Source organism: Oncorhynchus mykiss, chromosome 16 (genome assembly GCF_013265735.2).
Source record: "Oncorhynchus mykiss isolate Arlee chromosome 16, USDA_OmykA_1.1, whole genome shotgun sequence".
Taxonomy (NCBI): Eukaryota; Metazoa; Chordata; class Actinopteri; order Salmoniformes; family Salmonidae; genus Oncorhynchus; species Oncorhynchus mykiss.
This window is the reverse complement of record NC_048580.1, coordinates 52777957-53030651: the sequence shown is the minus strand read 5'-3', so window position 1 is coordinate 53030651 and position 252695 is coordinate 52777957. Positions and strand designations below refer to the sequence as shown.

Sequence of the window (252695 nt, the reverse complement as noted above, 5' to 3'; positions counted from 1 at the left end):
AGACTACACTACATTATATAGATCTGACTGTACTAGCCGTGTCAATTTTCATAAAGCTAGCAGAGGCCTGTGCTACACAATGCTACAACCATTACATTCTAAACCATCAACACGTGAGCTAACAATAGCTGAAACCCAATAGCCTAGAGTTAGCTACGTTTGGTTAGCATAAAGCTAATGGACTGTTAAATGCTATTTTCTTACAAATATAAACACTTTCAACATATTCTATCATCGCATATTTACATATATTACCTAAAGTAAACTGAGCCTTTGTTCATAGAAAATAAACCAAATAGGAGCTAAAACATTATTGAAAAAAGTAGAAGTTTGGACAGCATCTTATTCCCTTTTCTAATATAAAGTATATACAGTGCCTTGCGAAAGTATTCGGGACCCTTGAACTTTGCGACCTTTTGCCACATTTCAGGCTTCAAACATAAAGATATAAAACTGTATTTTTTTGTGAAGAATCAACAACAAGTGGGACACAATCATGAAGTGGAACGACATTTATTGGATATTTCAAACTTTTTTAACAAATCAAAAACGGAAAAATTGGGCGTGCAAAATTATTCAGCCCCCTTAAGTTAATACTTTGTAGCGCCACCTTTTGCTGCGATTACAGCTGTAAGTCGCTTGGGGTATGTCTCTATCAGTTTTGCACATTCGAGAGACTGAAATTTTTTCCCATTCCTCCTTGCAAACATCTCGAGCTCAGTGAGGTTGGATGGAGAGCATTTGTGAACAGCAGTTTTCAGTTCTTTCCACAGATTCTCGATTGGATTCAGGTCTGGACTTTGACTTGGCCATTCTAACACCTGGATATGTTTATTTTTGAACCATTCCATTGTAGATTTTGCTTTATGTTTTGGATCATTGTCTTGTTGGAAGACAAATCTCCGTCCCAGTCTCAGGTCTTTTGCAGACTCCATCAGGTTTTCTTCCAGAATGGTCCTGTATTTGGCTCCATCCATCTTCCCATCAATTTTAACCATCTTCCCTGTCCCTGCTGAAGAAAAGCAGGCCCAAACCATGATGCTGCCACCACCATGTTTGACAGTGGGGATGGTGTGTTCAGCTGTGTTGCTTTTACGCCAAACATAACGTTTTGCATTGTTGCCAAAAAGTTCAATTTTGGTTTCATCTGACCAGAGCACCTTCTTCCACATGTTTGGTGTGTCTCCCAGGTGGCTTGTGGCAAACTTTAAACAACACTTTTTATGGATATCTTTAAGAAATGGCTTTCTTCTTGCCAATCTTCCATAAAGGCCAGATTTGTGCAAAATACGACTGATTGTTGTCCTATGGACAGAGTCTCCTACCTCAGCTGTAGATCTCTGCAGTTCATCCAGAGTGACCATGGGCCTCTTGGCTGCATATCTGATCAGTCTTCTCCTTGTATGAGCTGAAAGTTTAGAGGGACGGCCAGGTCTTGGTAGATTTGCAGTGGTCTGATACTCCTTCCATTTCAATATTATCGCTTGCACAGTGCTCCTTGGGATGTTTAAAGCTTGGGAAATCTTTTTGTATCCAAATCCGGCTTTAAACTTCTTCACAACAGTATCTCGGACCTGCCTGGTGTGTTCCTTGTTCTTCATGATGCTCTCTGCGCTTTTAACGGACCTCTGAGACTATCACAGTGCAGGTGCATTTATACGGAGACTTGATTACACACAGGTGGATTGTATTTATCCTCATTAGTCATTTAGGTCAACATTGGATCATTCAGAGATCCTCACTGAACTTCTGGAGAGAGTTTGCTGCACTGAAAGTAAAGGGGCTGAATAATTTTGCACGCCCAATTTTTCAGTTTTTGATTTGTTAAAAAAGTTTGAAATATCCAATAAATGTCGTTCCACTTCATGATTGTGTCCCACTTGTTGTTGATTCTTCACAAAAAAATACAGTTTTATATCTTTATGTTTGAAGCCTGAAATGTGGCAAAAGGTTGCAAAGTTCAAGGGGGCCGAATACTTTCGCAAGGCACTGTATATATATATCTTTTTACCTTTTTAGTAGGTATTATTCCCTTTTCATACATGTAAACCGTTAGCAACATAGCGAACCTCCATTACTTATAATGGGGAAAATACTAACCAGTGTTTCACTTGGTTAAAACTGCCTTCAATTTCCTTCAAACATCATCAAACTCATGGACTATGTAGTTAACCATGTTATCTCAATATTGCACTTTTGCGCATTACATACCTGAATTAACAGGGTGGAATAATGAGAAGAAGAAACATCCAAGACCTCACGATCCCACTAACACTCCCCATTGATATCACAACTCCCACTAGCGGCTGTAATAATATCCTACATTACTTTCAATGCAGATACCTGGGAAATTATTGGGATGGCTCCAAAGATAACAAACTAAATAAAACATAAAAAATATGATCATAAGTACACTACGTGACCCAAACTATGTGGATACCTGCTCGTCGAACATCTCATTCCAAAATCATGGGCATTAATATGGAGTTGGTTCCCCCTTTGCTGCTATAACAGACTCTTATGGGAAGGCTTTCCACTAGATGTTAGAACATTGCTGCGGGGACTTGCTTCCATTCAGCCACAAGAGCCTTAGTGAGGTCGGACACTGATGTTGGGCGATTAGGCCTGGCTCGCAGTCGGCATTCCAATTCATCCCAAAGGTGTTCGGTTGAGGTCAGGGCTCTGTGCAAACCAGTCAAGTTCTCCCACATCAATCTTGACAAACCACTTCTGTTTGGACCTCGCTTTGGGCACAGGGGCATTGTCATGCTGAAACAGGAAAGGGCCTTCCCCAAACTGTTGCCACAAAATTGGAGGCACAAAATTGTCTAGAATGTCATTGTATGCTGTAGCGTTAAGATATTCCTTCACTGGAACTTATGGGCCTAGCCCAAACCATTAAAAACAGCCCCAGACCATTATTCCTCCTCCACCAAACTTTACAGTCGGCACTATGCATTAGAGCAGGTAGTGTTCTTTTGGTATCTGCCAAACCCAGATTTGTCCAACGGACTGCCAGATGGTGAAGTGTGATTTACACCACTCCAGCCAATGCTTGGAATTGCGCATGGTGATCTCAGGCTTGTGTCCGGCTGCTCGACCATTGTGACGCATTTCATGAAGTTCCCGATGAACAGTTCTTGTGCTGACGTTGCTTCCAGAGGCAGTAACTGGATAGTGAGTGTTGCAACCAAGGACAGACGATTTTTATGCGCTACGCGCTTCAGCCCTCAGCGGTCCCGTTCTGTGAGCTTGTGTGGCCTTCCACTTTGTGGCTGAGCCGTTGTTGCTCCTAGACGTTTCCACTTCACAAGAACAACACTTACAGTTGACCGGGGCAGCTCTAGCAGAGCAGAAATTTGATGAACTGACTTTTTGGAAAGGTGGGATTCTAAGGTGGTGCCACATTGAAAGTCACTGAGCTCTTCAGTAAGGCCATTCTACTGCCAATGTTTGTCTATGTTGATTGCATGGCTGTGTGCTCGATTTTATACACCTGTCAGCAACCGGTGTGGCTGAAATCGCCAAATCCACTAATTTGAAGGGGTGTCCACATACTTTTCTATAGTGTATTTGTGCGCGTCACATATATAATATATACTTATCAAATATTACAACACTACAATGCCAACACCATCATCAAGTTTGCTGATGACACAATGGTGGTGGGCCTGATCACTGACAGCGATGATACAGCCTACAGTGAGGTGGTCAGAGACCTGGCCAGGACAACAATTTCAACGCCAGTATGACCAAGGAGCTGATCGTGGACTACAGGAAACCGGGGCGAGCACGCTCCCCTCCACATTGGCGGGGCTGTCGTGAAGCTAGGGCTGGGCAATATGGACCGCATATCATATCACAGTATTCTTTTGTATTTTTAATAATAACAATTCTACATTTGCTTTGAGTAGTGCGTGTCACGTTCTGACCTCAGTTATTTTATTATGTCTTTGTTTTAGTATGGTCAGGGTGTGAGTTGGGTGGGTTGTCTATGTTCCTTTTTCTATGTTTTGGGATTTCTGTGTTTGGCCTGGTATGGTTCTCAATCAGAGGCAGCTGTTTATCATTGTCCCTGAGAACCATATTTAGGTAGCCTGGTTTCACTTTTGAGTTGTGGGTGATTATTTTCCGTGTTAGTGTTTGTTACCACACGGGACCGTTTAGTTTGTTTCACTTTGTTATTTTGTATTTTTGTGGTGTTCAGTTTGTCTGAATACTTTTCTGCATTTTCTCAAATTTCTGCATTTCCTGCACTCATTTGATATCATTTCCATACTGTTGGGCTGCACGATATTGACAAAAACCTAGGCCTTATTTTTAACCAACTGTTGTAATTGCAATTTTACTTGCGATTTAGCTCAAAACACTTGGGAGAACTGTTGGAAATAGAATGATTATTGTTATTCTATAGTTATAATATAATAGTGGACACAGTGTTGTTTGACAAGACAACGAATGAAAATGCCAGAGAGGAGTTATTGTGACATGGTCGGAATCAAAGTGCTGGTCAGTGTTTCCTAGGGGACCCTGTCATCAATGGCTACGTTAAATGTTTTCTTCTAGACACTTTATGTAGCCAACATATTCATGCTTCACCTAATCCTCTCTGGTTTAGAAGATAGCATGCTGTTTTAAGCAGACACCATCACTGGTATCAGGCTGTATAGCTAGCTACGTTTGTTTTAACTCAGTACATTTATTTGCTAGCTTGATTAGATTTTTAAAAATTTTATTTGTATCTCTTTTAGTCCTAATTTGGACTAATCTTCCAAGAGACCTGAAAGATGAAAATACAATTTATAATCTGAACACATTTTCACATATAAACACACTGTTACAAACAGACATAATACACTAACATATTGGCCCGATGAATACTAAGATAAATACTAAAATAAGTACTGTTTAAATTTGTATATTTAGAGATTTCTGATTTCCCCAGTTAAAGTATTCAATTTCTTTATTGCTCTAAATCAAAATGTTATTTTGGCTATTTCTCTTTTCTGTCTGGATAACACAGATGGTGGACAATCTATTCCTACTATTGACTGAATGTCTGTCTCTTACCAACTGAATACCGTTATGAATAGAGTTTGGCCGTTTTAAATGGTGTATAGCTAGCTAGTGATTAGCATTAGCAGCTAACACAATTTAGGGGGGCAGTCTTCTTTTGGCTGTGCTGTGTGGAGATTATAAGAGTACAACGCCATTAAGGCCTAATCATTCTTCAAGACATTCAAACATTCATAAATTACCAGCAGTGTCAAATAACAAATACAGTGGTTTTAGAGGGTGCAGCAGTTCAACATCTAAGGAGTAAATGTCAATTGGTTTTTCATAGCCAAGCATTAAGTGGTCAAGGCAGCCGGTCAGTGAGAGTGAGAGAGGGGTGGTGTAAAAGAGAATGAAAGAGAGAGAGGGAGATATCAACTTCCGTGAGTGTAATGTTTCCTGTAAATTTGTATTGTTTATTTCACTTTTGTTTATTATCTACTTCACTTGCTTTGGCAATGTCAACATGTGTCTCCCATGCCAATAAAGCCCTTGAATTGAATTGAGAGAGAGAGAGAGAGAGAGAGAGAGAGAGAGAGAGAGCGAGAGAGAGAGAGAGAGAGAGAGAAATAGAGAGAAATAGAGCGAAATAGAGACATAGAGAGACAGAAATAGAGACATAGAGACATAGAGAAACAGAGACAGCTGGTCCGTGTGAGAGAGAGGCAGACAGAGACAGCTGGTCCGTGACAGGTATCACGTCCGGGGAAAAAGGTTGGGGTTCTGTAGCCGCAGGCAGAACTATATCAGCAGCATGACCGGGTGGACAGGGGACAGGGACAGCCAGGAGTCATCAGGCCAGGTAGTCCAAAGGCATGGTCCTAGGGCTCAGGTCCTATCTGGAGTTATGGACATAGAGAGAAAGAGAAAAAGAGAGAGTGAGAGAGAAAGAAAGAAAGAGATAGGATAGAAAGAAAGAGAGAGATAAAGGAGAATTAGAAGGAACATGCCTAAGATCATACAGCACACCAGATTGGACAGATTGGACAGACCCCAGCCCCCCCGGCTATTGCAACATAGATACTGGGGACTGAGACTGAGACTGGGGGGGGGACTGGGGGGGGGGGGGGGACTGAGACTGGGAGGGGGGGACTGTGGCCCATCCTAAGCTACCAACCAGGCAGGATATAATTCCAGACACTATGCCAAAGCACAGCCCCCAGACCACCAAAGGGATATCAAAAGACCACTCAGTTACTATCCTGAGACAAGGCCAAGTATAGCCCATGGAGATATCCCCCAACACACAAGCACGAGGGGGGTGCAAAACCGGACAAGAAGATCACTTCAGCAACTCAACCCAAGTAGAGTATAGCAACAAAAAAAAGTCTGGCATGACTGCGCCCTCTTAGAGACGTCATGGGAGAGCGCAAGCAAGCCAGTGACTCAGCCCCTGAAATAGGGCCAGAGGCAGAGAATCCCAGTGCAGAGTGGGTAGCTGGCCAGGAAGAGACAGCAAGGTTGGTTCATCACTGCAGTGCCTTCCTGTTCACCTTCGCACCCCTTGGTCAGACTACACTCAATCATAGGACCTACTGAAGAGATGAGTCTTCAGAAAAAGACAATAAACTGCCCAAATACAGGTGTGCCAAGATTGTAGCGTCATACCGAAAAAGACTCAAGCCAGTAATCGCTGCCAAAGGTGCTTCAACAAAGAACTGATTAAAGGGTCTGAATACTTATGTAAATATGATATTACCCCCCAAAAATGTAATCTGTTTTTGCTTTGTCGTTATGGGGTATTGTGTGTATTTTTATCCATTTTAGAATAAGGCTGTAACATAATGCAATGTAGAAAAAGTCAAGGGGTCTGAATACTTTCTGAATGTGCTGTATATAGAAGAAAGCCTTGCCTCCAGCTGTTTACAATATGGAGGCCTGCGTCTTGTGACCGTAGAGGGCATGACCAAACCAGAGAGATCAGTAGGAGTAAGTCCATGCAATGCTTTGTAGGTTAACAGTAAAACAAGTTTAACCTCTGTGGCGTCAGTATTGCTCACACATACTGTCACCAAACACACACAAAGTTATCATGTACCGCTGCCACTTTGTTTTTTTATCCTTATTGCTATCAAGTCGTTTTCTATGCGACACAGCCACAGCCACAGCCACGTGTAGAAGTAGATGACAGCGCATCCCACAGTGTGACCAAAACAAAGATCTACACACATTCTCAGAGTTTTGGAGAACCACCTGAGTGAATTATCTTCATTTATCCACCATTTTTGTTTCCTACTTCACAGAGTATGGCTGTGAAAGAAAAGTGTTTATATTATTTTCTCCAGAAGTTCCTTCTTGAACATATGAACTTTCAATTGCCTTAATAACAAACTGGCATTTGATCTGTAAATATGTTAAATGACGAGCCTAGTTTAGCCAAGGAGAACGTTCTGAAAAAATAAGGAGAACGACAGGATCCTTCCTGGTTTAATTATTATTATTGTTATCATATATTTTTTTAGGGGGTAGATCAGATTCAATATTCTAGATAGACTGTGGCCTCCATCAATGCAATTGTCTACATCATTTCCAATCCCCCATATATTTTTTTTATATACAGTACCAGTCAAAAGTTTGGACATGCCTACTCATTCCAGGTTTTCTTTTTTTTTTATTACTATTTTCATTCTATAATAATAGTGAAGACATCAAAACTATGAAATAACACATATGAAATAATGTAGTAACCAAAGAAGTGTTATATTATATATTATGTATTATGTATTATGTTATATAATATATTTTTGATTTTAGATTCTTCAAAGTAGCCACCCTTTGCCTTGATGACAGCTTTGCACACTCTTGGCATTCTCTCAACCAGGAATGCTTTTCCAACTGTCTTGAAGGAGTTCCCACATATGCTGAGCACTTGTTGGCTGCTTTTCCTTCACTCTGCGGTCCAGCTCAACCCAAACCATCTCAATTGGGTTGAGGTCAGGTGATTGTGGAGGCCAGGTCATCTGATGGAGCACTCCATCACTCTCCTTCTTGGTCAAATAGCCCTTACACTTTACTCAGTACTTTGCTTAAGCACCTTTGGCAGCGATTACAGCATAGAGTCTTCTTGGGAATGACAATACAAGCTTGGTACACCTGTATTTGAGGAGTTTATCCCATTCTTCTGTGCAGATCCTCTCAATCTCTACCAGGTTGGTGGTGAAGCGTTGCAGCACAGCTATTTTACGGTCTCTCCAGAGATGTTCAATCGGGTTCAAGTCCGGGCTCTTGCTGGGCCACTCAAGAACGTTCAGAGTCTTGTCCCGAAGCCACTCCTGTATTGTCTTGGTTGTGTGCTTAGGGTCATTGTAATTTAAAAAATGTATAAGAATGTATAAGAATTTGTTCTTAACTGACTTGCCTAGTTAAAGGTTCAATAAAAAAAAGGTTCAATAAAAAAAGGTTCAATAAAAAATCAATAAAAAACTACCACCCCTCCCCAAATTGGAGTAAACTAATAAACAACAACTATTGGATCCTTCCAGGTTGCCATGATTGACTGAGATAATAATTAATAATAGTGTTAATAGTTAATAATAGCAAACATTAACTAGTTAAGCTAGCTAAACAAAGGAGACAAAAGATACCCATTCTCAAAGAGGCGAGTTCACATGTGAAATCTTAAAGAGATGGGTGTGGCTAGGTTTAAGTTCCTTGGTGCTGACTATGGCATCTCAAAAGGGACAAACAGTACTATTGGCACTTTTTTTTCTCGTTCGGTTCGCCTAGCCGACTTCGGCTAGGAGCCAGCAGGACTGAAGCATGCTGATGCCTTAAGGCTTAAGAGGGTGTGGATGATGCTGAATGGGCATAAACAAAGAAGAGCTCTCCAGCAAGTGTGAAAACCTCTACAAATTCTCTTAAGGGATTTTTATCTAAAGTGTGTAAACAAGTATGTCAACTTTCATGCTTTCCCATTTCCTTATCAAATTGTATGACATACCATTTCGAAGCTCTGATTCTGTACTTTTACCAACAAAAATAACAGTTTTTGTAAAAAAAAAATTATAAGCCTAGGATCTTGTAACCAATATGTGAGAATGCTGTTGATTGACTATAGCTCAGCATTCAACACCATAGTACCTGCCCTCAAAGCTCATCACTAAGCTAAGGAACCTGGGACTAAACACCTCCCTCTGCAACTGGATCCTGGACTTCCTGACGGGCCGCCCCCAGGTGGTGAGGGTAGGTAGCAACACATCTGCCACGCTGATCCTCAACACTGGAGCTCCCCAGGGGTGCTTGCTCAGTCCCCTCCTGTGCTCCCTGTTCACCCACGACTGCATGGCCAGGCACGACTCCAGCACCATCATTAAGTTTGCTGATGACACAACAGTGGTAGGCCTGATCACTGACAACAACAAGACAGCCTATAGGGAGGAGGTCAGACACCTGGCCGGGTGGTGCCAGAATAACAACCTATCCCTCAATGTAACCAAGACCAAGGAGATGATTGTGGACTACAGGAAAAGAAGCACCGAGCACGTCCCCATTCTCATCGATGGGGCTGTAGTGGAGCAGGTTCCTTGGTGTCCACATCAACAACAAACTAGAATGGTCCAAGCACACCAAGACAGTCGTCAAGAGGGCACGACAAAGCCTATTCCCCCTCAGGAAACGATTTGGCATGGGTCCTGAGATCCTCAAAAGGTTCTACAGCTGCAACATCGAGAGCATCCTGACCGGTTGCATCACTGCTTGGTACGGCAATTGCTCGGCAAGAGCGTAGTGCATACGGCCCAGTGCATGCTATGCACTGGGCCTATGCTGCCTGCCATCCAGGATCTCTACACCAGGCGGTGTCAGAGGAAGGCCCTGAAAATTGTCAAAGACCCCAGCCACCCCAGTCATAGACTGTTCTCTCTACTAGTCTAGGACAAAAAGGCTTCTCAACAGTTTTTACCCCCAAGCCATAAGACTCCTGAACAGGTAACCAAATGGTTACCCGGACTATTTGCATTGTGGGCCCCCCCAACCCCTCTTTCACGCTGCTGCTACTCTCTGTTTATCTTATATGCATAATCACTTTAACTATACATTCATGTACATACTACCTCAATTGGCCCGACCAACCAGTGCCACCCACATTGGCTAGCCGGGCTATCTGCATTGTGTCTCACTACCCGCCAACCCCTCTTTTTACGCTACTGCTACTCTCTGTTCATCATATATGCATAGTCACTTTAACCATACCCACATGTACATACTACCTCAATAAGCCTGACTAACCGGTGTCTGAATATAGCCTTGCTACTCTTATTTTCAGATGTCTTTTTACTGTTGTTTTATTTCTTTACTTACCTACACTGATTAGAGCCTGTAAGTAAGCATTTCACTGTAAGGTTCGGTGCACGTGACAAATAAACTTTGATTTGATTTGATTTTAAATGCAATGAGGCGTTAGTTACACATGGTCCGCAGTTGGGAGGCCGGTTGGACGTACTGCCAAATTCTCTAATACGACGTTGGAGGCGGCTTATGGTAGAGACATTAACATTAAATTACCTGGACACAGCTCTGGTGGACATACATGCAGTCAGCATGCCATTTGTATGCACCTTTAAAACTTGTTGCATTCATATTTTTGTTCAGTTTATGTACAGAATACGAAATTCTCTTAGACCATGTTGGTGGTTGAGCTTTAGACATCACTGCTTTGTTGCTAGCATTTACCTCACAAGCTTAGGAGTCATGCGGTGCATATGACCAAGAACACTCTAGCCTATTCATAGTAACACAAATATGTGTATGTGTGTGCGTGTGTGTGCAACCATAGCATAGATAATCGTTAGCTGTAGTAAAGCTAGAGACTGCCGCAGACAAAACATCTGCATTCTTGAACATGTGATCTTTCATGTGCCTTAATAACTAAATGGTACAGTTGAAGTCAGAGGTTAACATACACCTTAGCCAAATACATTAAAACTCAGTTTTTTCACAATTCCTGATATTTAATCCTAGTAAAGATTTCTTGTCTTGGGTCCGTTAGCATCAACACTTTATTTTAAGAATGTGAAATGTCAGAATAATAGTAGAGAGAATGATTTATTTCAGCTTTAATTTCTTTCATCACATTCCCAGTGGGTCAGAAGTCTACATGCACTCAAATAGTATTTGGTAGCATTGCCTTTAAATTGTTTAACTTGGGTCAAATGTTTCGGGTAGCCTTCCACAAGCTTCCCACAATAAGTTGGGGGAATTTTGGGCCATTCCTCCTGACAGAGCTGGTGTAACTGAGTCAGGATTGTAGGCCTACTTGCTCGCACACGCTTTTTCAGTTCTGCCCACAATTCTTCTATAGGGTTGAGGTCAGGGCTTTATGATGGCCACTCAAATACCTAGACTTTGTTGTCCTTAAGCCATTTTGCCACAACTTTGGAAGTATGCTTGGGGTCATTGTCCAGTGGGAAGATCCATTTGCGACCAAGCTCTAACTTCCTGACTGATGTCTTGAGATGTTGCTTCAATATATCCACATAATGTTCCTGACTCAGGATGCCATCTATTTTGTGAAGTGCATCAGTCCCTCCTGCAGCAAAGCACCCCCACAACATGATGCTGCCACCCCCGTGCTTCACGGTTGGGATGGTGTTCTTCGGCTTGCAAGCCTCCCCCTTTTTCATCCAAACATAACGATGGTCATTATGGCCAAACAGTTCTATTTTTTTTCCATCAGACCAGAGGACATTCCTCCAAAAAGTACCATCTTTGTTGCCGTGTGTAGTTGCAAACCGTAGTCTGGCTTTTTTATGGCGGTTTTGGAGCAGTGGCTTCTTCCTTGCTGAGCGGCCTCTCAGGTTATATAGGACTCGTTTTACTGTAGATATAGATATAGACTCCAGTATCTTCACACGGAACTTTGCTGTTGTTATGGGATTGATTTGCACTTTTCGCACCAAGTACATTCATCTCTAGGAGACAGAATGTGTATCCCTCCTGGCTACGTGGTCCCATGGTGTTTAGACTTGCGTACTATTGTTTGTACAGATGAACGTGGTACCTTCAGGCGTTTGGAAATTGCTCCCAAGGATGAACCAGACTTGTGGAAGTCTACAATTTTTCTTCTGACGTCTTGGCTGATTTCTTTAGATTTTTCCATGATATCAAGCAAAGAGGCACTGAGTTTGAAGGTAGGCATTGAATACATCCCCAGGTACACCTCCAATTGACTCAAATTATGTAAATAAGCCTATCAGAAGCTTCTAAAGCCATGACATAATTTTCTGGAATTTTCCAAGCTGTTTAAAGGCACAGTCATCTTAATGTATGTAAACTTCTGACCCACTGAAATTGTGATACAGTGAATTATAAGTGAAATAATCTGTCTGTAAACAATTGTTGGAAAAATTACTTGGGTCATGCACAAAGTAGATGTCCTAACCGACTTGCCAAAACTATAGTTTGTTAACAAAACATTTGTGGAGTGGTTGAAAAACGAGTTTTAATGTGTTGGGGTAGGTTCCTTGTTCCTTGTCAATCATTCTGCTTATTGGTGACATCAGCAATCAGACAATTACTTCTTTAAGTAAATAAATCAAACCTTTATTAATGCAATTGCAGACAGAAGTTGACAACGGAAACGCAGTATGCATGTTTCAGAGTAAGTTTTGCAAAAAAAAAAAAAGTAAAGTTTTTTAATATGCTTGCAGTCAACCCCTAGTGATGTAACTGCCTATGTCAACACTTTCTACTCATGAGACCAAGCCCATGCATATACAGTTGTACAAACTTGCAGGAGTGAACAATAGTCCAGTGTTTTCTAAGGGCTCAGCAGTAATTTCCATTCCTGTGTGGCTTACAGTGGTGTGTCTGACTTGTCTCTTATCTCTTTACTCCCCTGCAGGGGTCTGTGTCTATGTATCTCTTTTAGCCTTGAGGCGCTTTCTCACAGACACCCTGTTTTGACTGCAATGGCTCACACATCTCTCAGACCGTTTCTTATAAGAGGCAAAGACTAGAAAAGAACTGTGGAACAGTATTAAACCTTATAATGCAATTATTGCTAATCTGTGGTCCAGGACCCTATAAATGTAGTGGGGGAGGGTCTTATAGCCCTTCCCCTTCTATTAATACAACATTAGCATAATCAATTATTATAATACATCAATCATTTGGTGCAGCCAAACTTCCGACTTCAACTGTATAGTTCAACTAGTAATTCAACTACATTTTGCAGTAGCTTGGTGGTAGTTGAACTAAATTCAAATCTTGGTAATATTTTCAGTAGTTAATTACTTTTTTGCCATGTAGTGGTGTAGCTAATTACTGGAACTACACACTACTTTTTTTGCAGAAATAAAATACGGGTGAAGTAGGCAAGAAATTCCTTTCTTTTTCGACAACAGACCTTCCTAATACTAACTTGAAACATAGCTTTTGTGTGTAATAGGCTAAATTACATATCCTGTTAACATCTGACTGCAGAGTGATGTGATCTGTTCTCGCAATTTGTAGTCTATGACACTTCAGATTTAGTTATGATAATTTGGTTTGGGTGTAGTGAACTACTTTTTCAAAGTAACTTTAGTTAGGTAAACCATATTTTTAGGGTAGCTTTCATGTAGCTAAACAGAAATTCTTCCAGTGTGAAGTACAGCCCATGGGCCTTGTGCTTTGATCGGGAGCCAGGGCCATGTGGGATAGGAGCCATAAAGATCACTGGTGTTCCCCAAAAGCAACCCAGGGTCGAACACACACGTGCACACGCACACACACCCACTTGCATACACGCACATGCACACCAAGTAGTGCAGACACACATGCACAAATGCAAAAACACACAGTCACATTTCATGCTCCTTTCCATTGAGACCATTCTCCTTCACCCCCTCGAATCTCCAACTTCCCCTCCCCCTGCAAACCTCGCTGAGCCTCCAACCTAAAAAAAACTCTGTTTCTCTGCCACAAACTGAGAGGTTTCTGAGAGGGATCAGAGTTGAAGCAGCTGGTAAAGCTCAAGGTTCTTTTTCATACTACAAAGCATTCCTTTCTACCTCATTTAGGCCTAAAGAACGGTGCTAGGGAAGGAAATATGTTTGGATTTGGGAATAATCCTTTTTTGGGGTTGTTAAATAAAATATTAATATTATGCAGACATTTTCCCACCAATATTCACAGTTTGATGTGCGGTAGAGCTTTGTTTGTTTATGTTCTGCATGCATGCATATTGCCTGTAAACAAGTTATTTGGCGTTGCTCTCTGGCTTTGCCACTTTGCCCATGCTGCAATAGCCAGTCTTTCTGCTGGGAAAGGAATATTGTTGCTGTGCCATGGTGAAAGCTGTAGCACAGAGAGGGAAAGAACATTTGAGAAATGAGCGAGAGAGAGAGAGAGAGAGAGAGAGAGAGAAAGAGAGAGAGAGAGAGAGAGAGAAAGAAATAAAGAACAAGTAAAGAGAACGACTGAGACGTCTAAAATCCCTTAATCTAAACACACATACATATTAACTAAAGCATTGCAAAGAATACACACAGAGAGACAGAAAGAACGAGGAACAGAGGAAAAAGGAGAGAGAGAGCTCCTCCCTAAGGCAGTCACAGACAAGCACACACACACACACACAAACATGTGTAAGTATGTACGGCAGGGCCAAATCAGAGAGAAAAGTAGCAGTAAAACCAGTAAAACCTGTGTGGTGCCATACACACACACACACACACACACACACACACACACACACACACACACACACACACACACACACACACACACACACACACACACAAAGAAATTAGGTGGGTCTCTGGAAGCATCCAGCTGAGAGGGACAGGACACCGTTTTTATTGTAAGAAAGTCTCGCAACCTCAACCCACCCAAAATCGAATGACACAACCTTAAAATTGGTACATTTATACTGAAAAAAATATAATTAAATCCAACATGTAAAGTGTTTGTCTCATGTTTCTTGAGCTGAAATAAAATATCCCAGAAAATGTCCATATGCACAAAAATGTATTTCTCTCAAATTTCGAGCACAAATGTGTTTACATCCCTGTTAGTGAGCATTTCTCCTTTGCCAAGATAATCCATCCACCTAACAGGTGTGGCATATCAAGAAGCTGCTTAAACAGCATAATCATTACACAGGTACACCTTGTGCTGGGGACAATAAAAGGCCACTCTAAAATGTGAGGAATGATGTGCAGGAATGTCCACCAGAGCTGTTGCCAGACAATTGAATGTTTGTTTCTCTACCATAAGCCGCCTCCAATGTTGTTTTAGAGAATTTGGCAGTACGTCCAGTCGGCCTCACAACCGCAGACGACGTGTAACCACCCCAGCTCAGCACCTCAACATTCGGCTTCTTCACCTGTGGGATCATCTGATGGGGTGCTGAGGTGTATTTCTGTTTGTAATAAAGCCCTTTTGTGGGGAAAAACAAATTTGATTGGCAGGGCCTGGCTCCCCAGTGGATGGGCCTATGCCCTCCCATGTCCACCCATGGCTGCGCCCTTGCCCAGTCATAGATTAGGGCCTAATTCATTTATTTCAATTGACTGATTTCCTTATAATAACTGTAACTCGGTAAAATCTTTGGAATTGTAGCATGTTATATTTTTGTTCAGTTCACAGTTTTACCACAACAAATAACCTTAAATGATTAACATTTTCATCTCTTATTAAAATTAAAATAAACCAATAAAAACATTTACTCAATAAAATTGCATTGATCTTTCTCAAAAATATTTGTATATTGTCCCATACAATAATATGTACTTTAAATGTTTTGTTAAAACATTTTTTTAAAGGTTTAATTTATTTTGTCTACCCCACTGCAGTTCCCGCTGACTTTGAATACGACTGCTCTAGCCCCTTTCTATCAGCACGCTCAATTGACCCATTCTCACTCTCATTCCTGGAAATACCCACAGAAGTCACAGAGGGAGAGATAGAGAGAGAGATGTGGGGAGTAGATAGAGAAGGAGGGAGGGATAGAGAAAGAGAGCGAGATAGAGAGGGACATAGAGAATTATTAAAGATCCCACTGTATTCCCCCATTATATTGAATGAACTACAGGACAAAATACAAACCCTCCAACCCAAAAAGTCCTGTGGTGTTGATGCTATCCTAAATCAAATGACAAATAATACAGACCACAAATTACAATTGGCTACACTTAAACTTTTTAACATCATCCTCAGCTCTGGCATCTTCCCCAATATTTGGAAGGACTGGTCACCCCAATCCATAAAAGTAGAGACAAATTTGACCCTAATAACTACCGTTGGATATGCGTGAACAGCAACCTTGGGAAAATCCTCTGCATTATCATTAACAGCAGACTTGTACATTTCCTCAGTGAAAACAATGTACTGATCAAATATCAAATTGTCTTTTTACCAAATTACCGGATGATAGGCCACGTATTCACCCTGCACACACTAATTGACAAACAAATAAAACCAAAACAAAGGCAAAGTCTTCTCGTGCTTTGTTGATTTCAAAAAACCTTTTGACTCGATTTGACATGAGGGTTTGCTATACAAATTGATGGAAAGCGGTGTTGGGGGAAAAACATACAACATTATAAAATTCACATATCCATGCAGTTAAAATTGCCAAAAAACATTTCTTTCCACAGGGCTGTGGGGTGAGACAGGATGCAGCTTGAGCCCCACCCTCTTCAACATATACAGTGGCAAGAAAAAGTATGTAAAGCCTTTGGGATTATCTGAATTTCTGCATAAATTGGTCATCAAATTTGATCTGATCTTCATCTAAGTCACAACAATAGACAAACACAGTGTGCTTAAACTAATAACAGACAAATGATTGTATTTTTCTTGTCTATATTGAATACATAATTTAAACATTCACAGTGTAGGTTGGGAAAAGTATGTGAACCCCTAGAAGCTAATGACTTCTCCAAAAGCTAATTGGAGTCAGCTAACCTGGAGTTCAATCAATGAGACGAGATTGGAGATGTTTGTTAGGGCTGCCTTGGCCTATGAAAAACACTCATAAAATTTGAGTTTGCTAGTCACAAGAAGCATTGCCCGATGTGAACCATGCCTCAAACAAAAGAGATCTCAGAAGACCCAAGATTAATAATTGTTGACTTACATTAAGCTGGAAAGGGTTACAAAAGTATCTCTAAAAGCCTTCATGTTCATCAGTCCACGATAAGCCAACTTGTCCATAAATGGAGAAAGTTCAGCACTGTTGCTACTCTCCCTAGGAGTGGCCGTCCTGCAAAGATGACTGCAAGAGCACAGCGCAGAATTCTCAATGATGTTAAGAAGAACCATAGTGTCAGCTAAAGACTTACAGAAATCTCTAGAAGATGCTAACATCTCTGACAAGTCTACGATAGGTAAAACACTAAACAAGAATGGTGTTCATGGGAGGACGCCACGGAAGAAGCCACTGCTGTCCAAAAAAGACATTGCTGCACATCTGAAGTTTGCAAAAGTGCACCTGGATGTTCCATAGCGCTGCTGGCAAAATATTCTGTGGACAGATGACACTACAGTTGAGTTGTTTGGAAGGAACACACAACACTGTGAGGAGAAAAAAAGGCACAGCAGACCAACATCAAAACCTCATCTCAACTGTAAAGTATGGTGGAGGGATTTGAACCTCATGATTTGGGGCTGCCTCAAATATATTAAGACATTCATAGGCTATCTGTCCACCAATTGAAGCTCAACATAAGTTTGATAATGCAACAGGACAATGACCCAAAACACAGAAGTAAATCAACAACAGAATGATCAATCAACAAAAGAAAATACGCCTTCTGGAGTGGCCCAGTCAGAGTCCTGACCTCAACCCGATTGAGATGCTGGGGCATGACCTCAAGAGAGCAGTTCACACCAGACATCCCAAGAATATTGCTGAACTGAAACAGTGTTGTAAAGAAGAATGGTCCAAATTTCCTCCTGACCGTTGTGCAGGTCTGATGCGCAACTACAGAAAACATTTGGTTTATTGCTGCCAAAGGAGGGTCAACCAGTTATTAAAACCAAGGTTTCACATACTTTTCCCACCCTGCCCTGTGAATGTTTTACCGTGTGTTCATAAAAACATGAACAAATAATTGTGTGTTATTAGTTTAAGCAGACTGTGTTTGTATATTGTCTATTATTGACCTAGATGAAGATCAAATCAAATTTGATGACCAATTTATGCAGAAATCCAGGTATTTCCAAAGGGTTCACATACTTTTTCTTGCCACTGTATTTCAATGAATTGGTGAGGGCACTACAACATTCTGCAGCACCCGGCATCACCCTACTAGAATCTGAAGTCAAATATTTTATTGTTTGCTGAAACCCCATATCTGAGGCTAATATATAAACAGCGTTATGGTAATGTGGTCGTATAGTCTCCCATGAGTTTCACCAAATTGTACCAAACGGACCAGTTTGTAGCTGGATTCTTCACCGATCTTTTATACCTTCTCCATAACATAAATGTTGTTCGGACCTCAGGTTCTGTGAGGTGGAAGAAATTCCTTTGTTCTCAAAGAAATTCACTCTGTCTCTATACTGTGGCCATGAGGAGATAATCTCTTCCAAGAATTTACGACCTCTCTCTGACCACAGCAGCCTGTGTGTAGGAGACAGTGAGAGGGGGATGGGGCTTGTTGTACCAAAAGAGGGCAACGTCATGACAGGGGCAGAGTTCTAATCTACGGCAGAGATAGCCTGCAGAGTTCTGTCATACTATCCAGGTCTGTGCCCTAACAATTCGAGCTTCTACTTTTAAAAATCCACTTTTCCAGAAACAAGTCTCTCACCGTTACCGCTTGTTATAGACCCCCCTCAACCCCCAGCTGTGCCCTGGACACCATGTGTGAATTGATTGCCCCCCATCTTCACAGTTTGTACTGTTAGGTGACCTAAACTGGGATATGATTAACACCTCAGCTGTCCTACGATCTAAGCCAGATGCCCTCAATCTCACGCAAATTATCTACCAGGTGCAACCCTAAATCCGTAACCATAGGCATCCTCTTAGATATCATCCTGACCAACTTGCCCTCTAAATACACCTCTGCTGTCATCAACCAGGATCTCAGCGATCACTGCCTCATTGCCTGCATCCGTAATGGGTCCGCGGTCAAACGATCACCCGTCAGCATTGTCAAACTCTCCCTAGAATACTTCAGCGAGCAGGCCTTTCTAATCAACCTGGACTGGGTATCCTGGAAGGATATTGACCTCATCCCGTCAGTAGAGGATGCCAGGTTGCTCTTTAAAAGTGCTTTCCTCACCATCTTAAATAAGCATGCCAAATTCAACAAATGTAGAACTAAGAACAGATATAGCCCCTGGTTCACCCCAGACTTGACTGCCCTTGACCAGCACAAAAACATCCTGTGGCGTTCTGCATTAGCATCGAATAGCCCCCGCGATATGCAACTTTTCAGGGAAGTCAGAAACCAATATGCACAGTCAGTTAGGAAAGGCTAGGCTTTTTCAAACAGAAATTTGCATCTTGTAGCACTAATTTCAAAAGGTTTTGGGGCACTGTAAAGTCCATGGAGAGTAAGCGCACCTCCTCCCAGCTGCCCACTGCACTGAGGCTAGGAAACATCCCCCCTCCCGCTTCTCCTTCACCCAAATCCAGACCTCTGATGTTCTGAAAGAGCTGCAAAATCTGGATCCCTACAAATCAGCTGGGCTAGACAATCTGGACCCTCTCTTTCCAAAATGACCCATTGTTGCAACCCCTATTACTAGCCTGTTCAACCTCTCTTTTGTATCGTCTGAGATCCCCAAAGATTGGAAAGCTGCAGCGATCATCCCCCTCTTCAAAGGGGGATACATTCTAGACCCAAACTGTTATAGACCTACTGTATATCCATCCTGCCCTGCAATTCTAAAATCTTCGAAAGCCAAGTTAACAAACAGATCACCGACCATTTCGAATACCATCGTACCTTCTCCACTATACAATCTGGTTTCCGAGCTGGTCATGAGTGCACCTCAGCCACGCTCAAGGCCCTAAAGGATATCATAACCGCCATCGATGAAAGACAGTACTGTGCAGCCGTCTTCATCGACCTGGCCAAGGCTTTCGACTCATTCAATCACCGCATTCTTATCGGCAGACTCAATAGGCTTGGTCTCTCTAATGACTGCCTCGCCTGGTTCACCAACTAGTTCTCAGATAGAGTTCAGTGTGTCAAATCGGAGGGCTTGTTGTCCGGACCTCTTGCAGTGTCTATGGGGGTGCCACAGGGTTCAATTCTCAATGATCTTTTCTCTGTATATGTCAATGATGTCGCTCTTGCTGCTGGTGATTCTCTGATCCACCTCCACGCAGACGACACCATTCTGTATACATCTGGCTCTTCTTTGGACACTGTGTTAACAAACCTCCAAACGAGTTTCAATGCCATACAACAGTCCTTCCGTGTCCACCAACTGCTTTTAAATGCAAGCAAAACTAAATGCATTCTCTTCAACCGATTGCTGCCCGCACCCGCCCGCCCGACTAGCGTCACTACTCTGGACGGTTCTGACTTAGAATATGTGGACATCTACAAATACCTAGGTGTCTGGTCAGACTGTAAACTCTCCTTCCAGACTCACATTAAGCATCTCCAATCCAAAATTAAATCTAGAATCAGTGTCAGAATTTGGCCAGGATTGTTCCGGTTTTGGCCACTAGATGCCCCCATTGTGCTTTTTGACCCTTTTGTTTTCCCTTGTTTCCAGTTAGTATTTGCACCTGTGCCTTGTTTCCCTTGAATGTATTTAAACCCTTAGTTTTCCTCAGTTCTTTGCTCTGTGTTTGAATGTTAGCACCCAGCCCCAGCGATGCTGTGAACATTTGTTGCTCCAGTTGGACTCTCTTGTGGTACTCTGTGTTTGTTCTCGTTTATTTATTTTTGATTATCTTTTGAGGCTTTTTTCGGCTGTACCTAGCACCTTGTGGATTTACCTTTTGACTTGGAGGATTACCTTTTTCTCTTGGAATTACTTTTGACGTTGTGGATTTATATTTTTGCCTGAACAACTTTCCTTTTTACTTTATTAAAACACTGTCTCAAGTACTACTGTGTCTGCCTCATCTTCTGGGTTCTGTCGACTATTAGTGGCTCAGTTTGCTATGTGACTGTTTCTCACACCGGAGACCCGAGTTCGTAACCGGGTCTTGACAATCGGCTTCCTATTTTGCAACAAAGCATCCTTTACTCATGCTGCCAAGCATACCCTCGTAAAACTGACTATCCTACCGATCCTTGACTTCGGTGATGTCATTTACAAAATAGCCTCCAACACTCTACTCAGCAAACTGGATGTAGTCTATCACAGTGCCATCCGTTTTGTCACCATAGCCCCATATTCTACCCACCACTGCGACCTGTTTGCTCTCGTTGGCTGGCCCTCGCTAAATATTCATCGCCAAACCCACTGGCTCCAGGTCATCTGTAAGTCTTTGCTAGGTAAAGCCCCGCCTTATCTCAGCTCACTGGTCACCAAAGCAACACCCACCCGTAGCATGCGCTCCAGCAGGTATATTTCACTGGTCATCCCCAAAGCCAACACTTCCTTTGACCGCCTTTCCTTCCTGTTCTCTGCTGCCAATGACTGGAACAAATTGCAAAAATCACTGAAGCTGGAGACTTATATCTCCTACTCTAACTTTAAGCATCAGCTGTCAGAGCAGCTTACCAATCACTGTACCTGTACACAGCCAATCTGTAAATAGCACACCCAACTATCTCATCCCCATATTGTTATTTATCTTCTTGCTCTTTTGCACCCCAGGATCTCTACTGCACATTATCATCTGCACATCTATCACTCCAGTGTTAATGCTAAATTCTAATTATTTTCCCTCTGTGGCCTATTTCATGCCTTACCTCCCTACTCTTCTACATTTGCACATACTGTACATATATTTGTTTCTATTGTGTTATTGACTGTACGTTTGTTTATGTGTAACTGTGTTGTTGTTTTTGTCGCACTGCTTGCTTTTGTCAGCGTGTGTAAAAAGGCAAAGTCAGGTGCAGGAGATTAGTGTGATATAAACAGACGCACTTTATTAACGTTCCAAAACGGGAGCACAACACAAATAAAATGCGCTCAAAAAACACGGAACATAACAAAAGTAAAGCGTGTCAAAAGACACCACAGCAACAAGAAACAATTACACACAAAACATGATGGGAAACAGAGGGTTAAATACAAGTAGCTTAATTGGGGAAATGAAAACCAGGTGTGTATGGAAACAAGACAAGACAAATTGATATATGAAAAATGGAGCGGCGATGGCTAGAAGGTCGGTCAACCACTGAACGAAGCCCGAACAAGGAGAGGAGCCGACATCGGCGCAAGTCGTGACAGCTTTATCTTGGCCGGGTCGCAGTTGTAAATGAGAACTTGTTCTCAACTGGCCTACCGGTTAAATAAAGGTGAAATAAATATATACATATTTTAAAGAGTCCCAGGACAAAACATGATAAAACAAAAAGATAATTACTTGACTATTTGGCCCTAAACAGAGAGTACACAGTGTTCCTGACCACTGTGACTGACCCAAAATTAATGAAAGCTTTGACTATGTACGGACTCAGTGAGCATAGCCTTGTTATTGAGAGAAGCAGCCGTTGGCAGACCTGGCTCTCAAGAGAAGTAAGGCGATGTGCACATTGCCCACAAAATTAAGTGGAAACTGAGCTGCACTTCCTAACTACCTGCCAAATGTATGGACATATTAGAGACATATATTTCCTTCAGATTACACAGACTCACAAAGAATTTGAAAACAAATCCAAAGTTACTCTCTCACGGGAAAAATTGGATTTGAAAAATAAGCCACAGGAGTTTTTTTTACCGAGAATTAAGATGACCTTTGAGTAGTAAGACATGTATAAAAGCATCAGATACCATTAATAAGAAGGGGCTAGAAGCGTCTTATGTGATGAGCTACCGAGTGGCTAGGACAGGCAAGCCCCATACTATTGTGGAGGACTTAATTCTTCCTGCAGCCGCAGTTGTGGCTGGGACAATGCTGGGGGAAAAGGCCCAAAAAACTATACAGACAATGCCTTCATCAAACAGCACTGTTTCACAAGTATTAGTGATATGGCAGGAGATGTTTAGAAACAATTACTACTTCGCACACAAGCCAGTGAATTCTATGAGTTACAGCTGGATGAGTCAACAGACATCGCGGGCCTGGCACAGCTCCTGGTATATGTTCGGTACGTTTATGGGGGTCAATTAAGGAAGACCTCTTCTGCAAACCACTGGAAACCAGGACAACGGGAGAGGATATTTTTTTAAGTGCTGGACAGCTTTGTGACATCAAATGGACTTCGGTGGTCAAGATGTGTTGGTATCTGTACTGATGGCGCAAAAGCCATGACAGGGAAACATAGTTGAGTGGTAATGCGCATGAAAGCAGTTGCTCCAGATGCTACTTGGGTACACTGCAGCATCCACCGAGAGGCTCTTGTTGCCAAGGGAATGCCCGACAGTTTGAAAGACATGTTGGATACTACAGTGAAAATAGTTAACTTTGTTAGATGCAAGTCCCCTGAACTATTGTGTATTTTCTGCATTATGCAATGATATGGGCAGCGACCATGTAACACTTTTACAACATACAAAAGTGCGCAAAAGTGCGCTTGTCTCAATTTTAAATTGAGAGACGAGCTTAGAGTTTTCTTTATTGACCATAATTTTCACTTGCCTGAACGCTCGCATGATGACGAGTTTCTCACATGACTGGCCTATCTGGGTGATGTTTTTTCTCGCCTGAATGACCTGAGTCTAGGATTACAGGGACTCTCCGCAACTATATTCAATGTGCGGAACAAAATTGAGGCTATGATTAAGAAGTTGGAGCTCTTCTGTGTCTGCATTAACAAGGACAACACACAGGTCTTTCCATCATTGTATGATTATTTGTGTGCAAATGAACTCAAACTTACAGACAATGTCAAATGTTATATAGCGAAGCACCTAAGTGAGCTGGGTGTGCAATTCCGCAGGTACTTTCCCGAAATGGACGACACAAACAACTGGATTCGTTATCCCTTTCATGCCCTTCCTCCAGTCCATTTACCGATATCTGAACAAGAGAGCCTCCTCGAAATTGCAACAAGGGGTTCTGTGAAAATTTGATTTAATCAGAAGCCACTGACAGATTTCCGGATTGGGCTGCGCTCAGAGTGGAAAATGATTTATGTGCATCCTTTCAAGCACACCCTTCTCATTAACCTGTGGTGAGTAATTCATTTGATGAACAAATAAGGTTTTATATGTAAGATGGCTAAATAAAGAGCAAAATTATTGATTATTATTATATCATTATTTGTGCCCTGGTCCTATAAGAGCTCTTTGTCACTTCCCACGAGCCGGGTTGTGACAAAAACTCACACTCATTCTTATGTTTAATAAATGTATTGTATAGTGTGTAGTGTATAGTGTGATCCCGGTGCTAGAGAGGGTATGCAGCTGGAGGTTGAATGTTTGAAGGGGTACGGCACTATAAAAGGTTTGGGAACCACTGCTCTTAGAACAACGTTGGAGGAGGCTTATGGTAGAGAATTGAACAACAGCTCTGGTAGACATTCCTGTAGTCAGAATGCCAATTGCATGCTTGCTCAAAACTTGAGACATCTATGACATTGTGTTGTGACAAAACTGCACATTTTAGAGTGGCCTTTTATTGTCCCCAACACAAGGTTATCACAGCTGGTTGTGATACAGCCTGGATGTTGATACAGCCTGTGCAATGATCATGCTGTTTAATCAGCTTCTTGATATGCCTCACATGTCAGGTGGATGGATTATCCCGAGTGGCGAAGCAGTCAAAGGCACTGTGTGTCAGTGCTAGAGGTGTCACTACAGACACCATGTTTCAAATCCAGGCTGTATCACAACCAGCTGTGATTGGGAGTCCCATAGGGCGGTGCACAATTGGCCCAGCGTCGTCTGGGTTTGGCCGGTGTAGGCTGTCTTTGTAAATAAGAATTTGTTCATAACTGACTTGCCTAGTTAAATAAAGGTCAAATAAATAAATAATATATTGACAAAGGAGAAATGCTCACTATCAGGGATGTAATGTCACGTTCTGACCCTAGTTCTTGTGTTATTTCTTTGTTTTAGTTGGTCAGGACGTGAGTTGGGTGGGTATTCTATGTTTTGTGTTTCTAGGTTGGGTTTCTTGTTTGGCCTGATATAGTTCTCAATCAGAGGCAGGTGTTAGTCATTGTCACTGATTGGGAACCATATTTAGGTAGCCTGTCTTCTGTTGGGGATTGTGGCTGGTTATTTTTAGTCTTTGTATGGCTGTACCAGATAGAACTGTTTCGGTTGTTGGTTTGTGTTTTTGAAGTGTTCAGTTTTCCATTAAAAAGATGAACACTATCCACGCTGTGCTTTGGTCCTCTCTATCTCCAGATGACAACCGTTACATGTAAAAACATTTGTCCACAACATTTTTGAGAAATAAGGATTTTGTGAGTATGGAACATTTCTGGGATCTTTTATTTCAGCTCATGAAACATGGGACCAACACTTTACATGTCGAGCCCTCATGCTCCAGGGTTAAGCCATGTGAGAGACCAAGATGGTTCTCTGCAATAAAATATTTGACATCATGCTAATTGTTTTTACAATTAGAATATCTTTCTCAAATACAATGATCAAGAATAAGGAGTTGGCTTACCTTGTGAAAGTGAGGACAGTGAGAAGAGATTTCTGGCGTTTCAGGGCACATTTTGGTGGGGGCTTGGTTAGACCTTAACATCCAGCCTATTTCGACACACATTTGTAATTTAAGGGCTTGTAAGTAAGCATTTCACTGTAAGGTCTGCACTTGTTGTATTCGGCACATGTGACAAATACAATTTGATTTGTTGACGTTTTACTGAAGTGGAAGAAGACTTAAGTCAACCTAAACACATTGCCAAAGTAGTTGACGTGGGATTTGTTCTGTCAAACGGTATTTCACGCCTCGTGATTTACAAGAAGGACATAGCAGGAGGTAATACAATTAGGTAATACAATTATATAACTCTGGGGTCACCATGATCTGGCTACTTTGATCTGTATTGAGTTTCGGCAATCAAGGCTGAGAGGATGTATTCATTTGAAAGGGCTGTTCTGCTCTTTGACCAGACCAAATGGTCGGACTTAATGTTTGTAACATCAGCAACACAATAGGTTGGTTGTCAGGTCATGGTGCCCAAATGTCTGTGATGGAACTGAGGTTGGGTGTGTTGGTAAGATTAACTTTCTCCTGTTCCAAAATATTTTATTAATAGTAGAGATGTGGATTTAAAATGATCCCAATCATGGTTAATGTATTTATAACCAGAGAATTGGGGTGATTTAAACACCACCAAACATGATTATTTTTTAAAGGGCCTGACATGAATGGAGCATTTCACAGGAGACAATAAATCAAATCAAAGTTTATTTGTCACTTGCGCCGAATACAACCTTACAGTGAAATGCTTACTTACAGGCTCTAACCAATAGTGCAAAAAAGGAATTAGATTAACAATAGGTAGGTAAAGAAATAAAACAACCGTAAAAACACAGGCTATATACAGTAGCGAGGCTCTAAAAGTAGCGAGGCAACATACAGACACCGGTTAGTCAAGCTGATTGAGGTAGTATGTACATATGGTTAAAGTGACTATGCATATATAATGAACAGAGAGTAGCAGTAGAGTAAAAGAGGGGTTGGCACTGGTTGGTCGGCCCAATTTAGGTAGTATGTACATGAATGTATAGTTAAAGTGACTATGCATATTTGATAAACGGAGAGTAGCAGCAGCATAAAAAGGGGGATTGGGGGGTGGCACACAATACAAATAGTCCGGGTAGCCATTTGATTCCCTGTTCAGGAGTCTTATGGCTTGGTGGTTAACTGTTGAGAAGCCTTTTTGTCCTAGACTTGGCACTCCGGTACCGCTAGCCATGCGGCAGTAGAGAGAACAGTCTATGACTGGGGTGGCTGGGGTCTTTGACAATTTTCAGGGCCTTCCTCTGACACCGCCTGGTGTAGAGGTCCTCTCGATGGTGCAGCTGTAGAACCGTTTGAGGATCTCAGGACCCATACCAAATCTTTTTAGTTTCCTGAGGGGGAATACGTTTTGTTGTGCCCTCTTCACGACTGTCTTGTGTGCTTGGACCATTCTAGTTTGTTGTTGATGTGGACAACAATTCAGATAACACTTCAATACATCTGGGTCCAGTGTGGCTCAGTTAGTAGAGCATGGCACTTGCAATGCTAGTGTTGTGGGATTGATTCCCATGGTGGACCAGTTTCGGGAAAGTATAAAAAAAAATGAATGGATAAGATGTCTACAACTCACAAGTGCTTTTTAACCATCAGATTAAATTGGGAGACAAATATATGAACATATTCTCAATATTCACCAGAGACTTGTATAAAAAAAACATGTAAACTCTTTATATATACTTATAATATTATAGTGTCAGTATATGCAGCCTTAGATACTATGGGGAAGGGGGATACCTAGTCAGTTGTACAACTGAATGCCTTCAACTAAAATGTGTCTTTCACATTTAACACAAACCTTCTGAATCAGAGAGGTGCAGGGGTTGCCTTAATCTACATCCTTAATCGACACCCGGGGAACAGTGGGTTAACTGTCTTGCTCAGAACAACAGAGTTTTAGGTAGCTCAGGGATTTGATCCAGCAACCTTTCGGTAACTGGCCCAACGCACTAACCATTAGGCTACCTGCCGCACGATATGGTGATGTATTGTATTGCATACATTTTACACATGCGAATAGTCCTTAACCCTTTACACTCGTGGGAATTTGCCTATATGGATAGGGCTAAATTGAAATGCTTCTTATTGAATAAATATGAAAAACATGTGCATGGTAGCAATTGAAAGGGAACAGTTGGGAGATTATGGGAATATTATTAGGCCAAAGTTGAGGACACAACAGTTCACCGGACACAAGACTGAATCCAAACATTACACTGTTGATTTTTACATGCATTTTACATGTACTGTACTTTTTGCCGCATTTGTTGATAACAAAATCTGAAAATACCATCAGTAACATGATAGCAATATTCCTGGAAAACTTGGGTCAGTGCAACATAAAACAAAAAATGACACGGTTTTGAGTGAGTGGACTTACTGGTGTGTCCAAGTGGCTACACACCTATCAGTTCCTAAGTCATTTCAATGCACTTTGACTCAAAAGGTTATAAAATATGATCATAAAGTGGAAATTCAGAGAAACAGATTGTAATTTTGGTGTGGATTGAACGAACTGCATTCAGGTGTGTGTTCTGCGGTAAATTGTCTTCACAATAGACAAACATAGGCTCAGATCAACTCAAGGTATGGTGCCATGTCATCTTGTACATCAAACAATGATAGAAAATATTGACATTGTATATGACATGAGTTTTTGATATGGAAATGTGAAGTGCACATTTGGACTCACGGGTCTTTGGCTTGCTTGTATGACATCAAAGCGATATTTATTATAGTCCTCAACGTCTCCTCTTTCAAAATACAGTCCTCTTAATTTACACTATTCCCCTCACTCATGTTGCAAAAGTTGTCCAATTAGCCAGAGGAATGGTGGCAACTTCTTGTCATGTGCGATGCTCAAGTTCAGAACTGCTGTCAGTCAAAGCCCTTACGGTGCTGTGAGGCGCAGAGCCTGAGCTCTAACTTAATTTATATACTGTTACAGTACCGCCACTGCCTTCCAGTTTGGGTGCTTATCAGTGCCCCAGTCTGCCATTTTCAACCCTTATACGGGTACGAGTTTAAAGGGTTACCATCTTGGATAGTAGTAGTAGTATGTTACAAAGTAGTATTAGTGTAGAAGTACAGTACTGACATCTTGACAATGTAAATATATATTGTAACATCCTTTAAAAGCATAAAGCTACTTGTTTATTGTCAGAATGAGACTTTTGGATATGTGTACTAATTAAAACATCAGTGTCTCCCTGTTTCACCATAGGTTATATTTCTCAACAGTTTAACATATAAACATTTCATTCTCCTGTACAAATTTATTTTTGGAGTATAAATATCTGAAATGGGGCTGCTAAGATAGCCAAAGTGTTGTCATGTCATATCCATCAAAAACCAAGGGTGGGTCAAAATTATTCCGAAGATGTGGTATGGAAAACCTTTAGTACTAAGACACTGGGGATATATTAGAATGTTTAATTAAAACAACTTGACTATGAAGACGTTTCAGTCAATTAGGAATGGATTCCTATAAAGCTATCTAGTGTATAATGTAGCTGCACATTGTAAAGTCAAACCACTCAATAATACAACTTTTTATTGACATTCAACCTGTGAATGAAAATATGCACAAAAATTCTAAATGAAAGCATTCCCAAAACAAATCTTTAAAAAATGGAACTGTAAACAAAATCCATATCTCCACAATACCCTGAGGCTAATCGATTATAAAAAAACACAAATAAATCACATCAGCAAAATCTTTAGGAAAAGTGAATATGCCTGTTCTCAGTATGGAACAACTTGAATTCAAATTGTATGAAACCTTTTGTGTTTTGTCTGAAGGATTGTTCAGTAGTGAATAATGAATTCAGCAGTGCGGTGAAGGGCCTGCAAAAACCTCCAACTAGATCGTTTATTGTGTTATTGTGTGAATATTTATATTTGCTAGTGATGGGGACGGATATGGAAAATCCATCAAATACTGTGAATCAGATAATGACAGGCTCACCATTTAGTCTTCTTAACTACCATTTAATCCAACAGCAAACTAATGCAGACACACATTTCAAAACAGTTATTTTTGAAGTGCTGAATAGGAAGAAGAGTAGATGGTAAATATACTTTCCCATACAGTATTTCACTCTATGACATGCACACATTTTTATAACATGGCAGTTTTAGTTTTATTATCAAGTATATACAGTGCCTTCAGAAAGTATTCATACCCCTTGACTTATTCCACATAAATCTGAATTAAAAATTGGTTTTAAAAAATTGTGCCCATCTACCCACAATACCCCATAATGACAAAGTGAAAACATTGCTACAATGATTACAGATAATCCTGAATGAATCGTGAGTAATAATGAAAGAAAAAGTGACAGACGCACAAATATCATACCACCCAAAATGCTAATGCTTATTGTAATGGTGAGAGGTTAGCATTTTTGGGGGTGGGGGGGTCATATTTGTTCTTCTGTAACTTTCTCACTCATCATTATTCACGGCTCATGCAGGATTGTCCGTAATCATGGTAGCATCCTTAATGTAGAAGTGTTTAGAACCATATTCTATTCTTATTTACAATAAAAGTGATTCCAAAATGACACAATATATTATTTACCATTAATTTCTATTGGGCACAAAATAATCTGAAACACAACCAAAACAAACAGCAAATGCATCCAACAAATGTGTAGAGTCACAAGCTTGATGTGGTCATTGTGTGCTAGGAATATGGGACCAAGTACTAAACTTTTGACTACTTTCAAACGCATATAATAATTTGCTACTTTAATGCGCGTAAGTGAATTGTCCTAATACTTTTGGTCCCCTAAAATGGGGAGACTATGTACCAAAAAGTGCTGTAATTTCTAAATGGTTCACCCGATATGGATGAAAATAACCAAAAATGAAAGCTGACAGTCTGCACTTTAACCGCATAGTCATTGTATCATTTCAAATCCAAAGTGATAGAGTACAGAGCTCCAAAAAATGATGAATATGTCTCTGTTCCATTACTTTAGGAGCTCACTGTACGTTAGGGCAGTTTGATTAAGTAATACTTCATTAAAAAGTCAAGAGAATATTGAATTTTGAAAAACGGATACTTAGGCTGAATATGTATCCAAATTGAAAGAGTGATTAGGTGCAGTGAACATGTGACTTTGGGAATTTGTTTTGTTGTACTCAGTCAATTGAAAATGTGCTTAAAGTTTGATGAGCTGATTTGATTTTTGTGCTTAGAGTTGTGAAAATGTTCCACAGAAATTTGCACCAATCCTGCAACTCCCAAGGCTATGTGAAGTCCAGACAATTGCTTGTTGATTCCCCACTGGACAAGGTGTGAATGACCTGGAAGGACTAAAGGAGTCCACGTGCTTCCCAGCCGAAACATTTCGGAACAGTTTGTGTATATATTATGATGACATTGTGACTTGGCAAGGGATTTTTAATCAGCCAAAGTCGGCAGCCGAAGTCTACGCGCCCTCGTCAGCGATTGGTCAACAGTAGGGATTCTTCTATGAAGTGCCTGTCCTCATGCACATTCTTTCACTTGAGAAATATGGCACCAAACACCCTAGTCTGATGCCCTAAGATCTCCATAGCAAAAACTTCTAAATTAATGACAGATTTCTTGAGTTATTTTAGATTAATTCAGACTGATTTGAGGCTACGGCAATCACACTTGTAGGCGATGTCATGGCGGCGTTGGGTACCTAAGCTCCTGCGCAGAAACACATCGTTGTGTCTAATGGTCATCTCATTCCAAACTGCTCATGTACAGTCCGTCAAATCAAAGGCCCTCCTTCGGTATAAAGTTGTTGGTAGGCCTGATCACCGACTGATGAGGCAGCCTACAGGGAGGAGGTCAGAGACCTGGCAGTGTGGTGCCAGGACAACAACCTCTCCCTCAATGTGAGCAAGACAAACAAGCTAATCGGGAACTTGAGGAAAAGGAGGGCCGAACATGCCCCATTCACATCGATGGGGCTGTAGTGGAGCGGGTCGAGAGCTTCAAGTTCCTTGGTGTCCACATCACCAACAAACTATCATGGTCCAAACACACCAAGACAGTCGTGAAGAGGGCACGACAATGCCTATTCCCCTCAGGAGACTGAAAAGATTTGGCATGGGTTGCCAGATCCTCAAAAACCTCTACAGCTGCACCGTCGAGAACCTCCTGACCGGTTGCATCACTGCCTGGTATGGCAACTGCTCTTCAACCAACCATAAGACGCTACAGAGGGTAGTACGTACGGCCAAGTACATCACTGGACCGAGCTTCCTGCCATCTAGGACCTCTATACTAGGCGGTGTCAGAGGAAGGCCCAAAATAACTCCAGCCACCCTAGTCAAAGATTGTTCTCTCTGCTACCGCATGGCTAGCGCTACCGGAGCGCCAAGTCTAGGTCCAAAAGGCTCCTTAACAGCTTCTACCCCCAAGACTGCTGAACAATTAATCAAATTGCTACCCGGACTATTTGCATTGACCAACTCCCGCTACTCACTGTTTATTATTTATGCAGAGTCACTTTACCCCTACCTACATGTACATATTACCTCAATTACCTTGACTAACCTGTACTGCCCATTGACTCGGTACTGGTACCCCCTGTATATAGCCTCGTTATTGATATTTTGTTGTGTTATTTTTTTAAACTTTATTAAATAATTTCTTAACTCTTATTTTCTTAAAACTGCATTGTTGTTTAAGGGCTTGTAAGTAAGCATTTCACGGTAAGGTCTAAAACCATCTGTTGTATTCGGTGCATCTGACAAATACAATTTGATTTGATTTACTTGTTCACTTCTCTCATTGACTTCTCAAATCCCTGCCTGGTCTGCTTGGTCTGTTTCGCAAGTGATTATTGATGTCTCACAATGCTGTGCCTCTGGGTTTAGAAACTCTGTGGCAACACTCTATCTTAACTCCTCCTTCACATTTACTGGATTGGTTGAACAGTGCAGAAGAGAACATCCCCCTACCAGAATGTGGGGAATCTAGTTTCAGGGTTTATTTTATGCCTGGGGCATGTTCAGCAGGAAGCAGCATTTTGGAAAGTTCAGATAGGCATGTTTGTTCAATATAGAATATTTCTACCTGACATACGGAATAACGTAGGCTATCTTGATGTAATTTCTATCTGAAAAATCAAGAACGTTTTTCAAATGAATGTGTTCCTGGCTACGTTGGTGAACTTGTTTACATGCGAATCTGCCCTCTCATTGGCTAGAATATTCCCGCCTGTTCCCGCCTCCTTTGCGGATATTTGTTCTCTTTGTTAGAACGTTGAGACGGTCTCAGTATATAGATAGCCTCTGTTGATGATATACTGTCATCCTTGTGCATCTGACTCAGTTGCTACTGTATCAACTGTAGCCTACATTTAGGTTTGAATTAGATAACGTTCTGGAGATACTCTGATAAATGCTAGGTAGTAATGTCCTGTCAAAAAATAAGAAAGTTTAGCCATGCGTTATTGCAGAAAAGTAAGACAGCTTCGCTTTGCAGGGGTTTAAAAACATCTGTTGCGTCTTATGGTAACGTGGCATCTAGAGGTCCGACCAACCAAATAGGAAAATGCTGCGAAAATGGTCAAAGTTGTGGATCAAATTCGGGTATCCAGGCCACAGGGTCCACAGCCATCCCAACTTCTCCATCACCCGCAAATCACAGACAAGTCGCAGGCAAGAAATTTAAGGAGGTGTCGCCGAAGTTTTCTGAAAGGGCATTCACTACAGCACCCAAGATTGACTCCAAGGTGTACCTTTGGTCAAGGTATAATGAGATGAAACGACTTGTGCACGGTAAGATGTTTTTATGTAATGTTAAAGCTTGCCTAATATATCGAATATTAGCCAGCAGATCTGACCTGCTTGCTTACAGCTGCACTAGGGTTAGACAGCATTACTGTTAATAACCTATTAAAACACCACTGAGCTTGTGTAAGATAAGGCTCAGAAAATGAGCTTCATTCCAGAGATAAGACATGTGTTATACTCCGAATTGTCCCGTTATCCCATTATCCCAACTGTTACACTTCGAATATTGAACAACTTCTGTTTTGTCCTGAAACCTGTCCTTTTTGTCATAATGATTGGTTGCAGAAGGCACAGCAGCCATTTTGAAATGGCAGTGTTAGCCCGAACAGCCTGTCAGGGTTGCCAGGTATAGCAAAATGTGTAGCCCCATGACTACTCAAAACTCAACCACAAGGCTTGAAAACTAGCCCAAATGATTTTTACTGCAGCAAGAGGGGAGTTGACATATTTAGCCAATAAACACTTTCTCCATAACGTTATTGAGCGAATTGAGAAGGAATCTCGACTTAACTTCTAAAGACCATAAGAAGCTAAATTAGGGTTTTCCATTAAAATAATTAATATTGGGAGCTAACGTGACTAATAAAATAATTTAAGTATACTGCAAGAGAAAAGATAATTCACCCTTTTTAAACTTAAAAAACGAATGTTAAGCTATTTTCTGGCCGTTGTGCCGTTATTATGTGCCAGACGTTATTAAGACTACAAACCGTTACAAATGGCCTATTTGGGAGATTGACTTGTCTTTTCAATAGGCATAGACTAGGCCTACTGACTAAAACCTGGATTTATGATTGTAATTCAACTTTTCCATGGTTTGGTTAGCTAGATGCAGGTAGCCTATAGCCCCTGATAGGCCTACTTCTAATTTCAAATAGCCTACACAGTAGCCAAGATATAAGATTTATAATTTAACAGCTTGCTTAGTTCAAATTAGGAGATTTAGTGGTAAGTGTTTCCATTGCCCAATAGCCTGCTGGAATAGGCTACTGAAGTAATTTCAATCACTTAATAAAATATTCATAATATGGATATTAACTGATCTGACTGGCTGTTACCTTCAATCTAATGCATTCTAAAAACAGCTGAACGGCAATTGCGATAGAACCATGATCACAATCGATAACTTCCAATTTCATTAACTCAACTGCCCATTAACAATTGCATAATAACACAAGGCTACAACAGCAATAAACTGGCAATTTATTAAATGCAATTTATTATAGGCAATTTATTAAATGCGTTTGCCAACTCCAGGTAGGCAACACAAGTGGCACAAATTGATTTGCAATGGCTCCAGTGATATCGTAATTTCAGTATATTTATTTTATAAAATGGTAGACTACAGTAGCCTACATAGGCATAGAAATTAATAGCCAATGGATGCAAATGTATCATTATCCACATTTAATGTCAGTTTGGTTGTGGACTTTTCCCCATAACAGAAGCATAACTGCCATTTCAAATTTCCACTCGCGCAGCGCTCGAAACCCAAGAACTGAGCATGCATGAAACCCTTTGCTTAATATGGTTTTCCATGAGCAAAGTCAACATTAGAATGCAGTTTAAACCACCTCCAAGCAAATTTATCTAATGCGCTCTAGAGCGTCTAGAGGCATTTCCTGTGCTTTGTCACTGTTATTTATTGATGCGCAATCAGTTATAGCACGTTAATATGTTTTATGGAAAAAGGGTTGGAAATAGCTGTCTCCGTAATGACAATCAAAATAGCCTACCTACAACTGGTAAAAGGTTTTCAGGATGTGCGCATGTGCTCTTCTATCTCCTCTCACTCACTTGACTCAGCTGCCTGCTGCAGCGCTCAGTCTCAATACATACACACTGCTCAGGCCCTCCCCTCTCTCTCACTCACTCACTCACTCACTCACTCACTCACTCACTCACTCACTCACTCACTCAGAAACAGGCTGCCTCACTGCCTGATAGTCTTCAGCAGCAGGTCACAGTGAAATATATATATATTTTAAAAAATTGCCATGCAATTTAGAAGTAGCCCAAAACCCGCGGCCAATACATTTTCACCCGCGACATTGTTTTGTTAAGTAGCCCAATTTTTCAGGAAAACCGCCGACATGGCAACCCTGGCTCTTGTTGTTCAACAAGATGTGCCATTCCATAATGGTTGCTGTTGCTACTGCTAGTTAGCATGAGGACAAAAACAGTAGTTTACTTAAACGAGCAGTTGTTCATTATTTTTGGTCTAACAGTTGGTATAATGGGACAATTCGGAGCACAACACATTTCTCATCCCTGGATTGAGGTACATTTTCAGAGTCATACCTCGTGCCGGCTTTGTGGTGTCTTAATATACACAGGAATGCTGTCTGACCCTATTGCAGCTGTAAGCAAGAGGGTCGGATCTGGTGGCTAATAAATAGGTAAAATCAGGGTTGATTGGAACATCATTTGTTCAAAAGACATCACTGTATCTTTGTACTTCCTGAAGAAGGCCATGCTGCCAAACGTGTCATAAAAAAAAAATTGCTCCATTGAAAATGTCATACAAATATGAAGTGTCTTGATCCTTCTTGCTTTTTAAAATCCAATTATCCCCTTTTACCAAACATCACCTTCTATTTACAAAGACCTATTGTGCAACCTAGCAGCACTTTCCTTCCTTCTCTTTTCTAGACTACTTGCCTAAAACATGTATGTTTTTTTGCCAACTGAATGTGTATTGGTGGGTGGGTTGTTTAGCAACAAAACTGATGCGTGTGCAACCTTGGAGCAGAACAGGCGGGGTTTGTGTAGAATCAAAGGATTGTTGCCAACATGTAAACTATACTGAACAAAAATATAAACACAACATGTAAAGTGTTGATTCCATGTTTCATGAGCTAAAATAAAAGATCCCATAAATGTTCCATACGCACATTTGTGCACAAATTTGTTTACATCCTTGTTGGTGAGCATTTTTCCTTTGCCAAGATAATTCATCTGCTTGTCAGGTGTGGCATATCAAGAAGCTAATTGAACAGCACGATCATTACACAGGTGCACCTTGTGCTGAGGACAATAAACGGCCACTCTTAAAATGTGAAGTTTTGTCACAACACAATGCCACAGATGTCTCAAGTTTGAGGGAGCGTGAAATTGGCATGCTGACTGCAGGAATGTCCATCAGAGCTGTTGCTAGAGAATTGAATGTTCATTTCTCTACCAAAATGTTGTTTTAGAGAATTTGGTACTATGTCCAAACGGCCTCACAACTGCAGACCACATGTAACCATGCCAGCCAGGGACCTCCGAATCTGGCTTCTTCACCCGTGGGATGGTCTGGAACAAGCCACCACGACATAAGACACGATACTGAGGGTTTGCACAACCAAAGGATTTATATACAATCTGTCAGAAACAGTCTGAGGGGAATCTCATCTGCGTGCTAGTCGTCCTCACCCCGATCCTACCCTGACTGCAGTTTGGCATCATAACCGACTTCAGTGGGCAAATGCTCATCTTCGATGGCGACTAGCAAACTGGAGAATTGTGCTCTTCTCGGATGAATCCCGGTTTCAACTGTACCAGGCAGATCGCATCGTGTGGGCAAGCGGATTGCTGATGTCAACATTGTAAACAGAGTGCCCCATGGTGGCGGTGGGGTTATGGTATGGGCAGGTATAAGCTACAGACAACAAACACCATTGCACTTTATCAATGGCAATTTGAATGGAGAGATACCGTGACAAGACCCTGAGGCCCATTGTTGTGCCATTCATCCTCCGCTGCCATCAACTCACCACGCCCCCATGTCGCAAGGATCTGTACGCAATCTCTGGAAACAGTTATTCCATGGTCTGCATGCTCATCAGACATACAGTTGAAGTCGGAAGTTTACATACACCTTAGCCAAATACATTTAAACTCAGTTTTTCCAAATTCCTGACATTTAATCCAAGTAAAAATTCCCTGCTTTAGGTCAGTTACGATCACCACTTTATTTTAAGAATGTGAAATGTCAGAATAATAGTAGAGTTATTTAAACTTTTATTTCATCACATTTCCAGTGGGTCAGAAGTTCACTCAGTTAGTATTTGGTAGCATTGCCTTTAAATTGTTTAACTTGGGTCAAAAGTTTTGGGTAGCCTTCCACAAGCTCCCCATAATAAATTGGGTGAATCTTTGCCCATTCCTCCTGACAGAGCTGGTGTAACTGAGTCCGGTTTGTAGGCCTCCTTGCTCGCACACGCCTTTTCAGTTCTGCCCACAAATTTTCAATAGGATTGAGGTCGAGGCTTTGTGATGGCCACTCCAATACCTGGACTTTGTTGTCCTTAAGCCATTTTGCCACAACTTTGGAAGTATGCTTGGGGTCATTGTCCATTTGGAAGACCCATTTGCGGACAAGCTTTAACTTCCTGACTGATGTCTTGAGATTTTGCTTCAATATATCCACCTAATTTACATTTCTCATGATGCCATCTATTTTGTGAAGTTCACCAGTCCCTCCTGCAGCAAAGCACCCCCACAACATGATGCTGCCACCCCCGTGCTTCACGGTTGGGATGGTGTTCTTCGGCTTGCAAGCCTCCCCCTTTTTTCTCCAAACATAACGATGGTCCACGTGGCCAAACAGTTCTATTTTTGATTCATCAGACCAGAGGACATTTCTCCAAAGAGTGCAATATTTGTCCCCACGTGCAGTTGCAAACCGTAGTCCTGGCTTTTTTATGGCGGTTTTGGAGCTGTGGCTTCTTCCTTGCTGAGCGTCCTTTCAGGTTATGTCGATATAGGACTCATTTTACTGTGGACATATGATTTGCATTTTTTGCAGCGAGTTACGTTAATCTCTAGGAGACAGAATGCGTCTCCTTCCAGAGCGGTATGACGGCTGCGTGGTCCCATGGTGTTTATACTTGCGTACTATTGTTTGTACAGATGAACGTGGTACCTTCGGGTGTTTTGGAAATTGCTCCCAAGGATGAAGCACACTTGTGGAGGTCTACAATTTATTTTCTGAGGTCTTGGCTGATTTCTTTTGATTTTCCCATGATGTCAAGCAAAGAGGCACTGAGTTTGAAATACATCCATAGGTCCACCTCCAATTGACTCAAATTATGTCAATTAACCTATCAGACGCTTCTAAAGCCATGACATAATTTTCTGGAATTTTCCAAGCTGTTTAAAGGCATAGTCAAGTAAGTGTATGTAAACGTCTGACCCACTGGAATTGTGATACAGTGAATTATAAGTGAAATAATCTGTCTGTAAACAATTGTTGGACTTGTGTCATGCACAAAATAGATGTCCAAACAGACTTGCCTTAAACTATAGTTTGTTAACAATAAATTTGTGGAGTGGTTGAAACACTTAGGTTGGAGTCACTAAAACTAGTTTATGTAAACTTCCGACTTCAACTGTATCACCCAATGAGCATGTTTGGGAGGCTCTGGATCAACTTGTATGACAGCATGTTCCAGTTCCCGCCAATATCTAGCAACTTCGCACAGCCATTGAAGAGGAGTGGGACAACATTCCACAGGCCTAAATCAACAACCTGATCAACTCTATGTGAAGGAGATGTGTTGCGCTGCATGAGGCAAATGGTGGTCACACCAGATACTTACTCGTGTTCTGTTCCACTTCCCTACCTTTTTTAAGGTATCTGTGACCAACAGATGCATATCTATATTCCCAGTCATGTGAAATCCACAGATTAGGGCCAATTCATTTATTTAAATGAACTGATTTCTTTAAATTAACCTTAACCTAGTAAAATCTATGACATTTTTGTGTTTACATTTTTGTTCAGTGTATATTTCCTCTCCAAATCTTTATGGGAAAACATGAAGAAATGTGCACAATGAGCACTTTTTGTTTCTCAAATACATTGTTACAGTTGTTGGTTTGTTAACTAATTAATTTTAGACAGAGGTAAAATTACTTTTATATTGGATATTCGGTGGATTTTCAGTTCTCTCATCAATAGCTCTTAATTAAACAAATTGTGCCATGACAATGAAAATTATATATCCCAATTCAAGGGAGGATGGAGAATAATCCATTGCTTTTTTGTTGTTGAAATTTAGATAGTTTCTTCCAGTTTTCAATCTTCAATTTTTTTCCCTCCTCAATCTACACACAATGCCCCATACTGATAAAGCAGAAACTGCTTTTTAGAAATGTTTGCATTGACGGACCAGTTCAAATTTTTACTTTACCTTCTATAACATTAGTTTAATTTTTGATTTGTTACATTCAAGCTGCAATATGTAACTTTTTGGGCAACCCGACCGAATGTACATAGAAATTTGAGTTATAGATCTGTCATCCTCACATAACCTTTTTCGGCAAGATAGATCTTCCAAAGTTGGGGGAGTGGCAATCTTTACCAAGGAACACCTTCAGTACTCGGTTGTCTCCACCAAGTCTGTCCCCAAACAATTTTATTTGCTGGTTTTACGCATTAAACTTTCAAATAACTCTTTGTTGACTGTTGCTGGGTGTTATCGGCCACCATCAACACCGGCCTGTACCTGGCCCCTTACACTAAGTCTGAAAGGAGGCCTTTTGCCTTCTGGTAGGCCGTCATTGTAAATAATAATTTGTTCTTAACTGATTTACCTAGTTAAATAAAGGTTAAATTAAAAGAAACAATTAAAAGTAAGTCTAAAAAGCTGTAGATCTGTTCTATGTTTGCTGTTTCTATGCTTCCCATTATTAAGTTTAGTTTTTGCGTCTTTTACTTTTGGTTTTGAACACCACCTTCAAACAGCTGAAAATACAATATTTTTGGTTGTTGCAAATATATTTCACAGCGGTTTACATGCTACAATGATTTTCTACACTCTTAAGTGCTTGTTTTCGCAAACTGAAATTAGGCTAACTATTAGAATTTCAGCAACCAAGAAATGGCGGAGCAATTTTTCCATATTGCACCTCTTAAATAATTAATAATTCAGGAATTACCAAATCTAGATTTAACCTAACATGTCTACCACACCACTTGCGTCGCGTGCTTTGCAAAATAATTGTAAACATACGTTATTCAATTATTGCACCCACACTGATCGCGTGTGCCAACGAGCGTCTGCGTTGCCAAGCGCTAAAATAGAAGTCAGTACTATTTGTGACGCTGAACGCAGTGCAAGTCCTGCCTCTCCCATTGGTTTATAGAAGCAGATTATTATTTTCAATGACAGCCTAGGAACAGTGGGTAAACTGCCTTGTTCAGGGGCAGAACTACAGAATTTTTACCTGGCCAGTTCAGGGATTTGATCTGGCAACCTTTCGGTTACTAGACCCACGCTCTAACCACCTGCCGCCAATTGTAAGATGAACTGAGTTTGGTCGGCCGTTGTGTAACTATGAAAGTTAGATGCCAATCGCCATATAAAGTCCAAAGAAGAAAAGGCCTGGAAGGAGGAGAGATGACTAGAAACGATTCAGTTGACCGTTTTATGTGTGGATTAATTGTCGGAGTAGAGGACCTTGTGCGTTTCAGGTAAAATAACAAATAACTGTTTATATCCCAGGACAAATTAGCTAGCAACGGCAAGCTAGCTAGCTAAATTGCCATAAATGTTTAATGCTTTTTGACCTGTCCCCAAATTAATATAATTGGTTCAGAGCTTGTTTTGATATTTCAACCTGCGTGTCGTGATTGTGTTTGGTGTGGGGGGACAAAATCAATTTGCGCGTGTCCGGTTTGGGTACGGTGTTAGCCTGCAGCTTTGATATGTGCTGAGAGAAGGACAGTGTACCGTCTAACCATGCTCCCAAGTACTTGTATGAGATCTAACCCTCAGAGGTAGTAATCACACCGGCGGGGAGAGGAGCATTCTTCTTAACCAAACCATACTACCTTTGTTTTGGAGATGTTTAGAACAAGGTTAAGGGCAGAGAACTTGCTGGACACTAAGAAAGCTTTGTTGTAGAGCTTTTAACAAAATCCGGGGAGGGGCCAGCTGAGTATACGACTGTATCATCTGCATATAAATCGATGAGAGAGCTTCCTACTGCTTGAGCTATGTTGTTGATGTAACTTGATAAGAGCGTGGGGCCTAGGGTCGAGCCTTGGGGTACTCCCTTGGTGACAGGCAGTGGCTAAGACAGCAGATGTTCTGACTTTATACACTGCACTCTTTGAGAGAGGCAGTTAGCAGACCAGGCCAAAGACCCCTCAGAGACACCAATACTCCTTAGCCAGCACACTAGAATGGAATGGTCTACTGTATCAAAAACTTTGGCCAAGTCAATACAAATAGCAGCACAACATTGCTTAGAATCAAGTGCAATGGTGACATTATTTTAGACATTTGAGGTTGCTGTCACACAACCATAACCTGAGCCGAAACCCGATTGCACACTTGAGAGAATACTATAGACATCAAGAAAGCCAGTCAGTTGATTGTTGACAAGTTTTTCCAACACTTTTGATAAACAGGGCAAAATAGAAATATAACAGTTAGGATCAGCTTTCTCTCCCCCTTTTAAATAGAGCTGCTACCTATGGTAATCCAGAGAGGACATTTGAATAAAACAAATATTCCCTCATTATGTCAATCACAAGGAATTTTTGTTCATGATCACGACATAAAATAGTTGTTTTGTCGAAGATCACGAGATAAACTGTATAAATAGGAGTGGATGTTTTGATGATAGATTGGCCGTATGTATGGCTGAGGCGGCAGAGCCTACATTTTTATTGATTGCTACACTAAGGGATGGTACATTTCATGCCAACAATATGCCTTCATTTGTGTTTGGAGCTCATTATGAGTTTATAAGTTGGAATGTTAGCAAGCTAAATGTCCCTGACTTTGAGCTAAGAGCTTACGCGCATTTAAGCTCTGAACGATGCCTCTGAACGATGCCTGACAGACAGAACTGTCTCCCAGGCAGCACTGTCTCCCAGGCTGTGTGCCACCCCCAAGACCAAAGCCAATCACATGCAAGCAACAACACAGCTAATTTGGCTAGTCCTGTGAGCGAGCTAGCTAGGTAGTCTTGGTAGTTAGATAGATAGCTTGTTATCTATGCTGGTTGTTCGCGTGCATAACTGATGTTTATAATTGTAAGGGACACTTCATGTTTTATGGATGCTATTGAATCTGATCAGTCAGGAACCCCCTGTAAATGTAAATATTTTCCATAAAACATGAACTGTCCCTTTATAATTATACACATATCACTTATGCAAGCTAACAACCAGAAAATATTTTATCTTTATTTAACTAGGCAAGTCCTCTTAGAGCTACCCCCCTACTTTTTTAAATTTCCGCCTGAAGACATACCCAAATCTAACTGCCTGTAGCTCAGGCACAGAACCAAGGATATGCATATTCTTGGTACCATTTGAAAGAAAACACTCTGAAGTTTGTGTAAATGTGAATTGAATGTAGGAGAATATAACACAATACATCTGGTTTAGATAATACAATGAAAAAAACATGTTTTTTTATTTTTATTGTTGTATCATCATCTTTAAAATGAACAAGATAAAACAAACATTCAGATAGGATGATGGGGACAATTTTGGTGAAAAACATAAGAGGGCAACAGTACTTGTGCAAAGTTTCAGAATGATAACCTCCAAAATGAGTGTGCTACATGACATTTATCATGAAGTCACCCAGGTGTCCCACACAAGTAGCCCAAATGTACCCAAGTGGCCAAATTGGTGAAGTTATACATTTTGAATGGAATAACTATATACAAAATACCAAAATGGTATTCTAACACCCCCCCCCCCCCCAACCCCCCCCCCCCAAAAAAAACGTATATAAATAAAATATATATATATATATATATATATATATATATATATATATATATATATATATATACATATATACATTTACAAAATAACTCTTTCAATATTTGGAAGACCCTCAGTCCTCTACACAATATTGTGCTGCTGATGCCAGGTGCCATATCACATCCATGCCTGCAGAAATACATTTGAGCAGATGAACACCACTTGTGGCAGGAGCTGGATGAACCAGCTTCAGTGGGGGATGGACACCTTGGCACTGGGGGCTCCCATTCGGAGTCAGTGTCACTGTGAAAGAAAATGTTCAGTTAGAATAGTTTCACATATGAGCCCTGTATCAACAGGTATAATAAACATATATATATATATAGAGTACATGGAACATAAAGTTGAGTATATTATTATAGACCTGATAGATCTACTGTCTCATTTATATTATGACATTTCAGCTACATCTACTGTCTCTTATATTATGACAGACCAGCTAGATCTACTGTCTTTATTATATTACAACAGACTAGCTGTATCTACTGTCTCCATTTCACTTTGGCCATTGTTGTGGACCTGCTCTCCCCTCAACAGCCTCAAATAGGCTATTTCATTTCACAAATAATATTTAATATTATTAATTTCAAACAACGGCATTAACATGAGAAGATCTTACCAGTCCAAAACGATGTCCTCTCCGTTCAAAAAATATTCCTCCATTTGGGAATCGCTAAATTAATCGTCCTCGATCAATTTCTGTACATCTGTATATCTAGACTTAGATTTAGCTTTCCCTGATTTAGTCGCCATACTGATTGATATATAAACAGCTGAATATGCGCTTTACCAAAACAATACTGTGCGCAACATGCGTGGCTCCTTCCAGTATGAATCGTCAATGGCGAATGAACCTCTTTACGCCGGAGTTTACTACATGGGTTGGTCTTCCAACACATAAACATTACATATTGCCGTTTACCTCAGCTCATTGGCTATCTACCCAGCTAGATTTCAAGACGATCAGTGGTCATTGGGTTCAAATACAGTCAATCAACGAAACAGTGTGCAAATCATTGGTGCACAATGATGTCATTACTTGTTGTCTTCAAATCGGTTTCTTTCAGTCAATACGTCCCGCGAAATGACCCATCAGGTTGGGTTGTGTTACAAACAAACCAGTTGATTGCAATGAAACCAAGCATGACGGGAAAAGTCACGTTTTGTGTGTGTATTTACCTCGAATGTGTCGTCGAAAATGGAATGAGACGGAATTCACGACACAAGCGGTTCACAAAATGTTTCGTGTTAGGCTATAAAAATGGATTTTATCAAACAAAAGACCATTCATTGTGTAATAATGAGCATTGGGATTGCAAACAGAGGAAGATCGTCAAAGGTAAACAATTTATTTTATTGCAGTTTGTGATTTTGTTACGCCTGTGCTGGTTGAAATAGTTGTTTTTTATGGGGCTCTATACTCAGATAATTGCATCGTATTCTTTCGCAGTAAATCCTTTTTAAAACATCTGACAACGCAGTTGGATTAGCAAGATTCTAGGCTTTCGATACATGTGAGACACTTGTATTTTCATGAATGTTTAATTTGACTATTTATGTAGCGATCACCATATGTTGTCAAATTTCATCCCGCTACCGGGTTTGGTGCGCAGAGAGGTTAAGAACAAATTCTTATTTTCAATGACAGCCTAGGAACAGTGGGTTAATTGCCTTGTTCAGGGGCAGAATGACAGCTTTTTACCTGGCCAGTTCAGGGATTTGATCTGGCAACCTTTCGGTTACTAGACCAACTCTCTAACCACTAGACTACCTGCCGTAACAAGCTAGCTTGATACCTACCAAGACTACCGAGCTAACTAGCTAGCTCGCAAGACTAGCCAAATGGGCTGTTTTGTTCCTTGCATGCGATCGGCTGTCAAGACCGGCATGCAGCCTGGGAGATAGACCTCAGAAAAATAATTGTAGACCTCCACAAGTCTGGTTCATCCTTGGGAGCAATTTTCAAACGCCTGAAGGTACCACGTTCATCTGTACAAGCAATAGTATGCAAGTATAAACACCATGTGACAACGCAGCCGTCATACCGCTCAGGAAGGAGAGGTGTTTTGTCTCCTAGAGATGAACGTACTTTGAATGCGAAAAGTGCAAATCAATCCCAGAACAACAGCAACGGACCTTGTGAAGATGCTGGAGGAAACGGGGACAAAAGTATCTATATCCACAGTAAAAATGAGTCCTATATCGACATAACCTGAAAGGACACTCAGCAAGGAAGAAGCCACTGCTCCAAAACCGACATAAAAAAAGCCGTCTGGCTTTTTAGTTCGTAGTTTTTGTAGAAATGTCCTCTGGTCTGATGAAACAAAAATAGAACTGTTTGGCCATAATGACCATCATTATGTTTGGAGGAAAAAGGGGGAGGCGTGCAAGCCGAAGAACACCATCCCAACCTTGAAGTACGGGGGTGGCAGCATCATGTTGTGGGGGTGCTTTTCTGCAGGAGGGACTGGTGCACTTCACAAAATAGATGGCAGCATGAGGAATGAAAATATGTGGGTATATTGAAGCAACATCTCAAGACATCAGTTAGAGCTTGGTCGCAAATGGATCTTCCCACTGGACAATGACCCCAAGCATACTTCCAAAGTTGTGGGAAAATGGCTTAAGGACAACAAAGTCAAGGTATTGGAGTGGCCATCACAAAGCCCTGTCCTCAATCCTATATAAAATTTGTGGGCAGATCTGAAAAAACGTGTGCGAGCAAGGAGGCCTACAAACCTGACTCAGTTACACCAGCTCTGTCAGGAGGAATGGGCCAACATTTACCCAACTTATTGTTGGAAGCTTGTGGAAGGCTACCAAAAATGTTTGACCCAAATTAAACAATTTAAAGGCAATGCTACCAAATACTAATTGAGTGTATGTACACTTCTGACCCACTTGGAATGTGATGAAAGAAATAAAAGCTGAAATAAGTCATTCTCTCTACTATTATTCTGACATTTAACATTCTTAAAATAAAGTGGTGATCCTAACTGATCTTTACTAATAATCTTTACTAAGATTAAATGTCAGGAATTGTAAAAAACTGAGTTTAAATGTATTTGGCTAAGGCTTCTGTAAACTTCCGACTTCAACGGTATATCTTTGGCCATTTTGAACAATAGACCACTTACTGCCCAAAATTGTAAGCACGTGCTCTTTAGATTATCCACACAATGCATTTAAGACAAATCATGAAGCTGGATCATGTTAGATTTTTTTTGTGTGTGTAATGTCTCCCCCTCCTTTTCTGCAGATTTGATTCCTCCAGGTGTATGTAGCTTACTGAACCCCTCCACCATCTATGCCAACAATGAGGTTGACTTGGACGAAGTGGAAATCTATGGCTTTGATTATGACTACACGCTCGCTTTGTACTCCAACACTCTTGATACAATGATCTACAACACAGCTCGAGACTTCCTTGTCAAACACTACAAGGTTAGTTTGACGGAAATGTGATGCTGTTTGCCTCATATCCTCATACAAATGGTCATTGTGCACGTTGTTTATTGTTTGTTTGAATTTAAATTGTTACTTTTAATTCCCCTAACAGTATCCAGAGGGCATTAGCAAGTATGACTATATTCCCAACTTCGCTACTCGTGGTCTCCACTATGACATTCAGAAGGTAAGTGTTTTTATGGGTGTATAAAAGCTTTTAAACATTCAAAGTTTGAGAGTGAAATTAGAGTGAAATGGTAGTTCAGTCAATAAAATTATATTTTTTCATGCAGGGACTGTTGATGAAAATTGATGCCTTCCATTACATTCAGCTGGGGACTGTATACAGGTGAGACACTTACTGGGGGAATATAATGAAAACTAAAGGCCTAAACTCACCAAATCAAATTTTATTAGTCACATGTGCCAACTATAACAGGTGTAGTAGACCTTATGTGAAATGCTTACTTATGAGTCCTTAAACAACAATGCAGAGTTTTAAAAAAGTAAGTAAGAAAAAATTGCTGAATAAATTTAAGGGAAAATAGTAACACAATGAAATAAGAATAACTTTAGGCGTGCGTGCAATTAATTTTAGAATGCTTTGTTTTGAATGATAATGACCCAACTGATGCCGGGCGGGCAGTGAACGCGCTGTTCTCTTTGACACTCTGCTCAATTACACGTGTCTATTTTTGCTTTTTATGGCTGGCGCTGCAGTCACACAAAACATTTTGTCCTTATTAAAACATTTTCGAGCTCATTTGAATATGAAGAGTTAGCTAAGGGTTGAGGCTTTACCATACATGCTAAATTAGACCAATTTATCCACTTCTGGAAACATCGCTATCAGCAAAGATGATTAGAGGTATAGACTATCCTGATAGCATACAGTCAATGCAAAAGCCAGAACTGTCATTGGAGGTGTATTTGCCGATTTTGAAAGAGAGGGAGATGAGAATTTACATTTTATTTCAAGGTAAGCTGTTGAAAAGTATAACTTTTTGGAGGGTGCTCAAAAGTGTATATTTATTATTCTCGAAGTTGCTCGCAACAGTAGCTTGCTACTGATGGTATTAACTATGCAGATACTAAACATAACTGACAGAGACTCATTCATTTGAAGTGCCAGAGACCTATCAAATCTGGCTAGCTACCGAGTGCACCACCAGCCAAACTAGAATCAGGACGATGTCCTCACTGTCTATTGATTTTACCCCTCTGCTCGTCCTGTCCTCTCCGCCCTCCCGCTTCTGTTGAGTTTTGTGCACAACGTTTTTTCTAATAACAATACTCTTTGCTATTGGTATGTATGTCATGAATTCAATTCTGTAATAGAGAGACCATAATGAGAGATGTTGATTCCCACAGGGGTCTGAATCCTGTCCCAGATGAGGAGGTTTTGGAGCTCTACGGTGGAACTAACCATGTCCCTCTTGAGGAAGTCAGTGGCTTCTATGGAAAGGTCATTACTTACATTCTTCTACCTTAACCTTTTCACACTTACCAACAAACGAGTGTGATCATTCTACAGTGGTCCCTGAATGCTTATTTTTAACGTCCAGTTTCGAATGAATCAGCATTTGAGCTGGCCACATTGTTTTTCACAGAAACATTTTGCACAAACACAGTCCTTACAAATTTATGTCCAGAATGTGACCAGTTTATTTTTGGATGCAATGTTCAGACATTCACAGAAGTAGCTACAGCATAACACAATCATCCAAACCGGAAAATGTAGGCTGCATTTTTCTAGCGCTGACTGAGGAAAGATTGATGTAACAGGTCATAGTTTTATAACTCTCGGCTGACAGAAACTACATTATGAATTATCTAATAGCAATTATTATTTAACCAAAGATAATACAAGGAGACAAGATGAGTTTGGTCTGTTTATAGTATGCATGTTGAAGGGGGTGTGTTGTCTACGTTCGTTCACTTCCCTTCATTCACTTCCGGAAGTTTACCTGAAAGATGAGTGAACCATTCCTTCACCTCATTATAACATCTTTGGTCTGACAGACGTTTAGGTGACACCCATAATGCATTGTATAATGTCAACAAACATGGCGCCACACATAGCTGGCAAATAGCATTAGCTCATTATAAACAGTACAACCTTCAAAAAAGTATTTTACACACATCATAGGTGTCCATTACAATCAATGCAATAATTGGAATGCATTATTTGTCACCGGTACTGTGAATAAAACTGTAAGTACATTATGCCCCATACATAGATACATACATACATATTGTATGTGCCTACAGTAGAAACGACAACACGATATACAGAAAATAAGGAACTTACTTTGATAGGAACGCATGTCCAAAGTTATTATTTGTAAGGAAAACCAACATGTTCCAATTTGTGCAAGACTGCGCAAATGTCTGCATACTTGATCTGCGCAAACATTGGTGAAGTGCGTGGGCTCTCGAAGAGAGAAGTTTGTCTGGCTCAGTAAAGCCTCATACATAAATTGTCTGCAACGCTGAAATGAGCTACTTCTATGTGAATTAATGAGGAGGCGGAACACAGCTCAATTCAAACTGTTGTTAGGAAATACAACTTGTTAGAAAATAATTTGAAATTGACAAGTTGAAACATAGCCTATAGACAATTAGCAGGAAGCACGTGTTAACTGTCCTGTTGCGTAATAATCATATTTTAGAACAATGAGTGAATTCTGACATCACATGCATAAAACAACTCACACTGGGGTGACCGTTAGAGATATTTGGAACTCGTATGAAAAGGTCCGGAGACACTAAAATAGAATATACAGTGTATTCAGAAAGTATTCAGACCCCTTCACATTTTCCACATTTTGTTACATTACAGCCTTATTATAAAATGGATTAAATATTTTTTTCCCCCTCATCAATTTAACTACAATATCACATAATGACGAAGAATGTTTGCAAATGTATTAAAAATAAAAAATGGAAATATCAAATGTACATAAGTATTCAGACCATTTACTCAGTACTTTGTTGAAGCACCCGTGGCAGCGATTACAGCCTTGAGTTTTCTTGGGTTTGACGCTACAAGCTTGGCACACCTGTATTTGGGGAGTTTCTCCCATTCTTCTTTGCAGATCCTCTCAAGCTTTATCAGGTTGGATGGGGAGCGGCGCTGCACAGCTATTTTCAGGTCTCCCCAGAGATGTTTAATTGGGTTCAAGTCTGGGCTCTGGCTGAGCCACTCAAGGACATTCAGAGACTTGTCCCGAAGCCACTCCAGCATTGTCTTGGCTGTGTGCTTAGGGTCGGTGCCCTGTTGGAAGGTGAATCTTTGCCCCAGTCTGAGGTCTTGAGCACTCTGGAGTAGGTTTTCATCAAGGATCTCTCTGTACTTTGCTCTGTTCATCTTTCCCTCGATCCTGACTAGTCTCCCAGTCCCTGCCGCTGAAAAACATCCCCACAGCGTGATGCAGCCACCATCATGCTTCACCGTAGGGATGGTGCCAGGTTTTCTCCAGACGTGAGGCTGGGCATTCAGGCCAAAGAGTTCAATCTTGGTTTCATCAGACCAGAGAATCTTGTTTCTCATGGTCTTGAGAGTCTTATGGTGGTGAACTAGAGAGTCTTAAGGTGGTAAACTTTTGGTAAACTAGAAGCGGGCTGTCATGTGCCTTTTACTGAGGAGTGGCTTCCGTCTTGCCACTCTACCATAAAGGCCTGATTGTTGGAGTGCTGCAGAGATGGTTGTCCTTCTGGAAGGTTCTCCCATCTCCACAGAGGAACTCTTGAGCTCTGTCAGAGTGACCATCTGATTCTTTGCTGTGTCTGTCGGCGTAGTGTCCAGAGCATGGAGGCGCTACCAGGACACTGGCCAGTACATCAGGAGACGTGGAGGAGGCCGTAGGAGGGCAACAACCCAGCAGCAGGACCGCTACCTCCGCCTTTGTGCAAGGAGGAGCAGGAAGAGCACTGCCAGAGCCCTGCAAAATTACCTTCAGCAGGCCACAAATGTGCATATGTCTGCTCAAACGGTCAGAAACAGACTCAATGAGGATGGTATGAGGGCCCGACGTCCACAGGTGGGGGTTGTGCTTACAGCCAAACACCGTGCAGGACGTTTGGCATTTGCCAGAGAACACCAAGATTGGCAAATTCGCCACTGGTGCCCTGTGCTCTTCACAGATGAAAGCAGGTTCACACTGAGCACATGTGACAGACGTGACAGTCTGGAGACGCCGTGGAGAACGTTCTGCTGCCTGCAACATCCTCCAGCATGACCGGTTTGACGGTGGGTCAGTCATGGTGTGGGGTGGCATTTCTTTGGGGGGCCGCACAGCCCTCCATGTGCTCGCCAGAGGTAGCCTGACTGCCATTAGGTACCGAGATGAGATCCTCAGACCCCTTGTGAGACCATATGCTGTTGCGGTTGGCCCTGGGTTCCTCCTAATGCTAGACCTCATGTGGCTGGAGTGTGTCAGCAGTTCCTGCAAGCGGAAGGCATTGATGCTATGGACTGGCCCACCCGTTCCCCAGACCTGAATCCAATTGAGCACATCTGGGACATCATGTCTCGCTGCACCACAGACTGTCCAGGACTTGGCGGATGCTTTAGTCCAGGTCTGGGAGCAGATCCCTCAGGAGACCATCCGCCACCTCATCAGGAGCATGCCCAGGCGTTGTAGGGAGGTCATACAGGCACGTGGAGGCCACACACACTACTGAGCCTCATTTTGACTTGTTTTTAGGACATTACATCAAAGTTGGATCAGCCTGTAGTGTGGTTTTCCACTTTAATTTTGAGTGTGACTCCAAATCCAGACCTCCATGGGTTGATAAATTTGATTTCCATTGATCATTTTTGGAGAAAAAAGAAAGAAAAAGAAATTAATTTAAAAAATATATATATTTAATTCATTCAGATCTAGGATGTGTTATTTTAGTGTTCCCTTTATTTTTTTGAGCAGTGTATAAAGCAGTTTTGCTTTGTCATTATGGGGTATTGTGTGTAGATTGAAGAGGGAAAACGTCAATTTAATACATTTTAGAATACGGTTGTGATGTAACTAAATGTGAAAAAAGTCAAAGGTTCTGAATACTTTCTGAACGCACGGTATGTTTGAAAATCCATGGAATTTGCTGCAATTGTTGCCAAATTTCCATTCTTTAAAGATAAAATAATGGTTAAAAGCCTGCGTAAAAGACTTGCATTAATGATCAGTTCCCGATGGAAATTGCTCTCTAAAATGTATATCCAATATCTGCAAAAAATTAATTTATTTTTGCTGAGGCCCAGCTTTGTCTTCTATCCCGTTGAGCTAACGTTATCTTACAGGGTCCTGTGATGAAGCAGTTCATGGATGTTTTCTCCATCCCAGAGATGACTCTCCTGGCTGCTGCCAATGACTACTTCAACTCCAATGACATTGAATATGACCCTGGTCATCTCTACAAAGACGTTTCAGTGAGTGCATTCGGCAACAAAACATACCCACATTCTGACAAACTTGAATCCACAGATAATACTGTATTTTAATTGAGACAGTCAAACTGAAACCAGCTCTGAAAATGTGGGCAAATAACTGGTTCTGGAAATAGAGGCTTTTAACAAAAAATGCTTTTTGACTTAAATAATGTAACTAACTTGGTTGATTGCTGCATCCTAGCTCATAAGTAGTTGCACCAAAGTCAATATCTGTGAATGGTCCTTTTGTCTACCAGTGTGCAAGGCAGTTGGGAATGTGATTTTAACGTTGTTTGTTATGCTGTGCCGGTCGGTCAGTGAGCCAAAAGCTCTTTCATTCCCTCTTAATGAAAAATATGCATACTATTTGATCTTCTTATTCCGTTTAACGGGCAGCTGAACTCAAAAACAAACTTCTCTGGTTGAAAATGGCCAATATTGCATCAATATTAGTCTAGTGTATATAGCACAATTTTGGTCATTAAGTCACTATCTTCTAAAACTGACATTTGCGAAATTTAGGGAAGCTGTTACGGCACCGAAGCACTTTGCCACTCGCCAGTGACTTGATAAGATGATTTGGGCCGGACGGTAGCCTACTGGTTAAGAGTGTTGGGCCAGTAACCAAAATGTCGCTGGGTCAAATCCCAGAGCCAATTAGGTCAATCTGTCTGTGCCCTTGAGCAAGGGCCCCACGTGGGTGCGTGCTCAGCCCCCTCCTATACACCCTGTTCAGCCATAACTGTGTGATCATGCATGCCTCCAACTCAATCATCAAGTTTGCAGACGACACAACAGTAGTGGGCTTGATTACCAACAACGACGAGACAGCCTACAAGGAGGAGGAGAGGGCACTCGGGAGTGTGGTGTCAGGAAAACAACCTCTCACGCAACGTCAACAAAACAAGGGAGATGATCATGGACTTCAGGAAACAGTAGAGGGAGCATCCCCCCTATCCACATCGACAGAACAGCAGTGGAGAAGGTGGAAAGTTTTAAGTTACTCATTGTACAAATAACGAACAAACTGAAATGGTCCACCCACACAGACAGTGTGGTGAAGAAGGCGCAACAGCGTCTCAGGAGGCTGAAGAAATGTGGCTTGACACCTAAAACCCACACAAACTTTTACAGATGCACAATTGAGAGCCTCCTGTCGGCATCACCGAGGGCAAACTAGAACCTAATGCCACAGGAAGGCAAAAAAGATCATCAAGGACAACAACCAACCAAGCCATTGCTTGTTCACCCCGCTACCATCCAGAAGGTGAGGTCAGTACAGGTGGATCAAAGCAAGGACCGAGAGATTGAAAAACAGCTTCTATTTCAAGGCCAACAGCAATCACTAACTCAGAGAGGCTGCTGCCTACATTGAGACCCAATCACTGGCCACTTTAATAAATGGATCACTACTCACTTTAAACAATGCCACCTTAATAATGTTTACATACCTTACATTACTCATATCACATGTACAGTGCCTTGCGAAAGTATTCGGCCCCCTTGAACTTTACGACCTTTTGCCACATTTCAGGCTTCAAACATAAAGATATAAAACTGTATTTTTTTGTGAAGAATCAACAACAAATGGGACACAATCATGAAGTGGAACGACATTTATTGGATATTTCAAACTTTTTTAACAAATCAAAAACTGAAGAATTGGGCGTGCAAAATTATTCAGCCCCCTTAAGTTAATACTTTGTAGCGCCACCTTTTGCTGCGATTACAGCTGTAAGTCGCTTGGGGTATGTCTCTATCAGTTTTGCACACCGAGAGACTGAAATTTTTTCCCATTCCTCCTTGCAAAACGGCTCGAGCTCAGTGAGGTTGGATGGAGAGCATTTGTGAACAGCAGTTTTCAGTTCTTTCCACAGATTCTCGATTGGATTCAGGTCTGGACTTTGACTTGGCCATTCTAACACCTGGATATGTTTATTTTTGAACCATTCCATTGTAGATTTTGCTTTATGTTTTGGATCATTGTCTTGTTGGAAGACAAATCTCCGTCCCAGTCTCAGGTCTTTTGCAGACTCCATCAGGTTTTCTTCCAGAATGGTCCTGTATTTGGCTCCATCCATCTTCCCATCAATTTTAACCATCTTCCCTGTCCCTGCTGAAGAAAAGCAGGCCCAAACCATGATGCTACCACCACCATGTTTGACAGTGGGGATGGTGTGTTCAGGGTGATGAGCTGTGTTGCTTTTACGCCAAACATAACGTTTTGCATTGTTGCCAAAAAGTTCAATTTTGGTTTCATCTGACCAGAGCACCTTCTTCCACATGTTTGGTGTGTCTCCCAGGTGGCTTGTGGCAAACTTTAAACGACACTTTTAATGGATATCTTTAAGAAATGGCTTTCTTCTTGCCAATCTTCCATAAAGGCCAGATTTGTGCAATATACGACTGATTGTTGTCCTATGGACAGAGTCTCCTACCTCAGCTGTAGATCTCTGCAGTTCATCCAGAGTGATCATGGGCCTCTTGGCTGCATCTCTGATCAGTCTTCTCCTTGTATGAGCTGAACGTTTAGAGGGACGGCCAGGTCTTGGTAGATTTGCAGTGGTCTGATACTCCTTTCATTTCAATATTATCGCTTGCACAGTGCTCCTTGGGATGTTTAAAGCTTGGGAAATCTTTTTGTATCCAAATCCGGCTTTAAACTTCTTCACAACAGTATCTCGGACCTGCCTGGTGTGTTCCTTGTTCTTCATGATGCTCTCTGCGCTTTTAACGGACCTCTGAGACTATCACAGTGCAGGTGCATTTATACGGAGACTTGATTACACACAGGTGGATTGTATTTATCCTCATTAGTCATTTAGGTCAACATTGGATCATTCAGAGATCCTCACTGAACTTCTGGAGAGAGTTTGCTGCACTGAAAGTAAAGGGGCTGAATAATTTTGCACGCCCAATTTTTCAGTTTTTGATTTGTTAAAAAAGTTTGAAATATCCAATAAATGTCGTTCCACTTCATGATTGTGTCCCACTTGTTGTTGATTCTTCACAAAAAAATACAGTTTTATATCTTTATGTTTGAAGCCTGAAATGTGGCAAAAGGTCGCAAAGTTCAAGGGGGCCGAATACTTTCGCAAGGCACTGTATATCCTGTATTTTATACCATCTCTTGCATCTTGACCTATGCCGCTCGATCATTGCTAATCCATTTATTTCTATGTATATATTCTTATTGAATCTCTTTACTTAGATTTGTGTGTGTTAGGTAGTTGTTGTGGAATTATTAGATTACTTGTTAGATATTACTGCACTGTCGGAGCTAGAAGCACAAGCATTTCGCTATACTCGCAATAACATCTGCTGACTATGTGTATGTGACCAATATAATTTGATTTGAGGCACTTAACCCTATTTGCTCCTGTAAGTTGCTCTGGATAAGAGTGTCTGCTAAATGACAAAACTGTACATTTACATTTGGCACCATAGCACTCACTTCTGTCATCATGAAGAGCTTTGAGAGGCTAGTAAAGGATCATATCACCTCCACTTTACCTGACACCCTTGACCCACTTCAATTTGCATACCGCCCCAATAGATCCACAGACGATGCAATCGCCATCGCACTGCACACTGCCCTATCCCATCTGGACAAGTGGAATACCTATGTAAGAATGCTGTTCATTGAGTACAGCTCAGCCTTCAACACCATATTACCTCCAAGCTCAGCATTAAGCTCAGGGCCCTGGGTCTGAACATTGCCCTGTACAACTGGGTCCTGGACTTCCTGACGGGCCGCCCCCAGGTGGTGAAGGTAGGAAACAACACCTCCACTCCGCTGATCCTCAACACGGGCCCCACGTGGGTGTGTGCTCAGCCCCTTCCTGTACTCCCTGTTCACCCATGACTGCGTGGCCATGCACGCCTCCAATTCATTCATCAAGTTTGTAGATGACAGGCCTGATTACCAGCAATGATGAGACGGCCTACAGAGAGAAGGTGAGGGCCCTGGCGGAGGGGTGACAGGAAAAGAACCTCTGCCTAAATGTCAACAAAACGAAGGAGCTGATCGTGGACTTCAGTAAACAGCAGAGGGAGCACACCCCTATCCACATCGTCAGGACCGCTTTGGAGAAGGTGAAAAGCTTCAAGTTCCTTGGCCTCCACATCACTGACAAACTGAAATGGTCCACCCTCAGAGACAGTGGCTCAAGAAAATCAGCTTGGCCCCTCACAAACTTTTACAGATGCACTATTGAGAGCATCCTAATGGGCTGTATCACCGCCTGGTACAGCAACTGCATTGCACGCAACAGCAGGGCTCTCCAGAGAGTGGTGCGGTCTGCCCAACGCATCACCGGGGGCACAGAACCTGCTCTCTAGGACACCGACAGCACCCAATGTCACAGGAAGGTCAACACGATCATCAAGGACGACAATCATCCGAGCTATAGGCTGTTTACCCCACTGAAGGCGAGGTCAGTAAAGTTGCATCAAAGATGAGACCAATAATCTGTTTTTCAGTCTCTATCTCACAGCCTTCAGACTATTAAATAGCCACGCTTCTGCCCTATGTACATAGACATGGGATTACTGGTCACTTTAATAATGGAACACTGGACATTTGAATAATGTTTACATACTGTATTTTACTGTATTCTAATCAATGCAACTCTGACATTGCGCGTCCTAATATTTAGATATTTCTTAATTCCATTCCTTTACTTTGAGATTTGTATGTATTGTTAGATAATACTGCACGGTTGGAGCTAGGAACACATCTATTTCGTTACACCAGCAATAACATCTGCTAAATATATGTATGTGACCAATAAAATGTGATTTGATTTAGCTAATGTAGCATGCCTGCTCAATGTGCCTGCTAGCTACTAGCTAGCTTTATTGACAAACACAGAGATTAAATTTTGCTATCTACTGAGTTCTCAAATCAGTCCAGAGGGCAACGGCAGCTGACTCGATGCAGTCTGCAGTGCACTAATAGTTTTCATGCAAATTATTTTACTTAAAATACTGCACCAAACATCATAGCTAGATGTAAAATTGTGCGATTAAGACCACACAAAAAACGTACAAATGAATGACTGTCACGTGTGCTCCCTCTCCGGCCTCTAGGTCACCAGGCTGCTCATTATGGCGCACACCTGTCACCATCGTTACGCGCATTATGACACTCACCTGGACTCCATCACCTCTTTGATTACCTGCCCTATATATGTCACTCCCTTTGGTTCCTTCCCCAGGGGTCATTGTTTCTGTCATGCTTGCGTTGTTCTTAGTTTGTATTATGGTTGGTTTATTTATTAAAACACTCACTCCCTGAACTTGCTTCCCGACTCTCAGCCCACATCGTTACAGAATCACATCTCACCTACGGGAAGCATTGGGGAGTGTTTTTCTTTTTTGTGTCAGGTGGAATGACATTGGATCCGGGAGCCGCTACAGGCTTTCATGCCTCAGCCAGATCGCCAGGCTTCCTTGCCTCCGCCGTCTAGTCAGGCTCTCACGCCTCAACCGAATCGCCAGCCTCTCACCCCTCAACCGGATCGCCAGTCTCTCACCCCTCAACCGGATTGCCAGCCTCTCACCCCTCAACCGGATCGCCAGCCTCTCGCCCCTCAACCGGATCGCCAGGCTCTCACGCCTCAACCGGATCGCCAGGCTCTCATGCCTCAACCGGATCGCCAGGCTCTCACGCCTCAACCGGATCGCCAGCCTCTCACCCCTCAACCGGATCGCCAGGCTCTCACGCATCAACCGGATCGCCAGGCTCTCACGCCTCAGCCGGTTTGTCAGGTTTCTGCGCCTTGGCGGAGGCGACCAGTCCGCTCCTGATCCCCGGGATCGTCCCTGTGGTTGGCGTCCTGCGGCTGGAGCCAAACGCAACAGGAAGGGGGTACTGTCAAGTATGCTCGCTCTCCGGCGTCTAGGTCACTAGGCTGCTCGTTATGGCGCACACCTGTCACCATCGTTACGCGCATTATGGCATTCACCTGGATTCCATCACCTCCTTGTTTACCTGCCCTATATATATGTCACCCACTTTGTTTCCTTTTTTGTGGTTTGGTCGAGAAGGCAAGCCTTGTTATGTAAAATTGTTATGTAAAATGTCTGATTGGTTCTGAACAAACTGTACTTCCCAGTTACAGAAGTACAGTAAGTGAGTGGCAAGATTCCAGGGATGCTAGCTGTTTATAGCAAACTATGCAACATTCAATGAATGTTCTCTCCCAAGAGAGAGAGAACCATGTTGAAAAAACATGTCTGGTTAAATTTCCTTTTAGATAGGCGTAGAAAGCCATCAAAAGTGTAAATACAGAAGTCGAGTCAAGAATGTATTTAAACCTTGAGCAAGACGACTGTATATAAGCATACTCAGGGAAAACAGTCAGCTCAACTGCTTATCCACTGTGTTTATTTTCCTAAGGATGCCATTGGAATGGTGCATATCAAAGGCTACATGTACAAGTGGATAATGCAAGACTTGGGTGAGATATACTATTATGTTTTAAAAATATTTGCTTCTAGATATAAATCTCAAAAATGTTTCTATCGGATGCTTCCTATGTCACCCACACCCAGTTTGCAGGTTCTCTCAAACTGAATAGTGTGAAAAAACAGTGTAGCAATTTAACAGCCCTGCAGATAATATTTTTCGGATTATGATTAGGTAAAAAGCATATTTTTCAAGCCAGAAAACCATGGCCAAGTGGAAGTCAAGATAATTGATAAAACGTTACTAACATACTTTAAAGTGCAAAAATATTACCATACTTTTAAGTGAATATAAAAATGATAGTACACTTAACAATTTATAACCTTAAACCCTAGTTTTTGTTTAAATATGTGTTTACGGAGTTCAGGTTTGGCAGGAATTGAGAGAAGAACATTTTAGGACATATCTATCTCTTTATACTCTGCTCTCTCACAGTTTCAAGAAAAGTACTTTAAATGCCTTCATCTTTTGCTTAAATGCTCCAGGACTGTTTCCAAATGGGAAAATCTGCCATTTTCTTCCAAGGAACAATACATTATGATGGAAGTGGAATATTTACATACTTTCGAAATGCTCTAGGGAAGCTCAGTCTGCTTGAAGTCAGGATATTCCAGTTGGAATTGACCCCCCCTCTTCTCATCTCCCTCCCACAGAGAAATATATCCTCAGAGGTGATGAGACATATGCAGTTCTACACCGTCTGGCAAGCCATGGCAAGAAGCTCTTCCTTATAACCAACAGCCCATTTAGCTTTGTGTGAGTGCCACCATCAACCAAACTGAGTTAATCAGAGATATACATGCAGGTTGTTGATTTGTTCTCTGGGCACGTTCAGCTCTGCACATTATCTGTACCTTTCGTAGTTGTTGACTAACCAGCTTTTTTTCTTCATTTAGAGACAAAGGGATGAAATACATGGTAGGAAAGGACTGGAGGGAATTATTTGACATTGTCATTGTTCAAGCTGACAAACCACACTTCTTCAACAGCTGTGGCAAGTAAGTCTGGTACACTGCATACCTTTATATTCCCAATCAAGAAGTGTCCAAATTCCGAAACTTTGGTCTTCACAGAAAATGCATACTGTTAAGGTCATTCTGTGACCATATTTGCCACTTGCAGACCTTTCAGACGTTTGGATAGCAACGGGGACCTTCAGTGGGACAAGATCACGAGCTTGGATAAGGGCCAGGTCTACAAACAGGTAGGAGTGTAGACATTACCCAGCAGTATTACTGTATATAGCTCAAAGTGACTAACCCAGTTGCAGGATTTACCAGCATTGACTACTTGCGTAACAGATTGTGAATCTCACAAATTACCACAATGTCAAAACTGTATTTGTTCCTTTTTATTGTGGAAAGTGAATGACGCATGATTAGACTGGCATGTTAACTCTTTAATCAACCTGAATGAAATGTCCAAAGTCTGAGTTAGTCTGGTGTTACAAAGTTGGCCTTTGACGCCTGTGCAAAGATGTTAGTCTTGTCCTTGAATTTAGGTCAGAATAGAATAGACTAAACTTTATTGTCCATCCAGGATGGACATCACCTTCCATTAAAAGGATCACATACATTCTCACATCATACACACTTAAACCAGTCAGTCGATCATACTAAAAACATAGGCCATACGTTCACTCACAACTGACCGCTGTCCCAACTGCACTGGATAGATAAGTACATATACGGATCAAATTTACGTTGCATTTAGTAGTCCAACAGCACAATGAATGAATGTTTGAACACGTTCTTCTTGGCCATGGGCATTCTGAAGTGCCGGACAGAGAGAAGCCTCTCAAACTGAGGGAGTAGAGGGTGGGAGGGGTCACCAATGACAGCCAGTGCCTTCTTTATGGTTGACTTGTGGAACAGAATGCTCAAATGTGCCTGTGGTCGACCAATTACTTTGCTGGCTGTGTTTACTATTCTGGTCAGTTTGCTTTTGCTCCTCGCGCTCAGATTACCATACCAGACTGTCATATTGAACGTGTGGATGCTCTCCACCAAGCTGCTATACACCCTCTCCAGAGCATCTTGGCTGACCCCAAACGTCTTCAAATTCCTGATTAAAAACAGGCGATGGCTTGCTTTAAAACGAATAGTCTGCATTCTCTGTAAAACTCAGCTTGTTATCAATTTGTGTCCCTAGATGTTTGAAACACTCAGCCACATCCACTGGTTGGTCATTCAGAGAGAGTGGTTGGGACATTGGCAAGTTGATGATCAGCTCATTTGTCTTTTCCACATTGATGTGGAGGGTACTTAACCAGCATCATTCTTGAAGGTTTTTGATCTGTTTAAAATAGTTGTACCCATCTGATGTAACATCTTTAAAAAAAGAGTCCTACTAGAGCCATGTCATCCGCATACTTGAAAAGTCTCACATTGTTTCGTTGGATCTTCATTTCATTAGTGTAGGTAGAGAACAACAATAGTGAAAGGACACACCCCTGGGGTGCCCCTGTGTTCAGGATCAGTTCATCAGAGAGGGCCCCATTCATGAGGACCCTCTGTGGGCGGTCAGTTTAAGTCCTTGATCTAACCTGCGAGGCCGCCGTTGACATTCAGGTCCAGTAGTCGTTTCAGCAGTATGTGCATTTGCATTGTATTGAAAGCTGAACTAAAATCAATAAATAACGTGTGCATATGATTTATCATGTTGAAGGTGACTGACTAGCCACCATGTTCACCAAGGTCAGGATAGCATCCTCAGTCCCCCTCTGACTAATAGGCAAACTGTATCAGGTCCAGATGATCTGCTATGGACAGGGTAAGGTGCTTACTAACAACCCTTTCCATGCATTGGGCCAGAAGGGGTGTGAGGGCCACAGGCAAAAGTCATTTGTAATTTGGCCTCTGACTTCTTAGGCACCGGTACAATGGTCGACACCTTCCAGGAGTTTTGCACAGTACAGGTGCTCAGAAGGAGTTGAAACAGTTGTGTGAAGACTCCCTTGAGCTGGTCGACGCAGACCTTCAGTACTTTGCCCCGTAGTCCATCTGGGCCCGGTGCTTTCTGTGGCTTAATATGTGACAAGCATGAGGCCACCTGGTTCTCTGTTATCTAGACAGGATTTGGGGACAATCGATCAGGCTTGGTGATAAATGGATACTACTTTGATGAAATTACATGTATTGTTGCCTCACAGTTGGACATGTTAACCATGCAGTACTTTTCCTCTAAGAACCCTGCCAACATCATTGCCAGACTGACCCTCAAGGCCAATAATTGTCTGTTGCTAAAAGCCTCAGCAGAATTTGATGGAAGACCACATCCATGACCACATAATTACTGTCATGTTATAGTTTTGCCAATCCACGTTGTTTGTCATATTTCCTCCTCTGTTACCTTCAACCATTGCCTGATTTAACTTAATAATAATTCCTTGTGACATTCATTACGCTGTCTCCTTGTTGTAGGGCAACCTGTTTGACTTTCTCAGGCTCACAGGATGGAGAGGATCCAAGGTGCTGTACTTTGGAGATCATCTGTACAGTGACTTGGCAGTGAGTCATACTATATTTACAGTACCAGTCACAAGTTTGTACACATCTACTCATTCCAGGGTTTTTCTTTATTTTTGCTATTTTCTACATTGTAGAATAATATTGAAGATATCAAAACTATGAAATAACACATATAGAATCATGTATTAACCACAAAAAGTGTTAAACAAATGTGTGTTAATATGTTAATATATTAATAATAATTAGCCACCCTTTGTCTTGATGACAGCTTTGCACACTCTTGGCATTCTCTCAACCAGCTTCATGAGGTAGTCAGTCACCTGGTGTGCCTTGTTAAAAGTTAGTTTGTGGAATTTATTTCCTTAATGCCTTTGAGCCAATCAGTTGTGTTTTTACAAGGTAGGGGTGGTATACAGGAGATGGCCCTATTTGGTAAAAGACCAAGCCCATATTATGGGAAGGACAGCTCAAATAAGCAAAGAGAAATTACAGTCCATCATTACTTTAAGACATGAAGGTCAGTCAATCTGGAACATTTCAAGAACTTGTAAGGTTTCTTCCAAGTGCAGTCGCAAAAACCATCAAGCGCTATGATGAAACTGGCTCTCATGAGGACTGCCACAGGAAAGGAAGACCCAGAGTTACCTCTGCTGCAGAGGATAAGTTCATTAGAGTTACCAGCCTCAGAAATTGCAACCCAAATAAATGCTTCAGAGTTCAAGTAACAGACACATCTCAACATCAACTGTTCAGAGGAGACTATGTGAATCAGGCCTTCATGGTCGAATTGCTGCAAAGAAACAACTACTAAAGGACACCAATAATAAGAAGAGATTTGCTTGGGCCAAGAAACATGAGCAATGGCCATTAGACCGGTGGAAATCTGTCCTTTGACAGAAATTTGAGATTTTTGGTTCCAACCTCCCTGTCTTTGTGAGATACAGAGTAGATTAACGGGTGATCGCTGCATGTGTGGTTCCCACCGTCAAGCATGGAGGTGTGGTGCTATGCTGGTGACACTGTCTGTGATTTATTTAGATTTCAAGGCACACAAATAGCATGGCTATCACAGTATTCTGCAGCGATACTTCATCCCATCTGGTTTGGGCCTATCATTTGTTTTTTAAACAGGACAATGTCCCAACTCACCTCCAGGCTGTGTAAGGGCTATTTGACCAAGAAGGAGAGTGATGGAGTGCTGCATCAGATGACCTGGCCTCCACAATCCTCTGACCTCAACCCAATTGAGATGGTTTGGGATGAGTTGGACTGCAGAGTGGAAAACAAGCCAACAAGTGCTCAGCATATGTGGGAACTCCTTCAAGACTGTTGGAAAAGCATTCCAGGTGATTGAAAGAATGCTAAGAGATTTCAAAGCTGTCATCAAGGCAAAGGGTGGCTGCTTTGAAGAATCTGAAATAGCAAAATATAACACTTTTTTGGTTACTACATGATTCCATATGTGTTATTTCATAGTTTTGATGTCTTCACTATTCTACAATTTAGAAAATTATTAAAAAAAATAAGAAAAAGCCCTTGAATGAGTAGGTGTGTCCAAACTTTTGACTGGTACTATGTCTGAATATTTTGGTGACTGATGCAGGCAGTGTGGATGTGATTTCTCCACACAGGAAATGGCAAACAGAAATTGACTTTGTTTTAAGGTCTGTGTCCCACATTGTGCTTACTGTAATAACCTGTGTCATGTTGTGGCTAGTCATTGTACTGGGCTGACTACTCATGCTCTTCTGCAGGACCTGATGCTGCGTCACGGCTGGCGGACAGGAGCCATAGTACCGGAGCTGGAGGTGGAGACCAGGGTTGTGAACACGGAGCAGTATGCCCAGGGCCTCACCTGGCTGCAGGCACTCACCGGTCTGCTGGAGCGCATGCAGGTACACTTATAGAGCTATAGTGTGTTCTACAACATATAAATTGGCAAACTGTGAGGTCAAAGCAATGTTGCGTTTACCGGTTGGAAATCCCACTTATCGCTCATGGAGCAGCACCGCTCCACACTCACAGTGTGGGAAAAAATGCTGCTCAAAATTCGCTCCATTCATTAAAATCACAATTTAGCCAAAACCCATCTATTTTTGTGACTGCCTTGACCTACCATATGGTTTTGAAGTATTAAAACCAAACCATATGATTTGAATGAAAATGATTTGAGTAAACATGAAAAGGTGAATGTAAGAAGCGCTCATTTCAAATAGGCCACATGAAATATTATACAACATATAAACACTCTAAATAGGTCAGGAGCCAGACAGGGAGCCTAAGAAGGAACTAAAATGACTTATTTAGGCTGTATTATTTCAATGCTATAGCCTACAAAGGAATACATTGTGAAGCATTTGCGAGTGTGACAGCATAGGCTGGTAGGGACATAAAGCGCTCAGCATTTAAACAACATTTCGTTGTATCATTATAGTCTATAAATTGGGCATATAGGCTGTGACTTAGAATTAAATGTAAAATGCCTTATCAGGCTTAGTCTACTGTGCCTTTTGAATTCATTTTTAGAAACACGAGTCTGGCCAGAGTCTGTGGCTTCAGACTCATGCGACGATGCCTGGAGAGCAGGCCAGCAGTGGAGAATATCCTCTCTGAGCTTGCAGAGCCTCTGGGGATGCTAAACACCCTTTTGGCCACTCTGGTCAGAGATGCAGAGGTGTTTTATTTTTTATTTTTCTATAGGTAGGATAGGTAGGCCTTAAGGTTTTTTTCTACCCACCTTGTTCCTTTCTTTTAGCATGTACACGAAGTACACCATCATGCTTTCTGGATACGCGTCTTTTCAGATTCCATAATGATTCTTTAGTTGTGGACACTATATCACCGCACTCCCCCTCTTGTTCTTGGTCCTCATCCTTGTAAGTCATTTTGATTTTGCAACTGTTTTATCAGTTTCTTTATTAAAATATTTTGAACTCCATGACAGTAGCTAAAGCAAGGGGCTATAGTAGCACACAAGTAGACTACAAATGCATGCTGGGCCAGGCATGCCCTGAGCTTGTGAAGTGAGCGCTACTGGAGCAGGCTCCAGCCTTTGGTAATCTCGCTCAGCGCTCCAGTCAAATTGGTCATGCTCCGCTGCACATACTCTGGTCCCAATCAATTGTACCCCCACAATAATCACTACTACTACAAGCTAATATTATGATATATTTTTTTTACCCATCAGCCATGCCATGTTTTTTTATGTTAAGATGAAAGTGTTCAAGTAAAAACATTTTTATTGAACTTGTTGCAGATGCATCGAGATCCAGAGTCAAAGAAAGTTCTGCAGGATTGGTTGAAGGAGAGAGAAGAGCTTCGGTGAGTCTAGTGTTAGTAGATATTATACACAAAATATACAAAAGTATGTGGACACCCCTTGAAATTAGTGCTTTCGGCTATTTCAGTCACACCTGTTGCTGACAGGTGTTAAACTCGAGCACAAAGCCATGCAAACTCCATAGAACAGTGGCAGTAGAATGGCCTTACTGAAGATCTCAGTAACTTTCAATGTGGCACCATCACAGAATGCCACCTTTCAAAAAGTCACTTCATCAAATTTCTACCCTGCTAGAGCTGCCCTGGTCAACTGTAAGTGCTGTTATTGTGAAGTGGAAATTATCTAGGAGCAACAATGGCTCAGCTGTGAAGTGGTAGGCCAGACAAGCTCACAGAACGGGAACGCCGAGTGCTGTAGCGCGCAAGAAAATTGTCTGTCCTCGGTTGCAACACTCAATACCGAGTTCCAAACTGCCTCTGGGAGCAACATCAGCACAAGAACTGTTCACGGGAGCTTCATGAATTGGGCTCCATGGCCGAGCAGCCGCACACACGCTTAAGATCACCATGCGCAATGCCAAGCATCAGCTGGAGTGGTGTAAAACTCGCCACCATTGTTATAGCAACAAAGCGGGGACCAACTCCATATTAATGCCCATGATTTTGGAATGAGATATTCGACGAGCAGGTGTCCACATACTTTTGGTCATGTAGTGTATGTCATAATATTCCAAATTTAATTTATCAAGACCGTCGGACAGCAAGTCAGACCTAAAGGATTCAGTGTAATTTTGATTTAACAAGCTTCGTACTGACCTATGAACTTCCTTTGACCCTTTCTTTCATTTTCCCCCCTCACAGAGCTGTGACCAAGAACCTGTTCAACCCTCACTTTGGTAGCATTTTCCGCACCTGCCACAACCCCACCTACTTCTCCCGTCGCCTGTGCCGCTTCTCTGATGTCTACATGGCATCCATCAGCTGTCTGCTGAACTACGACCTCTCCTACACCTTCTACCCTCGTCGCACCCCCCTGCAGCATGAGGCTCCCCTGTGGATGGACCAGCTTTGCACTGGCTGCATGAAGACTCCCTTTCTGGAGGAGATGGCTCACATCCGCTGAGAGGGGCAATCCAAGATCTCACAAACCGCAAACTGAATATGAAGATGCAGGAACTGAGGCTAAGCTGAGAGTAAGGAGGCATGGTGGACAACCCAGAACAGGTTAAAGGTTTGCACGGATCATGAGTGCCACCTGCTGGGTTATTGTATGCCAGTAGGCCTACAGTAGTAGCATATCATAATATCTGCCTATTCAAGTCACCCAATAGAACTTGGTTGGCCAGGACATTTGATGGGTTTAGCCATTAGTTTTACTTTTTAGGTTAGTTAAGGTTGTAACTTGTTATCCACACCATGTACAAATGTATGTTTTTGATATCTGTCACATGATTGACTTTTTAAATCTCATTTTAACCATGTAGCCTGTAACGGACTGATGTCATATAATGACATACAGTATCTTATGACCGCATCAGTTTGTTTTGAGTAATGGGTCTTGATTATTATAATTTTTTACAAGTATATTTTAAGTCATTGGTGTTACCGCCTTGAAAATCACTCATTACAAAGGACCTTGAGCATAGGGGCCTATATTAAAGGAAAGGATTAGTTAATCAAACCCTTTTAGTGTGTCGTAAATGTGAGGATTGAGAATTGTGTTTAAATAAAGTGTCATTGGTGTTGCATTGTGAGAAATTATTAATCATATCACTTTTGTAAATTATTTTAAAAGGGTTATTGACCATAGATGTTCATTTCTGTGGCCTCCATTTTATGAAAATCCTCAATTACCTAAAAGTTGGCATTGGTGTTACTGCTCCTACTGGTGGCACAATGTTATCATAATGGTCCAAATGTATTAAGCTGCCATATTAGTTTGTTTATAATGGGAAAATGTATCCAAATACATAGAAATTAAATAGAAATCTACAAAAAAAATAAGAATTTTTTACAAAATGCAATACTTAAATGCCAACCCAAATCACAGAATGACCTTTTTAACTAAATGTGTTTTTGTAGTAACTGAGCTTTCATGTCAGTTTCTGAACAGTACACTCCACCAAGGGAGGGAAATATGGTAGGATGGTGAATTCAAGAAAATCCTCTTGAAAAAGAAATGGCACTTTATAATTCTTGAATGAGATTTTTATTTTGCTTACTAATTGATTATTTGAGGATTCCAGTCCGCATGTTTTGGTTGCGGGCCGTGTCAGTGGCACTGTATTTATAGTTCTCCACATATTCTATGTCATAACCGTCCAGAGTAGTGATGCTAGTCAGGCGGGTGCGGGCAGCGATAGGTTGAAGAGCATGCATTTCGTTTTGCTAGCATTTAAGAACAGTTGGAGGCCACGGAAGGAGTGTTTTATGGCATTGAAGCTTGTTTGGAGGTTTGTTAACTCCGTGTCGAAAGAAGGGCCAGATGTATACAGAATGGTATTGTCTGCGTAGAGGTGGATCAAAGAATCACCCGCAGCAAGAGCTACATCATTGATATATAAAGAGAAAAGAGTCGCCCTGAGAATTGAACCCTGTGGCACCCCCATAGAGACTGCCAGAGGTCTGGACAACAGGCCCTCTGATTTGACACACTGTACTCTATCTGAGAAGTAGTTAGTGAACCAGGCGAGGCAGTCATTAGAGAAACCAAGTCTATTGAGTCTGCCGATAAGAATACGGTGATTGACAGAGTCGAAAGCCTTGGCCAGGTTGATGAAGACATCTGCACAGTACTGTCTTTTATCGATAGTTGTTATGATATAGTTTAGGACCTTGAGCGTGGTTGAGGTGCACCCGTGACCAGCTCGGAAACCAGATTGCATAAAGGAGAAGGTACGGTGGGATTCGAAATGGTCGGTGATCTGTTGGTTCACTTGGCTTTCGAAGACTTTAGAATGGCAGGGCAGGCTGGATATAGGTCTGTAACAGTTTGGGTTGAGTGTGTCTCCTGCTTTGAAGAGGGGGATGACCGCTGGCAGCTTTCCAATCTTTTGGAATTTTAGACGATATGAATGAGAGGTTTAACAGATTAGTAATAGGGGTTGCAACAATGGCGGCAGATAATTTTAGGAAGAGAGGGTCCAGATTGTCTAGCCCAGCTGATTTGTAGGGATCCAGATTTTGCAGCTCTTTCAGAACATCAGCTGTCTGGATTTGGGTGAAGGAGAAGCGGCGGGTGGGGGGGGCCCTTGAGCCAGTTGCTGCGGCAGGGTGAAGAGCTGTTGGCCGGGATTGGGGTAGCCAGGTGGAAAGCATGGCCAGCCGTAGAGAAATGCTTATTGAAATTCTCGATTATCATGGATTTATCAGTGGTGACAGCGTTTCCTAGTCTCAGTTCAGTGGGCTGCTGGGTGGAAGGTACTCTTATTCTCCATGGACTTTACAGTGTCCCAAAACTTATTGGAATTAGTGCTGCAGGATGTAAATTTTGTTTGAAAATGCTAGCCTTTGCTTTCCACTTGACTGTGTGTATTGGTTCCTTATATCAGTACATTCATAACAAGCTAAACATTACCAAACTTCTATTTCGATCAAATAAGCCTCAAGTAGCACATTTTGCAATTCAATTTGTTGACCAAATTTAACACTCTCTCATTGACCTCCATACAAAAAAATCCACACTTTCCAGGTGGAAAACTAGGGCATCATCTTTCGACGAAGAGTTTCCATGTTGGAAATTACCGTGTTCCGAGTTTCCATAAACGCACCATCAGCAGCACTAAATGATGTAATGTATACGTGCGTCATATCCCGAGTTCCAGTCGTGAAAGCTGAAACTTCAATATTTTTTGGAGATATTAAAAGTCCTCATTTGTTAGCAAGAAAGGCATTTGGAGTTTTTTTTACATTTTTAGCTAGAATGTTAACATCGGATTATTCTCAAATTCTGTAGTAAATTATATTTTCTGTTTCTTGTTATTCAGAACATAATCACGGAAATAATATTTGACAAATTAGCTTCAGTGAAGTACTGCAAATGTGTGGATGAGCTTTTATTTTAAAACAAATTCCCGTCAAACAGGAAACAGATTTCTCTTAATGTCGTAGATGTACAGGTCTGGACAAAGCCGCGACTGAAAAACATGAGTCGCCGCGACCGTTCTCTTCCAATTTGACAAATGCCTATGTAAGAAAAATCGAATTGAATACAACAATCGCGGGTCCAGTGGACTCCTCATCAACATGGCAACTGATGAGGAGAGGGGCGTAGTGCGTGTCAAAGTCAAGGTGAGGAATATGTGAACGATGGAATAGCTGCAGCTAGCTTGGGGTACCCTTTGACATGTATCACATTTCCAGGTAGCTAGCTTTATTGTTATCACCGTGGCTGACGTATTTTGGCCATTTCTCGTTACATTTTGGTGACTTTTGCGTTAGCTTGTAGCAGTTTGAACTGCTAGCATTTTCTTCTACCCAGAACAGTGCTTTGTTGTTTTTTAGCATTGATCCTGCTAACATCTAATGAGGATGGACCGTTATTCTGAACGTAACCCTCTTGGATCTTCTGACTACAAAAAGTAAATAATGTATCTATGAAAAATAACGGATTAGGAAGATTCGATTATTGACAATAGGTCTAACTAGCTACCTGCTGCTGGTGTTGATATGTGATCGTGCACCGGGGAAACAATTTTAAAGCAATATTGAGAGTCAACTAAACCCGCGAATCTTGACAGCTAGTTAGAATGGTTTATTGTGTTATACCAAATAATGAACTGTTATTCACAGGCAGAACCCCACAGTGACGTGGCTGGTTATTATACCGTTGTCTTGATGCTTTAGTAATAGTAGTGAGTCATTTAGTTAACATCGCCGTCATCACCAGATCAGCTCTGAGCTCTTGACTGAGAACTGGTGACACGTCATTTAGTGATATAAAAGGAAGCATTTCTGCTCTCTTGTGACAAATATAGCCTACACCATTTTTGATCTACGACCCAATCGTTACAAAAAAAGGTTAGTCTGCCATTGTAGAAGGTCAGTCTGCTATTTATGACATTCACCTTTGTTGTTGGCTTTTGGTAGCCTGGGTTAACTGAATTTCAAAACTTCATTCTGGAACCCAGGCTAGCCTTTTTATTGGAACTGAAGAATGACATTGATTCAGTCACACATGATTTACAGTGATGATATGAAATAGGCCTACAATGTACCTCAATGAATGTTTACATGATTGTTTCTCGCCTTCCTCAGAAGTGTGAGGGGATGCTGCCAGTGGAGTTTCGCTCATTTGCTGTGGATCCTCAGATAACATCACTTGAGGTGCTACAGCACATCCTCATCCGAGCCTTTGAGTTAAATGGGTGAGGAGGAGCATCAACATAATAATGTCTACAGTGCTGTTGATTGACATGGCAAGCAGAATTGTGGAGGTGCATAAAAATGGCAGCCTCCATGCACTTTACTAAGTTTGTCCTTTTGTACATTGCTCTTCGTTTCTCTTTTTTTGTATTGGCATTAGCACAGTTTACATGATCCCAATTTTAGCTCCAAGATGGCTGCAGTTTGAAAAAGTAGATTGTGCTGATTTGTTGGCGCATTGAACCATGTCGTGCGCCATAGTTTAAAAACTCCATGGATAGTGCTAAACATTAACTGAATATCTGAATTCCACCATTATTTTGCACTTTCACCATTCTGCAGACAATATTAGAAAGTTTTGTTTCGTGAGAAAGCTTTGCCTACAGTAAAGTTTGAAAAGGTTATGGATATGGAAGGACTTGGATTGCCATGTTTTCTAGAATTGATATCAGCCTTTTAGATATTGCTATCAGCTATTTTCTTGTTTCCTAATTAGCAAACGCAACTTTGGAATAAGTTACCTATCCCGGGACCGTGGAGGTTTGGAAGTGTATCTTTCGCTCCTGTCTGACTGGGATTTAGATGCTGCATTTGTCAGTGCAGCTAAACCTTATCTACAACTCAAGATGGACATTAAGCCTGCCGAAGACAGTAAGCAGACCCGTCAAACGTTCTGTTGATGTGTTCCTTTGGGTCACCACCTGAAGAACTTGTGTGTGTGCGCACGCTTTCATTCAGTATATGTTTTTGGGAAATGGGGTAAATTAGCTTGTGTTAAGTAGCTGCTATTGAAGCTTTTTTTGTTGTTGCAATGTATTTGTTGGCCTCTCCTTCATACAGTCCCATTTTACGACCATCTCGTTTACCCTGCTTCTTCCTTTTAGGTCCCGTTATGGAAGACTGGGACATAATAAGCCCCAAAGAAGTGATTTGTTCTGACCAGCTTCCCGGGGATAGGAGGTCCTTGGCGGCTGCTGCCCTCCCCTTCACCCAGTCCCTACTGTCCCAGGTTACTGACAACGCTCTCGCTCTTCACCCTGTCAGCCATCTTTTTTACCAGCCAGTCACTGCTGCCTTGAGTCAGGTCCTTCTGCTAATGCTAAATAACTCCAGTTCTTAGGTTAGTGTTGCTCCCAAAGACCCACCTGCGGTTTAATCTCTTGCTGTCTGTCTCTGTTCAGATGATGGGTCGAACACTGTCCAGAGTACAACAGGCCTTGAGCTGGTCTTATGGGGAGGAGGTGAAGCCTTTCAAGCCCCCATTGAGCGATGCAGAGTTCCACAGTTACCTCAACGGCCAGGGCCAGCTTTCCCGACCAGAGGAACTGAGGCTACGCATCTATCATGGTGGGGTAGAGCCTTCACTACGCAAGGTAACAGTGCATTCGCTGACAGATTCCAACAACTAACAGACAGCTAGTTTAACCCTCGATACCAAAGCATTTCACAAATATAATTGAAAGTACTAGAAAATCAAATAAAATCCCATAGTACCGAATCTTAACTTGAATGTGTTTAACTTAGACTTTCTTGTAACCATGCATTGGTGTCAATGGGAGATTTACGCAGACATTTGAGTTTGAGAAGGGCCCATGGTCTCCAAAACATTGACGGGAATTGGGTACTTATGGTCTTTGGATATGAATAATTTCCCGAAGTGTGAATTAGATGTGGGACTAAAGCATGTTTCACTTCAGAGTGTAAACAGTATCTATGTAGGTCATTCAATGTGGAACATGAATGTATGAGAAAATGAGCACAAAGAAATGCCATTTGAATGTAGAAGAGCGATATTGTTAAATTACTATACACTCACTGTATTGTATGAACATAGATATTTTAGATAGTGAAGCTAAAACATATAATTTGGCTCTGAGGTGGCAGTACAGAATGTCACCTTTTATTTGAGGGTATTTTCATACATATCTGTTTTACCATTTAGAAATGAAAGCACTTTATGTATCTTGTCCCCCCATTTGGAAGGTATCATAAGTATTTGGACAAATTCCCTTATGTGTATTAAAGTAGTCAAAAGTTTATTATTTGGTCCCATATTTCTAGCATGCCAAGACTACAACAACCTTGCAACATTTGTTTTGGTTGTTTTTCAGATGATGTTGTGCCCAATAGAAGGGAATGGTAAATAATGTATTGTCATTTTGGAGTCATTGTAAATAAGAATAGAATATGTTTTTGAACACTTTACATTAATGTGGATTCTACCATGGTTACGGATAATCATGAAAGAATTGTGGATAATGATGAAAAAAATGCTACCCTCCCCTGTTATTGGCAATGTTGATAGGTTAGCATCTCTTGGGGGTATGTCTTTGTGCCTTTTAACTTTCAATTAATTCATGATTATCTATAATCATGGTAGCATCCACATTAATGTAGAAGTGTTCTTTACTGTCGCCTAGAGCCTACAAATTGCTGGTGTATATCCTATAAACCCCTAAACCCCTTCTCTAATGGACAGTTTGTGGTAAAAAATAATTTCAGATCTGTCATTTCCTCTGTCCAGGTTGTGTGGCGTTACCTCCTGAACGTGTACCCCGATGGGCTGACCGGTCAGGAGAGGATGGACTACATGAAGAGAAAGACTAGGGAGTACGACCAGCTGAAGGGGGAGTGGTCAGCTAGGGTCAGTCCAGAGGACCTGGAGTTCATCAGGGGCAACGTACTGAAGGACGTCCTGAGGACCGACCGGGCCCATCCCTATTACGCCGGCTCCGAGGACAGCCCCCACCTCACCGCTCTCACCGACCTGCTTACCACCTTTGCCATTACACATCCACAGGTGTTGGGATCTATTTTTTTCCCCGTCCTCTTTGGTAGCCTGATGGTGGCGTTATACGGACATGTTTGCATTCCTTTTACATTCCTTGACATGCAGACATGCTAAGGGGTGTGGTGTTATTAGCTCAGTGAGAACAAATATATGCTCAACGCTGGTGTTTGGCGTCTTCAATTCTGTCTATTTGCATTTGAGTTATGATTAGTAAACCCTGTCTACTTGCAGTGATACAGTATATAGACAAACGTATGTGGACTTCCCTTCAAATTAGTGGATTTGTCTATTTCAGCCACACCCATTGCTGACAGGTGTGTAAAATGGAGCTCACATGTAATCTCCATAGACAAACATTGGCAGAAGAATGGCCTTACTGAAGAACTTAGGGACTTTCAATGTGGCACCGTCATAGGATGCCACCTTTCCAACAAGTCAGTTTCTCAAATTTCTGCCCTGCTAGAGCTGCCCTGGTCAACTAAGTGCTGTTATTGTGAAGTGGAAACATCTAGGAGCAACAATGGCTCAGCCACGAAGTGGTAGGTCACTCGGATAGCTGAGTGCTGAAGCACGCAGCTCATAAAATAATTGTCCGTCTTCGGTTGTAACACTCACTACCGAGTTCCAAACTGCCTGGAAGCAACATCAGCACAATAACAGTTTGTTGTGAGCTTTATGAAATAGGTTCCCATGGCCGAGCAGCCGCACACAAGCCTAAGATTGCAATGCCAAGCGTTGGCTGGAGTGGTGTAAAGCTCGCCGCCATTGGACTCTGGAGTAGTGGAAAAGCGTTCTCTGGAGGGATGAATCACTCTTTACTGTCTGGCAGTCCGACGGATGATTTTGGGTTTGGCAGATGCCAGGAGAACGCTACCTTCCCAAATGCATAGTGCCAGCTGTAAAGTTTGGTGGATGAGGAATAATGGTCTGGGGCTGTTTTTCATGTTTCGGGCTAGGGAAATCTCAACGTTACAGTTAACAATGACATTCCAGATGATTAAGTGCTTCCAACTTTGTGGCAACAGTTTGAGGAAAGACCCTTTCCTGTTTCAGTATGACAATGCCCCTGTGCACACAGCGGGGTCCATACAGAAATGGTTTGTCGAGATCGGTGTGGACAGAGACCTAAACCCCATCGAACAACTTTGAGATGAATTGAAACACCGACTGCGAGCCAGGCCTAAACGCCCAACATCAGTGCCCGACCTCACTAATGCTCTTGTGGCTGAATGGAACCAATTCCATATTAATGGCCAATATTTTGGAATGAAATGTTTGACGAGCAGGTGTCCACATACTTTTGGTCATGTAGTGTATGTAATCCTAGTTTTTGCTGTGTTTTAATTCATTTCAACTCTGTTTCGTAGGTGTCGTACTGCCAAGGCATGAGTGACATCGCTTCTCCGATACTTGCCGTTATGGACAATGAGGCACACGCATTCATCTGTTTCTGTGGCATCATGAAACGCCTAGAGGGCAATTTCCGCCCGGATGGCCAACTCATGTCTGTCAAGTTCCAGCATCTGAAGCTGCTACTGCAGTACTCAGACCCCGAGTTCTACTGTTACTTGGTGTCCCGCGGAGCTGATGACCTGTTCTTCTGTTACCGCTGGCTGCTCTTGGAACTCAAACGGGAGTTTGCCTTCGACGATGCCCTGAGGATGCTGGAGGTCACCTGGAGCTCCCTGCCTCCTGATCCACCTGAAACGGAAGTGGAGCTTTTTGGGCCTCCCCTAGAGACAGACCAGACCAGAATGACATCTGAGAGTGGTGTTGAAAAGAGGCCTGCTTTCGCAGGAGAAGAAGGGGAGCAGAAAGAGAAGCAGCGGAGACGACACATGTTGAGGCCTTCAAGAGAAGAGGCAGACGGTGGGAGAAAGATCGACATGGAGGAAGGAGAGCGGGAGGACAGAGGAGCCAGAAGAGAGGGTGAGGGGAACTTTGACATGCCTTACGTAGGAAAGGAGAAGGCGCACAATAATGCGCCTGTTCCTCCCTTTGAGAAGCAGACCAGTTTTGGTGAGTTCAAATACTACAATGCACGGAACAAGGACAGCTTTGATTTCGTGGAGAGAGACGCACCAGAGGGTCCTGTTGAGATGGAAGCCTCCTTGCACCCTGTATCAAGTCCACTGGCCCGGCAGGTCACCGAGGACAGCGAGGAGGATCCAGGGGAGAGGGCACCTCTTATAACGGATGATGACAAGTCCTCCAGCCCAGAGACGGAGGAGAGGAGCTCCCCTAATGGACAAACAGCCTCTCCGGTCTCCCCATTTCCTCATGGTCTGCCAAGCTGGAAGAATGGTTCCTCTCTGTCTCCAGGCTCCACTCCCTCCCCCTCAAGTTGGAGAGGTGCCCTCACAGACACCCCGTCACCAAAGTACACCTCCCCCATTTTACCCAACGGAAGGGTTGAGTCGCCAGAGAAAGCCACAAGAGGATTTGCTTCCTTTGCGTCAGTGCCGAATGGAACCGGAGCTAACTCTCCCGCTACCCCCACAGGGAGGTCCTTGGTTTCCTCTCCCCTACTGACTAGATCATTGCTCTCCTCCCCTATTTTGTCCTTCGGGAGAGCTCTTCCTTCGCTGCCGGTCAGCACAGTGAACAAGTCCTTTCCCAGTAACCTCCCTTCTCCTTGCAGCAGAGCCTCCAGCACTGCGCCCAACACTCCAAATTCAACCAAACCAGAGAATACCACCATCAAACCTTGTTCCCTGCCACCGCCTCAAGAGTTTGGTAAAGGGAATCCTTTCATGTTGTTCCTGTGCCTGTCAATCCTGTTGGAGCATCGAGACCACATTATAAAGAACAGCTTTGATTACAACGAGCTGGCTATGCACTTTGACCGCCTTGTTCGGCGACACAATCTGGGCAGGGTGCTGCAGCGCGCCAAAGCCTTGTTTGCGGACTACCTGCAGAGTGAGGTGTGGGATTCGGAGGAAGGGGATGAGGTCAGCTCGGACTCGCCCACCACAGTCACTGCTGCTTTCCACTCCCCGCCCCCCTCTGCCACCAGGCCTCTTTTTACCCCTTTGTCATCCTCTCCAAACTCCACCTATAACCTGGCTGACACCATACCTTCCCCTTCTTCACCTGTCTCCCTCTCTCCCTCCTCTTGACTTCTGTCACTATATCTCCAACACATTTACAGTACAATGAGTAATGGTTGCCTAGTCCAGCTGTTTGTCCCTTTATTGTTGCTCATCTTATTTAGCTCTCCACCCATACCAGACTTGACTAGAAGGTTACTACTGTTAGTTCTTCATGTCTATGCTGTCAGTATTGCTCTTCTCTCCATTTCCTCTAATCAACAAGTTCTCATGCTTACTCTTGCCTTGCTATGCACTCATCCATTGAGTTTTTACTGTTTCAAACTTTTAGTTACAGGGATAATAATGTTTCAAATACCTTTTACCTTTATATCAGGGCCCAGGGCTGGACACATTGTGTTGCCCACGGTTAACATGGATAAGAACCTCATTGGATAAGCCACAACTGTGTCTTCTTGACCAAAGAGCTCTAGTTGTGTGATCACACTGCTAAGAACCAAAACTGGCACATTGCTAGTCTGGACTTTTTAGCATAACTGCAGTGTGTATGGTTACTGGTTCAAGCTCTGCCCCCTCTGTTCCCTGACTTGGCTACAGTTGGAGTGGGCGCTGGCCATTGGAAGTATGGAGAAATATGAACAGTATGAATGAGTCATGCGACTCCCCTTAAAAATGCCCTGTTGAGAATATATCAAATATGCCTGTATTTGACTACACACATGCCAGCATAGTGATTATGAGGACACTAACAACAGCAACAGAGCTTTGTAAAGGTTATATTCATGAGTCAGTAATTGCATTGTGTATCATTACATTTTCTATCAAAATAATTTAAATACTGTATCATTTTGGTGTTGCAAGGTCAAATTTTAAATATCAAGGTGAGATTAAGTTATTTTCTTTAGAAATACTATGAAGCATGTTGTGCCCCATAGGAATCTGAATGGCAAAGAAAAGTTACAGTATATTGGGAGAAGCCTTATAAGAAATCAATGGGTTTCAGTACTGCAGTTTCATGGCCAGTTTCTGCATTTGCGCTCACAATTGACTGTTTGCTTTTGAGTCACACGCAACCACTATGATCTGAACAATATACTGTATTAAATGGGAATGTTTTGCTATTCAGGGGTTCAATGGATCATTTAATCGATAACAAACAATGGATGCACAAATTATGCGTTTGCCCTAGATCATGTATGACTGGTACATTGCACAATGTGCACATAGCTACTATATGGTGCTAAAAGATTTCATAAGGTATAGGATTCATCATGGCTTTATGAGAATGGTTTTAAATGTGTAAATTAATGTTATACAGTGGGGCAAAAAAGTATTTAGTCAGCCACCAATTGTGCAAGTTCTCCCACTTAAAAAGATGAGAGGCCTGTAATTTTCATCATAGGTACACTTCAACTATGACAGACAAAATGAGAAAAGAAATCCAGAAAATCACATTGTAGGATTTTTTATGAATTTATTTGCAAATTATGGTGGAAAATAAGTATTTGGTCAGTAACAAAAGTTTATCTCAATACTTTGTTATATACCCTTTGTTGGCAATGACAGAGGTCAAATGTTTTCTGTAAGTCTTCACAAGGTTTTCACACACTGTTGCTGGTATTTTGGCCCACTCCTCCATGCAGATCTCCTCTAGAGCAGTGATGTTTTGGAGCTGTTGCTGGGCAACACAGACTTTCAACTCCCTCCAAAGATGTTCTATGGGGTTGAGATCTGGAGACTGGCTAGGCCACTCCAGGACCTTGAAATGCTTCTTACGAAGCCACTCCTTTGTTGCCCGGGCGGTGTGTTTGGGATCATTGTCATGCTGAAAGACCCAGCCACGTTTCATCTTCAATGCCCTTGCTGATGGTAGACTTTGTTACTTTGGTCCCAGCTCTCTGCAGGTCATTCACTAGGTCCCCCCGTGTGGTTCTGGGATTTTTGCTCACCGTTCTTGTGATCATTTTGACCCCACGGAGTGAGATCTTGCATGGAGCCCTAGATCGAGGGAGATTATCAGTGGTCTTGTATGTCTTCCATTTCCTAATAATTGCTGCCACAGTTGATTTCTTCAAACCAAGCTGCTTACCTATTGCAGATTCAGTCTTCCCAGCCTGATGCAGGTCTACAATTTTGTTTCTGGTGTCCTTGCTCTTTGGTCTTGGCCATAGTGGAGTTTGGAGTGTGACTGTTTGAGGTTGTGGACAGGTGTATTTTATACTGATAACAAGTTCAAACAGGTGCCATTAATACAGGTAACGAGTGGAGGACAGAGAAGAAGTTACAGGTCTGTGAGAGCCAGAAATCTTGCTTGTTCTTAGGTGACCAAATACTTATTTTCCACCATAATTTGCAAATAAATTCATTAAAAACCCTACAATGTGATTTTCTGGATTTTTTTTCTCATTTTGTCTGTCATAGTTGACGTGTACCTATGATGAAAATTACAGGCCTCATCTTTTTAAGTGGGAGAACTTGCACAATTGGTGGCTGACTAAATACTTTTTTGCCCCGCTGTATTGCACAGTTCTGGCCATATATGGTCACCCCTGAACTTTTCTTAAATAATTCCCTATTTATTCTTGAATAAGTTTAATAAAAAATTATTGGATTTTAAACCAAAGGACAAATTTAAGCATTCAAAGAAAATAACACCCTCTCCACAATAAAACATGTGGAGGTGTGCTACCCCTGGTACTGGACTTGAATGTGTTCAATACATAATGAACTCAGTAGATTATCACGGTTTGGAGTGCAATGTTCAACCCAGTGTACAAAAACTGTCTATGTTAAATGTTGTGGATCTTCCAGCAGGTCAACAACCCGAGCATACATCAGAAGCACGCTGTAATGATTCAAGAAGAAACTCTGGACTGGCCAGCAAAGAGTCCAGATCTGAATCACATCTATAACCAATGGCGAGAGCTGAAAACAGCAGTTGGTGGAGGGCACCCCTCAAATATTGAAGAATTCGAGCAGTTTGCTGCTGAAGAGTGGGACAAATTGACAGTAGAAAGGAGCAGCAAGCTCATTGATGGCTACAAGAAGCATTTGTTGGCAGTTACATTGCATTTTGAAAATATTCAGACCCCTTCACTTTTTCCACATTTTGTTATGTTACAGCCTTATTCTAAAACGGATTAACTTATTCTACACACAGAGCGAAAACTTTAAAATGTAAAACGTAAATAACATAAATACCTTATTTACATAACTGTTCAGACCCTTGCTTTGAGATTGTCCTTGAGATGTTTCTAAAACTTGATTGGAGTCCACCCGTGGTAAATTCAATTGATTGGACATGATTTGGAAAGGCACACACCTGTCTACACAAGGTCCAGGAGTTGACAGTGCATGTCATAGCAAAACCAAGCCATGAGGTCGAAGTAATTGTCCGTAGAGCTCCAAGACAGGATTGTGTCGTCACAGATCTGGGGAAGGGTACCAAATTATTTCTGCTTTCATTGAAGGTCCCCAAAAACACAGTGGCCTCGTCATTCTTAAAGGGAACAACTTTGGAACCACCAAGACTCTTCCTAGAGCTGTACACCAGGCCAAACTGAGCAATCGGGGAAGAAGGGCCTTGGTCTGCAGCACTCCACCAATCAGGTGGAAGCCACTCCTCAGTAAAAGGCACATGACAGCCTGCTTGGAGTTTGCCAGAAGGAACCTTAAGGGCTCTCTTGACCATGAGAAAAAACATTCTCTGATCTGATGAAACCAAGATTGAACTCTTTGGCCTGAATGCCCAGCCTCACGTCTGGAGGAAACCTGGCACCCTCCCTACGATGAAGCATGGTGGTGGCAGCATCATGCTGTGGGGATGTTTTTCAGTGGCAGGGACTGGGAGACTAGTCAGGATCGAGGGAAAGATGAACGGCGCAAACTACAGAGAGATCCTTGATGAAAACCTGCTCCAGAACGCTCAGGACCTCAGACTGGGGTGAAGGATCACCTTCCAACAGGACAATGACCCTAAGCACACAGCAAAAACAATGCAGGAGGGGCTTTGGGACAAGTCTGTGAATGTCCTTGAGTGGCCCAGCCAGAGCCCGGACTTGAACCCGATCGAATATCTCTGGAGAGAACTGAAAATAGCTGTGCAGCGACGCTCCCCATCCAGAGGATCTGCAGAGAGGAATGGGAGAAACTCCCCAAATACAGGTGTGCCAAGCTTATATCGTCATACCCAAAAAGACTTGAGGCTGTAATCGCTGCCATAGGTGCTTCAACAAAGTACTGAGTAAAGAGTCTGAATACTTATGTAAATGTAATATATATATTTTTTTTATATATACATTTGTGAAAATGTCTGAACCTGTTTTTGTTTAGTCATTATGGGCTATTGTGTGTAGATTTGAGGGGGTAAAAAACAATTTAATCAATTTTAGAAAAACAAAATGTGGAAACGTCAAGAGGTCTGAATACTTTCCAAAGGCATTGTGTCTTGCAAAATCTGTGCCACCAAGTACTATAGCTCTGGGGTGCCAATGATGTTGTCCATGACATTTGTCTTAAGTTTACAATTTTAGTTTAGAAAATAAAGTTTACAAAAATCAATTGGTTCTGCAATGTTGGCAATCCAAATACCAGGTGTGGAGACCTAAAGCTTTTTTTCAATTTCAACTTATTTTAGAAGAAATAGGGAATTAAAGAAAAGTGCAAGAGTGCCAATATATTTGTCTGGAACTGTATGGCTGGAGAATTCTCTTTTCCTGTAAGATATTTGATTGATTGGTCAAGGTTTTCCTCTGAAGCGAAACATTCCATTGTGAATTTTATGGGCCACTTTCAACAGGACAGAACGTTGTGTAACATCCAGGTAGAAACATACTCAACAAAATATAAACGCAACATGTAAAGTGTTGGTCACATGGTTCATGAGCTGAAATAAAAGATTCCAGAAATTGTATGAATGCACAAAAAGCTTATTTCTCTCAAATGTTGTGCACAAATTTGTTTACATCCCTGTTAATGAGCACTTCAACTTTGCAAAGATAATCCATCCACCTGACAGGTGTGGCATATCAAGAAGCTGATTAAACAGCATGATCATTACAAAGGTACACCTTGTGCTGGGAACAATAAAAGGCCACTCAAAAATGTGCACTTTTGTTACAACACAATGCCACAGATGTCTCAGGTTTTGAAGGGAGCCTTCAATTGGCATGGTGACTGCAGGAATGTCCACCAGAGCTATTGCCAGATAATTTAATTTTAATTTCTCTACCATTAGCCACCTCCAACATTGTTTTAGAGAATTTGTCTGTATGTTCAACTGGCCTAACAACCTCAGCCATATAGCGTTGTGTGGGTCATCGTTGTGAACAGAGTGCCCCATGGTGGTAGTAGGGTTATGGTATGGACAGGCATAAGCAATTTGAATGCACAGAGATACCGTGGTGAGATCTTGAGACCCATTGTCGTGTCATTAATCTGTCGCCATCCCCTCATGTTTCAGCATGATAATGCATGTCGCAAGGATCTGTACACAATTTCTGGAAGCTGAAAATGTCCCAGTTCTCCCATGGCCTGCATACTCACCAGACATGTCACCCGTTGAGCATGTTTGGGATGCTCTGGATCAATGTGTATGACATTGTGTTCCAGGTCCCGCCACTTCGCACAGCCATTGAACAGGAGTGGGACAACATTCCACAGGCCACAATCAACAGCTTGATCAACTCTATGCAAAGAAGATATACTGCATGAGGAAAATAGTGGTCACACACTGGTTTACTGATCCATGCCCCTACCTTTTTTTTAAAAGGTATTTGTGACCAACAGATGCATATCTGTATTCCCAGTCATGTGAAATCCATATATTAGGGCCTAATGAATTCATTTCAAATGACTGATTTCCTCATATGACCTGTAACTCTGTAAAATCTTTGAAATTGTTGCATGTTGCATTTATATTTTTGTTCAGTGTATATTATGTAGAACAAACCTGCCTCTGACATGTAAAATAACATAGGCATCATGGAAAATCCTTGTCTCCAAAAAGTACACTTCAGGAATTTATTTTTATTTTTGGAGATCTCTTTCCAATTCTTGGGAGTCATGTCAACTCTTTTCATGACATTTCTATCTGCAATGTTCCGCAACGTTTGCCTACTGAATGTTGGTATCATGGTTTCATGTGCAGTAGCATTGGAAATGTGGTCCTGATACACCATGTAACAAGAAGGGGACATTACTTCATTTTGTTGTATAGAGTAAGCCTAAATGGAACCTCTTTGCAGTGAAGTGCCTTATCACCAGAAGTAATTGTGTACATGTAGCCTTGATTTATGTTAGTTTTTTTGTGAGCTTGATACTCATCTTTATTTACTCCGCCAACAAGGCTTAATTATCTTCATATTGAACAGCTTGTGTGTAGCCATTAATGTTGATTGATTCTTTGTGGGACCTACCAAAACCAGTCCTTGTGAAACATTTTTTAAGGGTACTGTAAGTGCTATGTATTGGACAAGGACAATGAGAATGTGGGTTAAAATATTTTGAAATGCCAATACCCAGCACAAAATGTCTTCATCAAGTGAAATAGTACATTTAGCTTTAGGTGTAGGGAAGACAGGCTAGAGAATGGGTTGAATTTGTGTATACAAGTATTGTCTATTAGTCATTTCAGTGAGTGTGAAATCCTGCAGGCATGCTGGACACATTTTGGAATAGAGCATAATCTCATACTATACTAGAAACATTTTCATAGATTCTAAGTAATCATGTTGACTGTATTTTCGATTTGAAATCTTATTAATACCAAGTGTAGATGGTGTCATGGACAATAATAAATACTGCATATTTTAACGAACCAGACAACTAAATCATGATACAGTGCCTTCAGAAAGTATTCATACCCTTTGACTTATTCCAGATTTTGTTGTGTTACAGCCTGAATTCTATTATTTTTTTCTCACCTATCTTCTCACACTACTATTGCACACAGTGAGTCCATGCTATTTATTATGTGATTTGTTAAGCACATTTTTACTATAACAAAGGGGTTGAATACTGATTGACTCAAGACATTTCAGCTTTTCATTTTTTATTAATTTGTAAACATTTCAAAAAAGATAATTCCACTTTGATATTATAGGGTATTGTGTGGGCCAGTGGCAAAATAAAATCTACATTTAGTTCATTTTAAATTCAAGCTGTAACAAAAAAAATGTGGAAGAAGTCAAGGGGTGTGAATACTTTCGGAGGCACTGTATCTATCTAGATTAGTCCCATGGAAGAAAGCATCTTATTTTATGATGAAAATGTACACTGAACAAAAATATAAACACAACATGTAAAGTGTTGTTCTCATGTTTCATGAGCTGAAATAAAAGATCCCGGAAATGTTCCATATGCACAAAAGCTTATTTCTCAACTTTTGTAAACTAATTTGTTTACATCCCTGTTAGTGAGCATTTCTCCTTTGCTAAGACAATCCATCCTCCTGACAGGTGTGGCATATCAAGCACCTTGTGCTGGAGATAATATAAGGCCACTAAAATATGCCATTTTGTCACACAACACAATGCCACAGATGTCTCAAGTTTTGATGGAGCGTGCAATTGGAATGCTGACTTCAGGAATGTCCAAAAGAGCGGTTGCGAGAGAGAGGTAATGTTAATTTCTCTATCATAAAACCTCTCCAACGTCATTTTAGAGAATTTGTCAGTATGTCCAACCGGCCTCACAACCACAGACCACGTGTATGGCATTGTGTGGGTGAACGGTTTGATGTCAAATTTGTACTCACCAGATATGTCACCCATAGAGCATGTTTGGGATGCTCTGGATTGATGTGTACGACAGTGTGTTCCAGCTAATATCCAGCAACTTCGCACAGCCATTGAAGAGGAGTGGGACAACATTCCACAGGCCACAATCAACAGCCTGATCAACTCTATGCGAAAAATATGTGTCGCGCTGCATGAAGCAAATGGTGGTCACACTAGATACTGACTGGTTTTCTGATCCACGCCACTACCTTTTTTTTTAAAGTACAGTGAGGGAAAAAAGTATTTTATCCCCTGCTGATTTTGTACATTGCCCACTGACAAAGAAATGATCCGTCTATATTTTTAATGGTAGGTTTATTTGAACAGTGAGGGACAGAATGACAACAAAAGAAATCCAGAAAAACACATGTCAAAAATTGTATAAATTGATTTGCATTTTAATGAGGGAAATAAGTATTTGATCCCCTCTCAATCAGAAAGACTTCTGGCCCCCAGGTGTCTTTTATACTTTGTTACCTGTATAAAAGACACCTGTCCACAGAAGCAAGCAATCAATCAATCAGATTCCAAACTCTCCACCATGGCCAAGATCATTGAGCTCTCCAAGGATGTCAGGGACAAGATTGTAGACCTACACAAGGCTGGAATGGGCTCAAGACCATCGCCAAGCAGCGTGGTGAGAAGGTGACAACAGTTGGTGCGCAGTGGTTAATGGCGCTGTACTGCAGCGCCAGCTGTGCCACCAGAGACTCTGGGTTCGCGCCCAGGCTCTGTCGTGACCGGGAGGTCCGTGGGGCGACTCACAACTGGCCTAGCGTTGTCCGGGTTATAGGGAGGGCTTGGCCGGTAGGGATATCCTTGTCTCATCGCGCACCAGCGACTCCTGTGGCGGGTTGGGCGCAGTGTGTGCTAACCAAGGTTGCCAGGTGCACAGTATTTCCTCCGACACATTGGTGCGGCTGGCTTCTGGGTTGGATGCGCGCTGTGTTAAGAAGCAGTGCGGCTTGGTTTGGTTGTGTATCGGAGGATGCATGACTTTCAACCTTCGTCTCTCCCGAGCCCGTACGGGAGTTGTAGCGACGAGACAATATAGTAGCTATTAAAAAATTGGATACCATGAAAAAGGGGTAAAAAACTTTTAAAAAATACTTATTTGTTTTTTAAATATTGGTTCTGAAATAATATCCTATTGGTGAGCCAACTTGCAAATGCAGAGTTTTTAAAAACTTATAAGGAATTCTTATCACTTTACAAAGATGCCATTCCCTCAGGTATTGATTGCTTTATTATTCAGGAACGTGTCAATACCTGACCCTCAGAGCCTACCTCCCATTAACCCTGTTGACTCATCAGTAGGAAAGATTTGTTTATCTTTTGGTCCATTCAACAACAGAGCAATACCTAATGTCATGCCTTATTGGAATGGTTTGATTGATGATATCTGTTGGACAAAAGTTTGTATGTTGCTTATTTATTAACAAAATTAAGGAAGTTTCCTTTAAAATTGTTCATAAATATTATCCTGCCAACCACTAAATGAAGATGTTTAAGGAAAACATAAACTCAAATTGTACCTTTTGTAATGAAAACCCAGAAACAGTGTTGCATCTTTTTTGGCATTGTGTTCATGTAAGGAAACTGTGGCAAGACATCAGTAGATTTATAATTGAACACATTTATTAAGATTTTACACTATTGTGGAGAGATGTACTACTTGGATTCTTTACCTACAATAGAAAAAGCTGAAACAATTTAATGTAATTAATTTCATTATTCTTTTGGCCAAATCTCATATTCACAAATTTAAATGTACAAACGAAACACCACATTTTATTACCTTATAACATGTACTTCCTGTATGTATTTGCTGTTAATAAAAAAATATAATAATATAAAATAATAAAAATACAACAAATTTAAATAACTAAATATCCCCGGATTGGTCTATTCAGTTTGCTTCCAAGTGTTCCCGTAAATCTCGCGAAGTTGCGTCTCTGGGTTTAGAAACTCTGTGTTTACGTCATTGTTCCATCCATATACGGGCCGGGTGTTGTGAATATAAAGTGAGAACAGAACGAGAGAGGCAGCCTTTCTATGTAGCTGGTATCAACGCAGGTAGTGCAAAATAAAGTCAAAACACCCATCAGGTAACGTACCGGTGTTTTGCAAAGCATTAAAAGGACAGTTCCGCGAGACTGCTACATAGGTAAAATTAACTGCCGAAACCCGGGATCGAACCAGGGACCTTTAGATCTTCAGTCTAACGCTCTCCCAACTGAGCTATTTCGGCCACGATACGAAAACAGAAAACTGGCATGACTAAATCGACTTTTTGGTATTATACATTACCGTTACATACCCACTGATTCTGGAAGAGTATACGTTATAAGTGCCCCATGAGCTTAGTTCAACTGTCGTACACCATCAGAACCCAGAATAGAAGCTTGTTTTACTTAATTGTTCGTATACAATGTCATTGTAAACAAGCAATGTAAAGCCTCAAAACATGATTTATGTTGATGTCATGGCTCTGGCTTTGAATTTTAAAGTGAAAACATTTCTCCAGTCCCATGCATCAGCTTTTTACCAAAACAATTGAAGGGTTTTACCAAAACATTAATCGCTCTGATATTTTTTGAATGGCAGAGTTCCCATTAAACATCGAAAATATGTTTGGTAATGTACCCAGGGGCACAATTTTGTTTTTTAGAAGTGTGGGGTCATAATAAAATAATACAAAATTATAACATATTTTTTAGGGGGTAGATCAGCTTTAATATTGCAGATAGATTGAGTATACCACATCAGTCACCAGCTGCATCAATAAGTGCATTGATGATGTCTTCCCAAAAGTGACCGTAGGTACATACCCCAACCAGAAGCCATGTATTACAGACAACATCTGCACCGGGCTTTAGGGTAGACCAATTGAGACTCACCCACAAAATTTGCATTTCAGAATTTTTGGTGGCATTCCTAATCCAGGATTCAGACACGGCTAGGACATCAGGGTTGGCGGAGTGTGCTAAAGCAGTGAATAAAGCAAACTTAGGAAGAAGGCTTCTGATGTTAACATGCATGAACCCAAAGCTTTTTTGGTTGCAGAAGTCAACAAATGAGAGTGCCTGGGGACACACAGGGCCTAGGTTAACCTCTACATCACCAGAGGAACAGAGGAGGAGTAGAATGAGGGTACGGCTAAAGGCTATAAGAACTGGTCGTCTAGTGCTTTGGGAGCAGAGAATAAAAGGAGCTTATTTTCAGTCTCCTGAGGGGGAAAAGGTTTTCTCATGACCTCTTCACGACTGTCTTGGTGTGTTTGGACCATGATAGTTTGTTGGTGATGTGGACACCAAGGAACTTGAAACTCTCAACCCGCTCCATGACAGCCCCATCAATGTTAATGGGGGCCTGTTCGGCACAACTTTTCCTGTGGTCCATGATCTGCTCCTTTGTCTTGCTCACATTGAGGGAGATGTTGTTGTCCTGGCACCACACAATTTGTTATGAATGAATGGAGTTTTCAATAATCACTACAGTTAATGCAATGCTGCATTTGAAATTAAAAGACTTCATAGACTGTTCACTTCCTTTCAAGGAATTGCTTTGATGTCTTTTATTTCTTTAGGAAATTACATTATTATGAAAAGTGTAGTCATAATAAACTACTTTGTGTTACTACTGGTTCATGAAGGCTGCATAGACATATGTGACCAAAAGCAGTGAAATCACATGGCTAGACAATTCAATGTGTCATTTTCTAAGTTGACAATCCTTATCCCCCTCCAGGCTTGTGTTTTGATCAAAAGACTCTGAAAAAAGTCAGACATTTAGAGATTGCATTAGAGCTGACCAAAGTCCATTTAAAATTGCTATTGCAACTGTGAAATCAATGTTAATGATAAGGTATTACCTATGTGTCACATAGAGGAACCTTTATACAAGCCAGAGTCTCTTTTGTGTCCTTCAACAGTGTGCAGTTCACTTTTGGCTCCCCTTCAAAATATGCTTTAGCCTTAATAGGATACCCTATTGCCTCCCTGAAATGGAAACAAATAGCAAATAAAGAGTTAGATTCACCCAATTTACACCTGACACACCAAACAATAGCAGAGTGCACAGATTTCACACCGCACCAGATAATATTGAATGTGCCACTGAACCCAAGCAATGCCTAAATCATGTTTAGCCTACTTATTGAGAGGCATAAGAGTAGATACACACAAATTACTTGGTTAATCAGTGTGTAATAACAGTATACTATACAGTCTCCTTACGGGTATCCTGAGAGATTAGGTATGCACTTGCGTTCTCTGGTCCTTTTGACTCCTTCTCCACAGGGGGGCTCACAATGACTCCACTCACTCCATTCACTCAACTTACTATCAACTAAACACAAGTGAAGCATTATGTGAGGAACATAACTTCTTAGCCTACTGGTCATGAAATCTGAAAAACTGAAAAACAATGCAACACTTGGATTGAATTAAAGTTGAAAGAGGCATCAAAACAAACACAGCTCAATCAATGGAAAAAAAATGAACTCACAGTAGCAAGATTTAATGTCAAAGCAGGGCCTGTAGTCTGTGATCTTTCCTTCACACGTCAACCCACCAAAACCTGTGTGTTCACACCATCTTTGGCGTCTTTGCTGTCCACCAATTTTTCGACACTTAATGTTTCCTCTATTAGATTTACATTCTTCCCATGTCCCCCACTGCGACCACTGACCATCCACTGTGGAACAAAAAAATAACTATTACCCCCATGGGAAGTCTTTCAGTTGTTAGGAGGGCTTGAAGGATACAATGGTTTCACTACTGAATACCATATACAGTGTTACGAAACCAACTAGCTAGCCTACAGATGTTGATACACTCGCTATGTCTAGGGGACCTAGGACTAGCTAAATGGTCTGTAACCTGATTTAATCTGTGCATTTATGTGAAAAGTAAAAGTATGCGGATAGCATGTGCCCCCAGGGGACAGCAACCTTAACTCGGTCCAGGGCCAGCACCGTCTTGAACCCCAGGTTGGCCAGCCAAGGGGATTATCATTTGTTCAGTTTATGGTGACGAAAATAATGATATACAAAAATAAAAGAACAAAAAAACTAAACTAAAAAGGTAACGCAAAACAAACACTGGCAGGCCGTACCTGTGTGCTTATCAAGGCCTCGCACAATACTTGGACTCCGTTACCGCTGCCACCTAGAGATGTGGTGTGGAAGGGTTCTGTCTATCTTTTTCTAACACTAAACTACACCCCATATCATAACAACAGTAATAGTATTACTGTTAAAGTATATAATATTATAATTACAGTTACTAAAATAAACATCTGACCTCAGTTGTGTGAAAGCTATAATCCTCTCAAGAGAGGCTAAGTTTGATCAAATGACTCATTCACTAAAAACAACATTTGCTCAGAGGTTAATAACTGATGAAATGGGCAGAGGGAATGGGTTATTCTCTGGCTGTCAGTATTTTACCTGGGCAATGGTTTTTGGTATTGCAGATTTGTGTGCCTTTATTAGATCCAGAGCAGGGCAGACCTCCATGTTTAGTGGCTGGGTTGTCACACTGTCTGAGCATTTCATTAACCCCCACCCCACAGGTAACGGAGCAGGAGCTGGGGGGGCCCCACGGTCCCCAGTTACCATTCACTGTTGAGGATAAAGGGGGAGGTTTGTTTTACATACACTATGAGTACATGTTATTGCTACATTCTGTGTATGAATACAAGCAATATCTTTAGGATATCAGTCAGAACCTCAGAGGAAAATTTGATTGCTTTGCCATGTCATTTACCAGGACATGAAGGAAGCTCATCACAGGTCCTAGTTTCGCTCCCTAACCCAGGGCATTCATCACCAGGGGGCACTGAGGATGGTGGTGGATTGGAGCATGATCTGCAGCGCCGCTGTGTAGGTCTGGGTAAATCCTCCCTTGCACAAGTGCCTGAGCATGGCTGCCAACTCTCCCAGTTTGACCAACCACCATGGGCTACAGTCGAAATAGGAGGTGAGTGGTGAAAACATGTCAAACTTGTATCATTTATGGAGATGGTTATTGCATTATGTGAAGGAATAGATTGTGTCTAAATCATGATGGTCTTTACTTGGACAGACGCGATCAACCACGCAGTGTTCCTCCTCTTCACTTGGACCTTCGCAGCTGCTTCCACATCTAGGTGGTGGTTCGGTGCATGTCCTCATTCTCTTTCTCATGCCCTTCTCACAAGTTGCTGAACAGGGCTGCCACTCACCCCACTTGCTCCATTGTCCATGTTCTGAACAATTTTCAGCAAGATCATCAAAAGAGGCACAAAATACCTTGACTTCAGATATTATTGAATTTATGTTCCCTGACTGTTAGAAAGGGTCTGTACCTGGACAACAGTCTGGCTCAATGCAGACTTTGGTCTCTAATGTTAGTTTCTGAAGCTCTTCAAGGCTACTCGTCAGAGGACATTTTCCCTGTCCCTGGCATTCTCGTCGTCTCTGCGAAACTCCCTCCTTACAGGGGACAGAGCAGCGGCCCCAAGTAGTCCATTCAGACCACGAAGCTGGGCTACAGGTGACATAAAACCCACCATATCACATCCTGCACTGGGACATTGTAGTCCAAATCTGAAACCAATTGAGACTCACCCACAAAACTTGCATTTTCCATCTGCTCCAATGTAGCCATAGTGAGGGTTAAGACAACAGTCTTCAATTGTCACCTCTCCCAGGAGATCGCCACAATCCCCATTATCAAACCTGCTGTAACAGTTCACCTCCTGTGATACTGGAAACATATAGATTGAAGCAGTGACTAGAACAATCATTTTTCTAGCATTTTACCATATTATTAAAAAGTAACGTGATGTGTCTAGCATAATAGTGAAGTGTTGTATTCACAACTCAATATACTAAATATCACATTTAGTTTACTGATGTTATGAGGTTGAAAATAAATATTTATTTTTAAACAACAATAATAAAGTCACTGACCTGATTCCCTGAAGGTGATCAGCAAAACCAATGAAGTCCACAACACCTGGACCATTTCTCTGTCGGTCTATGCCTAGTATTTCTTACTCTAGCTCTCTGTCCACTCTCACCTAGCAGGCTTCTCCAGAGATACTGTATATAATGACGAGATGGTATTGTCTCTGCCCTAACAATGGGAGTCGTCCCAAAGGCGAGGAAGGCAGGTGATCTGCTCTGCATATCCGTCTCTCTATGATTGGTCTACTTATTGCTGTATTCTCACAGGAGTGTGCCCTCTCACTTCACCTCTTCCCTCTGGTTTATGTTTCACTTTATTGGAATTTGGAAACAAATAGGAAAGGCATGCATCCCATTCCCGTAAGGTTAATAAACTCATACCTCCCCCTGACCATCATGACCTTTTTGCAGCATTGTTACGCAATTGTTGCACAAAATGCCAGATGCACTAGCTAGCTATGTTTAAGGATCCACCCAAATCTAACTGCCTGTAGCTCAGAACATGCATATTCTTGATACCATTTGAAAGGAAACCCTTTGAAGTTTGTGGAAATGTGAAATGAATGTAGGAGAATATAAGACATTAGATCTGGTAAAAGATAATACAAAGAAATAAACATGCATTTTTTTTGTGTACAATCATCTTTGAAATGCAAGAGAAAGGCCATAATGTATTATTCCAGACCAGGCACAATTTAAATTTTGGCCACTAGATGACAGCAGTGCATGTGCAACGTTTTAGACTGATCCAATGAACCATTGCATTTCTGTTCAAAATGTATCAAGACTGCCCAAATGTGCCTAATTGGTTTATTAATAACTTTTCAAGTTTAAAACTATGCACTCTCAAACAATAGCATGGTATTCTTTCACTTTCATAGCTACTGTAAATTGGACAGTGCAGTTAGATTAACAATAATTTAAGCTTTCTGTCAATATCAGATATGTATATGTCCCGGGAAATTTTCTTATTACTTACAACCTCATGCTAATCGCATTAGCCTACGTTAGCTCAACCGTCCCACGGGGACCCACCGATCCTGTAGAGGTTTTAAACATAGAAGACTTACAGACTTTAGGCAATATAAAAGACGAAAGTGAAATAAAAAATATGTAATCAAATAGTATAAAAGCGACAGGCAGTGTATTAGAGATACAGTTTAAGATCTTGGATGCCTGATTACCATACATTTTGAAGACAGTCATTCTAATCACTGTATGAATGAAGCAATTTGGAAATATATGAAGCAATTTTGGCAATTTGCCCAATAATAGTGCATAACGTTTGACTTTAAAAAAAATTATTGTAATTTAGCAGACGCTCTTATCCAGAGCGATTTACAGATCATCTAAAAGGTTGCTAGTAGAGAAAACCACAAATCATAGTCATATTAAGTTAAACTTCTCAAAGTATCTATCAGCAAAGTCAGTGCTAGTAAGAAAAGAAAAGTGCGGGTGTTAGTGCTAGAAAGGCAAGGGTGCTCGTTTTTTCCCGTATTTTTTTAATTCGTTGAAATCTTGAATTCAATATTTGCTCAACAAACATTGCACCTCATAAGAAATATATTTTCGCAACTATTTCCAGTAGGCTGTGCTCGTGGTAGGTGACATCCACTGACAAGCAGACACATCCCGCCCAGTAGGCGGCGATCAGTAACCTCTTTTGAAATTATCTGCTTCTGTTCCACAAGCTGAAGAAAAGGGCAAAAAATTCCGGTGCCGGGTCGACACGACAGTGTTGCCCTGTCAAAATGCTCGCCCGGTTGTCACGGTTTAGGCCTGCCTTGGCCCGTTTTCGCACAAATCCGGCGTTTGGGGCTCGGTTCGTATCGCAATCTCCACCCTCGGGTGCTGCTGGTTCGGCCACTGTATCGGATTTGCAGCCCTCACGTGCCACGGAAAGTCATGGACACGCAGAGGTCAGCGCGTTCGAGAAGGTGAGTTGGTTCTGAATCTAAACGGAAATACCCTACTCTTGCTAGCCAGCTCATATCTGGTATTATTGACAATATTACACATTCAATGTAGTTCGACTTAACGATACACATTCCTTCAGTCAAACATAGTGCCTAAATACTTTACTAACTGCACTCAGGTGTAGTAAATACTAGCTAGCAAACAATCCAGTGTAGCATGAAAGCATAATAACAATATCTCAAATCTCTACAGAATCGAGATTATCATGGGTTCTCTCAGGATCCTGTCGTTGACGAGTGGAACATGAGGATGGCCTTCTTCTTTGGTATCTCCATGGCTATTGTGGTTGGGGGTACCTTCATCCACTATTTACCAGACCATGGGTATGTTTAAGCACACTGCACATCCCTCTTTGTTACTTTGTGGCTTGATCTTCATCACTTACACAATGATGCAAGTAGGTGCACAATGAGTAAGTGACAACTGAAAAGCCGAGCTACAGTAAAAATATAACACTGCTAGGAGGACCCCACAAAAAACGAGCTAGATGAATGCAACCAAACTACACTGATGAATGTTTTATAACAGATATTTTCGGTTAAAGGGACATTCCAAAATTGCTCTACTTCATATTCATCATCAAAACCACCACCACATAAACATGTGAATATTGCACGTTTCTATGTTTTGTAGTAAAAAAAAAAAAAAAAAAACATAGGGGAAGATAAGTCTAGGGACTTTTAAGTGTCCGCTTCATATTCATAATCTCCAGCACAACCTCAACATATGTGAAAACTGCACATTTCTATGTTTTGTAGTAACATCATCAACCAATTAGTATGCAATGCACACGGGGCGGCAGGGTAGCCTAGTGGTTAGAGCGTTGGACTAGTAACCGGAAGGTTGCAAGTTCGAATCCCCGAGCTGACAAGTTACATATCTGTCGTTCTGCCCCTGAACAGGCAGTTCACTTCTGGTTACTGTTCCTAGGCCGTCATTGAAAATAATATTTTTTTCTTAACTGACTTGCCTAGTAAAATAAAGGTAAAATAAAATAAAACACTGATGTTACTACAAAACATAGAATTTTGCAGTTTTCACATATAGTTGAAGTCGGAAGTTTACATACACTAATGTTGGAGTCATTAAAACTTGTTTTTTCAACCACTCCACAAATGTCTTGGTAACAAACTATAGTTTTGGCAAGTCGGTTAGAACATCTACTTTGTGCATGGCCAAAGTAATTTTTCCAACAATTGTTTACAGATTATTTCACTATCACAATTCCAGTGGGTCAGAAGTTTACATACACTATGTTGACTGTGCCTTTTAAACAGCTTGGAAAATTCTAGAAAGTGATGTCAGGGCTTTAGAAGCTTCTGATAGGCTAATTGACATCATGAGTCAATTGGCAGTTTACCTGTGGATGTATTTCAAGGCCTACCTTCAAACTCAGTGCCTTGACATCATGGGAAAATGAAAAGAAATCAGCCAAGACCTTAAAAAAAATTGTAGACCTCCACATGTCTTGTTCATCCTTGGGAGCAATTTCCAAACGCCTGAAGGTACCACGCTCATCTGTACAAACAATATTACGCAAGTATAAACACCATGGGACCACGCAGCCGTCATACCACTAAGGTTACACGTTCTGTCTCCTTGAGATGAACGTACTTTGGTGCGAAAAGTGCAAATCAATCCCAGAACAACAGCAAAGGACCTTGTGACGAGGCTGGAGGAAACGGGTACAAAAGTATCTATATCCACAGTAAAATTAGTCTTATATCGACATAACCTGAAAGGACGCTCAGCATGGAAGAAGACACTGCTCCAAAACCGCCATTAAAAAAGCCAGACTACGGAATACTTACAAGATAGCTTTGACACATGCTGTTTGGGCGAAATGGGCCGATCTAGGCAATGCCTGAACAAAAATACAATTTTATTGGGCAAATTGTACAACAATTTCATAGGTTTTACTGAGTTACAGTTCATGTAAGGAAATCAGTTAATTGAAATTAATTAGGCCCTAATCTATGCGCTTCACATAACTGGGAATAAAGATATGCATTTGTTGGTCACAGATACGTAAATAAAACATTTTTAAAAAGGAACCAGTTGGAGAGAACCATGCAGCACGACATCTCCTTCGCATAGAGTTGATCAGGTTGTTGATTGTGGCCTGTGGAATGTTGTCCCACTCCTCTTTAATGTCTGTGTGAAGTTGCTAGATATTGGTGGGAACTGGAACACACCGTACACCGATCCAGAGCTTCCCGAACATGCTCAATGGGTGACATGTCTGGTGAGTATGCAGGCCATGGAGGAACTGGAACATTTTGCACATCCAGGAATTGTGTGCAGATCTTAGACATGGGTCCGTGCATTATCATGCTGAAACATGAGGTGATTGTGGCGGATGAATAGCATGACAATGGGCCAGGATCTCGTCACGGTATCTCTGTGGATTCAAATTGCCATCGATAAAATGCAATTGTGTTCGTTGTCTGTAGCTTATGCCTAAACATACCATAACCCCACTGCCACCATGGGGCACTCTTTACAATGTTGACATCAGCAAACCACTCACCCACACAATGCCATATATACGGTCAGCCATCTACCCGGTACAGTTGAAACTGGGATTCATCCATGAAGAGCACACTTCTCCATTGTGCCAGTGGCCATTGAAGGTGAGCATTTGCCCACTCTGTTACGACTCTGAACTGCCGTCAGGTCAAGACCCTGGTGAGGACGACGAGCACACAGATGGGCTTCCCTGAGAGGGTTTCTAACAGTTTGTGCAGAAATTTGGTTGTGCAAACAGATTCATCAGCTGTCCAGGTGGCTGGTCTCAGACAATCTCACAGGTGAAGAAGCCACATGTGAAGGTCCTGGGCTCGAGTGGTTACGTGTTCTGCGTTTGTGAGGCCGGTTGGACATACTGCCAAATTCCTTAAATCAATGGAGATGGCTTATGGGGAAAAAAATGAATATATAATTATCTGCAGGAATATATAATTATCTGCAGGAACGTCCACCAGAGCGGTGGACTTTCCTGCAGTCAGCATGCAAATTGCACGCTCCCTAAGAACTTGAGACATCTGTGGCATTGTGTTGTGTGACAGCTGCACATTTGTCCTTTTATTGTCCCCAGCACAAGGTGCACATGTGTAATGATCATGCTGTTTATTCAGCTTCTTGATACGTGAACCTGTCAGGTGGATGTATTATCTTGCCAAAGGAAAAATGCTCACTAAAAGGGAAGTAAACAAATGTGCACAATTTGATTGAAATATGCACAAAAAGCTTATGTACAACTTTTGGGTTCTTTTTATTTCAGTATCCAGTTGATGTGGGGTAAAGGAGCATACTTATCATAGCACAAATTCACATTTTCTTTTGGAAAAGTATTTTTGGATAATAGGGTTTCAAATTGACATTTTAGTCATTTAGCAGATGCTCTTACAGTAGTGACTGCATATATTTTTTCCGTACTGGTCCCCCGTGGGAATCAAACGCAAAACTCTGGCGTCGCAAGCACCATGCACTACCAATGGAGCTACATAGGACAATAAGCTGTATTACAATGGACTGATGGAACTTTGGATAGTAGACCAGTCAATTCCACAAGTCAATGCTGCGTTCCTGGACTCCAAAAATGACACCGGTGCATATAGATGTCGGAATTCAGATAGGACGTCTTCGTGCTAAAACAATCTAGTTTTTAAAACAATGGCTCGTGACAGGTTGTGCAAACAGATTCATCAGCTGTCCAGGTGGCTGGTCTCAGACAATCTCACAGGTGAAGAAGCCAAATGTGGAGGTCCTGGGCTCAGCACCGTCTACTTTTTCCTTTTTTCAAATTGATGGCATCTTGGAGCTAAAATGAGGATCATGTATACTGTGCTAATGGGATTCATTTTTTTGTTTGTTAAATGGAGAGCCATGTGCACTACGGCAAACAACTATGTGCTATATTGAATTGATCATCAAACACTATTTGATAAATCTTTTAAACCTGTCTTTTTCTCACCAGTATGAGGCAGTGGGCCAGGAGGGAAGCAGAAAGGTTGATCACACAGAGGGAGGCTGCAGGTCTTCTTCTTATGGAGGAGAACTACTATGACCCAAGCAAGATTGTGCTACCAGGAGCCGGAGAGGAGTAGGATGTACTATAAGAAGCTGTTCACTGAATGTTTATTTCTAACTTTTTTCTTGTCAGTAAAATGTAATAAATGTCTTCCACACCATTGATCATTATTTTGTAGTCAAACTGAATAGCCCATGTAGCAACTGACTATTGATGACAATGAAATAGTATGATAGTCAAACTACTGCAGTAATTGCTCTGCGAGCCCCTTGTACCTGCCCTGGGCTATATCGCCAATGGATGACACCACAGCAGTGAAAGTGTAACATCATCATGCACCACCTGCAAAGAATATTACAGTAGGAGACACCATCTCCAGGAAGTCTGGAATACATTGACAACACAATGATGGCATGGGTGCACAGTAGTCATCAGCAATGTGCTGGTTATTGACAAACTTTAATTTGGTCTAATGACCATTTTGAAAGAAAAAGACATGGCTTTAAGTACCTACTGGTAACTAAGCAAGATAATGCACGTAACTGTGATGAATCAAAGCCTCACTGACAGCTGTTGTGCAGTATGTCCACGCTGAAGCATTCTGTATTAAACCTGATTGTCAGTCTTCAAGGATGCTCAAATTTGTCCACAGCACCTTATCACAACACATTCAAGAATAGGCTTCAGTTAAGCTCTATTATGAAACTACCTAAAACGTCAAAGTTCCACCCCTGATTCTCAAATAGGGGACAGGGACCAAATCTAGTCCACAACATATTTTCATGTTGCTGGTTTAACATTTAGTAGATTAAGAGATAGCCATTACAATTTGTAAAGATTGTGTTACAAAAACGATTTAAATATGTGCACGCATGACTAAGTCGCTTTGGATAAAAGCGTCTCATGAAAGATGTTCGTTATATGACTCAGCGCAAGAGTTCTCTACCCCTGTTAGGGAGATGTTATGATGTTCAGGTGTTGCATTGTATCAACCAATGTTTGTGTTCCATGTCATCGACTGTGCAGTCGTACGCATCAGATCGCTATGGTCATGTTCCCCTGTTCGAACATTGCTGATGCATGCCAGATCTTACAATGATGCCTGGTTAGGTGTTTTAACTTATCAACTAACCACATATGTTATAGCAATCTGGTGCACGACGATACAGTCGATGACGTAACACGCAACCATTGGTTAATGCATGCAACGTCTGAGCAGGGGAACACGACCATGATGTGGTTAGCTGATTTATTCAATACCTATCCAGGCGTTGTAAGATCTGGCATGCGTGTGCAATGTTGAAGGCTTTTCAATTAGCATGATAAACATCTCTATCCCTTTTTCAACCATAATATTCCCATTGACCTTCATGATGCTGTCTCTACAGAGCATAAGCAAGCAATAACGTTTATACTACAATCACTTAACGTCACAACGCCTATTATTGATTTACTGCTGTATACAATTTTGCTTTGACCCCAAAATATCCTTACTTATTGTTGAAACCATATGGTTGGGGTAAAAATATCCACTCTTCACTTCCGTTTTTTCCATTCACCGGTATACATTTATCGAGTTGTTGGCTTAAATATCTGTCACTCATTAATTTGAGGTTTCCTATTGGCTGGAGATCACGGGCTTAGGCGGATGTTATCGGCGTGGCACACTGTTGGGGCCGGATTGAAGGGTCGGACAGGAAAAGAGAGGGAAGGCGAGGACATCTGTAACGAAAACGGTACTAAAACGAGGAAATGTAACCTATTTATAACTTTGTTTGCTCACCTTGAAAATATTTCATTTATTTAGTAAATATTTGAATGAGGCTTTAAATTTGTTTTCTGTAGGCAAGATGACATGAGGCTATAATACGAGAGACCGCTATTAGCTAACAGATAGCTACCCTAGCTAGCATTAATGACGGAAACGAACGAACAATTGAAGTGAAAAGACTCCTTGTTTCAGACACCATCAGCCAGAGCTGGTCAGGAAAAGCTATCAGGTCATCATAGGCAGGTATACAGTGCTATCATCACCGTTGTGAAGTTAGCAACACACTGGTCTGGAAGCTAGCAACTCTTCGCACTTGCCAGTGCCTGGGCAAGATCTCTTGCTTTCCTGGGCAAGATCTCTAGCTTTCTAGCCAACTTGCTAGCCACCACTGACAAGTGACTTAATTTTCATAACCGTCGTCCACCGACCCAGCACAAGTTACACTTGGGTGTTTTCAATGGGAAAATCGTTGTAACTAGCTATTTGTTTGTCCAATTAGCTAGTTAGTAGTTTGGGTGCGGCGTTTTGTTGTTGAGGCCATCCAGGTGGTGGCAAGCAGTGTCTTCTGCTGGTAGACTTCTCTTGGCTAGTTGTGATAGTGTCACTAGGTATTATGGCTAATTTCATGTGAACATGGAACAAAAAAGTCCATACATGTATTTTACTGAAATTCAGTAGTTAGGCCTAGAAAGATGGTCAGTATTGGCGTTTTTATCTGAATTTGAGTATTGGTTATTTGCGAAATAATTAACCAAGCGTTGGTTATCATAAACGTTTGGGTTTACAGGCCTCCAACAGTAATTGACTGAAAAGCACTGTACACAGTCTGGGATTAATGCCATGCATTTGTTTGGAAAATGTCTACATGCCAGAATGTTGAATACAATTTCATTTGAATTTACTCTACCGGTTGTCTGTGTGGTTTGTCCATTTGCGGATAGGAATTTGAGAAAAGTATCTACAGGGAGGTATAATTAAACCGACAACCATGTAAACACCTGCAAGACTTAGGGTAGGTAGTATGCATGCATTGCGGGCATGTCCTTCCGTCTTGTGCCCATGCTTCAGGTGAAGAGAAAACAATCCAGATCCACGTTTTGATGTCGGTTTAATAATACTTTTCTGTGAGTAGTTTGTCAATTTTAAAGGTAGAAGGACAATCAGCGCACAAAGGGTAGAGTAAATTCAAATGAAGATTATTCAACATTCTGACTTGTAAAGGGACTGTTTGGTATTGAGTGGAAGCTTCTACACTCTGATTCGTAGAGGCAATGTAGCCTCTTCGCTCCAGGAGACTTGTACACATTGGGCTCCCATCGCTGAAGGCTACATCCCTTATCCCCAAAAACATATTCATCAGCCCTTTACCTATTTCCAAGAAATTTCCCGTCACCGAAGGCAAATCTATAGCCTAATTCGGAATGCCTTACAATGGTTATACAACGTTTTCCAGAGCTTACCAAATTCATTCCATATTTCCCTAAAGGTGCAATGGGATCACGCTGGGATCTTGCATAGCAACTATTACGGACTGAAGGGACTAGGGAGTGAGCTTTGGGAAATGTGGTTTTAAACTTATTTTACCGAAGTAGTAAACACATTGTATAACCCATACCGACTGGTAAGATATTCCGGTTTATAGATCTTACTTCAGTGACATTTTTGTTTTTAGGAAATGGGTCAACCCAGAGGACTGGTAAATATGTTTTGGGGGATATGGGATGTAGCCTTCAGTGACGGTAGCCCACTGTGTACAGGTCTCCTGGAGCAAAGGGGCTACAGTGGGGCAAAAAATTATTTAGTCAGCCACCAATTGTGCAAGTTCTCCCACTTAAAAAGATGAGAGGCCTGTCATTTTCATCATAGGTACACTTCAACTAATGACAGACCAAATTAGGGAAAAAAATCCAGAAAATCACATTGTAGGATTTTAATGAATTTATTTGCAAATTATGGTGGAAAATAAGTATTTGGTCACCTACAAACCAGCAAGATTTCTGGCTCTCACAGACCTGTAACTTCTTCTTTAAGAGGCTCCTCTGTCCTCCACTTGTTACCTGTATTAATGGCACCTGTTTGAACTTGTTATCAGTATAAAAGACACCTGTCCACAACCTCAAACAGTCACACTCCAAACTCCACTATGGCCAAGACCAAAGAGCTGTCAAAGGACACCAGAAACAAAATTGTAGACCTGCACCAGGCTGGGAAGACTGAATCTGCAATAGGTAAGCAGCTTGGTTTGAAGAAATCAACTGTGGGAGCAATTATTAGGAAATGGAAGACATACAAGACCACTGATAATCTCCCTCGATCTGGGGCTCCACGCAAGATCTCACCCCGTGGGGTCAAAATGATCACAAGAACGGTGAGCAAAAATCCCAGAACCACACGGTCAAAGGTTAATGAAATACAAATGGTATAGAGAGAAATAGTCCTATAATTCCTATAATAACTACAACCTAAAACGTCTTACCTGGGAATATTGAAGAGTCATGAACCACCAGCTTTCATATGTTCTCATGTTCTGAGCAAGGAATTTAAACGTTAGCTTTCTTACATGGCACATATTGCACTTTTACTTTCTTTTCCAACACTTTGTTTTTGCATAATTTAAACCAAGTTGAACATGTTTCATTATTTATTTGAGGCTAAATTGATTTTATTGATGTATTATATTAAGTTAAAATAAATGTTCATTCAGTATTCTTGTAATTGTCATTATTACAAATACATTTTTTTTAAATCATCCGATTAATCGGTATCGTCTTTTTTTGGTCCTCCAATTATCGGTATCGGCGTTGAAAAATCATAATCGGTCGACCTCTAGACTAAACTGCTTGGAGTTACCCTGGATTGTAAACGGTCATGGTTAAAACATATTGATACAACAGTAGCTGATGTGTCCATGATAAGGTGCTGCTCTACCTTCTTGACAGCACTGTCAACAAGGCAGGTCCTACAGGCCCTAGTTTTGTCTACTGTTCAGTCGTGTGGTCAGGTGCCACAAAACAAAATTGCAATTGGTTCAGAACAGGGCAGCACAGCTGGCCCTTGGATGTACACAGAGAGCTATGATTAATAATATGCATGTCAATCTCTCCTGGCTCAAAGTGGAGGAGACATTGACTTCATCACTGCTTGTATTTATGAGAGGTATTGATTGACATGTTGAATGCACCGAGCTGTCTGTCTAAACTACTGGCACACAGCTCGGACACCCATGCATACCTCACAAGACATGCCACGAGGCCTCTTCACAGTCCCCAAGTCTAGAACAGACTAGGGAAGGTGCACAGTACTAAATAGAGCCGTGACTACAAGGAACTCTATTCCACATCAAGTAGCTCGTGCAAGCAGTAATGTTAGATTTAAAAAAAAACACCTTATGGAACCTTGAAGCAACACAAACATACACACACACACACACACGATAGCATATGCACTATACATACACGTACATATGGATTCTGTACTGTATATATGTGGTGGAGTAGGGGCCTGAGGGCACATGGTCTGTGAATGTATTATAATGTTTTTAAAATGATATAAACTGCCTTAATTTTGCCTGATCCCAGGAAGAGCTAATGGGGATTCATAATAAATACAAATGTTTTACCATGAAGGCCTGATTCACGCATTCTCCTCTGAACAGTTAATGTTGATGTCTGCTACTTGAACTCTGAAGCATTTATTTTGGTTGTAATCTGAGGTTGGTAACTCTAATGAATTTATCCTCTGCAGCAGAGGTAACTCTGGGGCTTCCTTTTCTGTGACGGTCCTCATGAGAACCAATTTCATCATAGCACTTGATCGTTTTTGCGACTGCACTTGAAGAAACTTTCAAAGTTCTTAATGTTCCATATTGATTGACCTTCATGTCTTAAAGTAATGATGGACTGTCTTTTCTCTTTGCTTATTTGAGCTGTTATTGCTATAATATGGACATTGGCTCAAACGCATTAAGAAGGAAAGAAATTCCACAAATTAACTAAGGCACACCTGTTAATTGAAATGCATTCCAGGTGACTACCTCATGAAGCTGGTTGAGAGAATGCCAAGAGTGTGCAAAGCTGTCATCAAGGCAAAGGGTGGCTACTTTGAAGAATCTCAAAAATATTTTGATTTGCATAACTTTTTTGGTTACATGATTCCATATGTGTTATTTTATAGTTTTGATGTCTTCACTATTATTCTACAATGTAGAAAATAGTACAAAAAAAAACCCTGGAATGAGTGTGTCCAAATTTCAAATCAAATTGTATTGGTCACATACACATGTTTAGCAGATGTTAATGCGACTGTAGCGAAATGCTTGCGCTTCTAGTTCCGACAGTGCAGCAATATCTAACAAGTAATATGTAACAATTCCACAACAAATACCTAATACACACATCTAAGTAAAGGAATGGAATAAGAATATATAAATGTATGGATGAGCAATGTCAGAGCGGCATAGGCTAAGATGCAATAGATAGTATAGAATACAGTATATACATATGAGATGAGTAATGTAAGATATGTAAACATTATTAAAGTGACTAGTGTTCCATTTATTAAAGTGGCCAATGATTTCAAGTCTATGTAGGCAGCAGCCTCTGCTAGTGATGGCTGTTTAACAGTCTGATGGCCTTGAAGCTGTTTTTCAGTCTCTCAGTCCCAGCTTTGATGCACCTGTACTGACCTTGCCTTCTGGGCGGTAGCGGGGTGAACAGGCAGTGGCTCAGGTGGTTGTTGTACTTGATTATCTTTTTTGCCCCCGGTGATGCTTTACACGTGGTCTGCGGTTGTGAGGCCGGTTGGACGTACTGCCAAATTCTTTGAAATTACGTTTGAGGTGGCTTATGGTAGAGAAATTAACATCAAATTCTATGGCAACAGCTCTGTCCTGCAGTCAGCATGCCAATTGCATGCTTCATCAAAACGTGGGGCATCTGTGGCGTTGTGTGACAAAACTGCACATTTTAGTGGCCTTTTGTTATTCCCAGCACAAGGTGCACCTGTGTAATGATCATGCTGTTTGATCGGCTTCTTGATATGCTACACCTGTCAGGTGGATAAATGCTAACTAACAGGCGTGGCAGGTAGCCTAATGATTAGAGCGTTGGGCCAGTAACCGAAAGGTTGCTGGATTGAATCCCCGAGCTGGCAAGGTAAAAATCTGTCGTTCTGCCCCTAAACAAGGCAGTTAACCCACTGTTCCCCGGTAGGCCGTCATTGTAAATAAGAATTTCTTAACTGACTAACCTGTATTTATTTATGTAACCTTTATTTAAACTAGGCATGTAAACCAATTTGTGCACCGCATTTGAGAGAAATAAGCTTGTTGTGCTTCTGGAAAATGTCTGGGATATTGTATTACTACATATTAATGTCATTTTCTCCCCCTACACATTTTGATTTGCTTGGTTGTGTTGCTATATTATCACTGTGAAATACAATAGTTTTTCAATAACATATTTGCCACTTTTTTTGCTGGATTTTTACATTGTCTTGCAGATGGCTGCGATCCGTAAGAAGCTGGTGATCGTGGGAGATGGTGCTTGTGGGAAGACCTGTCTGTTGATAGTCTTCAGTAAAGACCAGTTCCCTGAGGTCTACGTACCTACAGTGTTTGAGAACTATGTGGCAGATATTGAGGTGGACAGTAAGCAGGTGAGATTGTGCGTTTAGTTACAGTTTGCCATCAAGACACACTTTGAAGCACCCTTTTTATGTGGATGTCCTGTGGTTTACACATTTTGATAGGTAATAATTTATTCAGAGACAATTGCAGTTTGGCCAAACAGCAGTGTAACTGTGCATATCTGCTCTCCCTGTGAGTTCTAGGTGGAACTGGCCCTCTGGGACACAGCCGGACAGGAGGACTACGACAGACTAAGGCCTCTCTCCTACCCTGATACTGACGTCATCCTCATGTGCTTTTCCATAGATAGTCCTGACAGCTTGGGTAAGACATTAGTGACTGTAATATTCATATTTGTCATACATGGTAAATGCAACAAATTATTGTATCACTTGCAGCAGTTTCCTAAAATGATCCTGTGTCTGACACAGAGAATATCCCAGAGAAGTGGACCCCTGAAGTAAAGCACTTCTGTCCAAATGTGCCCATCATTCTTGTGGGTAATAAGAAGGACTTGCGGAATGATGAGCACACACGCCGGGAGTTAGCAAAAATGAAGCAGGTACAGGACGCATTATGAATTCTTATTATGGAATTTCATCAAGTAGACTCATTGCCCTGATCCATTGAGGATATTGTTTTATTTAACATTGAAATTGAACAAACCATGTGCATTTGTTTTAAAGTGGTTGTGCTGCCTTATAAGCTACCTTCACTTAGTGTACTGTTGTCTAATTATACACCGGTTGAGGTTTTTGTTTTGTTCAGTTGGTTTATCCAACATGCTAGTTACGTTTTTGTTTGGCTTGTTGTAATGATTGGTGGCTTAGTATGTCACAAAGGATGCCAACCATAGAATGCCTCTGAACACGTTTCCAACTCTGACACAGGAACCAGTGAAGCCAGAGGAGGGCCGGGACATGGCTAACCGCATCAACGCGTTTGGCTACTTGGAGTGCTCAGCCAAGACGAAAGACGGTGTGAGGGAGGTGTTTGAGATGGCCACCAGGGCGGCGCTGCAGGCCAAGAAACGTGGCAAGAAGAATGCCTGCCTCCTGCTATAGAGAGCTGGGGAAAGACGGGAGGGGTAAATAAATCAGGCCAAGGAAAATGCTGCACCCCTCTGTCTCCATCTGTGGAAGGGTGGGGGAGGTTTGAGGTGTGTAAGGGAGAAAAAGATAATTAACAAGGCCTAAGGAAATGGAGAAGGTCAAATGTAATGAAAAGGGGAGTTTACATTTTTAAGGCCAAGGTGGCAACGGCTTTCAGTATAAGATTATCGTATGGTTAAGATTTTTTATTGGGTCTTGGATGACTAGAAGGGTAAAGCAAAAACACTATCTCTGGTAAACCTATGTCTGAGCGTGGTAGTGATCTCTGAGGGACAGGATAAGATTGTTCTTGATCGGGTCAGAAACCCCAGCGCTATTGGCCTGGTTCATAGAGCGGAGCATCATCAGAGAAAAGGGGGGATTCATTACATCGGAATGAATGTATGTTCTGACTCTCGGTGACCTCCTTGGCTTGCAGTGTGTCAGTGCTTGTCTTTAATTTCTGTCCAGCCATACCATAGGTGTTTATTTTCTTTGTTCTCCCTATGGATAGACTAACCCTATCCTTGTGTGGACCAGCACCTCCTATCATATTATTGGTCCAATCACATTGTTCACTTGATACAAGCAATTTTGATTTATTTAAATAGCTAAATGTTTTTATTTGCCTTTGACTATAGAATTCATATTAAAATGCATACAATAATGATACCAACTGATTTTTGTTAGTTTTATAAGCCTGTTCATAAATTGTAATGAAATTATTTTAGAATTTGGTTTTGTCGTAAGTTGGGCTCAAGTCAGATAAAGATGTACATTTGATGTGGACTGTCAGACACGGGTTTGAAAGGGGAGTATGACTTTTGTATTAAGTGATACTAAGTTTAGCAAATTTGGGGTTTTGCAAATTTTGTATTTTCTGCTTGCAGATTGTTTTTGCCTGCATGCCAGGCTGTTATTGGGAGTGAGTTTTTTTTAAAGTGTTGACCTATCTCACTCCCTCCAGTCCACCCCACACTCCATGTCTTTCTAACAACTGTTGATGATGGCTTATGGCTTTTCCTATATCAGTTATGCATATTTAGCAAATCTAGTAACTTTAGAATGAAAGTTTAAAAATAAAATGCAAAATGCTTAAAGTAATTCATGAATAAGATGTCAAACTATTAAATAGAAGTAACTTTAAAAAGATCTCAGTCATTTGAGGGGGGAGGGGTGTTGTACACATGCATCCTCACATTTCCTCAGTCCTTTTAAATGTACTCTAAGAAAATACATTGTTATAGGGAATGATTGGTTGTATCGTTCTTTCATGTTTCATGCCTCGACACAATCACAAGAAAATGTAAGACTTACAAAACATTTCACAGAATAGATCAAGGCATCTAGGAAAAGAGTGGGTTTCCTGACCATGTCACCATTGCATAGTTTTCACTTCAGTATTTACAAAGTGTGGTGTAGTCCGGTAACAAACTCCTCTTAATAGGGCTCTGGAAAAAATGACATTTGTCTTGAATCCTCTGCTGTTCTTGTTGGTGATTAAAGAATTGACAATTGTACTACTGTTAATCTTTAGAACTATACTGAACAAAAATATAAATGCAACAACTTAAGATTTTACTGAGTAACAGTTCATATAAGGCAATCAGTCAATTTAAATAAATTCATTAGGCCCTAATCTATGGATTTCAAATGACTGGGAACACAGATATGCATCTGCTGGTCACAGATACCTTAAAGTAGGGCCGTGGATCAGAAAAACAGTCAGTATCTGGTGTGACCATTTGCCTCAAGCAGCGTGACACATCTCCTTCGCATAGAGTTGATCAGGCTTTTGTTTGTGGTGTCATGAGGTTGGCCTGTGGGTAAGGTTTATGACCCACCCCCATAAATACCTTTCTCCCGTCTCTTGACTCTACTGAAGAACTCTTGAATAGCCTTTGTTAAACAGGGAGTCTGGGAACATCAAACGGTGAGGGGAAAGGAATCGTATTTCGGTAATAGAACCAGTTGAAAATATGCGTTGGTACTTAATGAATAGGATGTCAGTTCGGTTGTCATCTGAGATGACTGATGACAGGACGACATAAACTGTATCTGGGAAAGTCTACACATTCTAGTTATCAGATTCACATGGAATTGTGCAATTTAAATGTTTGAATATGAAAATATTTGTGAAAAGATTAAATGTAATTTTAGCTTCCAAATTAGAGAATTGGGTTTTCATAAGGTTAGAGCTCTGCTCAGTCAGTGGCCCGCCCCTGTGAAGAGACATGGGTAAAGTATGAAACACACCCTTCTCTCCCTCCACTATATAAGCCCTTGACGAAAATGTAACCTTCTGTTCCGAGAACAATGGGACGACGGTCCATACGTTAAAAAGGACTAACATGTCAACTACAGAACTAAGCCAACCTCAGTGTGAGCTTTGGTTGTGAATGGTATGAACTTTGAACTCTTATTCACTAAAGAAGTGAGACATCCTAGCCGTTGAGTTAGCAACAGCAGCTGTAAACGTGGGCTAGGAAAGGACGGACGACGTATCCAGTCTAACACACAACGAAGATACTACAACGTATCCAATTTACCACCAGAGACATTCTTCCGAGGACAGGAAGATCTCTGTTGGCCAGCATCTACCACCAACCTACCGAAGCGCAGCTCAGAGTAAATATTTATTGCATTTTCCTTTTCCAAATAGGTGGTAATTTAGAATGCAGAAGATACTGTATTTACAAAAGCATGGCGTCTCCCTTTGTTCCTCAGTCTTCCCGCTCGTTCACTCAAACCCAACCCCCTTTCCTTTGTGTAACCAGCCGTCATGTCGTCTCCATCCACCAGGGACGTTTTCTGTATGACATAATTTGCATTCTGTGTATATGTAATTCTGTGTGATTAGTTAGGTATTTAGTAAATAGATAATTAAACCCAATTTTGTATTGCTGAGTCAACTTGTTAGCCAGGGTTCGTGAAGATAACCAAGAATTTACAACTTTCAGATGAGACTGAAATAAGGTGCCGATTAATATTGACTGCTATTGATGTAAAATAATACTAGGTCTTTCAGAGTTTATTCAGAAGATAACAGCTCTATAAACACTCTTTCGTGGTGCCCCGTCTTTCTAGTTAATTACATTTACATGATTAGCTCAATCAGGTAATATTAATTACAGAGAAGGATTTTATAGAATAGCATGTCATATCACTTATTCCGGCATAGCCAAAGACATGACAGTGTCCTGTGGAATGTTGTCACACTCATCTTTAATGGCTGTGCGAAGTTGCTGGATATTGGCAAAACTGACACACGCTGTCATACACTTAGATCCAGAGCATCCCAAACATGTTCAATGGGTGACATGTCTGGTGAGTATGCAGGCCATGGAAAAACTGGGACATTTTCACCTTCCACGAATTGTGTACAGATCCATGCAACATGGGGCTGGCTGTCCATTATCATGCTGAAACATGAGGTGAGGGCTGCGGATGAATGGACCTCAGGATCTCGTCATGGTATCTCTGCACATCCAAATTGCCATTGATTGTGTTTGTTCGTAGCTTATGCCTGCCCAACCCATAACCCCACTGCCACCATGGGGCAGTCTGTTCACAATGAGATCAGCAAACCACTCGCCCACACGACGCCATACACGTGGCCTGCGTTTGTGAGGCTGGTTGGATATACTGCCAAATTCTCTAAAACAACTTTGAAGGTGTCTTATGGTAGAGAAATTAACATGAAATTATCTGGCAACCGCTCTGGTGGACATTCCTGCAGTCAGCATGCCAACTGCACGTTCCCTAAACACTTACGACATCTGTGGCATTGTGTTGTGTGGCCTTTTATTCTCCCCAACAAAGGAGAAACCCTTACTAACAGGGATGTAAACAAGTTTGTGCACAGAATTAGAAAGAAATCAGCTTTGAGCATATGGAACATTTCTGGGATCTTTTATTTCAGCTCATGAAACATGGGACCAACACTTTACATGTTGTGTTTATATTTTTGTTCAGTGTATATTATCCTGTGTCATTTATGTACTGATACAAACCTGTGTCGGGTTGTATGAAGGAGTGTCCAATGAAGTCTAGGACCACCATGGCACAGTTGGGCTTGAAGTCATCACTGACCAGCACTTCTTTCACCTGAAAACAACACATTGTAGGCCTACTTGAATTTCTTCTTTATGGGCCAGACATAAGAACCGTCATGCAGGACTGGAGGTGCTCAAAAGTAGTGGTTGACCTTGTCCATGGAGTAGAGGTAGAACTCTTGTACCTCCCCTATCCTAAGCTTGAACTCAGGAGGTAGTGGCATAGTCAAACACAAAAGGGCTTTCTGGAAACACCCCATCATCCTCATAAGTATAGCTATGAGAGAAGACACAGGGGAGATTAAAATACTGTGGATTAGAATGTAGGCCTATGTAAAAGCATGCAAAGAGACAGCATTCTCAATGAGACACTGCAGAGTGATTGCCACTCCTGTTGAGGCATCAATCACCTCACTGCTGACATGGCACGCAGTTTCTGGTATGTCTGCTGGGATGCAGGCCTCCTGCTCACACTCCTTGATAAGGGTGTTTTCACACTGATACCTGCCACTAGACCCACAGCTGCATGAAAATATGGTGGACGAGCATTATAAGCCACAGTTTGCCATTCACTGAAAATATGTAAAATATCAAATCAACAAGTGCTGACCAGGATGTCCAGTTTTACAGGGTAGGTATGCTTGGTCATGGATCATCATCCCACCCACCTCCTGAGTTCCCCATTTTCATCCTGACAGTACCCATTAATATGGACTCCATACCGTTTCACTCCAAAAAGGCATACAAAGGCAATGTTAATGGGGCATGCAATGGCAGGGAAAACACTAGGATTGTTTTCTATTGTTATTGTCTAGGCATGGCCTTACTTGTGGCCGATATCTACATACACATTAATGAAGTGTCGCAGTGACTGTCCCCACAGTAACTGTACGTACAGCCAAATACATTTAAACTCAGTCTTTCACAATTCCTGATATTTAATCAGAGTAAAAATTCCCTGCTTTAGGTCAGTTAGGATCACCACTTTATTTTAAGAATGTGAAATGTCAGAATAATAGTAGAGAGACTGATTTATTTCAGCTTTTATTTCTTTCATCACGTTCCTAGTGGGTCAGAAGTTTACATACACTCAATTAGTATTTGGTAGCATTGCCTTTAAATTGTTTAACTTGGGTCAAACGTTTCAGGCAGCCTTCCACAAGCTTCCCACAATAAGTTGGGTGAATTTTGGCCCATTCCTCCTGACAGAACTGGTGTAACTGAGTCAGGTTTGTAGGCCTACTTGCTCGCACACGCTTTTTCAGTTCTGCCTACAGATTTTCTTTAGGGCTTTGAGGTCAGGGCTTTGTGATGGCCACTCTAATACCTTTGTTGTCCTTAAGCCATTTTGCCATAACTTTGGAAGTACGCTTGTGGTCATTGTCCATTTGGTAGACCCATTTGCGACCAAGCTCTAACTTTTTGACTGATGTATTGAGATGTTGCGTCAATATAGCCACATAATTTTCCTCCCTCATGATGCCATCTATTTTCTGAAATGCACCAGTCCCTCCTGCAGCAAAGCACCCCCACAACATGATGCTACCACCCCCGTGCTTCACGGTTGGGATGATGTTCTTCGGCTTGCAAGCCTCCCCCTTTTTCCTCCAAACATAACAACGGTCATTATGGCCAAACAGTTCTATTTCATCAGGCTAGAGGAAATTTCTCCAAAAAGTATGATTTTTGTCCCCATGTGCAGTTGCAAACTGTAGTCTGGCTTTTTTATGGAGCAGTGGCTTCTTCTATGCTGAGCGGCCTTTCAGGTTATGTAGATATAGGACTCATTTTACTGTGGATATAGATACTTTTGTACCTGTTTCCTCCAGCATCTTCACAAGATCCTTTGCTGTTGTTCTGGGATTGATTTGCACTTTTCGCACCAAAGTACGTTTATCTCCAGGAGACAGAACGTGTCTCCTTCCTGAGTGGTATGGCGGCTGTGTGGTCCCATGGTGTTTATACTTGCGTACTCTTATTTGTACAGATGAACGTGGTACCTTCAGGCGTTTGGAAATTGCTCCCAAGGATGAACCAGACTTGTGGAGGTCTACAATTTTTATTCTGAGGACTTGGCTGATTTCTTTTGATTTTCCCATGATGTCAAGCAAAGAGGCACTGAGTTTGAAGGTTGGCCTTGAAATACATCCACAGGTACAGTGCCTTGCGAAAGTATTCGGCCCCCTTGAACTTTGCGACCTTTTGCCACATTTCAGGCTTCAAACATAAAGATATAAAACTGTATTTTTTTGTGAAGAATCGACAACAAGTGGGACACAATCATGAAGTGGAACGACATTTATTGGATATTTCAAACTTTTTTAACAAATCAAAAACTGAAAAATTGGGCGTGCAAAATTATTCAGCCCCCTTAAGTTAATACTTTGTAGCGCCACCTTTTGCTGCGATTATAGCTGTAAGTCGCCTGGGGTATGTCTCTATCAGTTTTGCACATCGAGAGACTGACATTTTTTCCCATTCCTCCTTGCAAAACAGCTTGAGCTCAGTGAGGTTGGATGGAGAGCATTTGTGAACTGCAGTTTTCAGTTCTTTCCACAGATTCTCGATTGGATTCAGGTCTGGACTTTGACTTGGCCATTCTAACACCTGGATATATTTATTTTTGAACCATTCCATTGTAGATTTTGCTTTATGTTTTGGATCATTGTCTTGTTGGGAGACAAATCTTTGTCCCAGTCTCAGGTCTTTTGCAGACTCCATCAGGTTTTCTTCCAGAATGGTCCTGTATTTGGCTCCATCCATCTTCCCATCAATTTTAACCATCTTCCCTGTCCCTGCTGAAGAAAAGCAGGCCCAAACCATGATGCTGCCACCACCATGTTTGACAGTGGGGATGGTGTGTTCAGGGTGATGAGCTGTGTTGATTTTACGCCAAACATAACGTTTTGCATTGTTGCCAAAAAGTTCAATTTTGGTTTCATCTGACCAGAGCACCTTCTTCCACATGTTTGGTGTGTCTCCCAGGTGGCTTGTGGCAAACTTTAAACGCCACTTTTTATGGATATCTTTAAGAAATGGCTTTCTTCTTGCCACTCTTCCATAAAGGCCAGATTTGTGCAATATACGACTGATTGTTGTCCTATGGACAGAGTCTCCCACCTCAGCTGTAGATCTCTGCAGTTCATCCAGAGTGATCATGGGCCTCTTGGCTGCATCTCTGATCAGTCTTCTCCTTGTATGAGCTGAAAGTTTAGAGGGACGGCCAGGTCTTGGTAGATTTGCAGTGGTCTGATACTCCTTCCATTTCAATATTATCGCTTGCACAGTGCTCCTTGGGATGTTTAAAGCTTGGGAAATCTTTTTGTATCCAAATCCGGCTTTAAACTTCTTCACAACAGTATCTCGGACCTGCCTGGTGTGTTCCTTGTTCTTCATGATGCTCTCTGCGCTTTTAACTGACCTCTGAGACTATCACAGTGCAGGTGCATTTATACGGAGACTTGATTACACACAGGTGGATTGTATTTATCATCATTAGTCATTTAGGTCAACATTGGATCATTCAGAGATCCTCACTGAACTTCTGGAGAGAGTTTACTGCACTGAAAGTAAAGGGGCTGAATAATTTTGCACGCCCAATTTTTCAGTTTTTGATTTGTTAAAAAAGTTTGAAATATCCAATAAATGTCGTTCCACTTCATGATTGTGTCCCACTTGTTGTTGATTCTTCACAAAAAAATACAGTTTTATATCTTTATGTTTGAAGCCTGAAATGTGGCAAAAGGTCGCAAAGTTCAAGGGGGACGAATACTTTCGCAAGGCACTGTACACCTCCAATTGACTCAAATGGTGTCAATTAGCCTATCTGAAGCGTCTAAAGCCATGACATAATTTTCTGGAATTTTCCATGCTGTTTAAAGGCACAGTCAACTTAGTGTATGTAAACTTGTGACCCCACTGGAATTGGGATACAGTGAATTATAAGTGAAATAATCTGTCTGTAAACAATTGTTGTAAAAATGACTTGTGTCATGCACAAAGTAGATGTCCAAACCGACTTGCCAAAACTATAGTTTGTTAACAAGAAATTTGTGGAATGGTTGAAAAATAAGTTTTAATGACTCCAACCTAAGTGTATGTAAACTTCCCACTTCAACTGTACATATCCCAACCAGAAGCCATTGGTTACAGGCAACATACGCATCGAGCTAAAGGCTAGAGCTGCCGCTTTCAATTAGCGGGAGACTAATCCGGAGGCTTATAAGAAATCCCGCTATGCCCTCAGACGAACCATCAAACAAGCAAAGCGTCAATACAGGATTAAGATTGAATCCTACTACACCAGCTCTGACGCTCGTCGGATGTGGCAGGGCTTGAAAACTATTATGGGCTACAAAGGGAAACCCAGACGTGAGCTGCCCAGTGACGCGAGCCTACCAGACGAGCTAAATGCCTTTTATGCTTGCTTCGAGGCAAGCAACACTGAAGCATGCATGAGAGCCCCAGCTGTTCTGGATGACTGTGTGATAACTCTCTCGGTAGTCGATGTGAACAAAACCTTTAAACAGGTCAACATTCAAAAAGCAGCTGGGCCAGACGGATTAACAGGACGTGTACTCAAAGCATGCGCGGACCAACTGTCAAGTGTCTTCACTGTCATTTTCAACCTCTCCCTGACTGAGTCTGTACCTACATGTTTCAAGCAGACCACCATAGTCCCTGTGCCCAAGGAAGCAAATGTAACCTGACTAAATGATTAAAGCCCCGTGGCACTCACATCAGTAGCCATGAAGTGCTTTGAAAGGCTGGTCATGGCTCTTATCAACAACATCCTCCTGGACACCCTAGACCCACTCCAATTCACATACAGCAGATCCACAGATGACAAAATCTAATTCGCACTCCACACCTCCCTTTCTCACCTGGACAAAAGGAACACTTATGTGAGAATGCTGTTCATCGACTACAGCTCAGCGTTCAACACCATAGTGCCCACGAAGCTCATCACTAAGCTAAGGACTCTGGGACTAAACACCTCCCTCTGCAACTGGATCCTGGACTTCCTGACGGGCCGCCCTCAGGTGGTAAGAGTATGTAACAATACGTCTGCCACGCTGATCCTTAACACTGGGGCCCCTCAGGGGTGTGTATTTAGTCCCTTCCTGTATTCCCTGTTCACCCACAACTGCGTGGCCAAACACAACTCCAACACCATCATTAAGTTTGCTGATGACACAACAGTGGTAGGCCTGATCCCCGACAACAATGAGACGGCCTATAGGGAGGAGGTCAGAGAACTGGCAGTATGGTGCCAGGACAACAACTTCTCCCTCAATGTGAGCAAGACAAAGGAGCTGATCGTGGACTACAGGAAAAGGCGGGCCGAACAGGCCCCCATTAACATCGACAGGGCTGTAGTGGAGCGGATCGAGAGTTTCAAGTTCCTTGGTGTCCACATCACCAACGAACTATCATGGTCCAAACATACCAACACAGTCATGAAGACAAAACCTTTTCCCCCTCAGCAGATTGAAAAGATTTGACATGGGCCTCCAGATCCTCAAAAGGTTCTACAGCTGCATAATCGAGAGCATCCTGACCGGTTGCATCCCCGCCTGGTATGGCAACTGCTCGGCATCTGACCGTAAGGCGCTACAGAGGCCAGTACAAATGGCCCAGTACATCACTGGGGCCAAGCTTCCTGCCATCCAGGACCTATATAATAGGCAGTGTCAGAGGAAAGCCCAGAAAATTGTCAGAGACTCCAGTCACCCAAGTTATAGACTGTTTTCTTTGCTACTGCACAGCAAGCGGTACTGTAGCGCCAAGTCTAGGACCAAAAGGCTCCTCAACAGCTTCTACCCCAAGCCATTAGACTGCTGAACAATTCATAAAAATCGTCTCCGGACAATTTACATTGACCCCCCCCCCCCCCCCCCCCACCACTTGTACACTGCTGCTACTCGCTGTTTGTTTGTTACCCTATGCATAGTCACTTCGCCCCCACCTACATGTACAGATTACCTCAACTAGCCTGTACCCCTGCACACTGACTCGGTACTGGTGCCCCCTGTAAATAGCCTCATTATTGTTATTCTTATTATTACTTTTTATCTTAGCCTACTTGGTAAATATTTTCTTCTTCTTGAACTGCACTGTTGGTTAAGGGCTTGTAATTAAGCATTTCACGGTAAAGTCTACACTTGCTGTATTCCGCGCATGTGGCAAATAAAGTTTGATTTGAGATCTCTCCATACACATTAGTGGAGTGTCGCATACTCTGGGCATTACTTCATAATTCTATAGAAGAGGCACAAATATATAATTTTAAGTGTATAAATGTCACATTTCTGAGTTTGGTTTAATTCTCAGAGTATATTATAGTACACATTCCCTCTCATCTCATCACTCCATCCTATCACATTTCTGAGTTTGGTTTAATTCTCAGAGTATATTATAGTACACTTTCCCTCTCATCTCATCTCTCCATCCTTCCAAGACGGTCAGTGAGCCTTCCCTCCGAAGTGACAGAATCTACAGCCTCTGACCTCCTAAAGGAGTCAAAATTTTGGCACAGACTAATAGCGCCGCCGTGTGGTGGATTGAAGAGGTTGGAAATGTACTCAAAATGGACGCCACTTTTGCAAGGCACCCGACCAACTTGCTCTCCTCCCACCCCAAACCGAAGGAAAGTGGTGCGACTGGAGCCTGGGTAACACAAACAAATGTTGCCTTCTAGAGAGATGTGTTGTAGTATAGGCTAGAATGATAACTAGTAGTAAATTCGCTATTAAACACACATAGCTAGCCACAGCTTGTCATTCCCTCCCATATACCACAATAGTTTCACTCTAAACTGGCGAATAAAAGTTATTCATTCCGCGCACCTGGAGCATTTGATCATTCCAGGTAGTCATTATTTATTTTTACCTTGGTTGCTTCCACGAGTCCAATGCTATTACGAATGGTACAATTTAGACAACAATATGTTATGATTTCATTAGCTAGTAATATTTTCAATGTGGTGAATCTGATGTTGCCTACGTCATATATTAATTATCTCATCAGCGCATTGATTTGGCACAAAACCAGTGACGAATATAAACATTGTGCAAAAGACGCGCATGATTCGATACATCTCCATTGGTTGAAACCAGCTTCTGTAGCAGATGCGTTCTCGGATGCCCTCTGTTATTTTGACTTTTTCACATGGGCTCTGTCCTGTAAACCCACCCAAGAAATGAAGATACTTAACATTTTCCTAAACATATTTAAGCAATAAGGCACGAGGGGTGTGGTATAGGGCCAATATAGCACGGCTAAGGGCTGTTCTTATGCATGAAGCATCGCGGAGTGTATATTGGCCATATACCAGAAACCCCCGAGGTGCCTTATTGCTATTATAAACTGGTTACCAACGTAATTAGAACAGTAAAAATAAATGTTTTCTCATACCCGTGGTATGAGGTCTGATATACCACCGCTGTCAGCCAATCAGCATTCAGGGCTCGTACTAATGTGAGATATTTCATCTGTGTGTGTGTGTGTGTTTCACACAATGATAAAGTGATACCTGGTGTATGATACCCTGCAAATCTTGTAATTTGTCACTTATCTCAAGAGCCTTACCAGGCCTATATTGTGCCCTTTATACAGCAATGACCCATTGTGCTATGGGATCTTGGTGGTAGTAGCAAATATTCAAACGATAACTTTGAAGACCGAAGTGGAGAAGGGTTCCATGTGAACAGCAGTTGAACATGGGTCAGTCGGTCCTAAGAGATGGGCGAACGCCGTTCGGAAGGGAGGGGCGATGGCCTCCGTCGCTATTCCTTTGTTCTACAATACAATGCAATTCAATACAATAACATACAATACAATGGTGATAAGCAATCCTGTTGATATCAATTTGTTTGAATTGAAGACTCATCTGGATTACTGAAAATCTTTCTTTATTGAAAATATACAGTATTGTGGAGAAGAGTGTTTCCTCCCCTAGGTTAAAATTTCAAATAAAATATTATAGGATTATGGGGGGTTAAATCAATTTGTAGTTCAGAAATTCACTTTAAGGACATAACAAGACCTATTATCTTTAAGGTCCCTTAATAATGCTATGGATAAAAACTAGACCACATACAAGATGTCAACCAAGGCCGATACACATTGAGGATATAACACATGTTTAGTGGTAGATGGAGCCAAGCAGAAAGAGGTTTTTATTTCAATGTTGTCCAACGTATTCAGGCAATAATGTGATGTTCAGAGCTAAGAGGAGGTATGAGTATTTTCCCGGGCTGAGAGTCCATGAATCTTTGGAGTCCTTTACTCAACCCCCTTCATGAATTCCAGGAACTCTGTGGAAGAGAATGACACCCACAGCTCATGATGGACAATTTCTTATTGACTGCCTGGATTTGAACTGTGAAATTTTTTGAATGGATTACCTAGACGAGTGTCATTGGTGCATGTAGCTGACAAAAACAAACTAACAATTACACATTCTGGAAGTCCCAGCCTGATCTTTTGTCTAAAATTATTACTGTTGGACCTCTTGTCTTACCATCATAATCAATCTTTCCGTCATTATTTTTGTCTCCATCCTTCATGAGCTCTTCGATGTCATCCTCAGTGATGGCCTCTCCAGTTGACTCCAGCATGGTTTTCAGCTCCTCCAAATCAATGTAGCCATCTCCGTTTCTGTAAGCAGCGTCAATGAGTACACATATCCCTGACAACATTGACATTATTTTTTAGTTTTCTATATTTTTGTCTTTATAGGTTCTTGGCAGAGTAAGCACAAATGTTTTTTGGCAGCCACTTTGCTTGATATTAGCCTTACTTGTCGAACATGCGGAAAAGTTCAGCCAACTCTTCCTCTGATTTTCCTTTGCTCTCCTCCTTCATGCAGCGCACCATCATCACCAGGAACTCATCAAAGTCTACTGTCCCGCTGCCTGTAACCCCCCCAATGCACGCACACACACACACACACACACACACACACACACACACACACACACACACACACACACACACACACACACACACACACAGACAGACAGACAGACAGACAGACAGACAGACAGACAGACAGACAGACAGACAGACAGACAGACAGACAGACAGACAGACAGACAGACAGACAGACAGACAGACAGACAGACAGACAGACAGACAGACAGACAGACAGACAGACAGACAGACAGACAGACAGACAGACAGACAGACAGACAGACAGACAGACAGACAGACAGACAGACAGACAGACAGACAGACAGACAGACAGACAGACAGACAGACAGACAGACAGACAGACAGACAGACAGACAGACAGACAGACAGACAGACAGACAGACAGACAGACAGACAGACAGACAGACAGACAGACAGACAGACAGACAGACAGACAGACAGACAGACAGACAGACAGACAGACAGACAGACAGACAGACAGACAGACAGACAGACAGACAGACAGACAGACAGACAGACAGACAGACAGACAGACAGACAGACAGACAGACAGACAGACAGACAGACAGACAGACAGACAGACAGACAGACAGACAGACAGACAGACAGACAGACAGACAGACAGACAGACAGACAGACAGACAGACAGACAGACAGACAGACAGACAGACAGACAGACAGACAGACAGACAGACAGACAGACAGACAGACAGACAGACAGACAGACAGACAGACAGACAGACAGACAGACAGACAGACAGACAGACAGACAGACAGACAGACAGACAGACAGACAGACAGACAGACAGAGTGTCTTAATGCTGAAACATAGTAATGTGATGACTTCGAAATTAACATTTTATACCAGTCTGAAAACTATGTATGAACCACTCCTCAGGCTACCTGACCTAATGACTTTGCCTAAGGTTAATTCATATTGAAGTGAGGGGATGTAGTATTGTGTGTTGATATGTTTGTATCCATGGTGACGCACCATCCTCATCCACCTCATCTATCATCTCCTGCAGCTCCTCTGGGGTGGGGTTCTGCCCCAGCATTCTCATCACTTTCCCCAACTCCTTGGTGCTGATGCAGCCGTCCTCTGCACCCTGACATGCAATGTCAAAGGCTGCCTTAAACTCTGTGGGGACATAGTGGTGAGAAGCAGATTAAATGGATCTTATGGGTATTACTAGTGCTTCTCCACAGACATGAATGATGCAAAATTAAAGAAGACATGGTTTGTAAGAGCAATTATTGTGTCCAAAAACCAAGACTCACCATTTTTCTGCTCTTCTGTTAAGTTCTCAACCTGAAGGGAACAGTAGGGAAAGTTACATATTGTATGCAATTTACTCACGTTGATAGACATGGTATAGTACTTTTGAACTCATCTTAGTCTACTTTATGTGCCTACATTATGCAGATTGGTTTGCCTCTTTGACATTTATGTTTGACAAATTGACGACTCATAGTTGGACCACATTGGTGGCCATTTCCTCATTGTCTTGTCTCTCTTGACCTTGGTATGCAGTCAGCCCTGAGCCCTCACAGTGTGTAATATATTCCATCAGTACCCCAGCCCCATCTCCCTCTTGTTGAACTCAGCCCAAAACCTGTGGAGCACAGCCCCCTACCCATGGTGCAGTCTGACTGAAATGTCACGCTGCTTTCTTCACCTCCTATTCTTGTATTGTGGCGAGGGGGGCTCTGGCACAGATTCTGCTGACAGACATTTGTTTGAGCCGACAGCTGTCTACTCTCTTCCTTTTCCTAACTGTCCTTTGTTCTATGTTGTCAGGCAGAGAAATGCCAGAAATCCCATCTAACCTCACATTACGTCATCTGGGTACGCAGAAAAGATAATGCTGAGCTCAAATGTTCATAATGTCATGGCAATGAGCTTTTTGTTGTGCAGTTCACATTTAATCGACCTTTTCAGAATAGCTGTCCTCATAGAACATGGCCAACTTTGTGTTTAACCTTGATGAATCTTGGCACTTGTTAGTTGTTCATTCAAAAGATACAATGTTGAATTTCCATTGACTTTACAACTCTCTTGGTGAGATCATTTATTCATACACTGTGAACTCTAATTTTAGAAGGACAATGACCTTTTCTCAGAGGGACAATAATTGTCAACACATTCAGAAAAGTTCTGCTGGCCCTTCTTGATTCCTCTCCTCTATAAAAAGATGGTGTTGAATGACACTTTCACATGAGTTGCTTTCCCATCGTATGACCATGTTTAGTTGGGTCTTGACACTCAATATTACTGCACTTACTTTGACCAATCAACGTCAAGGTGGGAACATGTCTATGTGACTACCAATCCCTTTCACGAGTACTTGGTTTGTCAAAGGTACCTTGGGTATACTGAAATATATTTTTTTAACCAGGCAAGTCAGTTAAGAACAAATTCTTATTTTCATTGACGGCCTAGGAACTGCCTGTTCAGGGGCAGAACGACAGATTTGTACCTTGTCAGCTTGGGGATTCGAACTTGCAACCTTCCAGTTACTAGTCCAACGCTCTAACCACTAGGCTACCCTGCCACCTCATAATTAACAACTCAGTAGCTCTCGTGAAATATATCTTGAATTGAGGTTGACTGGTAAAACCATTTCTCGCTTCTCACAGCTCTTGACGCAGATTAGGGCTTTTTGACATCATCAACGTCTAATTCAGTTGAACAACTAGAGATGACTTTCCTCAGGGCCCATTAACCTCTATTCACCTCTGGCTTGTGTCCAGAGAGTGTGTACTGTAAATATAATGTGAGCTGGAGCATATAACCATTGTGTGAAATGTGTTAAACATAACACCACAGTCATGACGGGCTGTTATTTTCACATATTCATGTTGACCTTGTGCCTCAACAGATATACCCCCGTCCACAACCTGAGCCAACAAACCGGCAAGAAAAGGCACGTGATTTCATAACAGTGCCTTGATTTTTACTCAGCCGCAGTACACCCAGGTACGCCAATGAATGAAGATTGAGATCATTAGTCCCTCCTTCCTCCCTAGTATATCAGATGAAGACTCCTAGCTGACTTCAGCCAATCGATTCTAACTGTAATGTGAATGTGCGGTGAAAAAGACTGTCTATTATCCCAGACAAAAACCATCTTGCATCCTCCTGTGTCAACTGACCCCCAACCTGCAGGTTTTGTCCCTGTGTCTGTACTCACCGCTGCTTTGTATACATCATCCATGGCTGCTGGCCTGCCTTTGTCTCTGTCTCAGTCACTGGAACACACTGACGCTCCCACAAACGCCTCAGACACAGGACAAAGGATAGAAGCAACACCTGCCCCAGCATTTATTGTTAGGGGCGTGTGGTGTTTAAAAAAACTTCTGACCCTCTCTCTGCGTCATCCCACTGTTCTCATCAGAAGAGAGAGAGAGTGAGAACTATAAATAGAGGACGAACCGAGATGGTCCAACAATAGGAGAGCCTAGGCCACAGCACCTAAATTGGTGATATTTATTGTCTCCAAGCTAGATCTGGAGCAAACGGAGCAAAAGTTTTTTTAAGGATATCAAATCAATACACTTCTTTGTATTTCCCCCTGCGGTTGTTCTGGACATAAAAGCATTTTTTTGTGAAAAATAATGATATTTCACAGACAAGATTTTGTGTTTGTTGGGAATTTGGTGGCCTTTCTACACTGTGGTCTGTGGGGAAAGAATCAGTGTCTTCCAGCAGGGATCCTGTACTTTTTATGTGTTGTACCTGCACCTTTATCTCTCATTCGGCTATGGAGATAATAGTGTATGAATTTTTGTGCCAACAAAAAAGGGGTTAAATATGTGTCATAAAAATATCGAAAGTCGAAAGTTTACATACACTTAGGAAGGAGTCATTAAAAATCAACCACTCTTAAGGGCGCTGTACTGCAAAGCCAGCTTTGCCACCAGAGACTCTGGCTTCGCGCCCAGGCTCTGTCGTAACCGGCCGCGACCGGGAGGTCCGTGGGGCGACGCACAATTGGCCTAGCGTCGTCCGGGTTATAGGGAGGGCTTGGCCGGTAGGGATATCCTTGTCTCATAGCGCACCAGCAACTCCTGTGGCAGGCCGGGCGCAGTGCGCGCTAACCAAGGTTGCCATGTGCACGGTGTTTCTTCCGACACATTGGTGCGGCTGGCTTCCGGGTTGGATGCGCGGGTTGGATGCGCGCTTAAGAAGCAGTGCGGCTTGGTTGGGTTGTGTATCGGAGGACGCATGACTTTCAACCTTCGTCTCTCCCGAGCCTGTACGGGAGTTGTAGCAACGAGACAAGATAGTAGCTACTAAACAATTGGATACCACGAAATTGGGGAGAAAAATTCAAATTAAAAAAAGAAATAATAATCAACCACTCAACAAATGTCTTGTTAACAAGCTATAGTTTTGGCAAGTCTGGTAGGACATCTACTTTGTGCATTATAATTCACTGTATCACAATTCCAGTGGGTTAGAAGTTTACATACACTAAGTTGACTGTGCCTTTGAACAGCTTGGAAAATTCTTTAGAAGCTTCTCATAGGTTGATTGACATCATTTGAGTCAATTGGCGGTGTAGCTGTGGCTGTATTTCAAGGCCTACCTTCAAACTCAGTGCCTCTTTGCTTGACATCATGGGAAAATCAAAAGAAATCAGCCAAGACCTAAGGAAAAAAATTGTAGACCTCCACAAGTCTGGTTCATCTTTGGGAGCAATTTCCAGATGCCTGACGGTACCACGTTCATCTGTACAAATAAGAGTATGCAAGTATAAACACCATGGGACCACACAGCCGTCATACCACTCAGGAAGGAGACACGTTCTGTCTCCTGGAGATGAACGTACTTTGGTGCGAAAAGTGCAAATCAATCCCAGCACAACAGCAAAGGATCTTGTGAAGATGCTGGAGGAAACAGGTACAAAAGTATCTATATCCACAGTAAAATGAGTCCTATATCTACATAACCTGAAAGGCTGCTCAGCATGGAAGAAGCCACTGCTCCAAAACCGCCATAAAAAAGACAGACTACGGTTTGCAACTGCACATGGGGACAAAGATCATACTTTTTGGAGAAATGTCCTCTGGTCTGATGAAATAGAACTGTTTGGCCATAATGACCTTTGTTATGTTTAGAGGAAAAGGGGGGAGGCCTACAAGCCGAAGAACACCATCCCAACCGTGAAGCACGGGGGTGGTAGCATCATGTTGTGGGGGTGCTTTGCTGCAGGAGGGACTGGTGCACTTCACAAAATTCATCCAAGTTATTGTGGGAAGCTTGTGGAAGGCTATCCAAAATGTTTGACCCAAGTTAAACAATTTAAAGGCAATGCTACCAAATACTACTCGAGTGTATGTAAGCTTCTGACCCACTGGGAATGTGATGAAAGAAATTAAAGCTGAAATAAAAGCTGAAATAAATAAATCATTATTCTGACATTTCACATTTCTAAAATAAAGTGGTGATCCTAATTGACCTAAGACAGGGAATTTTTACTCAGATTAAATGTCAGGAATTATGAAAAACTGAATTTAAATGTATTTGGCTAAGGTGTATGTAAACTTCCGACTTCAACTGTATATATTTCCTGAGCTTTGTTATATTTTCTTCAAACCTTATTCGTAATGATTTATTTTTCTAATGTTTGTTTAGCCATATATGAATGTGTTATTCAATGGGTTCCCATAGTGCCTTTACAAAGAATTCATACCCCTTGACTTATTCCACATTTTGTTGTGTTATAGCCTGAATTCAAAATGGAATAAATTATATATATTTTTCTCAGCCATCTACACACAATACCCCATAAGAGCAAAGTAAAACATGTTTTTTTGGAAATGTAGCACGTTTTTAGAAAATGAAATACAGGAATATCTCATTTAGATAAGTATTCACACCCCTAAGTCAATACTTTGTAGAAGCACCTTTGGCAGCAATTACATCTGTGAGTCTTTCTGGGCAAGTCTCTAAGAGCTGTCCATACCTGGATTGTTCAACATTTGCCCATTCTTTTTTCACATTTCTTAAAGCTCTGTCAAAATTGTTGTTTATCATTGCTAGACAACCATATTCAGGTCTTGCCATATATTGCCAAGTAGATTTAAGTCAAAACTGTAACTTGGCCACTCAGGAACATTCACTGTCTTCTGGTAAGAAGATTTGGCCTTGTGTTTTAGGTTTTAGGTTATTATCCTTATTTCATCTCCCAGTGTCTGTTGGAAAGCAGACTGAGCCAGGTTTTCCTCTAGGATTTTGCCTGTGCTTAGCTCCATTCCATTTGTTTTTTATCCTGAAAAACTCCCCAGTACTTAACGATTACCAGCATATTTATAACATAACAAGCCACCACTATGCTTGAAAATATGGAGAGTGGTACTCAATAATGTGTTGTATTGGATTGGCCAATTTTTTTGCAGTGTTACTTTAGGTCCTTGTTGCAAAGAGGAGGCATGTTTTGGAATATTTTTATTCTGTACAGGCTTTCTTCTTTTCACTCTGTCAATTAGGTTAGTATTGTGGAGTAACTACAATGTTGTAGTCTTCAGTTTTCTCCTGTTACAGTCATTTCCCTCTAAAACTGTTTTAAAGTCACTATTGGCCTGATGGGGAAATCCCTGAGCCGTTTCCTTCCTCTCCGGCAACTGAGTTAGGAAGGACACCTGTATCTTTGTCGTGACTGGATTAATTACACCATCCAACTTGTAATTAATAACTTCACCATGCTCAAAGGGATATTTAATGTCTGCTTTTGTTATTTTTACCCATCAACCAATAGTTGTCCTTCTTTGCGAGGCATTGGAAAACCTCCCTGGTCTTTGTGGTTGAATCTGTGTTTGAAATTCACTGCTCGACTGAGGGACTGTCACACCTGCTCCCGCTCTCCCTCCCTGGCGCTTGAAGGCGCCTGGCTGCCCTGCACTACGCACTCCTGCCACCATCATTATGCAAACCTGTTTCCCTCGTCACACGAATCAGCGATTTATTTGACTCACCTGGACTCAATCACCTGCTTTCATTACCTCCCCTTTATCTGTCTGTTCCAGAGGTTGTTCCCTGCTTCGGCATTATTGTCTTTTTGTTTCCCCTGTTCTGACGCTGTTCCTGTTCTGTCACTTGTCCGTTCTGTCACACCTCAGCCAGTTCGCCAGGCTCCCACGCCTCTGCCGGTTCTTCTGGCTTCTACGCCCCCAGCCGGCTTGTCCAGCGCCCGTGCCTCGGCAGGCCCGCCAGGCTCGCTCAGGTGGGACGCCGGGTGGCGCCCCTAGAGGGGGGGTACTGTCACGCCTATTCCCGCTCTCCCGCCCTGGCTCTCGAGGGTGCCAGGCTGCCCTGCACTACCCACTCCTTCCACCATCATTACGCACACCTGTTTCCCTCTTCACGTGCATCAGCGATTCATTGGACTCAACTGGACTCAATCACCTGCTTTCATTACCTCCCCTTTATCTGTTTCTTCCCGAGGTTGTTCCCTGCTTCAGTATTATTGTCGCTTGGTTCCCCCTGTACTGACGCTGTTCCTGTTCTGTCACTTGTCCGTTCATTAAATGTTCAACTCCCTGTACCTGCTTCTCATCTCCAGCGTCGGTTCTTACAGGGACCTTACAGATAATTGTATATGTGGGGTACAGAAATGAGGTAGTCATTCAAAAATCATGTTAAACATTATTATGGCACACAGAGTGAGTCCATGCAACTTATTATGTGACTTGTTAAGCAAATGTTTACTCCTGAACTTATGTGAACTTGCCAAAACAAAGGGGTTGAATACTTGTTGACTCAAAACATTTCCACTTTTCATTTTAAATGAATTAGTAAAAATAAATCCACTTTGACATTATGGGGTATAGTGTGTAGGCCAGTGACAAAAAAAAAATTAAATTGAATCCATTTTAAATTCAGGCTGTAGCACAACAAAATGTGGAAAAAGTAAAGGGCTGTGAATACTTTCTGAAGGCCAGTTTTGATCTATGAAATTATGTTTCTTGGTACGAAAGGACCGGAAAGAAAGACACGCAGGGTTTTAACCCGCAATTCTGCCTTGACAAGGCAGTGTAGTAGACTAGTTTTACTAGTGTCTTATGGTAGACCATTCCATTCTTGTGGGCCAGCTAAGTCGTATTGGTGTCTCTTAGGGGTCTTTGGTCTGGTTGGCTAACTACCTCTCTCAAAGTGTGCAGTGTGTAAAGTCAGAAAATCTGCTGTCTCAGCCACTGCCTGTCAAGTGGCAGAGTGGTTGTGCGGTTGACTTGTTCTGTTTGATTCCCTCATCGGGTAATAATGATTAACTATAAGTTGAGTGCTGCAACAGTGAAGCCCTGCCTATCGTAACCTGTATTAATGTCCTCAAAATACACCATGTCAACACAGAGGCATCAAATATACATTTCCTTTTAATTGTTTAAACTCTTCATATTCTGTAATCGTCAAAGAATTTTTTTAAAGCAATCATTAACATTGGAGTGTATTGGTCTGTACGTTCCCTAGTTTCTTGATAATCCTATATAGATGTATAATATGTTTAGGACATATATACAGCGAACTGGTAAAATCAGCAAAGAAAGAGGCAGGTGGAGTCATTATGACAACAGATACTGTACATAGATAAATCTATTTTGGATGCTTTGTGTCCTTGACTGGAAATAGTGCGCCTGCACCAACATTTCAGCTGTCAGAGAGAGAGAGAGCGAGAGAGAGGGCGAGAGAGAGAGAGCATATGGTATGGTGATAAATCTGCTATTGTCTGCCAGCTGGATTACAGGTCAAAGGTCAAATTTCTTATTCTGACCTAAAATATATAGACTGTAAATGATGGTTATATTTCTGGAGATAAGTGACCACAAACTGCACTGAGGCAAACTGGTTATGTCAGTTTCTTCACATAACATGTGTGTGAATATATGTTTGATGTGATCATAATTTCTTTGAATGTAGTGAGGTTTCAGGTTTCTTTGTGTCTTGAGCCAAGATAAGCTTCATATGGCTGTATTTATTGTAACTCTGTCATAAATGGTAAAACATTTCTGAAAGTGCTGTGCCAGGCCTTGAGTAAAAATATTATTTTGAAAGGTGTGTGGCAAATGTGACTAATTATAATGAGGATGGATGGATTCAGTTACTGGCTGCAGTTACAAGCCTATCTCTGACCTTTTTAACCTGTCTCTCCTTTATGGGGAGGTTCCCATTGCTTGGAAGGCAGCCACTGTTGGTCCTTTATTTAAAGGGGGAGATCAAGCTGATCCTAACTGTTATAGACCTATTTATATTTTCCCCTGTTTATCAAAAGTGTTGGAAAAACTTGTCAATAATCAACTGACTGGCTTTCTTCATGTCTATAGTATTCTCTCTCGTATCCAATCTGGTTTCCGCTTAGGTTACGGATGTGTCACTACAACTTTAAAGGTCCTCAATGATGTCACCATTGCCCTTGATTCTATGCAATGTTGTGCTGCTATTTTTATTGACTTGGCCAAAGCTTTTGATACGGTAGACCATTCCATTCTTGTGGGCCAGCTAAGGCGTATTGGTGTCTCTTAGGAGTCTTTGGTCTGGTTGGCTAACTACCTCAAAGTATGCAGTGTGTAAAGTCAGAAAATCTGCTGTCTCAGCCACTGCCTGTCACCAAGGGAGTACCCCAAGGCTCAATCCTAGGCCCCACGTTCTTCTCAATTTACATCAACAACATAGCTCAGGCAGTAGGAAGCTTTCTCATCCATTTATATGCAGATGATACAGTCTTATACTCAGCTGGCCCCTCCCCAGATTTTGTGTTAAATGCTCTACAACAAAGCTTTCTTAGTTTCCAACAAGCTTTCTCTACCCTTAACCCTTGTTCTGAACACCTCCAAAACAAAGGTAATGTGGTTTGGTAAGAAGAATTCCCCTCTTCCTACAGGTGTGATTACTACCTCTGAGGGTTTAGAGCTTGAGGTAGTCACCTCATACAAGTACTTGGGAGTATGGCTAGATGGTACACTGCCCTTCTCTCAGCACATATCAAAGCTGCAGGCTAAAGTTAAATTTAGACTTGGTTTCCTCTATCGTAATCTCTCCTCTTTCACCCCAGCTGCCAAACTAACCCTGATTCAGATTACCATCCTACGCATGCTAGACATAATTCATAGATCGGCAGGTAAGGATGCTCTCGAGTGGCTAGATGTTCTTTACCATTCGGCCATTAGATTTGCCACCAATGCTCCTTATAGGACACATCACTGCACTCTATACTCCTCTGTAAACTGGTCATCTCTGTATACCCGTCGAAAGACCCACTGGTTGATGCTTATTTCTAAAACACTCTTAGGCCTCACTCCTCCCTATCTGAGATATCTACTGCAGCCCTCATCCTCCACATGCAACACCCATTCTGCAAGTCACATTCTGTTAAAGGTCCCCAAAGCACACACATTCCTGGGTCGCTTGTCTTTTCAGTTTGCTGCAGCTAGCGACTGGAATGAGCTGCAACAAACACTCAAACTGGACAGTTTTATCTCAATCTCTTCATTCAAAGACTCAATCATGGACACTCTTACTGACAGTTGTGGCTGCTTTGTGTGATGTATTGTTGTCTCTACCTTCTTGCCCTTTGTGCTGTTGTCTGTGCCCAATAATGTTTGTACCATGTTTTGTACTGCTACCATGTTGTTGTCATGTTGTGTTGCTACCATGCTGTGTTGTCATGTGTTGCTGCCTTGCTATGTTGTTGTCTTAGGTCTCTCTTTATGTAGTGTTGTCTCTCTTATCGTGATGTGTGTTTTGTCCTATATTTATATTTATTTTTTATTTTTAATAAAATTGATTATTGACCTCTGCATACCCTGAGCCTGCCTGCCATCAGGTACCGTTGCCCCACCTCTGGTTACTGACCCCTGCCTTCCTTGACCTGTCTATTGCCTGCCCCTGTTGGATTGTTAAACTATTGTTTATTCGACGTGGTCTGGTTCTGGGTCTTATCTTCATCCTTGATAATGAATACGGGTCCAGGTGCAAACGTTGAACTAGTGCAATCATTGAGTAAATCTGATCCTATAAGTGTCTAGGGCGTATGCTGAGATGACAGTCTGTTTTGCTCTTGGTTGGCCATGCAGCAGGTCTGCAGGTGTCTGTTTCTATAAGCAGGAGGATGTAGGAGTGTTTGGTATTTACTCACTCTGAGCGGTTGGTGTCTGGCACACCTTTTTAAATCTCACAAACAGGATTTGGACATCACAATGAAGTAGGAGTAGGATAATTTTATGTGGTTTTGAGAAATTAGACATGAAATGCAACCAGGGGTCATACTGGGAGAAATAGTACAGACGGACAGTGATAGAGGTGGTCCAGAATGCAGTAAATGTTGCTGCAATCATGTCACACTCCACTCAAAGATAAGGTTAAGTTTTTATGTATACTCTTAGTTACAAGAAAAGTGTGTGTAAAGAGAGATGCAAGGCCCTGGTGTAACTACAGGGGGAAAACCATGCTGTCAAGCAGGGTCGAATAGCAGAGGGAGAAAAGTCCAAGAATTTCTCAGGAGTGTGGTCTCTGTGTCTCGCTGTCCTGCTGGCTGGTAGTGGTTGGTGGTGGGGTGGGCTAGGGAGGTGTTGGACACAAAGCAACCTTTCATTCCAGCTGGACTCCGATTGGAGAGCTTGGAGAGTTTAAATTTTTTTTATTTCTGGCCACACAGCACAGTGGGCTATACCTCTTCTGGCCCGTAGCCAATGGGAATGGGCCTTAGATAAACTGTCTGTTTGGGCTGTCAGAAAGCACTCCGCTGGTTGACATCACAGTAATTATTTGACACCTCCAATATGCAGTCTCTGACTGGACCTCCTCTATTGGTTTGTTAGGTATACCATGGGCTGTGGGTGGAGAGGAGAGGTAGGTGGTTTCTTAAAGATGAATGAAAGGGGGTCTTTGTCCTGAATTTTTTTTACTTTTATTTTTTTTACCCACTCCCCTGCTTCCTCTCACCACTCCTCTATCCTCTCACCTTTTGGGGTTTTTCTGGGGTGTGTGGCCAAAAATCATGTCCTGGGGGTGAGAGTCTATAAAAGCCATTCAGGAGTTGAGATTCCTCACACTCACTTTGAAAAGGTTTCTGTCCAAAAGGAGACTGACCAGGAGAGTCCATGGCAGAGCTGACCATGAACAGATTAGCGCTCCTATTTTTCTGCTTATATGCAACAGCCTCACTAATTGATGGGAAGCCCAGCCATAGAACAGAGAAGCCCAGGAGCTCCAAACCCGTGGTAGTAGCTGACTTACCTGATCCGGATAACACTGATGATACTCTCCTCCCTGGTAAGTTTTCTTGGAAAAGGATGGTGGGGGCAACATGAATGCATACTTCACAGTGCTTCTAGTTTTTGTGATTACAGTGTGTTCTCCCAAGTCAAGGGTGGTCCACCATCCTTCAGAAAGAACTGCACTGAGTTTTCAAAGACAGAGTGTGGTGCATATAGTTTTATTTAGCATCAGTTTCATGTAGACTTTATCTGTGGATCATGTGTAGTTTGGGTGAGTAATGGTGTGTTTGTGTGTGTCTGTTGTTGTGTGTGTCTGTTGTTCTGTCTGCCTTGCAGGTGGCAGCGGGCAGTGCTCTGTGAATGGGATGTTCCTGTTTGACAGGGCCATGTGGTCGCCTCAGCCCTGCTCCGTGTGCCAGTGTCAGAGGGGAACTGTCAGCTGTCACCCTGTCCCCTGCGGCGGTAGGCATTCAAGTTGTAGATTGTTATGGAAGGATTGTAATCTTATTTGTGGTTATTATATTTAATGGCAGCTTTTTAGTTGAAATGTCCATGCTGACTAAGTGTACAGACTGATCAGGGCATGGAATTGTGTACATACAGTACCAGTCAAAAGTTCATTCAACGGTTTCTTTATTTTGACTATTTTCTACATTGTAGAATAATAGTGAAGACATCAAAACTATGAAATAGCACATATGGAATCATGTAGTAACCAAAAAAGTGTTAAACAAATCAAAATATATTTTAGATTCTTCAAAGTAGCCAGCCTTTGCCTTGATGACAGCTTTGCATACTCTTGGCATTCTTTCAACCAGCTTCACCTGGAATGCTTTTCCAACAGTCTTGAAGGAGTTCCCACATATACTGAGCACTTGTTGGCTGCTTTTCCTTCACATCCCAAATCATCTCAATTTGGTTGAGGTCAGGTGATTCTGGAGGCCAGGTCATCTGATGCAGCACTCCATTACTCTTCTTCTTGGTCAAATAGCCCTTACACAGCCTGGAGGTGTGTTGGGTCATTGTCCTGTTGAAAAACAAATGATAGTCCCACTAAGCGTAAACCAGATGTGATGAAGTATCGCTGCAGAATGCTGTGATAGCCATGCTGGTTAAGTGTGCCTTGAATTCTAAATAAATCACAGCCAGTGTCACCAGCAAAAGCACCCCCACACCATCACACATCCATGCTTCACGGTGGGAACTGCCCATGTGGAGATCATCCGTTCACCTACTCTGCATCTCACAAAGACACGGCGGTTGGAATCAAAAATCTCAAATTTGGACACATCAGACCAAAGGACAGATTTCCACCGGTCTAATGTCCATTGCCCGTGTTTCTTGGCCCAAGCAAGTCTCTTCTTGTTATTGGTGTCCTTTAGTAGTGGTTTCTTTGCAGCAATTCGACCATGAAGGCCTAATTCATGCAGTCTCCTCTGAACAGTTGAGAAACGTATAAAGTTCTTGCAATGTTCCGGATTGACTGACCTTCATGTCTTAAAGTAATGATGGACTGTCATTTTTCTTTGCTTATTTGAGTTGTTCTTGCCATAATATGGGCTTGGTCTGATGTTAGTACGAACTCGAACCCAGGCGCAGAGAAACACAGCAAGCATAGGTAAGGGTAAATCCAAAACATTTGCTTAGAGTCTTAACAGAAACAAGGCAGCTGTACAAGTGCATACAAATTAAACATTAAACCTAAGCAAAGATACAGACTACCTGAGGAACCTAAATAACAAGGCAACCAAGTGAACAGAGAAGGTCATTAAACACAGGTGAATCCAATGAGTAACAATCAGGGTAACCTGGAAACTAGAAAACAGGGTAAGGGTGCCCTCCAGCGGTAACCTAAGGAAACAACAATCAAATAACACAGAAACTGTGACAAAATTAACTTTTAACAAGGCACACCTGTTAATTGAAATGCGTTCCAGTTAACTACCTCATGAAGCTGGTTGAGAGAATGCCAAGAGTGTGCAAAGCTGTCATCAAGGCAAATATAAATATATTTTGATTTGTTTAACATTTTTTTGGTTTCTACATGATTTCATGTGTTATTTCATCGTTTTGCTGTCTTTACTATTCTACAATGTAGAAAATAGTAACAAATAAAGAGAAACCCTGTGATGAGTAGGTATGTCCAAACTTTTGACTGTTACTGTTATATACTGTATAAATATGAATGTAACATATTCCCTCTTCCTCAGGTTCAAATAACCAGCAGACAGTGGCTCCCAAAGCCAAGAAACCCTCCTCTAATGCAGAGAAGAAAGAGGGGATTCCAAAGCAGAAGAAGAGTCTCCAAAGGACATCAGAAGAAGGAGGAGCAGGACGTCAGAAGAAGGAGGAGCGGCATGTTACTCCAGTGAAAGTGGTGGGTGCCCATGGGAAAATGAAGAGGGCAATTCTATAGGAACTGCACAGCAGATGAACTAACAATGCTTTGACTATTGTATTAATGTTTTGCCTATGACTGAGTATTGACTGACAGGGATTTTTGGAGAAATGTAATATATATCATTTAATATATTTTGTGTGTGATGTCTATGTTGTATAGGTTGCTGTTGTGAAATCCATGGCCACCCAGAACAAAAAACAAGAAGTAGCAGTGAAGAAACAGGAAGTGGCTGTGAAGAAACAAAAAGTGTCTGTGAAGAAACAGGAAATGGTTGTGAAAACAAAAGTCAGGAAGACCGAGGTCCCTGTGGCCAAGAGGCGTGACCCGAAGATAAACAAAGACAGCCTTCCGTACCTTCCCTACGATGATGACGATCACGATGACCATGACCACAGTGAGCATGACGACATTGACGACGATGATGATTATATCATCAGGGCCACCGGAAAACCCACCATGAGGTTGGCACCAATGGGGAGACCAGTCACCATGGCGACTGGCCGACTGGCTACTACCACCACTAGGAGACCCATGGTGAGGGGGCCGGGACGTGCTGTGGTCACATTCCCCAGGAGACACAGCATCATGGAGTCTCTCCCTGCTGGCTGCCTGCTCTCAGAGTCTCTGATTGCCTGTGGCAGCACTGGCATGGTCCACATCCCCATCCTCTCAGACCAGGGGGTCAAGACCCTCTATCTGGCAGGTGAGGATATACAGGGACAATTAGCAGAGTCAAGAGGGGGGACAAGAATCTGAGTTCAGGCTTACTAAAATAGGTAACTATGTTTAAGAAGTTGGAATTTTGGGAAGGCAAAGGTTTTACCGTTGTGTGCGTCAATGCAATCAAATGTCCTTTGCGGTGTTTACACAGTTGCATATATAAACATATTTTGTACACAAAGATACTGCATAAACATTAAGGCAGGTGCAATGGCATGTGAACCCAGGCCTTTCTCTGTTTGAGGAGACTGGGTCAGCTTGTGTTCTATTCTTTTATCAGACAATAAGATCAATAAGATCCCTCCCCGGGCGCTGGCTGGGCTGCCCAACCTGGAGTGGCTGGACCTAAGCAAGAACAAGCTGGACGACTCCTCCATCAGCCCTGACCTGTTCCAGGTGAGTCTGAGAGCATCATTCAACTCAACATATTTGGCTTTAGTTCCAGTTGGACCTCTACTGTGCTCCCAGACCCACCTACACATCTCAGCCTCAAGTTACTTCAGGGCTCTATTGACCATTATCATGCTGCATTACCTGGATTCTTCTCAGCCTGTTATGATAGAATTTAAACATGTACAGTGGGGCAAAAAAGTATTTAGTCAGCCACCAATTGTGCAAGTTCTCCCACTTAAAAAGATGAGAGGCCTGTAATTTTCATCAAAGGTACACTTGAACTATGACAGACCAAATGAGAAAAAAAAAATCCAGAAAATCACATTGTAGGATTTTTAATGAATTTATTTGCAAATTATGGTGGAAAATAAGTATTTGGTCACCTACAAAAGTTTATCTCAATACTTTGTTATATACCCTTTGTTGGCAATGACAGTGGTCAAATGTTTTCTGTAAGTCCTCACAAGGTTTTCACACACTGTTGCTGGTATTTTGGCCCATTCCTCCATGCAGATCTCCTATAGAGCAGTGATGTTTTGGGGCTGTTGCTGGGCAACACGGACTTTCGACTCCCTCCAAAGATTTTCTTTGAAATGCTTCTTACGAAGCCACTCCTTCGTTGCCCGGGCGGTGTGTTTGGGATCATTGTCATGCTGAAAGACCCAGACACGTTTCATCTTCAATGCCCTTGCTGATGGAAGGAGGTTTTCACTCAAAATCTCACGATACATGGCCCCATTCATTCTTTCCTTTACACGGATCAGTTGTCCTGGTCCCTTTGCAGAAAAACAGCCCCAAAGCATGATGTTTCCACCCCCATGCCTCACAGTAGGTATGGTGTTCTTTGGATGCAACTCAGCATTCTTTGTCCTCCAAACACGACGAGTTGACTTTTTACCAAAAAGTTATATTTTGGTTTCATCTGACCATATGACATTCTCCCAATCTTCTTCTGGATCATCCAAATGCTCTTTAGCAAACTTCAGACGGGCCTGGGCATGTACTGGCTTGAGCAGGGGGACACGTCTGGCACTGCAGGATTTGAGTCCCTGGCGGCGTAGTGTATTACTGATGGTAGGCTTTCTTACTTTGGTCCCGGCTCTCTGCAGGTCATTCACTAGGTCCCCCCGTGTGGTTCTGCAATTTTTGCTCACCGTTCTTGTGATAATTTTGACCCCACAGGGTGAGATCTTGCGTGGAGCCCCAGATCGAGGGAGATTATCAGTGGTCTTGTATGTCTTCCATTTCCTAATAATTGCTCCCACAGTTGATTTCTTCAAACCAAGCTCCTTACCTATTGCAGATTCAGTCTTCCCAGCCTGGTGCAGGTCTACAATTTTGTTTCTGGTGTCCTTTGACAACTCTTTGGTCTTGCCCATAGTGGAGTTTGGAGTGTGACTGTTTGAGGTTGTGGACAGGTGTCTTTTATACTGATAACAAGTTCAAACAGGTGCCATTAATACAGGTAACGAGTGGAGGACAGAGGAGCCTCTTAAAGAAGAAGTTACAGGTCTGTGAGAGCCAGAAATCCTGCTTGTTTGTAGGTGACCAAATACTTATTTTCCAGCATAATTTGCAAATAAATTCATTAAAAATCCTACAATGTGATTTTCTGGATTTTTTTTCTAATTTTGTCTGTCATAGTTGAAGTGTACCTATGATGAAAATTACAGGCCTCTCTCATCTTTTGAAGTGGGAGAACTTGCACAATTGGTGGCTGACTAAATACTTTTTTGCCCCACTGTAATATTATGTCACAGTGTGGTGTTACAGAATAGTACAGGTATGTGCATGTCACAGTCATTTAAGTTATAGGTAGTGCCTAATGTTTAAACAAAATGATCCATCTTGTAGTTGGACTGCTAGAAATTTTGCTGTCTCCCGGGTAGCGCATAAGAACAGAAGTTTAAACTGGCCCCATCGAGGCGAATGTCAATTAGTTGTTGCAATGACCCTGGGAATTTTGTCGGTCAACAGACAAGCCACAACTAAAAACAGATCAGTCATTTTTGGCAAGGCATCCTAAGTGGTGCAGCGGTCTCCCGAGTGGCGGAGTGGTCTAAGGCACTGCATCTCAGTGCTAGAGGCATTACTACAGACGCTGGTTCAATTCCAGGCTGTATCACAACCGGCCGTAAGGTGGCGCACAACCAGCCCATAGGGTGGCGCACAATTGGCCCAGCGTCATTAGGGTCGGGGTAGACCATCATTGTAAATAAGAATTTGTAATTAACTTACTTGCCTAGGTAAATAAAGGTTAAATAAAATATATATTTTTTAAACGTACTTGTTCCTACTAAGGTGTCAGAGTTCCTGATGCCAGGAGCTCAACGTACTAAAAATTCCCTTGAGAGAGCATTAGTGTTTATTAACTACTTCGCTTGCAGTACATCTCAGAGTTGGACAGACTTGATAACAAAACACGAAAAGCACTTAATGAATAAGACAAAGAGTGGAATTCAATCAAATCACCACTGGGAGAACTGCCATTGCTGGGAAAAATCATATTATTGCACCATTGAAAAATAATATTGTGTACTAAGCCTACTGGCCTGTTACAGGGTATAATACTTGCGTTGATTATTCAACTGGTAGTTACGCAGGCTATACTGGTATAAGGCCCATGTCATAGGCGTAAGGTAACATTGCAGTTCTTGAGCTTGGACGTGAGAGAGAGAGGGACACTGGTTAAATCACGCTTAGCACTCTAATGTTCTAATGTGTGGAGATTCTTGGCTTGTTTCAGAACCTGACCCAGCTGAGGAGGTTGAATTTAGATGGCAACAATCTGACCAAAGTCCCCTCGATTCTACCGCCGTCCCTGGTGGAGCTTAAGATCAATGACAACAAGATCCTGGGCCTCACACCAAGCAGCTTTAAAGGTATAGGAAGGTGGAGTTTACAGAGACAGAAAGCTTTGTTTGTTCAAGCTTAGCTTGCACCTACAGTACTATTTCAAGTGACCTCAGATAGGACGTTCAGATTAGCACATTAGCATTGTTGGCGTAGCTCATTTAGCAACAAAAATCAGCAAAACAAGTCAAATTACATTGGATTATTGTATGTTGATATTATATGTTGATATTGTCATGTTGGGATTTGAAAATGTGTCTCTCCTCAGGTTTGTCCAAATTGCTGACACTGGAGCTTGAGGACAACCACTTCCACGATGGGAATGTGTCACCTTTGACCTTCCGGCCCCTCAAGAAACTCATCTATCTGCGACTGGAGGACAACAAGTTCCGGGCCATCCCCTCTGGGCTTCCTGTGACCCTGCAGGTCAGTGATTGGACGAGGTGCCTGTGATGTCACTGTAGTGAGCATGCAGGAGCCACTGATATGCAGTAGCCTCAGTCATACAAAGGAGCATAGCTCTCAGACATTTGAAACATCACCTTATTTTAAATAAGTTTTGGAATAGTCCACAGACTATGAGAGGTTTCAGATGTTTGACTAAACATATTATTTTTGGTAATTGCGAGCTAGGTGCACATACAGTGCATTCTGACTTTTTCACATTTTGTTACGCTACAGCCTTACTCTAAAAATGATTAAATGAATTTTCCCTCATCAATCTACACACAATACCTCATAATGACAAAATGAAAACAGGTTTTTAGATTTTTTTTGAATATTTATACACATTTAAAAATCTGAAATACCTTATTTACATAAGTATTCAGACCCTTTTCTATGAGACTCGAAATTGAGCTTAGGTGCATCTTGTTTCCATTTATCATCCTTTAGATGTTTCTACAACTTGATTGGAGTCCACCTGTGGTAAATTCAATTGATTAGACATGATTTGGAAAAGCACATACCTGTCTATATAAGGTCCCACAGTTGACAATGCATGTCAGAGCAAAAACTAAGCAAAAACTAAGCCTAAAAACTAAAACTAAGGTCGAAGGAATTGTCCGTAGAGCTCCGAGAAAGGATTGCGTCGAGGCACAGATCTGGGAAAGGGTACCAAAAAATGTCTGCAGCATTGAAAGTCCCCAAGAGCACAGTGGACGCCATCATTCTTAAATGGAAGAAGTTTGGAACCACCAAGACTCTTCCTAGAGCTGGCCGCCGTTCAAACTGAACAATCGGGGGAGAAGGGCCTTGGTCAGCGAAGTGACCGATGGTCACTCTGACAGAGCTCCAGAGTTCCTCGGTGGAATGGGAGAACCTTCCAGAAGAACAACTATCTCTGCAGCACTCCACCAACCAGGCCTTTATGGTAGAGTGGCCAGGCGGAAGCCACTCCTCAGTAAAAGGCACGACAGCCCTCTTGGAGTTTGCCAAAAGGCACCTAAAGGACTCTTAGACCATGAGATACAAGATTCTCTGGTCTGATGAAACCAAGACTGAACTCTTTGTCCTGAATGCCAAGCATCACGTCTGGTGGAAACCTTACACCATCCCTATGGTGAAGCATGGTGGTGGCAGCATCATGCTGTGGGGATGTTTTTCAGCAGGAGGGACTGGAAGATTAGTCAGGATCGAGTGAAAGATGAACAGAGCAAAGTACAGAGATCCTTGATGAAAACCTGCTCCAGAGTGCTCAGGACCTCAGACTGGAGGAAAGGTTCACCTTCCAACAGGACAACAAACCTAAGCACACAGCCAAGACAATGCAGGAGTGGCTTCGGGACAAGTCTCTGAATGTCCTTGAGTGGCCCAGCCAGAGCCCGGACTTATACCCGATTGAACATCTCTGGAGAGACCTGAAAATAGCTGTGCAGCGACCCTCCCCATTGAACCTGACAGAGCTTGAGAGGATCTGCAGAGAAACTCCTCAAATACAGGTGTGCCAAACTTGTAGCATCATACCCAAGATGTCGTTGTTTTAGTATTTTTTAAAATAAATATTCAATCATTTCTAAAAAACTGTTTTTACTTTATCATTATGGGGTATTGTGTCGATTGATGTGGGGGAAAAACAATTTAATACATTTTAGAATAAGGCTATAATGTAACAAAATGTGGAAAAAGTGAAGGGGTATGAATACTTTCCGAATGTACTTTATATTATTAACTCCCAATCTGTAGTGTGTAGACTAGGTAGGTCCCCCTCACCCCCCTAACAACACGAATACTCAAAGGTTTGCGGTTTGTATTCTCAGGCACTTCACCTGTCGGATAACAGAATAGAAGAGGTGCATGAGGGGATCCTCAACAAGACTGTCAACCTCAGGTTTCTGGATCTCAGTCATAATAGGATCCGGGAGGACCGCATAGCCCCAAGGGCCTGGATACACTTGTTGTAAGTCCCAACAACCTCTCTCCATTCTTGCTTTTGCAGCATTTAGGAGGTTATTGTCCAGTGTAAAGATTACTGTTACTCTGGTTTTGAGCTCCACCTTGAAGGGAATGTTGGAACACATTTTATTCCTATTTCTGATCTTGCAGAAAAGTGACCTCAGTATTTACTTTTTGAATGCATTGAATATAATTTTTGTTTAACAAAAGTTTTTGTAAAATGCATGAACATCAACATTATTGCATACAGGATTCTTAAGCAAAAGTTTAAATGGTGTAATTCATCTGACACTCTGTACATGTGTTAGTCTCCTGGCAATAACGAGAGGAAAATATAATTTTAATTGCATCTTAGAAGAAAAAGGAGAAAAGGAAAAACAAGAGAATAGAGGGCAAAGCCACGGAGGACATTGTTTTGGGGCCTGCTGATGTGGCTGGCTAGACAGCGGCGCAGCAGACACAGTCCAGCTTTATGATAGGTTGTAGAGAGTCAAGCCCAAAGGGAGGGACTGCTGGCCAGCTGCCTTTGTGTTAAGGCTCTTAGTGGTTTGAAACTCCTACAATGTTGTGAGACAAATGTGATGGATATGATGGAACCCTCTGGTCAAAGATGGAGAAAAGGGAAACGTTGAACCAGCCTTCTAAAGAAAAGGTGGACTCAAAATATAGTCCTGAGATTGGAAAAGTCCCCTTTTAACTGGAGACATAATACAGTACATTACCTTCTATCTCTTCATGTCTTCGAAACTTTTCACATATTGAGCAAAAGATCTACCTGTATTTTCCCCACCATTTCAGAAAGTTGGAGTCGTTGGACCTGTCGCACAATAAGCTGGTGCATGTTCCCTCCTTCCTCCCTGTGGGTCTACAGCAGCTCCACCTGCACCACAACCAGATCGAGCGGATCCCTGGCTACGTGTTTGGCCACATTAAACCGGGACTGGACCTCCTTCACCTGTCCCACAACAGGCTGGCCAACGACGGCATTGATGATGTGTCCTTCCTGGGCCTGTACAACTCCCTGACTGAACTCCTGCTGGACCACAACCAGCTTCGCTCCATCCCCAGGGGGCTACTGAAGCTCAAGAGCCTGCAGCTCCTCCGCCTCAACCACAACGTTATCAGGTAACTCAACCAAAACGTTATCAGGTAACTCAACCAAAACGTTATCAGGTAGGTCAACCGCAATGTTGTCAGGTAGGTCAACCGCAATGTTGTCAGGTAGATCAACCGCAATGTTATCAGGTAACTCAGCCGCAACGTTGTCAGGTAACTCGGGGGCAACATTATCTAACGTAACTAACTTCACTCTATAAAGCAGTTCTAGGTTTTACTTGTGACTTTAATCTTGCTTGATACAGTCCTCTTCCTCCCATTTGGAGATGAAACAACTTTGAGAAGAGCACAGTTGCCACTAACCATAATGGCACATTCAGATCTGAAATTGCTATTGTGAATCTCAACGTGTAATTTATGTTTCTCTCTCAGTCGTTATTTCCTTTAGCCGGATCAAAGGTTGTTCTGTCTTGTCTGAGTATCTGTCTTTCTGTCGGTGGTAACTGAATGTCCGTCTTTTTCTTTCCTCCCTCCAGATACGTTCCTCTGAACTCTCTGTGTGACATGCGCCAGAGTGACGACTCGCCCCTAGTCTCCGTTCACCTGGAGTACAACCTGATTGACAGGCGTCTCATCCCGCCCACCGCCCTCTCCTGTATCAAGACCTACCACAGCATCATACTACGGCCCCAGAGTTACGAGGAAGATTACCACCATGAAGATTACTAGTACCCCCCCTTCCTCACCTCCCTCCTTCCTTTTCACCCATTTCTCCCCCCCCCCCCCAACACCTTGTCTGCGTTTCTCATTACATAATTTCCTCTGAGTCCGTCTCTTATTGTGATTAGCTTAGTCAGACTTATGACACCCAAGCGTTATGCAACAGATGAAATTAGACTTCTATCCTAAGTCTGACCATAATTCTAGGGCAATGTTTATGCAACCAGCCCTTTGTCAGTGGGCTTCATTATCACAATGAATGAGAACGATTGTGTGTGTTTTTCCTGTTTTAAAGCCTCACTCTGTAAAGCAGTTCTAGGTTTTACTTGTGACTTTGACCTTGCTTGATACAGTAGCATGTATTGAAAGAAAAATCATGTGTGGTTACCAGTAGTGAGAGCCAAAGATGTCCAGGTGCCCTCTATACTAAACTCACTGTTTTGTTGTTTGTACAACTGTTTCAACTTTGTGACAAACTTGTGTAATGAAAAATTGTGAAAATAAAAAAATCTTAGATAATTGCTGGTCATTGTCTATGGTAACTGTAAATAGTCTTAGTACCTCAAATAATCTGCCTATGTAGCACTGGGTAGAGTGTTGCGGGGTATTTTATTCTTAGTTGATTCTGTATTTGCCCTATTAGTGCTGTGATAGTACTTTTTATTTTATTTTGGCCTTATACAATAGCTTAAATAAAAATGTATGTAAATAGATCTCAAACGTTGAATCAAAATAAGTTTAAAATAACTAATCTCTTTCTCTCTCTCTCTCTCTCTCTTTCTGTCAGACACACGCATAAACACACAATGAAGCAGCAATGAAAAGGGGACTGGACCAATTTTGGGTTATGGCTTAAAATACTTGTTTTTTTCCTTTTGGTAACTACTTCTGTGGTTTTTAACAGGTACTGTGCAGAGCTCTGACTCTGCTGGCAGACGGACTCACAGATAAAGGATCATCACATGGAATAAAACACGTATCCTGTATATCACTTTGAGGTTGAATTCATCCTTATTTCATTTATTTGTATCTTTCATTTATTTTGTAAATAATTTTTACTTTTTCCAAGAACTGAAACGGTAAGTGTCTTAGTAAATATATTTGAGCTTCTATTTGAGTTTCTTGACCTACAGATAATAATATATTCAGTATGGTTTACAATAAGAGGACTATAATCTACAGCTTTATTATACAGTTCCACAGTTGGTTTAACATTCTGCATTTGAAAAAAAGATTGATTGTTAAAGTAATATTTGACATTTGAAATGGACTATTTAGCTTTGAATGATTTGTTTAAGCCTTCTGGGGGCTACACAACCCTACCTTGTCTACACATTCTATATTCCTTTTATTGGCCATATTTAATAAATGGATCTTGTGACAGAACAAAGATGAGGATGATATCACAAACATTAAAAACTCATAGCCACCCCTTACTGTAGTTAAAGGCCTCGCTGCAGGGAAACAAGTCTATTACAAAATTATCGACTAAGCAAATAAGTAATTATTGTGTACATCATACATCTCATTCAATGTATTTAGAGATTCTCATGTATATGTATTTAGAGATTTGACACTGCTGATATAGATAATGTTTGGGGGAAAGAGTGCTATGACAGAGTGGGTCTATAAAAAACCTTGCCTGAGACCAGCCAGTTATGTGGCTTCTGGGGCCTTACTGTGGTAAAGGATGTGGGAGTGCTAAGGGAGGGAGTAGGCCTTTCACAACACGTGGCAAAGGCAAGGAAATGCCAGTTCCACAGCAAAGGCTCTTTGCTCACATGGAAAACTCTCTTTGAAGAAAAAAACATTTCAATGTTCTTATTTTCATCAAGAATCCTCTAGCTAAAGGTTTATCTGAGATTATCCCAAATTACCTTAGGGCATCTATTGTTAGTTTGCATTACAATCCTGCTAAGAAATATTGACAGATCACACACACTGTACTATATTGTACTATATTACACAGACTTATATGTAATGCCGGAATTGTCTTTTGCTATATGTTACTGGATCTGAGATTTTACCATTTTAATGCATAAATCAAAGAAGCCACAGCCTCAGCTAAAAGCAAATAATTAATGAGAGCAGATTTCATAGTTACAGACTCAAAGACCACATAGTATCCATGGTCCATGATTTTACTGCCTCTTATACCGACCACAAAATTGATGGGAAGAATAAAGATTGGCTTTTAAGAGAGAACGCCTATGACAGATATGATAGATCACATCTTGAGATTGAAGCCTAACAAATAGATGTATGAAACCCAGAGTGTATTTCATGCTTTGTCACTGGCTACAATTGCTTTTGCTTTGGAGTGGCAATGTTGACAATGAGATTACTCTGTCCTGGAGGAGTGAACTGTAACACAATGCTAGTTATACTGCCCTACAAAGGCAAAACACAGTAACTACGAATTTGGTCAAAAGAATTTGATCTGTTGTAATGGCCAGGTACATTATCTGAATAATGTGGTATTTAGTTTCCTGACACAAGAACAAGCCAGTTGATCAGAATATATCATGGAGTATCAGAAACATTGAAGTTACGTGGTTACTGTGTTTTGCATTTGTAGGGCAGCATAGCGTGTGTGTGTGGGCAACTCTCCAATTGTAGGCTACAGGAATTATAGCTAGATAGTTGCTGAATTCATAACTGTGGCACTTAATTGACTGCTGCTCATTTCTGTGTGCTTTTTTGTCTTCCCCTTGTAATTTCTCTTCAACTAAAGGCCTAGCCATGCTTCCCTTCTCTGTTGTCCTTCTCCTGCTGTGTGCCACCCCTCTTCCTCCCGCCTCTGTGGCCCTGCCCTTTGAACAGAAGGGCTTATTGGACTTTGGGAAGAGCATCGATGTAGAGGGGCTGATGATGATGATGATGAACGATGAAGAGGAAGGCTCAGCGGTTGAGGAATACTATAAACCAGAACAGCCTACGTGTCCATTCGGCTGTCAGTGTAACCAGAATGTTGTGCAGTGCTCTGACTTGGGTGGGTGAAGAGATACAATGTCACAATATTATAATATCATATTGTCTCCAAATTATTCTTTACACTGAACATACAATTGTTAATGTGTAGCCAGCAGTCGCACATCTGCACGTTGCTTTTTAGTGCTACGTGGAGTCATGGCCATCTGGTTTCTTCTTAATTATATGGTGACAGCTGAGCTCACACATAAACAACAATATACTGTATGGGTACAAACCACAGCCCAGAGCATTACTCAGCATTGACCAAATTACAGCATGACGATAAATTCTAACTTGTGGATTTATCCTCATATAACCTTAAGAGTGAGAACACACTGTGTGTGTCTGATATTGTCATGATTCATAGATTTTTATAAAAATGCAAAGAAGCAATAACACAATATATTATATTGCAACTGATTTCTTATCATTGTGAACTGACAAAATGTGGTAAGGTGTATAAAATAAAGCAGGTAAGTTAATCTCGTAGTTTCTATCTGCAGGTTTACACTATGTGCCATATGACATCCCCCCGGAGACCAGGCTCCTGGACCTTCAAAGCAACCAGATCACTGAAATAAGAGAGGGTGACTTCAAGGGACTCAGTAACCTCTATGTGAGCACCAACAGTCAAAACACAAATGGTGGAAGAGAGTTCTGGCATTTCAATAGAAGGAAACGTCACTTATCTGTCTTTGCTTTCTTCATCGTATCCTAACTAAAAAAGAGGCATACTTTTAATGACGTGTCTTCAAATTATACATTGTATAATATATGGGTTGTTCTTGAATTGCGGTGGTATTTGTGTCCCTTGCATTTGCAACCATGAAAAGCACTTTCAAATGACAAAGAGTTACACATCATACATGTTTTTGTTTATATTGAACTAATATATTTATATTAACCATAATGCAAGTCCTTTATACTGCAAAGCCTTATGTTCATGCATTGTTTAAAGTCCTTAGGGTAAGCAAATTGGTTTGTCCCAGTAGTGATGTGCAGAGTTGTGGTGACATGTTTTGGGAATTTAGAGATATCCATCTGTTATTTTCAAAAATAGAAAGTGAACAAAATGATTTAATACTATTGAATAGATCAATGCAAACAAAGAAGGCTATTCAAATACTTTTTTACTAGTATAATGTCTCTCCCTCAGTTGTATGTCATTGGTGTTACCGCCTTGAAAATCACTCATTACAAAGATTTACAAGGACCTTCAGCATTCCCTCCAGTGGCAAACTGCTATCGGGGAAGGGGTACATATATTAAAGAAAATTATTAGCTAATCACACCCTTTCACTATGTCACAAATTTAAGGATTCCATTGATAATTTGGGGTGTCTAAATCAAAAGTGTCACTTGTGTTACTCGATTCAAATGAAGGGAAATAACACTGTGAGCAAAATTATTAATCATATAATTTTAGTAAATTGTTTTTTAAAGGGTTAATGACCTTACATTTGAGGATCTGTGGCCTCCATTTAAGAAAATCCTCAATAAACAAAAATGTCTCATTGGTGTTACTACTCCTATTGGTGGCACAATGGTATCCTAATGGTAAAACATATTTAAAGTAATTAAGCTGCCATATTAGCTGATTTAGAATGGAAAGATGCACACAAATACGTTTAAATAAAAAGTTTATATTTTCCAAAATTCCATGCCTAAATGCCACCGCAATTCAAGAATTAACTGTAGATAACACATTTATTTTGGGTAGGGGTGGCTGGTCTCCTCATGACCTATGCCTCCTTTCTCAGGCTTTGGTGTTGGTGAATAACAAGATCTCCAGGGTGCACCCTCGGGCCTTCATGCCCCTCAAAAGGATGCACAAGCTCTACTTCTCCCACAACCAGCTGACGGCCGTGCCCAAGAACCTGCCCTCTTCCCTGGTGGAGCTGCGCATCCACGACAACCATATCAAGAGGGTGGCATCTGGGGCTTTCTCTGGCCTGGGCAGCATGAACTGCATTGGTGAGATGGCAAGCTATAGTTATAAAAGACCTTATGCCAGATTTACTATGTGTTAGCACCAGATTTATTCTGTTTGGAAACACCATAACACATCTAACATCTTAATGTCTTTGAAGTGTAAATCTAGCCGCTTGAGTACTGGAGCAGGTTGTGGCATTGACTTAAAACACATATTTTTCTTCCTAAGAGATGGGGAGGAATCCTATTCAGAACAGTGGTTTTGAGCCCGGAGCCTTTGATGGACTTAAACTTACCTTCCTTCGCATTTCTGAGGCAAAACTCACAGGCATCCCTAAAGGTAGAAAACATGACAACCTTTATAATGATTTTCTTTGGAGTGTTCTGCGAAGCTGCAGGGCAATATTTGTTTCATTGCTACTTGCCACATATTTCCACTGAAAGTCCTTTGAATCAAGCGGTCACCTGTTTTCCCTCTCCATCTAGATCTCCCTGAGGGTCTACATGAGTTGCATTTGGATCACAATCAAATTCAAGCCATTGAACTAGAAGACCTAAGACAATATGAGAGTTTGCACAGGTACAAGAGGGTGCTTTACAAGAGGGTGTTCAATGTCGGAGAGTTTCTAAAACGTATTAAATTATGAATTTATGAATGCTGTAGATGTTCACTACTTATCTTCAAATGTAAAAAAAAAAATATGTAGAAAATAAACAGCGGCCTACCAGGTGGCGCAGATGTCTAAGGCACTGCATCGCAGTGCTAGAGGTGTCACTACAGACCTGGGTTCGATCCCGGGCTGTATCACTACCGGCCATGATCGGGAGTCCCATAGGGCGGCGCACAATTGGCCCAGTGTCGTTTGGGCTAGGGGACGGTTTGGCCGGGGGGCTTTTCTTGGCTCATCGCACTCAAGCACCCCCTTTTGGCAGGCCAGGCACCTGCAGGCTGACTTTTGTCATCAGGTGAACTGTTTCCTCTGATATATTGGTGCGGCTGGCTTCCGGGTTAAGTGGGCGGGTGTTGAGAAGCGCAGTTTGGCAGGTCATGTTTCGGAGGACGCATGACTCGACCTTTGTCTCCCGAGCCAGTTGGGGAGTTGCAGCTGTAAGACAAGATTGAAATTGGGGAGAAAAAGGGAATAAAATACAAAAATAAATAAAAAGCATTTAAGTAACAACAGCATAAAGGAAGAGTCATTGTCCGAGTTGCACAAAATAAATAACGTCTGGTGTCATTGTGATAGTAGCACCCTCTAGTGGGTTTACCCTTCATTGTCTCATCAATCACTCGATTTCGATGTGTGTGTGTGTGTTAGGTTGGGTCTAGGCTACAATCACATTCGCAACATTGAGCATGGCAGCCTGTACTACCTGCAAAACCTGAGAGAGCTGCATCTAGATAACAACCGGATCCCCAATGTCCCTGGAGGCCTTGCTGGAATGAAGTACCTGCAGGTAAAGTGTGGAGGGGGTTTGTGAAGCAGCATCAATCACATCGACATTGGTGATTTCACTTGTTATCTTGTGTTTTTATGATGATAACAGTTGATATATGTAATGTTTTTAAATAGGTGGTCTACCTTCACTCCAACAACATCAGCCAGGTTGACGTGAATGATTTCTGCCCTAACGGCTTTGGTGTCAAGAAGACTTACTACAACGGGATCAGTCTCTTTGATAACCCAATCAACTACTGGGAGGTGGTGCCGGCCACCTTCCGCTGTGTCAGCAACAGGATGGCTGTACAGTTTGGCAACCACAAAAAGTAGTACATGAGAGGCACCAGCTGTAGGGTAATACATGCAACTCAGATACAACATAAATAACTTTGTTACACAGTTAAAAAACAATTTATTGATAGAAAGAGCCTGATGTATGGTAAAAGATAAATAACTAAAACATAACTGAAGTTTGTTTTGCATGCATGGAGTGGGTGATATTGTATATTGGAAAGAAATTCGTCATCCACATAATTTCAATCAACCAATCAAATGTATTTTAATACAATTTTTTTTTTTAAATATTTGTTACTTTCAATTCAGCTGGATCATAGCAATTTGGGATTCTCTGTGATTTTGTTTTTTTGTTTGTGTTTTATCTCAAATTACCTCTGACCTGACAACTGATCTCAAATATTTGATATAGAAGAACAATGCAAACTGACAGTTGAAAGCACCTTCAGAAGAATCTGTCTTATAAATGTTGTTTAAAAAATGTTATTGTCATGATGTGTTTGCAGAATATTGAAGATTATTTAGAATATATTTTGCATACCCTTTATTGAAATTGAAATCCTTGTTTTATTAACAGCATGCTGGAGAGGTCACAGTACAACTTAGATGCATAAAATATCGGCCTGAAGTGAGCTCCGCTGGGGCAGTCCCATTAGATCACTTATATACATACAGACAAGTTATATTTGCATGATTTAGCTTATTCATCATTCATAATTAATTCATAATTAATGTTTGGTTCATTCATGTGACCGACCAATACCTCACGAGGCTTCTTCTCTCCAAGCTGAGATCTTGAAACTGAGATATCCCTTTCTCAAAACAAGGTTCTGGGCCTGCTGCCAAATTGCAGATACTGATAATGAGGATTCGTTCAATCAGTCACATGCATGAACACAGAAATTGGTTATTAGAAAAGCACAACCAATAAAATGTCCCATCACAGTCATAAGAGGGGTCTTATTTCTCACTCTCCCTATTTTATTAGGCCTACATTATGATCAGAGCCGGCTACAGAATGATCAGCTAGGCTAAGGAGACATCAGATTTTCAACATTTTGATGGCATATTTACAATTATATAAAATATAAACACATTTTTCACACAACCAATAAACAAAGCATACCGACTTTGGCCGCTTCAATATCATGGTTTGCGTTTTCAACACCACAATAAATAGGCTATGTAAATCTCGACTAATGGAAAATACATCCCTCCCTACCTTGTAGGCCTACCCAGTATCGAAGGCTTGGCTTGACAATCTCCGAATGTCATTCAACTTTTTGGTGTTTTGTAATAGATGCCTCTTTCCATTCATCAAATGGCCGCTGCAGTTTGGATTGATTGATTTGATTTGTCAGTTTAAAAACATTCCTATATCCACATGGTACAAAGATTTTTAAAAGTAACCGGGAGTGCACCAAAAAAAATTGGGGACTTATTTCTATTGTGGTCCTTATTTTTTTACATAAATACAATTACATACTGTAGATACAGACAAAAAAAGGTTATATTGTTCACACATTAGCCAGCTTTTGACATTCTTTTAAAAAGTGGTTATGGTTGGTATGGCTTTGAGATGCTGTGGTAGATTGTTCCACTCAACAGCGCCGGTATATTAAAATGTGTTCTTACCAGATAAAACAGTGAATATTAGAGTCTCAGGTATTATGCTGGTGGACATCTCTAACAAATGAAAAAGACACTGAACAAAAATATAAACGTAACATGTAAAGTATTGGTCCCATGTTTCATGAGCTGAAATAAAAGATCCCAGAAGTGTTGCATATGCACAAAACCTTATTTCTCTCAAATTATGTGAACAAATGTGTTTACATCCCTGTTAGTGAGCATTTCTCCTTTGCCAAGATAATCCATGCACCTGTGGCATATCAAGAAGCTGATTAAACAGCATGACCATTACACAGGTGCACTAAAATGCAGGAATCCGGTGATGTGGTGATGTGGTGGAGAAAAGCAGTCCGATATCACGCTGTGCAGACTGGCAGGTGTCGACCGAGCTAAAGCTGGCTGGTGACCAAGCTAAAAGTAAAGTATGCTAGCCGTGGCTAACAGTGACTACTAGCTAGTAGCTAGTTAGTTGGCAAGCTGCTGATGGAAGTTCCACTTATAACGAATAAAAATAGCAGATCCGTACCACAGTGGGTGGGGAGTTTTGCAGGAAAGTATATTTAGATCATTGAACATGTTTGGGATGCTCTGGTTCGACGTGTACGGCAGCGGGTTTCAGTTCCTGCCAATATCCAGCAACGTCACACAGCCAAAATCAACAGCCTGATCGACTCTATGCGAAGCAAATGTGTCACGCTGCATGAGGGAAATGGTGGTCACACAAGATACTGACTGGTTTTCTGATCCATGTCACTACCTTTTTTTTAAGGTATCTGTGACCAACAGACCTAATTCATTTATTTAAATTGACTGATTTCCTTATATGAACTATAACTCAGTAAAATATTTGTTGCATGTTGTGTTTATATTTTTGCTCAGTAAAGTTGGATCGGTACTTGGGGGCTGAGTCCATGATAATTGTGTGGAGCAGACCTAACTGAATTAATAATACAATTTTTTCCACAGATAGCCAGCCTAGCTGCTTAAAATGTTCAACCATCAGATGAGCGTGAGGGGTAATTTAAGTACAATTCTTACAAGCTTGTTTTGGCTGGTCTGTAGCTTATACTTGAGATGTTTGAGGTTGCTGGTGAACCATGATATGCAGGCATAATCACAGTGGCACTGGACTAGCGCACATGCCAGAGTCCTTAGGGTGTATATAGCTAGGTTTCCATCCAATGGTGACAGATTTGCATGTGAATATTCAAACATCTGCATAAAGATAATACCCACTCTGGTATTGGCACGTGCGCTCGAGCCAACAGCTCGCAGATACAGTGTGGGTATTACCTACATGATGAGATTATCATGGACACTTTTGTTCATAATAATCTCATCATGTAGGTTATACCCACACTGTATCAGCGAGATCATTTTTATTTGCAAAACGGCAGCCATCGATCATCATGTTACCAGAATAAGACCCTCAATATTTATTGAAAAGCGCATCACCATGCACTTTCAACACCCTGTGAAGTTCATCATAATTTATTTAATCAATCCTAATAAACTGCATGCTTTAACATAATGTTGTGACATTTTTTATCCAACATGTACAGTTGAAGTCGGAAGTTTACATACACCTTAGCCAAATACATTTAAACTCAGTTTTTCACAATTCCTGACATTTAATCCTAGTAAAAAATCTCTGCTTTAGGTCAGTTAGGATCACCACTTTAGTTTAAGAAAGTGAAATGTCAGAATAATAGTAGAGAGAATGATTTATTTCAGCTTTCATTTCTTTCATCACATTCCCAGTGGGTCAGAAGTTTACATACACTCAATTAGTACTTGGTAGCATTGCCTTTAAATTGTTTAACTTGGGTCAAACGTTTCGGGTAGCTTTCCATAAGCTTCCCACAATAAATTGGGTGAATTTTGGCCCATTCCTCTTGACAAAGCTGGTGTTGGCCTGTGGGTAGGTTTATGACAGTCATAAATACCTCTTCCCCCCTTTTTCCTCTCTCTAACCTACTGATGTGAAATTTGAAAACCCCTTGGTTAACATAGGAACATCAGAAGGTGGGGGGAAATGAACTATATTCTGGTAATCTGACCAATTGAACATATGCGGTGGTACTTAATGAATATGATGTCAGTTCGGTTGTCATCTGAGACATTCTCATCAATGATAAGATGACATAAACTCTACAGTGGAAAGTCTGCAAATTGTAGTTATCGAATTCACATGGAATTGTTGTTCAATTTAAATGTTTGAATATAAAATTATTGGTGAAGAGATTAAATGTAATTTTAGCTTCCAAATGAGAGATTTTGGTTTTCATAAGGTTAGGGCTCTGCTCAATCAGTGGCAAGGGACAAGGGTTATAAAACAGAAGCTTCTAAAGCCATGACATAATTTTCTGGAATTTTCCAAGCTGTTTAAAGGCACAGTCAATTTAGTGTATGTAAACTTCTGACCCACTGGAATTGTGATACAGTGAATTATAAGTGAAATAATCTGTCTGTAAACAATTGTTGAAAAATGACTTGTGTCATGCACAAAGTAGATGTCTTAACTGACTTGCCAAAACTATAGTTTGTTAAGAAGAAATTTGTGGACTGGATGAAAAATGTTTTAATGACTCTAACCTAAGTGTACAGTGCCTTGCGAAAGTATTCGGCCCCCTTGAACTTTGCGACCTTTTGCCACATTTCAGGCTTCAAACAAAGATATAAAACTGTATTTTTTTGTGAAGAATCAACAACAAGTGGGACACAATCATGAAGTGGAACGACATTTATTGGATATTTCAAACTTTTTTAACAAATCAAAAACTGAAAAATTGGGCGTGCAAAATTATTCAGCCCCTTTACTTTCAGTGCAGCAAACTCTCTCCAGAAGTTCAGTGAGGATCACTGAATGATCCAATGTTGACCTAAATGACCAATGATGATAAATACAATCCACCTGTGTGTAATCAAGTCTCCGTATAAATGCACCTGCACTGTGATAGTCTCAGAGGTCCATTAAAAGCGCAGAGAGCATCATGAAGAACAAGGAACACACCAGGCAGGTCCGAGATACTGTTGTGAAGAAGTTTAAAGCCGGATTTGGATACAAAAAGATTTCCCAAGCTTTAAACATCCCAAGGAGCACTGTGCAAGCGATAATATTGAAATGGAAGGAGTATCAGACCACTGCAAATCTACCAAGACCTGGCCGTCCCTCTAAACTTTCATCTCATACAAGGAGAAGACTGATCAGAGATGCAGCCAAGAGGACCATGATCACTCTGGATGAACTGCAGAGATCTACAGCTGAGGTGGGAGACTCTGTCCATAGGACAACAATCAGTCGTATATTGCACAAATCTGGCCTTTATGGAAGAGTGGCAAGAAGAAAGCCATTTCTTAAAGATATCCATAAAAAGTGTTGTTTAAAGTTTGCCACAAGCCACCTGGGAGACACACCAAACATGTGGAAGAAGGTGCTCTGGTCAGATGAAACCAAAATTGAACTTTTTGGCAACAATGCAAAACGTTATGTTTGGCGTAAAAGCAACACAGCTGAACACACCATCCCCACTGTCAAACATGGTGGTGGCAGCATCATGGTTTGGGCCTGCTTTTCTTCAGCAGGGACAGGGAAGATGGTTAAAATTGATGGGAAGATGGATGGAGCCAAATACAGGACCATTCTGGAAGAAAACCTGATGGAGTCTGCAAAAGACCTGAGACTGGGACGGAGATTTGTCTTCCAACAAGACAATGATCCAAAACATAAAGCAAAATCTACAATGGAATGGTTCAAAAATAAACATATCCAGGTGTTAGAATGGCCAAGTCAAAGTCCAGACCTGAATCCAATCGAGAATCTGTGGAAAGAACTGAAAACTGCTGTTCACAAATGCTCTCCATCCAACCTCACTGAGCTCGAGCTGTTTTGCAAGGAGGAATGGGAAAAAAATTCTGTCTCTCGATGTGCAAAACTGATAGAGACATACCCCAAGCGACTTACATCTGTAATCGCAGCAAAAGGTGGCGCTACAAAGTATTAACTTAAGGGGGCTGAATAATTTTGCACGCCCAATTTTTCAGTTTTTGATTTGTTAAAAAAGTTTGAAATATCCAATAAATGTCGTTCCACTTCATGATTGTGTCCCACTTGTTGTTGATTCTTCACAGAAAAATACAGTTTTATATCTTTATGTTTGAAGCCTGAAATGTGGCAAAAGGTCGCAAAGTTCAAGGGGGCCGAATACTTTCGCATGGCACTGTATGTAAACTTCTGACTTCAACTGTACTTTCCTCACATAGAAAGGTTGGATGGAACCCTGGTTAATGCCAAGCCATTTTGAGGATGCTGGAATTATATTTTGGACAAATGTACACATGCCTATAGGAGACTTATGGTACATGTTAAAAGTTAAATGACGCTTGGATTGGAGAGGAAGCAGAGCGCATCTCAGTATCAAAAGTAAAAACACTGCCAGACTGACCTGTTACTGTGCCTTTCTAGACCTTATAAACTGTCGAGAGTAGACCACAACTGATCCAAATGGAATTAAACATTCAAATCACAGGGATTACTCGTTGTTATTCATGACATTTTCACTGCAGCCTAGAGTAGAATGTTGTACTCCCTTCAAAATAATAAGGCAATTGTTCATTGCATTGTGGTGTTGTAGGCTAGTCTAGGTAGGGTTATTGTATTGTCCCTAAACAAGATATTCTAGGGGAGCTTTTTGAGCTGCGTGTCTCATGTCTTCAATGTTCTTTCATGTGCAATGTTGCACCTAGGCTTTCACACTGCCTATCAGCTATTCCTATTTGTTCTTGTGGATTCATATTGAAAATGTATGCAGCTATTAATTTATTTAACCAGGTAGGTTGACTGAGAACACATTCTCATTTACAGCAATAACCTGGGGAATAGTTACAGGGGAGAGGAAGGGGGATGAATGAACCAATTGTAAACTGGGGATGATTAGGTAACCAGGATGGCATGAGGACCAGATTGGGAATTTAGCCAGGACACCGGGGTTAACACCCCTACTCTTACGGTAAGTGCCATGGGATCTTTAGTGACCACAGAGAGTCAGGACACCCGTTTAACATCCCATCCGAAAGACGGCACCCCTACACAGGGAAATGTCCCCAATCACTGCCCTGGGGCATTTTATTTTAGACCAAAGGAAAGAGTGCCTCCTACTGGCTCTCCAACACTACTTCCAGCAGCATCTGGTCTCCCATCCAGGGACTGACCAGGACCACCCTGCTGAGCTTCAGAAGCAATCCAGCAGTGGGATGTAGCAACTGCAGATTGGCCAATGTGGTTTGATTTCTAGTTAGCCTATTGCAGATCTGAACAAATGATCCATCTACCACTTCTGTGGATAGAGGGCAGGCTAGACAGAATAGACACTATATTGACCTATAGTATTGTGAAAGTTAGCAGTCGGAAAAGTGTGGGGCATAAGGGAAGTACCAAAACACCTTGATATAGGGGAGGCGCATGCAAGCCGATGAGTAAATTCAGCTAGGATGCAATAAATTATATAGTAAAACCTGCAAAAGAGTGAATGTAAACCAGGGGAAAAAATGTAATACCCTCCTGTGCACAATTTTTTTTTTTAAACACACAACCTTGGCGAAAGCAACAATAAAAAGTTTGGATGGCAAACCCCCCCAGTAAATGTCGAACTGTCCCTAATTTGTAAATAAACTTCATATCACCCATCATAACCCAAACACATTAATCCTGTTTTTGTTGTCATAAACAAACAATCCATCTCATGTAGAGAAACGTGTGTTTTTACCTAGCCAACTGTGTTTAGATCAAAGATTACTTCAAGAGAGAGAACTTCGAAGAAGGAAAGAGTGTCTGGTTTACAAGAATTCTAACGCGAACCGAATTTGAGACTCACTAGTCTAAACCATTGTAACCCGGATGTTAATACTGCGTAGTGTACCGGATGTTCTTTCATTTTAGCTGAGATACGAAAATGGGCATGCTAATTGTTAGCCTCGTGAAAGAGTGTGAAATTATACACTTTAATTGTGTTTTCTGATCTTGAAGGAGCTAGTTAAGGGTTCAACCAAAAACGTTAAGTAAGTATCTACGGTATTTCAAGTTAAATGACTTTGAATCAAGGTATTAACTCAAGGAAACCTAGCTAAGGTAAGCATCAATAGCCAGGTAACGTTATCTACTTTGCCAAAGTTAGCCAACTAGCATAAGCGACCAAGTCCTTGTTAGCTAACTAGCTTTTTTTGAAAAACTAGTTAGTTACTGGTGGTGTCGTTTATTTTATGATGACTAAACATTTTTGTTGCATTTTGTGTGTAACTGAAATATTTAGCTAACTAGTTCATCTAAATTTAAACTAGTTGACGTAACTAACGTTAGCTGGCTACGTTTTCACAATAACAAGCTGCTTATTTGTAGCACGGTGGCTATCCAGTTAGCTGCATGGTTTAGCCAGCTAGCCATTTAGGGTTAGGGACAGTCAACAATGTCATAATGTAGGTAGCTAGTTAGTACTCTAGCGTTAGCTAGCCGGTCATTACTGTTTACAACAAGCTACGCTAGCTTCCCGACTGTTGTGATTAGTTAGCGGTAGCTTAGTTGAGGAACGCCTCAATGTAGCCAGTTTTCCGAGGCGGAGGTGAGTATTGATAACTGGTAGCGCAATTATCTAACAACATTGGGTCACCATCAGTCGATACTTGTGAACATGTCAATTCTGAAAACGCTTACATATACCTATGTTTGTCCTGTACAACTGCAGGCCATCCGCGGGGTAAGAGTTACTGACATTCATACTTAAGAAAAACTTTGATTCCCAACCTTTTTCGTTTACTGTAACATCAAGTACATTTAGCTCTGCCCAGGGTACCTTTGAAGTACCCCCTCATGTGCATTTTACCAATAAGCCTATGGTCTCATTAGTCTTCTCAAGTACCCCTGGTTGGGAAACACTGGAATACAACAACCGACGTTTTCCTAATTTTGTGTTGCTCAACTGGAGACGTTGCGGTGGTGACTGACGTACTACATACACAGATATTCCATTGGCACAAGCGCATTCGCGCTAAATTGAACTCCCAGGAAAATTCGGTGTTTGCGTTCAATAATAAAAAAAATGAAAGTATGAATTTCAACACACAGTTACAGGTAAGCGTTTTTCAGTTAGACATTCCAGCGTGTCTTTTGCAGTCACTTTGCGTTTATGAAAATATACATTTCATAAGGATGTGGTAGCCTAAAACCTACCGGTGACGTTAAAACGAAAATGTATAAGGTAATTTCGTCAAATTTGTGAGGCTCATCGGTTGCTTATTCAACATATTTGCAGCTACTTCACTCAATCCCGTTTTAAATCTCCATTCCCAGCTGTTTTACATTCCATAAGACTAACCAGAAATATTCCCAGGTTTTCATAAAACAGCCACCATCTGCTCTAATGTATTCACGAAACAGCAATTCAGGAACATCTAATCTATATTCCCAATTAAGTTGATTGAGATCAAATTATTAGAATGCAGACACATTTTTTACATTTCACTGGTAAAACACGATTGACATTGATCATGCCATAGTCTATTTTGAAATGTATTATGCCTAATTTGGTGTTTGAGGGTAGCCTATTAAAAATATAAATGTTGGGCATATGCAAACGTTGCAATTGAAGGATGCATTTTTATGCATATTCCATAAATATATTCAATAAGCTACATTTGTAGGTACAACCTTTAAGAAATTATGATGAAACCATTAACATTAACGTGTGTGCTACCAAATGTTTGTATTTATGTAAGCTCACTGTCCTGCAAAATCATTCTGTTGTCCTGCATTTGTGTATTTTAAATGTGGTCACTTTAGGTGTGAATAGGGTTTTGTCCCTCCTTTTCTTGTAGGAAAGCAGTTGAAGTATTCAGACACAATACAGAAGTTGTTGGGATCGTCCACCGCTAACACAGTGATGACCTCACAGCAGCATTCCCTCCCCAATGCAAATGTCAACCCTCCCCTCCTCATCCCCCAGAACTCATTAGCTCACCCGAGTAGGCCTCACATTCATCCAAACCAGCTGGACTCTACTCAGAGTAGTGCTGCCGGGCACCCTGCCTCCCACACAGGTCTGATGGGCGGTGTGGGGTCCTCGTTGGTGGGGACCTCCAGCGGAGTTGCAGTGAATAGGGGCACGTTGGCCTCCTGCACTAACTCTGCCTCCTCAAGGACGTCCTCGTCGGGACGCTTTGAACCCTGGCCCGAGGAGGCCGTAGACAATGCTTACGGCTTGTACTCACTGCACCGCATGTTCGACATAGTGGGAGCCCAGCTCACGCACCGCGATGTGCGAGTGCTCTCGTTCCTGTTCGTGGATGTCATTGACGAGTATGAGCGCGGTGGCATCAGGAGTGGCCGGGACTTCCTGCTGGCTCTGGAGCGCCAGGGGCGATGTGATGAGACCAACTTCAGACACGTCCTGCAGCTGCTTCGCATCATCACACGGCACGACCTGCTGCCCTACGTCACACTCAGGAAGAGACAGACCGGTAAGTGTTGGTTTCTTCTCAATCTTTGCCTTTTTCAGGCCCACTGTCATTTTATATATAAAAAAAAATGAAAGACCAAACTACATGTAATGGTGTTGAGACCGAGAAACGTAGATTCCCCATCTGCAAAATGTTATGTTGTCAATCTCCTGAATGTTATTCCGAATATTTCTCTCCACTTCTCGCCATCTTGAAAACACACTTTCTTGTCCCTTAGTTAACAATTGACAGTTTACGTTAAATGGAAATATTTTAAGTCACTAACCAAAAGCCTTCATGTGCTTTACATTTCAGTGTGCCCAGACCCAGTGGATAAGTACCTGGAAGAGACGTCGGTGCGTTATGTGTCCCCCAGAAGAGGAGGAGAGAGCAGGGAGGCTGCACCCCACAGAAGGACAGGTGGGTTTGACTCTGCATGTATACAGCTACATACACTACATACAGTATACTGAAGAATGTGGATACTGCTTCAAATTAGTGGATTCGGCTATTTCAGCTACACCAGTTGCTGACAGGTGTATAAAATTGAGCACATAGCATGCAAACGCCATAGAAAAACATTGGCAGTAGAATGGTCTTACTGACGAGCTCAATGACTTTCAACGTGGCACCATCATAGGATGTCACTTTTCCAACAAGTGAGTTAGTCAAATTTCTGCCCTGGTAGAGCTACCCTGGTCAACTGTAAGTGCTGTTATTGTGAAGTGGAAACGTCTAGGAGAAACAATGGCTCAGCCGTGAAGTGTTAGACCACAAAAGCTCACCGACCGCGAAGTGCTGAAGCGTGTAAAAATTCTGTCCTCAGTTGCAACACTCCCAACCGAGTTAAACTGCCTCTGGAAGCAACGTCAGCACAAGAACTGTTCGTCGGGAGCTTCATGAAATGGGTTTTCATGGCTGAGCAGCCGCACACACGCGTAAGATCACTATGCGCAACGCCAAGCGTTGTCTGGAGTGGTGGCTCGCCGCCATTGGACTTTGGAACAGTAGAAACGCGTTCTCTGAAGTAATTAATCGCTTCACCATCTGGCAGTCTGACGGACTAATCTGGGTTTGGTAGATGCCAGGATAATGCTACCTGCATTACAGTGCCAACTGTACATTTTGGTGGAGGAAGAATAATGGTCTGAGGCAGTTCATGTTTCTGGCTAGGCCCCTTAGTTCTAGTGAATGGAAATCTTAATACTACAATGACATTCTTTGTGGCAAAAGTCTGGGAAGCCCTTTCCTGTTTCATCATGACAATGCCCCTGTGCACAACGCAAGGTCCATATAGAAATGGTTTGTCGAGATAGGTGTGGAAGAACTTGATTGGCCTGCACAGAGCCCTGACCCCAACCCCATTGAACACCTTTGGGATGAATTGGAACGCCAACTGCGAGCAAACTAATCGCCCAACATCAGTGCCTGACCTCACTAATACTCTTGTGACTTAATGAAAGCAAGTCCTCGCAGCAATGTTCCAACATCTAGTTGAAAGTATTCCCAGAAGAGTGGAGGCTTTTACAACAGCAAATTGGGGGTGGGGTTTTGGAATGACATGTTTGACGAGCAGGTGTCCACATACTTTTGGTGATGTAGTGTATGTGTGTTGGGGGAATTAATAGAATTGGTGGAAATAGTGACATAAATACATCTGTAAATGTCTTTGCCCCCCACTCTACTAACAGGTCCCCAGCCAGTGATCTGCTGTTCTCCATCGGGGACCCAGGTGGGCCCTTCCCGCACCAAGCCAGGCCCCCCATTACCCAGCCGCAAAAGAAAGAGGGCCTACGCCATAGGTGACTGCAGGGAAAAGCAAACCTGTGGTAAGGGCATTTTGAGTGTGTATCATGAAAGCACGGAAGAAAAAAACTTCTTAAGTAACTTTATGCTTTCAAAGGTTGTATCTACTTTTTGTCAGTTATTTCATGACAATGAATGACAAAGGACTTGGCTAAAGCACATGCATACAGATCTGCGCCAAATTATACAGGCGCTGATTAAAAATTAATGATTGCGGCATGATTCATTGACAGTATAATTTCCAATAGACGGCACACCTCTTCCTCTGTGTCACCCCTCCCCTTGTTCTTCCCTATTCACCCCACACCCCTGCAGACATCCGCCTACGAGTGCGTGCTGAGTACTGCCAGCATGAATCAGCGCTTCTGGGAAACGTTTTCTCCAATAAGCAGGAGGCTCTGGAGAGGCAGTTTGAGAGGTTCAACCAGGCAAACACTATCCTCAAGTCCCGGGACCTGGGCTCCATCATCTGCGACATCAAGTTCTCGGAGCTCACCTACCTAGATGCTTTTTGGCGGGACTACATCAACGGCTCCCTGCTGGAGGCCCTGAAGGGTGTCTTCATCACAGACTCACTCAAACAGGCAGTGGGCCATGAAGCCATCAAACTCCTGGTCAATGTGGATGAGGAGGACTATCAGGCTGGCCGCCGCAAGCTGCTCCGGAATCTGGTCACAGGAGTGGGGGCAGGGTCTGCAGCTGAAACCGCAGCCGCACTTGGAGGGAGCAGAGGGACTCCATCCTAGAAACGCATGCGTCTGCTGCTTTTAGCAGAGGGGGAACCCTTGTCCCGAATAAGAGAACTTGACTTCATGGTGAGGACAGGAGCAAGAAAAGTGAAAAGGCTGTTCTGTTTCAGGAAGAAGTGTGAGGGAGAATGCTGGGTGCCCTGCCCTTTCATCTATGAAGGGAATGTGAAATAAAAGTGATCCAAAGCAAGTGAGTCAGGAGATGTGGAACACAGACCGAAGAGAAGTGCTTTGAAAGGTGAAGGGCTTTGTTCTTTCTGCTGGAGGGACAATGCTAATATTTTCTATTGTAACTTGTGAGTTGACTATAAAATCAGATTTTACATTTTCTTTTGGTTTCACACATCTCTTTCCCAAAAAGTGTTCATGAAATGTCCCCTTGTAGACTATTTCTTCACATGGCTATAAGCAGGCAAGTCACTGTTGGGACATTTTGCATTTTGTTTATTGCCAGGCTAGGACCGAATCCTTGTAAGCCAGAGACATTACCATCATACAATTATTTGGTAGTAAATAAGTCTGAAATTTTCTCAAACTGCTGGTATCTTGCTGTCAAATGAACAAATATTGTGAACCAAATCAACAAGAATGATTAACAATATTTGTTCATTTGACAACAAGGTACCAGCATTTTGAGAAGGGGAAAAAAATATTAACCTTACCGAGAGGTGTCAGAAGTGCTTGAAAATTGTTGCATCACAAACATACATTCAACAAAATATAGAATGCAGTTATATATAAATATTTTTTTTTAAACGGTAAGTCATGTTGAAGTCATCTTGCTCCCTAAATACTGTATCTGGGCAATTCCACGGTAGCAGTAACACTGAGACGCCGATGTTTCACTTTAAAATGTATGCCAAACAAAAAACCTATGATTGCAAAGTTAAACAAAGCATACAACTCTATGCACAAGAACTTGTTTAAAAATTTCCGCAGAACATTGCATATGCAAAGTTTGGTAACCGAATTACAGCACAAATTGTCATTCTGTTACCAAACTTTGCATCGGCACTGTTCTGTGTTTTTGTAACATTTTCAGTTGGAATTGTAAAAACTTTAAAAAAAACCTGAAAGTGTTGAATAAAAATGAAATGGTTGAAGTGTTTCCATTATCCATTTAGGCAAATTGCACTTGACTAAATTGGCGACAGCCTGTATGCCCTCCCACCTATCTGTTCCATGTCTCAGGTAGACCAAGTTATCTGGATAGAATGCAATAGTTGACCAATATTTGCCGTAGTCTTTTTTAAATATTTATATATTTTTGGGGGGTACATTTTACCCCTTTTTCATAATATCCAATTGGTAGTTAGTCTTGTACCGTCGTTGCAACTCCCGTACGGACTTGGGAGAGGCGACGGTCCAGAGCCCTGCGTCCCCTGAAACAAAACCCTGCCAAGCCACACTGCTCGCTTAACCAGCCGCACCAGTGTGTTGGCGGAAACACAGTCCAGCTGGCGACCGCAGTCACCGTGCAAGCGCCTGGCCCGCCACAAGGAGTCGCTAGAGCGCGATGGGACAAGGATATCCCGCCGGCCTAACCTGGACGACGCTGGGCCAATTGTGTGCCGCCTCATGGGTCTCCCGGTCGCCTGCGACACAGCCAGCGATGCAGTGCTTTAGACCGCTGTGCCAATCGGGATGTCTTATTTGCCATATTCTAATCATAATCGTGCCAATGTATCGCCACGGTCCGTGCCATGGTGACTCCTGTAGATCTGTAATAATTGGATGGTGAAACTTGCATCCAGCCAACCAGAAAAGCAGGGCGAAGCAATTCAGGGAATTTTGAAAGTCAAAACAGTCCTTGTTCTGCAAATAAACATTTTTTAAATTGAAAAATAGATTTAGCAAGCAGTAGGCATTTACAATGAAATGTGGAGTGGAGCTTTTATAGTTACGTGTATTACATGCCCGCATACATTAAAAATTATTTGCCCATCCATAATTCATTTGAAAAAGTTTCCCTAATTTGTTGCAATAAATCAAGTTAGACGACAGAAAAATCCACCCATGTCAAACGGATAATAATTCTCATATCTGCTGTTTCCATTACACATGGCACATTCTTTTGATGTGACATTGCTTGGTCAATGGAAACCTGCCTCGTGTCACTTACCGTACTGTGGAATTGCCCGTCTACTCTCACGTATATAAAAAAAAAAAAGTTAAATTGTATTCACCCATGGCTCAGATTTCTTACTGATTTTGTATGTCAAAATTTGCATTTAATTTGAAAAAATGCTACATTTATTCTTTAAGCAATTGTTTTGTTATCGTTATATTTGTGAGAGATACAACCTCTCTGTCTCTTCTAAATCCACATGAAATCAATCATCTGTTTACTATACCTTTTTTGATGTCAATGTAAATTATCATAGAGAAGCAGGTTGGCATTTATTGTCATGAGTCTTTCACCAGGAGGCAGCGATTCTGCAGAGGTCACTATAGCTGGCACAGCCACAAAGTCATAAGATCTGATTTTAAACCTAACCTTAACCACACTGGTAACCCTAATGCCTAACCTTAAATTAAGCCCAAAAAGCAAATATTTGTTTTCATGAATTTTTCAATATAGCCAATTTTGACTTTGCAGTTGGCCCATCTAGTGGAATTTACTCTGACATTATTTGCTCTGACGTTATTTTGGAATTTGAAATGGAAAAAATGCTAATTTAGATAATGAAATGCATAAATCAAACTTTCAGAAAAAGAAAGACAAACGTTTTGAGTTTATCAATATTGATTCAGTACTATCTTTGATCTGCTTTCCAAGTCATCTCAAATTTTACTACAATTGCTCATTTTGTTTCGTGCAAATGTTCAAGACCAAAATAATTGGTGATTTATTTTGGACCAAATTTTCAGGGCATGTCTGCGTTAAGGATTATATTATGTTTGGCTGGCATAGATTAATCTTTGTCCACAGTTCAATAGCCTACAATCAGACACAATTTAGCATGGTTAAGTGCTACCCCAGTTAAGAGCCTCCGATACTTACTTTAGGAAGTTAACATTGAGCAAAGACTGCCATTTGAATATTTAATGCAGTTCCCCTCATTTTGTAATTTATTGGTAAATGAATGTTATAGCCTACAAGATGAGCATTTTTCACACTTTTGCAGAGCAGCCATTACATTTTTTATGGAAGATGAAACCGCTTTCAAAAATCACTCTTGATAATAAACTCTAGTTAATAAAATGATCAGTGACATTCCCCTTTACATGGTCATTTAATAAAATAGCTAGTCCTAATTGGTGCTAAAATCTTATCTTGGTACATAAAAGGTTCTGTCTGGTAGTTTGAAGTAAGAATGCCAGAAATTAGGATTGTTTAGCAATTTGACACATGCCATCTTTTATTTTAGTATCAGTTTTACTGCTACCTTTTCTTGCTAACCCAATTATCTTTAGATAGATAGTTGTATAAAAAAAAGTCCCCTCGGCCAACTGAAGTTATTGAGGAGTTTCCCATACCAACCCTTGGGCACATGTCAGAAAAGGACACACCACACTTTAAAGCCACTGTTACGATGGGATATGTTTTTCTAATGGAATATAGCAAAGTTGCAAACTGGTATCTATTGTACACAGTGTACAAAACATTAGGAACACCTTTCTTATATTGAGTTGCACCCCCTTTTGCCCTCAGAAGAGTCACAATTCGTCGGGCATGGACTCTACAAGGTGTCAAGTATTCCACAGGAATACTGGCCCATGTTGACCCCAATGCTTCCCACAGTTGTGTCAAATTGGCTGGATGTCCTTTGGGTGGTGGACCATTGTTGATACACACGGAAAACTGTTGTGTGAAAAACCAGCAGCATTGCAGTTCTTGGCACCTACTGCCATACCTCATTCAAAGGCACTTAAATATTTTGTCTTGCCCATTCACACTCTGAATGACACATACACATTCTATGTCTCAATTATTTCAAGGCTTAAAAATCCTTCTTTACTCCGTCTCCTCCCCTTCATCTACACTGATTGAAGTGGATTTAACAGGTGGGATCATAGTTTTCACTGGTATTCACCTGGTCAGTATGTCATGGATGGAGCAGGTGTTCCTAATTTTTTTGTGCACTCAGTATATAGGTTCTATATTCGTTTTTAAATATCTGACTTAAGATAGATTGCATGTCTGATCATGATCCCAGAAACTTGAGACAACTTTTGTAACCTGTAGATAATTCATTAGGTTATATTTAATTTGCTTTGCAATTTTTTTACTGCATTTTTCTTGCGTAGTGCAAGCAAATGGGACTGTTCATGAATTGGAGAGATGTGTATTGTCAACACCATACAGCTGATTGGCACTTTATTTTTTAACTGTTTAAAATATTTAGCTGTACCACACAAACATTAGTCAAATCCACCACTCAGAAATCTAGGACATAAAAGCAAAAAATGCATCACATTGCTGTCGACCATTTTATTTTGTAATTATTTTGTGTTGACCAAGAAAGAGATTGTGGTATTATGTGAATATGAACATGGTTATAGGTGATGGGTACATTTTAATGTCTGTAAAAAAAAATAAAGTTCTTTAAAAATCTATACAAATGTGGTATTAGCAATATTGTGACATTGACAAGATTGCATTGATTTAACATTTGCTAAATTGCTGTTTTTATTTCATTACAAGAAAGAGTGATTGATTAATCATCTATAGTCTGATTTTGACAAAGTTTCATGCCCATTTGTCTTGTAGTGGATTTTAATTGTACCAGATAATTTGAATGTACTGTAGAATGTAAAACAAATTCTTCAGAAATTACTGCACTTTTTCCTTTTTCTTTCGGCAAAGAGCCCTGCCTAAAACCTTGCAAGTCATTAGCGTTAGTAACAGGACAGAGACTACAACAGTCAGGAGAAGTACCAGCACATCCACATTGTGGTAAGCATACCAGGGCATCTTGTAGGACTCAGTGCGCAAGTGTGCTGCACCCTTGTGTCTCACAGCAAATTCTAGCCAGAAGATGGCGTTGTCCAATGGTTTGAGAGGTGTATCATGGTGGAGCTTTGACATCCTGCGCATATTGTTTCTATAGTGCTTCCTGTTGTCCAGGATGTCTGTCAGTGCCTGTGTCATAGGTTCCACCTTTAGGGTTGTCACCTCGAGAACCTTAGCCACACCCCTGGCCTGTAGACGCAGCATGTTGTCAAACTGGTCAAAAATTAGAGGAAGGCCTAACATGGGAACACCATGGTAGATGGCCTCATAGATCCCATTGGTGCCCCCATGTGTAACAAAGGCTCTAGTTTTGGGATGGCCCAGTAGGTCATTCTGAGGCAGCCAGTTCACCAACAGTGTGTTGTTGCCTAGAGTAGAGGGCTTCTCTCCCGTGTGTCTCCACACCACCTTCTGAGGCAGGAGGGCGAAGGCAGTGGCAATGACCTCTGAGATCTCCGGTAGGAGGCTACCCAGCAGACTCCCCAAAGACATGACCACAACCCCATGTTCCCCCGAGCTTTGCATAAATGCCTCTAACTCTGCTGGCAAAGGCTTAGAAGGCTTACACTGGAAGCCCCCCATGTAGACCACGTTGGGCATGGTGGGGCGTGGGAACTCAAACACAAAGTCCACTCTCATCAGCCATAGGTCAGCCCCTTGAATGAGAGAATAGATGTTGGTGTTTGGATCGATGAATTTGTTGATCACACCCTGGTATAAGGGTCTTGTTATGCCATAATCAATATAAAGAGCGATTCCATAATGCAAGAAGTTTTTCAGTTTGTTGGCAAAGCTCATTTTATCTGTGACCAGTGACCCGATAGTTGGTATGTAAGAAAGGGGCGAAGGTGCAATTGCAAAGTGTCCCTCTGCATTAGTGATCCAACGAACGTTAAGCACAATAGGAAGACCCAAGTAAGTCCCTAATACAACTCCTCCTGCAAATCCAGGATCAGTCAACATTAAATCAAAGTTGGCTGCCTTCAGCTTCTCCATTAATTGTTTGTCCTCCATGGCTAAGAGGGCCATTTCAGCACTGCTGCGATGGGCCTCCTCCAGCAAATTAATAGTCTCCTTCTGTAGCTCAATGAAGGACAAAACGGAGCGCTCTCGTGTCCATATCTCCAGGCTCCTCTTCAGGAAGTATGCCATGTAATGTGGGTCCTCCAGTCTGCTGGCCCTGGGCACCGGCACTGTGACGGAGGAGTAGTGGGGGGCGTGTTCAGGGACGTACCAGCTGGTGGACGAGCGGACCACCATTAAAGAGTGCCCCCGCTGGTGCAGCTCTCGCAGGAGGATGTCCATGTTGAGCCAATGGCTGCCGTCCACAGGGTACACCAGGATGTTGCCAGCATGGCTCTGAGCTGGGAACACCCACAGGAGACAGGTCAGGAGGAAGAGAGCAGGATGTGGAGGGAAGCAAAGTGGAGCTGCCACGGTGACTAGCATGGTTTGTCTGGAGAGGACAAAGAATGTAACAAATATTGTTGCTTTCTGTGTTTGAACAGTCTAAAACAGTTTTCATCCACCACACACACACACATTAAGTAATGTGACTAGTTGTTTACTATCTCAAACATGAATTCAATGCATTGGTTGCATATGTTCTTTTATCTTTTAGCTACATTGGCGGTAACAGACTGCCATTGATAAAAAGATAAATCAGTGAGATGCTGCAACTTTAAGATTGCCCGGCAGAAGAGGATGTGAAGCAAGCTAGGCAGATATGTTGGTGAGGCCATTATTGAGAATAAATAGTGGTTAGGCCAAACAAAATTGATTCACTGTTTAATGGATTTAACCCCCCAGAAAAGTGAGGCAAGTGAGAAAAAAAACATTAAGTGGATAAGGAATAACTTTACCACATTGTCCTAGGCACTTGTGCAGGTTCTAGGCCTAATGTGAGCTTCAAAAGTTATATTATTCCATGGGAAAACCTACACTATTTTTCTTAAAAAGAATGCAGATGTTACAATGTTGTTATAACCATGAGCAATTAAACACAATGGGAAGTATAACTTGTGACAGTTTCTTTATTCCTGATTATAAAAAAGTGCAATCCAATCTCCTAATTGAATGTGATGCATAGGGCAATAGAGTAAACTATTTTAAAAAATTCTAATTACAGAATGATTGACAATACATGTGTAATAAAATAAATGTTAATGTATAATAATAAGTTAATTACCTGAATGCATCTCTATAGCCTATAGGCGTTAACAAAATAGTCATACAAATGTGATTAGGCCTGTCATAGACTAGGTCTTGAAGAAAGAGGGTCAATCAAGTTAGGTCTGCCAAATTAATATAAAAAAAATACACATATCCAGCTGTAGGGGGCGGCAGGGTAGCCTAGTGGTTAGAGCGTTGGGCTAGTGACCGGAAGGTTGCAAGTTCAAATCCCCGAGCTGTCATTCTGCCCCTGAACAGGCAGCTAACCCACTGTTCCTAGGCCGTCATTGAAAATAAGAGGCATCAATCTATAGAGCTAAAGCTTGACTAAATTCGAGCCCAGTAACTTTGCTCAACGCATCCTCCTTCGATTGTCTCGTCTGGCTGCCACGAAAAGGCCCCACCTTGGAGACCTTAGATCATATCATTGTGGATCTACGGGAAGCGTGTGCGCACTTCAAACGCTTTCTGTCTTGTTGTTATCGGTTGACCTACTACTACTAGTACCGGTAAAATGTAAGTTATGAATCGCAAATCACCATACAGCTAACACACTTCGATTTCATCAATCATTTTGACTTCAATTTGGTTGTCCAAAATACTATCAGTCCAAAATACTATCACCTTGCACTGCGTCTTTGCTGATGAATACCCTGATCTCTGGTTCAATGACGTTGTTGTTTCGTCTATTAATCACTTCTAATATATCTGAAATTGACGCATTAACCATGCATTTAACTGACTGTTTGTTTATAATGAGGGACGTCCCACGTTTAACCTGGACACATAAATAGTAGGCATTTGGAGCTGGCTTCAGCCATGACAGCATGAGAGAAAAATTAAACATCGGCAAGTGATCTGCAGATGCGAGCCTGTGTGTTTCACTGTCTCGAAGCTCGAACATGATCTGAGCACGTGATCTGAGGCTGTTTGGTCTCTTGAGCTTCAATTTGGGAAGGCCTCAAAGGAGAGGGGACAGTGCATTACAAGCAAATCATACATTGCCCATATATTTGTGGGGTGTGGAGAAAAGTAAGGCGGGGCATCCGTTAAACAGTAATTCAACTTTGGCCGGCCTTAGATTATAAAAAACGAGACTAGCATTCAAATAGCAGTAGTTGTTGTCCCGTGGAGGCTCTTCAGAGGAGGAAGGTGAGTACCATCCTCCAGTGAATTTCATTTAAAAAATGGTTAAACATTTAAAAGGTTATCCTTTTTAGATAAAACTATACTAAATGTATTTACGTCACCAAATAATTTATTAAACACAGTTTTTTTGCATTGAAGGTCTACAATAGCCTCAACGGCACTCTTTAGGGTAGCACCATGGTGTAGCCGGAGGACATCTAGCTTCCGTCCTCCTCTGGGTGCATTTACTTCATTACAAAACCTAGGAAGCTCATGGTTCTCCCCCTTCCATAGACTTACACAGTAATCATGACATCTTACGGAGGGAGGACTTCCTCCAACCTATCAGAGCTCTTGCAGCATGAACTGACATGTTGTCCACCCAGTCAAAGGACCAGAAAACAAATCAAGTACTGAAAGCATAAGCTACAGTAGTTGACTCAAAGAGAGAGAAAGACAATAGTTGAACAGTTTTTAACAAATTAATTTCTTCCAAAATGAAAGACAAGAAGGAGAGAGAGATTATTATTTTATTTTTTTACTTTAAGTTTCACTTACTTAGCTAGCAAATGCAGCTAGTGAGTTTAGCCTACTCAAGCACCCTGCTCAAACAGAGGGATGCTATGTTAGCTAGCTGGCAATGACTATCCAACACAACACTGGAACTCCTCCAAGTAGAGGTAAGCTTTTGGTTTGACTAATTTATTGCAACCGGGCCCTCCGGTTTAAGTGCTAAACTACTTACTGACTACACTAACGTTACTGCATGATCGTAGCGGGTTTACTAACGCATTAGTTGTATTAGCTATGTTGACTATGACGTTACTTCAGCTAATATGGTGACAACGATGTAGGATGTGTGTAGAGGTTAAGATATGGTTTGGCTTGGAAAGGTTTTTTGTCTGGTCACGTACAACTGATGTGTTGTGGATTGAAATCCACAAGCAAAGGGAAAAGGTGAGAGGAGGAGAGTGCATAGATGCGAGAAGGAATACAACATGGCTGCTATGAAAGTGAACTGTCTTTACACGTGATCAGGGGTGTATTCATTCCGTCGATTCTGTTGAAAAACTTTTCTTAAACAGAAGCAAACGGAACAAAACGGGAATATACATACCTACATTTGTCCTACACAAACTCTGGTTTGCAACTCTTTGACTAATGATTACACCCTACATCAGCTAGATGCAGGCAAGAGTGTGCAAGGCAGTATTGAATGTATCACTGTTTGTCCATGTGTCACTGTCTGTTGCCTCAACATTTTTCTCTCAACCTTCTGTCGCCTCAACATTTTCTCTCAACCTTCTGTCACCTCAACATTTTCTCTCAACCTGTGTGCACCTACGTTGTAAACTTTCATTCATAGGCTAGGTTGTAGCAACTTCATGATAGGTATAGAGAAAAATTTTGTATCATATAGTAAGTAGCCTTAATCTATCGTAGTTAAATTGAACTGGGTGAATGGAGTATGAATGACAGTCATCCAATATGGTGTACACTTGAACTGAAGTTGGATCCCTTCCTTCACCTGACACCAACCTTTGTGTGAGCCACAATGGACATGGCCAAACAAGTTTTTACCAGATAATGGACTTTTATGTGATGATATACACTGCACATAGATATCTCATTCAGTGTAATCAGAATTTAGTTGTTTGAAGGAGGGGAGAACAATGTGCTCATAAATGTGAAGCTCTTTAGGCTTGAGGATGTTATGTATAGGTACCAGTATACCTTTGTTACTCATTTGCAGAAAGTCATAACATTTTGCATCCACTTGTGTAACGTAACTTTCCCTGAACCCAAAGTTGGGGCGGCTCTGCACATTGGACCACATTTATTTGAAGTTATTTGGTACAGTATTATGGATATTTTTTTTTCAAAGAACAGAATGTAACACACACACATACTATACCAAAATAAAAGGCCACATCTTACCTTGGGTAGGAAGATATGAGCACCTTGTTGAAAGTGGCCCCAAAAAGTCCCTTTAAGTATGAGAGTACTTTGAAATAGGGATGAATATCTCCAAGGCAAAGAAAAATGCAATCCTGTCAGTGGCTGTTTCTTCACTACTGCTCAACACAGTTTTTCGGAGACTACTAAAACAAACACATATGTCGCACTTTGACACACCACAGGAAGAGTACAAATGAACTTTGACCCAGATATGTGACATTGTCTGGGCCATAGCCAAAGGAGAGAAGGTGTGCCTGATCTGAAGCATGTGTTCTGGAATATAATGCCTGCCCCAAAAACAGATTATGCAGAGGGGATTATGTACAATTCATTCACAATGACTCAGCCTCTCATAATCCAAAAACAATGTGATCATGAAAAGTGCAAGATATGAGATTTATTCCCATGCAAGTATATTCATTCATAATTAAATATTGTTTCAAAACCAATAGTAAAAGCATTAGCAGTTATATGATCTCTAAAGGGGAATTATATATCTAACATTGTCGTTTAAAGCATACTCGGAGCAACGTGCAGCGTGATCTGGGTTCCACATCTTTATTTAGTGAAATGCACAAAACAATAAAGCAAGAACGAAACGTGACGACAATGGAGTGCTGACATATAACTACCCATAAACAATATCCCACAAAACACAGGTGGAAAAAATGCTACTTAAATATGATCCCCAATTAGAGACAACGATTACCAGCTGCCTCTAATTGGGAATCATACAAAATCACAACATAATCAAAACATAGACAAACAAAACTAGAACCCCACATAGAAATAATAAACTAGACTAAACCCCGAGTCACGCCCTGACCTACTCCACCATAGAAAATAAGGGCTCTCTATGGTCAGGACGTGACAGTACCCCCAAAGGTGCGGACTCCGGCCGCAAAACCTGAAACCAGCATCGGGGGCGGCTTTGGTGCGGGACGAAGAACCCGCTCATCCCGCGGATCCAGCTATGGACCCAGGCTGAACACTGTGCCTGGACTGGACCTAGATACCGAGGAAGGCTCCTGCCATGGAGCGGGACTGGACGCCATGTCTGGATTGGGCATCGGCGCAGAGGAAGACTCCTGCCTTGGAGCTGGACTGGACACCGTGCTCGGACTGAGCATCGGCACAGAGGAAAGCTCCTGCCCTGGAGCTGGAGGTTCCGGACTGTGGACCATCGCAGGAGGTTCCGGACCGTGGACTGTCGCAGGAGGTTCCGGACCGTGGACCGTCGCAGGAGGTTCCGGGCCGGGGACCGTTGCCGGAAGTTCTGGACTGGGGACCGTTGCCGGAAGCTCTGGACTGGGGACTGTCACCGGAAGCTCTGGACTGGGAATCGTCGCCTGAAGCTCTGGACTGGGGAGGCGCACTGGAAGCCTGACGTGTGGGGCCGGCACAGGTGGTGCCAGACTGGTGACACGCACCTCAGGGCGAGTGCGAGGAGCAGGCACAGGACACATCGGACTGGGAAGGCGCACTGGAGGCCTAGTGCGTGGAGCCGGCACAGGTGGTGCCAGACTGGTGACACGCACTTCAAGGCGAGTGTGGAAAGCTGGCACAGGACTTACTGGGCTGTGAATGCGTACTGGAGACCTGGTGTGTGGATCCCGCACAGATTTCACCAGACTAATAGCACTCTCCTCAGGACGAGTACGGGGAGCTGACTCAGGTGGCATTAAACTGATGGCACGCTCCTTAGGGCAACTGTCGTGCATCTCCCACCAACTCAACAACTCTCTCCGCTCTTTCTCCTCCAATACCTCCATCCACTCCTCTCTGACGTTCTCTGACTCTCCTTTCACTCACCTCCAGTTTCTCCCTCTTCTCCCAGACTGGCTCTGGTTCACTCAGCTCCGCCAATCACCCCATGTGCCCCCCCCAAAAAATTTGGGCTGTCTTTTGGTCTTTCTCTGTGGCCGCAAATCCCGGCGTCGTCGCTGTCCTCCCTTCTCTCCTTGCGTCCCCCGCCAAGGAAGGCGATCCTGTCCTGCCAGGATTTCCTCCCAAGTCCAGGATCCCTTCCCGTCCAGAATCTCCTCCCAAGTCCTCTCCTCCTGGGCACGCTGCTTGGTCCTGTTGTGGTTGGATATTCTGTCACGTTCGCTGGAATAATTATCGGACCAAGCTGCAGAGCGATATGGTTTCCACATATAATTTATTAGAAACGCACAAAACAATAAAGCAAGAACGAAAGGAAGGTGACGACAATGGAGTGCTGACATATAACTACCCATAAACAATATCCCACAAAACACAGGTGGAAAAAAATGCTACTTAAATATGATCCCCCAATTAGAGAATGATTACCAGCTGCCTCTAATTGGGAATCATACAAAATGACCAACATAGACAAACAAAACTAGAAGCCCAACATAGAAATTAAACCCCCAGTCACGCCCTGACCTACTCCACCATAGAAAATAAGGGCTCTCTATGGTCAGGACGTGACAAACACGCAATTTGCGCATCACCAGTTAGAAAACAACTTTGCATAAAGCGTTTTATGACTGGCTTGAACTGAGTTATTGTGGGTGGCATTATTTTCTGTTATATATCTAACATGCAATTTGAGAATTACCAGTTAGAAAACAACTTTGCATAGAGCTTTTTATGACGGGCTTGAACTGAGTAATTGCGGATGGCATAATTTAAATTTTTAAAAAAATCGTTTTTCCCCTGCTTTATTCTCTCATTTACATAATGCATGTACATGAATCCTAATTTAGAATTGGGTCCTTAGTGAAAAGGGAGTTTCCTTTTAAGGTGTAACCCGTTGAGATATTGACCCCACCCCACTATCTATCATGAAACAGGCCTACCCCTCAAGGAATTGAAAGTGGGAAGAGGAAAGCGCCTTGAACATACTCATTTGGCTCTGAAACAACCATTTCCCAATTAAATTAATTATTTTTTCCAAAGCTTGTATTCCGTTTTGATAAACAGTGTGTTAGTCTTATTCCCAGAGAAGATGCCTTCATGTGGTTTCTTCAAATAGTAATCTTCACAGGTGTTATATAATGTGTATTCAGTGATAAATAAATGCCACGTTTTGTTAGATATCAGTTTTTTTCTTTGTAGGAATCAGGTGACACACAACAAAAGGTAACAAAATCTGTCTATAAAAAGGTTCATACATGACAATACACTCATTCTCAACGTTGATCATGACTCTTACACCCAAGCGCAAGTGGTACCTAGCATTTGTGATTGCAGGTGAGCGAACTGTATTTTAACAATACCATTTATTAATATTTATGTTAACTATTTATGAATGTGTTTGCCCCATATGAGCAAATAGTGTGTTTCACAAAATACTTAATGCACAATTCATATTGTGTGTACTACATGTATACACAGGGCTCTAAGATTTCATGTAGTAGTTTTGTGCATAGGTTCTCAGCAAATAATAATGTATTTAATATTATTGGGTTAATCGACAATAGTGACTCTACTCACTAACATTTCCATTGTATAAACACCCTATTGCTTTGCAAAAGTTCAGAAACAGCACTGTGAGGTATGTGACTACTAATATCCTGGTCTACTTTGCTTTCCAATTAATCTGTTAACTAAAAGCAAATGAGAACTGAAACACGTCTCTTATCAACTCACACAGACACAGGACTTTTGACATGGCAATACAATATAACATCTTTACCTAATTGTTTGTTTATCATTATTTTTCCACTTATGTAGTTGTTTGCACCAATGAAGGAGCATCTCGAGTTCCAGATAGAAGTAAGTATAGTGAAGCAGACTTGTAACTAATTCTGTTAATAAGTTTAATCTTAATAAAAATACAAAATCAAATGTACAGTGCCTTGCAAAAGTATTCACCCACCTTGGCATTTTTCCTATTTTGTTGCATTACAACCTGTAATTTAAATAGATTTTTGTTTGGATTTCAGGCAATGGACATACACAAAATAGTCCAAATTGGTGAAGTGAAATGAAAAAAAGAACTTGTTTCAAAAAATTCAAAAAAATGGAAAAGTGGTGCGTGCATATGTATTCAACCCCTTTGCTATGAAGCCCCTAATAAGATATGGTGCAACCAATTACCTTCAGAAGTCACAATTAGTTAAATAAAGTCCACCTGTGTGCAATCTAAGTGTCACATGATCTGTCACATGATCTCAGTATATATACACCAGTTCTGAAAGGCCCCAGAGTCTGCAACACCACTAGGCAAAGGGCACCACCAAGCAAGCGGCACCATGAAGACCAAGGAGCTCTCCAAACAGGTTAGGGTCAAAGTTGTGGAGAAGTACAGATCAGGGTTGCGTTATAACAAAAATATCTGAAACTTTGAACGGAGCACCATTAAATCCATTATTTAAAAAATGGAAAGAATATGGCACCACAACAAACCTGCCAAGAGAGGGCCGCCCACCAAAACTCACAGCCCAGGCAAGGCGGGCATTAATCAGAGAGGCAACAAAGAGACCAAAGATACTCCATAGCGGAGATTGGAGTATCTGTCCATAGGACCACTTTAAGCCGTACACTTTGGGGGGCTGGGCTTTACGGAAGAGTGGCCAGAAAAAAAGCCATTGCTTAAAGAAACAAAATAAGCAAACCCATTTGATGTTTGCAAAAAGGCACGTGGGAGACTCCCCAAACATATGGAAGAAGGTACTCTGGTTAAATGAGACTAAATTTGAGCTTTTTAGCCATAAAGGAAAACGCATTGTCTGGTGCAAAATCAACACCTCTCATCACCTCGAGAATACCATCCAGTGAAGCATGGTGGTGGCAGCATCATGCTGTGGGGATATTTTTTCATCGACAGGAACTGAGAAACTGGTCAGAATTGAAGGAATGATGGATTATGCTAAATACAGGGAAATTCTTGAGGGAAACCTGTTTCAGTCTTCAAGAGATTTGAGACTGGGACGGAGGTTCACCTTCCAGCAGGACAATAACCATAAGCATACTGCTAAAGCAACACTAGAGGGGTTTGAGGGGAAGCATTTAAATGTCTTGGAATGGCCTAGTCAAAGCCCAGACCTCAATCCAATTGAGAATCTGTGGTGTGACTTAAAGATTGCTGTACACCAGCGGAACCCATCCAACTTGAAGGAGCTGAAGCAGTTTTGCCTTGAAGAATGGGCAAAAATCCCAGTGGCTAGATGTGCCAAGTTTATAGAGACATACCCAAAAAGACTTGCAACTGTAATTGATGCAATAGGTGGTTCTACAAAGTATTGACTTTGGGGGGTGAATAGTTGTGCACACTCAAGTTTTCTGTTTTTTGTCTTATTTCTTTTTCGTTTCACAAGAAAAAAATATTTTGCATCTTCGAAGTGATAGGCATGTTGTGTAAATCAAATAATACAAACCCCCCAAAAATCTATTTTAATTCCAGGGCAACAAAATAGGAAAAATGCCAAGGGGGTGAATACTTTCGCCCAGCCACTGTAGTTCCATGATGACAATCATACACTGTAGTCCCTATATATGTGACTATCATATAAATACCCAGTCACTTAATGTGGGACTTAACAAAACAATTATTTTCCAGCCTCCACGGTCAGTGCTGGAGGAGTACGTTTAGTGGATGGCCCAAACAACTGCTCTGGCAGGGTGGAGGTTTATTATGCAGGCCAGTGGGGTACAGTGTGTGATGATGACTGGGACCTGCTGGATGCCAAGGTAGTGTGTAGAGCGCTGGGCTGTGGGGTGGCGCTGGAGGCCCCGGACCAGGCTCACTTTGGCCAAGGCAGGGGGGAGATCTGGCTAAAGGATGTGCAATGTTCTGGGAATGAAGGGTCACTGCTTGGCTGCAGCTCAGATGGACTGGGGTCACACAACTGTGGACATTCTGAGGATGCAGCAGCGATATGTGAGGGGCAGTCAGGTAAGTGAATGGTTGAAATTTCTCAGACAACTTATTTAAACTACCAACACCAGCCAGGGGCTTGTGTAATGCTACCATTTTTCCTCTCTCTCTCTCTCTCTCTCTTTCTCTCTTTCTCTCTTTCTCTGTCTCTCGCTCTCCCTCCCTCTCTCTCGCTCTCTCTCCTCCTCTCTCCCTTTCTTTCTCTCTCCCTCTCTCTCGCTCTCTCAGGTCCATCCCCTTCAGATTTCCATTGTGAGTAATTTCAAAATTATTCCCCAGACATCAATTCAACGTCTATTCCACATTGGTTTAACATAGTTTCATTGTAATGATGTGGAAACAATGTTGATTTAAACAGTGCGTTCCCAGTAGGTCTTTATGTTTCAATTCCAGAAAACCTCACTATATGCAAAGAAATTATAGTCACATCAGATATCTTGTATATTCACACGTCCTGAGAAGAAACCCTTTACTGCAAGGGCATATCGACAGACTTTTCACCTAGTCAACTCAGGAATGCGAACCACAAACGCTATTACCCGCTTGGCTACCTACCGCCTTTAACCTTTGACAATGGTAGATGCTGTCTGTCTCTCCAGCAGTAGTTGAAGAGGAAAGATTAAAATCAAATTTATTGGTCACATACACGTGTTTAGCAGGCTGCTCAGCAAGGAAGAAGCCACTGCTCCAAAACCGCCATAAATCCAGACTACGGTTTGCAACTGCACATGGGGATAAAGATCGTACTTTTTGGAGAAATGTCCTCTGTTCTGATGAAACAAAAATAGAACTGTTTGGCCATAATGACCATCATTATGTTTGGAGGAAAAAGGGGGAGGCTTGCAAGCCGAAGAACACCATCCCAACCGTGAAGTACGGGGGTGGCAGCATCATGTTGTGCGGGTGCTTTGCTGCAGGAGGGACTGGTGCACTTCACAAAATAGATGTTATAATGAGGCAGGAAAATGATGTGGATATATTGACGCAACATCTCAAGACATCAGTCAGGAAGTTAAAGCTTGGTTGCAAATGGATCTTCCAAATGGACAATGACCCCAAACATACTTCCAAAGTTGTGGCAAAATGGCTTAAGGACAACAAAGTCAAGGTATTGGGGTGGCTATCACAAAGCCCTGAGCTCAATCCCATAGAAAATTTGTGAGCAGAACTGAAAAAGTGTGTGCGAGCAAGGAGGCCTACAAACCTGACTCAGTTACACCAGCTTTGCCAGTAGAAATGTGCCAAAATTCACCCAACTTATTGTGGGAAGCTTGTGGAAGGCTACCTGAAATGTTTGACCCAAGTTAAACAATTTAAAGGCAGTGCTAACCAATACGAATTGAGTGTGTGTAAACTTATGACCCATTGGGAATGTGGTGAAAGAAATAAAAGCTGAAATAAACCGTTCTCTCTACTATTTTTCTGCCATTTCGCACTCTTAAAATAAAGTGGTGATCCTAACTGACCTAAGACATGGAATCTTTACTAGGATTAAATGTCAGGAATTGTGAAAAACTGGGTTTAAATGTACAGTGGGGCAAAAAAGTATTTATTCAGCCACCAATTGTGCAAGTTCTCCCACTTAAAATGATGAGAGAGGCCTGTAATTTTCATCATAGGTACACTTCAACTATGACAGACAAAATGAGGGAAAAAAAATCCAGAAAATCACATTGTAGGATTTTTAATTTATTTATTTGCAAATTATGGTGGAAAATAAGTATTTGGTCAATAACAAAAGTTTATCTCAATACTTTGTTATATACCCTTTGTTGGCAATGATAGAGGTCAAATGTTTTCTGTAAGTCTTCACAAGGTTTTCACACACTGTTGCTGGCCCATTCCTCCATGCAGATCTCCTCTAGAGCAGTGATGTTTTGGGGCTGTTGCTGGGCAACACGGACTTTCAACTCCCTCCAAAGATTTTCTATGGGGTTGAGATCTGGAGACTGGCTAGGCCACTCCAGGACCTTGAAATGCTTCTTACGAAGCCACTCCTTCGTTGCCCGGGCGGTGTGTTTGGGATCACTGTCATGCTGAAAGACCCAGCCACGTTTCATCTTCAATGCCCTTGCTGATGGAAGAAGGTTTTCACTCAAAATCTCATGATACATGGCCCCATTCATTATTTCCTTTACACGGATCAGTCGTCCTGGCCCCTTTGCAGAAAAACAGCCCCAAAGCATGATGTTTATACCCCCATGCGTCACAGTAGGTATGGTGTTCTTTGGATGCAACTCAGCATTCTTTGTCCTCCAAACACGACGAGTTGAGTTTTTACCAAAAATGTCTATTTTGGTTTCATCTGACCATATGACATTCTCCCAATCTTCTTCTGGATCATCCAAATGCTCTCTAACAAACTTCAGACGGGCCTGGACATGTACTGGCTTAAGCAGGGAGACACGTCTGGCACTGCAGGATTTGAGTCCCTGGTATCGTAGTGTGTTACTGATGGTAGGCTTTGTTACTTTGGTCCCAGCTCTCTGCAGGTCATTCACTAGGTCCCCCCCGTGTTGTTCTGGGATTTTTGCTCACCGTTCTTGTGATCATTTTGACCCCATGGGGTGAGATCTTGCGTGGAGCCCCAGATCGAGGGAGATTATCAGTGGTCTTGTATGTCTTCCATTTCCTAATATTTATTTGATTTTTTCAAACCAAGCTGCTTACTTGCAGATTCAGTCTTCCCAGCCTGGTGCAGGTCTACAATTTTGTTTCTGGTGTCCTTTGATAGCTTTTTGGTCTTGGCCATAGTGGAGTTTGGAGTGTGGAAGTTGCACTCATATGCACTCATGAAGCGTGGATTCCGATTGGTCAGACCAGCGTTGAATAGTCCTCACGACGGGTGCTTCCTGTTTGAGTTTCTGCCTGTAGGAGAATGATGTAATCGTGGTCCGATTTGCCTAATGGAGGGCCGGGGAGGGCCTTATATGCACTCTGGAAGGTAGTTTAGTAATGAGAGAGTTTTAGCAGCGCGAGTACAACAATCAATATGTTGATAGAATTTCAGGAGCCTTTTCCTCAAATTTGCTTTGTTAAAATACCCAGCTACAGTAAATGCAGCCTCGGGATATGTGGTTTCCAGTTTACATAAAGTCCAGTGAAGTTCTTTGAGGGCCGTCGTGGTATCAGCTTGAGGGGGGAAGTAGACCGCTGTGGCTACTATTGAGGAAAATTCTCTCGGGAGATAGTATCGTCAGCATTTGATTGTGAGATATTCTAGGTCAGGTGAACAGAAGGACTTGAGTTCATGTATGTTATCACAGTTACACCATAAGTTGTTAATCATAAAACATATACCAACACCCTTCTGCTTCCAGGCGAGATGTTTGATCCTGTTGGTGCAATGTACTGAGAACACAACTGGCTTTACAGAGTCAGACAGTGTATCTCGAGAGAGCCATGTTTCTGTGAAGCAGAGTATGTTACAATCCCTGGTGTCTCTCTGAAAAGCAACTCTCGCCTTGAGCTCATCAACTTTATTATCCAGAGATTGGACATTAGCAAGTAAAATACTCAGGAGTGGTGGGAGGTGTGCAGAAGACCGCCTCGAGTACCTTAATTACTCTGGGGAGAGCAAACAAAAGATCTGCTCCAGGGAAGTCGTAATCCTGTTCGTAATGTTGGAAGTTCTGGTGAGTTACCGTCGCTCTAATATCCAATAGTTCTTCCTGGCTGTATGTAATGACACAAAATAATTCCTGAGCTAATAACGTAAAAAATAGTACATAAACAAACAAAATGCTGCAAAGTTTCCTAAGAGCTAGTCGCGATGCTGCCATCTCGTCGGCACCATCATAACACCATACCATACTCGTTCTCTGTCTCTCTCTCTCTCTCTCTCCCTCTCCCTCTCTCTCTCTCTCTCTCTCTCTCTCTCTCTCTCTCTCTCTCTCTCTCTCTCTCTCTCTCTCTCTCTCTCTCTCTCTCTCTCTCTCTCTCTCTCTCTCTCTCTCTCTCTCTCAGGTACGTACCCTTCAGATCCAGATTCCCATTGTGAGTAATCTAAAAATTATTCCTTACTTTGTTTCAGTTGCAAACCAAGTCATAATATGTATTTGTACAACAAAAAGTCGGTGCCCGTTACAAGTTTCTTCCTTTCCCTTCCTCTTAACTCAAACAGCTGACTTGACAGTGCGCCTAGTTGATGGTCCCAACCGCTGCTCTGGCAGGGTGGAGGTCTACCAGGATGGGAGTTGGGGGACAGTCTGTGATGATAACTGGGCTTTGCTAGATGCCCAAGTTGTATGTAGGGAGCTGAGCTGTGGACCAGCCACAGAGGCTCCTCACCAGGCTCACTTTGGTGAGGGGAGTGGCTCAATCCTATTGGATGATGTGGCGTGCATGGGAAGTGAGGGATCTTTACTGGAATGCAGCTCAGGAGGGATAGGAAACCATGACTGTGGCCATGATGAAGATGCCAGTGTAACTTGCATGATGGGTAAATCTCAGTCTACAATTACAGTAGACAAAAATAGTTTATGTTCAGATGAATTAAGGATAATTTAATACCTGTTTTTCACAATATCTCACTTTCATTGTCAATGTCCCTTCTCCATATTTTCCTATTTTCATAACCTCCAATTCAAGAACAAGAAGATGCATTTAGAAACAGTAAGATCAATTCCATACAACTATATTATACGTGTGTCATTGGGGGCAGTGTGTGATGATGACTGGGACGTGAGCACTGCTGACAGCTCCACTGTATGTGGGCAATCTTTTTATTTATTTTTTACTAGGCAAGTCAATTAAGAACAAATTATTGTTTACAATGACGGCCTACCTCGGCGACGCTGGGCCAATTGATACAGCCTGAGTTTGAACCAGGCACTGCATCTCAGTGCAAGAGATGCAGTGCCTGGTTCAAACCCAGACCGCTGCGCCACTCGGGAGCCCTTGGGATGGCACCGGATTGACCGAGTTTGGTATGGGAGGTGGTATTCCCATTCTGCTAGAAAACATGGCCTGTGTTGGAACAGAGGACTCTCTCTTTTACTGCCTCTCTGATGTGATAGGTCAGTCTTGGTTATATGCTGTGGGATCTGAATTTATTGACAACCTTGATAAAGATGAACAAAAATGACTGTATGAAATAAATAATTAAAATACTGAACTAAATTGTATGCTCAGAAAAATGGGGAAATTATATTATTTATACTAATAACATTTCTTAGAGAAAGAGATTTTGTTAACAAGTAATATTTTTTTCTCTCAAAAAGGTAGGGGTCAAAATTATTGACACCCCTGTTTTCAATACCTTTCAATGCTTCACCTTGCGAGGATAACAACACTGAACCTTTTTCTAAAATGGTTAATGAGTTGGAGAACACATTGGGAGGGATCTTAGACCATTCCCCATACAGAATCCTTCCAGATCCTCAATATCCTTTGTCTGAGCTTATGGCCTGCCCTCTTCCATTCAAACCACAGGTTTCCAATGGCTTTCAAATCCGGAGACTGAAATGTTGATTTTGTGGCCAATTAACAATTTCTTTGTGGATTTTGATGTGTGTTTGAGATTATTGTTTTGCTGGAAGATCCACTTGCTGCCAAGTTTCAGCATCCTGGTAGAGGCAACCAGGTTTTTGTCTTAAATGGACTGGTTCTGGGTAAAATTCATGATGTCATTGACCTTGTTAAGGTCAATGGCAAATAATCCTGGAGCAATAGGAAATGTGAATTATTATGTGCATTATACTTAATTTTCATTTTTGTAGAAATTGTTAAATATTTCATAACGGCAAATCAAGTCTGAGATTTCAAAGTCAAAATTGCAAACTTCAGAAGCCTTCTTAAACCTCAAATAAACTACAAGTTCTACATTTCCTGCTCTGCAGGAAAATTATCCTACAGCAGGGTGATCAAATTAAGATCCTTTTCCATCTACAAAGTTTTCAACTCAACGACAGTCCCACACCCTGTCATCTTCACAGTTCTACCTGTCTATTACAGATGGCATTTCCAGAGTGCGTCTGGTCAACGGTCCCAACAACTGCTCTGGTAGAGTGGAGGTGTTTGACTCTGGCCAGTGGGGTACAGTGTGTGATGATGACTGGGATCAGAGGGATGCTCAGGTGATGTGCAGAGAGTTGGGCTGTGGAGAAGCACTAGAGGCCTTTGGATCTGCCAGGTTTGGAAAGGGCAGTGGCTCCATCTCTCTGGATGACTTGGCCTGTTCTGGCTCTGAAGTCTCTTTGCTGCAGTGTCCCCACAGTGGCCTGGGTAACCATGACTGTGGCCACCATGAAGATGCAGGAGTCACCTGCGCTGGTGAGATAAATGTTTGTGGCAGGACGTTTATACATCATTATGTTGTATATGTTGGTAATAGGGCTAGTGTTACACTGTAAAAACCAAATTCTACAACAGGTATTTCTGTAGACATCCAGCCATTGAACTCCCTGTGGACTTTCCTATTCTCTTTTTGCAGTATTGGCTCGATCTAATATGGGATCTTACTTTATTAGCTGGATCAAAACCATGTATTAAAAACCTAGTGCCATATTCACTAATGATGTCCTTTAAAAATAATTCCTTCAGTTGTAGAGGAACTAGTCAAGTTTGCAGTATTTTGCCTTTGCTTTTTGCAGTGTTTATAAAGCTATGGTATATGCAAAGAAAAACAATGCAAAATGTATGAAACATGCACTCACCTCAGTATTGTTCGTTAACCCAATTGTACCTTAATAAAGCGAACAGGGATTCATCTGATTTCTAATCAAACCACTTAGTAAATGGAGTTAACAGTTATCTTTGTTTACAGGTCCTACAGAGAACAGCAGCATTTCCAGAGTGCGTCTGGTCAACGGTCCCAACAACTGCTCTGGTAGAGTCGAGGTGTTCCACTCTGGCCAGTGGGGTACAGTGTGTGATGATGACTGGGACCTGCTGGATGCCAAGGTAGTGTGTAGAGCACTGGGCTGTGGGGTGGCGCTGGAGGCCCCGGACCAGGCTCACTTTGGCCAAGGCAGGGGGGAGATCTGGCTAAAGGATGTGCAATGTTCTGGGAATGAAGGGTCACTGCTTGGCTGCAGCTCAGATGGACTGGGGTCACACAACTGTGGACATTCTGAGGATGCAGCAGCGATATGTGAGGGGCAGTCAGGTAAGTGAATGGTTGAAATTTCTCAGACAACTTATTTAAACTACCAACACCAACCAGGGGCTTGTGTAATGTTACCATTTTTTTCCTCCCTCTCTCTTTCTCTCTCTCTCTCAGGTCCATCCCCTTCAGATTTCCATTGTGAGTCATCTAAAAATGAATTACCACTGGGCACAGACAATGTCTATTTCACATTGGTTCAACGTAGTTTCATTGTAATGACGTGGAAACAATGTTGATTTAAACAGTGTGTTCCCAGTGGGTCTATACTTTATGTTTCAATTGCAGAGAACCTCACTATATGCAAAGAAATTATGATTCACACGGCATGAGAAGAAACCCCTAACTGACATAACCAGTTTGCCTCAGTGCAGTTTGTTTTCACTTATCACCATTCTTCTGAGCATTGTTTATGGTCGGTATATTTTAGGTTTGAATAAGAGATTTACATTTACATTTGAGTCATTTAGCAGACACTCTTATCCAGAAAGACTTACAGGCGCAATTAGGGTTAAATGCCTAGCTCACGGGCACATGAACAGATTTTTCACTTAGTCGGCACGGAGATTCAAACCAGAGACCTTTCGGTTACTGGCCCAAAGCTCTTAACTGCTAGGCTACCTGTCTCCCTTGACCTGGGTCCTGTAATTCAGCTGGCAGACAATGGCAGGTGCTGTCTGTCTCTCCAGCAATAATTGAAGGGGAAAGATTTAACACCATACGATATTCTCTCTCTCTCTCTCTCTCTCTCTCTCTCTCTCTCTCTCTCTCTCTCTCTCTCTCTCTCTTCGTCTCTCAGGTCCGTCCCCTTCAGATTCCCATTGTGAGTAATCAAAAAATGATTTTTTACTCTATGTTTCAGTTGCAAAATGAGTCATAATACGTATTTGTAAAACAAAAAGTTAGTGCCCATTACACATTTCTCCCTTTCCCTTCCTCTTAACTCAAACAGCTGACTTGACAGTGCGCCTAGTTGATGGTCCCAACCGCTGCTCTGGCAGGGTGGAGGTCTACCAGGATGGGAGTTGGGGGACAGTCTGTGATGATAACTGGGCTGTGCTAGATGCCCAAGTTGTATGTAGGGAACTGAGCTGTGGACCAGCCACAGAGGCTCCTCACCAGGCTCACTTTGGTGAGGGGAGTGGCTCAATCCTATTGGATGATGTGGCGTGCATGGGAAGTGAGGGATCTTTACTGGAATGCAGCTCAGGAGGGATAGGAAATCATGACTGTGGCCATGATGAAGATGCCAGTGTAACTTGCATGATGGGTAAGTCTCAGTCTACAATTACAGTAGACAAAAATAGTTTATGTTCAGAGGAATTAAGGATAATTTAATACCTGTTTTTCACAATATCTCACTCTCATTGTCAATATCCCTTCTCCATATTTTCCTATTTTCATAACCTTCAATTCAAGAACAAGAAGACCCATTTAAAAACAGTAAGATCAATTCCATACAACTATATTTTAAGTGTATCATGTGTGGCAGTGGGGTACGGTGTGTGATGATAACTGGGACGTGAGCCCTGCTGACATGGTCTGCAGACTGCTCCGCTGTATGTGGGCTATAGATGCCCCCGGTTTGGTATGGGAGATGGTATTCCCATTCTTCTGGACAACATGGCCTGTGTTGGAACAGAGGAATCTCTCTTTGACTGCCCCTCTGATGTGATATGTCAGTACAACTACATGCATCCTGAGGATGCGAGTGTTTTCTGCTCAGGTGAGATTTAAGGGGAAGTTCCATATTCAACTGTTAGATGGTTCCTGATCCTGAAAGTAGTTTATTGGGCAGGAGAACTGTAATCTATGTTTCAGTTTTCTTTAAACAGCCACTGCAACCTTTAGCTAATTTAAAACGCAGGTAGCTTGATTTATTATATAGCACTTTTTAAGGTTACATACAATGGGTTCCAAAATTTTTGACAACCTTGATAAAGATGAGCAAAAATTACTGTATTAAATAAATCATTAAAATACTAAGCTATATTGTTTCTTTGAAATTATGTTATTTTATACTAATAAAACTGCTCAGGGAAAGAGATTTTGTTCAACAAGTAATACCTTTTTCTCTCAAAACCTTTCAATACCTCACACTGTGAGGATAACTGCACTGACCCTTTTTCTAAAATGGTTTATGAGTTGGAGAACACATTGGGAGGGATCTTATACCATTACTCTATACATAATCCTTCCAGATCCTTGACTTATGGACTGCCCTCTTCAATTGTTTTAGTATTTTACCCCCTTTTTCAATCTTGTTGCATCGCATCAACTCCCCAAAGGGCTCGGGGAGAAACGGTCACGTCATGCGTCCTCCAAAACAATGTCCCACCAAATCGCGCTTCTTAACCCAGAAGCCAGCAGCACCAATGTGTCGGAGGAAACACTGTTAAACTGACGACCGGGGTCAGCCTGCAGGCAGCTGGCCCGCCACAAGAGCGCGATGAGCCAAGTAAAGCCCCCCCAGCCAAACCCTCCCCTTACCCGGACGAGGCTGGTCCAATTGTGCGCCGCCCTATGACAGCCGGTTGTGATACAACCCGGGTCTGTTGTGACACCTCTAGCACTGTGATGTAGTGCCTTAGACCGCTGTGCCACTCAGGAGGCCCTGCGCTCTTCAATTTAAACCACACGTTTTCATGGAAAATGTTGATTTTGTGGCCAATTAATAATTTCTTTGTGGATTTTGCTGTGTGCTTGGGGCTATTGTCTTGCTGAAAGACCCACTTGCAGACAAGTTTCAGCCTCCTTCACAGGCAACCATGTTTTTGACTAAAATGTCCTGGTACTGGGTAAAGTTTCTGATATCATTGACCTTAATTAACAAGGGTCCCAGGACCAATGGACACAAAATAGCCCCATAATATCAAAGATCCTGCACCATATTTTACAGTACATACTGTATGGGTTATTTTCTGCTCATGCATTCTCATTTCGACACCAAACCTACCACTGGTAGATTATTACATATGGGAAGAACTATTGGATATCAGAGTGGCGGTAACTCACCAGCACTACCAGCATTACAACCAGGAATACGACTTTCCCGAAGTGGATCATTTGTTCACACCACTCAGAGCAATTGAACTGATTCCAAAGATCGACCCAAAACAATGCCTGTGAAAAAGAGGGACTAGAAGCGGTCTTCTAGTCCCACCGCTTCCGAGTATATTACTCGCTAATGTTCAGTCCCTGGATAACAAAGTTGACGAGTTCAGGGCAAGGGTTACTTTCTGAAGAGACATCAATGATTATAACATACTCTGTTTCATGGAAAAATGGCTCTCTCGGGATATACTGTCAGAGTCGGTCCAGCCATCTGGATTCTCAGTTCATCGTGCCGACAGAAATAAACATCTCTCCGGTGAAGAAGAAGGGCAGGGGTGTATGTTTCCTGATTAACGACTCATGGTGTAATTGTAATAACATACAGGAACTCAAATCCTTTTTTTCACCCGACCTAGAATACCTCACAATCAAATGCCGACCGTTTTATCTCCCAAATGAATTATCTTTGGTTATTGTCCCAGCTGCGTATATCCACCCTCAAGCCGATACCACAACTGCCCTCAAGGAACTTCACTGGACTTTATGCAAACTGGAAACCATATATCCTGAGGCTGCATTTATTATAGCTGGGGAATTTAACAAAGCAAATTTTAGGAAAAGGCTACCTAAATTCTATCAGCATATCAACTGTAGTACTTGCGCTGGAAAAACACTCAACCATTGTTATTCCAACTTCCGGGATGCATGCAAGGCCCACCTCCGACCTCCTTTCAGCCAATCTGACCACAACTCCATTTTGCTCCTCCCTTCCTATAGGTCAAAACTCAAACAGGAAGTATCTGTGCTAAGGACTATTCAACGCTGGTCTGACCAATTGGAATTCACGCTTCAAGATTGTTTTGATCACGCGGACTGAGATATGTTCTGGGTAGCTTCCGAGAACAATATTGACGTGTACACTGAGACGGTTACTGATTTCATCAAGAAGTGTATAGGAGATGCTGTACCCACTGTGAATATTAAAACCTACCCTAACCAGAAACTGGATAGATGGCAGCATTCGCGCAAAACTGAACATGCGAACCACAACAAAGTAGTCATTCCCTCTGCAAAGCAATCAAACAGGCAAAACGCCAGTATAGAGAAAGTGGAGTCGCAATTCAATGGCTCAGACATGAGACGTATGTGACAGGGTCTACAGACAATCAGACTACAAAAGGAAAACCAGCCATGTCATGGACACCAACGTCTTGGGACCGGACAAGCTAAACACGTTCTTTGCCCGTTTTGAGGATAACACAGTGCCTCCTACATGGCCAGCTACCAAGAAGTGTGGGCTCTCCTTCTCCGTGGATGACGTAAGTATGACATTTAAACTAGCTAACCCTCGCAAGGTTGCCGACCCAGACGGCATCCCTAGCCACGTCCTCAGAGCATGCGCAGCTGGCTGGTGTGTTTACGGACATATTCAATCTCTCCCTATCCCAGTCTACTGTCCCCACATGCTTCAAGATGGCTACCATTGTTCCTGTACCCAAGTATGCAATGGTAACTGAACTAAATGATTATCGCCCCGTAGTACTCACTTCTGGCATCATGAAGTGCTTTGAGAGAATAGTTAAGCATCATATCACCTCCACCTTATCTGTCACCCTAGACCCACTTCAATTTACTTACCACCCCAATAGATCCACAGACAATGCAATCGAATGCTGTTCATTGACTGTAGTTCAGCATTCAACACCATAGTACCCTCCAAGCTCATCATTAAGCTCGAGGACCTGGGTCTGAACCCCGTCTTGTACAATTGGGTCCTGGACTTCCTGACGGGCTGTCCCCAGGTGGTGAAGGTAGGAAACAAAATCTCCACTTCGCTGATCCTCAACACTGAGGCCCCACACGGGTGCTTGCTCAACCCCCGCCTGTACTCTCTGTTTACCCATGACTGCATGGCCATGCACTCTTCCAACTCAATCATCAAGTTTGCAGACGACACAACAGTAGTATGGTTGATTACCAGCAACGGCTCTGGGAGTGTGGTGTCCGGAAAATAACCTCTCACTCAACGTCAACAAAACAAAGACTATGATCATGGACTTCAGGAAACAGCAGAGGGAGCACCCCCCTATCCACATCGACAGGACAGCAAAGGAGAAGGTGGAAAGTTTTAAGTTCCTGTGTACACATCACTGAAAAACTAAAATGGTCCACCCACACAGACAGCGTGGTGAAGAAGGTGCAACAGCGCCTCAACACCTTAAGAGGCTGAAAAAAATTGGGTTGTCACTTAAAACCCTCACAAACAGAAAATAAATACATTTAAAATCCTACAATATCATTTTCTGGATTTTTTTTCTTCTCATTTTGTCTGTCATAGTTGAAGTGTACCTATGATGAAAATTACAGGCCTCTCTCATCTTTTTAAGTGGGAGAACTTGCACAATTGGTGGCTGACTAAATCCTTTTTTGCCCCACTGTATATACTGTATTCTATACTCTCTACTGTATCTTAGTCTATGCTGCTCTAACATTTCTCGTCCATATATTTATATATTCTTAATTCCAATCCTTTACTTAGATTTGTGTGTATTAGGTATTTGTTGTGAAATTGTTACATATTACTTGTTAGATATTTCTGCACTGTCGGAACTAGAAGCACAAGCATTTCATTACACCCGCAGTAACATCTGCTAAGCACGTTTATGTGACCAATAAAATTTGATTTTATTTAATTTGGTGTGCGTGGCCAAAGAGCTCAACTTTCATGTCATCCAACAAATGTAAACACCTCGAGTTTGCTTAATGGCATTGGCACTTGAATTGGAACCGGTTCTATTGTCAGATGACATGAAAATAGAGCTCTTTGGCCACGCTCACTAGTGGTGGGGTTTGGCCTCGAAATGAGAATGCATGGGCAGAAAATAACTCCATACTTATTGTAACATATGGTGGTGTATTTTTTATGTTATGGGGTTATTTTGCTTCCACTGGTCTTGTGGGCCTTGTTAAGGTCAATGGCAAATATTCCTGCATCAACATGAAATGTTAATTGTTATGTGGATTAGAATGAATGGACATTTTTGTCCGGGTTGATACATTTCTCATAAGGGAAAATCAAGTCTGAGATTTCAAAGTGGAAATTACAAACTTCAGAAGCTGTCTTAAACCTCAAATACACTACAAGTTCTACATTTCCTGCATTGCATGTTATCCTACAACAGGGTATTCTAATTAAGATGCTACATCTGTATATTTTCTACAAAGTTTTTAACTCAACATCAATCCCACACCCTGTCATCTTCACAGTTCTACCTGTCTATTACAGATGGCATTTCCAGAGTGCGTCTGGTCAATGGTCCCAACAACTGCTCTGGTAGAGTGGAGGTGTTTGACTCTGGCCAGTGGGGTACAGTGTGTGATGATGACTGGGATCAGAGGGATGCTCAGGTGATGTGCAGAGAGTTGGGCTGTGGAGAAGCACTAGAGGCCTTTGGATCTGCCAGGTTTGGAAAGGGCAGTGGCTCCATCTCTCTGGATGACTTGGCCTGTTCTGGCTCTGAAGTCTCTTTGCTGCAGTGTCCCCACAGTGGCCTGGGTAACCATGACTGTGGCCACCATGAAGATGCAGGAGTCACCTGCGCTGGTGAGATAAATGTTTGTGGCAGGAAGTTTACATATCATGATATTGTCTATGTTGGTAACTGTACTTACATTTGTGACACAAATCCTATTCAAGTCATGGTACTGATATTAACATTTTTCCCACATCATGTTCAAATCATCTATAGGTGACTTTGTTGATTTTCACAATACATATTAGATTATTTCGGATGATTTGGACATGATTTACAAAAAATGTCGGTGCCAGGATTTGGATGGATTCGTGCCACAAATTCTAAAACGTTAGCATTTGTAAAACAATCCCAGGGAAATGAACCAAAGCATGGATTTCTGTCAAACCTTGTCCGTAGACTCTTTTACAGGATAAAGAAACCAATTTAATTTTGTACTATGGGTGAACTATCCCGTTAAGCAGAAGTCAGTCAAGAAGTTGTTGCTAGCTCATACGTAGATGCTGTGTAAAAGTCTGTGTGAAAAGTAATAATTTTGATCATTTTAATATGTGGTGACCCTATGTGTCAATGTTTCACTGTTTTTCTAATTTTAGGTTCTGCTTCCGGGGCCTTCTGAAAGCATGTACTGTAGAGCTCTCATCCATCCAGTCTAGTAGTAACAATGGTCAACCATAGATACTGTATGTACATTCAAATTCAATTTCTATGATACCACCTCTCTCCTCCTGGGACATGCTGGTGTGCAAATCAAACACACTAATAAAAATACAGTACGGAAAACCATTATCTGTAACAATTGAATTCTGACCAGAGGGGATTTTCTTGCTTTCAGCAGGGAATGTGGCATCCAACTATTTAAAATCCTGCCTCATGTATCATTCATAAAAGCCCTCTTTAATGACACAATGCCAAGAAGGTTGCTGTGTCAGAGTTTCCAGACTGAGAAGGTGAAGACAACCCAGGCCAGCCAAGCCCCAAAGGCCTTCTAAATTTCAACTCCAATATACTTCAAATGCAATCACATGAGGTATAAGATTAGTATGCATAATGTGTTGAAAATGATTTGTGTAGTGTTGACAATACTGTAACTTCAATTAGGAAGGGAACTGAAATACAATTCCAAAAAATCATCAGAGAAAATAATGGGCAATTTTTTATTCATGGTTTTAATTTAAATTCATTACATGATATTTAGTTTGTGTTGACATTTTTCTAGTTCTACTAAACATTGTGTTTGTTATGTCCCATAGTTTGCTTTCTACAAGTAACAGGACCTTGAGTCATATTACCAGGCTAGTGTACTGTGAATTATCATAATTGACTCTTGGATTAAATTAAAGTAATGAATACCTTATTGTTCTTCCAAGGTATTTACCATTTCTTTATTTTCTTTGGGATTTTACCCATATATTCACAAAGTTGCAAGAGTAAGTTCACCTGCTAAATTCCTCTCCATCCACTCCATCAATAGAGAGCAACAATTGGTAATTATTAGATGACCAAGGTATTTCATTTAGATTTACAATATATGCTAACTTGAACATTAGACTTTTCCCAAAATATCAATAGGAATATATTTTTCATTTTACATTCTTATTGTCCTCCTATTTCTCACCCACAATCACCATAATGATTTCACATTGTCACGTTAGGCTGTTCAATGAATTAACATTAGTCAGACAATCACATTTATGACATGACAGAGGCCCAGCAACTCAGCTCATTTCACAGGGTGAGCCTTAATAATCTCTATTTAGATTCTGAATATGCAATCAGGCAATTCCATTTTATGCCAGAAGAGGGATACAGTCCAGTTGTGGTGTGCTACAGCCGGCAGATCTCAATTCACATCTGCTACAATTCTGATAGGACATTTAAAGGATTTCAAATTAATTAATTGATTGTGTAAATTGTTGATTGGGCTTTACTTAAGAAAAAGATGGTCTCTTTTTATAGAGGGATGAAGAGACCAAGTGTATGCCAGACTTATGCAGGTGAAGGTCATGGACTCAATAACTTCCTTCCTCCTTCCTCTTCCTTCTTCCTCACCCCACTCCTGTGTTGGCACTGGGCTATGTTTTATTAATGGGGAAGTCGCTGGCTACATGGCTACCTGTATAATTAATGTAGTTTAGCATTAGAAGGCAATGTGTTCTGGGTAGAAGGACAGGAGAAATCTGATTATGATGAATGGACAGTGCATATCAATGAGACCAGAGAAACAACCTGTCATTTTGTCTACGTGTAATAAACTACGTAACACTATATGCTCTGATTGTTGATTACATGTTCTGTAGACAAAATGCTTAGCTAATTATTATGATGATAATAAAACATATTTAATTGTGATGAGGCAACATGAACATGTTACAGAGCCGTTTTCAATGTAGGGCTATCAAGTAGCTTATATAGGCCTATCTACCTCCATGAATTGATGAAAGTCATTCTGATTATTATTTCTTGTATGATGATTTGATTATTATTTTTTATTATATTGACATTTTGTTTTACCAATGGCTGTCTAAAGCTCAGACAGTCTATACAGGGATATTAGTACCAATATTCTGGACTAACGTGGTTGTAAAGTCTGGGTGAGCAAGGGGAGGGGTTGCAGGGAGGGATAGCTAGGAGCGTCAGCTCGGCAGTCGCAGCATCCATCCACCCCTCCCACTCCTACCCGTCGCATAGAACAGCCCATTTTAATGTTGCCATCATCATAGGACGAGTGCGGTAAGCGAGGAATCGTTTCAGCATGTAGACCCAAATTCTTGCTCACCAATTGGAGCTTATGCTGTATTATCAATTAGACGAAAAAATTACAGCAACGAGAATAATTGGGACCAACGACCAGAATAACAGTAATAATATCAAATAGCTACCTGCGGTCCTTAACCGTTAATTTATGCAAACACGCTAATATCTGCCTTCCATCATATAATTTTATTCCGCATTAGAGGAATTCCACATAGACGTCTGCACAATTCCGTGCTATACATTTATCTCCTGACCAGAAACAACAGATGGAACATCACGTCGGTACAGTCTACATCCTTCAAACGTTTTTGTCTGTCGGATATGAAGCGAATTTAAAAGTAAAGAACATTGGATTTCCTGTTTTTCGAAACTCTCCTTTGACGTCCTTGGACATGGCCGGGTGAGTATTTTTTATCTCAGTTCAATGGTGGTCTATCATTATGGTGGACTAAGGATAATATGGCATCAAAATGCCTCATGATATTGGAGTGACCTGTGAAAATGGCGAATATTTGCACCATTTATTAGACCTAGGCCTATTATTATAGCCTATACCTTTCTCGGTAGAACACTAGTATTGATAGCAGTCATCCAAAATATTATGGTACAGGTAAACTATGAGATAAAATGTATTCATGAATCCAATATAGTGAATTGGCTACGTAACCTTTATCAATACGACATGCTATAAAACATTTATTTGTCAGTTATTACAGGCAATTATAATTTATTACCGAGTAGACTAGGTAGGCTACATTAATGTTGTGTGCAACAAGAATATATTATTATTCATAGTAGGGCAGCATTGCCGTCTGGAATATATAAAATCCCGATTTTGCGTAATAGGGTATAGGCCTACGGGTCACTTCTATGATTTTTATGAGTATGCCGTTATTTTATATCTGAATGAGTCAAATCCGTGCACAGAGATAAATTAGTCCGCAAATGAGCCAGTCAACACGGTTATAACCTTGTAGAAGGCCAGCTCACAGATTAAATGTAGCACATTCACTCGGGCAAAATTGTATAATTTTCCCACCATAAAGAAACACACTATGTTCCAATCGTATTTTTCCATGAGCTGCAATTCCTCTGAAATCTGTTGCCTCGAAAATATGTTCTCATTCATATTAGGCCCATTATATCCCCATTCACCTCTGGAAAAACAATTATAAAAATTGTGAATATAAGGAAAGGTGTTATTTCCCTACTTTAGTGTGCATTTCTATCGTAAGGGATGGATATCGCTGACATAAAATAGAATTTGTGCAGACCAAGGTTAACACTGATATCTGAAGGTTACACGTAAAGGGCATGGTGGATTTTGACAATGTACTAAAACATGCTCCGTCTTGCAAGGGAAATTGAGGATTTTTTAAAGTTCTGATATATAAACACATATGTTTCCATTCACTTTTTGATACTGTGGAAATATAAAAACATCTTAATAAAGCCTACTCCTTCGTGCCACGATGGAGTAAATTTTCGCCTCGCATCACTCGGAGGAGAGTATCCTCTGTATCCCAGATCGCTGAGCATCATGGCTGTGCGCGTCGCCTTGGTAAAAGCCCATTCTAGACATGGATTGGCTATTTCCATACGAGCGTCACGACGCTCGTTTAGGAGACTGTACTGTGATAACAAATATTTTCTGGAAATGTGTTTAACCTTAAAAATGTTGTTGGGATTTTGATGATTCCTGGGCCCATATAGCAAGTATGGGTGGAATAGCATAAAGGGAATGCAATTCACTGTTTGAAGATGAGGAGGAGAGGGGTTATTATGCGAAGGTCATTATACAATACTCAGAATAGTGTAGGTCTGATGCATTACCTAAAGGCTTGTAAAATTCATGAGGAGACAAAATAATCAGATAATTACTTTAGATTATTTGCGAATGCCTCTAAAACATTGAATAGGTCCTAAAACGTATAAAATCATGATCATGATCGTGATTACAATTTGATGCCAAGATTCAAGGATGTAACTTAGAGTCTTAGATAAATAACATTATGAATATATTGTATATTTGCGTGGGTTTTCATCCCAGTGCCTTTCTCCTCCAATTTTTAGTTTGAACATTCATTGTGGTTAAATATGTCCCCCTGATCAGAGAGCCAACCCGCTACTAAGCAGTTAGAGAGGCCATAACATCCTAAATCAATAAACTAAAAATCAATAGACTTTTTATAAATAAATTATATCTGTTTTTTTGTTTCGTTTGATTTGTGTCCCAGTGAGGGAGGGGGTGGGATTGCAGCAACTCCTATTGGCTCATTAATAATTCTCTTTGGTGCAAATTATAGACCACATTTTTTATGATAGAGTGAAATACTGTCAAGATGCTGAAATCCTTACAACCTGAGAGTTCTTTTCAGACTTGGGTTTATTATAGCAAATGTTGACAACTCAACATCTAGATAGGGTTTAATGATGTAAGAATATTCCCTACAAAACCCATCTTCTCCATCTTCTCCAGCCTTTAGGTGAATCCTACACAGGACCTGCCAAAGCATCTTTCTCTTCACCTCCAAACGCTTGAGCCCTTCTTTCTGTTTCTCTCCTTACAAATATCTGTTTCTATGGATTGGTATCCCCCTTATCATTTTGTTTGATTCTCTTTTCTCTTCTGGGGTTGTGAGACAGACCAGATTAAAGTCTTTGGTGGAATAAACCACCGACAAATCACACAACAAAAACATTTCCAAATGTTCTTCCACACATGCCCTGATATGGAGAATCATAGAAGGGGCAAAGGAGGGAGTGGCATGGGGGAACATTAATCTAAAAATCACATAGTCAAGCATTTCCTACCCTGGCCTATCCTGGCCTACCCTGGCCCTTTTCAAAGAAGTCCATCAGAGAATCATTGTTTTTTGAAGAATCGATACACTTCTATTACCACACATTATCATGGGGGACTTAGCCAATAGTTCGGTGGAGTTCAAACCCAAGAAGCGAGGTAGTGGAGGGGGAACAGAGGTCAACCATGCAGGGGACTTTGGGGCCACCCTGGAGGACCTGCGGGACCTTATGGAGCTGAGAGGTGCAGAGGCAATTCAGAAGATCCAGGAGAACTACACGGACACAGAGGGCCTCTGTCAGAGACTGAAGACCTCCCCAGCCGATGGTGAGAGTCTCACTCAGACACACCACTCTCAGTGAAATACTTCACTGGAAACATACAATGCACTTTATTAGTCTACCTTACTAATAAAATTCAAACCAATAGGTCAAATCAACTGGATTTTTTATGAACAACCAGTTGATGATATTTTATGCTATAGCGCCACTGCCATCTTGTTTGCATAGATGGTTTCTACCAGATGTCCTCATTTGTACTGTCCTCATCCGCCTGGTTTTCTATCTGTATTTGTGCATTCCCAACTCAGTCTGCCCGAACAGGCTTGTTCATGTTATGTTGCTAAGCTACAAAAGCATCAGCAATCTGGTGGGTGTGAGGCAGAGAGACAGACACCTCCTCTCATTCATCATGGCCTCCTGCAGCAAACATAAAATAGTCCTGAGGAGAGATGTTCAAACCACTATATGAGCCGTTAATGTTTTCAGCCTATTGCTTTATTTTCACCATTATAGTTTAAAATTATGTAATTTGTCACTTTTTAGATTATGTTAAATTATACAAGCGCCTATGATTCAACAAACTTCTAATATCGGCACACTTTTATGATGATTACAAAACTATTTTTATAATTCAGTAGAGATAAATGTAGGCTGTTTCAGTTAGAGAGATGAAGGGGAATTTGTTCATGAACCTTTCATTACCATGGCAACTGTGAGAATATTGTCTGAATGAGTAAAATGTGACTTTTCACAGAGAGTCAGATTAATTATTAATTTGCATATCTCATCGCCCTGAAATGTTCCTACTCACGTGTCTTTTTATCACCAGACTGTTTCACACATCATTTCTGAATTCGGTTATAGTGCGACTACATTTTGACTACCCCCCCCAAATGGGATTGGGTGAAAAAAAGACAGAGAGAGAGAGAGGGAGAGAGAGAGAGAAAGAGAGATGGCTGGGTTGACAGTAGCAGCAGGTGATGTTTGGCAGGGGAGGACATGAGGTGGGTGTGCCAGAGCACACACCCCACAGAGAAGCAGACACACACTGACTTAGCCATCTGTGCCATTCCCACCCCATCTATCTCATTCTACTAAAAGAGCACCCAGCACCTAGTGTCAACACTCAAACATTTATATGTCTGTTACATGATTCATGTGAGTGAGTCTATTGCAATGTATTTACAGAAGTAATTGAAAGATGGTTATGCTGTGTTTTGTCTGCTCTAGTGTAGACATTTTGAAAGCATGTTATTTTAATGCTCTGTCATAATGCCTACACAAGGTTGTAAGAAACATGGCCTAAACTGTAACTATCTCAAGTTCTATGACCATGTCCTATATAATGTAATGACTGTTTATGACAACAGTATTTTTTATGGCCAGTTTCTAATATGAACCCTATTATGAAGTGTTACAGACTAATTTTCTGAAGCATGATTTGTTGAATCGGATTCCGATTCATGGCAGAGACCTGCAATTTGACAAATGTTTGGTCGTATGTAGGCATCCTGATAAAACATCCAAATAATGTTTCACTCTACAGTAATCTTCAACAGTTCTTTAACTACCCACTTACCTACTGAATTCACACAAGACTCTGATACCCTCGAATAGTGTTTTAAATGAAATCCAGTGAGGTGGATGAAGGGATGCCATGCACCATGTTCAGTAGCAGCATTCCCTGTCCTCTCTAGGCCTATCGGACAACCCGTCAGACCTAGAGAAGCGTGGCCAGGTGTTTGGCCAGAACTTTATCCCTCCTAAGAAGGCCAAGTCGTTCCTGGAGCTGGTCTGGGAGGCCCTACAGGATGTAACTCTCATCATCCTGGAGATAGCTGCCATCATCTCCCTCGCACTGTCCTTCTACCAACCGCCTGGAGAGGAGAGCGAAGGTAGGTGTGACTGACTGTCCAGGTATCAGACTTTGGCCTTCCGCATGCCTTAATAAAGCATTGATTAGCCCTCTGAGCTAAAGCCTAGGCATTAGCTATGGGAGTTAACACAGGTTTTCAGTTATCTCAGTTAAGGTAACTCATCAGGTGAGCAGAGTCCCCTCTTCCCTCACTTCTCTGCCCCCTCACTCTCTCTCTCTCTCTCTCTCTCTCTCTCACCTATTTCTTTCTCTCTCTGCTCTATCTTTCTTCCTATTTCTCTCTCTCTCTGCAGCGTGTGGGAATGTGGCATCCGGTGCAGAGGACGAGGGCGAGGCGGAGGCTGGCTGGATTGAGGGCGCGGCCATCTTGCTGTCTGTCGTCTGCGTAGTGCTGGTGACGGCCTTTAACGACTGGAGCAAGGAGAAGCAGTTCCGGGGGCTGCAGAGCCGCATTGAGCAGGAGCAGCGATTTGCCGTGGTGCGGAATGGCACCGTCATCCAGATCCCTGTGGCTGAAATGGTGGTTGGGGATGTGGCCCAAATCAAATACGGTCAGTCCAGGATCAGGAGAAGTCCCCTGATGTAGTATACCTGGTTGGACTATCTATGTAGCTACCTGTGTATAATGCATTTGTAGTTCCTTTGACTGTATCTTACAGAAGGTATATTAAGAATCAAACATTCATAACAGCTCAACCATAAATACATAAATAATACATTAAACATATCTGGTTTTGTGTAGATTCCTATTAAGCAGTCATAACAATGTTTGGATTCTTATAATTCCTTATAGATCCTTATTTCTCTGGTCCCTTGTCTCCTCCTGCTTCCACTCCCACACAGGTGATCTCCTGCCTGCTGATGGGATACTGATACAGGGCAACGACCTGAAGATCGATGAGAGCTCGCTGACCGGAGAGTCTGACCATGTAAAAAAGTCTGTTGACAAGGACCCCATGTTGCTGTCTGGTGAGTTGTTTGCATATAATACAGTAGTCATGTTACAGTTGGGCGAAAGAGGCCATGCCAGAGGTGTTTGCATCTGTGCAGTATGTTTGTGTGTCTCTGATCACAGAGATAGTAGATTATGTAAACCAGCTAGTAAGCTAGCTAGCTAGTTAGCTATGCTGTTGAAACAATCTAACTAGTCTTTGACCCGTGATTGGAGTTTGTTGTGCTGCTGACACCTGCCTCTTAAGCATACTATCAAATTGAAACCTTCCCTTTTACTGGCTGTGATATGACACATGCAACTCAAAACAGAGCCACTACTTACACTACCGTTGGGCGCCAGTAGCTTCTGCCTGCAGGATGAGTGCTGTCAGTGGGCAGAGGAGCGGGGGAGGGCGACTTTGTGTCTCTGTGTGCTGGCTGCAGTGCCGAGAGGGGAAATCTCATTGCCTCTCCCAGTGAGAGAGCGACTCCTCCCTGTTCCCTGGAGCCTGACAGGGCTAATCGGATTGTAGCCCCTGGTCAGCATCCTGAGCACCGGGTCATGAATCCATTAGACCCACAGGGGACCCTCACTCATCCTCTACCCAATAATGATACTCGGAACTGGACTCTGCTACTCACTCCATAGGTCCACCAGGCTAGGTCTATGCAGAGATCTAAATTAATCATGCTGTTGTGATGGTGATGTAGCAGCCTAATCCACATTGCTGATGGTGCAGAAGATCAAATATTGAAAGAATTCAGCTGCAGGTTCAGCAATATGTATGATGTGATTTTATCAATCAATGAACACAATTCCCTTTTCTTACCATTGATTGTTTTTTCCCCAGTATCTGTCACACTTACCTCTCGAGGTGCTCATACATCACTTGATGTTTAGGCCACCACACATTGGATGAATGCAAACTCTGTAAATGCTGTGGAATTTTTATTTTTTTTATTTTATTTATTTCACCTTTATTTAACCAGGTAGGCCAGTTGAGAACAAGTTCTCATTTACAATTGCAACCTGGCCAAGATAAAGCAAAGAAGTGCAACAAAAACAACAACACAGAGTTACACATGGGATAAACAAACGTACAGTCAATAACGCAATAGAAAAATCTATATACAGTGTGTGCAAATAAAGTAAGGAGGTAAGGCAATAAATAGGCTAAGAGTGGCGAAGTAATTACAGTTTAGCAATTTACACTGGAGTGATATATGTGCAGATGATGATGTGCAAGTAGAAATACTGGTGTGCAAAAGAGCAGAAAAATACAAATACATTTTGGGATGAGGTAGGTAGTTGGTTGGATGGGCTATTTACAGATGGGCTGTGTACAGCTGCAGTGATCGGTATGCTGCTCTAACAGCTGACACGTAAAGTTAGTGAGGGAGATATAAGTCTCCAACTACAGTGATTTTTGCAATTCTTTCCAGTCATTGGCAGCAGAGAACTGGAAGGAAAGGCGGACAACTTAGGTCGTGGCTTTGGGGAGGACCAGTGAAATATACCTACTGGAGCATGTGCTACGGCGGAGCTATACCTAGCAAAGACTTATAGATGACCTGGAGCCAGTGGGTTTGGCGACAAATATGTAGCGAGGACCAGCCAACGAGAGCATACAGGCCGCAGTGGTGGGTAATATATGGGGCTTTGATGACAAAACGGATGGCACTGTGATAGACGGCATCCAATTTACTGAGTAGATTGTTGGAGGATAATTTGTAAATGACATCGCCAAAGTCAAGGATCGGTAGGATAGTCAGTTTTACGAGGGTAAGTTTGGCAGCATGAGTGAAGGAGGCTTTGTTTGCGAAATAGGAAGCCAATTCTAGATTTAACTTTGGATTGGAGATGCTTAATGTGAGTCTGGAAGGAGAGTTTACAGTCTAGCCAGACACCTAGTTATTTATAGTTGTCCACGTATTCTAAGTCAGAACCGTCCAGAGTAGTGATGCAAGTTGGGCGGGCGGGTGCGGACAGCGATCGGTTGAAGAGCAGGCATTTCGTTTTACTAGCATTTAAGAGCAGTTGAGCAGGCCACGGAAGGAGTGTTTTATGGTGCTGAAGCTCGTCTGGAGGTTTGTTAACACTGTGTCCAAAGAAGGGCCAGAGGTATACAGAATGGTGTCGTCTGTGTAGAGGTGGATCAAAAAATCACTAGCAGCAAGAGCGACATCATTGATGTATACAGAGAAAAGAGTCGGACCGAGAATTGAACCCTGTGGCACCCCCATAGAGACTGCCAGAGGTCCGGACAACAGGCCCTCCAATTTGACACACTGAACTCTATCTGAGAAGTAGTTAGTGAACCAGGTGAGGCAGTCATTAGAGAAACCAAGGCTGCTGAGTCTGCCGATAAGAATGTATCAGTTCCAGTTAAAATACATTCAATTTACTTGTTATAACCATTTTCATGCTGTGGTTTAGTGCACAAGTTCATAACAGTCCCAAGCCATTACATATGTAAGCAATCATCAACATCAAACATATTTAGCAGTATTCTGAGCTATTCCACTCCCTGGTATTAGGCAGTGTGAACACTGTTATTGAACAACTCCTGGTCTCTTGTGATAAAGTATTTTAATTAATGGGAACATAATGGAGCTCTGCTGTACAAAAGTAATTAGATCACCGGTCAGTAGGCGAAACAGAGGAAAGTGACCTTACTCAGTGATTAAAAACACAAACTACAGTAGCTCCAGAGTGTAATTGGTGAGTGTAATTCTGCGTTGCCTCTGGATTCCAACCAGCCTTCCCAACTTCACACCACAGTCAGGCCAACCATGCAAAACTGTAGAACAAGAGTCGAGCTTGTCACTCAAGGAATGAGAACTGGCTTTTAGGTCTCAGCGAAGATGACGTCACTGTGTAATATGAACTTAGCAGTCCACTATGTCTACATCATAGAAATAAACACAGATTTTTCCACAATAACCTTCTTTGAACAGCATATTGATTGCAAACAATATTAATGGAAATTCTCCCTTCTGTTTGAGGTGCGACATGATTAATACAGTGCATTCGGAAGTATTCAGACCTCGTCACTTTTTACACATTTTGTTATGTTACAGCCTTATTCTAAAATGTATTAAATCATTTTTTCCCCTCATCAATCTAAGCACAATACCCCATAATGACAAGGCAAATTTATTCAAAATAAAAACAGAAGTACCTTATTTAAATAAGTATTCAGACCCTTTGCTATGAGTCTCGAAATTGAGTTCAGTTGCATCCTGTTTCCATCGATTATCCTTGAGATGTTTCTACGTCTTCATTGGAGTCCACCTGTGGTAAATTCAATTGATTGAACATGAGGTCCCACAGTTGATAGTGCATGTCAGAGCAAAAACCAAGCCACGAGGTCAAAGGAATTGTCCGTAGAGCTCCGAGACAGGATTGTGATAAAGGCACAGATCTGGGGAAGGGTACAAACAATTTCTGCAGCATTGAAAGTCCCCAAGAACACAGTGGCCTCCATCATTCTTAAATGGAAGAAGTTTGGAACCATCAAGACTCTTCCTAGAGCTGTCCGCCCGGCCAAACTAAGCAACGGAAGACGGAAGCCTCTTCAGTAAAAGGCACATGACAGCCCACTTGGAGTTTGCCAATAGGCACCTAAATACTCTCAGACCATGAGAAACAAGATTCTCTGTTCTGATGAAACCAAGATTGAACACTTTGGCCTGAATGCCAAGCGTCACATCTGGAGGAAACCAGGCACCATCCCTACGGTGAAGCATGGTGGTGGAAGCATCAAGCTGTGTGTGTGTGTGGGGGGGGGGGGGGGGGGGGGGGGGTCAGTGGCAGGGACTGCAAGACTAGTCAGGATCAAGGGAAAGATGAACGGGGCAGAGTACAGAGATCCTTGATGAAAACCTGCTCCAGAGCACTCACCATCCAACAGGACAACGGCCCTAAGCACATAGCCAAGACAACACAGGAGTGACTTCAGACAAGTCTCTGAATGTCCTTGAGTGGCCCAGCCAGAGCCCAGACTTGAACCCGATCAAACATCTCTGGAGAGACCTGAAAATAGCTGTGCAGCGATGCTCCCCATCCAACCTGACAGAGCTTGAGAGGATCTGCAGAGAAGAATGGGAGAAACTCCCCAAATACAGGTGTGCCAAGCTTGTAGCGTCATACCCAAGAAAACTCGAGGCTGTAATCGCTGGCAAAGGTCCTTCAAAAAAGTACTGATTAAAGGTTCTGAATGCTTATGTAAATGTGATGTTTCGTTTTTTTTTTTTTTTTTTTTTTCAAAATTGGCACAAATTTCTAAAAACCTGTTTTTGCTTTCTCATTATGGGGTGTGTAGATTGCCGAGGGAAAAACAAACAAATAATTTAATACATTTTATAATAAGGCTGCAACGTAAAAAAATGTGGGAAAAGTAAAGGGTTATTCCCATGTCTATTTAGGAATTTGATCTTTGTATCCCTTTAGGAACGCATGTGATGGAAGGCTCAGGAAAGATGCTAGTTACTGCTGTGGGAATCAACTCTCAAACTGGAATCATCTTCACTCTACTGGGGGCTGGAGAGGGGGAGGGGGAGGATGAGAAGAAAGACAAGAAAGGTAAGATAATAAGACAGGCTGAAGGTGTAATGTCATTAAGACGTTCGGTATAATTTTTGTGAGTTAAAATGGATATGAAGAGTTTCGTTCCAAAACGCTATATATCCATTTTCAGAAATGTTAGTAAATGAGCTTTTTTTAAAGAACTTATTGAAAGTGATTGGTGTGTTTTTTTTCCCATATCTAATCATGACATTTTCAATGACAGACAGGTATTTGTTAAAAATCTATCAATTGATGGTTTTATTTCAGAGAGACAATCACATTTTGTTGCAAAATTAGATATATCCTCCTCTCTCTCAGATTACAACTGTACAAACGATACATTTGTGACATACATTTTTTGTTATATCTTTTAAACTGTATCAATACAGTAATATGAGATCTGTGTTCTTGTCAAAAGTAGTGCGCTATATAGGGAATAGGGTGCCATTTGGGAGGAGGCCTAACTCTAACCAAAGACTATAGCCTCAGGCTAGATTTATGATGAGTTTAATTTATATGTTAATTATACAGGATATGAACAATCCATTCCAGCTAAACAATGGATATACAGTTGAAGTCGGAAGTTTAAATACACCTTAGCCAAATACATTTAAACTCAGTTTTTTTTTTACAATTCCTGACATTTAATCCTAGTAATAATTCCCTGTCTTATGTCAGTTAGGATCACCACTTTATTTTAAGAATGTGAAATGTCAGAATAATAGTAGAGAGAATTATTTCTTTCAGCTTTTATTTCTTTCATCACATTCCCAGTGGGTCAGAAGTTTACATACACTCAATTAGTATTTGGTAGCATTGCCTTTCAATTGCTTAACTTGGGTCAAACGTTTGGGTAGCCTTCCACAAGCTTCCCACAATAAGTTAGGCAAATTTTGGCCCATTCCTCCTGACAGAGCTGGTGTAACTGAGTCAGGTTTGCAGGCCTCCTTGCTCGCACACGCTTTTTCAGTTCTGCCCACAACATTTCTATAGGATTGATGTCAGGGCTTTGTGATGGCCACTCCAATACCTTGACTTTGTTGGCTTTAAGCCATTTTGCCACAACTTTGGAAGTATGCTTGAGGTCATTGTCCATTTGTAAGACCCATTTCCGACCAAGCTTTAACTTCCTGACTGTCTTGAGATGTTTCTTCAATATAGCCACATAATTTTCCTGTCTCATGATGCCATCTATTTTCTGAAGTGCACCAGTCCCTCCTGCAGCAAAGCACCCGCACAACATGATGCTGCCACCCCCGTGCTTCACGGTTGGGATGGTGTTCTTCGGCTTGCAAGCCTCCCCCTTTTTCCTCCAAACATAACGATTGTTATTATGGCAACAGTTTTTTTTCATCGGACCAGAGGACATTTCTCCAAAAAGTATAATCTCTATCCCCATGTGCAGTTGCAAACTGTAGTCTGGCTTTTTTATGGCGGTTTTGGAGCAGTGGCTTCTTCCTTGCTGAGCGGCCTTTCTGGTAATGTCGATACAAGACTCGTTTTACTGTGGATATAGATACTTTTGTACCTGTTTCCTCCAGCATCTTCACAAGGTCCTTTGCTGTTGTTCTGGGATTGATTTGCACTTTTTGCACAAAAGTACGTTAATCTCTAGGAGACAGAACGCGTCTCCTTCTCGAGCGGTATGACGGCTGCGTGGTCCCATGGTGTTTATACTTGCGTACTATTGTTTGTACAGATGAACGTGGTACCTTCAGGCATTTGGAAATTGCTCCCAATGATGAAAGAGACTTGTGGAGGTCCACAATTTTTTGTAGAAAGTAGATGTCCTAACTGACTTGCCAAAACTATAGTTTGTTAACAAGACATTTGTGGAGTGGTTGAAAAACAAGTTTTGATGACTCCAACCTAATTGTATGTAAACTTCCAACTTCAACTGTATATCGTTTTGTAACAAAACTAATTTTAATACACATCTAAAATATATTAACCAAAATATGAGACCAGTGATATTTTACACACCCATAAGCATTCACTTCTGATGAAAAAACACAAATGTAAAAAATGTGTGCATATAACGTTTTGGAAATTAACTTTTCATATATACATGGATGTATTTACATATGATTGACTCACAATGTCTGTTTCTTATACTATATATACACAGACATATGTATATAAGTATCATGCATTGGCAGTTTCAATAGGTGCATTGAAGAGATTCTCCATTAAGCTGTGTCATTCAAGGCCTGATGTTCCTTCTGCTTATGAGACAGAGAGAGCAGAGCATCTCTGAACTGTACTGTGTGCATTTACAGTACATGGGCAGAGACTTTTCTCCCTGTCTCCCTCTCCTTGATATGAAGAGTGGTAGCTAGCTGCTTAATAATTATATCTAAAAGCATAGGAGTCTGCAAAGCAATCAATACTTGAATGGAAAGAGGGAGAGCAAGATGGGGATGGGGTTACACAGAGGGGGAAGCCTCTGGTTAGGACGAAGCTTCACAATGAAGACCACAGAGAGACATGATGCAATGGTTTACTTATTTGCTGCTCCTGAGGTCTCATACATTCATTTTTTTTCATTCCTTGTTTGTTGTTTCTGTTGCTCATCCTTTTTACTGTTTTGATTGTTTTTGTCTCTTAATTTGATAAAATCTCTTATTGTCCCTGTCCCTATCTCAAATCCCAAACCACTATCTCATCAGAGGGCAATAATACCCCTGCAGTCGAAGCAAAACAGATCAGCATCACGAATGGTAGGTGTTTCCCCTACTAGACTAGTTAGATTGGTGAAGGGGTTTGCTAGAGATATTCCATGGGACTCCCATGGGAAATTGTGGACCCCTAATGTAATTGGAAAAAAAAATAACAAACTGTAAAATATTTTGAAAAGTAAGTTTAACATGTTTATATAAGTCGTTGCGATTTCTTCACACGTTTCTGTCACTTTCATTTTGTCTATTCATTTTCCCATTCGATTTTTACTCCTTTAGGGGGGTTCAAATGGGAGCAATGTTTGCCTCCCATGCAGCAATATGTCTGTCACATTCAGATGTATCAGTCTAGATATTTCTCTTTCTCTCGCCTAATCTCAGGCAAGCAAGACGGGACACTGGAAAACAATCAGAACAAAGGTAAGAAACAGGGGGATTCCAAAGCAGAGGAATCATCCATAATTTCAAGTAGGCTACTTTATGTAAATCCTTTGGGGAACTATGCAAACAACATATGGCATGAGGTAATAATTTATACAAAATATTTTAAAACATTTTACTTCTCAAATAAGATGGAAACAATATCTTGATTTATGTTGAAAACATATTACCTGTACGTTTGATAATAATGGGTTGTATGTTTACAGCCCTTTTCATTAGGTATCATAAGTGCTTTACATCCTGTTACAGTTGCATACTGTAGCTGTAGAACCCACCTGGGGGAAGCATGGCAGCCATTTTGTGCTGATAACGCCCACTAGACCTCTTGGCTTTTTTCTAACCGTCCTAAACACTCCCTAACTTTGTGACAACCCCCAACCTTAGCCAAGAAACAGGATGAGGCTGTTGCCATGGAGATGCAGCCCCTGAAGAGCGCTGAAGGTGGGGAGGTGGAAGCGGAGAAGAAAAAGGGCAACGTGCCTAAAAAAGAGAAGTCTGTGCTCCAGGGCAAACTCACTAAACTGGCCGTGCAGATCGGGAAGGCAGGTGAGGGCTGATTCTAAACGTTCAGCATTCATAATCCATTTTTTGCTGGCCTGCTTGTTCACTCTGACTTGACCTGTGTATGCACAAGGTTGGCTAGCAGTGCATACTCTACTACCGACAAACTCTTCACATTGTTCTTTGATCTAAGTAGCCATGTCTGTGTGTCTGTCTGTCCTCTTCCTCAGGTCTGGTCATGTCAGCCATCACAGTGATCATCCTGGTGATGTACTTTGTGATTGAGACCTTTGTGGTGCAGGGCCGGGAGTGGCTCACTGAGTGTACCCCCGTCTATGTGCAGTACTTTGTCAAGTTCTTCATCATCGGCGTCACAGTGCTGGTGGTGGCTGTGCCTGAGGGGCTGCCACTGGCTGTTACTATATCACTGGCCTACTCTGTCAAGGTAAGGGTAATAAACTCTGTGTGTGTGTGTGTGTGTGTGTGTGTGTGTGTGTGTGTGTGTGTGTGTGTGTGTGTGTGTGTGTGTGTGTGTGTGTGTGTGTGTGTGTGTGTGTGTGTGTGTGTGTGTGTGTGTGTGTGTGTGTGCGTAAGTGCTTGTCTGCGTGCGCACTGCTGTAGACATTATGTGACAATCATGTTAAATCGTGTTTTTGCTCGAATATCCCCCATATGGCAAAATCAAGGCACGATTACACTATACTATATATTGTACATGCAGCTGAATTGTATTGTAGTTTCTCAGGTGGAGGCCTAACAGTAAGATCCATCTCCGTCTGTTTCCTTCTCCTTCCCTGTAGAAAATGATGAAGGACAATAACTTGGTGCGCCACCTGGATGCCTGTGAGACCATGGGCAATGCCACGGCCATCTGCTCCGACAAGACAGGCACCCTCACTACCAACCGAATGACCGTGGTGCAGGCCTACGCAGGCGACCAGCACTTCCACAAGGTCCCACACCCTGACCAGATGAATCCTAAAGTGCTAGACACGCTCGTCAATGCCATAGCTGTCAACAGCGCCTACACCTCCAAGATTATGGTGAGAGGGTGGATTAGGAAAGATCGATAGATACTTGCACATTGTTGAATGCTCCCACATTTTTATTGTGGATAATGTCTGCAATGCGGAATGGTAAAGGGACACAACTTTATCTTTCCTGGTTATTTTCTGGTTAACTTGCAAAGACATTTACATCTTTATTGGCCATTTGGATGGAAATGTATTTTGTTCATGTTAACCCAACATATATAAACCATTCATAGAATTCAGAATTTACATACAAATTTACATACAAATGTGCGTTTTGCCCAGTCTCCTATTCTGTCTTTTTCCTCCACACGTATTGAGCAAAAACATGGTATCTTCATCTTTTATCCCTTAGCCCCCGGATAAGGAGGGAGGCCTACCCAAGCAGGTGGGCAACAAGACAGAGTGTGCCCTACTTGGCTTCATCCTGGACCTGAAGAGGGACTATGCCCCTGTGAGGGAACAGATCCCTGAGGAGAAGCTCTACAAGGTCTACACCTTCAACTCTGTGCGCAAGTCCATGAGCACGGTGGTGCAGCTGCCTGATGGATCCTTCCGCCTCTACAGCAAGGGGGCCTCTGAGATCCTGCTCAAGAAGTGAGTCTGACTTTCAAGCTGGAGACGGCCTGCCTTGTGTGCCTGCCTTGTCATGACAAGTAGGAAAAGTAGTTTCCCTGTGAATCACGCATACAAATAAAGGGCTCTATTCAATCCCTATTGCTGAAGCTTGATAGAATTGTAAAGGTAGATTCCGATTGAGCCCAACATATGCAGCATTTACCGTGAATGCAGTCTCTAACGTGAGAACATTGCCTTTAAATTGAAATCAGGCTGTAATGCGGAACCTCCGCAATACGGATTGAATGAAGCCCAAAGTTGGATTTGATAGAGGCTACAGCTTTGATAGAGAAAGGGGTGGTAGGGGCCTCAAGATAAAGTGGGCCTTGAATGAGAATTGATGATCAAAACAAAATGACAAACATGAATATTGTGCCCTAACATACAGAGCATCTGTGTCCTGACTCTCTGTCTGTCAGATGCTCCTCTATCATGGCTGGTGGTGGCGATCCACGGGGTTTCCGCCCGCGGGACAGGGACGAGATGGTGAAGAAGGTGATCGAGCCCATGGCCTGCGACGGTCTGCGCACCATCTGCGTGGCCTACAAGGACCTGCCGGCCAGCCCTGAGCCCGACTGGGAGAACGAGGCTGGCATCGTCAGTGACCTCATCTGTATCACAGTGGTGGGCATCGAGGACCCTGTCCGCCCAGAGGTAACCAAGACCTTACGCAGAGGGATTCTCTATTGGGGTGCATTTGTTTTCACAGATGTAGGTAAATTTGGAGTGGAGTTTTTCCACAGGGATGACAATTGCCTGTTACTTGCTCTTCATTTCAAGTGGATAATTCTGTTGAAAAATGTCTAAATAAGAACTTGTAAAAACCTAGGATTAGAGTGGGGAGAAGCTTGCCCTTATGGAAGGGTTGGCACAGTAGGATGACACAACAGGTTTTGTTATACTGTAGGCATATAGTTATAGGTATTGTAATCTCTCATAGACAGACGCACATAACATAAATGGCACCGTAGCGTCTGTCAACAGACTGGAATGCGACAACTAACAAGGAACGTTGTTCCAGTACCTTGATTTTTTGTCACTGATCATTTTGACAAATCACAATGTTGCAAGATTTTAATTCTGGGTTTCCAAATGATAGGTTTTGTTATAGTTGTAGGTTTAGTAAATGTTCAATCATTTCTCTGTAGTATCATGTACATCAGCGAGTAAGAGGGTGTGCCAAAGCTTTAGCAAAACTCTGGTGTCTTTTCTAACCAGGTCCCAGATGCTATCAAGAAATGCCAGCGGGCAGGTATCACCGTGCGTATGGTGACAGGTGACAACATCAACACAGCACGCGCCATCGCTGCCAAGTGTGGCATCATCCAGCCTGGGGATGACTTCCTGTGTATAGACGGGAAGGAATTCAACCGACGAATCAGAAATGAGAAAGGAGAGGTAGAGTTCATCATTCATGTGTTGTTTGATACTCTTTTACTGACAAAAAATGCAAGTGCCCTGACTCAATTCATTAGCTTCAATAACTCAGTGATACAAGACTCAACAGTTTCTGTGGATACCCCTATAATACAATCTTTATTTCTTACAGGTTGAGCAGGAGCGCATTGATAAGGTTTGGCCCAAACTAAGAGTTCTGGCTAGGTCTTCACCTACAGACAAACATACACTGGTCAAAGGTGGGTCAGAGACACTCCACTCAAAGCTACAGTAGTATTTTTGTAAACAGATGGTAAACCATGCAGCTGTATAATTTCCAATGATAACTTTCTTTTCCTGCAGGCATCATAGACAGCACTGTACTGGAGCAGCGGCAGGTAGTGGCAGTGACAGGGGACGGGACAAACGACGGACCTGCCCTGAAGAAGGCCGATGTTGGCTTTGCCATGGTGAGTCATGTAAATGATGATGATGATGATGACACACATCTTTAGTAATTTTAGTACATTTGGGGAGATATTAAATCCCATACTTAACGCTACATTTCACTAAATGTACCCTATGTATTTACAATATAGTTACATAGGCATGGTATGTACTTTAGTATTGTTACATTAGTACTTACAGTACACTACTACTATGTAACTATCATACACATAAGTAGGTATTACTGACATGTATTGTTTTTTAATGTGAGACCTGTGAATACTTTTCAAAGCAGTGTACATTTAAAGTGGCTCTTTTTTGTGGCTCTGTGTAGGGCATCGCTGGTACTGACGTAGCCAAGGAAGCCTCTGACATCATTCTGACTGATGACAACTTCTCTAGCATTGTGAAGGCGGTCATGTGGGGCCGCAACGTCTATGACAGCATCTCCAAGTTCCTCCAGTTCCAGCTCACTGTCAACGTGGTGGCTGTCATCGTGGCCTTCACCGGCGCCTGTATCACACAGGTACTCACTCCATCTCTGACTCTCGCACTCCACACCACACCACAATTCACTGTTGTGTAAATTCCAAATGGACCACTTACTGTATGTAACTCACTAGGAAATGGTCAAAGATATAAACTACTGTTCAAAAGTTTGGGGTCACTTATACATTTCCTTGTTTTGAAAGAAAAGCACATTTTTTTGTCCATTAAAATAACATCAAATTGATCCAAAATACAGTGTAGACATTGTTAAGGTTGTAAATTACTATTGTAGCTGGAAACGGCAGATTTTTAATGGAATATCTACGTAGGCGTACAGAGGCCCAATATCAGCAACCATCACTCCTGTGTTCCAATGGCACATTGTGTTAGCTAATCCAAGTTTATCATTTTAAAAGGCTAATTGATCATTAGAAAACCCTTTTGCAATTATGTTAGCAAAGCTGAAAACTGTTGTTCTGATTAAATAAGCAATACAACTGGCCTTTTTTAGACTAGTTGAGTATCTGGAGCATCAGCATTTGTGGGTTTGATTACAGGCTCAAAATGAAGAGAAACAAAGACCTTTCTTCTGAAACTCGTCAGTCTATTCTTGTTCTGAGAAATGAAGGCTATTCCATGCGAGAAATTGCCAAGAAACTGAAGATCTCGTACAACGCTGTGTACTACTTCTTTCAAAGGACAGCTCTAACCAGAATAGAAAGAGGAGTGGGAGGCCCCGGTGCACAACTGGGCAAGAGGACAAGTATATTAGAGTGTCTAATTTGAGAAACAGATGTTTTACAAGTGCTCAACTGGCAGCTTCAATAAATAGTACCCGCAAAATACCAGTCTCAACGTCAACAGTGAAGAGGCGACTCCAGGATGCTGGCCTTCTAGGCAGAGTTGCAAAGAAAAATCAATTTCTCAGGCTGGCCAATAAAAATAAAATATTAAGATGGGCAAAAGAACACAGACACTGGACAGAGGAACTCTACCTAGAAGGCCAGCATCCTCTTCACTGTTGACGTTGAGACTGGTGTTTTGCGATGACCCCAAACTTTTGAACGGTAGTATAGGTAACGATCTACGGACATTCCAAACAAGCTTTAAAGCTAAATGATCTCTCCCTACCTCTCTCCCTCTTTACCTCTCTGCCTCTCTCCTTGTTACCTCCCTCTCTCTGTCTGCCTCCTCCCCTCTCTCTGCCTCTTTCTCTCCCTCTACCTCCCTCTCTTCTCCATACCCCCTCCCTCTCTCTCCCCCTCCAGGACTCTCCCTTGAAGGCTGTCCAGATGTTATGGGTGAACCTGATTATGGACACCTTTGCATCCCTGGCCCTAGCCACCGAACCACCCACTGAGTCCCTGCTCCTGAGGAAGCCTTACGGCCGCAACAACCCCCTCATCTCCCGGACCATGATGAAGAACATCCTGGGCCACGCCATCTACCAGCTCACAATCATCTTCACCCTGCTGTTCGCAGGTACACACAGGGGAGGAGGAGGTGGGAGACTGGAGACTAGGGGGAGGGTAGGGGCCTACAGGTGGGGGTGGAGGAAGGAGACTGGAGATGGGAGCAGGGACGGAGACTTTAGATTGGAGGAGGACAGAGGCTGGAGATGGGAGGAGGGACGGAGACTGGAGATGGGAGGAGAAACGAAGACTGGAGATGGGAGGAGGGATGGAGACTGGATATTGGAGGAGGGATGGAGACTGGAGATGGGAGGAGGGATGGAGACTGGAGATGGGAGCAGGGACGGAGACTTTAGATGGGAGGAGGACAGAGGCTGGAGATGGGAGGAGGGACGGAGACTGGATATGGGAGGAGGGATGGAGACTGGAGATGGGAGGAGGGATGGAGACTGGATATGGGAGGATGGATGGAGACTGGAGATGGGAGGAGGGATGGAGACTGGATATGGGAGGAGGGATGGAGACTGGAGATGGGAGGAGGGATGAGACTGGAGATGGGAGCAAGGACGGAGACTTTAGATGGGAAGAGGACAGAGGCTGGAGATGGGAGGAGGGATGGAGACTGGAGATGGGAGGAGAAACAGAGACTGGAGATGGGAGGGATGAGACTGGAGATGGGAGGAGGGACAGTGGCTGGAGATGGGAGGAGGGATGGAGACTGGAGATGGGAGGAGGGATGGAGGCTGGAGATGGGAGGTGGGATGAGACTGGAGATGGGAGGAGGGGTGAGACTGGAGATGGAAGGAGAAACGGAGGCTGGAGATGGGAGCAGGGACAGAGGCTGGAGATGGGAGGAGAGACGGAGACTGGAGATGGGAGGAGGGATGAAGACTGGAGATGGGAGGAGGGACGGAGACTGGAGATGGGAGGAGGGAGAAGGGATAAGACTGGAGATGGGAGGAGAGACAGAGGCTGGAGATGGGAGGAGGGACGGAGACTGGAGGAGGGACCGAGACTGGAGATGAGAGGAGGGACGGAGACTGGAGATGGGAGGGATGGAGACTGGAGATGGGAGGAGGGACAGAGGCTGGAGATGGGAGGAGGGACAGAGACTGGAGATGGGAGGGATGGAGACTGGAGATGGGAGGAGGGACAGAGGCTGGAGATGGGAGGAGGGACAGAGGCTGGAGATGGGAGGAGGGATGGAGCCTGGAGATGGGAGGAGGGACTGAGGCTGGATATGGGAGAAGGGACGGAGGCTGGAGATGGGAGGAGGGACGGAGGCTGGAGATCGGAGGGATGGAGACTGGAGATGGGAGGAGGGACAGAGGCTGGAGATGAGAGGAGGGACAGAGACTGGAGATGGGAGGGATGGAGACTGGAGATGGGAGGAGGGACGGAGGCTGGAGATGGGAGGAGGGACGGAGGCTGGAGATGGGAGGAGGGACGGAGGCTGGAGGTGGGGGAAGAGGAAGGGAGGGTGTATAAGAAAAGGCAATAGTGAGGGACAAAAAGGTTGAGGAAAAGCAGTCATGGAACTGTAGTGCTCTATTTAGCTTGTAGCGTTTTACATGATCATTTAGTATACCTTTGCTTGGAAGTAGGAAGTATATCTTTAACTACATGTGACTCTATTGTGCATTTATCTCTTTTGTGTTCCTCTCCATCTCAGGAGAGAAGATCTTCAACATTGATAGTGGACGCAACGCCCCTCTGCACTCTCCCCCCTCCGAGCACTACACGATCATCTTCAACACCTTTGTGCTCATGCAACTGTTCAACGAGATCAATGCCCGTAAGATCCACGGTGAACGGAACGTTTTTGACGGCATATTCCACAACCCTATTTTCTGCAGTATTGTGCTGGGGACTTTTTTAATGCAGGTAAGAGGACCATAAGCGTTTCCTTCTTATACGTTCAGGGATGGGCAACTTTGATGGGGGTGAGGACCACAACAAATCTGAACTCATCATGAAGGGCTGTAGTTGTTCACAGGTCTACGTGCCCACATCCATACCCCTCTGCTATTCTAACTCGCAACAGTAAATTCAGACCCCGCATGAGTACCGAGGGCTTTGAAAGAGGAGCATGCGGCCCACTAGCCGCCAGTTGCCCATCCCTGCTTTACATTATAGCAATACTAGTAACGTTATTCAACCATGTCATATACTGTACCTAATAATCATTACTACTTAATTATTGTCGCACAGGATATGTTGTGCTAACCAATGGCAACCACTTTTTGGGATCAAATCTCTCTCATCCTGTGTCTTGTTCTGTACAGTTTGTGATTGTGCAGTTTGGGGGGAAACCTTTCAGCTGCACACCGCTCAATGTGGAGCAGTGGCTGTGGTGTCTGCTCGTGGGAGTAGGAGAGCTGCTGTGGGGACAGGTACTTATGCTGGAGTTCATGTGTAAATGTGTTACCCAAACTGTGGTTCTACAGTGGTTTTGTGTCAAGAACTAATTAAGGTCTTTGACACAGACAAACCCACATATCCATAACCTAGTCTTTAGTTGGCTTTTACAGAAGAAGGACTGCCTAACATGCTGACCAGACTGCACGCATGTTGATTTTGTCCACCCACACCAGACGCGATCAGGACACGCAAGTCCTGCCTCTCCCGTCTCCTAATTGGTTTTTAGGAGCCTATACCCATGTGGGTGATTGAAAGACGAACTGAGACAAACAACTCCAGTCCAGTTGGTAGTGGTAATGCACCTTAAATTTGGTTGCCAACCGCCATATAAATTCCAAAGAATAAGAAGAAGCCTGAAGGAGGAGAGATTCCTAGAAATTAACTCGGTTTACCCTTTCATCTATAGATTCATTGTTGGAGTAGAGGACCTTGTGCATTTCAGGTAAAATAACAACCCAATGTTTATATCCCAGGACAAGTTAGCTAGCAAAAGCAAGCTAGCTAGCTAAATTGCCATAAATGTTTAATACTTTTCACCTGTCTCCAAATTAATATAGTTGGTTCAGAGTTCATTTTGATATTTCAACCTGCGTGTCCTGATCATGTCTGGTGTGGGTGGACAAAATCAACATGCGCACGATGGCGTACGCAGACGTTTGGTCAGCATGTAAGACCCACCAGACCGAAACCCTTTGTTTTACAAGTTGTGTTCTTCTCCTTGTCAACTAACACTGACCCTGACCCAAACAGCTCATCACCACGGTACCCACCAGCCGCCTGCCCTGTCTGAAGGAGGCTGGTCATGCGCTCGGTAAGGAGGAGATGATTGATGATGACATGGCAGATGATGAGCAAGAGATTGACCATGCCGAGAGGGAGCTGCGTCGAGGGCAGATCCTCTGGTTCAGGGGCCTCAATCGCATTCAAACTCAGGTACAGTGCATTGGGCTCCACAATTCCCTGTCCCTTGTCTTTCTCCAACAAGGGCTGTACTGTAGTATGTACTGTACTGTAGCATGTACTGTCCTATGAAGAGGAGGCTTTTTTGCTTGCCCGACTCATCTCTGTTGATTTGTGTCTCTCTTTATTCACCTTTTGATGCCTTAATTCATTTCACCACAATTAATTCCTTGTTTTTTTATATGATATGAACACAGTGATGTGAACAGAGTAAAACATGCATGTAATATTCTCACTCAAAAAAGTTATATTTTATGAAATCTTATTTAAAACACAATGATTTTGGATCATTCTGTCAGATACCAAAGATGTTTTCCTATACAGAGCCTTCAGAAAATATTCACACCCCTTTACTTTTTCCACGTTTTCTTGTGTTACAGCTTGAATTTTGTGTATCTGCCCTACACACATAAAGTCAAAGTGGAATTTTGGTTTTATATATATTTTTGTATTAATTAAAAATGAGAAGCTGAAATATCTTGAGTCAATAAGTATTCAACCCCTTTGTTATGGAAGCCTAAATAAATTCAACAGTAACATTGTACTTAACAAATCACATAAGTTGCATGGACTCAATTATGTTCAATAATAGTGGTTAACATGATTTTTTATGACTAACCCCAGCTCTGTAACCCACACATACTGTAAGGTCTCTCAATCTAGTAATGATTTTTCAAGAACAGATTCAACCACAAAGACTAGGGAGGTTTTCCAATGCCTTGCAAAGAAGGGCACCCAGTCACTACAAAGATACAGGCATCCTTTCTAACCTTCCTTCCAGTTGCAGGAGAGGAAGAAAACCGCTCAGGAATTTCACCATAAGGCCAGTGATGATTTAAAAACAGTTACAGAGTTTAATGGTTGTGATATGAGAAAACTGAGGATGGATCAACAACATTGTAGTTACGCCAGAATATTAACCTAATTGGGAAAAGAAGGAAGCCTGTATAGAATCAAAAATATTCCATAACATGCATCATGTTTGCAACAAGACACTTAAGTAAATGTGGTAAAGAAATAAACTTTTAGTCCTGAAAATAACAGCTAAGCACAGGCAAAATCCTATAGGAAAACCTGGTTCAGTCTGCTTTCCAATGGACACAATGGACACTGGGAGACAAATTCACCTTTCAACAGGACAATAACCTAAATCACAAGGCCAAATCTAACCAAGAGACTTGCTAACCAAGTCTGAATGTTGAGTGGCCAAGTTACAGTTTTGACTTAAATCGGCTTGAAAATATATGGCAAGACTTAAAATGTCTGTCTAGCAATTATCAACAGCCAACTTAAGATAGCTTGAAGAATTTGGAAAATAATAATGGGTAAATATTGTACAATCCCGGTGTGCAATGCTCTTGAAGACTTACCCAAAAAGACTCACAGCTGTAATTGCTGCCAAAGTTGTTTCTAACATGTCTTGACTCAGTGTTTTATTTTGTATAAATGTTCACATTTTCTTCCTCTTTTAACATTACAGAGTATTTTGTGTAGATTGAAAACAAAACATTACAATCAAATTCATTTTAATCCCACTTTGTAACACGACAGAATGTGTTGTGTTACAAAGTTTCAAGGGGTGTGAATACTTACTGAAGGCACTGTATTTATCGATAGGACAAACATAGTTATGTATATTGTTGTAACCGATGAGTCATTTTGATTCCATTGCATGTTCAGATTTCTCACTAAAATACTTTTTCTCCTTCCTCATGTCATTGCTATTATTACAGATTCTGTCATTATTTTTTATGCACCCTTTGTTCATTGTTAATCAATCCTAAAAACAAGTATATGAAATATTTTACAAGTGTTGTAATTGTTGCCTTTCTTGTACACACACCAACATCTAGATGAGACATAGAAAAAAATTACTGGTCCATATTTTGAGGGCAACATCATTGATTAAAAACAGAGGTCTAAATTGGATTAGGTTTGTCTATTAAAATGCCTTTTTGTATCTAATACAGGCTTTTGATACCTCCATAGTGGAACATGACCTCTACAAAACTACAAAACTCCACTATACCATCCCTTTAAACGTGATTCATTCTGTGTGCTGGTTCCCTCCGATATGCATCACGGGGCCCCCTACCAACTGACATGAGTTACTGCACGACTGTCATGTCCTCTCTTTAATATCCTCTCTCTCTTCTCCAACAGATGGAGGTAGTGAGTACCTTCAAGAGAAGTGGTTCCTTTCAGGGTGCTGCGCGACGTCGCTCCTCAGTTCTCAGCCAACTCCATGACGTAACCAATATTTCTACTCCCACTCACGTAGTTCTCTCCACTGCCAATGCAACTGGTGCGCCTGGGAGTGAGTTTCTGCCATCCATTAACGGCACACAACAAAAAACAGTCCACTCACCATCATCAAAATGAGCATGTTGAAATGCACCTTTGCCTGCCCAGAAATACAATTAAGCATCAAAGATACGTGTGTTTGTCTATGTCCGTGTTTGTGTGTTGGGGAGTGGGGGAGCCAACACTGAGGCGCCTGACCCACTGACCTTTTCATTTGACTTTTTGTTGTTGTATTAGTTGTTAATTTAATATTTCTTTACATCCTTTTCACTACTACCTCATGATCTTAGTCCAGGATTCAATCAGAACCGTGCTAGCCGACAGCCGCATGACTCTTGTTAGAGTGTCAGGCTGCATACTCGTTTGTCTTCGTAATTCAATATAGACTACTTCACTTCTTCAAACATGATCATTATCTGGCCAGCAGTATTTAATGAATGCATAAAGAATATAATTGTTTTTTGTTATATTTTTTATGTGTGAAGATTTTATAGTCCTGAATGTTTTCTAATTTATGCTTTTCTAATGCACAAATAAGGAGAATGTAGGCTATGAATTTCTTTGAATGATTTTACATTTGAGTGTCATTATTTTTATCATTGATATAGTCGACACATGAAATCACCATTTTGAACTACTAATGTGGTAGGGAAAGAAGGGGTGGTTTTTGACAATGACCATCACTAATTTGACAGCTCATTTCCCAGTTATACCTCCAAAACCGCCTGAACAAGAGCCATGCGTTTGTCGGCTAACACGGGTTACCCTTCATCTGATTTAATCCTGTCCGTAATCTATTTCTTTATCTTGCTGCTTTGTTTGGCTTGACACAGTCTGTGATCAATTGTGTTTCAAACTGCCCAGAGAAGACGGTCTGTCTGCTCCTTATTTTCAATGAGATCGACATTTTATTCAGAGCATTACAATGACGCAGCCAATTTCTGAGATGACAAACCAAGGTAAAAAGGGACACACAAAAGAAAAATAGTTACATTTATTTTCCAGTGTGTGCGCTTCTGGAAAGTTGTAAACCTTCGAGTATAACCTGCAACAGTGACATTTCTGAGATATCTGTTTTTGGTCACCTTACCAATAAAACAATTTCTCTGTCCCTAGGTTCGATCAGACTGCCAAATCAGGATCTGCAGTGTTGCTTTGTACAAATAACTACCCTCATTTTACTTGGTTTCTTTTGTTCTCTCTTGTTGTAGGTTCTGCATCTCGTGAAGGAAGACGTTTTTATTTCCTTTCTATTTCCTAACATATGCCTACTTTTTTGTGTGTTTTTTTTGTCAGGTGTAGATGATTAAAAGACTAATTGTGATTTGATTGTGATTAGATCTTCCTGACCACCTCCGGTGGTAGTTAAGGACCCATTGTATCTGTATATTAATCAAGTGTAAACAGATCTGGATGGTCAAACCATTTAAATCATCATTATATCGGCCACTAAAATCATTGACCGCTAGCACCATTGACTTATAGCATCAGTAATCATCTTAAAAAATACATTAATTCATATTATTGTGAAAGAATGTTTGTCAAATAATTAGCATACAGGGAGGCACCAGGAAATCTGGTCAAATTGTGGACACAGTTGATGGATAAGAGACACATTTTTCACCATGTATAGACACGACAAACATTGATCAGATAGTGATTGGATCCTATTGATCAGGTCACAAAACCCACATGTTAGCGCAAGGTGTAAACCATGCAAGAGACAGGATTACACATCAGACTAGATTGTATTTGGGTGTAAAAGGTGTGATCTGGAGGTTTTTCTTTCCTTTGATCTGAAGGAGGTTAATTTGGATGCATGTGGTGTAATTGGTTTAATGCAATATCCATGCATTCATCCAACCAACCCACATAAAAAAAACAGTCCCTCAAGTGTTCAGCATTTTGCCTCATTTCCATTAAGGACTTCTTTATTTATTCGTCTCATTTATAAACAGCTCCAGATTACCTTGTCTATAAGGAAGATTAGTAGACATCTGAATGTAGGAACTCTAACTTCTAACTCTAACTATAGAAGGAATTTGCGTTGATCCAAGCAAGGTCTTTTACTTATTATTTTGCTCTTCAGCTTTATAGGTACGTATCATTTCCCCTTAATGTTCTCTACTTTCCAGACAGTATGGTTGTCAGTTTAGTGATCATAGGTAGCTCTCTATGGGCTGAATCCTAATTTGAGATCCATACGTGTGCAACACTCCAAACACACTTCCCAAATTAGGAGTCTGTTATATATGTTTATTACCACAATGTATGTTTTCCTTGTCCTATGTTTCTGTTTCTATGTTTTTACCCCTGTCCTAAGTTTCTCATGGCTTTATGAAGACTATGAATCACACTCACCTGTCCTAAGGACTCGTGAAGAAAATCCTAAATTTTGTGTCAGGGTTGGGATCATTTCAACTGAATTCAATTCAGGAATGGAATGTACATTGATGTACATTGATGGATGGTCCATTATCTTCACTGAGAATTGTTTTACCAATTCATTAATTGAATTTCCTCTTTGTTCCCTGAATTGACCGAGTGGAAATGAATTGAGCACAACCTTGACTATCATTAAGACCCGTCTGTCCTCCCCTAGTGTCATTCAATACGTCTGCAGCGTCCATGGGATTCAACCTCCACCGCAAAAAAACAGGCATTCTCATTTTCTTCTCAAAGTTAGGTGGCCCATTTCAAAGAAACCAAGTGAATACATTGACTTGAATAATATTTCATTTTCAACAGCTGTTTGGTATTGACCATTGTGGGACTTATACTCGAAAGTTTACAACTTCCGCAAGGGGACATTCATTCAGAGGGTACCTAAGAATGATGTGTTTTTCTAAATCATTTACTTAATGGAAACAAACAGCTCTTAGGAGAGAAAAAGAATTAGCACAAGTCAACCTTAACATTGTCTCTGTGTTGCCTCACTCCCTCTTCACAACATGGTTATTGGGTCATGTCGCTTCTTGTCCAAGATCTTTGTGGTCATTTTCAGAGGTAGAATGGGTATTTTTTTGGTTGTGCTTGCTACAAAAGTTGGCCTTTTTGGATGTGCTTGCTGGGGAAGTAAACAAACAAATCTTATTGTTTGTGCATGCTGAAGTACAGTACACTGAGCACACAGAATTCCTAATGCTCATCCATAACTCTGACTTTCGCGTGAATCCCTATTTTTAAATCAGCGTATGATTTAAACAAGGGTTACTTGCATGTACACTATATATACAAAAATATGTGGACACCCCTTCAAATTAGTGGATTTGGCTATTTCAGCCACACCCGTTGCTGACATGTGTATAACAGCAAGCACACAGCCATGCAATCTTCATAGACAAACATTGGCAGTAGAATGGCCTTAATGAAGAGCTCCGTGACTTTCAAAGTAGCACCGTCATAGGATGCCACTTTTCCAGCAAGTGAGTTCGTCCCATTTATGCCCTGCTGGAGCTGCCCTGGTCACCTGTAAGTGGCGTTAGTGTGAAGTGGAAATGTCTAGGAGCAACAACTGCTCAGCGAAATTGTAGGCCACGCAAACTCACAGAACGTCACCGCCAAGTGCTGAATCGCGTAGCGCATACAAATTGTCTGACCTTGGTTAAAATAGTCAGTACCGAGTTCCAAACTTCCTCTGGAAGCAAATTCAGCACAATAACTGTTCATCGGGAGCTTCATAAAATGGGTTTCCATGGCCGAGCAGCCACATGCAAGCCTAAGATCATCATGCACAATGCCAAGCGTCGGCTGGAGTGGTATAAAGCTTGCCGCCATTGGACTCTGGAGCATTAGAAACACATTCTCTGGAGTGATGAATCACGCCTTCGCCATCTGTCAGTCCGATGGACTCATTTGTGTTTGGCGTATGCCAGGAGAATACTACCCGCCCCAATGCATAGTACCAGCTGTAAAGTTTGTTGGAGGAGGAACAATGGTCTGGGCTGTTTTTCATGGTTCAGGCCCCTTAGTTCTAGTGAAGGGAAATCTTTACACTACAGCATACAATGACATTCTAGATGATTCTGTGGTTTCAACTTTGTGGCAACAGTTTGGGGAAGGCTCTTTCCTGTTTCAGCATGAGAATGCCCCCATGCCCAAAGCAAGGTCCATACAGAAATAGTTTGTTGAGATCGGTGTGGTAGAACTTGACTGGCCTGCACAGAGCCTTAACCTCAACCCCATCGAACACCTTTGGAATGAATTGGAATGCAAGCCAGACTTAATCGCCCAACATCAGTGCCCGACCTCACTGATGCTCTTCTGGCTGAATGGAAGCAAGTCACTGCAGCAATGTTCCAACATCTAATGGAAAGCTTTCCCAGAAGAGTGGAGGCTGTTATAGTAGCAAAGGGGCGTCAACTCCATATTAATGCCCATGATTTTGGAATGAGATGTTTGATGAGCAGGTGTCCACATACTTTTGGTCATGTAGTGTATCAAGTTAGGATTCAGCCTGAAGTGTCCATCGCAACATAATTGCATTCATGTTCACATACTTATTTGCTCTACATCAAATTCTCCGTGGGAATGAATGTATTATTATGATTTGATTATACTTCACAATATGCACATCTCTTTACAATTTAGGACCAGTCATAGCAATTGCAGGAACACCTTATTTATGTTTTCCTCATTAACAATATTAAAGTCAACTTCACCATAATGCCTTTAAGACCTATGTTGAGTTCTGTGTCAATGGGTCCTGACTTTGAGTGGATGAATAACCCGTCATTTGTGATTATTTTTGTACAGGGACAGGGGTACACTCTTAGAAACAAGGGTTCCAAAAGAGTTCTTTGGCTGTCCCCATAGGAGAACCCTTTTTGGTTCCAGGTCAAACTCTTTTGGGTTCCTTGTAGAGCCCTCCGTGGAAAGGGTTCTACTTGGACCTAAAAGGGTTCTACCTGGAACCAAAATGGGTTATTCAAAGGGTTCTCCTATGAGGACAGCCAAAGAACCCTTTCAGGTTCTAGATAGCAATGTTTTTTCTAAGAGTGTAAGTTGTGGCTGGACACAGAAAAACTGGTGGTATATCATACATGTTTCACATGCTTATTATGTGACTATGAGGAACAGTTTTGATACATTTGTTCTGACATTGGAGGTAAAGGTTTGTTGTACAACACTTGCAATTCCAGTGTGGTGACTATTGTGCCTTATGAAATACAACCATTGTCTACTATATTGACATGTTTGTACTGATCTGGTTGACTGTATTAATGTCCTTAAATCTAAAAACACCCGACTTGAGATATACCCAAAACAACTTACAAAGCACATGTTCAAGATATTCAATAGAAAGGTACAATTCACTCACAACAATTATTTAAAAAAGTTGAACTGATTAATTCACATACACTGTTATTACTGTGGCTGGTCTGTATTGTGGATGATTTTCCCTTTGATTTACTGGTGGCAAGCAGCATTATGGCTCATTGGACATTGCAACAGTCAGTAGATACAGTAGCTCATCCAACTGCGCCCATAAGCATTTTCTTCTGCATCAAGACAATCTCATGCACGACCACATTGAATGTGTTTTTTTTTTGTACAGCATGGCAGTAAACGAGGCTCTCACATGATCAGCCTGTCAGCATGTCAGTGGTTGTTTGGTTTGCAAACTGGTCTCAATCCCATGCTCTGTGTTCTAGTTGTTTCACCTGTACGTTTTATAGCTCTGTACAAAAAGGTTTCTATATTTGTGTGTGCGCGTGTGCGTGTGCGTGTGTCAGACAAGGTTGTACATCCATCAATGAGTATTTGATACATTTAAAATGTCTTATATTGAACTGACAACAGCAACTTTGATCTTTCATTATTTAAGTTACCTTTTCATTTGTTTTACTTCCCCTAAATTGCTTTAAAGTTACAGAGTATTCCCAGACGGACATGTACATATTGTACAAATACAGTAGGATTAATCCGGTCAGTGAGGCATTTCAATTCATAGGTAATTGATTGCCTTTAAAGAGACTGTACAGAAATGTTGCCTCTGGGCATGCTCCTGAACAAAAGGGATTCCATAAATCAGGGTTTCCCAAACTCGGTCCTGGGGGGAGGGTCCTGGGGGGAGGGACCGAGTTTTGCCCTAAATGGACAAAAATAATATCTAGGAATTACCTCAATGGACAGAAAGAAGCACACCTGCCCACACCCAGGCAAACCTACAACAATAAAACTTTTGACTAAGAATTTAACTAACATTAAGTGGAATTTTCAGAAGAATCAAAAGTTGTATCTTTTCATAACAACTTTTTCAGGTAAGTTTAGTCAGATACATCTGCCACTGTGACGCTTTTTAAATACTAAATCTCTCTCCACTTGTTTGTCCCATCTATTCCCTTTTCCGTTCCGCATTTTCCCCCTTGTATGACCATTATTATACCAAACTCAACATAGATCCAAGTGGTGAAAGCATTCCGTAGTCCACTTTATGATGGCATTGAGAAGCCGGAATCCAAGAACTCCATCCACGACTTCATGGCACACCCGGAATTTCTCATCAATGACTCGGTCCACAACATCCCCTTGATTGACGAGACAGACATTGAAACCGAAGAATCAGAGCGCTCAGACTGCAACAACGTTCGCCTGGCTCTTCGCCAAGCTCCTCCCCTTGCCAAGCCCCCTCAGCCACCCTCTCGCCACCGCTCTGCCTCCCGCCCTGCCCCCTACCGCCAGCAGAGCCTCCCCGTTACACTCAACTGCAACAACAACGCCACTGCTGCTGCTGAGAACGGAGATCATCTGACCCCAAAAGATGCAAGACTACCAGCTGCTTCTCTCTGCCGCCCCGCCAGCCCATTGCACAACGTGGAGACCTGTTTATAACTACGATCTGGGGACATGGTTGATAAGAAGGGAGAGGAAACACCAATGACTTTGATGGACATGGATGTAACCCAACAAAGAGGGAATGAAGATGAACTGGACACGGAAAGAGAAAGTATTACCTGGAAATGACATTGTATAGACCAATGGTTTTATGGATTGTTTCATTGCCCGACCTTTCCCCCCACAGCCACTGCTTTTAGCCTCACTCTCTGCTTCAAAGCACTCTCAAATCCTCTCAAAAAGCTCCACAGTCCAACGATGCTAACCCCACCAGACTCTGATAAAGACACTTTTGAAATGTATATCTAGGCACGCAATAGAGGAGTGATTGGTGTAGTAGAGACAAGAATGAACTGGAATTGATTATTTTCCTTTTGGTTGAAATGATGAAAGACTCAATGGAAAGTGGAATGGGGTTAATTCATTCGGCTTTTTAAAAATATTATTGTCCAAATTATTACTGTTGTTATTACTACTGCAATTACTACTACAATTATTATATTCCAGTTAATGACGCTTCATTGATTAGCTTTATCTATCCATGTATGTATGTATGATGTATGTTTGTATGTATTGTTTGTTTGCTTAACTGCTGTATTTGTCTCCTTGTGTTTCTGTTTTTATATACTCCTTCTGGTCATGTCCTTCTTTTCCTTTTCTGTGTTTACATGTGTTGTGTATGTCTTGAAAAAGAAAAAAAGAAATATAACTATAGAAATACATTTATAAACACATACAACAACTTCAAAACACAAAAAGGTAACAATATAGTACATCTGCTATTAAAACAAAGTCACAAATTAAAAGTAGTACTCATGGTTTTGGTTCTTCTCTTCATGTAGATATGTCTTGAATTAAGTTATTCATTTGGACACTACCATGAACAGAGGGGACAACTTAACTGAGTATTCAAAATATTTTAAGTTGCGCATAAAGATTAAAGGAATTTATTTAAGTGATTATTTTATTAATCCCTGTTCATTCTCTTTACTTTTGTTTTTCATAACACAAAATGAAAAGGAAATGATTACTTTATGCACTTTAGAATCTATCAAACAACATCAGTGTGTATGTTTTATGCATTTCTACTCGACTATGCTTTACTGCTGTCAACTGTGATCAGTAGTGACAGCTTTTTCACAGGGGCACAGATAGATATCAGAACAATATCCATTGAATACATCTTTACCTTTACGCTTCACCTACGCTTCTACACTACATCGTTTTAAGAACATTTTAGTTTTTTGAATGTTGCAAATAGGATGTCTCCCAGCTTTGTGGAGCACTTATTAAAGCCGTCTGAAAGTTTATATTTCAGCAACCATGAGAAATAATTCCTTATATCACAGTGTATGTTTGTAGGGAGTGATGTGGTTACAATAGAAGTTGGACAACTGAGGTATCTGTACGGTGTATTAACATTTTTTCTGATGTGAGCCACAATTGATACCAATGCTGTTTTGCACTAGTCTGCCAAGCTACTACTGTCAACCCGAAACATCCCAGGTAAGTGTAAAATCATAAACATTTATATTTGAACAAACTTCCTCTTTAAACTCCAAGAGAACACTGTGTAACAGACCTACCAGAGCACTGTGTGGCAGTATAATGACCAGGTGGTTGATTCCACTTCACCATGAAAACAACACAAATAGGATGACTGCCAAGGTATGATAAAATACTTTTTTAATACCTTAATCTGTGCTCTCCATATAACAAAACTCACTTTGGTTTAACACCGGTCGGTGATTCAAACTTTACAGTAGAAACCAATCACTTAGAAGAATGGTATTGGTATTTTTCCTTATTAACATAACATAGTGTTACCTTAAATTGTTTGGTACAAACTTGATAAATCATTGAACATTAAGCAAAATGTAGATTATTTAAACCATTTGTTTGTGTCTCTGTCTCTCTGTTCTATCTCTGTTCTTCGTACTCAGTGTCTGTCTCAAGGCTGACTGTCCCAGAGCTGCTGTCGGAGCAGGGTGAGGTGGTTGTGTCGTAGCGTGCGCAGTTCTGTGAGTCTCCCCAGCAGGCGAGCGAAGCGCTGGGCTCCCTGAGGGCCCTGGGCTCCATACCGGGCTCCGCACACCCTGGACAGCAGCTCCATGGTCAGCTCCTGTAAGCTCTCCACACACACCACCGCCCGCAGCGACGCTTCGTCTGCTAACAGAGCCAGATGACAGAACGACATAGAGTTGGTCGTCACTATCTGGCCAAGCTAGAGGAGATGTTCAGACACGCTTGGAGGAAAATGATAAGTCAATAAAGAGTGTGTCTTTATCAACTAAACATCTTGTGTAATAGTATTTAAAATAAATTAACAAATACATTTAGCCTTTCATACAGTAGTGTGTCAGGCATAGAGAGCCAGTCACCTGAGCATAGCAGTGCTGTAGCAGTGAGCAGGGCATATTCAGCCTCCGTCACCCCCAATGCAGCCATGCTGTGGAAGAAGTTGAGCACCGGTCCTAGCAAGTCCTCATTGACTCCTGCACAAAGATGCATGGAAACAGTACAAAACCCAATTTCCCTTATTTTTCACTGTACGCTTGCTTCATTTTAATATCTTTAAAGGGATAGTTCACTATTTTGAAGTTTTAGCATATTTTCGACACACCTGGGGTGTTGTGGTTTCATGCAAACAGTTTTTAGTTTTTTTGCCTGTTATTTATCAAAGTCCAGATTCTCGGACTAGGATTTTTAAAGTCTGTAACAATACTAGTGGAAAATAAGATAACATGTCAAATAAACTATCCCTTTAACTTGAACCTCTCTTCAAATAGTACTGTAAATAAAGCTCATAAGATGGGATACTATGGTGGTGAGTACACTATTTAGATAGGACAGTGTGCCTTACCTGAATTTACAGGGCCGGTCCCACTATGAATGTTTTCCTTGGACTCTAAGGTTTTCAGCCAATGATGAGTTGAGATGTTGAAAGGTTGTAGTGCTTGTAAAATAAAATAAAACAATGAGCTCTCTGGCATAATCGGCCCGGTTCCATTTCCTTCCCTAGCTCCTACCTTTTCAGTACACAGTAAATCAAGGAGAGTTGGAATCATAGTGTTCACTGGAGTTATCTTAACCCTCAACAGAGTGATTTGGCTCCCTGGAGTGATAACTGGTGTTCATTTGGATGTGTACTTTTAACTTCCTTAAGAGTAACCAGAGAGATGGATTGATATCTATGGAGGATCCACAGCCCCCTTACATTGCTTTGGAGTACAGTGCAAGAAGTGCTTTATTCACTGTGTTAAAGTTTTAACTCTCACAGGGGGGGGATTTTTTGAATTATTTGTTTCAATATCTGTGTTTTCGCATGTACTTTGATTGTTATTGATCTTATGCTACACAAAGATATATAACTTACATTTTTCTAAACAAATCTAATCCGTAAGAGGTTACTGAGATGGTTATTCCAGTTTAGGTGATCTAGGTGTTCTCAATATACTCAGTCTTTACTCTGATAATCATTCTGAATGCAGGTTGCGGGTGATGAAAATATCAAATTGTTGGATAGCCTCGCTAGAGATCACTAGACATCACTTAGCAAGCCAGCATTACGTAATCATTTACTCAAAAGGCACACTGGGAAATATGCAAATAAGGCTTTACACCCTACAGTAAAAGGTAGTGAACTGCTAGAGTAATGTACTCTGATGGAGTTGATTGTTAATTTAAAACACATACAAGTGTGAAATGGCATGTAGTTACATTTAATCAACTCTGAGAGTTTAATGTGATTGGATATGTACTCTATTTAGTGTATATGTTCAAAAAAAATTGTAATCTACCCCATGACCAGGTTGGTTTTAACAAAAAATGTGGTTGGACCCATTAACCCCCAAATGGTGTTGAATGTGACCCCATGGGAGTTAAATGAACTCTTGTAATTGTACTGTGTAGCGTGCTGAAATGGAGCCAGGACAAATGAGTCAGACACCCACAAGCCTCATGTTGGTGTGGTGGTGTCAATACCTGGGCTAGAGGCTGCTGGGTTCTGGGTGAACTGCTGAGCTGATAGCAGAAACATGACTTCCACAGATGAACTAGAGAGGAGGGTGGTCTGGTCCGAGCAGTCCAAGAGCTCAAAGCCTACATAGACACCAGACACTAGATTAGTTTACACGACAGGAGGTATCAGAGTGGCCTCAGAGAGAGAAACAGGGCTGTTTTTATTTTTTATTTATTTAATTGGGCCAGTCAGTTATGAACAAATTCTTATTTACAATGACGGCCTACCTCGGCCAAACCCTAACAACGCTGGTCAAATTGTGCACCGCCCTATGGGACTCCTAATCACTGCCGGTTGTGACACAGCCTGGAATTGAACCAGGGTCTGTAGTGACGACTCTAGCACTGAGCTGCAGTGCCTTAGACCGCCACGCCACTCGGGAACCCTTTTCATTTTGGTTTTGATATGAAAACATATGGTAGGTGAAAGCAACATGGTGTAAGCTTAGCAGGTATATGCTTTCCATATCACTGCAGAAACAAGAAAGGAGAGAAAGCTTATGTATGAGGTGTGGCCCAACTCACCAGGTACACTCTTGGCGAACTGCAGCAGCCTCTGAGAGGGAGGGCATGCCATGTCTGTTAGTCTGTCTCCACCTACCTCCGTACAAGTCCACTCAAACACCTGCAGAAAAAAACTGCCTGAATAAGCTCTGAATGAGATTAGTAGAAAAATTACAACATATCTTTAAAATCTCAATCCACAGACAACAGAATTACTATTCTTATCAGCGACCCACCCTACAGTGTGTAGTGTCCTGCGCACTGTACTGCCGATGAGCCTCCACCATCCTGTCCAGCACATGCTTCTGTTCTACTGACAAATTTGCAGACACTACCTGTTACAGGAAAAAAATCATTACAAACAGATAATTTGATGGCTGAGTGAAATTACAACACACGGGGCACAGACGTCAGTTCAACGTCTAGTTTTGATTTACATTTGGATGAGTTGTAAAAAAAAATACGTCACCTTGTCATTGGATTTAGGAAATTCCCTTACGCTGAGGAACTTTGGCAAATCCAATCTGGGGCGTATACATTATGCCGAGTCTGTTGCAAAACGTTTCTTAAACAGAAGCAAAAGGAACGAAACGGAGAGGGACCTACCTGAATTGTCTAATATAAACTCTTGTTTTGCTCTATTGGCTTCTGTTGGGTTCTTAACGGTAAACTGTTTCCGTAATAAATAAGCCCCAGTTTTCCACGCTGATTTATCATCATCACATTGAATGTTTTGGTTGAAATTAAGAAAAAACAACGTTGATTCAACCATTGTTTGTCCAGTGGGACCATTCTGACACAGACTTGGAGTATAAGCAGCGTCGTATTACAGGGCACCCCAATTAGAAATCAGTCAAAAGTGTTACAGGTTGCTGGTCCATCCTACTATTAAGAGGCCATTCCAAAGACCTATGCAATGTTAAAATAAATTGATCTGGGACATCCCCCTGACGGTCCCAGAACTTAAACAGGAAATCTAAGAAAGTGATCTGGGAGAGGGCCACCTTTGAACAAAAGTAAGGAACAGATCTGTGGTTCTCCATTGATACAATCCATCTGACAAGATGATCATCCAAAGGTCTGTAACTATTCTAGGCCCTTCGAATATTTGATCTTGGGGTATCTTTCAAAAAGTGTCAAGCTACAATGTCCTTGCCGTTCAGAATATCCAAGAAATGTAGCACAATGGCGAAAGGTCAGAAAACTAGATGAGAAGGTTTGAATGTAGGAGGAAAAGAGAAAGTGATGTACCTGTCCTGATAGCCTGCTGGTGGAGCTGACTCTCCTGCTCCCCATGTTCTCCTCCTCCTCAGGCCCTCCTCCTCTGTGTTTGGTCCCCTTCCTCAGCCTCTTGGACTGGCACTGCACCTCCGTCAGCAGACCTGGCAACACAATTGCCTCTGTCAGACTCACATAGGCAAATATATTTTATTTACTTATTGTTTATTTACACAAGGGTATTGAGATCATACACATTTTTCCAAGGGATCCCTGTACAAGGTATTTTGGTTGTCTTCGCAATTAAATTATGTCCGCCTGGCTATAAATTGGAGATATGAAGATTCAAGATTCAAGATCTTATTGTTAGCTTATTCTGCCTCTCTTCAAATGATTGACATTGCTTTCAGCTAAATACAGTTTCAAATATCCCTACAGCCTTTTTGATATGGTATGTTCCCCTCACATTCAGCCAGCATGCCCACAGCACGACATTTCTGCAGGCGGCAGTCCTGGCACTTTCTCCGCATGTACATGTCCATCTCACAGCCTCCGCCACTTTTACACCGGTACACTGCTTTCTTCGTCACACTCCTTCGGAAGAAACCTGAAACACAGGAGTATCACCACCTCTAGTTGGGGTCCATTTCAATTCAAGTCAATCCAGATAAAGACGTTTTTTCATTTAAATTCAAACCCCATATTCAGACAGATACCGGAAGTGACGGGCTCTATGATAAACTTTCCGGTTGACCACCCAAATGTTGTTGTAAACATTGACGAAAACACTGCCTCCCCTACCTTTGCAGCCTTCACAGGTGAGGGCGTTGTAGTGGTAGCCAGAGGCTTTGTCCCCACACACCACACACAGCTCATCCTGGCCCCTCACCCTTCCTCCTGGACCCAGCCTGGTCCTCTTTACCAGGGACAAACCTCCCCCACCTCGCCCCTTCCCCAGGCTTCCACACTGGGGCTCCGGGCTGGGCTCACAGGGAGTCTCCAGGCAGTGGGGGCTGTAGGCGTGGGTGGAAGGTGGGTGGAAGGGCTGGGAGGACGTCGGTCCGTAGACAGAGAACTGCACATTGATGGGGCTGTACTGCTGCTGGCTGAAGGCTAGGCCCTGTAGGTCTGGCTCCTGGAAAGGGTAGCCCAAAGGGTCCCCCAGCACATCTGTGTGATGAGGAAATGACACAAAATAAATGGATTTGGTGCTTTCATCCTGAACCCACCGGTTAAGTTTAAGTGCCCCACAGGGGCACTTAAACTTGAAACCAGTCACACTGGTTTCAAGTCAAAGTGCATCACAAGAATGTGATCGTTGTCCACCATCTTACGGGATTCATGCATGACTTAATGTATTTTATTGGTCCTATGGGACTTAATAAAACAACGTCAGAGCGAGACCTTGTGAACCAGTTTGGACTGTGGAAACAGGATGCAGCTGAGAGGTTACAGGGGCATTTTACCATTTACATATTTTTATAGAGTTTTATTCAGTATTTTATTGCCGCGTAGATCGGTGTCTGATGATGTCTTATGAGCGTAGCGGGGGGAGGGGCGGTGGAGTTGTGAAGCATTTAGCAAATTCAAGTCCCGTCTCCACAGAGGGAACATGTGTCACCACTGGTCACAGATCAGCCCTAAATCAGTCACTCTGATCAGAAGGATCCACTTCCATAAGTTGAGTCTCTTAGCGTTTTATTAGTTCAGATAAGAACTTAAATAATGAGAGGTTATTTCTTTTAAGCACAAAAAAAATGGAATGATTAATGTCCATCCCTTCTCAAAATGCATCAATACTACTGGATGTATAAGTTACATTGTACTCAGGTGCACATCAAGTGTCTTCATACCATATCAGCCTGGATATTCATCCATAGCTATGAGCTCTTATAAGATGTCCTGACATGTACTGAACACCACAGTGACCTCTAGAATCCAACCTATGACCCTTCCTTTCTGAACAACAACACTCACCCTATCCTCAGCCACAACCCGCCTCACCCCTTCTCTTTTAGAACCATGACTCTCTCTATTTTTCCTCCCCTCTATCCTTCTCTCTCTCTTTGTCTTCATCACCACTTTCCTCACGCATCCCGTCTTTCCTCTACGTCTCACAGATGTTTCCTGTCCTGGCGAGGATGGAGGCCAGTATTGAGTATGTGCTTGCGTGACAACGCTGTGGTGATCTCTGTTTGTAAACCGTTTCAGCACTATGTAAACACCCAGGCCTCCCTCCCTCTGTCCCACGCACACTAACGCTACCCCCCATTATTTAGCCATATCATATCCACCCCTCAGCCAGGAGAGGAGAGGACCACAATGTGAAGAAGCCACATAATTAGGGTTAGGTCACAACACTCCACTGCAACCATTATAAATAGGCCCTAGTTCCAATGCAAATTCTTTGTTAGCTAACATCCTGTGTACTGGAAATGTGGCAGGCTATCCTGTAAGTATTTTCCATTCAGATTTATTTAATAAAAACAGTTGTTTCTAAATGTATAAGGTTACCCCAGACTTTATGTCTTCTTGCAAGTCTCCCCCTCTAATCTACAGGCCTATGGCACTACAAATGATGATAACAGAAAATGATAACAGCATAAACATATAATATAAATGAAATATAAATGTATAATCATGACATTTTGATTTGATTAGGTCATCACCACACAATTACAAAGTATACATTGTGTTTGGATAAGCACACCATCAAATCGGACTAGATTGCTTTAGTATAATTGCAGAGTCCAGATAAAAAGAGTCCCTCACCGTAGTACTGCAGAGGCTCGGTGATGCCATACCCATCAGAGGCAGAGAGGTAACCACCGGCAGACATGGTCATCTCCGACTCACTCCACTCTCTCATCTGGACAGCTGATCCACAGTCAGTCTCTGGGAACACCCGCTTAATCTATCAACACACATACGGGGAACCACACACCTGAGGAATCTGCAACTCTCCAAACATTTCTTTATATCAATGCTTGACGACAGGTCTCCTCAGTCTCCTAGCTGTGATATCATTGCCTATTTTAAGCTGCGCTCTGAGATGCAAACCTAAAGGTTACTGTTGTCCACAGTGAAGGCGTGCAGCTGAAGTCTGTGGCAGTGCGATGGATCTCTGCTCCTTTGGGAGGCATCAGGGGGAGACGAGGGACAGAGAGGAGAGTGTGAGAAGAAGAGAGAGATTGGACTCAAGTCCAAACAGCTGTCCTGGCTTGGAGTTCAGAGGAAAGAGAGAGGTCCTGTCATATGGGGGCCTGTCCCTGGTGGGGAGCTTAGGTTTGGCATGGGTGGATGGATCCCACCCCACCACGGACCAGGAGTTCACAGAGTGGGATCAATGAGTTAGCTGGAGCTGGCAACTCACCCCAATCTTGTCTCTGTACCAACATAACTGGACATGACCAGTGGTCAGTCTTTATAATATTTATTATTTTTTCCAGAAAGATCTTGATACCTTTAATACTCTTCCCCATCTACACCATATACTATTAGTATGCTGTAGTTACTCTTCCTGGGTAAGTAGTGTGTGTGTGGGTGTGCATGCACAGCCGTTTGCATGCTTGTTGTACGTGTGTGCATGTGAACACAATAGTGTGTATGTGTTCATGTGAATGACTGAGTGTGTTGTGTATGTGTCTGAGAGTAAATGTACGTGGATATGTGTGTACATGTGTATGTGTGTGTGTTGTAAGAGTGTATGTGAAAGCTCATCTTTGCGGCCCCCAGGGAGTGTTTACTCGGATTCTGTTTGCTCTGTTTGTGTTGCAGTTAATATTTGACACTAGTCAGGTTTTGAGTTTAGGAAACTCGCCCCCCCCCCTCCAAAGTTGACTGGGTCATGTCGAGCCCTGACGAAAGAGAGAAGACCCTAGATTTGCCCTAACCTCTCCCTGATGGGGTTTGACATGTAGCATGATTCTAGCAAACTAATGGTGTCCTTCCCACCCTGACCCCATTCCTCAACTGTCAAATTACACTGGCCTGTCTGTGAACCAAGCCGACCAACGAGCAGCATTTCATTCAATGATCTACCCCACGTGCTGAGCGTCTGTGCTGAGCAAGCAGTGCAAAGGAGAAGGTACACCGTAGGTAGGATGCATTTACAGTATGCACACATGCATAACATTGAGTATTAACAGTGATAATAGTTATGGTGACTATTTAGTTATGCTTCACTAATTCATGATCGTGCATGCAGTCCTCTGTTCATCTCTAATGGGCCATTCCAAGCCAGGAAGGCCCACAAATATTTAAAACCCTTTTAAGACCAATGCATGCCTCTTGTAAGACAGTATGATCCCTGAACCGCAGATGATACAGACAACATCTTGGTGTCATTATCCTCTTTATAACTTTATAATGTGCTCTAAAATATGGAGTATGTCTAGATTCTGAAATAAAATCACATTGATTTATTAATCATAAAAAAATATGAATATGAATATCTCAAAGCACCCTTTTCGATTTAGCCAATTTTTTGGACATATTGTTTGGAACAACATAGTCTTGAAACACTTCACATTTCCAGAGTGGTGCTCTGCTACCTTTGAAGCAAACAAAGCAACCTCAAATTAACATTGTGTCGTCTTTGGATCCAACTAATCTCACTCCATCTGGTACCTAGGCACAACTGACTAGCTAAGGTCCCCGATTGAAAGAAATCCCAAATACCCTAATGTCATTATTACATTTGTTTGAATTTCTTTGTCATTGTACAATTACCTTAACAAATCCCAGGAGAGGCTTCTGTTGTCATATTCCCCTGTCACGTGTACTGTTGCATTAGTCATGTCTTCACAAAGCTTGCTACCCCTTATACTGTACCCTCCAAGAGAGTGAGAGAGCATGATAACGGAGGGAACGCATACACTACAGTGGATGTGGCTGCGCATTCATTCATTTCCCTCTTCATAATGAGTGATGGGGACAATTTCTTGGAGTGTATACATGTGGCCATGGATCTTCTAGTGTGGCCCAGTTGTCACTGTTGGACAAGGGCCTGAGCATGTACATCCCCAAGGGAATCATTCTGGAGGAGGAGGGTAAGGGTGGGATAAACACATGACCCTTGATTCACTCAACGTTTGGACTGAAGGCTGTAAGCACACAATAAATATCTCTCTTTCTCTAAACCTCTAGTACGTCTTCCCAGCTTGGCTCTTTATCACTGCACACTGTTTGCTGGTAGCCTGACTCAGATAGCACAGTGTTTACTGATTTAAACAGGAAACTGACGCTTAGATTAGAGTGGCCTTGCAGGGAGGGCCAGGGGATGGATTTGTGGTTAAAGTCCAGTGCTAAAATAGATCACATGATTTGTAAATACTTGTAAATACTCTAAATGTTACTACAGTTAATGCGAATTGACTAGACCGTTGTTGTGAAATGTCAAAAGGAACATAAATGCTTGCTTAGTACATCACATTTTCACCTCTTGAAGTTATCGCCCTAACTAGATCCAAACAGTTTATAATCTGTTTTAGAAATACATTCTAGGAACGCAAAGCGAGGCGGCCATCTCTGTCGGCGCCGGAACTCTGAACATACTGAACATACTAACATAATATACACAATGAAAGTCTTTGATTTCAGCTTATCTGTTGTTGCTTTAGAACGCTTGAGCATAGTACAAATGCAGTTTTCAGAAAATGTTTCTCTCTCAAATGGATTCCATAGAATCAAGATTTTTGTTTTTCCCCCTTACTGTACTGTAGATGCAAGCCTACCAACTTAATTTTCCTTATCCATTACTTGTTTGTAACAGCAGGTCTTAAAAACATTTACAAACGAGTTAGGATACTGTTGTCATGACTAAACGGACACAGAGTCAAGTCAAAACACTGGCTCGGCATTGTGGCAAAAATATTTGTAAAAGTCCAAGTGTAACCACCAAACCTCTCGAACCTATCCAATGTCAGTTCCTTAATGCGTGCATCAATAATGTATTTTTTTAAATTAAGACTTAGTTGGAGTAAATTACCCTTCCAAAGCACACTGTTAAAACTTCTTAAATCTCTTTGTAAGTCTGTAAGATAAGATGCACTATGGCACCTTGGCACTTCATCTATCAGGTAGCAGGTTACTCAGGAGAAGTAGGACAGCTAAGCCTCTTCACATCAACAAGACAACTTCACAGCAACAATCAACAAGGAACATGATAGTAAAACTACGGTTTTCAAATACACAGTCCATAGTAGAGTTTGAATAACGGATCAAATTGAAATAAAATTATAAATATACTCTTCATCGAGTAAAATGTATTAAAAAGAGTGATATGAGCTCACCAGTGGTGGTCTTCTCCTCGTGTGCTGACTTCTGATAGCCTCCTGATTTTTCCTCCCCTTACATTTGTAATGTTGACTGCAGTTCAGCCTCTACACTTGCCAAACACGCACTCGTACACAATCACAATCACGCACCCGCGCGCGTGCCCACACACACACACACACACACACACACACACACACACACACACACACACACACACACACACACACACACACACACACACACACACACACACACACACACACACACACACACACACACACACACACACACACACACACACACACACACACACACACACACAAACTTTCTCTCTCAATCAAGAGACAGTCACTCATTCATGCACATTACCTTGCTTAGGACCCAATATCAGAAACATTGTATGAGGTGGATAAGGATTTTAGATACCATGGATGTCTTTCAAGAAGACAAGGGGCACTCAAAGTAGATTCACTTTCCTGAGAAAATGCACACCTTGCTTTGGCCTACTCCATAAGGTTAAATCTTAAACAATAGTTGATACATCCCTCAATGAATTGCATTATGTTAAACTAGAGAGCATAGAGGGATATATAGGAAGTATGCGGAGCGAAGGGGAATGTGTGTGTGATGGTGTGGGCTCTGGCCCTGCAGTGAGAGAGAGCAGGCTCATTAAGACATTCCCAGTATTGTGTGTTTATAAACAGCCTCTTGTTCGTCCCAGTGATGGATGATGGCCCACTATCACTGGCTCTTCCTGCTGCCCTCTGTAAGAAGCCCTGGGACTGCCTAGGAACACAACCTCTTTGCCACTGTTTCACAACCGACTACAACTACATGCACGCACACACTCCTACTCCCTCACTGTCACTGCATGAGATCAGCCCCCCACACAGTTCATCTCCTTTTAGAACCCATCGTGATAGTTTTGTTCTGACCTTTCCTCCCTCGCTGGGTGGGCCCTCAATGTCACTTATATGTGTGTACGTGTGTGAGGGAGAACGTGTATGTGTGCGTGTGTGAGAGGAGGGTTTCTCAGGGTCAGAATTCCATAACTAGTTTTTTTCAATAACAGGACAGTAATAACAATAACTGCACTAATAAAGAGAAACAACATGGCTGTGTCTTCCAGGAACATTAGAGTCAGTGACAGATCTACCAGGGTCCCGGTCTACCAGAGTGTGGAGTGGAAAGGTCAGAGGTCAGCTTGACCTCCACATGACATGATAAATTAAGGTTGAGTGTACACGGGGTAAAGTCAAGGTTACAGTTGGGTAAAATGGTGAAATACATGTTACTATTGAAATACAAGATAGTATTTAAAGGGTGCTGCATTGCATCTATTTCTAGATGTTTGATTATGAATGTCTTAAAAATATACTTTATTTTAGTTTTTACAATCAACAGTAAAATTTACAACGTACATTTTTTTGGTTGTCATAAAAGGACAAGTAAAATCCACACACACACACACACACACACATATACATACACACACATATACACATACACATATATATATATATATATATACACACAGTGGGGCAAAATATATACAGTATATATATATATTTATATATATACAGTGGGGCAAAAAAAGTATTTAGTCAGCCACCAATTGTGCAAGTTCACCCACTTAAAAAGATGAGAGAGGCCTGAGAGAGGCCTGTAATTTTCATCATAGGTACACTTGAACTATGACAGACAAAATGATTTGAAAAAATCCTGAAAATCACATTGTAGGATTTTTTATGAATTTATTTGCAAATTATGGTGGAAAATAAGTATTTGGTCAATAACAAAAGTTTCTCAATACTTTGTTATATACCCTTTGTTGGCAATGACAGGGGTCAAACGTTTTTTGTAAGTCTTCACAAGGTTCACACACACTGTTGCTGGTATTTTGGCCCATTCCTCCATCCAGATCTCCTCTAGAGCAGTGATGTTTTGGGGCTGTTGCTGGGCAACATGGACTTTCAACTCCCTCCAAAGATTTTCTATGGGGTTGAGATCTGGAGACTGGCTAGGCCACTCCAGGACCTTGAAATGCTTCTTACGAAGCCACTCCTTCGTTACCCGGGCGGTGTGTTTGGGATCATTGTCATGCTGAAAGACCCAGCCACGTTTAATCTTCAATGCCCTTGCTGATGGAAGGAGGTTTTCACTCAAAATCTCACGATACATGGCCCCATTCATTCTTTCCTTTACACGGATCAGTCGTCCTGGTCCCTTTGCAGAAAAACAACCCCAAAGCATGATGTTTCCACCCCCATGCTTCACAGTGGGTATGGTGATGCAACTCAGCATTCTTTGTCCTCCAAACACGACGAGTTGAGTTTTTACCAAAAAGTTATATTTTGGTTTAATCTGACCATATGACATTCTAGCAAACTTCAGACAGGCATGGACATGTACTGGCTTAAGCAGGGGAACACGTCTGGCACTGCAGGATTTGAGTCCCTGGCGGCGTAGTGTGTTACTGATGGTAGGCTTTGTTACTTTGGTCCCAGCTCTCTGCAGATCATTCACTAGGTCCCCCCGTGTGGTTCTGGGATTTTTGCTCAGCGTTCTTGTGATCATTTTGACCCCACGGGGTGAGATCTTGCGTGGAGCCCCAGATCGAGGGAGATTATCAGTGGTCTTGTATGTCTTCTATTTCCGAATAATTGCTCCCACAGTTGATTTCTTCAAACCAAGCTGCTTACCTATTGCAGATTCAGTCTTCCCAGCCTGGTGCAGGTCTACAATTTTGTTTCTGGGGTCCTTTGACAGCTCTTTGGTCTTGGCCATAGTGGAGTTTGGAGTGTGACTGTTTGAGGTTGTGGACAGGTGTCTTTTATACTGATAACAAGTTCAAACAGGTGCCATTAATACAGGTAATTAGTGGAGGACAGATGAGCCTCTTAAAGAAGAAGTTACAGGTCTGTGAGAGCATGAAATCTTGCTTGTTTGTAGGTGACCAAATACTTATTTTCCACCATAATTTGCAAATAAATTCATAAAAAATCCTACAATGTGATTTTCTGGATTTTTTTTCTTCTCATTTTGTCATAGTTGAAGTGTACCTATGATGAAAATTACAGGCCTCTCTCATCTTTTTAAGTGGGAGAACTTGCACAATTGGTGGCTGACTAAATACTTTTTTGCCCCACTGTATATATATATACACACACACACACACACACACATACACACACACACACACTTGGGTCATTAGAAATGTCCTTGTTTTTGAAAGAAAAGCACATTTATTGTCCATTAAAATAACATCAAATTGATCCGAAATACAGTGTAGACATTGTTAATGTTATAAATGACTATTGTAGCTGGACACAGCTGACTTTTTATGGAATATCTACATAAGTGTACAGAGGCCCATTATCAGCAACCATCACTCCTGTGTTCCAATGGCACGTTGTGTTAGCTAATCCATGTTTATCATTTTAAAAGTCTAAGTCTAAAACCCTTTTGCAATTTTGCTGCACAGCTGACTACTGTTGTTCTGATTAAAGAAGCAATACAACTGGCCTTCTTTAGACTAGTTGAGTATCTGGAGCATCAGCATTTGTGAGTTCCATTACAGGCTCAAATGGCCAGAAACAAATAACTTTCTTCTGAAACTCGTCAGTCTATTCTTGTTCTGAGAAATGAAGCCTATTCCATGCGAGAAATTGCAAGACAATTATGATCTCATACAAAGCTGGGTACTACTCCCTTCACAGAACAACACAACTGGCCCTAACCAGAATAGAAAGAGGAGTGGGAGGCCCCGGTGCACAACTGAGCAAGAGGGCAAGCACATTACAAAACTGAAAGCGCAAACCATTGCTTTTAATCATGGCAAGGCGACCAGAAACATGACCGAATACAAACAGTGTAGCTATTCCCTCCGCAAGGTAATCAAACAAGCTAAGCGTCAGTATAGAGACAAAGTAGAGTCTCAATTCAACGGCTCAGATACGAGATGTATATGGCAGGGCCTACAGTCAATCACGGACTACAAAAAGAAAACCAGCCCCGTCGCGGACACCGATGTCTTGCTCACAAACAAACTAAACAACTTCTTTGCTCGCTTTTAGGACAATACAGTGCCACTGACACGGCCTGCTACCAAAACCTGTGGATTCTCCTTCATCGCAGCGAAAGCGAGTAAAACTTTTAAACGTGTTAACCCTCGCAAGAATGCAGGCCCAGATGGCATCCCTAGCTGTGTCCTCAGAACATGCACAGATCAGATGGCTGGTGTGTTTACGGACATATTCAATCAATCCCTATCCCAGTCTGCTGTTCCCACATGCTTCAAGAGGGCTACCATTGTTCTTGTTCCCAAGAAAGCTAAGGTAACTTAGCTAAACGACTAAACGTACCACTCACTTCTGTCATCATAAAGTGCTTTGAGAGACTAGTGAAGGATCATATCACCTCCACCCTACCTGACACCCTAGACCCACTCCAATTTGCTTACCACCCCAATAGGTCCACAGACGACTCAATCACAATCACACTGCACACTGCCCGATCCCATCTGGACAAGAGGAATACCTATGTAAGAATTCTGTTAATCGATTACAGCTCAGCATTTAACACCATAGTACCCTCCAAACTCGTCATTAAGCTCGAGACCCTGGGTCTCGACCCCGCCCTGTGCAACTGGGTCCTGGACATTCTGAGGGGCCGCCCCCAGGTGGTGAGGGTAGGAAACAACATCTCCACCCCGCTGATCCTCAACACTGGGCCCCACAAGGGTGCATTCTCAGCCCTCTCCTGTACTCCCTGTTCACCCATGACTGCGTGGCCATGCACGCCTCCAACTCAATCATCAAGTTTGCAGACGACACTACAGTGGTAGGCTTGATTACCAACAATGACGAGACGGCCTACGGGGAGGAGGTGAGGGCCCTCAGAATGTGGTGTCAGGAAAATAACCTCACACTCAACGTCACCAAAACAAAGGAGATGATCGTGGACTTCAGGAAACAGCAGAGGGAGCACCCCACTATCCACATCAATGGGACAGTAGTGGAGAAGGTGGAAAGTTTTAAGTTCCTCGGCGTACACATCACGGGCAAATTGAAATAGTCCACCCAAACAGACAGCATGGTGAAGAAGGCACAACGGCGCCTCTTCAACCTCAGGAGGCTGAAGAAATTTGGCTTGTCACCATAAACACTCACAAACTTTTACAGATGCACAATCCAGAGCACCTAGTCGGGTACGGCAACTGCTCCGCACACAACCATAAGGCTTTCCAGAGGGTAGTGAGGTCTGCACAACCAATCACCGGGGGCAAAGTACCTGCCCTCCAGGACACCTACACCACCCGATGTCACAAGAAGGCCAAAAAGATCATCAAGGACAACAACCACCATAGCCACTGCCTGTTCACCCCACTATCATTCAGAAGGCGAGGTCAGTACATGTGCATCAAAGCTGGGGCCGAGAGACTGAAAAAGCTTCTATCTTAAGGCCATCAGACTGTTAAAACCTGTTGTAACTCCCCATCCCGTGTCCGGGATCGTTGTCATCATCTGACACTAATTAGCATAACGCAACGGACATAAATGTTACTAGAAAATATTCCTATTCATGAAATCACAAGTGAAATATATTGAAACACAGCTTAGCCTTTTGTTAATCACCCTGTCATCTCAGATTTTGAAAATATGCTTTACAGCCAAAGCAAGACAAGCATTTGTGTACGTTTATCGATAGCCTAGCATAGCATTATGTCCAGCTAGCAGTAGGCAACTTGGTCACGAAAATCAGAAAAGCAATCAAATTAAATCGTTTACCTTTGATGAGCTTCAGATGTTTTCACTCACGAGACTCCCAGTTAGATAGCAAATGCTCCTGTTTTCCAAAAATATTATTTTTGTAGGCGAAATAGCTCCGTTTGTTCTTCACGTTTGGCTGAGAAATCGACCGGAAATTAAGGTCACGAAAACGCCGAAAAATATTCCAAATGAGCTCCATAATATCGACAGAAACATGGCGTCTCACAGTACGGACATTGCAATTTATTGCCCTGGCCACATCTGCAGTCCTCATGCCTCCTTGCAGCATGCCTAAGGCACATTCACGCAGATGAGCAGGGACCCTGGGCATTTTTCTTTTGGTGTTTATCAGAGTCAGTAGAAAGGCCTCTTTAGTGTCAAATCAAATTGTGCCCATCTAAATTCAGCGGGTGAATTTAGATGGAGCCCTTGGAAAGATGATACCCAAAATTATTATTCTCGGATATAAATACTATGTTATATCAACAAAAAAACAGATTTCAACTTGATAACATGCGGGAAGAAAATGACAGACAGGCGCAACAACTTCCAAATTTGTTTGACATTTGAAGCTGCACAAAGTCGTGGATAATGTAGCCGACACCTATATAATTAATAACTTTGCTAGTGTAGCATGTTGGCTAACATAACATTAAATCAATGAGTCTCCACACAGTCAGTCAGTGCGGGAACGTGATCATTGCACCCAAGATTGAGCTACAACTGGTTAGGCAGTTGGTAGCCTAAACCCTGCATGATGTCAATGGCTTTAGGAACAGCAGTAACATATGTTAGCCTACTGTAACCATGAAATATAAAGTTTATTTGGAAATAAATAAATATATTTTTAAAAGCATTCATGATTTGCATAAATGTAATATACTAACTATTACTCTTGTTAAAAATATGAAATGGTATTACATTTGGTGAAGAGCATGTTGTGACTTGTTTAGGACTCAAAACTCTGTCACACCCTGACCATAAAGAGCCCTTGGGGTTCTTTATGGTGCAATAGGTCAGAGCGTGACAAGGGGGTGTTCTAGTCTAGAATTTTTATGTTGATGTGAGTATGGTTCCCAATTGGAGGCAGCTGATGATCGTTGCCTCTAATTGGGGATCATACTTAGTGTGGTCCTTTTCCCACCTGTCACGTTCTGACTATAGTTCTTGTGTGTTTTCCTTGTTTTAGTGTTGGTCAGGACGTGAGCTGGGTGGGCATTCTATGTTGTGTGTCTAGTTTGTCTGTTTCTGTATTTGGCCTGATATGGTCTCAATCAGAGGCAGGTGTTAGTCATTGTCTCTGATTGGAAACCATATTTAGGTAGCCTGTTTTGTGTTGGGGGTTTGTGGGTGATTATTTTCGTGTCTGTGTTTGTTTCACCACACAGGACTGTTTTCGGTTTTCACATTTATTGTTTTGTATATTTTGTAGTGTTTTCTCGGTATTCGTCTTTATTAAAGATGTTTAACCCAAACCACGCTGCGTTTTGGTCCGCCTCTCCTTCCCAGGAAGAAAGCCATTACAGAATCACCCACCAACCAAGGACCAAGTGGCGTGGTAAACAGAGGCAGCAGCAAAAGCAGCAGGAGGAGAAGCAACAGGTACAGCAGGAGAAGCAGCAGCAGCAGGAGCAACAGCAGCAGCAGCAAAAGCAGCAGCAGGAGAAGTAACAGAGGCAGCAGCAGCAGTGGGAGAGGCTGCACTATTTGGAAAAATGGACTTGGGAGGAGATCCTAGACGGGAAAGGACCCTGGGCAGAGCCAGGGGACTATTGCCGCCCCAAAGCCGAGCTGGAGGCAGCGAAAGCAGAGAGGCGGCATTATGAGGAGCTAGCACGGCAGAGCGGCTGGAAGCCCGAGAGGCAGCCCCAAAAATGTATTGGGGGGGGGCACAGGGAGAGTGTGGCAGAGTCAGGAGCCAGACCTGAGCCAACTCCCCCTGTTTACCGTAAGGAGCCATGGATGTAATCGGAGCTATCGGCGAAGCTGAGGGCTGAGTCTGAGAGGGTTGAGGAGTTATTGGACAGAATGGAGGAGAGTGAACGGATGGGAGATGAGGAGACACTCGAGGAGGTGTTAATAGAATTGGGGGAGTGTGAAGAGAGAAAGCAGTTGATTTGGCGTAGTATGCAAGGCATTCGCCCTAAGGTGTGTGTCCCCAGCCCGGTACCACCAGTGCCGGCACCCCGCACCAGGCTGTCTCTCCATCCCATCAATACAGGTGCTCCCGCCTGTCCGCGCTACCAGAGCCCCTCAGTCCAGAGGCGCCAGAGCCCCTCAGTCCAGAGGCGCCAGAGCCCCTCAGTCCAGAGGCGCCAGAGCTCCTCTGTCCAGCGCTGCCAGAGCCTTCCTCCTCTCCAGCGTTTCCGGAGTCTCCAGTCTGCCCAGCGCCGCCTGAGCTGGCCGTCTGCCCAGCGCCGCCTGAGCTGGCCGTCTGCCCAGCGCCGCCTGAGCTGCCCGTCTGCCCAGCGCCGCCTGAGCTGCCCGTCTGCCCAGCGCCGCCTGAGCTGCCCGTCTGTCCAGAGCTGCTAGAGTCTCCCGTCTCTCCAGCGCCGTCAGATTCTCCCGTCTGTCCAGAGCCGCTAGAGTCTCCCGTCTGTCCAGAGCCGCCAGAGCCGCCAGTCAGCATGGAGCCGCCAGTCAGCATGGAGCCGCCAGAGCCGCCAGTCAGCCAGGATCCGCCAGTCAGCCAGGATCCGCCAGAGCCACCAGTCAGCCAGGATCCGCCAGAGCCGCCAGTCAGCCAGGATCCTCCAGAGCCGCCAGTCAGCCAGGATCCGCCAGAGCCGCCAGTCAGCCAGGATCCGCCAGAGCCGCCAGTCAGCCAGGATCCGCCAGAGCCGCCGGTCAGCCAGGATCCGCCAGAGCCGCCGGTCAGCCAGGATCCGCCAGGGCCGCCAGTCAGCCAGGAGCTGCCAGAGCCGTCAGTCAGCCAGAAGCTGCCAGAGCCGTCAACCAGCCTGAGCTACCTCTCAGTCCTGAGCTACCTCTCAGTCCTGAGCTACCCTTCAGTCCTGAGCTACCCCTCAGTCCCGAGGTACCCCTCAGTCCAGAGCTGCCCCTCAGTCCAGTGGGGCCCTTTGTTAGGGTTCCTAGGCCAAGGTCGGCGGCGAGGGTCGCCACTCAAAGGACGCTAAGGAGGTGGAATAAGACAATTATGGAGTGGGGTCCACGTCCAGCGCCAGAGCCACCACCGCGGACAGATGCCCACCCAGACCCTCCCCTATAGGTTTAGGTTGTGCGGTCGGAGTCCGCACCTTGGGAGGCGGGTACTGTCACGTTCTGACCATAGCTCTTGTGTGTTTTCCTTGTTTTAGTGTTGGTCAGGACGTGAGCTGGGTGGGCATTCTATGTTGTGTGTCTAGTTTGTCTGTTTCTGTGTTTGGCCTGATATGGTTCTCAATCAGAGGCAGGTGTTAGTCATCGTCTCTGATTGGGAACCATATTTAGGTAGCCTGTTTTGTGTTGGGGGTTTGTGGGTGATTATTTCCGTGTCTGTGTTTGTTTCACAGGACTGTTTTCGGTTTTCACATTTATTGTTTTGTATATTTGTAGTTCTCGGTATTCGTCTTTATTAAAGATGTTTAACCCAAACCACGCTGCGTTTTGGTCCACCTCTCCTTCCCAGGAAGAAAGCCGTTACACCACCTGCGTTTGTATTGTTTCGTTTTGGTTTAGCGCTTTGTGCGCTACGAACTTCACATTTGTTTATTCTTTGTTGTTTTTTGAAGGTTCACTTTAATAAATATGTGGAACTCTACTGACACTGCACCTTGGTCCGCTCATTATGTATACGACGAACGTGACAAACTCAAAGTTTAGGACTTGAGAATTGTTGGTCTTGACTTGAGACTTGACTCGGACTTGCCTGTCTTGACTTGGGACTTAAGTGCTAAGACTTGAGACTTACTTGAGACTTACTTGTAAAACAATGACTTGGTCCCACCTCTGGTAATAAATATCAAAGACTCAAACCATCTGCCTCCCGGGTCTTGCCTTGTGCCCTTATACCATGACAGATTCAACCAAAGGCAGTGTAGAGACATTGGGTCCCACACCAATGAAACATATTAGTCAGGGTTTTGTATTGTGACAAATGATAGAATCACTCACATGCAACAACCATTACCAGATACTTTCTCAGCTCAACAGGATGAACTTTTGGCACTAACCACTGCCTGTAAACTGGTAGAAGGAAAAAGGATTACAATAGAAATATGGTTTTAGATCTCTTGGAGGCTATGATGCTGCTCTCTGCTTTGGCTATTGTGAAGGTTGCTGCTCACACTGGGGTGAAAGATTTTGTGAGTATGGGTAACGCCATGGCAGATGAGGCTGCTAAATTGGCTGCCTCAAAATATCATAGCCACTCCATGTTCTTCTCTGTTACTGTTGGGAAAGACACTGACGATTTGGCATCTAAACAGGCTTTGGATGATGGTTCTCATTTGGTATGGCAACAGCGGGGTTGTAAACTTGACCCCATTTCTAGAATTTGGAGACAGACTGTCTGGCAGACCGTGTCTGCCAGCTTCTCTTATCGCCTTTGTTTGCCAAGTGGCCCACGGTATGGCCCATTTGTCAAGGGGGATATGATAGAGGCAATTTCTTTGGATTGGTTTTGTCCAAATTTGACTCAGCATGTGAAACAGTTTGTTTCGATGTGCTACGTGCATGCAATTTAACACTGCCAAAGGAGCATCTCTAAAACCAGGTCATTTCCCTACGCCAAGAGGACATATTATGGCAAGAACTGCTCAAATAAGCAAAGAGAAGCGGCAGTCCATCATTACCTTAAGACATGAAGGTCAGTCAATCCGGAAAGTTTTTTCAAGTGCAGTCACAAAAAGCATCAAGCACAATGATGAAACTGGCTCTCATGAGGAACGCCACAGGAAAGGAAGACCCAGAGTTACCTCTGCTGCAGAGGATAAGTTCATTAGAGTTACCAGCCTCAGAAATTGCAGCCCAAATAAATGTTTCACATGGTTCAAGTAACAGACAAAGCTCACCATTAACTGTTCAGAGGAGACTGTGTGAATCTGGCAACAACCTAGGGAATAGATACAGGGGAGAGGACAAATGAGCCAATTGTAAGCTGGGAATAATTAGGTGGCCATGATGGTACAGTATGAAGACCAGATTGGGAATTTAGCCAGGACACCTTGGCTCCTACAATAAATGCCATGGGATCTATAGTGACCAAAGAGAGTCAGGACACCTGTTTAACATCCCATCTGAAAGAAGGGCAATGTCCCCAATCACTGCCCTGGGGAATCAGGACATTTTTTTCAGACCAGAGGAAAGGGTGCCTCCTACTGGCCCTCCAATACCACCTGGTCTCCCATCCAGGAACAAACCAGGACCAAACCTGCTTAGCTTTAGAAGCAATCCAGCAGTGGGATGCAGGGTAGTATGCTGTTGGCTTAGTGTGACTATAATTTTTTTTCAACAGGACAGTGACCTAACACACCTCCAGGCTGTGTAAGGGCTATTTGACCAAGAAGGAGAGTGATGGAGTGCTGCATCAGATGACCTGGCCTCGACAATCACCTGACCTCAACCCAATTTAGATGGTTTGGGATGAGTTGGACTACAGAAAACACAGCCAACAAGTGTTCAGCATATGTTGGAACTCCTTCAAGACTGTTAGAAATGCATTCCATATTTAGCTGGTTGAGAGAATGCCAAGAGTGTGCAAAGCTGTCATCAAGGCAAAGGGTGGCTACTTTGAAGAATCTAAAATCTATTTTGATTTGTTTAACACTTTTTTGGTTGCTACATGATTCCATATGTGTTATTTCATCGTTTTGATGTCTTCACTATTACTATACAATGTAGAAAACAGTAAAAATAAAGAAAAACCATTGAATGAGTAGGTGTGTCCAAACTTTTGACTGGCACTGACCCCTTGACTTTTTCCACATTTTGTTACGTTACAGCCTTATTTTCAAATGTATTAAATAAAAAAAATGTTCACCAATCTCCACACAATACCCCATAATGACTAACCAAAAACAGGTTTTTAGAAATGCTTGTAAATGTATAAAAGATTTAAAACAGAATTATCTTATTTACATAAGTATTCAGACCCTTTGCTTTGAGACTCGAAATTGATCTCAGGTGCATTCTGTTTTCATTGATCATCCTTGAGATGTTTCTACAACTTGATTGGAGTCCACCTGTGATAAATTCAATAGATTGGACATGATTTTGAAAGGCACACAACTGTCGATATAACATCCCACAGTTGACAGTGGATGTCAGAGCAAAAACCAAGCCATGAGGTCGAAGGAATTGTTGGTAGAGCTCCGAGACAGGATTGTGTCGAGGCACAGATCTGGGGAAGGGTACCAAAACAGTTCTGCATCATTGAAGGTCGCCAAGAATACAGTGTGGCCTCCATCATTCTTAAATGGAAGAAGTTTGGAAACACCAATCAGGGGAGAAGGGCCTTGGTCAGAGAAGTGACCAAGAACCTGATGGTCACTCTGACAGAGCTCTAGAGTTCCTCTGTGGGGATGGGAAAACCTTCCAGAAGGACAACCATCTCTGCAGCACTCCACCAATCAGGCCTTTATGGTAGAGTTGCCAGACAAAGCCACTCCTCAGCAAAAGGCACATGACAGCCCTCTTGGAGTTTGCCAAAAGGCACCTAAAGACTCTCAGACCATGAGTAAGAAGATTATTTGGTCTGATGAAACCAAGATTGAACTCTTTGGCCTGAATGCCAAGCGTCACATCTGGAGGAAACATGGCACCATCCATACGGTGAAGCATGGAGGTGGCAGAATCATGCTGTGGGGATGTTTTTCAGTGGCAGGGACTGGGAGACTAGTCAGAATCGAGGCAAAGATGAATGGAGCAAAGTACAGAGAGATCCTTGATAAAAACCTGCTCCAGAGCTTTCAGGACCTCAGACTGGGGCGAAGGTTCACCTTCCAACAGGACAGCAGGATTCTTCAAAAACCAGGGATGCGACACTAATACGTAAGCATTGTGTGGAATGCCAAACCAAACAATGGACGGATCTAAAAGAAAAAGTAAACAAAAGGACGATACCACAACTTCAGGTAAGATACTGCATTTATTGTTAGCCCACTTTTACAAATCTGACTCGCTTTGAAATGTTAGTTTTCTTGTGTAATAACACAGTGGGCCTAAATTTATTTGTGACAGAAATGTAAAACTATCATACATAATTACTAATATAATTTTCTATATTGTCTTGGCTTTAAGGACCTTAAAGACGACAAAATCAACTTAAAGACGACAAAATGTTGTTACTAGTAGGGAGTGTTTCAAGACTGGAGGCGGACCCCCACTAAGACCAGAGACAGATGAGCTGGGTGACTTTTTCGCCCTGGATCATTGATAGCCAGCAACCCCTGGAACTCTTGATGATGACAATCTGGACAGTCCGTTGGACACATTAATTTAACATGTGCCATCCCTGTAATGTTGTCAGTCATCTCTTGCACTCCAATAATACAAATTATTTAATGCACTCAACTCTTGAAGAAATAATGTCTGTAATGCAGTAATATAATCATTTTCTAGAGGCAGATCACCATAGCTTGGAGGGAATAAGCGCAACCTAATGTATTTAAAAGAAGAGCATGATGCACTATACATAGAAAGTATGTGGTGTTGGTAAAGTAGCGGTATTGCTTTAAAACACCGAGGTGCATTGTGGGTGACGTAGTAAGGTAACTTTTGATGCAATTGTGTGTGACGGGGATGTAGCCGAACTGTGAGCCAGGCTCTTTTTCTCCGTTAGCCCACTATTTTATTTTGTCATTCGGACTACCTCAAATTATGTACAAGTTTTAAAAGTGAACTTCTTCTGTGGAATTCTAGACTAACTCTTCATTAGCAGCGGATAAGATCCCCAAATGTGGGAATTACCCCAGAACATCCGTAAATTGATCAGGCTCTGGAGCTAGCAAGTAAACGCTCCCCTGAGCCGTCCTGAATACGGTCTGGAGGCGAGGCAGGAAAGATAACGGTGTTCCCTCTAAACTGCGCTCGGGTGCGTAGTTGCCCGATACGGCCAAGCAGCTCACCCGGGACTACTGCGCGGAATAAACTGAATATCAGCCATAAAGAGAAGCACGATATTGAATTTCACTCAACTTTCCAGAGCAGTGGTCACCAACCGGTCGATATCCAAGTCATTCCTATTCAATCGCCAAACATTAATGTAAAAATGTGTTCCTATTTTTTTTTATTCGTCTTGGGCTGTTGACGGTAGGTGCACCCAATTCAGCTGTCTTGTGCGCTAGGTAGGGGAACTGTTGCCATTTTAACCATTGCACGTGTCTGAAGTTACAACCTCTGCATTCCCGGCGAGCCTTGAGAGCAAATCAAGTGCACTATATGGTTACCCACAGCTAGCCTATCGGATGGCCCAGATTACGGTGTTTGCAGTTACCTAGTAGGCATAAAAGAAAGCTACAGCAAAATTGATACTGTGAGATTTCAAAACGTTTAAAACGATGACAAGAGAGAGGCCGTCAACGAATACAGCAAAGAGCGTCTGTTTTTTTCAGTGAGTTCGTGTTTTAGTTCTTACTCAGCATTATTCAACACTTTTATAAACCACTTCCTATTTCCACTCAGCGCTACAAAAAGCACTGCGTTAGTAAAGAATGAATAGGAAAGTGAATATATATGTTTGCGTTGTAGTTATTATTAGCAGCTTGAGTATTTTTTAATATAAAGGAATATTTCACTTTCTCTGTTCATAGGAGTAACAACGTGAATTTGTGAGGCACAAATATGGGGTGTGACTCATCATCCAGTTGGTGTCCCTTTTTGGTCAGTGTCAGTGGAGGAAAGGTAGAGCAGAGGGATGTTGCAAGGCGGACCCTCAGTCTGCTGCTCTCCCACTGCCGAGACTGACCATCAGATGCAGGCACCATCAGCCCAGTAAAATACATTTAAATGTATGCTTCCTCAGCTGTGTATCACAAGTAATACAACAAGGGATCGATTACCAGTGTGATCACATTGCCTACCTCAAATTTTGAAATATATTTTGTGAAATGGCCCCAACAACAGTGCATTGAGCCTATAGCTTACTACATAAACCTCATTGCTACAGTACCATTTTTAATTAGTTAATGTTGCATAGGCTTACATTTCTGTTTACATTTTTACTTAAAGTGATCTTGACTCAGAAAAGGTTGGTGACCCCTGTACTAGAGTTTTCCCTGTTAACACTATCAATGTTTCTCTTTACAGTGCAATTGTGATTGATTCAACGCAATATTAGCCACTTTCAATGCAACTTACAGAAACAAAAATAACTGCAAGAGATTTTGTTATAGGCAGAATGCATCGGAGTAGGATTCTATTGTATTGACACGCACGACTCAGCCAACTCAGCCAATAAGAGATGCATATATGGATCTGTGCCATTTACTTTGAACTGTACTGTGTTTACAGCATACGCGGTCTTGAGTAGATGCGCTGGTTTTGAG

At 42.1% G+C, this 252695-nt stretch overlaps 13 protein-coding genes, 1 long non-coding RNA gene, 1 other non-coding gene and 1 pseudogene across 30 annotated transcripts; 10 read left to right on the top strand and 6 right to left on the bottom strand.

The window, feature by feature from the left end:
- The first annotated feature begins 32999 nt into the window (after positions 1 to 32999).
- LOC110492270 (5'-nucleotidase domain-containing protein 2) lies at positions 33000 to 67195 on the top strand. 2 transcript variants are annotated; one of them, XR_005036542.1, is made up of 14 exons: positions 33000 to 33544; positions 46597 to 46781; positions 46897 to 46971; positions 47078 to 47133; positions 48156 to 48249; positions 52081 to 52209; positions 58613 to 58673; positions 59335 to 59437; positions 59578 to 59679; positions 59804 to 59885; positions 62104 to 62190; positions 63906 to 64046; positions 64907 to 65027; positions 65408 to 65460. XR_005036542.1 is itself a non-coding variant. In XM_021566449.2 (14 exons), the coding sequence occupies exons 1-14, from the start codon at positions 33178 to 33180 to the stop codon at positions 66551 to 66553; spliced, it is 1809 nt and encodes a 602-aa protein (XP_021422124.2). In that variant the 5' UTR covers positions 33009 to 33177; the 3' UTR covers positions 66554 to 67195. The 2 variants fall into 2 exon arrangements, 1 of the variants encoding a protein (XP_021422124.2); XM_021566449.2 differs by lacking the exon at positions 64907 to 65027 and adding an exon at positions 66292 to 67195 and having other exon boundaries at positions 33009 to 33544; positions 65408 to 65472.
- A 1516-nt stretch (positions 67196 to 68711) lies between these two features.
- LOC110492269 (TBC1 domain family member 25) lies at positions 68712 to 79996 on the top strand. Of its 4 annotated transcripts, none has more exons than XM_021566444.2 (8): positions 68712 to 69720; positions 70687 to 70796; positions 71291 to 71445; positions 71679 to 71878; positions 71976 to 72167; positions 73319 to 73594; positions 74953 to 76536; positions 79447 to 79996. In XM_021566444.2, exons 1-8 carry the CDS (start codon positions 69676 to 69678, stop codon positions 79777 to 79779), a joined length of 2895 nt encoding a protein of 964 aa, XP_021422119.2. In that variant the 5' UTR covers positions 68712 to 69675; the 3' UTR covers positions 79780 to 79996. The 4 variants fall into 4 exon arrangements, with proteins under 4 accessions (XP_021422119.2, XP_021422121.2, XP_021422122.1 ...); XM_021566446.2 differs by having other exon boundaries at positions 68715 to 69720; positions 71679 to 71803; XM_021566447.2 differs by lacking the exon at positions 79447 to 79996 and having other exon boundaries at positions 68715 to 69720; positions 74953 to 77756.
- Positions 79997 to 86591: 6595 nt separating this feature from the next.
- trnaf-gaa lies at positions 86592 to 86664 on the bottom strand. The gene has a single exon. It is a non-coding gene; the product is annotated as a tRNA-Phe (tRNA).
- Positions 86665 to 87951: 1287 nt separating this feature from the next.
- On the bottom strand, positions 87952 to 91664 carry LOC100136651 (properdin). 2 transcript variants are annotated; one of them, XM_036947227.1, is made up of 10 exons: positions 91372 to 91664; positions 91027 to 91165; positions 90765 to 90946; positions 90495 to 90665; positions 90185 to 90379; positions 89866 to 90039; positions 88989 to 89111; positions 88652 to 88763; positions 88288 to 88414; positions 87952 to 88186 (listed from the first exon to the last, which is right to left on the bottom strand). In XM_036947227.1, exons 1-9 carry the CDS (start codon positions 91424 to 91426, stop codon positions 88288 to 88290), a joined length of 1278 nt encoding a protein of 425 aa, XP_036803122.1. In that variant the 5' UTR covers positions 91427 to 91664; the 3' UTR covers positions 87952 to 88186. The 2 variants fall into 2 exon arrangements, with proteins under 2 accessions (XP_036803122.1, XP_021422118.1); XM_021566443.2 differs by having other exon boundaries at positions 88923 to 89111; positions 91372 to 91662.
- A 1298-nt stretch (positions 91665 to 92962) lies between these two features.
- LOC110492268 (NADH dehydrogenase [ubiquinone] 1 beta subcomplex subunit 11, mitochondrial) lies at positions 92963 to 97548 on the top strand. The gene is made up of 3 exons (XM_021566441.2): positions 92963 to 93305; positions 93538 to 93668; positions 97325 to 97548. Exons 1-3 carry the CDS (start codon positions 93120 to 93122, stop codon positions 97452 to 97454), a joined length of 447 nt encoding a protein of 148 aa, XP_021422116.1. The 5' UTR covers positions 92963 to 93119; the 3' UTR covers positions 97455 to 97548.
- Positions 97549 to 98961: 1413 nt separating this feature from the next.
- LOC110492267 (rho-related GTP-binding protein RhoA-C) lies at positions 98962 to 107117 on the top strand. The gene is made up of 5 exons (XM_021566440.2): positions 98962 to 99114; positions 104649 to 104804; positions 104979 to 105099; positions 105207 to 105337; positions 105666 to 107117. Exons 2-5 carry the CDS (start codon positions 104649 to 104651, stop codon positions 105837 to 105839), a joined length of 582 nt encoding a protein of 193 aa, XP_021422115.1. The 5' UTR covers positions 98962 to 99114; the 3' UTR covers positions 105840 to 107117.
- Positions 107118 to 109847: 2730 nt separating this feature from the next.
- On the bottom strand, positions 109848 to 116170 carry LOC110491096 (annotated as a pseudogene).
- Positions 116171 to 117817: 1647 nt separating this feature from the next.
- Positions 117818 to 122265, bottom strand: LOC110492266 (troponin C, slow skeletal and cardiac muscles). Its single transcript, XM_021566439.2, has 6 exons — positions 122053 to 122265; positions 120140 to 120170; positions 119853 to 119999; positions 118725 to 118839; positions 118446 to 118582; positions 117818 to 118239 (listed from the first exon to the last, which is right to left on the bottom strand). Exons 1-6 carry the CDS (start codon positions 122074 to 122076, stop codon positions 118208 to 118210), a joined length of 486 nt encoding a protein of 161 aa, XP_021422114.1. The 5' UTR covers positions 122077 to 122265; the 3' UTR covers positions 117818 to 118207.
- Positions 122266 to 130670: 8405 nt separating this feature from the next.
- Positions 130671 to 142258, top strand: LOC110492264 (extracellular matrix protein 2). The gene is made up of 10 exons (XM_021566438.2): positions 130671 to 131129; positions 131411 to 131536; positions 133285 to 133451; positions 133635 to 134178; positions 134476 to 134591; positions 137335 to 137470; positions 137710 to 137867; positions 139700 to 139839; positions 140634 to 140960; positions 141428 to 142258. The coding sequence occupies exons 1-10, from the start codon at positions 130958 to 130960 to the stop codon at positions 141618 to 141620; spliced, it is 2079 nt and encodes a 692-aa protein (XP_021422113.2). The 5' UTR covers positions 130671 to 130957; the 3' UTR covers positions 141621 to 142258.
- A 180-nt stretch (positions 142259 to 142438) lies between these two features.
- Positions 142439 to 150045, top strand: bgna (biglycan a). Its single transcript, XM_021566437.2, has 8 exons — positions 142439 to 142690; positions 144346 to 144603; positions 145088 to 145200; positions 146345 to 146558; positions 146746 to 146856; positions 147003 to 147096; positions 147836 to 147974; positions 148091 to 150045. Exons 2-8 carry the CDS (start codon positions 144354 to 144356, stop codon positions 148286 to 148288), a joined length of 1119 nt encoding a protein of 372 aa, XP_021422112.1. The 5' UTR covers positions 142439 to 142690; positions 144346 to 144353; the 3' UTR covers positions 148289 to 150045.
- A 5720-nt stretch (positions 150046 to 155765) lies between these two features.
- Positions 155766 to 165484, top strand: LOC110492261 (death effector domain-containing protein). 2 transcript variants are annotated; one of them, XM_021566435.2, is made up of 5 exons: positions 155766 to 155941; positions 157751 to 158392; positions 158687 to 158791; positions 160063 to 160200; positions 160493 to 162026. In XM_021566435.2, the coding sequence occupies exons 2-5, from the start codon at positions 157816 to 157818 to the stop codon at positions 160921 to 160923; spliced, it is 1251 nt and encodes a 416-aa protein (XP_021422110.2). In that variant the 5' UTR covers positions 155766 to 155941; positions 157751 to 157815; the 3' UTR covers positions 160924 to 162026. The 2 variants fall into 2 exon arrangements, with proteins under 2 accessions (XP_021422110.2, XP_021422111.2); XM_021566436.2 differs by having other exon boundaries at positions 155770 to 156011; positions 160493 to 165484.
- Positions 165347 to 171339, bottom strand: LOC110492262 (UDP-glucuronosyltransferase 2A1-like). The gene is made up of 2 exons (XM_036947225.1): positions 171122 to 171339; positions 165347 to 167339 (listed from the first exon to the last, which is right to left on the bottom strand). Exon 2 carries the CDS (start codon positions 167330 to 167332, stop codon positions 165704 to 165706), a length of 1629 nt encoding a protein of 542 aa, XP_036803120.1. The 5' UTR covers positions 167333 to 167339; positions 171122 to 171339; the 3' UTR covers positions 165347 to 165703.
- Positions 171340 to 174312: 2973 nt separating this feature from the next.
- On the top strand, positions 174313 to 192924 carry LOC110491095 (deleted in malignant brain tumors 1 protein). The gene is made up of 10 exons (XM_036945785.1): positions 174313 to 174361; positions 176673 to 177008; positions 181114 to 181431; positions 182946 to 183263; positions 183757 to 184098; positions 184213 to 184236; positions 185048 to 185365; positions 185515 to 185538; positions 190436 to 190753; positions 191279 to 192924. The coding sequence occupies exons 1-10, from the start codon at positions 174313 to 174315 to the stop codon at positions 191299 to 191301; spliced, it is 2070 nt and encodes a 689-aa protein (XP_036801680.1). The 3' UTR covers positions 191302 to 192924.
- Positions 192925 to 193358: 434 nt separating this feature from the next.
- LOC110491094 (plasma membrane calcium-transporting ATPase 3-like) lies at positions 193359 to 226227 on the top strand. 6 transcript variants are annotated; one of them, XM_036947222.1, is made up of 23 exons: positions 193359 to 193839; positions 195919 to 196569; positions 198221 to 198418; positions 198693 to 198950; positions 199243 to 199368; positions 203786 to 203917; positions 206572 to 206622; positions 206962 to 207000; positions 207406 to 207567; positions 207753 to 207967; positions 208323 to 208565; positions 208909 to 209150; positions 209591 to 209825; positions 210390 to 210569; positions 210721 to 210808; positions 210912 to 211018; positions 211330 to 211521; positions 212753 to 212966; positions 214569 to 214780; positions 215182 to 215289; positions 216068 to 216250; positions 218441 to 218594; positions 224984 to 225194. In XM_036947222.1, exons 2-23 carry the CDS (start codon positions 196353 to 196355, stop codon positions 225007 to 225009), a joined length of 3582 nt encoding a protein of 1193 aa, XP_036803117.1. In that variant the 5' UTR covers positions 193359 to 193839; positions 195919 to 196352; the 3' UTR covers positions 225010 to 225194. The 6 variants fall into 6 exon arrangements, with proteins under 6 accessions (XP_036803117.1, XP_036803118.1, XP_036803115.1 ...); XM_036947218.1 differs by having other exon boundaries at positions 193363 to 193839; positions 218441 to 218527; positions 224984 to 226227; XM_036947223.1 differs by lacking the exon at positions 206572 to 206622 and having other exon boundaries at positions 193360 to 193839.
- Positions 226125 to 237561, bottom strand: LOC110492260 (bile acid receptor). 5 transcript variants are annotated; one of them, XM_021566433.2, is made up of 12 exons: positions 237454 to 237533; positions 234221 to 234290; positions 233933 to 234074; positions 231962 to 232330; positions 231627 to 231767; positions 231194 to 231324; positions 230179 to 230277; positions 229964 to 230063; positions 229403 to 229519; positions 228282 to 228374; positions 227800 to 227913; positions 226125 to 227584 (listed from the first exon to the last, which is right to left on the bottom strand). In XM_021566433.2, exons 3-12 carry the CDS (start codon positions 234027 to 234029, stop codon positions 227370 to 227372), a joined length of 1476 nt encoding a protein of 491 aa, XP_021422108.2. In that variant the 5' UTR covers positions 234030 to 234074; positions 234221 to 234290; positions 237454 to 237533; the 3' UTR covers positions 226125 to 227369. The 5 variants fall into 5 exon arrangements, with proteins under 5 accessions (XP_021422108.2, XP_021422103.2, XP_021422104.2 ...); XM_021566428.2 differs by having other exon boundaries at positions 226125 to 227587; positions 237454 to 237532; XM_021566434.2 differs by having other exon boundaries at positions 227445 to 227664.
- Positions 237562 to 250397: 12836 nt separating this feature from the next.
- Positions 250398 to 252157, top strand: LOC118939555. Its single transcript, XR_005036541.1, has 2 exons — positions 250398 to 251761; positions 251961 to 252157. It is a non-coding gene; the product is annotated as an uncharacterized LOC118939555 (long non-coding RNA).
- The last annotated feature ends 538 nt before the right edge of the window (positions 252158 to 252695 follow it).

What these genes read in the sequence shown, in the direction of transcription:
- LOC110492270 (XM_021566449.2), top strand. Translation starts at nt 33,178, where the DNA reads ATGTCCTGTCAAAAAATAAGAAAGTTTAGCCATGCGTTATTGCAGAAA. An exon ending in TCCTTGTCAAACACTACAAG is followed by an intron (nt 46,782 to 46,896) that starts GTTAGTTTGACG and finishes TTCCCCTAACAG; the next exon opens with TATCCAGAGGGCATTAGCAA. An exon ending in TTCTTCAACAGCTGTGGCAA is followed by an intron (nt 59,680 to 59,803) that starts GTAAGTCTGGTA and finishes TGCCACTTGCAG; the next exon opens with ACCTTTCAGACGTTTGGATA.
- LOC110492269 (XM_021566444.2), top strand. Translation starts at nt 69,676, where the DNA reads ATGGCAACTGATGAGGAGAGGGGCGTAGTGCGTGTCAAAGTCAAG. An exon ending in TCACTGCTGCCTTGAGTCAG is followed by an intron (nt 71,879 to 71,975) that starts GTCCTTCTGCTA and finishes GTCTCTGTTCAG; the next exon opens with ATGATGGGTCGAACACTGTC. An exon ending in TTGCCATTACACATCCACAG is followed by an intron (nt 73,595 to 74,952) that starts GTGTTGGGATCT and finishes TCTGTTTCGTAG; the next exon opens with GTGTCGTACTGCCAAGGCAT.
- LOC100136651 (XM_021566443.2), bottom strand. Translation starts at nt 91,426, where the DNA reads ATGGTCCAGGTGTTGTGGACTTCATTGGTTTTGCTGATCACCTTCAGG. An exon ending in GATCACCTTCAGGGAATCAG is followed by an intron (nt 91,166 to 91,371) that starts GTCAGTGACTTT and finishes ATATGTTTCCAG; the next exon opens with TATCACAGGAGGTGAACTGT. An exon ending in TGAGCTTCCTTCATGTCCTG is followed by an intron (nt 90,040 to 90,184) that starts GTAAATGACATG and finishes TATCCTCAACAG; the next exon opens with TGAATGGTAACTGGGGACCG.
- LOC110492268 (XM_021566441.2), top strand. Translation starts at nt 93,120, where the DNA reads ATGCTCGCCCGGTTGTCACGGTTTAGGCCTGCCTTGGCCCGTTTTCGC. An exon ending in AGGTCAGCGCGTTCGAGAAG is followed by an intron (nt 93,306 to 93,537) that starts GTGAGTTGGTTC and finishes AAATCTCTACAG; the next exon opens with AATCGAGATTATCATGGGTT. An exon ending in CACTATTTACCAGACCATGG is followed by an intron (nt 93,669 to 97,324) that starts GTATGTTTAAGC and finishes TTTTCTCACCAG; the next exon opens with TATGAGGCAGTGGGCCAGGA.
- LOC110492267 (XM_021566440.2), top strand. Translation starts at nt 104,649, where the DNA reads ATGGCTGCGATCCGTAAGAAGCTGGTGATCGTGGGAGATGGTGCTTGT. An exon ending in TTGAGGTGGACAGTAAGCAG is followed by an intron (nt 104,805 to 104,978) that starts GTGAGATTGTGC and finishes TGTGAGTTCTAG; the next exon opens with GTGGAACTGGCCCTCTGGGA. An exon ending in AGATAGTCCTGACAGCTTGG is followed by an intron (nt 105,100 to 105,206) that starts GTAAGACATTAG and finishes TGTCTGACACAG; the next exon opens with AGAATATCCCAGAGAAGTGG.
- LOC110492266 (XM_021566439.2), bottom strand. Translation starts at nt 122,076, where the DNA reads ATGGATGATGTATACAAAGCAGCG. An exon ending in AGATGAGGTGGATGAGGATG is followed by an intron (nt 118,840 to 119,852) that starts GTGCGTCACCAT and finishes GGGGGGTTACAG; the next exon opens with GCAGCGGGACAGTAGACTTT. An exon ending in CTTTTCCGCATGTTCGACAA is followed by an intron (nt 118,583 to 118,724) that starts GTAAGGCTAATA and finishes CGCTGCTTACAG; the next exon opens with AAACGGAGATGGCTACATTG.
- LOC110492264 (XM_021566438.2), top strand. Translation starts at nt 130,958, where the DNA reads ATGGCAGAGCTGACCATGAACAGATTAGCGCTCCTATTTTTCTGCTTA. An exon ending in TGATGATACTCTCCTCCCTG is followed by an intron (nt 131,130 to 131,410) that starts GTAAGTTTTCTT and finishes TCTGCCTTGCAG; the next exon opens with GTGGCAGCGGGCAGTGCTCT. An exon ending in CAAGACCCTCTATCTGGCAG is followed by an intron (nt 134,179 to 134,475) that starts GTGAGGATATAC and finishes TTCTTTTATCAG; the next exon opens with ACAATAAGATCAATAAGATC.
- bgna (XM_021566437.2), top strand. Translation starts at nt 144,354, where the DNA reads ATGCTTCCCTTCTCTGTTGTCCTTCTCCTGCTGTGTGCCACCCCTCTT. An exon ending in AGGGACTCAGTAACCTCTAT is followed by an intron (nt 145,201 to 146,344) that starts GTGAGCACCAAC and finishes CTCCTTTCTCAG; the next exon opens with GCTTTGGTGTTGGTGAATAA. An exon ending in GGGCAGCATGAACTGCATTG is followed by an intron (nt 146,559 to 146,745) that starts GTGAGATGGCAA and finishes TTTCTTCCTAAG; the next exon opens with AGATGGGGAGGAATCCTATT.
- LOC110492261 (XM_021566436.2), top strand. Translation starts at nt 157,816, where the DNA reads ATGACCTCACAGCAGCATTCCCTCCCCAATGCAAATGTCAACCCTCCC. An exon ending in ACTCAGGAAGAGACAGACCG is followed by an intron (nt 158,393 to 158,686) that starts GTAAGTGTTGGT and finishes TTTACATTTCAG; the next exon opens with TGTGCCCAGACCCAGTGGAT. An exon ending in TGCACCCCACAGAAGGACAG is followed by an intron (nt 158,792 to 160,062) that starts GTGGGTTTGACT and finishes CTCTACTAACAG; the next exon opens with GTCCCCAGCCAGTGATCTGC.
- LOC110492262 (XM_036947225.1), bottom strand. Translation starts at nt 167,332, where the DNA reads ATGCTAGTCACCGTGGCAGCTCCACTTTGCTTCCCTCCACATCCTGCT.
- LOC110491095 (XM_036945785.1), top strand. Translation starts at nt 174,313, where the DNA reads ATGACTCTTACACCCAAGCGCAAGTGGTACCTAGCATTTGTGATTGCA. An exon ending in CCTAGCATTTGTGATTGCAG is followed by an intron (nt 174,362 to 176,672) that starts GTGAGCGAACTG and finishes ATTATTTTCCAG; the next exon opens with CCTCCACGGTCAGTGCTGGA. An exon ending in CAGTGTAACTTGCATGATGG is followed by an intron (nt 181,432 to 182,945) that starts GTAAATCTCAGT and finishes TGTCTATTACAG; the next exon opens with ATGGCATTTCCAGAGTGCGT.
- LOC110491094 (XM_036947218.1), top strand. Translation starts at nt 196,353, where the DNA reads ATGGGGGACTTAGCCAATAGTTCGGTGGAGTTCAAACCCAAGAAGCGA. An exon ending in ACAGATCAGCATCACGAATG is followed by an intron (nt 206,623 to 206,961) that starts GTAGGTGTTTCC and finishes GCCTAATCTCAG; the next exon opens with GCAAGCAAGACGGGACACTG. An exon ending in CCGATGTTGGCTTTGCCATG is followed by an intron (nt 211,019 to 211,329) that starts GTGAGTCATGTA and finishes GGCTCTGTGTAG; the next exon opens with GGCATCGCTGGTACTGACGT.
- LOC110492260 (XM_021566429.2), bottom strand. Translation starts at nt 234,029, where the DNA reads ATGAGAGAGTGGAGTGAGTCGGAGATGACCATGTCTGCCGGTGGTTAC. An exon ending in CCCAGCAGCCTCTAGCCCAG is followed by an intron (nt 228,375 to 229,402) that starts GTATTGACACCA and finishes TTATTTTACAAG; the next exon opens with CACTACAACCTTTCAACATC. An exon ending in GACCGGCCCTGTAAATTCAG is followed by an intron (nt 227,914 to 228,281) that starts GTAAGGCACACT and finishes ATCTTTGTGCAG; the next exon opens with GAGTCAATGAGGACTTGCTA.